At 36.0% G+C, this 257,472-nt stretch overlaps 4 protein-coding genes and 1 long non-coding RNA gene across 5 annotated transcripts in view; 2 read left to right on the forward strand and 3 right to left on the reverse strand.

Moving 5' to 3' along the window:
* The first annotated feature begins 6,190 nt into the window (after positions 1-6,190).
* On the forward strand, positions 6,191-17,647 carry LOC109085833 (calcium/calmodulin-dependent protein kinase type 1B-like). The gene is made up of 12 exons (XM_042729356.1): positions 6,191-6,653; positions 7,081-7,183; positions 7,432-7,563; positions 7,703-7,777; positions 9,755-9,893; positions 10,097-10,220; positions 10,350-10,425; positions 10,513-10,625; positions 11,629-11,707; positions 13,357-13,444; positions 14,067-14,157; positions 16,341-17,647. Exons 3-12 carry the CDS (start codon positions 7,532-7,534, stop codon positions 16,349-16,351), a joined length of 828 nt encoding a protein of 275 aa, XP_042585290.1. The 5' UTR covers positions 6,191-6,653; positions 7,081-7,183; positions 7,432-7,531; the 3' UTR covers positions 16,352-17,647.
* A 20,097-nt stretch (positions 17,648-37,744) lies between these two features.
* plxna3 (plexin A3) lies at positions 37,745-196,620 on the reverse strand. The gene is made up of 33 exons (XM_042729357.1): positions 196,411-196,620; positions 186,286-187,566; positions 181,155-181,337; positions 134,247-134,387; positions 126,862-126,962; positions 111,922-112,045; positions 110,603-110,759; positions 109,325-109,424; positions 101,440-101,554; positions 79,899-80,099; positions 70,310-70,314; positions 68,105-68,196; positions 66,109-66,299; positions 64,826-64,974; positions 64,603-64,723; positions 62,806-62,942; positions 60,852-61,019; positions 60,292-60,385; positions 59,949-60,188; positions 59,031-59,174; positions 56,815-57,049; positions 55,131-55,273; positions 54,361-54,617; positions 53,652-53,718; positions 50,774-50,920; positions 46,358-46,517; positions 45,781-45,884; positions 45,568-45,664; positions 44,915-45,105; positions 44,187-44,356; positions 43,736-43,948; positions 42,711-42,861; positions 37,745-41,466 (listed from the first exon to the last, which is right to left on the reverse strand). Exons 2-33 carry the CDS (start codon positions 187,465-187,467, stop codon positions 41,371-41,373), a joined length of 5,676 nt encoding a protein of 1,891 aa, XP_042585291.1. The 5' UTR covers positions 187,468-187,566; positions 196,411-196,620; the 3' UTR covers positions 37,745-41,370.
* Positions 196,621-200,781: 4,161 nt separating this feature from the next.
* LOC122138221 lies at positions 200,782-207,306 on the reverse strand. Its single transcript, XR_006155399.1, has 3 exons — positions 207,197-207,306; positions 205,386-205,527; positions 200,782-200,956 (listed from the first exon to the last, which is right to left on the reverse strand). It is a non-coding gene; the product is annotated as an uncharacterized LOC122138221 (long non-coding RNA).
* A 10,409-nt stretch (positions 207,307-217,715) lies between these two features.
* On the reverse strand, positions 217,716-253,267 carry LOC109081318 (tyrosine-protein phosphatase non-receptor type 18-like). Its single transcript, XM_042729358.1, has 17 exons — positions 252,884-253,267; positions 249,746-249,854; positions 247,296-247,372; positions 247,017-247,112; positions 246,866-246,904; positions 246,718-246,786; positions 246,438-246,500; positions 241,351-241,493; positions 240,894-240,960; positions 235,160-235,237; positions 234,864-234,941; positions 233,422-233,513; positions 222,362-222,678; positions 220,861-220,892; positions 220,373-220,406; positions 219,407-219,496; positions 217,716-218,248 (listed from the first exon to the last, which is right to left on the reverse strand). Exons 1-17 carry the CDS (start codon positions 252,980-252,982, stop codon positions 218,175-218,177), a joined length of 1,557 nt encoding a protein of 518 aa, XP_042585292.1. The 5' UTR covers positions 252,983-253,267; the 3' UTR covers positions 217,716-218,174.
* An 11-nt stretch (positions 253,268-253,278) lies between these two features.
* The window catches only part of LOC109091251 (vacuolar fusion protein MON1 homolog B-like), a 23,920-nt gene continuing 19,726 nt past the window's right edge, over positions 253,279-257,472 (forward strand). Inside the window, exons 1-4 of the mRNA XM_042730402.1 lie at positions 253,279-253,476; positions 254,485-254,964; positions 256,148-256,303; positions 256,635-257,076. Of these exons, the coding sequence (XP_042586336.1) occupies positions 254,649-254,964; positions 256,148-256,303; positions 256,635-257,076 (914 nt within the window). The 5' untranslated portion in view covers positions 253,279-253,476; positions 254,485-254,648. The remainder of the gene's footprint in view (positions 253,477-254,484; positions 254,965-256,147; positions 256,304-256,634; positions 257,077-257,472) is intronic.

Here is a 257,472-nt window from a genome sequence, read left to right on the forward strand (position 1 = left end):
ACAAAATAATAATAATAATAAGAGATAACAACTTGCTTTCAAAAAATTTACAAAAAGCAAATATACAATTAATTAATAAATGAAAACCTTTTTTAAAGGTATATTATTGGGTTTTTTGTGCCTTTTATTTTGAGAGTACAGTGGAGAGATGACAGGAAAGTATTTGGGGTAACGAGAGGGGAGCGGGATCAGCAAAGGACCTCGAGGCGGGATTTGAACTTGGGTCGCTGTATGCAAACCTTATTTAACATTACTTTTCTCAAACATGTTGATCCATAAACATTTAATATAATTTTATTAAAAAAGGAAATACTAATATAAATAATAATACAAATATAATTTTATTTTTAAGATAAAAATGTATATTTTTAAAATTGAATACAATTGTTCGATTGTCAATTATTTTGAAACTAGAAAAACGGTTACTAGCAGTAGAAGTGGGAGGGATGTACAGCACATGCGTGAACACTGTCAGTAGGTGTAGTATGGTATTTAGTAAACATACCCACAGGTTATGAAGTGCCGTGAGGACTATTAGTCATCAAGCATGTGCATCTCTTTTTTGAATTACAAAATACATAAACCTCCCTCTGGCCACAGGAGTGGCTGTTGTCCCGCTCTGGAAAATTACAAACATTCACGAGGCGCTGCTGAGGATTTTCCATTGATATGACACGCTCTCCCAAGTGGTGAACTAGAAATAAAAATAAACATTTATATACCAAATTAGAATTAAAGTTTATACACACAGACTCATAGACATCAATCAATCAGTTTAATTTCTTTTAGTTCACATAATTTAACAGTTACTAGTTATTGTTACAACTGGTAATTTGGTATTTGTAATTAGATTTTTAAAACACTGTCTGAATGAGATCCATATTATTTTATGATGGATTAACAGTAGCAACAATACCTGTAGTAAACTAGTATGTTGTTTTGGTAGAAAGGCTTATTCTATCAAAGTCAGCAGCAGGTAGAGTGCTGTGGTATTTTGTGTTGTTTGTCATGAGGCTGTAAAAGGTGGGAACAGTTTGTCCTTTCGGGATGACAAAATTATACAGAGGCCAGATTTGTCCGATAATAACCCTACATTTTTTACAAGCACTTTTTTGGACAGATTTCAAGATTCTTGAAACCCAAATTCTTAGAAAACCACACATGTATACATGAAAAGTACCCATAGATTCAGTGAGTCATACTATAAAAATCTCTGGATCATACTGACCCTAAAACTGTTGCAAATTACAGTGGGATGTTCTGCGAACTGTATGTGGCTGTTCGAGGAAACCCGCGATGATTCAAGGAAACCCCACATCTTATCTCAACGATGAGTGAATTGCGGTCATAGGGGACCACAATTCACTATCCTGTTTTTTTTTTCGTCTTAACTGAGCCAACATTTTCTAGGCTCCAGGGCATATACAGTAGGTGATAGAGAAACATGCAACTTTCTGTTCATGATGCAAAGCAAACATATGTTTCATGTTTATATTCCCTCTATGTCTTTATGTTACAGATTTAACCCTGCATGAAGCAACCTGTGACATGATGTTGAAATCTCAAAGCTATTTACTCAACGTAGTCTATTCCTTGAAATCACTATGCAACCCATAACATGTAGATTTGTTTTAGTGTCACACAATATATCAGCCTGGAGCAACATGTCAAAATGTAAAGCAAATAGAATGAAAGTTGCTTAACATTCCTTAAAAAGCTTCCACTTTAAGCGCTTTAATGTACAGTCTGTATATTTAATATGTCATCATCACAGTAAGCTAAAATGCTAACAGTATATTGTAACTTTAAGTCAGGGAATTCGAGAAATGGAGAAGTGAAATAAAGAAGCCCTGGTCATCAGAATAATTTACAGTTTTCATGTTGACTCATGGGTCAGGTGAAACACAAGCCCCATATACTGTTAGCAGGCACAAAAATGACTGTCAATCATAATACTCTACATATTCCTTACCACATTTTTATCTGCTTATTTAATATTTTGCTTAATTTGGTTACAATTTCAGCTACAAATAAGAGTAGTACTCTAAACACATTTTAATATGGTTAAATGTATTCCACAACAGAAGTATTCAGCCATGCAAAAGTATGGGGTCATAAAGATTTTACATTTTTAAGATTTTTAAGAAATCTCTTATGATCTTATATTCATTTTTCATTTTAATATACTTTAAAATATACTTTATGTGGTGGCAAAGCTGACATTTTCATCAGCCATTTCTGCAGTCTTCAGTGTCACAGAAATTCTAATACTGATAATAAATATAGCAACAAGTGTTATTACTATGTTGGAGACACACTAGCTTTCCCAAGGCAGATGAACTTAGAGTGCTTACAATCATCTGGGTTTAAATTGCACTCAAATTGATTTGATTTTGACGCAATATTTACACTGAAGCTCGCAGTAAACTATGGTAAGGAGCAGGACATTTCCCAACCAGGCCCTGAGTGCTGCCAATCACAGCACACACTGGCCCAGCTAACCAACCACAGCACATTTTGTATTTCAGAAGGCTGGCCTTCATTTAAAACAGGAACTATTCGAGCCGTTCATCATGCCAGACTGGGGAGAGAGCTGTTGTAATAATGTAAAATATGTGAGAAATAATGCGTTTTTCGAACAACCTAGTATGAGAGCCTGTTCTAGTACACCCCCTAAACAAAATCAAGACTTTGTAAAAGAGCATAATAGGACCCCTTTAACATGAAGTAGACTGACTTTTATTCATTAGATGAACTAAAGTTTTTAAGTTGTCGCTTGCTAGTTAACTTAATTTGACTGTGATAGGTTCTATTTTTTTTTACAGTGTTTAAAATGTCTGTGCTCGCTCATGCATTGCATTGAAAAAAAAATGGGTAGAAACCATTTTTACTAAGAAATTGCTAGTAAATTTCCCAATTACAAACTAACGACAATTAATACATTGAATTAAACATGAAAGTTTGAAGTATGAAAACTAAAATGGTATTTTCTTGTAAAACATATTCCATTAATCTTTGTCTTATTTGCAACTTCGAGAATAATATTTCACAGTGTAGATGCAAATTATGTCATTGATATTGGTTCACTTCCACAAGTTGCAAATAACTGCAAAATGATCTGCTCACCAGGCTGCCTTTTAAAGCAGATTCAACTTTTGATGCTGCAATATAGATGAATTGTGTAAGCTAACCTGATTTGGGGTCTTCAGGCACGGGTGAACACTACTACGATTGCACTTTCAGGTTTCTATCTATCTAAGTTTAGTTTAGAATAGACCCCGTGACTTCAAGAGCAGCTGCCTTGCAAAGGTTACGGCACTTTTTTATAGCACCTTAGAAATAGCAGCAGCGTGGAGTCATAACCCGAGCATAACTATCACCCTCACACCCTTCTACCAGCTCAGACTTTGACACACTTGCTGATTAAACAGTGTAGAGTATGATGATACTGCTGAAATAATGATCAAACAACTCAACTGTGACCAATGTTTTACCTTATACGTTACCAGTCAAAGGTTTGTGGTCAGTAAGGTTTCTTTTCCTGAAAGAAATTAATAATATTATTCAGCAAGGATGCATTAATAGTGACAGTGAAGACATTTACTGTATATTCTTACAAAAGATTTCTATTTTAAAAAATGTTTCTTAATTTTCTATTCATTTAAATCATGAAAATCAGAATGATTTCTGAAGGACCATGTGACACTGAAGACTGGAGTAATGGCTGCTGAAAATACAGCTTTGCATTTTAAAATATATTACAATAGAAAACAGTTTATTTAAACTGTAATAATAGTTCACAATATTACAGTTTTTAATAAAAAAAAAATGCAGCCTTGGCGAGCATAAGACTTTTCTTTCAGAAGCATTAAAATTACAGACCTCAAACTTTGAAATTGTAGTGTATATGGAATGATAACCATATTGGAGGACTTCTCTTTGTGACTAACTCTCAGGTCACATCTGGGAAAATCACGTCACATGCCAGACACACAAAAATAGTGCCAGTGCACAATTCACATATTCATATAGGCACTGAGACAATGTGGGTCAAAGTTAATAAGGTCATCAAAACAGACATCAGACATATTTACTCCTAGACAAGACTCATTTGCATAAAGGGGTCATAACATTTTGCAATTGCAGCTCAGGAAGCACTTTATTGGCTGCAGTTCACGGTGTTACTTTATAAAAGTAAACAGGTGGGGGTACAACTTGCTCCTATTTAGGTCACAAGTTTAGTATGCCACAGATAAGAACTGGCACAAAAATCAATACGACCATTCACAGCCGTACCGTCACACCCTGAACAGCACACAGAGGCTCATTTATCCTACAGCGTAAGATGTTGTTTACTAGCAGACTTTCACAGGAACAACTTTTCACTTCTCTTATAAGTTTCGATCTGACCTTTCCAGACATTTCTGCAATTACATTTCCTGTAAATGGCATCTCCTGCCTTGAACTGGACTCATAATATTAGTTTTACTTGTGGCACTAAGCGATTTCTGTATCAATGATCCAGCGATAAACAGCACGATATACTAACTGGATTCTCTTAAATGTAATCTGAAGTGCATTGATTTTCTGTCCAACTAAAAAAGCAAAAAATGTCAGGTTTCCCCCTGTCTTCCATTGGTCAGACAAACAGTCCCTAAAATATCTAAAACCAACTTCTGTCTAACATATCTGTTAATTTGCTGCATGGCAGCAGTATTAGAGCTCTGTTTTGTCATATAAGATTATTACAGGGTGATTGATAGGCTGCATACGTGCGTGTTTGCACATGATTTGAGGGTGACTGTGAAGACAGTTGGCTTGACCGAGGAGAGAAAACCACCAGCAGATGCAGAATTTGGAAACACGAGATCCTGTAACAGAGGAGTTATTCTTTATTGCCAATTCCATTACTTTGTCCAGTTTTAAGAGAGCAGAAGCGTTTGAAGTCCTATGAGAAATCATTTATTAGGCTAATATTATTAAAACTATTATTAAAACTGAAAAGAGGGACCAGAATAATAGAGACTTAAGGGTGAACTCTTTTACCCAGAACCAGAAGTTTCTTGAGCAGCAAATCAGCATATTAGAATGATTTCTGAAGGATCATGTGACACTGGAGACTGGAGTAATGATGCTGAAAATTCAGCTTTGCATCACAGGAATAACTTACATTTTAAAATATATTAAAACAGAAAACATTTTATTTTTATATTGAGACACTAAAAAACAATTAAAAATAAAAAAACTCACGAAAACTAAACTTTCGAAACACTTTACAAAAAAACAGATATATGCAAATGCAACATGTAATAAAAAATCTACAAAAAAATAAATAGTAAATAATAATAAATGAATATTAATTATAAATAAATATTTTATTAAAAACAATTATAATAATGTATAAAAAAATAAATATATAAGTATAAAATGAATATACGCATGAGAGAAATTAGAAATATATAAATGTATGTAAAATATATATGTATGTATGTGTATATATATATATATATATATATATATATATATATATATATATATATATATATATATATATATATAAGCTTACATAATATTATATTAGTATTTATTATAAAACACTACAGAGACACTACATTTTCTCAAATAGTTGTTGGGCTCTTTATTTTGGAATTTAAGTTAACCAAGGCTTCCCTCTAGTGCTCATTCTTTATTACAACATATTTGCTGGTGGAGTAAGAGAAATACTAATGACTTTGCTGCGATGGTAATCAACAAGAGCAGCATTTTACAATGGTTTGTAGTTTGTAATTATTCATCACATCAATTTCCAACAGATTTGATCAATATTGTCTAATAATGCTTAGAATACTGTGTTGGCACAGGATTTGTTGTTTTGTAAAGGCCTTATGTAATGTTTCAGTGTCATATGTATGACTAATGTCAAGTCACATTTCACCTATTTACCTCTTCATGTTTTCAGTTCAGATATAAAGGCCAAAACACACAGTAGGTGAGACGGTCAGTGTTGTGTAGGGTTTCTGTCTGTGTGTGTGTGTGTGTGTGTGTGTGTGTGTGTACACAGGGCAGATGGGTGGAATGCTAATACTTGAGCGGAAAACCCCTGTGCCCATACAAGGAGAGCTACCAGAGCTCAGGATCTGTGGGAGAGCTACCAAAAACAGCCTCAATAATGTAAACAGAGACAGAGGCTTCTGGCGATCTCAAGGCATCTGAAAACAAATGGTAACACTTTCAGTTCAGCAAACCCTGACTGTTATGATGAAGAATGCTTATTTAATGTGCAACGAGCAGATGGCATCAGATATGTCTTGGAGACAATGTTCATCTGTCCTTATCATGCATTCAAGCATTACATTTGAGAAAGTCTGAACCAGTCTTAAGAGACCTGTTGTTGTGTGGCCAACCCTCTTTTTCTCTCTCTCCATCACTCTATTTCTCTTTATCACTTTCTCTCTGCTTTCTGTGCCTGCTCTCCTGTTGTCCTTCATCTCTTTTAAAAGTCACTTTTCCTCTATAAAGCATGTGGGCGTTCAAGGTCATCAGTATAAAATGAATGTGATTTTCAATTAAAGAGAGAGCAGAGAGGCTGTTGGGAGTGTGGTGACAAGAACAGAAACGGTTGCCTTCCAGATTTTCACAGCAGCAATCAGCAGGTAATTGAGCTTTTGCTTAGATCTCTTTTCTAAAGGGTGTTTTGGGGAGAATATCACTGATTATTGATCTCATTTCAATGATGAATATTCCTTCATGTGTAGATATGTCAAGCACAACCGTGCTTGTATAATTGCACTAGTTATGTCAAAAGAGATGCAGTATTACACAGCGTTTGAAACTGTTTTCCCATCAGAGCTTGTGTGGTGGAAAAGAAAATCTGTCATAACTCATTGCTAGTCATTGAAATCTCCAAAAGGAATCAGAATTTGGTATTTGCATGTATTGAAAAGCATTTTCTTGAGTGCCTGTTGCTGTAGAGGGCTTCAGGCTTAAAATGTGTTGCTTCAGGCTTAAAATTAATGTGCTGATAATTTTTGGTACTTATTTGCATGATCATATTAGTGTTGTGTGTGTTTGTGTATGTAGTACGCAGATCACACTTACCCTGCGTTACGATGCCTCTATTGAGAGATCTTCGGAAGAAAGAAGACATCAATGCTGTTTATGAGCTGAAAGAAAAACTGGGAGAGTGAGTTTTCATATATTCAATATTTAAAAGTATTATATAAACACGTAATGACTTCAGAGTAGATTTTGACATTTTGGTTTACTAAACACATTTAAAGACTTGTTGACTAGAAGCAGAAAATATTAAGACGACTCTGGAGACTCTTATTCACAATGTGCCCATGGCACACAAACTTATAATTAGCCATTAATTTAGAACAAAACTCATTACAGCTAAATTATAAATAATATAAATGTATAATGTCTCAGGGGCTCGTTCTCTGAGGTTCGAGTGGCTCAGCACAGATGCACTTAGAAGCTTGTGGCTGTCAAGTGCATCCGAAAGAGAGCGCTAAAGGGAAAAGAATCCATGCTGGAGAATGAGATTGCTGTATTACGCAGGTCAGTGATTTAAAAACATGAATTGATTGATTCAACTGCATGACTTTTTGTTTACATTTTCTTGGTTATTTTAATAAGTAATACAGTGAAATTTGACAGAAATCTTTTGTTTTTGTTTGTTCCTGTGATTTCTTCACAGAATAAATCATGAAAATATTGTGTCTTTGGAGGAAACCTTTGAGACTCCTTCTAAACTGTATTTGGTAATGACACTGTGAGTGGACCTGAGTGTGAAAAATGAAAAAATTGTAGTAAAAAATTGTTTAGTTCCATAGGATTAGACAGAATTATAGAGCGATAGACAGAACAAATCATAGATAGAAAGAAAACTAGATAAATAGACAGACAGACAAATAGACAGACAGACAGACAGTTAGAACAATAGATAGACAGACAGACAGACAGACAGACAGACAGACATTTAGAATAATAGATAAAAGATAGACAGACAGACAGTTAGAACAACAGATAAAAGACAGACAGACAGACAGACAGACAGACAGACAGACAGTTAGAACAATAGATAAAAGACAGACAGATAGACAGACAGACAGACAGACAGACAGTTAGAACAATAGATAGACAGACAGACAGACAGACAGACAGACAGACAGACAGACAGACAGTTAGAATAATAGATAAAAGATAGACAGACAGACAGTTAGAACAATAGATAAAAGACAGACAGACAGACAGACAGTTAGAACAATAGATAGACAGACAGACAGACAGACAGACAGACAGACAGACAGACATTTAGAATAATAGATAAAAGATAGACAGACAGACAGTTAGACAGACAGACAGTTAGAACAATAGATAGACAGACAGACAGACAGACAGACAGACAGACAGACAGACAGTTAGAACAATAGATAGACAGACAGACAGACAGACAGACAGTTAGAACAATAGATAGACAGACAGACAGACAGACAGTTAGAATAATAGATAAAAGACAGACAGACAGATAGACAGACAGACAGTTAGAACAATAGATAGACAGACAGACAGACAGACAGACAGTTAGAATAATAGATAAAAGATAGACAGACAGACAGTTAGAACAATAGATAAAAGACAGACAGACAGACAGACAGACAGACAGACAGTTAGAACAATAGATAGACAGACAGACAGACAGACAGTTAGAACAATAGATAGACAGACAGACAGACAGACAGACAGTTAGAACAATAGATAGACAGACAGACAGACAGACAGTTAGAATAATAGATAAAAGACAGACAGACAGACAGACAGACAGACAGACACAGACAGACAGACAGTTAGAACAATAGACAGACAGACAGACAGACAGACAGTTAGAACAATAGACAGACAGACAGACAGACAGACAGATAGACAGACAGACAGTTAGAACAATAGATAAAAGACAGACAGACAGACAGACAGACAGACAAAGTTAGAACAATAGATAAAAGACAGACAGACAGACAGACAGACAGACAGACAGTTAGAACAATAGACAGACAGACAGACAGACAGACAGACAGACAGACAGTTAGAACAATAGACAGACAGACAGACAGACAGACAGACAGATAGATAGATAGATAGATAGATAGACAGACAGACAGACAGTTAGAACAATAGATAAAAGACAGACAGAGACAGACAGACAGACAGACAGACAGACAGACAGACAGTTAGAACAATAGACAGACAGACAGACAGACAGACAGACAGATAGATAGATAGATAGATAGACAGACAGACAGACAGTTAGAACAATAGATAAAAGACAGACAGACAGACAGAGTTAGAACAATAGATAAAAGACAGATAGACAGACAGACAGACAGACAGAGTTAGAACAATAGATAAAAGACAGACAGACAGACAGACAGACAGACAGACAGACAGACAGACAGACAGACAGAGTTAGAACAATAGATAAAAGAAAGACAGACAGACAGACAGATAGATAAATAAATAGACAGACAGACAGACAGACAGACAGACAGAGTTAGAACAACAGATAAAAGAAAGACAGACAGACAGACAGATAGATGATAGATAGATAGATAGATAGATAGATAGATAGATAGATAGATAGATAGATAGATAGATAGATAGATAGATAGATAGATAGATAGATAGATAGATAGATAGATAGATAGATAGATAGATAGATAGATAGATAGATGCTGATGACTGTGTTGTTCAGGCTGACAGGAGGGGAACTGCTGGACAGGATTCTGAAGAGAGGCAGTTACACAGAGAAAGATGCCAGTCGTGTGATATATCAGGTGCTGCAGGCGGTGAAGTATCTGCATCAGCTGGGTGTTGTGCATCGAGATCTAAAGGTACCTGAGAACAAAATCTAACACTTTAGTCTCTGTTTTAACATTTTCACTTTCAGAACACTCGTGCTGAGGGGCTTTCAGGTGATGCTTTGAGAGCACTTCAATACGTTTGATTAAAACGTTTTAATTCCAGCTTTTCACTGTGGGTGCTTTGCATGCAGCTAAGTGGATATTACAATCATAATAAGTTTTCTCTCTATTAGCCAGAGAACTTACTGTATGAGACTCCATTAGAAGACTCCAAAATTGTCATCAGTGACTTCGGTCTGTCTAAAATGGAAGAGCAGGGTGCTCTTACCACGGCCTGTGGGACACCTGCCTATGTCGGTAAGAGAGAGTTTATGATCATGATAATGACCTAATATCATATGCAGTAACATACAGATTCAAGCTCAGAAAATCATGGTTTTAAGAGTCTAGTCTTTGTGAGTACTTGTGTTCACTATGTGTTTGTAGCTCCTGAACTTCTACAGCAGAAAACATATGGTAAAGAGGTGGATCTCTGGGCCATTGGGGTTATTACATTTATTCTGTGAGTGCTGGATTAATATTATTCACCCTATATGAATAAAACTCCACAACGAAGAGTCTGTATCAGCAGTTTTTGATTTCCTGGCAGACTCTGTGGCTATCCTCCATTCTATGATGACAACGACACACAACTCTACAAGCTGATCATAAAGGCTGAATATGAATTTGATTCACCATACTGGGACGACATCTCTGACTCCGGTATGACCACAATAATATCTAATCCCTCTTCCTGCATTTTAAGAATGACCAAATAACATTCATATCATCCTCAATCCGAATGCCCATATAATGATGCTCCATGCCTCCTAGACCGGGTCAGAAGTACTGTATTTATTGTTTTTTAATAAGGCAAAATTACATATTTATATCTGAGATTTCTATTTCCATTTAGCATTATTTAATGCTACTGTTATGAAATGTGTAAAAATGCATATAGCATTTTTTTAAATAAAAAAGAGTGACATTTTGAATTGAGGAGGACGGTTTATGAATGTACATAACCCTTAAATGTCAGACACAAAATACTGTACAAAATCATAAGTCTAAATAATGTACATTTATTTTCAATTCTAAATTTAAATGTTATTTCTAAATACAATTCTTAAATGTATTTTAAATGTAAATTTTAGTTTTTAAATAGATTTAATTTTATACAGAACAAACTTTTTGTTGAATGCTTTGCTTGAAAAGCGTGCTTTTTTATTTTTACATAATGCATTATGTATATATTATGCAGTTACATAAAACTCGTAAAGGGACAGTCCACCCAAAAATACAAATTCTTTTATCATTTATTCACCCTCATGTTGTTTCAAAACTTTTTGACTTTGTTTTATTCAATGGAACAAAAGGAGATAGAAAAAAAGGGTTTTTAAACTATGCAATGAAAGTCCAATGAGGTCTAAACCAACACTGGACCCAACCGACTATACTTACTTTTTTATATATTTATATTGATGCACTGTGTGATCCATTTCAATTATAACCAATGTTTTTAATGCTTTCTGCAATAGCTTAGGAAATAATTGCATGAGATATAGAATCAAAGCATTTATGCTTTCAAGAGCAGTTTTAAAAACTTCTCTCTCATTATATTAATGCAGAATGTTTTGTGCAGCCCTAAACACACCAAAAGCTGGCTACATTAAGTGCTATTGATCTTCTTGTGTTCTCTGCCTCTTCCTGCCCACTAATGCTTCAGCAAAAGACTTCATAGTTCACTTACTGCAGAAGGATCCAGCGAAGAGGTTCAATTGCGACCAGGCCTTGCAGCATCCTTGGTGAGTCCATAAATAGCAGGAAAGAGGCGGACAGGGAGCTGAAGGGTTGATCAGCGGTAAAAAGAGAGGCTGACCTTGAAGAACAGATGAAGACTTGGGTCACATCTGTGCAGCGGTGTGGGAGGGCGTGCGCAGATAGGAAGAGGATTATGAAATATTGAATAAACAGATGTCTCTTCACCTGCAGCACTCTGAGATCTTTAAGAAGCACAAAACAATTATGATTTTCTTTGCAGAAATGAAATGAAGCAGAGTGCTCAAAGAAGCAATGCATTTAAAGAAATACAGATAATTGAGGCATAGGATTTTTTTTTTTTTTTTGGTAATTGAATAACATACATTATAGCTTCCCAGAAGAACGTTTTAATTGCTCAGATGTTGCTCAAAAGAGTCCTTTGAGTTTCCAATTATCCTTCATTCTCTGACCGTCATCTTTGTCTGAGATGTTTCTCTTAAAGTTCCTTAGGAGACAGAGAAATTGTTGCCGTACAGTAAGACTATAGAGCTATTAAACGAATGTGGCGATCAAATTGGTATGGAAGTTTTTTCCACTATGAAAAAAAAAAAACTTTACTCTCTCACAATTCAGACTTTATCTTTTTTTCCCCCTCAGAATATAAACAGAATTGTGAGATATAAATTCAGAATTGCAGAATGTAAACTTAGAATTTGGAGTTTATATCTCACGACTCTGACCTTTTTCCCCCTCATAATTCTGCATAAATCTTGCAGTACTGTTTTTTTTCTGCCACAGAATAAAAAAAGTGAATTTTTCCTTTGCCATTGCTAGTTTCTTTCCTCTGCCATTGTTAGTTTCTTTCCTCAAGATTCTGACTTTTTGTCTCAGAATTGTGAGTTGCAAATGGAGCAGAAGACTTAATAGTCTCCATTTGCTCTTCTGTTAATTCTGTAGTCAACTGAGATATAAAAGGAATGTAATTTCAGATTTCTACTTGGATCACTGTAAGATACTGTATGAGTTATAGATTACTGAATTTATGACTGGTGTCTTAGTGTGAGGATATACACTACCATTCAAAAGGCTGATTCAATTCAATTCAAGTTTATTTGTATAGCACTTTTAACGATACAAATCATTGCAAAGCAACTTTACAGAAAACTAAGTTTCTACAATATTTAGTAGTAGCTTATCAGTGATGACTGTCAGTTTATGTGCATACGGCAGAAAGGCTGATGTTTGTAAGATTTTTAAAATGTTTTTGAAACAGGTCTCTAATGCAGACTATTTAAACATTTAAAAAAATGTTATTAATATTTAAATATTTTTAAAAATGTAATTTATTCCTATGATGCAAAGCTTTTTTTTTAGCATCATTACTTCTCTACAGTCTTCAGTGTCACATGATCCTTCAGAAATCATTCTAATATGCAGATTTGCTGCTTAAGAAACATTTCTTATTATCATCAATGTTGAAAACAGTTGTGTTTTTCCAAGATTCTTTAAAGAAAAGAAAGTTCAAAAGAACAACTTTTATTTGAAATAGATATCTTTTTCTAACATTATAAATGTTTTACTGTCACTTTGGAGTGCTGAACAATAGTATTACTCTTACTGACCTCTGACATTTGAACAGTTTTTTACAGTACATGCTTAATTCTGAATGAATATTATTACTTCTTAACGGCAGGATATCAGGAGGTGCGGCTCTAGACAAGAACATCCACAGCTCAGTGTCAGCACAGATTCAGAAAAACTTTGCCAAGAGTCACTGGAAGGTAAGAATCAAACCTGAGACTACTTTAATCTGCCAACATCACACTCTCAGCCTCATACAACGGACCACCTGATGCAAACTGTACACAAAAAAGCTGAAATCATCAGTTGTGATCTGGTTTATTGACTGGGTTGAGTTCAAATCAGAGTCCTGAAATAAACCAGTTGAGAAGCACCACATTAGTTGCGTCTAAGGGGGCTGTTTTTGAGTAAGATCAAAAACTGCACAAGACTCCCATCCTCCATGTGTAATGTGTAAAATAGCTCTATATGACCCATGTCTGTGACCTCTGAGGCTGATACAGCACTTTGCATTTGTAAATGTATGGCTAGAGTTACTTTAGCGGCATATGGAGGCTTTGTTATTATTTGCCGCCAGTCGTTTGTTGCTCTACTCCTGATTGTCTGCCCTGCCATGCAATTATGGCTTGTACCTTTAAAAGAGCAAACGCTGTAATTGCTGTAACTATCAGGCTTTTAGTTCTAGTGCAATAAATGCCTCCAAACATTAAACTGACTCTTCTGCTCTTATATATGCAGCGTAGGTTCACTGTTTGCCATTTAAAGATATTTGCTGAAGTTCACTTGACTCTGCAGCATTATCTCTGGTGTCTTGTGTTCCAGAGAGCCTTTAATGCCACCAACATTGTGCATCATTTAACAAAGAAAACCCACTCCGGGGAAGACGATGAAGGGAATCACTCCACAAGTATAGGTGAGGAGACGTCACATGACGGTGATTACCTGTAGATGATATTAAGGACAGCAGCATTAAAAAAAGAAAATAATATGGAGTAATAATATGGAAAATAACATTACATTTTTTTTCTCCACAGTTTGGCCAACAAGAATCTGGAAAATAAGAAGGATCATACAAAATTGTTTATTTAGTACTGACCTGAATAAGATATTTCACATAAAAGACGTCTACATATAGTCCACAAGAGAAAATAATAGTTGAATTTATAAAAAATGACCCTGTTCAAAAGTTTACATCCCCTTGATTCTTAATACTGTGTTCTTATCTGAATGATCCACAGCTGTGTTTTATTTTTATTTATTTTTTTACTGATAGTTGTTCATGAGTCCTTTGTTTGTCCTGAACAGTTAAACTGTCTGCTTTTCTTCAGAAAAATCTTTCAGGTCCCGCAAAATCTTTGGTTTTCCATTATTTTTGTGCATTTGAACCCTTTTCAACAATGATTGTATGATTTTGAGATCCATGTTTTTACACTGAAGACAACTGAGGGAAGGGAGGGGGGGTTGAAAACTTTTTAATTTGAAGATCAGGGAAATTTTTACTTATTTTGTCTTCTGGGAAACATGTAACTATATTCTGTAGCCTATGAAGGGTACGTAGTACTAAGTGAAAAAAAAAAATGATATTTAGGCAAAATAAGAAAAATGTACACATCTCTATTCTGTTCAAAAGTTTTCACCCCGGCTCTTAATGCATGTTTTTTTTCTTCTGGAGCATCAGTGAGCATTCAAACCTTCTGTAATAGTTCCACTCCGCACTCACTGATTCCAGAAACACCGCTCCGCCTTCGCTCCGTGTCTGAAGTATTTCAGTATGTTTGAAATACCACAGTTCAACACGGAGAGTTGCAAAGTGGCTTATTGGAACACTAGTGTGCAAACTTTTTTCCTACATGACAAATAACAGCAATAAAAGGTATAATTGCTGCTTTTTGTGGTGCAAATTTCATATGTGATTAAACGTTTTCATCAGTTATTTTAGCCACACATCGATGCATTTCTTACAGATTTCTGCTCATTCAAAATCGGATACAGATGAAGTAGCACTGTAAGATTAAATTTTTTTGAATGCATTATTGAGAGAGCGATTGCATGTGAATAAGTGTTGTATTACTTGTTTTAATCATGCTTTCAGCTGAAAATATTCAGTATATTTATTATTGAGAGATTTCATTTGGATATGTGTTTATAATGTCCATATAGCCGTCATAGCCTTCACAGTCTTTCTGATTTGAGTGATCCTTATCTATGAAGCTAGCTAAATATGTTTAACATGTTATTTCTTGCAAAATATGCAGTTATATTACAGGCTGTTGGCATGAAATTTACTTGTGATGGAGTGGTGGTGGAGCGCTCTTGGAGAGAATGAAAACCATGACGCGCCGACTTGGAGTTTATATCTTACAAAAATCTGCATCTCGCTCCAGTCAAAATCACACCACTCCGCTCACATACTCTGCTCAGAAAAGATAGATCTCAAAATCATAGTCATTGTTGGAAAGGGTTCAAATACACAAAAATGCTGCAAAACCAAAGAATTTGCGGGATCTGGAAGATTTTTCTGAAGAACAGCAGGCTGTTTAACTGTTTAGGACAACAAGGGACTCATGAACAACTATCACTAAACAAAAAACAGAGCTGTGGATCATTCAGGTAAGAAGACAGTATTAAGAGTCATGCATATGTAAACTTTTGAATGGTGTAATTTTTATAAATTCAACTATTATTTTCTCTTGTGGACTATATGTAAACGTCTTTTATGTGAAATATCTTATTCGGGTCAGTACTAAATAAACAATAACATGCATTTTGTATGATCTTTCTTATTTTGGTAAAATAATTAACATTTAGCAGATTCTGAAAGGGGGATGTAAACTTTTGACCTCAAAGCTCTAACAACTTTTTCTCTTTAACATTTTAATAGCTTAAAATGGTTTGCATTCCATTTAGATGAATGAAACTGCTAAAATTTGGACAATGATGATATGAAATTACTTGATTGCACATGTTTAATCCATGTAGATTTCTCATAATTTCTTTTAAAATTAATTTGAATTTCATTCTAAAACAGACTTTGGTTTAATCTAGTGCTTTTTTTCTGACAGTCAATGAAAACAAATTATTTCACTTTTTCTGCAGGGACCATCTGACAATCTACTGGCAGTAACCCGAGGCTCTGTTAAAGAAATAGTTATATAATAGTTATAATAGTTCATAACAGGAAAACTGTGTCATTTACTCATGCTCATGTTGCTCCAAACCCTTATGACGTTCTTTCTTGACCCTCATTGTGTGAACAATGAAAGAAGCAGTGAACAAGTTCTGTGAAGATCCAAAAAGTTAACAAAAACATCATAAAACAATTCATCCAACTGCATTTGCATATTCAAATTTGACATATGTCAACTGGTTATGAGACATGTAAGAACCAGTAGCGTTCAGCATCACTAACAGTAAACTTGGCGAGATGCATCTTCATGCACATATTGAACTATATGCAAAAGAGAATTAATGTCTGAGAACAGCAGTGGAGTAAAAGTTGGCAAGAAATGGATATTAATCCACTTTCTAAATGCATCTTACAGAACATATGGTGAACGATTCATCCATGCATATGTTTTGTTTTTTACTTCTTTGACCTCTGATTTTTTAATCAAAATATCTCGATCTTCTGGTGAAAATACAACATTTTTTCCTAGTGACGTGCCGGACTTTTCAAATCATTTAATATGTTTAAACCAATTCTTTGCTACACTGTTTAAAGCCTTTTTTGGGAGATTGACAGCAGGGTTATTATTGTTAACTAAAAGGAAAAATTAAACCATAAGAAAACACTTTTCAAAATTACTAAATCTTTTGAAAATACACACACACAGTATATATAACAGTATATCAATGATGGTAAAATAACACTGATTGACAGTCTTTAAAATTGTATGCTTGAGAAAAGAGCCTTTCGCTAAACTTCTCTCAAACAGAAAAATCACATGTTGTTTGGAACAACATAAGCAAAACACAATTTTCATTTTGGGGACTGAGCGCAGTGGTCACTGTGTTGGGCAGATTGACAGACTCTGAAACACACCTGTGCTTTAAACGTGCCGCTGTCAGTGAGCCTTCTGCCAGAGCTACTGCTGCTACACTTCAGTGGGCTGCCACTGTAAAAATACCCTCAGTGGAGAGCAGCTCCTTCACAACTCATGTTTCTACTCCCCGTCTACTTGTATTTGACGCATAACAGCATGCTGCTATTTGACAGAACACAATATTTAGTCATGTAGTACTGTCTGTCAACTGTAAGTACTGTCACTTGAAGCATATCAGTGGCATTTGAAGAACAAATATGGCATAGAATAGGATATTACAATAGATAAATGAAGTAAATAGTAATTGTTGCCTTGTATCTGTGCTCTCATTACACTGTGGAATAAATAAACTGATCTGCATGTTGTGTTGTGAATCTGTCACAGGGATGATATACAAAGAAAAGGACAGAGCCAAAAGAAAAGATTTAGATTTTGAATGCTCGCCATCCATTGTCTTCCCCTTCATAAGCAATCTCACAAAAGCACACAGCCCATAAATTAAGAACAACAACAGAGATTCTCCAGCACTGACTGTAATGATAGGCTGATAAGACAGATACACTGCCCCCTTTAATTCATGGAAAGAGCTCTACATGCACAGACCAGCCGTCAGCTTAATGAAATCTGGCCTGAACTGATAATTCGATCAATTCTGTTTAAAAAAAAAGACATGAATGGGCAAGATACATGAGCTCATGATCTGAATATCAGTGAGGATGATTGTGGCTTTGGGTGAAAGAAGACAACTTGTAAGACTTGTAAAAAGGGGATATTTATAGAAAAAAAGCCTTCAGAACCAAGTCGCTTTGTTTCACATGATAGCCTTCCATGAGAAATGGATTGAAGTTTGGGTTATTCACGAATATCTTCATTAAATTCCTGTAGTTCAAACATTTTATCAACACCAAAGTCATGAGTTCCATTCCAAAAGAATGCAAAAAATAAATATATATATATATATATATATATATATATATATATATATATATATATATATATATATATATATATATATATATTTTAAAGTTGCTTTGGATAAATCTTCAGATCAGATATACAGAATATGTTTGATTGTACTGTAAATTATAAAATTAATCCATTTCAATTTTACACACACACGCCCATTAAATTATATTATTTAATGTAACTGTATATTTAAATGTTTTATAATTTTCATATATTTATGAAGCATATAAAAATCTATCTATCTATCTATCTATCTATCTATCTATCTATCTATCTATCTATCTATCTATCTATCTATCTATCTATCTATCTATCTATCTATCTATCTATCTATCTATCTATCTATCTATCACCTACTGTGACTGTTTTGTATTATATGATCAAGTAGTTATAATTGAATCCAGTAGGGGGCACTTTAGATCTCTTTATAGAAGTTATGCAAGACATATTTTTTAATGATCATAATTTATAGGAATTATTATTATTTGAATAAGTAACCCAATTCTACGAACTGGTTACTTGATTTCTTGATCAACCATTTTTTGCCAAATCTTTTTTTTTTAAGATAAACAGTCATGCCAGTCATAGCCATGGCCATTTCTTTTTCTATAAAAATAACTTAATGTGTGCAACATTTTATTAAAATCTAGATTCATTTCTACATCTTTAAGCACAAGAGATAAATGTACAGTAATCGCAGTCATGACATTATTGGCCGGTGTCTATATGATGATATTGCCATTTGGCAAAGAAGCTTAAGCCTGGCCTAATTATCAGATGAATGGAGAGTGATTAATGATTAATGTTTTATTGACATTAAATAAGATCATCCACTCAGCATGATTTACTACACGCTTCAAACAGACACTGAAACAACCAGATCACACAGTGAGATTATGAAACGATCAACCTCGGCACTCCAAAGCTGTGTAGGGGAGGAAACAGAAGGCCATTTGCGCTGAGAGTTATCCATCCTTATCCTAAACTAATGAGACAGATTCCTGAAAGCTTTTCACTGTACATAAAAACCAAGGAAAAAAATGTCCCAGTGACCCGGAGACTCTTAGCAGCTGTAGTCTGAGTCCGAGGGGAGTACAAAAATATGTTTGATCACACTTTTTTTTTTATGTAGAACAACAACTGCAACATTCTGCTCTTATCAAAAGATGGCAGCTTTAATAAAACAACTCTTGGTAGAACATTAAATATCCTGAAGTATTACGGTTCCGAAGGAACCATGAGGAAGCAATTTACAGCACCGCAGGCAATTACATATTAAACAATCTCAAAATGGTCTGCCAGTTAAGATGTGTTGTCAGGATGTTCCGAGGCAGAGAATGCGAGCGAGCTCTCTGATTGGACAGGAGAAATATTCAGCTGGCCAGTTAGAATGCAGCGCCCCCAGAAGCCTGATTTGAAAGTGCATGCATACCACCAGAACAGCCACAGCTAATGCAGTGAATAAATATCTAATGGAGAGGTTTTTAATCAGATATGGAACGGCACGCCTCAAGTAATGCACAGTGTGACCTGGATTACCACTAACAACTCCAGACACCTAAATGGTCTCGTCCACTTAACTGTGGTTGAAAGGTCAATGTCTGCTTTCCCAGCAAGCATGCATGTGGTTCATGCCTGTGAATCAGACATCTTGGGATGTTTTTCTGAAAGAACTCGAAAAATTAGTGACTAATTAAATTACAGTCTCCTTCTTGGGAAAGTCCTGTCTCTGAAAAAAACCAAAGCAGGCATTGTTAAACTCTGGACAAGGGGGTGAAAACTTGAATGTATTTATTTAATTTAGCTTTTATGAAGGTTGAAGGCCTATGTAGCTGCATGTTACATGCACTCTGTTTTATGTAGTGATGAGCCATATGGGAAGCCAAAGTTAAAAACATCACATGACCAGCTGAGTACTACTAGTTTGAATTAAGTAATCGTTTAGCTCACGGAATAAATTAATCATGTCTGACCACGATTCATGATTCTACAATGGCATTGGCAACTGATCATTTTTGCTTTTGCATGGTGCTACACTAATGCAATGTGGAAACGAATTAAATTTTTTTTTAAAATTCAAATAAATTAATACAAAAATACCACATGACAGAAAATATGATCTGCAGTGCAAATAATAATAATAATGATAATAAATTAATGTCTTCACCAGGGTCACAAATGACTCAGGAACTCTTTCTGTCTTGAATAAAAACAAAAGAAACTAATGACTAATTACTAAATAATTAATTATTAATTTAATAATTAGTTATGCTAATTATTAAATTGGAAATGCTAATTATTAAAAAAAAAAAATACAAATGACTAAAAATTACCTTTCAAGGACGCATGTATGGTATGAGTTTATTTAGCATTCAAGAGTTCGCTTGAAATGGAGGTTTACATGCACTCTGGTGCAGTTCGCAATCGTATGAACGCAATTCTGTCAAACTAGGAGAGAAACGAGACTACTACTGTTGGGGGATACCTTCAGTGCATTTGTCATGCTGCCTGTCATCACAGAAAATATATTGTATTAGTGACGTGTGGAGATCATCATATTATATATTATACATCCACTTTTTTAATACAAAGCTCATGTTGTCGAAAAATGCACCTAAAAGTCCCAACCACATGGTGCCAGACACTTAACCCGAAGCTGAGGTCTTAAAAAACGACCGTCACAACCTATTTCGAGTTGGAGCGTATGAGTGCATGTTAGTTGAAGAATATTCCGTCTTGTTAACAGAGCTGTGTTTACTGCCTACTTGGCTTATTTCCATACCACAATCTGCTACCCATCTGGCATAACTCATTTTAATTAAGATGGTGATTTTCCTAAAAAAAGAGCAAAAAGAAAAGGAAGGTTTGTATGGGGGGTTCTTAGTCACATGAATTTCCGGTTTCTGGTCGTGCGATGACAATGGAAACTGCAATTATGCTGAGGTGTGTTTGAGAACACCTGCCACTGTCCATCTCCATGACTGCTTCCAGCAGGCCACAGCGCGCTGCTAGTCGAGTCTGACAGCCTGCCGTAGCTACTATAATGCTTCACTGCCCAGCAATAGAGCCAGATGTTTCTAACATGACAGAGCCAATGGAAAAAAACATTAATGTTAGAAACAATAGCTTGGTCTGTCCTCCGCTGTCGCTGGAAATCGCAGATCAGAGGGTCTGCGAGATGGTGCTCAGGTAATCTTGCTGGAGTGGCCACTTTGGCTCACTTTTGTGGATAACAATTCTCAATCCACTTATTCTAGAGCAGGGGAAAGTGTGAAAACACACTTTGACTTGACCGAATGCACCTGCGTCTTGCTCAAACACAGACTCATCTGACGCAACGGCAAATTGCGAAGTCTTTTCCAAGATGTCCTTAATCACAGAAGAAAGCTGAATGTCTTCAAAGGGGTCACAAATGACTCAGGAAATCTTTCTGTCTTGAAGAAAACAAAAAACAGAAAATTACAAAATCTTTTCTTGGACACCGTGACGTGAGTTCACTGAACGTCAGAGCCTGTTTGAAACGATGGTTCATGCGGACTGTAGTGCAGTTTGCAATCGGTATGAATGTAATCCAGTCAAACTAGCAGAAATGAATGACTACTAATGACGAAAAACTTCAATGCATTTCTCATTGCTGCTTGTCAGCACAGAAATTGCCTTTAGCAAGCCGTTCATGTTCATTACATTTCCTACAATACATCCACTGGAAGACAGACACCAGCTGAATTTAGAATAGCATACTAGCATACTGTACTACTCTAACTATTTCTGCCATATATGTCAAAAAGACATCACTACACCTATTTCTGTGATAGGTAATATGAACATTTTATGCAGACTGCTAAATCAAAAAGAAATTGCTTTTAACAAAGAAATCTGCAGCTGAATTTGTAATAGCATACTAGCATGCTCTTACAATAAAAAAAACCTACAAAGATACAGCAAGTAACAAACTGAATTAAACATGAAATTTTGTAGTAGAAAGACTGAAATAATATTTTCTTCCAACACATTCTCCAATCTTTGTATTATTTACAACTTAGAATAAATGCATATATTTTAAGTGTAGTGTTATTAGGGTACAGCACATGTAAAATATATAAAATTTTTACCTGAAACAGACTGCCATTCAAATATTTGGGGTTTTCAAAAGAAGTATTTTCTGCTCACCAAGACTGTATTTACTTGTTAAAAAAATACTGAGCTGAAAACAGTAGTTCTGCTTATTGTTTTTGTGAAAACTGTGATGCATTTTCTTTCAGGATTCTTTCATCTTTAATGAATAGAACATTCAAAAGAAAAAAGCATTTATATTTTGTAACAATCTTTTAAAATCTTATCGATCACATAACTTTGAATGATGCACATGCATATCAGTGTTGTGATGTCTCTTTGATAACCCTATGCTCTGTAAACAGCTGAAAACTTTGAGGCCAATCTGAAAACCAGCCAATCAGAAATGCATTTTATAAAAATGGCATATGGTTGAAGTTATCAAAATGATTTACACTGCTTATAGCACCTCAGGGTTTGGGGTTTTAAACCGCAGAAACAAAAACATGAGTAAAACACTGAACCTGCATGGCAAATAACTGCATCGACCATATGAGTTCAAATATCTAAATACCGTATACTGATATTCAAGCAAATGTGGTACTGATGTCTCCCTTGGATAAACATACGCGTTTGGTTAAAAAAAGTACATTAATCCAATGTATTGTGAAAATAAATGTACATTTCAAAGTGTGAAGAAACCTGATAGGAAAGGGAACAAAAGTGGCCAAAACAAGCCAATGTGAGAACATTTTTTCACATAGAGAATAAGAAAAACCACATGAAGTTAAAGACTCAACAACTTTATCAAATTCAACGAACTGAAAACATTAGCAAAAAACAATGAGCTCAGTGTTAGTCTGATATTCTGACAGAGTACATTCTGCAGTGCTCAAGGCGAGCAGCATGTGTTCAGTGTTTAACGCTCGAGATCTAAAGATTTAACACTAAAAAGAGAAACTACACCGCCTGACTCATTCAGAACAACAGAGGAAACCGTAAAAAGCACATCTCGCCAGGATGACACAAAACAGCCTGTTTTGATTTTCGCTCGCACCTCGACACAAGCCGCACGATTTGAATTAATACAATGAAATAAAACCGTGCCGCCCTGTTCACAAAATAAATGCGGGAATGAATAATAAAATGAAGTCTTAGAAAAGAAAAACAGCCCTTCTTACAGGAGCTGTAATAATAAGTGGGCTAGCATGCAGAAGAGTTGAGTTTTCACCGCTTTCCAGCGTCACTGTCCTGCCAAAACCTCTTATCTGCCCAAAACAGCCCCTTCGCTCTGGCAAAGCTTTAGCAGTTCAAATCGGGGCTAATGTCTTCCTTTTTGTATGCGAGTCCGATCACATCGCACGGATGAAGTGATTATGGAAATGTCGGGGAGGTGCTGGAAACAGCTTTTGGGGGAGAAGTGAAGAGAGCTGACATTGAGTCGCCAGCGTGGAGAGAGGAGAGCAGGGCCATTGTGTCATCGAGTTAGGATGATAAAGGCTGTTTTGTGTGTGTGGACTGTTTTCATATAGAGGGAGACATACTACTGTGATTCCCCATTGTGAGGCGAGACAGGGAAAAGGAACTGGATCTTTCTCTACCCATTTATTGATCAGGTCCATTCAAAGCCCCGTGTCCATCAAACAGTGTGCCTGTATGTTTCCTTTTTGCAATGCACAGTCGATGCACTTATGTAGCCAAGCATGTGATTGACATTTGTAAATGGCAGTTTAGCAATATGAACAAATATACTGACTGCTTTAATCAACCAGCATGATCATCTAACAATTTAAAGGAACATACCCCAAAAAATGAATTCCCTCTTATCATTTACTCACCCTCATGCCATTTTAAACCTCTATGACGTCCTTCCTTCTGTGAAACACGAAACTAGATGAAAATATGAAAAAGCATTAACATTAAGCAGATATTTTAGCTTCAGACCTTTTAATCCATGCATCATTAATATAGTCTTATTCCAAGTCTTAATCAGTCAAATGACATTTTTTGAGGCCCCTATGGAAATGTAATACTGTATATGACATATATTGGCCTATATCAAGAGTGGCATTGCCATTTATACGTAACGTAACATACATACATTTATAATTTGTATATAATCCCCATGGTAAAGCCTGTATACGCATGAATGTTAATAATATCCATTTGATACTTTTTTAATTTGGTATTGGTTGCTACATTAATGTATTAACATACGCACAAACCTGTTTATATACATTTTTGTGTTTTTTTTTTTTTTAAATACATGTATATCTTTTATATTTACAGATATATCATCAACATGTACTGATGGGTTTTAGGATGGATAAACATGTAAATGACATATGTGTCCAAATATTTGTTTGGTTATACATTTGTTTGGGTTAGATATTTATATTAACAAATTAAAATGTTAAATTTCTGATAAGTTTCATATATTTTTTTACTTCTTATGACATATTTTGTATATGGCAATTTGATATATGTACATATACTTGCATATGGGGGAACACAATGAAATAACTTGTTCAGGCAATATTTGAATATATTCAAACTTTTTTTTTTTTTGCATATATTCAAAATCTGAGGGAAAGATTTTCAGTCTTTCAGTCATGAAATTTCCTCATACAAACCTATCATATGGCTTCAGAAGACTTGAAATATAGCACATATGGACTGCAAGAAGGTTCTGGATCATTTTCCATGAAATAAAAATGGAAAATAATGACAGAATTTTCATTTTGGGGTGAAATATGCCTTGAAATGAGTTTATGAACACAGCAAATGGATTTGTGAATAATTGAACATGATAGGACTTGCTAAAATCACATTTCTGTTTCTAACATATTTGACATGCTAAGACGATGGATTTCTGATTCTGACCATCAGGACCTACTGTACCTTCAGTGCAGATGTGATAGATAACACTGACGAAACACACAGAGATGCAGTTTGAAATGAGCTTTTCATGAATAATCAGCGTCATTATTTCACATTTCGCAGTAAGATATTCAAGCTGAAAATGATGATAAATTTGCCCGATGTTATCCTAATTGCTTGCGGTTTTGGGGGAATGACTTTCGAAATGAAGGATTAGGAAAATGCAATTTCAGAAAGCACGCCAGTGTGACACATGATGTAGGAGGGCTGCAGAGATAAATGAGTCACATGGGTGACATGGAACAACAGCACAAAGCCGCCGGTCTAGTTCTGAGTCTTGGTTTATTCACAGTATGACCCATATTTAATCCCAGTGCAAAAGGTCAGTGCTGAGCATATGTTGAAAATACAAACAGAGGGTACAATGGTTTGGGTCATACAGTAATAAACAATGAATATGTTGCTATTTTTTTTAAAAGTATATTACTCATTTGATTTGCTTATAGGTATTGTTAACCCAGAAATGAAGATTCTGTCATCATTTACTCACCCTCAATTTCTTTCAACTGTGGAAAAAAAAAAAAAAACTTTAAATTCATAGTTCATATGAATCGTGTGCTATATTTCAAGAAAGAGACTAAATTTAAGTAATTCACTAAAAATCTGACAGTAAAGAAATGTATAGCCTAATGTTTCAAAAGATTCTTATTTCCAAAATAAATAAATAAATAAATAAATAAATAAATAAATAAATGCTTTAGAATTTTCTATTTATCAAAGACCCTGAAAAAATGCATCATAGTTTTCACAAAAATATTAAGCGGCGCAACTGTTTAACAATGATAATTATAAAAATTACTTGAGCAGCAATTTAGCATATTAGAATTATTTCTGAAGGATCATTGGAAAACAAATGTATTAAATTGTAACAGCATTTCACAATATCACTGTTTTTACTGTATTTTTGATCAAATCATTTACCAAATCAGCCTCGGTGAGCATAAAACAATAAACTTCTTTTAAACATTAAAATCTTACTGACAACAAAGTTTTAATCGGTCATGTAAGAATAATCAAATGTTGATCTGTTCCATAACACAAAGCAGTTTTATTGTTCAAAAGATTTGTATAATAGTGCATTAGCCATATGGACAATTTTTATGTTATTTTAATGGTGCTTTCCCCTCCTTTTCTAGCTTGATAAATATATCCTCTTTTACTTTCATTGTATAGAAAAGAGCAGCATAAACATTTTCCTAAATATCTATTTTAAGTCATGCATTTTCATTTTCATTTTCAGAGTGAACCATGCCGCGCGTTAATGTTCACATCTGAAGAAACTATATCATTTTCCCTTTCCCTACAGAGGACTAATAGCGAAAACCCATCTCAACTAAAGATTCTTTGCATTAAAAATCTTCTGAAAAACCGGTTTGAAATTAATCCATGCCAAAGACTTTACAAATTGATGTGCTCTGGACACATGAGAATTGGAGTTATATAATGAAAAACTGACAATGATTGACGCATGTCGTCATAGCCCAGTATAAGCCAGCTGAGATCAAACAGGAGGACTGTGCCTGTCAAAGCACATTTCAGTCGTTAGGTTATTAATCATGCAAAATTTTCCAATCACAAAAGACGTTCAGTAGACAGTGCCGTCTTCCTCTCTCCCCGACAAATCCAGAGAGTATTAATGCTTTTAAAGGAACAAAAATGGATTGCGCTCTCAAATCAATGTTCAAGTGACAAATGAAACCCCAGAAAATATGAAAAGAGGAATGAGAAGGGAAAAAAGCAGAGAGGGGGAGCCAGTGAAAAACTGTAGCTTGAAAGAACTGTGAAACCGTGACCTATTCAAAGGGATAATTTGCAAAGATCTGTCATGTCTTGATGGAAAAGCTAAGCACATTAATTTAAGACGCCCCTATTTTTTCCCTTGCTGTGGTTTAAGGAGAGAAAGAGAGAGAGAGGGTGAGATGGAGAGCGAGACATAGAGTAGGGGATTTGCCATAGTCAGGGATTACGTGCACAAGCCTTTGATGGTTTCAATTATTACCCAGAGTTTGCACACTCAGAGGAGGGCGACATCAAAGGGTGTGGGCGATTAGCACCCTCTGAACTTCCAGGCAGATGGGTGCTAATCTTTAAGGTGACACCAAACATATTGTTGGCAGTCCGATCCAGATTCAGACGTGTCAGGACGCAGCTACTAGGTTAATTAGACCTGCGACCTTTGGCGACGACTGGCGTGCTGAAGTGGTCTCGGCAGACACACCCTGATCCAGTCTCTCACGCGGCTGAGACTCTATGTAAACACTGATGAGCTGCAGCTGCAAACGTAAGGGGATTTTGCTCACACAAAGTCAGGTCGGGCAAGAGGAGGTGCTGGCCAATAAAAAAAAACGGCGTAAAATGGATGAAACAGCAGTCTGGATTTTTCTGATTCATCACATACAATGATGCCGACTTTCCTGACGTCAACCGTAACATGACAATGGAGAATTTAAATCGCCATATTTGAATAGACTATTGAGTTACGACATCAATTTGTAGGCTATTTCTTCAAGGTTTCATTTACAAATTACAGTGTCAAATGTAAATTTAGAAACTATTTTGCCACATAATGGCTGTCTGATTCATTAAGCATATAAAATTCTAATCCTTGTGGTAATTGCAGTCCTTATTTAGAAACTTGTTAGCAACTGTTTCAAAGTCCATGTTTGAAGTGTGTAATTTATTTTAAAAAACCATTGAAAATTTCTGAAGGAAATCATAAACTTGAAAGAGCTAATTCTTTTCTGGATTGTAGTACTATGAGTCACAAAAATATTACACAGCATAGCATAGCATTTTTTTTTAAAAATCAAATGGAATAAATGCAATAAATAATGACAGTTTTGTCTTAATTACTCACCCTCATGAACTTCCAAACCAAAGAAATGTCTTTCTTCATGAAATGTGATTGCGCACAATGCAGTGGGCTTAACTTGACTTTTCATTTCCACCATAACGGATGTACTGAAATGATCAAATTGTGATTTTTTTTGTGTGATCTAATTGATTTGATTTTTGATAAGTATTTTACACAAACTATACTAAACTATAAAATAACCATTTTAATTTACTGAGGTGACAAGACAACAACATAGCATACTAATGTGGGAAATGGTTATCAAAATGCACACTTTTTAGGCTGTATTCAGTGTATACTGCACAGTAAGCAGTATGGAGTATTCCTTTCTGAACACAGCCATAATAATTAGCACTCATTAATCAGCCACTTTTAAATTTACAGTACATTTACTACAGGGACAACCCCCTTGGAGTAACCTGACGTTAAGTGCCTCGCACAACAGTTAAAGCTCATGAGTTTTGGATGGGTTTTAATAACTTCACCACACCAGCCCAAAAAGTCCCACTATCAAAGCTTCTGATATTGCAATAACACCAATTAAGCCATTTATAAAGTGGCTTAAAAATGATCAGCCAACCAAAAGCAGCCAGCAGGAAATATCACCACATCTCCTACTCCAAACACTAAGTACAACACAATTCATCAAACTGGAAGACATTTGGTGGATAGGCCAATTATACCCCTACCCTCTGATAAATGGTTTTATTTTCCTGCGTCATTTAAAGACTGCGTGTGCTAATGTTTTATACCATCCTACGGTTGTATTCTGCCCTTTTCCTTATTACGCTGAAGGCTGTGCGAGGGACTGGACACTTACTGGAAGGTACATTAACTAAGTGCGTAGAGATAATGATTTTTTCCTACTGCCCTACAAGAAGACATTAATTGATAAATGAGAGCTATCTCTTTAGCAATTTTATGCTTTCAGCGCTGAGCTTATTGGAGCACAAATATTCTCCATGATATTTATCATTTAGTATTAAAACGACAAAATAATTAATCACTGGACCTTATTACAGAAATGGGAAAAACATGAAACAGTAGGATGAAATCCTGATGACCACGTTTACCAGGGTCGAAAATGACAAAAATTACATTGTGCATACAGTGGACCTTAATTAAAAAATTTTTTTACCAAAGCATTCTTATGTAAATTGTCACATTAAACTCAATGTCATGATTTACATAGGAACGGACTTATAATGAAACTTCATAAAATCTGTAAAATCTTATACCAACATTTCCTGAATAACTTCCATTGCGACCCTGCAGTGAAGGAGATGCAAAGAAAAAAATATTTTCAGAGCCTCTGCACTTTTGCTAAGATTTTACATCGTAGTAGCCCTCACAGTTTACCCAGTAAAATAAGACATACTGTACACACATAGATTTACACCAGAGTAGATGCGATATTTCATTGAACAAGAACAAAGAGAAGGCTTCAGGTGGCAAAAGTTATGGGTTTAAATTGTCAGTCGATGACACGTTAAAAATACACAATAGAAAACCCAATCTTTCCCCTAATTTTCTAGTACTACAACTAGCGATACACTGAAAATTTTGCAAACCAAAAATATTCAGATGAACTGAATTTTTGGTTTTTCCGAAATTGTTTTGCAGGGGCCGAAACAGTGTCAGTGTCCATTTTGCGCATAAAATGTGGATAAGCTACAACTGTTAACCATGTTAGTAGTGTGGATGCACTTCACCAAGACCAAAAATTTAGCTGAAGTAGAAAATTACATTAATTGCATTGTAAAAAGCATACTTCCATTGCAACACTGCAGCAAAGGATATCCAAAGAAAAACCTAGTAGTAGCTCTCACAGTTTATCCAGTTAAATAAGACATTTAGATTTAGACTTTAGCCAGAGTAGATGCCATATTTCATTGAACAATAACAAAGTAAAGGCTTCAAGTGACAAAAGTTCATTCAATATGGGTTTCAGTTAGTCAGTCAATGATACACTAAACTCAGTCGAGCACATAATTTTAAATGCTGTTTTATAACAAAGTTCGGGAGGAACAGTCGCAGTTCATTAACCTGATTAACACAAGTGGAGACCAATCAGTAATCTACTCATGACAAGGTATAAATAACAGCAGAACCTACCCCTGTTCATTGACAGTTTTCAGCATCCCTCCTCCACCCCCATTTCTCCTCACTTATAGATCCATCTACTCTTACCACAACCGGGGGGAGTACTCTGGGTTCGGGCCACATCCCGAGCTCGGAGCCCTCCACCCGGACAGCACGCCAAATACGCATAAACTTACGGTATTAATATACGTAGATGTGAACTCGTGAACTAGTGATACACTGAAATTTTGCCAACCAAAAATATTCGGCTGAATTAAATTTTTGGGTTTAACAAATCATTTTGAAGGGCCGAAATCAGTTGCATCTGACACGTCTTGACTCTGTCAGCCTCTGTTATCCACACAAAATTTGGAAAAACTACAACAGGTAAATATGTCAGCAATGTGGACACATTTCACCAATGCCAACAATTCTGTTGGAGATGTAATATGTAAAATTTGTTTGGCTAAAATATTGACAGTGACTCTTTACTTTGCCAGAACTATTCACAGAAAAACTTTACTTTGACTAGTTAATCGTCTGTGAACATGACATCTGAACAGCATACTAAGTTAAATGGTCCAAATTTAATGATAATTTTTGGTCCATTTCATGTCAGCTTTGGTGTTTCAGTAAAAAATTAATTGCTGCAGTGTGCATCACTTACCAAACAACATATTCTTATGCTATGCTCTTACTCTACATACTCCACATGACACTATACAATAATCTTACCAGCCTGAGAAACTTCAGACTTCAGAAAAGTCTGCATGAATTATCTTTAAATTCAAGCCGGGCTAGCTGGATCGTAGAGGCATTCACACTGATTTCAAGGTGCAACCTTTATTTATTTTGTGGCTGTGGGCCAGTGGATCTGCGGGGACGGTCGGGGCCCTTCAACAGCACCTGTAGTTGCGTTGATACTTAGCTTAAGGAGCACGCGGGGGAGAGATTTGGCAATGGCTTCTTTCAGGCTACGGTTCATTGACTCCACCATAGCAGAACTTGGAGGGCGATAAGAGCGTCATAGTCCTGCAGGACCCCAGTGCTGCTCTCTCAACTGCATCCAGTGTTTAAGAAACCCTTGTGCTCGCTTACTAATGCCAGGATTTAGAGGTCAAGGCACCATCACTGTTGTTACTGTATTTAAAGCTAAGCTCTTGTTCTTAATATCTGAAAATAATATGCATGCAGGGTCCCTTAGAACAAACACCCAAGTGATAATGCATTTGCTTTCTAAAGACTAAACATTTGCTTGTCTGTGGCAATAATCATTTAGTCAGGGGTGTAGAATCTATTTTAAAAGTTTGAGGGACACATTAAGTACACTAACTATGGTTACTTGGGTAAAAGCAGTGTTTTGAAATCAACTTTTTCAGAACTGCACAAATAAAATTAATACCATACTTGCTTAATATTAATACTTAATAGGGCTAGTGTTCATATAGAACAACCCAACGTATGTATCTCCGTTACATGTATGTATTTTACTTAATTAAACAGGCTGGGGCACATATTTGACTACAAATGTTTAGTCAATTTGTAGGCTATTGAAATTGATTTATGTACAAATATACCAATACATACAAATTCAATGTTGATTGATACTGGATTTTCCTGACATGATAATAATGTGTTTGAAGAAAGGCAATAAATAAGTTAATTTAATTATCAGGACTTACAAGTGTGCTTTGTTTGAATGGGACGTAATGGACAACTGTAGTCGTGTATAACATTTTAAAATGCACTGCACACGCGCCTTTCATGTTTTCAATGTGTGGGTTTGGTGACGGGGATAAAAGCGTGTGTCATCTGGCAGTTTTAGATCCAACGGGGTAATTCATGTTAAGTTCTGTGACAATTTAAAGCTGCTGTCCATTCATTAAAATTTAACGGAAGAACCCGGGCCGGCATCATGGGCGTCGGCAAGGTGTCGCCATCTTACCTTTATGGTTACAGGTTATATCGCGCGACTATCGCGAGAATAGAATATCGATTGACATTGATTATTAGTTATTCCTCCATATCGTAGTTTATGTAGCCTTATCTTTTGAATGAGAAGTATTTTTAGAATTACACCTAATATTAGATTGTTATTTGAAACTTTTTTTAGCCTATATTTTTATAGCTCCTAAAAACTCTTGACCATTTTAAACATATACCGAGGTACTGAAGGTTGATATAGGCTACATCTTTACAATCTTCAACAAAGTTCACCAATTCCTAACGCCAGTTCACACCAAGAACCAAGATAACTAAAATGATAGACTATTAACATCCACATCAACCTTAGTCAAGGTAGAGGCATATTTAATGTTTGACAGGAACGAAAACAAGCTGTGAGGGGAAAAAATACAGTGTGTTCATTGGTTTGTACTGTAGCTTAAAAACATGCAGTTCTTTAACTCACAAAACATCTTTCCAAAAAGAAACTTTTAGTAGAAAAACTAGATGAAAGGTCAATAGTTAGTTTATAGCTAGCAACAGCAATAAGGTCACAGGTTACTAAATACAATTGTTGCACAATAAAATAGTCTAGCAGAGAGCATGCATGTAAAAACTACAACAGGTGAACAAACAGAACTACTGTTATACACAGTAAGTTAATGTCGAAGTCTACAGTACTTTTACGACTGCTACACCCCTGCCTTTGACACAGCATTTGTAGCCTATATTCAGTTAGCCTTGCATCTGAAAAAGGATGATTGACTGTAGAGCTTGTGTGAGCAGTGGAATGCTTCTCTGCATGACCTGAATGGAAATATTTCACAGAGACATTCATGGCACTCACACAAAATGTCACTCTTTCATTTCCCCTTTCTGCAATTTACAATAATTGTTTATGAAGCTCATTTTATGAATTAGGCAGGAATGCCTTTGATGCCGGGCAGAATGCGCTGCTCTTATTAAGATTGAGCAAGAATACCTGTGACAAGCGACTTTTTAAAATGCAATTACCTAATTGGATGCAACCGTCCTACTAATTGTAATATGAGTAGGCAAATCTGTCATCAGACATGATTCGCTGGCTGGACACCACTTTGGGGCATCTGTTCTCCTTTTGCTGTTCATAAACAATGTTATTTATAAAAATAAATAGGCATTCACATTGACAGAGATTTGCAATGACCTGATATTATGTATTTTCAACAAGAGTTTGCAGTGTCATGAGTGTCGCTGTTGATGCATCAAAGTTGAGAATTGGTTAACCTTATGCAAATGGTACCTGACTATATTCACAAATGCTTCTGAATTTGGAGGGAAAAGCACCTGTTAAGCAATTAGACCATGCATGAAACAAATAATTACAATTAAGTATTGCTGTGAAACTCGTTATCATATGACCTACAGTAACTGTTGATTTTCGAAGTATGGACTTGGAAGACTTCGGGCATGTAATGTCTTGCATTTTATGATGCTGATGTAAAAAGTATTGGAATATATTTTCTTTTTATATCCATATGGTATGTTTTACAGTAAATTTAAAACAAGTTTAATAAAAAAGTAATCTAAAAAGTAGTCAGAATACATTACATAAAGAGTACTAACTACAATTTTTTTATCATGTAATCTGTAATCAGTAACAGACCACAATTTGTAAGTAATCTACCCAGCACTAAATATACAGTATATATTCCCCACAAAAAAATAAAGTTTATGGTTGGCATAGCTTGCACACCTTAAATATACACCTATTTCTCCCAACAAGATGTCTTTAGTTGCATTTTGACCGTATAAAATTAAACCTTAAATCTACCCAGTTGAATATTATTTTGTAAATGTAACCATTTAATTGAAAATCTACTTTAAAACTTGTGTAACGTTACCCCCATTATAAGGGTGAACCATCATTAATCACAAAATCAATGGAGCAAGAATCAGGATGAGATGGGAGAGAGAGAGAGAGAGAGACATGGAGACAGGCAAGAGAGACTCGAGCTAAATCAATGAAATGCAAAATATTTGAAATGGCTGGGCAGCAAAAGGTTGGCCAAGAGATGTTACTGGAAGAGGGGCAGGCAGTTTTTAATTTTCCAAAGTGGTTCCAAAGCAGTGTCTGACGCCTCCGGATTGGGATTAAATTTGACGTCCGATGATGGAGTGCTATGGTGAAGAGTCCCTGACCCCTTCTATCCTGACAGGTCTGTACGGTTTGAAATCTCACTCTGAATAAATGGAGGGGACGCAAAGTGAAGAGGATCCATTTGAAATGTGGACCGTCCTGAACGCACAGCGTACGAAAGCGGACATTTTTATTGAGATGAACCTCTTGTGCTTTCAGGATTATAAATGGTGTCATGATTTCTCCTCTTGGTCACTTCGGCTGATTCAATAACATCGTTGGGAGTGTTTTTTGAATAATTAATCAACATTATATCTACTCCTGTGGGCTCTGATGATGTGCTCATGAAAATTTAGACACAGAAGGTACTGCAAAGAGGCCTGGGGTCCAGTTTTGTCAGAATATTCACCTGATTGAGAGCTAAATCGGATGTTTGATGAAAAATTCAGTTATACTATTCAAAAGTTAGGGTCGGTAAGATTTTTTTTAATAAAGAAATGAATAGTTTTATTCAGCAAGGTTGTAGTAAATTGATCAAAAGTGACAGTAAAGATACAAAATATTTATATTTCAAATAAAGAATCCTTAAAAAACAGCACAACTGTTTTTAACATGGATAAATAATGTTATTATTTTCAGTCATGTGACACTTAAGACTGGAGTAATACCTGCTGAAAATTCATCTTTGCTTCAAAGGGATAAAATAACTTTTCAAATATATTCAAATAGAAAACAGTTCTTTTAATTTGTAACAATATTTCACAACATTTGTGTTTTTAATCGAAAAAAAAAAATGCAGCAAGGGTGAGCATGGTGAACTAGAGAGACTTCAAAAACATAAAAAAACTAAAATAATAAATAAATAAATAATCTACTGACCCCAAACTTTTCAACTTCATTATTTTAGGAATCATGAAAAATCATAAGGTTTCTTTAATAATATCTCAATTAATAGCCATGTGTCTTCTGTATTATTCAGTTAAATTAAGGCACAGAAGTCATTTGAAATGTTTTGTGTTTGGTGTTCCTTATTTCTTTATAAAACCGAAAAATAATGAAATTACTCATGAAAATGAGGTTGATTGGTTATTTTACTTCTATTCTTAAGTTTGATACTTTAAGAGGTTTATTCAAACCCCTAACCTTAATTATGAGGTATAATATAATCATGCTTACCTTGGTAAACACTACTAACTACTGAAATGACTCCATAATGAAGAATGTCAGTGCTTTGGTGCCTTCACGTCTTCAAGACTGCCTGATTTGCATGCTGGAGGTGTGTTTATGAGACAAAGTGTGTCATGCTGCAGTTGTGTAGTCATGCAACGCAGGAACACATTTCATGTCCCCTCAGAATTGAGAGAGCTGGGTTAATGAGCCCCCCCATCAGTATGCATTATTTATTTAGACGCTCTGCACCCCAGAGGCGGCCTGCCTTTTGCCTGTGCGCTTTTTTCATCCTCTCTCTATTTCTGTAATCCTTCCTTTTTGTTCGTGGGAGCAGCTCTTCCGTTCATCTCGCTCTCTCTGTTTATCCCCTTCAGATGTTGCACCTTCTCGGCGGCATAAATATTCTACTATTGATGCTTTGTCTTTCAAAAATATCAGCCGGCTAAAAAAAAAAGGGGGAGATGCCACAGATTTGCAAACAAATCATGGAACATGTTCACAGCAGACTGAACAAACAGATTGACGTCTTTCACAAACAGGGGACGTCGCTGGTCATCGCATTGGTGGAATAATTGCATGTAATTCCTGCTTCCAAGAACGAACGACATGTTCCGGCTAATTCATCAAAGCTAGAGTTTTACTGAAATTACTCATGAAATAACTTTACCGAGAGCAGTCATTACGCCATAAGGACCGCCATTCAGAGGGCTATACAGTAATTTGACATTACTTTAAACAGCAGCAGCCTTGCGTTCTCTCTAAATGAGAGAGAGCAGTTGAGTTCAGCTCAGCGAGATCCATCATAGTCAACTGATAAAAGTCTGTGTTTTATCTCTCCAGGGTTGAAGACTGTAGATGTTAGCTTGACCCGACTCGCAAAAATCCATCCTTCCACCCAAAGTAAGAGCTGGCTAAGCTAAGAACATGTAAATTAGCGTATGAATATGTATAGAGTGTTACCTGTCATTTTGTAATTACCTCAAGACTGAAGTCTCTGTCTGATCTGCTTCAGATCCTGGCCTGTGGCTAAACGACTTTGATCTAATCAGTTCTAATTAATGGAGACGCAAACAAGACAACTTTAAGGCAGGTTCGTTAGCATGCATCGTTAAGGTTACACGGCTAGGACAAGCTAGCCGTGTAACCTTGTGGTGAAGGTTACAGTGATTTGCCATTACAAAGTGACCAGCAGTCTTTCATTTTCAGGAAGAGTTGGAGAGTTGAGTTTAACTTTGTGCAAATTATTGTTTTGTAGCGATTTCTGTCATGTTGTTCTGGGTAGTTGAAGTCCAAAATCCCATTTTACCTACCTGAAAATTAAACATATGGACAAAATGACATGAAATAATAATGAAAAGTTTATATGTCATAGTATTATTAATCATATAATCATATTAATTTATAGACTGCCTGGAATATAGCCTATTACCACACTGCAGTACCTTTTAAAATGAGCTATTGAAGGTGGTATAAAATTTACACTTTTGCTAATTTATATTATTTTTAACAAAAAAACTAACTTTTTCAAAATTTTAATTAAGATGATTTGACAAACACATCAAAACAGAATTATTGTGAAATATTAAAAATTTGAAGTAAGTTTTATATTTCAATGAATTTTAAAATATAATTTATTCCTGTGATGCAAAGCTGAATTTTCAGCAGCCATTTTCAGTGGCACAAAATCCTTCAGAAATCATTCTAATTTGATGATTTGTTACTCAACATTAATGTTGAAAAATCACAAATATTTCCAAAAATATTTTTTGTGAAAACCATGTAAAAAAAATAAAAATAAAAATGATTCTTTGATGAATATAAAGTTCAAAAGAACAGCATTTATTGTATAAAATACAATTCTTTTGTAACAATTGTTTTTACTCTCATTTTAGAACATTTTAATTTGTCCTTGCTCAATAAAAGTATTAAAAAAAATCCTACACAAACTTTTAAATGGTAGTGTATCATGGTTTTCACAAATATAAATACATATATATGTTCTGATTGGCTGTGATTTTGCTGCATCATGCAGCAATTTTGCTTTCATTGTGGACAGAATAATAGCTTGTCACTGGGAAAGTGTCATGCTGTGTCTGATTAGCACACATCCATTTTCCATCTATATTCCTCCGTTCGGATATACATGTCTGCAGGTGATGGCCAACTCAGCTGGGTGCAATCTAACATAACTGCCTTTCCAATTGCAAAATGGTTTGTAAGAAAATGAAACAATGCACAAAATAATTAGTCATATTTGTTTCTGTGTTCTTGCAGTGTACATATTCAAAAAGATCAAAGTATTGTTTATCCGAGTCCAGGAGTGCGTAGGTTTCACTGAGACACTTGTCTTTATTTGAATGAAAACATCAAGCTCTTGAGACAAAATAGTCCTTGCAGATGATTATATATATACAAAAAACAATTGAAGAAAAAAAAAAACATTCAAGAAATATACAGCATCATCCACATATCTTTTAATTAGCAAAAAAAAAAGAAAGAAAAAAAAAGAAAAGAAAAAACCCATGCTTGTCCTTTGAACATTAAGTTAGAATCCAATCTTTCAAAAACCTCGCACAGAGTAAAAAAAAAAGGTGCAAATATATACAAAACACTTCATTGCAGCCAGCGTTTTAGACTCATTCTCACGACTCCCTCAAACTACTTAATGCATTAAAATGGAATTAAAACAATAATTTAAACAAAATTAAAAAAACAAAACATTTCAGTCCAATAATTATACAAAATATATTTATATATTTATATAGAATTAAGGACTAGGCATAGCAGTTGCCCATTAACCAGTCATCCAATCAACCAGTCAGTCAGTCAGTCACAAAGCTCTCCAGACACGTTAATAAACTCCATATATTTCTGAAACTGTAAACAAGTCTGTTACAATAAAATTGATTAAAACATTTGGGATAAAGAGACAAACCGACAAATAAATTAGAATTAATTCATCTGAGACAAAATGTTTTTTTTTTTCTTCTTCTTCTTTTATAACTAGAACATTGACTGAAATGTAGTTATGGATCTAAAACAGACATTTTCTTCTACTGTATCTACTGAAAAAACACCACAGTTATTTTTCCACTCACTCCGCTCCTCACAAGTTACAGGTGCTTTTAAAAGTATGCCGTTTCACCACACGACGAAAACAAACCGCAAAGCGCCTCATTTGGCTCTGAGTTCTGCTGTACGAAACGAAACGGGCGATTTCTGATATATGGCTATTGGCCGAGGCATCGTTAGTGTTAGCTCTGTCTTCACCAGTCTACCTAAAAACACCCCGGTGGGCAGTTGCACTTAACGATAGTCAGTTATCTTACAGGCAGTATGTACGCGACCAAGCGAAGTCTACTTCCCCCACAGTACGTTTGGCTTTACTCACAGTATAGAAAAATCAGATGTAAACCTGACGCCATGGTTTCAACCAAGAGGTGGTAAATCAAAAAAATTCAACCACTGATGTTTAGTTTTCAGCTTTTTAAACGTAGATTTATGATTGCATTTAATTTCTCAAAGTGGTTTGTTCCAGACGTCGGATATTGGGTTCGCACTGCATTGCTGACGACGCAGCTTTGGCAAACAGGCAGTAATTCCTGATGTATCGTGTTGCAAGAGGTTGAAATGCCATAACGGAACCAGATTCATGAGCTGACCCCATTCCCCCAACAGAAAAACAAACCAATGTTCAAAAAGATTCTGCTTAATTATCAACCCTGCAACTTTTTCATATGTTAATGAGCCCCACATTTAGTTCAAAACATCCTGCCTTCACAATTCCAACAACAAAAATTTGTATTTTGATGATGAACGGGGAATCTTGTTATCCCATCCAAATCCAAAGGCAGGTTTAATTACATTCAATGAGAGTTTAAAATATCCAGATACATTTTGCTGTTGAAATGCACAAGTTTTCAAACCATGACCCTGCGGGATGAGGTCTAGAGCTACTAAACCAAAAGTTGTTCTTTTGTAGCCAAATAAACGCAATAACGATTAGTAGTCCAATACCACAGGGTAAGAAAGGGAAAAATCAATCAACGTAAGATGTATTCAAAGGTACGTGATCACTTTGATGGTCATTGAATATCTTTATTCAAACTCAACTAATAAGGCCCGGATGGATTTCCCTACTGTTTTAATGATCCCACATTACGATGGGTGTTTGTTTGCTCGAACTGACCTTGGTGAAGTAGGTTTTTTACATTTTAAAGATGATGTTGAAAACAAATAGTTCTCCCTGTAGTCCTGGCTGTGATCATCTGAAGGTATTTTGTGTTTAAAACTGGAACACGTATAATGAGGCAAAGATTTTTGCAAGATATGCTCAGTTATTCATGCTGTACATTCTCAGTGATTTTACGCAACACAAAAACACAATCGATACGCAACTAGACAGGGCAGAACTCAGAACCACATATAGCAAGAAATAGAAAACAGCTGAGAGTACTTTGAAATTCACGGACGCATCACAATTCGAGTACCTGGAATATAACGGTTTGCAATTCACCTCCGTGGCAGCAGAGGGCGACGCCACTGCCACCGTCACGGAGATGAGAAAAGTCCGATAAAGAGAAGAGGAAATGACTTAAGGCCTTGTTGTTTGTGTATACAGACAGAATCGACACAATCGTTATAATCGATCAAGCAGGAACCTTGATAAGGTTGTACGGGGGACGACTGAAGAACGGACGAATTTGTCTAGCTGCGGACTTGTGTCAAAAATTGCATTGGCCTGCTGAAACGGCGAGGAAACAATCAAAGTTGGAACAGTCGTCCCTTCGTTGTGCTTGGCATTGTGAACACGTTTTGGCTGCCGTTTGGACGGAACAACAACAGGGAAATGAAAAAGAGCGTGACTCGCCAACTGCTAACATTGAAAATTTAGAGTCAGGACGGTGAATCTGAACACACAGGGAACTTAAACTCATGGCTTGCAGGTAAATCTGAGAGTTATTGCTCTAGATGGATCTACTACATTAAAGATGCCTGTCATCAAGGGACAAAACACGGCCCTCGCCAACGCAGTCTTGGAGAAGAACCACAGAATCCGAGTAAACACTCCAAACCTCACAGTAACACAGCGGTGTACAAAAAAGCAAGGGGAGCAGAAATGCCCCCCCACCCCCCAAGGGACGAACGCCCATCCTGGGGTACATTTCAGCAAGGGTTCGGGGAGTATATCCGGACGCAACGAAAAGGCAAGCTTCAAAAGATGCTGATCCATACCTCTTGACAAGTAGAGGTCCATTTGGCCCCATAATCACAAAAAAAGAACGAAAACGAGAGAAAAGGCGCTTTTATATGTCTATGGCAATTTCGAGACGAGGAGGAGAAGGTTCCTCCCATTCTGCCCAGCCTCAACACTACCCATAATGCATTTGGTTTCCATTATTGATTCGTTCCGATATAAATATCTTCATTTCCGTTAATGGATCTCGTCGCACGATTGTGATTGTTTTTGAGGCGTCTCTCGGAGGTCGATATGAAGAACTGTTTTCAGATTACCCGCCGAATGCATTACTAAAACATGTTGCTGCTTTTCTCTCCCAGAAAGTCAGATATTTTCTTACATGGCACTATCTTGGCAATTTGGCTTCCAAGGCAAGAGCACGTGCACCTTTCCTCATTGGAATGTATCTGATCCACAGTAGTCCGTGTTGAATAGTTTGTTAGGCAGGCCGATATGAACGGCGTTCGGTCTGGGCATTTGGGAGTGCGGGCGTTTGGGCGTACAGGTTCTGGTCCAGAAAAACATTGGGCTTCGTATGCTGTGCTGTGGTTCCTTTAGAGTTGATTGTCCAGTGTTTTAGCCTCATCTTCTGCTAGCACAAGCCGTGGATGTTCTGACATGGGTTCGGTCCGCCGGACTCCATCAATTCAGTCCAAACCCTCCCCCCAAACCCCCTGAACGCTTCCCCTCCCGTCCCATCCAATCTGTCACTGCCCTCAGCTGCTGCCAGACATCAGGTTAATGGCTTGTTCCAGTTTGTGTCGTAGCTTGTGTTTGCGACAGTAACCGTCTCTGTCCAGCGCTGTCAAAATCTGAGAGGAGGAAGAGAGGGGAAGAGAGGAAGAGGCCATTGAGTGAAGGCCGAACCCATGTAATAATTCAATATTTGACATCGTTCTGAGCATGAGAGTTTGCGGACGCCCACTGGAGCTCATAATGACAATGATAAATGACCTCATCAGACACGGCACTGCACATTCGTCAAGATCAAACCGCTAATACTGAAACAACATTTGCATTTCAATTCAGATCTCATGTGCATCTTTAAACTACAGTTATGGCAATTTGCCAACCACTACCAGGGCTTATGTTTCTCATGATCTTACAAACTTTTTAATTTAAATGTTTCCCTGAATCCCCTGAAGTACTGTTTAAGTTGTGCCTACTGCATATACAGTATGAATATTTATTATTATTATAATTTTTTTTTTACAAAACAACTCAATTTCTACTTCATACACGTTATACACTTTATACACGCATTATATACATACAAAAAAGTCATATTTATATATCATGTTGTTTATTATGTTAATCAGACTACTTTTAGATTACTTTTGACATATCTCGTTTTTGCACATTGATTTAAATGGGATAATCTTGTACCATATTGATATAAAAATACAAAAAGTAAGAAAATATATTCCATATGTTGTTATTACCAATAGTGCATTAAACATTATATTACATTATAAAATGTAAATCTAATTACAAGTACTTATTATTAATGAATTATTATCCAGATTACATGTAATCAGTTACTACCCAGCTCTGTATATTGCATTCACATTTTTGCTGAAATGTAATAAATATATTATCACATTTTAATATTTATATTAAATATCAATATTTTCAATTTTGTATAAAATTATACATATGAAATATTTATACATATTTAATAAGTATACTTAATATATTAAATTGGGTGTTGTTGCTTTTATATCTGACTGAATACTTGTTTGGTGATGCTGTAACCACATTTGAATATTTATATTAAATATATAATTATTTGTATTATTGTATAATATTTATATATACATATTTGATAAGTATACTTATTATTTATAAAATATCTGAAATTTGGTGTTGTTGGTTTGATATCTGACTAATTACTAGTTTATTAGAGATGATGCTTATCTCACAAACTGAAAAACCAACCGCTTTATACTTTAAACCCCTCCAAACGCTTGACTCTTGGCATGCTAGTATGCTGGTAACAGTTTGCGTAAACATGTAACGTTTAGAACCGGATGTAAAATAGAGTCCCAGGTCTCACCTCTTCCTTGTACTTGTTGATGTAGAAGTACAGTTCACTGAGCGCACTCAGTGTGTTGAACTCGTTGCCATGGAGACGGGACTGCTCTACTAGATAGGCATCCATGTCCTGATCGCTGATACTTGGCAACTTGCTGATGTCTCGGTAATATCTTGAAAACACACACGCACACACACACACTCTGGTTAAAAAATGATCTACTTCATATTATAAATGAAGAGTTTGGAGTTAATCTACTGGAGAAAATGAAAACTAAATTGATGAATTTCAGTTTAAAAGACTGAAGTGCAAATTACTAATAACTGGCACCTACTAAAGCAAGTACATTATTATTGCTTACATGACATATTTTAGTATCACTGAGACACTTTTATAGTTTTCATTCATATTTTACATATTTTTCATATTTTTATTTTCTGTTTTTATTTTAGTTAAAATTTTAGTAATGTTGTGTATTTCTGTCATTTTCAAATTATTTTTAAATATGTCTTCATATTTTTTTTTTGAAATAATTTTTATTAAATGTTTAGTTATTTTATTCAATCTCAACTTAATGAAAATAAGAAATGTTGCCTCGGGATCTAGCTGAAATAAAAAAAGTTTTATGCATTTGAATTTTTTTTATATTTTATATCATTTTATTTCAATTCGTTTTAGTTTTAGTTAACTATAATAGCCCTGGTTAAAGGGATGGTTTACAAAACAGCTAATGGTAGCCATGGACCTCCATAGTATTTATTTCCATACTATGGAAGTCAATGGTTACCAGCAACTGTTTGTTTACCAATACTCTTCAAAATATATTTTTTTTGTGTGTGTGTGTGTGTTCAACAGAAGAAAGAAACTCACACAGGTTTGGAACAACTTGAAAGTGAGTAAATAATGACAGAATTGTCATTTTTGGGTGAACGAAAAATCAGTATCCTTGTAAGTTTTGAACCTAAAGTACAATCTTTCAAGCTGTTTAATTACTAGGCTACACCTATCAGATCAAATCCGTGGTATTTTAAGGCGTGTGTACATACCTCTCCACCCAGCTCTTGTAGTTCGGGATGTCTTTAGCATAGAGGAGCTTGTTTGATGGAGAGTCTTTGCCCAGGCGATGCTCAGACGTCGAGCAGGAGTCCATGAAGGTCTGAGCCACCACTGACAGACAGGCATCTGTAATGCTGTTCTTGTGGATGTCAAAGACAAACTGAGGGTTTTTGATCACGTTGACCCAAAACCGCAGAGGAAGGCTGGTTTAGAAAGAAAGAGAGACACAGTACAATAAAATCTGATTATGTCAAAAAAGCTTTTTAGTGATTGTGGTCTGTCTTGAATCACACTAAAGTACATTATTTTTCAATTGCTCTGAGAGCGTGCTGCGTTCCCGAAACAAATGGAACTGAACTGGCAACCCAACAGGGCTTCAAAACAATCCCAACAGATGCTGCAGAAAATGAGGTCAAAGACAGGAAGTGCTTGGTATCTCACCAGTTGCTCTTCCAGGTGTGCCGTACGTCCGGGTCGGTGATCTGTCTCTTGTCTGCTTGCTCATCCAGGAAATCAAACATGTATTTGATGGCCAGCGGGAGAGCGCTGCCACGATGGGCCGTGCTGAACACCGTCTCAAAAAGATCGTCCACAAACTTCTGCAGAGTGCCCTAAAAACATGACACATGAGAGTTTACAACATGCTTTGGAGTCACATCAGGTGTTTTGGGGCACTATTCACATTTTATTGAAAAAAAAATGCTAATTGTGAAGTTTTAAATCTTTAATGTTATGGATGTCAAATGTACATTTACATTTAATCATTTAGCAGATGCTTTTATCCAAAGCGACTTACAAATGAGAACAATAGAAGCAATCAGACCAACAAGAGAACTACAACAGCTTGACAAGTCTCAGTTTAGTCTAGTTAGTCTCAGTTTTTTTTTTTTTTAAGAATATGCTAGACAAGAAAAGAAAAAGAGAGCTGTAACAATGTAACAGTCTTTACGGTCACTTTTAATCAATTAAATGCATCCTTGCTGAATACAAATATTTAACATTATATAAAATTAAATATTTAAAATAACCTTACTGAGCTCACACTTTTGAACAGCTGATGTTAGGGTGAGTAAATTTTTAACCATGGTAAAACACTGTAGCATACAGCCTTGAGTGGTTTATTGCATTAAAAATACAGAAGTTTCCTGTGTAGAATGATGTTTATGTACCTTGGTAGCCAGTAAGCGTGTGAGGTAAATCTCAGACACCATCTTGCTCCCACGATCTCCCTCCCGCTGGTCTGCGTGCTCATGGTTCTTCACCAGGTGCCAGAGTTTGGTGCCCGTCTCTTGGTCAGGTGTGATCATGGGAGCCCTGGATCGAAGGCTGTCTGGACTACTAGACGTCCTCAGCAGGCTCTCTATGTACAGTACAATCCAAATTAGCATGTTCTTCAATCTGCTTCTTGACAGTGCAATGCAGTTTACATATCTTAGTCTGTACATCTAAACTGTTTCTGAATCATTATCTTACTAATAGCTGTGTCTCAAAGCCTAGTGAGCCGAATCAGCGTTTACTGTCTACAAGTATAGATGTCTAAATAAACATCATTATGACTGAAATGGATCCTCTTACAGTTAGTCAGACATCTTAAACATTGAGAGCATGTCTATGATATCCAAATGTGCTGTTTTGATTAGGTTTTGAAACACAGTCTACAGTGTGTGTTATTTCATGGCTGGTGAAAAGATCTTAGATCCCCATTTGAGCCAAACATGCTGCATGTGGCATAAAAGGCTGGAAGAATCAATGAAATATTAAACAAACATGGCTAAAGCTGAGGATTGTGTGGCGTAAAGTGATCCGAGAGACTGATGCTTACCGTATCGACTGAGAGAGCGAGTGAACGTGAAGGAGTTGGCGATGTTGTAAGCGGATACTTGCTTCTGAACCAAAGCCACCAAAGACCCATCTGTCACCTGAGATCGAAAATGAGAACTATAAAAAAAAGCATCTCCATTTTTGTACAGCACATGACAAGCGTTTGTAAATTTGCATAAAATAACGGAGCAGCTGCCAGGAAATGTTGTTTAACCTGGTAGTGCGCCAGCGTGTTCAATCTCTTCCAGTCGCTCTCGATCTTTGTGGTGACGTCTTCATCCTGGAGGATGATTCTGGTCAGTCGACCCTGCCGCCATTCTGGAGAAGAACAGTAAACACAAAAATCTTGGATGATGTTTCTGGAGTATCAAAGGTAAAATTTATGCAACGTTTTCTGCACTCTCTTTCTAATAGTCTACACAATGTCAAAATTGACCCTATTTACTGGTCCTTGCACTGTGCACAATTCCTTAAGTGAATGCTTTCCTTAAGAAAACTAAATCGTTTTCATAATGATTCTTCAAAATGTAATAACTGTCAAAAACTGACTTTTTAACAAAGGTCACTCAGGTGGCGTGGAATTATATTAACCAAATAGAAAAAGAAAGTTTGTCAAGCCTAGTGCATTGAATTGACAGACACAACAACATATAGATAAGGTAAGGTAAGGTAAGGTAGGGTAGGGTAGGGTAGGGTAAGGTAGGGTAGGGTAGGGTAGGGTAGGTTAGGTTAGGGTAGGGTAGGTAGGAAGGAAGGAAGGAAGGATCAGACACAGATGGTGAGTTCTTTACCCAGGTCCATGTTGTCGGCCTGTGGGCGCTGTGAATACGGAATGCCTTTGTAAACAGCATCTAGCAGCTTGTCCTTCACCTGAGTGATCGTGTCACAGTTTAGCACCTTAACAGGGATTTCTGTACCGGCCTCTCCCTCCGGAGGAATACACATGAGCGTCTGTGACAGAGCAACACAGAGACCCGGGATAACATTAGCAACAATAGAAAACATGACAATATTGATCAACAAGATGAACAGCAAAGACACAAAAACATGTCTCTATTAAAATCTAGTATGTAGACCACACACACTAACATACATATGGACTTACGAGGGTGTGGAAAGGTCAAGGCACATTTTCTTATACACTCTACAGCTCTATTTTGCCCGGCTCTGCCAGCATATCAAAGATTGATCGGGATCCTGTTTCATGCCTCGGCCTGATTTATCATAATAGCCATCTCAACTTTAACTGTTATGTCAATGGTGAAATATTTATCCGCCTGCAAAGCGGTATTCCGAATATGTGAAACACGCAGGTTTTGATAAAACGGTCACAGATCGATAAAAACAAACGGCAAGAGGTGATTGATCCGGCCACAAACTAGGATTCATATGACATGTCTGAAGGAAAAAGATACTTTACGCTTAAGTGTGTAATCTTTTTGATGTTAAAACACTCAGTTTAATATGCAGAGACAACCATAAGAAAGACATTTATAGGTTTGTTCCGTAGAATAGTGTAAACATCTTCTCTGTTGTGGTAACAAAATATTGATCCGTTTCTTTTTAGCAGCCTAAACAACACAGCAACGTTGAGTCAACCAGAGGTATGACTTTGGGGGCAGGACTATTTGTTTGACTGACCAATGACAGACAAAGAAGTGTTCATCAGAAATTTTAGGGAAAAAAGTAAATGAACGAACAAATAAGTTAAAATTTACAGATTTTGAAATGATTAACATTTTAAGTGCTAACAAAATGTTAGCACTTAACCAACCAGCAATGTTAGCACTCAACCAATGGCATGACTCTGGGGCGGATCTATTTGTTGACTGACCAATTAAAGACGAAGAAGTGTTCAGCAGGAATTTCATATAAAAAAAGTAAATGAACGAACAAATAAGTTAAAATTTACAGATTTTGAAATGATTAACATTTTAAGTGCTAACAAAATATTCATCTGTTTATTTATAGTATTACGACAAACACAGCAACACTGACTTAACCAATGGCATGACTTTGGGGGCGGTACTATTTGTTTGACTGACCAATGACAGACGAGGAACTGTTCAGCAGAAATTTCAGAGAAAAAAGTAAATAAATTAATGAACAAGTAAGTGTAAAGGCACAGAATTTGACATTATTACTGTTTCGACGCTGGTCAAAAATCAAGATTAATCATAAAACAGATTTGTTTTGTTTCTGAAAAACAAACCATGGTACCATGTCCATATAAAATGTAGTAACATTGTACATTTAATACTTCTGTCAGTTTATGAATGAATCTTTTACTGTATGAATGTACTGGACCTAATTTTTTTTTTGCCATAGTTACTATGGTAAAGCTCTCATAAAGCAATAAAACCGTCATGCAGCCATATAGCTTTGATAAAATAAACAAGACAAGCTGTAGAATGTGTGCATCAGCTTATTTATGCAGCCAGTAGCATAAGCGAAATCATAAAAAAACAGCCCTCAGCACTTACCGAGTGAGTAACACATACAAATAACAGCTTCATAAACAGGCAGGCCAGTTACATTAAAGAGCCGAGCGTTTATTATGAAGCCGATGCTTTGATATATCTCCATTCACACCGTGACAACAGTCCATATAAATTCATGAGAAGACCTTTTGTGTGCATGGGCTGCGTTAATCGTGTGATTAAAACAATGCAGCTGGCACTGGTGCGCGACTGTGCATCCGTAATCGCGGCTACTCGCTGATCATTAGCTCTTGGCAATTCCTCCCCTCCAGCCGCGGCTCACACGCGAGGAGTTTGTGATTAAAACCCAATTACACAGTAAATTACGGAATTCTCTCGGAGACGTAGCCTAGCTATATTTAGGACATCCGGCGTCGGTTTAGGAGCTGGATTGGGTTGAAACTCAGAGCTTGGAGGAAATTAGGGTTTTACGAAAGCTTAACACCATAAAGATCAGTTCTCGTCTCTGGCTGTGTGTGTGTGAGAGTGTGTGAAGATGAGACTGTGTAAAGGTGACTTTAGTGTGTCCTTTAGCATGTGTTCACACACCCACAGGCAGACTTCCTGGCACAACTGAGATGTTTCATGCTTAAAGGAAGAGTACATAGAGTACAAGAATAGTTTTGAAATATCTTATTGTATAAATCATCTTCATTTTATCAACTATCAACATTTAAATGAACATTAGGGATATAAAAATTGATTGACTGATGCCTCAATCTGAATTGATTACATTGTTACATGATTACTATTATTAACATATAATATAGAATTATATATAGTATAAATTAATAACATTTATATATGATAATAATAACATAACTACTATGGTGGCACCAATATTAAAAGTATGGCTAATACTTTAATAATTATTATATAATATATATTGATATATTATTATAATATATATTACATACCACATATATACAATGGTGGCAACAATTCTTTATTAGTATGTAAATACTAATACTACTACTACTAATAATAATTCTTATTATATAAATTAGAATAATTCTATGTATTAAGATATCATAATATATAATATATATTATAAAATATATAATTAAATATAATAATAGTTATTATCACTATTACTATTATTACAATTAAAAAAAAAAAATAGAATTTAAATGATTTTAACAAATAGTTTTAAATACTACACATGAATTTAGCCATTAAAACCATTAAAAAATTAGAGATGGCAAAGACAATCTAAATGTAATAATATGGCAGAACTTACCATGCACAATTTAATATCTAATATGCAAAGCTAAACTGACCAATCAGCATTCAGAACTGGAACAATCTCATTAATAATTCATGACGTGTCACATTTTTTAAACAGAGTCGAAACAAGGGCAAATATTTACACCCTTAATGAATACATTAACATACACGCTGTGTTACAGGTGAGCCTGACCTTTTCTGACGGCCCCTAGGGTCCTCTCTTTAGGGTTGACAGCTAAGACAGCTGAATAACTGTGCCACATATACTGATTCCCCTAAGCTGATCTATACTGAATACTGTGGAATTGATGAGCTGCCCTATAACTTTAACTACCACGGAGGAGCCATAGATTAAAGCTCATTCATTGGTCAGCTCGTATTGTTCCATTTAAAATCAATGTACAGAACTCTGTCTGCGCAGACAGTAAATATGCTCTTTAGTGTAGTCATGTTTGTGTATTTGAGAGAGACGGTGTAAATCAGCTGCTGTATTTCCTTGCTGTCTGCTGAGATAAATGAGGAACATCGGGGTTGTTTTATGAGTGCCATGATAAACTCTTAGATTTGTTTCAGTCATTACAGACTCTGATCAGGACCTTCTTTGTTTTTTCTCAATTTACTTCTGTCCCTTTTTTGCCACCTCTGACAAACCCTGCTCTGAAAGTCACGTTATAACTTACTCTGCTTGGCCTGATAGACATTTGAGCTCTCGAGTCAGTTTTAAGGCCGATGGGACACTAATGACCACTAGGATTCAGAAATAAGAACCGGATCTTAATCAGAACCAGAAAAAAAAAAAAAAGATATTGGATTGATATTACATATGCAGACAGAATACTGTCATAAAATATAAATATAAGCATGACAGCTATTGACATGATTGCAAAGCCTTTAAAAAAAAAAAAAACGAACTGAAAAACAGTAATATTGCAGTATGATATTTCATACAAATGGACTTGGACTTGGTGTGAAAAGCGTATTAGTCTGGGTTAAAACTAAAACCATTAAATTTGTTTTGTTAGTTGAATTAACATGAACTGAAATAATAAAAATATAAATAAACTTATATTATTTCAGCCAGTTGCCAAAGCAATATCTAATGTTAGTTTACTAAAATTACTAAAACTAAGACTAATGAATACAAACTAATTAAAAACTATACACACATATAAACAAAGATAATAAAAAAATGACAAAAACACAAAACATAAGTCCTAAAACTAACTAAAACTAAAGAGAAGAACACGCAAAAATTATATCAACTTCAAAATATGGACAAAATTAAAATAGTACCCTAAAACAAGACTGGTATTAGTATTAATAAATATAATTTCTAGCTGGAAGCATCTGAAATGTTAAACTTTTGTAGTGTTGATACTTTTCAAACGTATATTTGAGCTGAAGTCAAATGCTTGTGGTCTTTCATGAGGCAGGGAGTGCTGGGAGACAGGAAGAGGGATTATGGGATACGTGAGAGAGCGTCACCACGGGAACACTGACCAGCTGCTTGTAGTCGATTTGCTGTCGGATGAGCTTGTCTTCGCTCAGGGAGTATCTGGCCTCTCCTGTGATGGCGTCTATGGGACCTTTTTCCATCTGCTGTTTTATAGCACAGTAGAGCATAAAAAGAGGCTCACCAGCACACTCCTGCACAGAGAGAGAGAGAGAGAGAGAGAGAGAGAGAGAGAGAGAGAGAGAGAGAGGGAGGGAGCGAGAGAGGTCATGTTCTACACTTTTGAAGGGTTTTATTTTCTCCCTGAAGTCCACTTATAATGTTAGTCAAGGTTTCTTGCAACAAAGTTTCATATGTTCATTTCCCACCTTCTCACTGACCCACAGAATTTAACAGGCTGTTTTTTGCTACTGTACCTTTAAGACCTCTATATAAATAAAAATACCTGTTACGATTGGCTAAGCAATCCATTCTGGTTAATGCATACTCACACAACATCCATAAAAATACTGAGCTAATTAACTATTTCATTGAGTTTCATGAATCAGAAATAAAGTCAATATATATTACTGATCAAAAGTTTTAAAAAGGTTTTTTTTTTTTAAATGTTTACCTTTAATTGATAAAAAAGTGACAGTAAAGACTACACTGGTGCAATAAAATTTGCCTTTAAAATGTGTTTTTTTTATTGTTGATATTTATTCTATTCAAAGAATACTGAAACAATCTAATAATAAACATATGTATTATCAAATATTAAAATTTCAACATTGCTAATAATTAGATTTTTTTAAAATGATTTCTGAAAGATCATGTGACACTGAAGACTAGAGTGGTTCAGCTTTGCATCTCACCAACACCAAACTTTTGAACAGTAATGTACACATAAAAACTAGAGATCCCAAACCCATTAAAATCACTATATGAAAACACAGACATCCAATGTTAATAATTAAAATAAAAACATTGAAAAAACAAAAAACAAATCCTATTTAAAATAGAGTTTACAGAAGCTTTATAAACAGAAGCTTTGTGTTGTGAACATTTTAGTACGTCTATGTAGAACCTCAGTGCTTTTATTTCCAAAAGAGCAAGGAAATCATGTTTTCCATTACGTGTCTCCTTTAAAACCTTTTACCTTTAAAGAACACGCTGAAAAACTCCAGACGACTTCCTGAGCAAAATACCACAGAACATCAATTCAATAAAATCCCAACGAGCTGTAATTTTCACACAATTCGAAAACGCCTAATTGCACCTTTAAATACAGTACAGAGGAAGCAGCAATGAAAGGAGCAAGAAAAGACGTGTTCTGACCAAAAGGAAGTGAAAAAGAGAAACAAGGTGGCGAGCGTGCAGAGAAAGAAAGCGCGGCCTTGAGAACGAGAGACACGTCCGATCGCGGTTCTTTTCAGATGGCATTTGTGAAGTTTGGAGAAGTCTCCAATTACCCACTTAAAAGCGTTTGATGACTAAACAGCGATACGGAGGGGAGGCTATTATTTAGTTCTTAGGCAAGATCAGCTTGACATTATTAATTACAGCATGACATCCTGAATCACACTCTTCTAACTCAGGCGGAGAGGGTTACCCAGCATCCATTGCACGCCTAACTGCAAGTAATTTTAAACAACCAGCCTCCGAACTCTATATCAAATGCATTTAGTCTTAATATATACATCAAATCCTCATCTTTCTATTGCTTTTAGAGGCTGTCGGTGTTCTGGCTCCGTCTGCTATCCATAGTCTGCCCGTTAGACCCTGTTATGACACAACAGATGTGTGTCATGGGATCCATGCCAGGTTTCGCAGTGTAAATGCAGATGACATGAACTGACAGCACAAGAGGAAGCCTTAATATCTGTTACTCTTGTAGGATTAAGTCACCACAAAATGAAAATTCTATCATCATTTACACACCCTCATTTCGTTCTAAACCTGCATGAATTTCTTTCATAAAATCTAAACGTGAACTCAAAGAATGAAAGCATATAGTGAAAATGGACTGTTAAGCCCCAAAACAATAAAATAAAATAGCCATAATACTAGTCCAGAAGACTATACACAACTAAAATGTGTCACCCAACTCTGCTGGAAATATCATTTAAGCTGTAGTTTGCTGGTTGAAGGTGGTTACTGAACGTTACTGAAAGCTGCATAACTTTGAATGAAAATTCTATTAAGGTTACTGGGAGAACATTTGTTCAAAGCTTTGAGAGAACCTTGCCAGAAAGTTCTGAGAGTGTTCACTGAGTAAATGTTCTAATGTTAAATGCTTGTTAATAAGATGATGTACACAACATAAATGTACAACAGATATAAACATACTGAATGCTCTGGCTCATGATATATATGAAATTACAAGTACACACAGGCAGAGCAACAAAGTCGTACCGAGAACGCATTTCATGGTAATTACAACTAGAGGCCTGTATGGTGGCCAAAACACTTTTAACATCTGTACTGATGGGACGTAAAGACACTGGGCGGCCGGCCAGAGCTACATTCCGTAGGGCAACTGCAGCCTTGAATGCACAAAGGGCCTGATGTTCCCGCCCTAAGCGCTAATAGCCATCTCAATCTGCTTCAGCCTAATTCAGCGGTGTTTGGGTCGTCCTGGTGAACTCTGGAACACCTGACAGGATGTGGGATTGAGCGGGTGCCCTCCACGCGGCTGATTTCAGGGTTGGGCGGAAGCCGCGGCATTCCTGAGTCGCTATCTGGAGCATGGGCTTTAGCGAGATTTATTAGCAGGCTTTGCGGTGAGTCAGGCCGTCAGAAACGTCAGCGCGCATGATCTTCTCGCACACAAGATGCTAGTTAGCCAGAGAGCAGTATGAGATTGTCGCTCAAATTTGCGTAGGACTTTGCAAAGCACGTTATTAAAACTTACTGAATGTTTATGTTAGAAACCACATCACAAACCTTGAGGAAGCGGTGCAGGAGGAACGTGAACCAGTTAGTGAGCATCTTCTCAGCCACAGACTCAGTTCTGCAAAAACAAACGCAACTCATGAGTGATGATTATGTTGTGTGTTCTGAACAGTTGCTATGGTATTGCTAGGTGGTTATTTATGTGGTTTTTAGCACGTTGCTATGTGGTTGCTAAAGTGTTCTGGGTGATTGCTAGGGCATTGCTTTGCAGTTATTAATGTATTTTGGGGAGTTACAAAGGCATTCTGGGTAGTTGCTAGGGTGTTTAGGGTGCAGTGTTTAGTTTTTTTTTTCTCTGCATACTGCTATGTGGTAATGTAGTGTTGTAAGGTATTCTGAGTGGTTACCAGGGCATTGCTATGCAGTTGCTAAGGCATTGAGGGTGGTTGCTAGGGTGTTACTATGCAGCTGCTAAGGTGTTTAAGGGGGTTGTAAGACCTAACTGTGCAGTTGATAAGGTTGTCTGCATGTTTTTTTGCATGCTGCTATATGGGTGTGTAACATTGTAAGGTGTTCTAAGTGGATTCTAGGGTGCTGCTATGCCGCTGCTAAGGTGTTCTGGGGGTTGCTAGGGCATTGTTCTGCAGTAGCTTAGATGTTCTGGGGGTTGCTAGAACCTTGCTAATTTTTAACAAGTGTGGTGATTAATCATATAGTAACACTGGAGGAATTGTCATGCTCCACGATTACCATCTCTTACCGTCTAAGCAGTAGTTTGGGATGGTTGCGGTTCTCCAGGTTCTTTTCAATCAGGTCAGCAAGAAGCTGTTTGAGAACCACAGTGGCATACTCCATCCGTCCCTGCAGTGCCGCCATGAGGAGGGAGGCCACATTGCCGCGATCCCTCATAGAGAAGGACCTTTGAGCCTCCAGCGTGTGGATGAAGGTCAGCAAGAACATCTTGTTGTGCAGCAGTTGACTGAACAAGCGTAGGGCCTTCTCCACATTAGCCGGAGACTGAGAGGAGAGGGAACATTTGATTAAACGAAAGAAAAAGCATGAGAACAAAAACACGATTGGAAAAGCCAGACAGGAAGGAGATGAGAGAAACATGCGCAACAACATTGTTGCCTGAATGCATACTTGAAAAAAAGCTCTGCTGCGATGAGATTTAATTGTTCTTTGCTGACTATTTTCAAAACATTTTTTGGTAAGGCATGTCTCTAGACGGCTATTCCACCAGGGCCTTGCAGGGCTGCTGATTTCATTCTGCCTGAGGTTTTAATTAAAAAGCATGCTGAAAGAGGGCTGTTCTCTCTGAAGCTCACTACTGAGACAGCAGTACCGTAGCTTCAGAGCTTAGGGGATCTTTTTAAAGCACATCTAGGGTTTTTTCTACTTTCTTTTTTTGGCAGGAGGATTAAAAGAAAATGGTCTATGAGTTGTGGCAACCTACTTATTGGCACTTGCAAGTGACAGATGACACCTGGTGACAGAAATCGAACCAAGAGATTTTAAAAGTACCCTTACATCCAGCTCCTTTAGAACCGGGTGTTCTTCGATGCCAGGGAACATCACTCTCATGGTGTAGGTACGATACTCCAGGAAAGGGATCTTCACACCGTCCATGTCGTTTGTCAGCTCTTGGATGTCTGTCTGCAGCTCAGCGAATGCTGAGAGTAATAAAGAACAAAAGAGACCCGTATCCATCAGACTGAAGAACATCTCATATGCTGTGACAGACTAGGGGGATTTCTCACCATATTTTGAGATTACTGGCATTAGCTACAATATGGTAAGGAATGGTTATTTTGTGTCTTTTCCATTTCGCATCTTCAAGAAATTTAGGAACTTCATGAGACAGAAACTCAGAAATATGTTAGGGAAACTCTGAAATATGTTAGGGAAACTCTGAAATATGTTAGGGAGTTCTAATCAACTAAACCAGATTTGAATTTAATTGGTTTCCTTTGGAACTTTTTGGTGTAGCTGGTTGTTTTGTTGATGGTAATCAAACACCATTTTCTTGTCTAATAGGGGAGTTTTTACATCAATCACAGAATCAGTTTTGGGAGATTAAATGAAATTATCCATCACTGATTGAAAACATGAAAATTGAAACCATTTTTCTCTGTAATTGAGTTTTTTTGCACAATAATATTGACTGCTCTTGATTTTTATAAAAAGTGAGTTTAGTACTACAGTATGTAAAAGTGATTATATTTAGTATTTCTGCTTTCACTAAATTGCACTTAAAACATCATATGTTTCAAATATAATATATTTCAGAATTAAAAATAAACAATATTTACTATATACATAAATACACACATACATATATTATACTGAAATATATTTGAATATATTTTAAAATGTTATTTATTCCTGTAATAGCAAAACTGAATTTTCACTGGGAGAACCAGATCGGAGTTATTACTCCAGTCTTCAGTGTCATGTGATCACTTCAGAAATCATGCTAATATGCTGATTTCTTCTTATTATCAATATTGAAAACAGTTGTGCTGCATAATATTTTGTGGAAATAGTGATACTTTTTTCAGGATTCTTTGATTAACAGTTTAAAGTAAAAGTATTTATTTGAAATGTAAATCTTTTGTAACATTATAAACGTCTTTACTGACACTTTTGATCAAGTCAATGCATCTACAATGATCAAAATTATTTTCGCTCTCTCTCTCTCTCTACATATATATGACAGCACTTCTGGAATGAATGCAAACAGTTTCAGTCTCTGGGAAACTATGCCGACTGACAAAAGACAGAAATGAAAAAACTATAAAATCATTGCATTTGCATGCATTCATTCCAGTATCTCATGGCATTCTTTTAACAAATGCATAAATAACACAGCACCGTGTCTGCCTGAGCTACAGATCCTTTTAAAGCTGTGAATAAAACCGGTATCAAAGGATGAGGACATTATGACGTCATGACCCAGTTCAATCCCTCCACAAAGACTGCGTCAAACTCTGCAAGAATCCAGGCTACTGCAGTGTGAGAACGCATCCGACTCGCTCCCGTTCGGCGCCCACGGGACACCAAGCGCACAATAAAATAATACATCACAGCTCCGCTTGATTTATCCTGCGGGTTAAAACCATTAGTAGCTCATTAAAACACTCTCCACACCTGTCTGAAACAGCTTGGCACGGGCCATATGCACCACAGATGCTGAACTACCCCCAAATCTTACCTTCCTTGCACTCTAGTGCGACCCGGGACTCCAGATTGTCCATCTGCAACTGCAGGCGTTTGAGCGTGCGGTCGGCGTCCCGCGTCTTACGCTTGTAGGCGATGAGCACAGCGATGATGGCGATGAGGAGGACGCCGCCACCAGCTCCGATCCCAATGATGGCGGGCAGCGTGAGAGTGCTGTCGGAATAGATGTGAAGCATTCCAGGAGAATATTCCAGGCCACCCACGAGAATCTACACGCACAGACAAAAGAAACTATTAGAATGGGTTGAGCACCAGGCCCTTCACAATCTATCTTTAGTGGGTCATAATGAGGGCTTTTGATTTGCTGAGGGCACTCATACTGTTTCTTCTTGAATGAAATCAGCTCGCAATTAGAATTACCGCAGAATTATGCACTTGTTCGACACATTCATGTCGCGTTCCTCCACCTGCGATGAGAGAACAATCGCTCACGCCTCCATCAGACACCGTGACCACTAATCCACATCAAATTACTTCAAAAAGTCACTTTGGCACAGGTATGCATGCAATTAGGCAGAAATCAGCAGGTAACAGAGGTCTAGTCAGAGACTGGGGTCCGACTGGGGCATGGTACCGGGAGCTCTGCCTTGCGCTATTCACGGACCAATTAAGCGCGGCATCCAGCCGTCTGTCCTAACAAGTTTCACCTTTCTGTGGCTGCTCGGGCTCCGTGTGGCTGCATGAATTATTGAGACTCGGTGATAGAGGGGAACAAAGTGAATCCTGGAGCGCTGTCGATATGTGTCAGGTCATTAGCTGAGTGATCCCAGCACTCTGGATCCCACTATGTCTCTCTCTCTCTCTCTCTCGTTCTTTTTTCCCTTTTTTATGGGTGTTTCTCTACACTGTGGATTCACAAACTGGAACTCAACTGAATAATCTGTCCACAGACTTAGTGATAATCAATCAAATAGCAAGGTGTTGGATCGAATTAAGTGGCATAATGTGAATGTATACCTTACATGGAGAGGAATAGGTCCTGGATTTGATTAGAATTGACTTGTTGTGATGCTATTGGTCAGTTCTGAAAGTAATTACTGCAACAAGGTTTGTATTCAGGAAACAGTATTGGCAAAACATTCAGCGATTTAATAACCAAAACTAGGTTTTCTGAAGAAATTCATGTCATGATGCTAGAGTGTGCGCTGGGGCGTTGCTATGTAGATCAAACTGAGGAGTGAATCTTTATGTTGATAGCAAATCGATTCAATTCATGTTTCACTGATTTGATTTAGAAGCGATACTTGCACACATTCAGAACAATTCAGTTAAATTTTATATACAACTACCTTCTATCCATTCGTCCATCCATCTATAAATTATAAGTCTGAAAATATATACATATTCATGTACATTATATATTTCTAAACATACATTAACATACACATTACATTGTCAGGCTTATAACTTTATATTAAGCATTTGTAATTTGTTCCCATTTAATCCTTCATATATACATATTGATTCAGTCATATTTCAAATACTGAATTGGCGCGGCTACTCAAAAAGCCACATGATTTGAGGCATCATTCATGTCTGTAGCACAAACGGTGCAGGATCAAACGTGTTAAAGTTGAATACTTGGGGTCAAGAGTTTGTTCAAATGACTAACACAAAATTATAGTGAGGTTTTCCCGAGCAATGACCATTAACGCAAGCTGTTATTATCAATAAAGGGGGCTGAACATGTCTCAGATGCTCTTTCTAAGCATATGTCAGGGCTCAGGAAGGTTATGAAGGATTCCTGTCTGCTGTTTGTAATAATTGTTCGGGCTGCCGGGAGAGCAGATAGCTAGATTACGTGGGAAATTGCTTGTATCAGCGCTCCCTATAATCCTAATAAGTACTTAATGTACGGCGAGCCACTTCCAGTTGACCTTTATGTTTTCCGTTTTAGCATTAAGGTAAAAAATGGCCATGCGGCAGTGGCTTATTATGAGATTGATTAAATGAGAGGCACAATGCCCGAGTCCATGCAAACCAAACATTCAGCATTTCCGCCATCTTACAGCCGTCCATTCATTTTCTGCCACCTTTATTGGTTGATATACAATAAATAAGGAGCCGTAAATTCTCAGTCAGTGCAATGAGAGGTGAGCATGTTTTGCTCTTCAGCTGCACGAGAGGCTCCTTATAGATTAGATGTTTATAATGCATAATGGGGAAATGTCATAGCTGCATGATCCTCACCATCACTCGCTGCTCTCCGGTCAGATCTGGTGAATCACAGAGCAGCTGAGATTCAGAGACTGTTAACAGACAGGGCGTTTCTCCAATCATCACGCTGTAATTCAGCCGGGCGTTGCCAGGAGCAGAAGGGATGAGGTTCTTGCCCTGTTTACAGATGAAGGCACAGAAAAATGATCATACATAATTTGATGTCCAGAAATGAAATGTAAGATATATATATATAAATAATTATTTTATATTTTTTATGTTAAATATAAAAAAAGCATTAAAAAAGAATAACATTTTAAATTTAAAATGTTTAAGAACATTCTGATTTTTTGTATTATGACTTATTATATTTCAGAATTCTCCATCTGCCATCAGATGTGCAATCTGGGTTATATGAAGCGACAGGAACACTTTTTGTAAGCGAAGAAAACAAAAATAATGACTTTATTCAACAATTCCTTTGTCAACAGTCTCCTCTGTGTCTCTCCATATCACCGTATGCTCTTCTATATCATCCACGCCACAAGGATGTGCTGCTTCTACATGTATTTAGCTTTGATTTGAAAGAAAACAGCGCATCCTTGTGGTGTGGATGATACAGAAGAGCAAACGGTGATATGGAGAGACACAGAGGAGACTGTTGACAAAGGAATTGTTGAATAAAGTTGTTATTTTTGTTTTCGTCGCTTACAAAAAGTGTTCCCGTCGCTTCATATAACCTAGATTGCACGTCTGCATCCCTTTAATGTAAGCAAAAAAAAAAGCTAATTAAATAAAAAAAGTTCTTAGTGGTCTTTTTATTGCATAATAAATATGTATAATTCTGCATTTTGGGAACAAAATATTTTAGAGCGAAATATGACTTTTTTCGTCAAAATGCAAATTGAAAAATGTAAATACAGGATGACGAGATTATCACAAACGTCATGCCTTCAAGATGATGGGCGATCCTGGTTTGACCTCCAGAATCCCAGCATTCCCAAGGGGGTCGAAGGTCGGGTTCGGATAGTATGTGAAAGGAGTTCCATTGAGGATGAGGAGGGCGGACACATGGTCCAGGATGAAGCCGAACTCATCCGGATGAACTCCGAAATCTGGAACCTGCCGTTTGGTGTAGATGATGCCCGGAGCCAAGCATGTCAGGACAGAGTCATTTACCAACGTACAAACCTACAGAGGAACATCCAGACATGAGTTCTAATCACGTAAACAACAAGCTGTTCGTAATGATGGTGGGGGCAGAGAGGAGAAGGACAGCTGGTGGGGAACTCACGTTTGTGGTCTCCACTCCTCCATATTTGGCTCTGACTTTGGGTTCCTGAATGGTTAGCAGATTGGTTCCTGTGACCGTGAGGGTGGTGCTGCCACTATCAAAACAAACAAACAACACTCGTTTCATACCTCAAATCGAGTGACTATATGACTGTAGTCTATTGCTAGCAAGTCAGAATTTAGGTTCTAGTGAATAGTAAGCAGCAAAATTGTGAAATAAGCACTGCACCAATTCTATTTTTTTCAGATGGCGGGCTGGCTATATTTCTCGTTTCTATTTCATCATACTCAAACTATTTTAATTATCAGTACTTGAGCTTGCTATATATCTGTATCTTTGTGCTAATCAGACTACAGAGTCATTGACGTATGCTAACTCTCTATTGGAAACGGCTGAGTGAGTTTCTGCCCACGTGGAGCATTTCAATTCATTCATTTCTGAAATTCTATTAGGCTTTGGATGCTGGAGACATATTAGCCTGTGTAGACATCAGACAGTGTGGAATCTCTCTAGGGTTTGGAACGGAGTTATTAAGCGTGTGTGAGATTGTGTTAACGTACTTAATGATGCTCCAGTTGGGCTCCACGCTGGAAATGGTTGGATCTTCGGAGTAAATGTAATGCGTGGCGCTGGTGACTTCGGCCTTGTCAATTAACAGCTTGACGGATGAAGTACCAGAACCTGATGCTGAGGGTGGCGTCACACACACTATCTCACGCACCGTTCTCCTGTTGGAACAAAACATGAAGTTCTATTACACAAAAACAGAAATATTTGAAGCCATTTTCATATTTTTGTCCCTTTTGAAAAAGGAATCGAAACCTGACTACATAAACAGCCTAAACCCTCTCAGAACCATCAAAATAGACCAGCTTAACCATCTTGCCCAGGCTGGGAGACCAGCTAACCACCTTAGAGTGGTTTAACTCTTTTTTTAGATGGTTGAAAGGACCTCTAACGTGTTGTGGATGCAGGTTTCTCTACCAGCAAAATGTTTTGGGCAACTAGCATCACCAACTGATGTTGGTAATCAACATGACTAGACCAAAATGAACCAGTCTAAACTTGAATGGGAATACATGCTGGTCTTTTCAGCCATTAATTGCATAAATTGCTAGTAGACTGGCATTAAAGGCACCTTAATGTCAGATTTAATGATCTAGAACAAATGAGTGTTTAATAATTACAGAAACTGCATATTTCGGGATTTAATGATATGGGTGTTTAATAATTACAGAAACTGCATATTTCGGTGAAAAATTTAATCAGAAGTAGAAAAAAAAAACATTTATATGAATATTTTTTCCCTCTTTTAATTCTGTAGTCATTAATTGTTCAAATTTCCATAAAAAATTGTAAATTAAATAATGTACACCCATATTATTTGGATCAATTTAGTAATCATTGTAGCCACTGACTATTCATTAAAAATAAACACTTTTTAATATTTAATGGATATTTAATGACTACAGTACTAACTGATTGACTGAAATGGAAATAAAAGTTGAAATATATATACACATTTAATTTTTTATGGTTTTTCTACCAGCAAGGTTTCTTTGGCCAACCAGATTCACCAGGTGAGATTTGTAAGTGAAGACCATGGCTAGACCAGCATAAACCAGTCTAAACTTGAAGGGGAATACATGCTGGTCTTTTCAGCCAATAAACTGCTTTTAGAATGGTTTTAAAGGCACCATAATGTCAGATTTAATGATCTAGGAACAAATAAGTGTTTAATAATTGCATAATTACAGAAACTGCTTATTTCTAGCAAACATGGAATCATAAGTTGGATAAAATAAATAAATAAAGACAGTTTTAAAAGAATATTTTTTACCATCTTCTAACTCTGTAGTCATTAAATGTTTGAATATTCATTTACATTTCTAAATTAAATAAGTGTGTGTATATATATATATATATATATATATATATATATATATATATATATATATATACATATATAATATAAACATTATTTAATCAATAAATATTTTAATAATCACTGTAGTCATTGAATATTCATTAAAAATATTTATTTTAATATTTAATGAATATTTAATGACTACAGTGCTAATTGATTGTCTGAAAGGGAAATAGAAAAATATATTTATTTTTTATGCTTTTTGTACCAATAAGATATCTTTGGCCGACCAAATTCACCAGCTGAGATTTTGTGAACAACATGGCTAGACCAGCATAAACCAGTCTAGACCAGGTCTTTTTAGCCAGGAACTGACAACATTACACAATTTATATCTTCTAAGCAGATGTTACTCCATTTTAATCACCACACAGCTCGCTAACAATCACAACTAGCAATGCATCATGTTTCCTGGCACAGGAGCATGTGGACATATTTGAGGACGGCCACGCACGCTCATTCGATTTCATGTGGAAATGACACATCTCGCTTCCTCCGAAGCCCAACTGTATCCCACAGATGTCGAGGGACCCAGATGTGATCCGCGCCGGAAGATCCGGTTTAGAGCTGACAGAAACGCTGCTCACCTGACAAACAGACACTCTTCCTGGGCCAAAAACACGGTCACGGCGCTCCCGGCGTCCAGATGTCGGCCTGAGATAGTCAGCCTGGTCCCGCCGGACACGGGTCCTTTCTCCGGCCGCACCCGGTTAAAACTCGGAGTCTAGAGGGACGAGAAAAGCAGCGCTAACTTCCGAACAGATGGAGCTCACGAAGCACGATACGGATGCTCAAGCGTGCGCTTGTTTTCCTCACTCTGGTACTACATGAAGAGTTTAGGGCGATCGCTTGTTTTCCTCACTCTGGTACTACATGAAGAGTTTACACTCATCACTGTAATAGAAATGTCCTGTTTGCTCTTTGTTTGTGCGGGGGTCGTTTGTTTCGACGTAGTCTCGCAGTAATTAGTTGCATACCTGTGTAATTGGTCAGAGTGCGTGTTTTCATTTGCTTTACCCTTCTGCACGACTGAAGCTGCCTGGACGCTATCGATTAGATGTTGAGGGAATCCAGGCAGGGTCATCCATTTATATGTGTGTGTGTGTGTGTGTGTGTGTGCGTAAAGCTCCTGGGCTCGGGATAATGGGCTAATGCCCTATTCCTGCTGGGCACCACTTAAAACTCAGTGGGGAGGAAGGGGTAATTGTGTCATTCTTTACATCCCCCTTTCCTTCAACTACATTATCACATGGGCTCCACCAGCTGATTTGATTGGCTAACGGAATGGAGGAGTGGGAATCCTAACGATTCATCGGTTTCAAGTGCAAAATCAGATTGGCTGAGTCTCAAAGGATGGATTCGTATTGATTAGCTGTGCGTAAATCACCACAAACAAAATGTTAGCAGCAATAAGGGAATCAATATGAAGAGAACGATTAAAATATAACCGCTATGTGTAAAATTGAAGGCAGCTGCCTCGCTGGCCAGTCAGGTGCCGTTTTGTGGAAACTGCTTTAAAAAGCAACGTCATCACATTTAATATTCTATAAATTCATACAGTGTTTAATAATTACGATGCTTATTTCTATCAGAAATGGAATCATAAATTTAAATTAAAATTAAAACTGACAAAGTAAAAAATTAAGAAATCTATATTTTCTTTTCAATTAAAAATAAGCACTTTTGTCTTTAAATTTAAAGATAAATATATTTGTAGATAAAAACAGTAAGAAAAAAATTATTGTGATTCTAAATAATGGTAACAAAATATACAAATAATAAATAAAATTAAAATACAAATGAACTATGACTAAATTAATACTAAAATGGTAAATAAATAATATAAATGATAAAGATACATATTTAAAAGACATTTTTTGATTCTAAAATGGTTTTATTAATATATATAAATTATAAATGAAATAAAAAATAAAAATTAACTATGATTTAATACTAAAATGGTAAATAAATAATATAAATGATAAAAGATAAAGATGCATATTTAAAATACATTTTTTATTTTAAAATTATACATAACTTAATGAATAAATAAATCACTATAAATGATTGTTTAAATAAATAAAAATTAAATGAAAGAATAAAATACATATATTTCAACACCTATCTTTAATAAAATGAAATAAGCACTGTAATCATTAAATATTCTAAATAAAAATGGACTTTTTCCAACCACTAGGACATTTGTTCTGTCAACCAATCGCTGAACTGCACACACAGGATTATGGGATTGAATTAGGATTTGTTTTGATGCCGTCCTTCCATCATATTATTGCCTGATAAGGCAACATTCTTCAGCTAAGAGACAGCCAAGATGTCTTAAAATAATATTGTGCCTTTCCAAAACAAAGAAGTAGAGGACGTACCACAAAAGAGTACATCTGAGACGACTGGGTTCGATACTCAGCGCTGCAGTCACCGATACACAGCTCCACCGGACCACCAGGGGGACTCGACATCAGAGATTCCTCCATATCACACACGATCCTGCAGGCCAAGAACAAACACAGAAATCACTTCTGCTCTAAGCACTGCCCAGTTCAACTTAAAATCAGTTCAACTTAACTACCAACACAAAGCATAACGCACCTCTCAGCGCTGATGTATTCAGATGCAGCAGGGTTGCAGCGAACTCCGGCCACACGCACGTGAGTGATCTCTCGAACCTGCAGCCCCAGATTCTCTCCTTCGATGGTCACACGTGTGCCCCCCTCCTTCGGCCCCGTCAGTGGCCGGATCTATAAAGACAGAGATGACAGCTTCTCATTGGAGGATATAAAAGAAACTAATTCTAAGAGCTTTAAAGGTCACCATGTTGAAAGATGCAGTCTGGGATATTTGTCATGTAGGAGGACTGTCTATTTCATTTGTGCTTTTAACCATACTCTGAGGGACAATTTATGAAAAATGACATACAGAAGCTTCAAAAGTCAGACAAAACATCTTTTGAGAGCATCTTTAATGAAGAAAAAGGTATATAGAAAAATTTTAATAAATGAAAATAAATACATTTTGATTCTAAAAATAATAAATTAATAATAAATTGAACATTTTTACGTATGAAAATGGTAAAAAAACACTAAAAGATAGATAAAGATAGATTGATGAATAAATAAATCATACAGATAAATAATGATAAATACATATTTTTTAATTTAAAATGTTACAAAAGTAAAGATAAATAATAAAGATATAAATAAATATGTTCTACATTTTTAAAAATGGTAAACAAATGGATAAAAAGACAAATTCAAGAATAAATAAATAATACAGATAAATAAAGGTAATTAATTGTAAATCTAAAAATGTAAACAATTGAGGTAAATAATAAAGAAAAAAATAATTACTGTGATTCTAAAAATGATTAATCGTGATTAATCTCATCCAAAATAAAAGTTTTTGTTTAAATAATATATATGTGTGTATACGGTGTATATACATTATGTATATATATATATAAATACACACACATACATGTATATATTTAAGAAAAATATGTTATATTTATATATTAAATATATTTATATATAAACGAAATATAATAATATGAATATATAAATGTATAAACTTAAATAATTTCAAAATATATACTGTATGTGTGTGTATTTATATATACACATAATAAATATACACAAAACAAAAACTTATTTTGGATGCGATTAATCTTTTGACAACACTAAAATAAAACAATAAATAAATAAAGATCTAAATTATTTATAATAAAATCATAATATTATAAAATGACTTTCATTTTTGACAGAAATTATTTACCACCTACCCAGTGTCCCTAACATAATTCATGTGTTTCCTCACTGTTTACTTAGGGCTCATCTGAACACAAGCATGGCTTTCACATGACGTGTGTGTATTACCTTAGTGATTCTGGGATGGCTGCAGCGTACGTTGCGGCGTCCCTGATGCATCCAGTTGTGTTCGGGTGATGGACAGTGTTGCTTCAGGAGACACTTCTTATCGGCCAAACACCAGCCACACTCAAACATGCTGTCTGCCTTCAGACAGAGTCCACAGCTGTCCCTCTGAGCTTCACACTTATACAGGAGAGCTGCACACACACACACACAGAGTGAGAATATAGCCGTACTCTCAGCTGGGCAGTTAAATGCAGGCCATGTTTGGAGTGGTGCCAGCTGTGCAGTGCCAATCGATAATTGAACTGTAAGGGGAAGGTAGCCGAGGCGAAACCCACGCCTGCTTTCACTGTGCCGTGATTCATGTGCTGCCCACACACACTAATAACTCTGACCCGAGGCCTCGAGGAAGCAGAAAACCAAGGCGTTCTGCTGTAGTGGGTGTAGAGGTTCAATTCTATACACAGTGGCTCTATTCCAAACTCTAGTGAGCTCACTCGCTGGTTACCGTCTACATGTGAAATTGCATCCAAAATAAAAGTTTTTGTTTACATAATATATGTATGTGTGCTGTGTATATTTATTATGTATATATAAATACACACACATGCATGCATATATTTCAGAATTTTTTTTTTTTTTTTTATATATTAAATATATTTATCTATAATATTAATTATTAATTAAATATACACAGAACACAAACATATATTATGCAAACAAAATTTTTTATTTTGGATGCGATTAATCGCGATTAATCGTTTGACAGCACTAATAAAAGTATAATATTTATAAATACAGTATATTATATTATATTATATTATATTATATTATATTATATTATATTATATTATGGGGTTTAATATTTTATTATATTACACACATAGGCATTTAAAATATCAAAATATATCAATATCAAAATATAACATACTTAAATGTTTATTAATACTATAATACACTTATATTATATTATTAATAATATATTTATAAATATTAAATAAATATGAAATTTTATGTAATATTTATAAATATTTATTTATTTAATTTTATTTTAATAGAGTTTAGAATAAAATTAAATAAAACTATTACATACAATTTTATATTTTTTCATTTAATATTAATTTATACATGTTTTACGTGCACTTAAAATGTTAAAAACAATAATAATGATATGATATAACAAAATAACGTTAATATTTATAAATATTTGTACAATCTTTTACCTTACATACGGATATTTCCCTAAACTCTGTCTGCCATCTCGGACAGAAAGCTTCACATTCTGGGATTTTCTACTTGAAAAAGAATACAAGTCACGGTGGCTCGGATTTTGGCCAAAATGAGGTATCTTTGAAGGTAGCTGTGGGAAGGTGGATCTCGAGGCTAAATTGCCCATCTGAGCTCGGTATGACAGGCCACTGAAAACACGATCACAGCCTAATAAACACACAACACCAATCATTTACCACAGAGATTGTATATCTGCAGACACACAGTGAGCTGTGACTTTCTATTCCTCCCTCGCTGCTGAAAGCACAGAAACACTCTGTAATAGCACACCTGATGAAGTTCTCCTCAAGAGATATATATATCAACTCCAGGAGGTCTTTCCACTCTTACTTCTCAAAGTAAATGCAAACGGACAGCGGTGTGGACGGGTTAAGAGCTGACAGACGCGGACTCCATACCATCCTCTGCAGTAATGTGAGGTTTTATAAGGCTGAAGCAGGCAGGAGCCCTGTTATTAATAAAATATACCACGGCGACTGAGAGAACACCTGACAGACTAAGTGTGTTTGAACAGACTGTGAAATCCAGATAAAATAAAATAAAAGATGCATTAAGTTCTACTTTACACGAAGGTAACACCCTTCCAACATCAAGAGGACACAGGGAACGTCGATAAAATATGAATGTAGAGAGGATATCTCCAATATTTCTTCTCTTTAGCTTTAGAAATGTCACTAGGGGGCTGAAGGTGAAGTGTGAGATTTCTTACCTCGCATGGATGACGGCTTGTCGATGGGAAAGTCACCGTCCCATACGATGGAGAAATCCACAGGCAGGTCTCCCATCTCATTCCCTTCATTACTTGTATTGTGGTAATGTGCAACGGAAACAGAAATATATATAAGATCTATATAAGGGGTTTATGGTTTATAAAAACTTACCCCGATTACATCTTTCTTGCCATAATAAAAACAATCATTTGCAAACTCAATAGCACTCGTGGCAAAATATGCCCAGTCACCACTGACATCATGTGAACGTCTCAAGAGACGATTACAGATGAAGATGATGTTATCGTGTCGCTTTGTCCACCAGCCCTGCTCAGAATCAATCCTGATAACATCTTTCCTGACCCACTGGAAATGAACTGAAATCCAGATCTAGAATTTGCTGCACACTCCACAGCACTCCTGGGAAAAACACGGCCAATCACGAGTGACATCATCTGAACATCACACTGACAGAGATGATGACAACACAAGCGCTTCGCTCTCTCCACAAGCACTGATGAGGCCACACCAAGAAAAGGAAAGATAACAAGAGTTTCCACGACTTCTTATCCTCTTTTCTCATCAAACACTGACTTATTTTTTGTGACAGCCACAATATATATTTACATTTCAATTTTTTTCATTTTTTTTATCCAAAGCGACTTACAAATGAGGAAAATGGAAGCAATCAAAATCAACAAATCAGCAATAATATATAAAGAGAATATTTTAATGATGAAGAAATGTGATGTATATAATTTTTATTAACTGATATTAGAAATAAATGACACACATAGTTAGTTAGCTGCTATATATATATATATATATATATATATATCTATATATATATATATATATATATATATATATATATATATATATATCAGTTATCATCAACATCAAATTAAATTTACTGAAGTGATTTCACATACAAAGAAAGTATATTCAATGCATGTAAAGTGTCTACTTTAATGTTTCAATTACTTTTTGGGAAAATTATGTCAAAATGTGTTGAAATAATTTTCCAACATACTTATTCTGACCTGTACTTTTACAAATATATAAAAGATGTGACCATACCATTTTTTTGTATTTTAAATGATTAAAAACTTTGTGCTGACAAATGGGTAAAACCTAGTATTTTGAAGGATAGTGGCAAAGATTTGTAAATATTTAAAATGACAATTAATTAGCATTTTGGGGCTGCACCGTGATCCTTGAATAGTCTTGTAATGTCATCTTATTGACTCTGGTTGTAAATATGCCTAACAAAATTTTATTTTGTATATGAACTATGGCAGGGATCCTCAAATCTGGAACACGAGATCCACTTTCCTGCAGAGTTTAGCTCTAACCTTAATCAAACAAACCTGAGCAAGCTAATCAGTGTCTTCGGGATCATTAGAAAATCACAGGTAGGTGAGGTTGATCAGGGTTGGAGCTAAACACTGCAGTGCATTGGACCTCCAGGGTAAGATCTGAGGAACCCTGAACTATGTTATATATATACTATGGTATGGTATATGAACTGTTGTTATACTGAAAGACATTTTAGTGGGTGTCTTCTGTAAATCATGGTAAATTTGTATGATAGTCTATTTTTTTGTTCAGAAAAATAAAACAATTAAAGAGGACACATTCTAAAGTACAAGGGAAATTTTATTTATGCTGTATTAAATTTTGTACTTCAATGCTTGAAAACCCCATTAACATATTATATATATATATATATATATGGATATACTGTATGTATGTATATATATACATACACACACACACGTTTACTTAATGTCTAAATGGGGACATTCTATAGGCGTAATAGTTTTGATACTGTACAAACTGTATATTCACTTCAACTGGGAAGTCGTGGCCTAGTGGTTAGAGAGTTTGAGTCAGGGGCCAGCAATACCACGACTGAGGTGCCCTTGAGCAATGCACTGAACCAGCATAAATGGCTGCCCACTGCTCCGGGTGTGTGTTCACGGTGTGTGTGTGTGTGCACGTTGGATGGGTTAAATGCAGAGCATGAATTCTGAGTATGGGTCACCATACTTGGCTATATGTCACGTCACTTTCACTTTCAGTTTTCTATCACCCTACACCTTACAGGAAACTTTCTGCATTTTTACAATTTTAAAATAACTTTGTTTACTTTATTTTTATACCAGTTTCACAAATTCACACACAGTAACATATATAGCCACAAATACTGAAAACCTGCTCATTAAGTCTTGCTATGGCGTGTCTCCGGCATGCGGCTGCAGATTGTCAGGTGGAGCAGAAAGCAGGTGACGGCGGTTTTTACTGTCTGGGTTTTAATTAGCAACAACACTGAGAGCACTTAGCCAACGCAACCCTGAGAGAATATCACTGATCAGGCGCATCGATCGGCGGCTGCTTGCTTAAGAGACTTCAAGACAAGATGAGGAGTCCAAGAGAACTTGAGTAAACCTACCAGAGCAAAGAAGCTCCGACTTCAGCGTTTCGAACCACCGTCAGATTAGCACATGGTTTAATTCAGTGCAAAAATCAACCCAATTTTTGCACTGAATGCACACTGGTTTTATATATTTACGAATGGTTTATGCAGAAATTTGCTTCATTAATGCACCCAAATTTGTTCACTATTAAAGATGAATTCACCAAAAAAATAAAAAATAGCATGTGGTGTTTAAGTGCAAAACCTACAACTTATTTACTTGTGCTGCTAGAGCAGGAAAATGTTTTAATTATTGGACACCTTTACCTGATTAGCCTGATTATCAAGTGCTATTACTGATAAAAAAATAAAAAAAATTGGTGAAGAAACATTTTTTATTTAGAAATTGATAGCAAATGTTACAGTTGCAAAGAAATGGCAAGTAATACATTGCATTAAACATGAAAAACTGAAATATCACTTCTAAAATGTACTCCAGTAATTCTGTTTTATTTACAAATATGATTTTTTTTACAGTACAAAACAACACAGCCAACTTGCAAATAAACAGCGCTATTCATTCTTACTGCATTCTCCCTCAGCAGTGAAAACTGCACTGCTTTTATTTCCATTTATGGCCAAACCAAAACCTATTTTGGAAAAAAAGCAAAAGAACACCCTGTCTCGATGAAACCTCATGCCTCGGCCGGTCATTAGGGCCGATTGAAACGTCAGCTGCTACATCAGCGTTCATTCAGCCATACAGCCCAGATAAATCACAACAGAGAAAACAAGCGCTGCCACATTGCTCCTCAGCCGTCCGAGAGGCCCTGAAGAGTGGAAAAAGGCCCTCGGTGGTGTGTGCGGTAAAGCCCGAGTCTTTCTGCAGCTGTTCTGGGGGCGGGGGGATATCTGGGAGGAACTCAAGCGAGCTCTACAGTGGAAAAGGCGCTGAAAAGCTGAACTAAACCTCACTCAACCTGTTGACGCCAGGCACCCAGCAGTCATACATCTCTATGAGACACAGCTGTTGGGATCTTAATTGGGGTCAATTACAGGTGACCCCCATACTGGGACACAGGTCACAGAGGTCACGGCTTCAACATCATTAACTTATCTTGGAATTTGTTGGGCTGTTATGCACTCAAGCTAAAAGGCCTATGGACTAATGCATTTCATAAAATGTGCAAATGTGCAAAAATTACAGAAATTTCAAACAATGTCTTTACACAGAGCAGGTCCATAAATGTATGCATTCAACAAATCACCGTATTCTTTCTTGCTAGTTAATTTCATTTAAAAGGATAAAACGAGCATAACGGATGTGTGAACCTTTTGTAAAACAATTCTTATGTGAAATGTTGCACTGAATGGGATTATTGACATAATAATGGTGACATGAACAATGCATGAAGGAGACCTAAAGGCCCCGATATACTATCGAAGAACGAACTGATATGACGTCATTTTGAACAAAGTTTGAAACAGCTGACCAAAGCGAACTTTCTGGCAGAGTTCGTTTGGCTCCTAAACACCTTTGAGCTTCCATTGGTCCGTGGCGGTTACACAATCGTGTGTTCTGAAACTCCACCTTCTTTGACGTGCGATTTTTTTCCCCCCCGGTTCGTTTCTCATTCAACGGAGGTTAGCCAAGAGAGAACAATATCTCCGGCCTAGTCACTAGCAACATGAATACACTGGAGGGTCGAATAGCTGAGCTGGCACAGATATATCCCCTCGTGGAGAGACTTTAAAGATTCAGATAAAATTGAGTTTTCTGAAAATAAAAGCATCTATGAAAAAAAAAATATATATACAGCATATTTTGCATATAGCCTTTGCTTGTGCTTACGAAATCTATGAGACGACGGTTTCTATAATATTTATATAATATAAAAACAATAATATAATGTTTGCATCTGTATAAAAATGTAACGTAAACTAAAATAATAAAAATATTTAGATAACTAAATATAACTAAATAACTTTCCAGCCTTAGTTGAAAACTACATTGATAATATAATAAAAAATTATATATATATATATATATATATATATATATATATATATATATATATATATATATATATATATGAAATGTGTTTTCTTGTCTATTGCTTCTCCTGAGTTGAAAGGTTTGCTTTGAGGAGATTAGCCTGTGTGTGTAAATGGGTGGAAGCCTTTGTGTTTGCCCATACAATACCGCTTATCTCTGCCAGTAGTGAATTGATTTTCCTCCAGCTTGTCTTCTCACTGTATCACAGCGTGTTATGTATAGACAGCCTGGCCTGGTTCTGTCAGAGGCCTCACTGGAAATGACTGGCAAACGACAGCAAAGTAATCTTACCTCTAAAACCGTCCTCAATTTATCAGCAGCCCCGAATGTCGAAAACACAACCCAGGACGGGTGCTATCACAGGAATAAAGGCCATTTCCTCCATTTTGATTTAGCTTTGTACACATCCTTGGGGTACATTTCAATCCTGTTTACACATTTAATCAAAGGTTATAATATCTGCTAACGGCACATGGGTTTTTAAAGAGACCACTCTTAAAAATTGGTGTGCTCAATAATCCACTTATTGGAGCTAAGTTAATACGGTGCTACTGTTTATGGCAGCAGCTATGATGAATAACCAGAAATATTGACTCGGGGGGAAAATGCTGCTTCTCAAAAAGCAGACTTCTCTTGAAATTAAGTGATTGCAATTAATTCAAGTGGAACTTGGTGGAACTAAGTATTTAGTCTTTAAAAGGATTTTGTTTAAAAGATGTTTTCATAGACCTCATCTCTCCGGATACGCTCGGCTCCAGTTGACCTGTCAATGGCGTCTCCTCCGAGTGACAGAATGAAAATCAATATATCTTAATGATAGAGGACCTGTACATTTAATTAAGTTATAAATGGGACCAGACTCAGCACAAAAAAGACACAATGGCATCAATGGTATGAGCAGAATGAGCCTGCTGTGTGTGCAGCATTACTTTACGGTAACCTAATTATTGAATCATAGCTATCCCATTACTAACAACAGTCCAGTAATAACAGCATATAATTCACTTCATCGAATGTTGCATCATGGGCTAATTTCTAGGTTGGTAGAGGGGAATTCTGGGTTATGATAAAAGATACAGCTTCTGTCAGTCCAACTATGAAGTGATTTGGTTTGGTTGAGAGCCACTGGAAATAAATAATGGTATGAGCAGTTCTCCTAAAGCAAGGAGGATAAGGAAAGGCGGCCACATGGATGTGCAACACGTGTCACCATAAATGAGCTGAGCATGCTGACCTAAAGTATTTTTCTGGTGCATCACTCTTGGAGGGATTTCTTCATTTGGAGGTTCTAGAGCAGCTGAGCCTCTTAATACACAGAGAAACGGTCAGGGTGCAGTTAATGCGATACATTACGCCTGAGACATATACACTGGATTGATCACCGCATTAGTTGATCAATTTATTTTAATAAGGCCCACCTGCTTCTGCATGGCAACCTAATAGCGTTTAGAGTTTAAAGAAGCAAGCCTGTGACTGCACTGAAATGCCATGAACAAGTAACTGAAATTACCTGAGAAACTTTTTTGGCCGTAGTCAGGCTCAAACTGTTCAACCCATGCAACCCAGGTGATCGTTAAAACATGTTCCTCTCGGTAGTATGGTACAAAACGGCTAATACCTGATTGAGCACTTGATAAGAATAATAGAATAATGAGGGTGGTTCAAAATGCCTGACAAAAATAACATGTAAGTGTTTTTATTCAAAAAGCTTCCGCTACCCTGCATCGAGGATAATGGGGTTCTTTGTGAGGGCCCTCTCCATCAAGAGCCTAGTTCAGAACTTGGTATTGTGTAAAAAAGGCCTTTGGCGGTACGTTTCCCCGGTAACACGGCCAGTGCCTGTCGCTAAGGGGTCAGCGGCGCTTAGCAACACTTACGCTCATGGACTCATTTGGAGTATTTTGCACACCTCTCGCTTCTTGGAAAAAAGTGAATTTCTTTGGATTTCACTTCAGCCTAGCAAAAAGCACACCCATTACAGGCGTTTTTTCATGACTAGAATATAATTAAAAAGTACACACATAGAGCAGGTGGTTATTATGTTCTGGCAGGGACGAGAACATTTATCTTTTGTCTGTCAAGTGATGTACTATATGAGCAGATGATGCATCAAACCTATGTTCAAGCTAAAGCTGGTCATTAGTGATTCTCGAGTGCAACGCAACAGTAAAATAGGTCAGTCTGGAACAAAAGAAACAGTCAAATATGACTGACATGGTGTCATAGGGTTAAATAAACAACTGTGGTTTTACACAACTGAAAATTTGCCTTCAAAAGATTTAAGTACCTTATATTTTTTCCTGAGAGTAAATGTTGTTCCTTTCCTAACTGATAATGAAATCTTTGGAAATATTAATGGACCAATAACATCTCCCTGAGGCACACCTTATTGAAATACCATATTTACTTTTCTTTCACATGATTTTTTATCATCATCATCAAGACTAGTGATTACCAAGTAGTTGGTAAGCTTTGTCCAACTTTTAGTATGCTATTACTTAGCATTAAATGCTTGAACATGATCACAGTGTTCAACTAGCTTATGAATTGGACCTTTTGGTGACTAGCCCTGATCTTTTACCATTTTCCCCACAGACACCATGACTACATACTGATTGATTAATTTATTAGCTAGAACAATTAGCATGTTGCTATATTATTGCAACCATCAGTTTTCCCAGTAAAGTTCTTTGTAGAGTATATGTGATGTTAAAGCCACACAATAGCAGCATTGTAAAAAAAAACTGAAAAGGCAGCTGTCTGATTTCTAGGGTGAGGCAGGAACGGGAAACAGCCAAGAAATTAGGGAGAATGTAGGACCAGTTAACTTGATTTTTGTCAAAAATAATGACCCCTCAATTCCAGCGCAAGCGAGAGACGTGCCCTAAGGGAGACCACTTACATCAAGATAAGAACTGATTAACTAGCTGTAATACAACACCAGTAGCTTGTGTGCCTTTGTCTTCAACACTGTGAGGTCAATGAAAATCACTGTGATTCTCACAGATATGGAAGCTAATGTTAATAATTGCTAAAATTCCATGCTACAAAAAGGCTCATTCCATAAAAAAGTGATTTTTTTTTTTTTTAAAGTGAATGGAGTTGAAAATAAACAATAAAAAGTAAATAAACAAATCGAAACGTACATTATCCACTAAAATCTATATAAATATAATAATAAGAATAAATAAACTATTACAAACAAACAAATAAATAAATAAACAAAGTCCACTAAAATCCACAATAAATACATTTATTTATTTGACAGTCAGAAGTTAACTGATAATTCACTGGAATCAATTTACACCTATGATATTTGTAAATAAAAACAGAAAAGAAACAAAAGACTTGAAGTTCTATTGGGAAAAATGGCTGCAGCAAAAACATGATTGAGTACAAATCTGAGGTTGAACTGAAGTTAAGAGAGAGAACAATAACTACCAAAACCTCATCTTTTTTTCTATTTGCTTCACCTACCTGTAAACGAACAGAGCAATATGATTAACTTTCTTGAGTAGAGCACGAGAAAAAAATAGCTGACCATTTCATACACGTTCTCAGGTGACGTGTAAACAGAAGCTGAAACTGATTGATTCGTCGCCGCCCATCCAAAGGCACTCACAATTTCATTAGCATGGACCCCATGGCCTCAAAGTCACCTGCCGTCGGCTCCCAGAAGACTGTGCGGTGCCATTTGCCTTGACGGCCATATTGATTGATTCTTGCTGCCTCGCGTGAGAGCGTGTGAGAGAGAGGACACGTGCTGAGGAAGGGAGTGGTGGACAGACGATGACTCTCCTGGGAGTCAGTGTAATCTGTATCAGGGTCTATGCTCTTCAGGAAAGATGCATGTCATGAGAGAGATGATGTGCTTTTTCTTTACTGTGTCACTGCTAATCAGACTATCAATTAATCTGTGCATGTCCAGACCAACACAGATAGCACAATGAGGTGAGAGACAAAGAGATTGAAGATAAAGGGGGGGTGGGGGATGATGAGGAGAAACTGTGAGAACATGAGGATTTGGTTTCACATCACAGTGAGGTGGAAACAAAGAACTCATCTAGAAACACTGCAGTCCAACCTTTCTGAGCAGGTGTAAGTTGGTTAAACTGACAACATGAACTAGCCATCTACCTGAAAAACAACACATTAGGTTTCATAGTAGAATGGGAACATGCATAATTGACAAAAACTAGTGAAAATCTTTCTGTCGAGACTGTGACGCGAGCACCGCCCTAACTGCACAAAACTCCCACACCACGAGAGAAAGCTGCAGCTGCGCTCCACCCCGCACGAAGGCTTTTCACTTGACGGGACACGGCAGAACTGAGGCAGCGCCCGTGCCATGGTCCCAGGGTGGATGTTACTACAAATGCCCAAATAACGCCACATTTTGTACACTGAGGGGGGAACTGGATTCTTTCAGGGGGGAAACAATTCTTTCATCCTCCATTACTAGTAGCGAACTATATTAAGGCAAACATTAGTTGCATGCCTTTATGCTAGTACTTCCTGTCACTGTTTAAGTTGAGATGTTAAGACTGCTATCTAGCGGTCGGGATATAAACTCAAAACAAAACAACTTTCATTAATCTTGTATGATTTTTTATTTTAGATATCGGTATTCTGTTTTTGAGAATCGATACAGTATCGCCAAACAAAATATTGCGATACTCACATGTATCGATATTTTCTTACACCCCTATTATATATGCTATGCCATATAAAAGCTCTTACATAAAAAAACTTGGTCATTCATTTAGTAATCCATTTATGTCACGCTGTATAACAGCTCTGCAGTCAGTGTGGACAGATAAGTCGCATCACAGCTCCTTATGACACAGGATGTTAGGCGCTGTGAAATTGTTGGTTTCGCAAGATTTTACAAATAAAAGACCTGCACAGAAATCCCCATGTCAATATTCATCTGTGATAAGTAAATACAAAACCTGTTGCCCTCCATATAGTCAATATGCACTGGCATCATCACTGACAGGCGGCCACAAAACTCACTTTGCATCTAAATGCCTTCAGGACCGAGGCTGCATTTAGACTGCAAAAGTCGCTACGTTTCAATTTCAATTTAAATGCATAGCGCTGTTGGAGACGGCAGCGCAGGTCAGAGACAGGGAGACTGATGAACAGGAGGAGATGAGTCAAAACAGATGGAAGGACAACAGTTGCACTGGGGTCCTGCGAGGGGACCTTCGAACCGCGCGAGAACAGCAGCATGTGTCATTCCTGGAAAGGAAGACAATCAATCCAGCATGGGTGCGAGCGCTACAGACGTGATCCTCATTATTAAATTGCGACGGGACATCAATTGTCTTGTCGCAGGGTTTGGGCTAGTGGATTGACCTTTGACCCCGTCAGGGTACAGGGGTCAAAGGGCACACACTCCACCTAGAGCGTGGCAAATGGGGTTCACCGCATTCCTTTTCACCAGGTCACACTGTCGTGCCAATTTACGAGGCACGTCCAGCGCCTAGCTAATTATCTTACAAGATTCCCTGAGGTTACCGTGACAACCAGATGGGTCACAGACGGCAAGCGCCTGCATATGAAAGCAAATGGGAGGACGGGGAGAGAGAGAGATTCTCAATGTCAACATCTTGACATGCTCCATTTTTCACTGGGATTGAGAAAACAACACTTTCAGCGTTATAAATTAATGTCTTTGCCGATTTACCCAGATAAAGATTCCTATTTTTTATGATCAGTGATTCAGCGAGAAGTCACCTTGGCTTTCTCAGCACACTTCAGACAAATTCAACACCATCTCTTTGCCCTACAAGCGATGATTTGCAGCTCATGCTAATTTTTAAAAGGGAAAAGTAATGTCACAAAGCCAAATATAATGAGAGAAAACAATGCATTTGTTCATATGACAATTATTCAAATGCCATCTGGGGTGAGGCTACGCTTGGAAAAATACGCTGATTAATAAATGACATGCTTGCCGTTTAGGATATATTGAATGCAATAGTTCACTCAAAAATAACAGTTCCGTCATTATTTTCTCACCCTCGTGTCATTCCAAACCCATGTGCCGTCATTTTGTTCTTTTTACCGCTTACCACTGAAAGTAAATAATCTTATAAAAAAATCATTTCCATTCTAATTCAAAAAAAGACACAAAAAAACTATGAAACACCATAAATATGAGTTCTGCACTACAAGTTTGTGTGCCAAACAGACTGAAATTTAAGTCATTGTGTGTTTATAATCAAATACGGCACAGTTTGGGAGCAATTAGATATTTTTCCTATTCAAGCTGTGAATTTAATTTATGCAAGTAATTGGAATGTCACAAAAAATATTTCACACCATTTGCATCTCATGTTCAACAGAACAAAATAGTCAATTAAGGCATGCAAGATCCAAAGTGAATGTTTTAATGCACATTTTAGAAATTCCTATCCAGAATTCTTTTATGCAATATGTCAAAAATCAAAAAATAAGCCACCGTCCTAAAGTTTGGTTTGGAATGATTTTTAATGTTTTTAAAAGAAGTTTCTTATGCTCACTAAGGCTGAATTCATTTGATGAAAAATACAGTAAAATAAGCAATATTCTGAAATATTATTACAATGTAAAAGAACTGTTTTCTATTTGAATACATTTTTAAATGTAATTTATTCCTGTGATCAAAGCTGAATTTTCAGCATCATTCCTCCAGTCTTCAGTGTCACATGATCCTTAAGAAATCATTCTAATATGCTGATTTTCTGCTCAGAAACATTTCTTATTATTAATGCTGAAAGCTTTTGTGCTTCTGAATATTTTCGTGAATACCATGATTCATTTTTCAGGATTATTTGAAGCATAAAAAGATAAAAATCAGCATTCATTTGAAACAGATATGTTTTGCAGCAATGTAAATGTATTCACTGTGACTTTTGTTCAATGTAATGCATTCTATCTGCATGAAAGCATTAATTTCTTTCAAAAACAATAAAATTGTACTGACCCCAAACATTTGAACAGTAGTGTATATGAATGGAAACCAGGATATTAATAAATGCCACTGGCTCTTGAGTATCTAATAACCAAACATTATGACATCACATTGATATTTATGGTGCTTTATAGGGCTTGACATGAGGGTGAATAAATAATAACATCATTATTTTCATGTAAACTATTCGTTTAAGAAATTCTCCCGATGATAAAGGATGTCAACTTGAAGCCACTGCTATAAAGAAAATCCATTTTTCCTGCATTAATATCCACTATTCATCATGTGTTCCTAAACTGAAGGGCAGTTCGTATTTGAAAGAGTTGTTGTCTTAGAAATGAAGCAAAGTGCACTTACCGAAGTGTTCTGGCACTGGATGCAGGAGCTGTTAAAACGGACTGCGGGAATACGCTGGACTTTGCCCTGGATTTTAAATACGCACTCATAGTTCTTTTGTCCCGACTGAGGCTGGGGCAAGTTCCGAGCTCGCAGCGTGATTGGTCGAACGATCCCTGCCGGTACCAGGATGTCGCTGCTAGGCAGAATCTGCGGGCAACCCTGAAAATGACAAAAAGACAATACCTTATAATTCAGTCTCGGAGCAAAGCACAAACAATCCTGACTCATAAATATCATAACTGATTCCACTTTCATTCCAAAGATGACACTGATTCCAGTTTATTGAGCTCAAGGACAATAAATAACGTCTATCGGGCTGAAACTTTGCCAACAAACATGGTATTCGGTCTCACACAAATGCGCCAAGAAAGGAAATCGAGGCCATTAGGGTGGGAATAACTTAAAATCCAGCAATCTGAGGCTAAAAACCCTATTACACAGCACTTGCATCCATCTCCAGTTTTACGAAGCACGGGTTCTCTCGGCAGATCACACTGATGAAGCGGCAAATGAATATCTTCCTTAGTCCTGCGCTTCAAGTCACGCTAGAAGAGTCATTACGGTCTACTCTACCCGTAACCGATTGCAGCATTTATCAAAGACACTCATATTGACGTGACTTCTGATCACACCGATGGAAAACGAGTCTCATATCCTGAGACATATTAGCAGGTCAGAAACGACGACACAGAGAGAAACAAGGTTCCTGTTTAGACAAAGCGCATTAATTGATTGATGATTATCACTTATCGACGGATGCACAGAGTTGTTGGTTGCAAACCAGCTCTGCTCCTTCCAAGTTGTGCATCTGAGGATATTTCGGACGATCTGTAATCTATTTAACACTGAACAATAATCAGGGTGGCAGTAAAAGCAATTTGCAGGCAGAGGAGACATAAATCAGAGCGACTAGCTGCCCAGCTCACTGGCAGCCTGAGCCAAAAAAGCAGCACACTTAACAATGATGCAACTATTTAACCCGGACCTCCATCAATCTGCACAGGTTTGCATATCAGCGTGACAATAAATCTCATTTTCATATTGGGTGTTTGTAAGGAAGGATTTACTCCCCGTGGAGGCACGAGGGGCGCACAGGTGGTGACTGCAGCGAGAGGAAGGATAGCATGCCTTCATACTGCAAAATGAGCACGATGAATCACCTTTAGTTCTGCCGAAGATGACAACAGTGAACTAATGATAAATTACTCCAGACGACTGGCCCGTAAACAAATACACCGTCCACGGGCATCAGAAAGAGACTCTGATAAGGCGAAACTGGGGATGGGTGAATTTAATGAAAAAATAAAGCTCGGTTAACGAAAAGGGTTTCAGCTGTTGCGTTTCTCTGCTAAAATACTGAATACAAGGCTCAGAACCGCAAAATATACATACTCTCTCTGCTTCCCAGTGTGTCTACTTCTTTAGTGTATAGTATTTCAAAAGAAGCATGTCAAACACTTTTATGCAGTACTGCATGTCCGAATGAACAGTACACATGACTCAATACAGGAAAAATACCCAGGTTACATTCTACCAAGATTTAAAAGTATACACCAGATGTTTGCTTTCTGGACACTTGGCTGGACTGTATTCATTCCACACACTTGCATAATAATAGAACATACTTTGAGCAGCCAAAAAGTAAGTTCTTCATCAAATGTATGTAGTACGTTCTGTGACAATACACAAATTCAGATTCAGCTAAGGATGTGATGCTTCAAGCATCAAATAATACTTTGAACGCTCACTGAAAAAAAAAAGGTAAAAAAAAAAAGTAAATATATGAACACTCATATAGTTGAATGCTCACTGAAAGCCAAAAAAAGTAAATAAACATATTCCGATTATATTCAACACTGCATCAATGAATGTCATTTCTGCACTATTTAGAATTTAACAGACAATGACTTTTTAAATTATAACCCATTACTAAATTAAATGAATAATAGCCAGACAGAATGATGACTAAATAACATCGTAGACAGAACAATGTAACAACAGACAGACAAAAGACAGATAGATAGACAGACAGACAGACAGACAGACAGACAGACAGACAGACAGATAGACAGACAGACGATAGACAGACAGACGATAGACAGATAGACAGACAGACAGACAGACGATAGACAGAAAGACGATTGACAGACAGACGATAGACAGACAGATAGATAACAGAGATAAAAGATGGACAGATAGAAAAAAGATAGACAGAAAGAATGACAGAGAATGACAGACAGACAGACAGACAGATAACAGACAGAGGTAAAAGATGGACAGATAGATAGAACAAAAGAGACAGAGAGAATGACAGAATGACACAGACAGACAGACAGATACTGATAGATAGATGTGAGAAGGAGGGAAGGAAGTAGTTGATAGATGGTGGGCAGAGAGATGTGGATTTTGTGGGAGATTTTGAGAAAATTTGACAAAAACAGAGAGAACTGAATTACAGAATTTGCACCACTGCTCTGAGTTCCGTGACCCGCTGCTGCTGGAGTGGATTACACAACAGTTAAATCCCGTCTCTTTCAAAGTTTCAAAGTACCTCCACGAGAGGCTGATTCAAGGTGATGAAAACGAGGGGGACAAATTACAACCCATGGAGGAGCGCTTACAGACTGCTGTCAGAGATATTTAGCACAGGTGATTCTGCTAATGGACTATAATAGGCTTTTCATCAAGTTTTTGCCGTTTAGAATCGGGACGCAGCTGCTCCACTGTGTGCGTGCACTCCCAAGTTTTAGCACATGACATCATTAGTCCGATCTGAAACCACCATTTGCTAAATATTTTTTTAAAAGCTCTCCTGATAATTCCTCCAACCAGAACTAATAAACTCACGCTATCATCTGAAACCAAATCTATCTCCATCCATCATTAATATTACAATCAAAACTGTCCTTAAATATCATAATAGTTTGGCTGATTGTTGTCTGCTGTCAATTAGAAACCTCCACCATCTTTTCTCTTAACAAACCTGCTAACAACATCCATTGCTCTATATATTCTGCTCAAATTGAAGGCAACTGCCCCCGAAGACATTTCCTGCCCCGTCCCTCTTAATGTCAGTTTGCTTGTTCTCATTAACAAGCTCCAATCACTACTTAATTATGAATTAAACAAGCCAGAGTGTTTGCTGAACGTGGCTCAAAGGTTACAGATAAGCAGAAGAGCTTGTTAACTAAAGAGTGGTGAGGTAATATCAGCGTTTACCAGTACATAACTCATCACGCCGGGAGCACTGCATGTTCTTCTGATTGGACGAGCCTTGTTTGAAGCCACATCAATTGAATTCTATATTAGCGTGCCATGTTGCCATGGTGGCATCTGTAAACAGCCTACAGTTAGGCTAATGAACTATATTACGCTCAGAAGAATTGTTTATTGAGGTTATTATGATTAATATGCTTCATTACTTATGAAACAGCCGTGTCATGTTGTGGCTAAAACCCAATAGCTAGGCTGTAAGCATTATTTGCGTGACCTTAAACAGATATTAACAACAGGATATGATGTCACACCAGCTGTTTGAAAAATAAATGTAAATGGTATAATTAATAAATTTGTGATACAAATAATACATTTAAAATGTTAAAACATAATATCTACTTTTCCAAGACACTGCAAATAACAGAGCTTGAGGATTCTAGGTTTCAATGCAAAATTATAATAGAAAAAAAGAAATGAAATAAAATACCTTGGTCTTGTTTTTTTTTTTTTTTTTTTTTAGCAAAATTATATACAAACTCTTAATTTACTTAGGGGGAAAAAAAACTGCACACATTGTTTTCCAAATAATACATATTTAATAATTAAGAATTTATTTTTCTTAATGCACTGGCATACAGTCTTTTTCTTATTTTAGCATATATTTTTTCGAATTCTGTGAGGTTTTTGCTTAAAACAAGAAATGTACAATCTTACACAGTTTGTAGACATTACCTTACACATTATTTTATTATTTTTTCAACTTTCTCATTTTAATTCGGTTTAACTTAATGTACCAAAATAAAACTGACATAAAAATGAATAAAAAAACTACATAGACTTAAATGAAAACCCCCTGAAAACGACAAAAACAAACATAAATTTTACAATTAAAATGAATAAAAATACAAATTAAAGCTGATTTAAAATATTGTTAAAACCTATAATAGCATTTCAATGACACTAAAACAACACTGTTAAGTGCAACTTTAAACAGAGTAAACACTGTACCGCAAAGTCTCTCGTGGCTTACTTTACCAAACAGGAGGCCATATTCGTGCACTGCAAAAACGAAAAACAGTCCAATAAAAACACCCAGTGTTTGCATTAACAGCGGCTTAAACGATGAATTATCCCATTTGGCTTTCAAGTAAGGTTCGGTGTCTTCCTGTGTGACATCATAACGCCGCTGCCCGTGTTTTTATGTATCTACGCGGCGGCGGTAACTGTATCCAGCCACCCGAGCAGCTGCTTGTTTCCCCAGTAGGGCTTTTCCCTCGCACTGATTAGCACCCCATTAGGAGAGGCCTGGCAGCTTACTGCCTGTTGACAGTCTCTCCATTAACCTTATTGTGCATATCCCGCTTATCACACAGCTAAGCACTTTTCTCCGTTGAAACCTAAAAAGCCGACGCGGCCGAGGGAGAGAAATTCATGCCACACATTTAGAAAATGCACGTACACACACACAGACATACACAAACACACACACACAAAATGCACAAGAAATCACATTTTTCACTGCAGGTCGGCTAGAGGAAAAAACGAATTGTTGCTTACATATATAATTTCCTGAGCAGTCAGTTGCTCAGTCACTCACTCTGTTTTTCTCGTTTTTCCATTCCTTCTACCCTGTTAATCCCATTTTCAGTCTTCATAAGCCATAATCCATGAAATATGCTCCCTTCCCTCAGTGCAGAGAAAAATAAATTCAGTTTCCAGATCACTTGGGAGCTGTTCCAATTAAACGTTACATGATATTTTTGCTCTTATTCTTCAGCTAAAGCTGATTTTTTAAATGGCCTGTATAATCTGAGGCGCGGCACGTGTCGAAGTTTCTAAAGCTTTGATTGGTTGATTGGAGCTGGATAATATTCTGAAGGTGCTTTATGAAGCCTGACTTGAAAGTACATACAAATAGCTACAAATTATAGAAATGTCAGTTCACTGCAGAGGCTGAACTAATCATCAACCCGACAACACTGATGAAAGACACATTCAACAATGAGATTTGGAGCTGTGGTCTAGCGGGCTGTGGTATTCAAGCAGAGTAATCAAATAATACCATGGTACATAAATATGGTAATCAGAAAGTACCATAATATCCGAATATGGTACATCAATCATCAAGAATCAAACAATACAATAGTATTTTGGTCAAGCACAAATAAAGATGCTGAAAAGAAACAAATTTTAAAAGACAAGTTTAAATAGCTGTCCTAAGAAATATGTCCGTGGAAATGTACATGCATAATTTGGCAAAAAAAAAAAAAAAGATTTGACAGAAAAAAATTATTCAATTATAAATATATACTGCGTACAACAATAAAATCATATTATATATATATATATAATTTATTATGATGATGGTGATGATTTTATTGTTAAAATGAACATAAATTCACATATTGAATTGTTGTTTATTATAAAAGTTTATAATAATCAATTATAATTATTACAAATTATACAATTTTTAAGTTATTGACTATAAAAATAAAGAAAATCATGTATGTAAAAATAATATAAAAGAATTCATAATTTGTACATAAACAAGCATATATATACACACACTATATACAGTATAGACACGTCACTATTTCAACATTTTAATTTTAGGCATAAAATTAAATTGAAAATATATGTGATATAGTTACGTGATTTTTATGTGTGTGTGTGTGTGTGTGTATTTATATATATATATATATATATATATATATATATATATATATATATATATATATATATATATATATATATATATATATATATATATATATATATATATATATACACACACACACATACGGGGGATGGGGGCTTATGATTTTTTTTCCCCTCAGAAATTCTGTTGTGTATTTACATTTTTTAGGCATAAAACATTCATTTAACTTATTTAATTAATTATTTAAAAAAAATGAAACGTTGGATTTTTTTTGGAGGTAGGGAAATGGCGGTATCAAATTTTCATGTTTAGATTAATTGCTAATGGTTTTATCACAGTATACGGTATCATCACGGTGTTGAAATTTAGCAAATATTATAACAATATTGTGCATATTCATTATCGTGATATATCGCATTACCGAATACAAGCACATGTTCAATTCAATTCAAGTCAAATTTATTTGTATAGTGCTTTTTACGATACAAAACGTTGCAAAGCAACTTTACAGAAAATTATGTTTCTACAATATTTAGTAGTAGCTTATCAGTGGTGACTGTCAGTTTATGTACAAATGGCAGAAATTTACAGAAAATCAAGTGATTTTGAATTTTTTTGAAAATCAATCAACATGTCTAATAAAAGGGAATTAATATTACAATTAAAATATTGAAGAAATATTGTATGATTATTCCTTAAAAATAAGGTTTTAATAATTTTAGCAGCAGTAGTAGCCTTTCACATTCTACTAAACAATAGTTATGTATTTTGGCCACAAGGTCTTTGAGTTAAACCAAACTTTTATTTTGACAGGTTGCCGTGAATACCTCTACATTTCCGTGAGTATATCATATGAGGCTAGTTTTACTTAAATTAAATGGTCAAATGCTCATGAAGTGACTCTCAGAGCAGTTCTGGAGATGTTGTTCAGCCGCACCACAAGGATGCGCTGTTTTCTGTTTTCTTTCAAATCAAAGTGTTAATATACGTAGAAAATGTATCTTTGTGGCGCGGCTGACACAGTATAATGTCCAACGCCTGCATACTGCTCAGATTCTCCAAAATGGTGCTACAGTGATGTGGGGAGAGACAGAGGAGAGGAATTGTTGAATAAAGTCAATATTTTTGTTTTCTTCGTGTACAAAAAGTATTCTCGTTGCTTCATAACGTTACGGTTGAATCACTGATGGCAGATGGAGTATTCTGACGATGCTTTTCATACTTTCCTGGACCTTGACACTGTTATTTATTTGGCAGTCTATGGGACAGTCTCAAGTTTCCCGGTTTCATTCAAAATATCTTAAATTGTGTTCCGAAGATGAACTAAGCTTTTACGGGTTTGGAACGACATGGGGGTAAGTGATTAATGACAATTTTCATTTTGGGGTGGAGTATCCCTTTAATATCACCGCAAGTGTCACACGCTTCAGTATGAGTAGTAAACAAAAGCGCGCGTCTGCGCCATTCACACAGACACGCAGCATTCATATTTAAATAGCCTTTTTGTGGCTTAATATTTACAAATACTAGTGGGAGTGTGCTCGCTTGTGTGTGAATATAATGGCAGGGGGGACACTAGATATATATATAAAAAACACAAAAACATTACATTTGAGAATTCTTCAATCTTTTGACAGCTCTTGTTTTATTTGAACTGTCACCTGACGTTGTCTTCTTGCTGCATTGATATCAAGATCCCAAAGGCTGCTATGATACTCAAGCCAAACTATTAATATTGATCCAACACTAACCGTGTGAGACACAAAGAATAAACCTCAGCTTAATGTACAAATGGAGCACTTGTTATCGCAGCAGCTGAAAGACATTCGTTTGGCACAAACAGACAAAAACACAAAAGAAAGCACAAGATCAGCGGCCTCGCTTCAGCTCTAAAAGTCTCTTATCAGAAAATCTTCATGCAATCTCGATGTCAGCTTTGGCCATCTCTGCTTTAGCAGTAAAGTGTTTGCTAATGTAAAAACAAGATAGCTTATCACCAACGGCTGGCATGAGAAGCGAGGACGAGGGCACTGTTTGCTGTGCATGGAGACTGAAGAGATGAAGGGTGTGGCGTAATTGCTGGCAGCTGACAGGCGCCTACCGTGTCACTTCCTGTGTGGCTACAGCGTCCGGCTAGATGGACCACAGCAGCCAGAGCGCTTCCTGCTGAGCTAATGGCGTCTCTGTCACTCATCCCACAATTAATAACCTCTGCCCGCAGCTTGTTAATGAAAGAGTCGCCCCACCGAGACGAGACGAGACGAGGAGGAAGAAGAGAGCGAGTGTGAGAAAGTGAAAGAAAAATAAAGATTGGATTGTGGGAACAAGAAAACAGATTGAGAAGGGACAGAAGGAGAAGTTACACTTGGAGAACACAAACGGAGAGGCAGAGCATCAAAGTGAGGAGGAGGAAAAAACAAAAGGTTATGTGAGAGAAAATGAGGGGAGGGAGGCGCTGGGGTCCCAGTGGGAAAAAGGCCCATTTGAAAATGTGTGCGATCTCTCTGTGGTCATTAGTCTTGGTGAATCGTGTCCCTGCAGTGCTGCTCTTTAAAGTTAAATACATACATAAGCTAATTAAGCTTCCTGTAATGATAAATGTTACGGAGGGAGAGCGATATTATGGCTCACCAGCAGCGCCGTCAATCAATGTCACTCTCACATCATGACACAGCAAATGCAAAACACTCAACTTCTACAACTTTCTTTAATATACATAATACATAATACCATATCTCCATGAATAATCTGACAGGGTAAAATCATCAAGCCTCATAAATATTTTTTTTTAAATGTAACGTATTTCATATACATTTTTATAAAAAAATATGAATGATATTTACAATCATAACTATTTTATAAATTCATATTTAAAAATAAAAAAAACATTTAAATTTTAAAAAAAAAAAAAAAAAAAAAAAAAAAAAATAATATATATATATATATATATATATATATATATATATATATATATATATATAAACGTATATAAAACTTTTCATTTAAATTTACATATCAAATTCAATATACTATTATATATTTTATTATATATTTCATGTTTTTATTTTAGGCATAAAAATTTTATTATGATATAGATATGATTATTTCAAGTAACGTGTTTTTTTTTTAAATAGAAAATTAGAAATTCTATTTAATTAATAATGTAATGTACACACACACACACACACACACACACACACATATATATATAATTTTTAATTGCAAGAACTATATATATATATATATATATATATATATATAAATTTCTACAATAAAAAATTTAATTTTAAGAACCAATATATAAATATATATATAGAGAGAGAGAGAGATTCTTAAAATTAACATTTTTATTGTAGAAATAATATATAACAATTTTTATATTATGTAGTTTTTTCGCTTTTTTGATTTTAGCCATGAAACTGTGACACATAAGTGATCCATAAGAGTATACAATTTATTATATCATATTATCTCATTCATGTCATAGATCCTATATTGCATTACACACACGACATGTATACGTTTTTTTTTTTTTTTTGAAAAATGTAATTTAATAGCCTATTTATGACAAACAGAACTATAATAAAAGATTACTACAAATTAAGCAACAATTCAAAAATGCTGTGCTGCAAGCTATGGCGGCCAAACAGAAAGAGATTTAGAGTGTCTCGCACCGATAAATCCACACCCAAACAATCTCCTGCATCAGCTGTTTCAATGCTACACATCTATATATACTGCCAGAACTAAAACTAGTCATAAAGTTTTATACTCCAAAACTCGCATCCAGCATCCTCAGAGAAACATCATATTTACACAAACTCTTTCTCCCTTAAAAAAGACCGTTTTAGAGCTCTTGCTTGACCCCCAAAACTCAAAAACACTTCCATCTTACAGACCACACAATAAGAGGGAGAGTTGAAACTGCATTTCTCAGTGCGGGCCGTAATTAGGTGTCCGCGGATCACCCGTTCCCAGAGGTCACCTACCGTGAGCTTAACTAACACGCTGTAGCCTCATCAACACGGCAAAGCTGGCAAACAGACACGAGGCGTTGTGTAGGAGGACATCAGCGCGTGATGTACAGATATAATGAAACGCATTTTAATACAACAGATCAAGAGAATAAGACCCTTATTAGACTAGCAGCTGCATTCAGAACCGGTCCATTCCAGAAAGGACAAACTTACAGTCACTTTAATTGGCAATGTGAAGGTCAAACAATGTGTGGAAATGAAAAGACAATGAATTTAAACATGTCTGCAGTAAGAATGCCAGTCACTGACTGCAGGTGTAATTTTTTTTAGCTTGTAAATTCAGTTTTTATACTATTTTCAACTTGAAATTAATATTTGCTAGTTTGTTGATTTTTGTTACCATTTAGTAGTTTATTAAGCCATTTTGCTTTACAAAAATATTTTAAAATCAGTAATTTAAACCAATTATATTATCTAAAATAACTAAAATAAAATTCAACTTGTGAAACTGCAAAAACCAGAGCCACCAGACTCAGGAATAGTGTTTTTTTTGCCAGACTACTTTATTATTTTTCACTACAGCAAAACATCTGCATGAATGTTTATGCATCTGTGTTTATATTTGTGGCACTATAATCTCCGCACTGATTCAGTCTTTTGTTGTGCACTATGTAGTAATTATCTGTGCCCTGACCTGTTTCACAGTGCTACAACATTCAAAGCTGCTAAAATTTGCACTCTGCTATGGAAACTGTCATAATTCCTACCCACTTTTCCAATGTTTCATTAAATATTTTACTGTATTTACACATACACAACTCCTTTGTACATAGTGTGCAAATTATTCAATGACTTTCACAAGAATGTAGTTATCATCAGTAATGCCAGTCACTGACTGCAGTTATATTTCTGTGCTTTTAAATTTATTTTTTAACACCATTTTCCACTTTACTTGAAGTTAATATTAGTTAGTTTGTTGGTTTTGTTGCAGTTTAAAATTTTTAAAGGGCTGGTTCAGTGTTTTTTTTCTAGGCTTGATTGTGTTTATGGGGTGCAGTTAAAAAAAACACATTATTTTTCACATAATTTACCTTTATTCCACACTGCTCTGTCCGTTCTCTGAGAAACGGGCTGATCATCTTATTTTATGAAGCCCCTCCCTCAGAAATAGGCGATGGGCTCTAATTGGTTAGCTAGCCCAGGATGTTGTGATTGGCTAAACCGCCCCTAGTGCGCGTCTAAACGTCCCGCCCCTCACCTCAGTGACATGGCTCCAGTTGTACTGTAAACAACAGCGTTGTTAATATCGCTTATCAGTTTGAGCCCAACTGAGAAGCAGATGATTTTTTTGAAAAGGATTGTGCAGAACCTGTGCAAGCACGGCTTTTAATGTTTTTTGTTTGTTGTTGTCTCATACTTTTAGAAACGCTGCTATTTGTAAATGCTACTGCTTATGTTAACTTTTAATATACAGTTTTATCCTGATTAAAGCTTTAATACAGTACGGCAACTGCATGCGCATCCATGTTTAACGATTCTCGTAGCTATGTGAAAAAAAGTATATAATTGTAACAGTTCATTGCTGGAGCTGAGCTGAATGAGAGAGAGAGAGAGAGAGAGAGAGAGAGGGGGGGGGGGGGGGGAGAGAGAGAGAGGGGAGAGAGAGAGAGAAAAAGAGACAGGGGGACATGTGGAACAGTATTAAGAACCGCTGCTTTAGAACATTGATTTTGAAACTTGTGAATCCATTAGAATCATTAGAAAACAGAATCGTGATTCATATATATGAACAGATTTTTACTTGTACCTCTAGTTTTCTCTTCCTCTTCTCTAAAGCAGCACAGCAAGGCCTCGCCCCCTTTGCTGCCTTTTCCTGAGGGAAGGGTTTATCTGGGTTTGTGATGTCACAAACGCAGGAAGTAACTTGTTGTAGTCCCTACCAGCCGTTTTTGTAGGCATTAAACTGCAAGAATTTTGAAGGAGTTTTTGTAGGTTTTAATTTGAACTTTCAGCTTTGTAACTTTGCAGATATTGTTTATGCTTAAACAGCAACATAACTAACTAATGTTAAAAAAGTGAAATCGCAATGAACCAACCCTTTTAATAATTTGAAGTGAAACTAGTTGAGCTGTGTTTTTATGCAAAGAAAATGTTTTGCGGCACCTCTAGCACAGTTAACCCACAATTTCTTTTGTAAGCATTCGAGCAGTGTACTTTTGCTATAGTAACTTCAAGGCAACTTTAGTTTAACTTAAGATTTTTGGGGTCTGTTTAGTTACTGAAATGTTGGAAAAGAGGTATAAAAGAAAAGTAAAAGACATACAATAACGTTCAAAAATTTGGGGTTGGTAAAATTTTTAAATGTCTCTTTAAGAGTCTCTTATGCTCAATAAATCTGTATTTATTTGATGAAGCACAGTAAAAAAAAAAAAAAAAAAAAAAAAAAAAACTAATCTTGTGAAATATTACAATTTAAAATAACGGTTTTCTATTTGAATACATTTCATTATGAATTGAATGTGATGCAAAGCTGAATTTTCAGCATCATTACTCCAGTCTTCCGTGTCACATCATCCCTTAGAAATCATTCTAATATGCTGATTTGAGGCTCAAGAATTTTTTTTTTATTATTATTTTTATTAATTCACTGTTTAAACAGTTGAGCTGCTTAATATTTTTTGTGAAAACCACGATACTGTATTTTCTAAATGACTGCATTTTTTGATGAACAGAATGAATATTTTTAAGTATCTAAAGACCGTTTTGAATAATTTGAATGCATCCTTGCTGATTAAAAGCATTCATTTCTTTAAATAAAATAATAATAATTAAAAAAATACTTTCTTACCCTAGCCTTTTGAATATACAATTATTCTATTTTTAGTGCACCACAAAAATCCCATCACCATCAGAACAGAGTTTTTAATATAATTTGGGGTTGAGCTCATGGTGAAAGACTCCTAATCAATATGACTTTGGAGGACCCTTAAACAGATGTAGCAATACTCCTCTTGCAAAACACTGCGGTGGAGAGACACAGAGAGAAGCCGGCTGCTGTTCAGTGGATTAGGCCCAGGGCGCTGGAGTGCTGCTGGGAGCTGGAGAGACCCTGTCACACTCGCCCTGTTTACAGTGTGAAGAGTGTTTTTATGTCGGTGTTTTTGAAGCACCTCTCAAAGCCTGGGCCAAGGCACCGAGGCAGAGCTTACCCTGGGAGAAGATGCACTCCACTGAGCTGCTGTCTCTTACACACACACACATTCCCGTCGGCTTAAGGGCCTGGATCACTGACTCACACACACACACACTGATCAGAGCAAAAGAACGCCTGTGTATTGTGAATGTAAAAATAAGCCAGTGTGGTAATCATTGAAAGAGCCCACATATGCTCTCGGCCCACGCCAACATGGATTTCGGCCCCCCGGCTAACTCTTCATACGATAAATGACAGTGAGCTTGTTTCTCGGTTCATTGCGGCCTGAAAATCCTGAAATGACAATGGGAATTCAATGTGTGATTCAAAAGTTGCTCTGTTCCAAAACCTAGTGAGCTTCTTACTATAATTATGCTGCCTACTATTACACCTTCAAGCCAAAATCTAAGACTGCTTCACATACTGAACACACTAATCACAGTATTTATACTACAAACTGGCACAGAATAGAGCAAAAGTATGCAAACTGGGAAGTACAAGATATCAAGAAGTCAAGGTTTAGCTTAGTTGGCTGGCAAGGTCCAGTTAACCCATTTTTGGCAGATACTTTCAGAATGCAAAAAGTAAACATTTGATAAAAAAAGGGAAAAAAAGTAAATATTTGTGGAACGCTAAAAATAAATGGGATTAATATTTTGTATGGCCTTATATTTTATGCTATTTGTGTGGTGCACCAAAATAGCAAACAGATTAATAAAATGTAGATAAATGATGAACATATTTATATAACTAAATGATTGTATAACAAAGATGGACAGATAGACAGACTGACAGACAGAACAACAGAATGATGGATGGATGGATGATTGGATGGATAGGATAACAGATGATAGAACGGTGGATGGATGGATGAATAGAAGGATAGATCGATGATCAATGATAGAAGGATGGATGGTTGGATAGAATGACAGATGATAGAAGGATGGATGAATAGATGGATGGAATGATAGATGAAAGATTGATGGATTAAATTTTAGATGACAGAATGATGGATGGATGGATGGATGAATAGATGGATGGAATGATAGATGAAAGAATGATGGATGGATAGAATGATAGATGATAGAAGGATGGATGGATGAATGGATGGATGATAGAACGATGGATGGAAGGGTGGAATGATAGATGATGTAAGGATGAATGGATGATAGAAAGTTGGATGGATAGATAAATGGATGATAGAAAGTTGGATAGATAGAATGACAGATGATGGATGGATGAATGGATGGAATAATAGATAATAGAAGGATGGATGGATGAATAGATGGATGAATGATAGAAGGATGTATGTATGGATGGATAGATGGATAGAATGATAGATGATGGATGGAAGAATGGATGGAATAATAGATGATAGATACATGGATGGATAAAATGACATGTTAGAAGGATGGATGAATGATAGATAACAGAACAATGGATGGATGATAGAATGACAGAAGGATGGAGGGATGGATGCATAGAATGACAGATGTTAAGATGGATGATGGATGACAGAACAATGAATAGATGGATGGACAGAGTGACAGACAAACAGACAGAACGATAGAAAGAACAACAGAACAAAAGGAAGACAGACAGACAGACAGACAGACAAGTAGATAGATGACAGATAGAATATAAAACGTTCCTTTAAAAACATCTAATATGTATGTAAATTGATAAATAAATTCATACATCAACAGATAAAAGAAAACTATTATGAATACACATATCATAACTAGGTTTTTGTGTGTGTGTGTGTTTGTGATGAACATGCGAGTGACAAACGCTGGCATCTCTCTTCACGGACTCGCTCTCTGAACTGCTGTCACCGCTACACCAGCACTCTTTCCTCCAGTATCAACACCGGATGACTCACCACTTTTTGCTGACTAACTCTTTTCTTGAACGAGAGCAAGGGGGAGGAGTGATAAGAAGATTGTCAGGCCTGGTGCTGGAGGGGAAGACAGACAAACCGAGAGAGATGGGCATATCTCAGCGCTGCTGGCTGCCTCTGATAAGCACTGATAAGGCATCTCTTTGATGTTCAGTTAAGTGTAAAATTAAAATGCGCCAAAAGCCGAGGGGCACGCAGCACCCCCTTGTGCAACTGAAGACGGGAGGATTTTCCACTCTTCTCTTTGGCTCCTCCCACATGCACCTCTCTCTAAAATCAGGCAGGTGTTAATTGTATGGGTGTCTGTCCCGTCGTGCTTATATAACGTCCAAATCATATATCAAATCATTTTCAATCTTTCATCTGGCTATCATTAAGCCTCATTATCCACACGGCCTGATTACAGAGCCAATTAACCTTGTTTCTCTGAGCCGTGGCTCCGCTAGCATGCGTATAGTTAATAATTTCTCTAATTGAAAAACTGTAATGTCAGAATTATAGATATGAAAACACTTAGTTGCCTGGCAGCTGCAATGACGGCATAAAAAAGTGGCACTGGCCAAATGAAATATTAATACATCTGGAGACGCTTCTAGAAGGTTCTAACCTGATTCGTCACATCTGACCAAACAGATTAAGCGCTTTATTGTAGAGTCGTATTCTACACTTTCATAGCATCTTAGTTTATCTTACAGATGAGTCTGGGAAGCACCATATTTCAGGCAATAATACAGAAAAGCCAATAAATATTTTCATGTTATGGCCAATAAAAAAATAAATGGCTGATTTTAAAATCTAGGACTTTGACTAAAAATAGAAAAAACTTCTGCAACTATTACTACTGCAAATATAAATATAAACAAACAAACAAAAAAAAAACAATTAGAAAAAAAGTGTAAAACATTAAAAAAAAGAATATTTAGGCATTGTAGGATGCACAGTATGAAAACATATAAAAAAAATAGATGTGTCATTTGAAAAAAAAGAGAAAATTAAAGGAATAAATAATAATAATAATAAATTCTGGTTGAATATAAATAAATAAATAAATAAATAAATAAATAAATAAATAAATAAATAAATAAACAAAATTCAGACGTCAATAAGCAATATAGTGCCAATATTCCATTTATCCATTATAAATATTTATATTAAACATTACATTTTTCAAACATATAAAATGTGCAGCAAAAAAAAAAAAAAAAAAAAAAATTGCAGTGGAGTGGAACAATGTTGACGGCAAGTTATATCTAAATTACTATGGAAATATATGCAGTTCTGGTAGTTTTTTGTTGTTGTTTTTAGTCCAGGTATTATAGATGTGTTATACTGGTCATTTATCAGCTAGCCATAACATAGAAAGGCTTATTTCTTGTTGTTTCCAATACTCATTGGGCCCAAAAACTGGCCTGGATCATCCTTGATGTTGAGCCCTGTATGTTTAAAGGTGCCATAGAATGGATTGATACAATATTTTAAATTGTTCCGTGATATCTACATAGAAGGTATGTGGCTTAGGTAAGGGCAAAAATTCTACAGAAACGGTTTTACATGTCCATTTACAACCCTAGGTTTTGTCCCTAGAATGAAATGGTCTGTTATTACCTTATTTGGAAGGGTCATGAATAATAATGTTGAGCTCTGCTCTGATTGGCTGTTTTACAGCGCGGCTCATTTCAGTAGCTCACACAGCAAACAGATCTCTACTGTCAGGTGTGAACAATGGAGAGATTAGGTAACCAACCTTATACATTTGAGCCTGTATCAGACGAAGATACAGATTTTGAGAGATTTTGCAAGAATGTTTAGCATCAGTGGTATGAACATGATCGTTGCGAGACGCTGGTGGACTGAACGAGGCTTGAGAGAGAGTTATGAGTGAGGACGCGGACACAGCCTCTGTGTTGCCAGATCCAGCTGTTATAAGCGTTTCTGGACTTGTCGTTTAATTTTTTTTTTGACACTTTAGAAAGTTAACAAAGTAAGACGTTGCGGTTTATGGTCAGCGATATCTTTATCTCATCAATATCTGGCAACACTGCATCAGCTGTGCAGGTCCGGCTGGCCTAGAACATGGGCTGGTATAAGATATGCAAATATTGGGGGCATAAACATTAATGATTCCAACTGTAACGTCACAGTCAGTGTTATATTGGGATTCTCCTCTTTTTCAGTGGTCTTTTGGATGCACAAGATTTACATTAGAAGGAAACAATGGTGTTTGAGGCTCACAGTATGTAATTTCCATGTACAGAACTCTCATCATTCAACTATGCCAAGGTAAATACAGTTTTCGATTCTATGGCATCTTTAAAAGAAAATAAAATGCTAAGCAAGTGTAGAATATGACTCCTATAAATTGCTAAATAAACAGACCAATATATTAGCTATATAGAACAATGATGGCATCATCACACAGCATCATTTCCATAAACGTTCTGGGTCTACAGGGAACCATACTGTTACTGAAACCAGTCTAAACGCAGACTAGGCCTTCGATTCACACTTGAATTCAAATCTGCATCTCGGCTCATCTAAAGCTACAGTGTTAGTAAGCTGGGCCACTTTGTTCCTGTCGCTGTGGTTTTACTCTGTAATCATGATGCAAAGAAATGCAGGAGAGATATAATTAAAGCGACTGCGCTCAATGTCTGGTATCCAAGCAGATGGAGAGTCACGTATGCTGTTTTCCCTTCACTCCTCGGTTATCGGGTGCACTGAAACTCCGACAACACAAAGAGGCAGCCGTAACTTCTCAACCTGTGAAGGCAGCAGCCTACAGCTCAGTCAAGTGTGCAATAATGCACTCCGACGAGAAATGAAAAGCAAAGAAGAGAAAGAAATGGAGAAAAGGAGAGAAGAAAGAAGAGGAGGCGGGAATAGAAGATGTAAATCTATTCACAGATTGGGCCAAATCTGTGCTTAGACTATTATTTTCCCTCACCGCAACAGAATCTTGGCTGGAAACACGACACCAAACCAGACATTAAACACTTGGGCCTATTTCAAACATCAGTAACCACAAACAAAAGGCACCAACAAAAAAGTTGGCCAAGTTATTTGGCACGATACTCATTAGCACCTGAAATTCTGGAAGGAATTACACTGTAGACACCCTGAAAACACTCGTACATCCATCACAGCGCAGCAGCGCCAAACGGAGAATTACAAAATCAACAGGATGAAGCTGTGATTGACTCAAATCAGCTTTGCAGAATGGAAATAAAAATGACTGCACTAGATTCTAACAATTGTGCAGAAAATGAGCTTCGTTTTGCACAAGACACAGTTTGCTAAATGGTTACTAGAGTGATCTGTATGGCTGCTCATACGTTCAGGAGTAAAACCATGACGGTGGATATCGCGATAACCAAAGCTACTTTTTAGTGTCTTGAGACTTTGAAAAATAAAAAAAATAAAATAAAAATGGATGCCAACAGTTAGTACCAACAGCAAGATATCTTAAAGGGATATTCCATCCCAAAATGAAAATTTTGTCATTAATCACTTACCCTCATGTCGTTCCAAACCCGTAAAAGCTTTGTTCGTCTTCGGAACACAATTTAAGATATTTTGGATGAAAACAGGGAGGCTTGAGTCTGTCCCATAGACTGACAAATAAATAACAGTGTCAAGGTCCAGGAAAGTATGAAAAGCATCGTCAGAATACTCCATCTGCCATCAGTGATTCAACCGTAACGTTATGAAGCGACGGGAATACTTTTTGTACACGAAGAAAACAAAAATAACGACTTTATTCAACAATTTCTGCTGGCACAGAAGAGCATACGTCGCCTGCGTACTGCTCAGAATTGCCAAAATGGTGCTACGCTGATTTGGAGAGACACAGAGGAGAGGAATTGTTGAATAAAGTCATTATTTTTGTTTGGGGGGTAAGTGAATAATGACAAAATTTTCATTTTGGGATGGAGTAACCCCCTAATTTTTAGTGGTCACTAGCGATGGTTTCCATCCAAGTTAAGAATTTCATTTATACGGAAACAAAAACAATTTATTATTGAATGTGTCTCACCAATTAATTAATTGCGTTAAAATAAACACAACATTATAATAATATAATATATAAATATAATAATAAATCTAATTAAATTTGAAATTTAAAAAACAAAAAAGTGAATCCAAAAACATGTTTTCTTACAGAAATAAATATTGCAAAAAAATTGGTTTCACCAATATTTTTTTACTAAAATAATAAAAAAATTATTCAAATGAATAAAAAAACTAATAAAATTCCATTATAATTTATGCAAATGTTTTATTACCAAATACATTTTTTTTTGTTGTTGCAAAAACAGTTTATTGGTGAATATGTTCAACCAATAAATAAATCGATAAACTAAACACAAATAACCTAAAAATATGTTCAACCAATAAATAAATGCCCCTCAGGGGATGTGTTTCTCTCCCCACTGCTCGTCTTGCTGCTAACCAAAAAAAAAACAAGCTCAAAACAAATTATGCAAATATATTCTTACCAAATAAAAACACTCCAAAACCTATTCATTGGGAAATCTGGATCTCTAATAAATACATTTATCACAATAAACACAATATAAATAAATATAATTTACATAATAAAATCAACCTAAAAAATTCAATAACATTTCTATATATAAACAGAGAAAAATAGTTATTTGCATTTTAAAAAATTTATTCTCATACTGTGACACCTCCAAATATGCTAAATAAATATGTGGATGGAAAGCCAGTTAATGTGGTGTCACTGCATGAACAGGATTCAGAAGAGGAGTAAAAACTGTTCCAGCTGCTGTGTGTATGTGGCTTATAGTATTTTGGTCCTGCCTTCAATGTCCAATGTCCAGCAGATAATTTTTCCATTTTTATCATAAATAAATAAATAAATAAAATAAACGATTCCAAAGGCTTCAAAAACTAATAGCACAGCATTAATGAATGCTCTGAGAAATGTCCTCCCTTAATAACTGCTTGTAAAAAATTCTCTTTTCAGTAATATAATAGCATTGATTTATTGTATGATATGTGTAATGTCTTAATAACTGCTTGTAAAAATTTGGTCCGCCCTTCAATGTCAATTCAGCAGAATTTCTCTAAATAAAATACATAGTCAGAATGACATTTGCAACAATTCTTCCTCTTATCGTCCAGTGTAAACACACGTCTAGGGAAAATGCCTAGGCTCCAAATTTCCAGCAAGTGCCAAACGAGACGAACAATGAAGCGAGTGAGAAAGTTCCCAGTGTTTCACAGACTAGGAGTGAAAGAAGCAATTGTGTGATTGACACATACAGATGGACACTTGTGAGAGAAACACAGAGCAGGTCCAGAGGCCGCTGACCAGGTTGGGTCTGACACGGCCTGAGGGGCTTGCTGGATGTCAACGGAATAGCTAATCCAAAAAAGAAAATCTGTCATTATTTACACATCCTTATGTTGTTTCAAACCCGTATGTTTCTATTTATTCTTATGACACATACAAACTACCAGCATATGGGTTTGGAAAAACATCATGAGGGTGAGTAAAGAACACAATGTTCATTTTTGGAAGAACTATTGCTTTAAATTTGTATGCGAATTTGATGCGGACACATAAGTGGTTCACTCACTTCCTGTTCCTCCAGGGAGCAGGGCACAAAAGCTTGCATACTCTGTTTAAAAGAATGCCAACCCTCTAGGGCAAATCACAGCGCAGGAAACTGAGAACAGACGAGCTGTTCTGAACATCTGAATCTATCTTTCATTTGAGAAAGTGAAACAGTGAGTCATCTAAGCCACACTGAATCCCAAATGAACTCATAATACATCTGAATCTGATTATGCGGCGTGGCACCGCTGCAGATCAAACCCTCGAGACTGGAACGGTTTATACTGGGGACGGGTGGTCAAGCACTCGTTTAGCACCAACTAGTTGATTAGCAAAATACAATTCAGATTACTTACAAAATGATTTTCAAATGTATGATGGGAAGAGAATGTGAAGAGCTACGAGAAACAGAGGTTTAACAGTTTTGTTGTTATTTCTACATTGCATTTTTTAATTATTGTTTTTAATTTAATTATTAAAAATATGAAAAAGATTTTAAAACAACATTTTTCATGGAATGTTTCATTAAAACATCAAAAAAAAAAATTTTTTTTTTTACATTTAATTCTTCCCAATAGAAAAGCACAGGTTGTTATATTAACAGTATGAGTTAACTACACTGTTTTTCATCTAGGATATATATTATTAATATTTTAAAAAATGTTAATTCATTATTATAGTAAATATAAGCATCATCTATGGTATATATTTATTTGACATTTTTATATTTCTTATATAATAAATAAAAGCAATGTTTTTTTGTAAAACATAACTTTTCAGCTTGTCGTTTTCGGCACATTCTGACTGTTTTTGCAAAGACATTTCTAGCATTATCTTCATATTTGATTAAACAAATGACTTGATTTTTATTATGCGTTTGAAACTACAAAATAACTCAAAATGCCCATCAGTTGATGCGTGTCATTTACCAGAGGATTGTTTAGTTAGCTGGTCTGGTGTGGTTTCTTACCTCTGCGCTGCTCACTCGACCTTCCTGGAAAGAGCACTCAGCAACGTTATTAGTGCAGATGTGGCGATATTTACACCAGTTGCAGGGGAAAGGGCTGCTAACACAAGACGAACACCTGCAGAGGAGCAAAACAAAGAGTTACATGAGAGGTCTGTTCTGAGCACATAAAACAAGTCATCTGTGAACTCAGCCCAAGTTTTCACTGACTTTAGAGTTAAACCACAAAGTAACTGACTATTATACCACAAAATCCAACCCAAAACTGGTTTTGTTTAATAGACAGACAGACAGATAATCTATAATCAATGCATTTTGATGCTTTTTTCCCAGACAGTTTAATTGATTACAATAGAAATGATCTAGTTTTGTTTTGTGTCACTTTATCCAGATTGACTCTTCTGTGAGCATCTGAAAAAATAGCACTTTCTGGTTCAAAACCACCATCTTTCCAGTGCAGAACCGTATTTTCTTCATTGAAACGAACAAAACAGGGCCATATTTGGCATTTGCTGTCAATGGAAACAGGACACAAAAATGTAAAAAATCCAGCAACCAAACCAGATCTACAACCAGAAATACAAGAAATTGGAACTTCAACTTGTTTGGTATCTTCAGCAGCAACCTAAACTCTCAATCCTCAACTGAACCTCTGGCTCAAGTCATTAATTCCCTCAATTCTTCGAATACTTCACCTATAAATCACATCATTGTCCTTGGGAACATCTTGAATGAGCCCCGGGTCAGACTTTAACTCTCGTAGAGACTCTCGGCGTGAATGAAGACGCCGCTGTGGAAATCTGAGCAGTCAATATGTCACAAATCCGCTCTTTCACTTCAACACACACAATTAATCCTCGAGGGCCATTGAACACCCGACTCCTTCGCACCGCTTCTCAATTAGTCATTAACCCGACCCTGAAAAAGTCTTTTAGATGGCGGCCCTAATGACATTCCCAATTAAACAGTCACGTCCTGCAGAGAAACATAAGCAGGCGGCACCTGTGGACTCGAACGAGCGTACCCAACGAAAGGCCAGTCGCGCCACGAGAAATGAAGCGCATGCTGTGAGAAGGTTTGCGGACACTTCCGGACCAGCAGGGTGATTTTTTCCATCTCACGCTGTCTCTCATCTGCCACCGGTCCCGTACGGAAAGCCCACACAATACGCCATCCTAATCACGTCCTTCCCTCCGGAGGCACGGTTCAGATCGCCTTCAGAGAGCACTCGACAGTCCGAGCACACCACACCTGGAGCTGCATTGCTCAGTATAATCTCGTTTCGCTCTCAGGAGGAAAAAAAGATCCTCTGCTGCTCCCATTTGAAACATCCCAGACGTTGGCATTGGCAAAATTACACCGAATGCTTTCTTGCACAACCATCTCTGGTGGAACAATTGAAAGCGTACGGATTATCATGGGTCATTTAAAACAAGTTAATGCATTTTCTTTGCAGTATGGGTGCGTTTGAACTTGCTAAATCTAATATTACTGCCGACAGGGGTTCGGCGTGGGTGTGTTTTTTAGCTCGCTGGAAGGTAAAGATGCAAACTAGAGCTGATGGAGGAGGGCGCAGCGCTCCACTGCAGCTGAAATGCGTTGTAAATACTGCAAACCGATCTGCAAGTCGAGCCTGAAATATGCAATATGCTGTGTCAGGGGTTTAAGGCCCATCAATTCACTCAGCTTTAATTTGAGCGTGGGCTGAAAAACACAGCACGGCCAAATGGTGACACTCTGATGAAGTGAGTGTTTTACCATCACTGGGAGTCTGGGCTGGACTTTCAGCGCAGGCAGATCTGGAGTATGTGCACTACAGTCAAACTGAAATTAAAAATGTACCATATTTAAGTTCTTAATACAAGATTCTGGCCTCGATTCATCTGTGCATATCATTACAAGGGGTCACAACAATTTTTTTCTTTCTTTCTTTAAGCAAAGAGTAATACAATGGTCTCCCTCTAAAACGCTCTCTTTTCACAATGCAATCTACTCATAATGGATAAAATCAAGCCTTCACTTATGTAAATTATTTATATTCTCATACACAACACATTTATTTTCACACACACACACACATACACACACACACACACACATACATACATATACACACACACACACACACACACACATACACACACACACATATATACATATATATATATATATATATATACACATATACAAATATACATACATACATATATACATACATATATACAAATATATATATATATATATGTATTAGGGCTGGGCAATATATCGCATGTGAGTTGCGCATTTCGTCAGTAGAGCCGGTTCCCTGATTAGCGCTAAATCGCCATCACCTGCTTTCAAATGGAGCGGCATTTAATAGACAGAGCCGTAGATCACTGACAAGCTACGCAATATCGCGTTCATTATCGCAGATGCGCGTGACAATTGCATGCGATATATCACCCAGCCCTAATATGTATATATATTTGTAAGCAAAATGGTTATTACATACATTATCCTATTTTGTGCATAACTGCATATTACAATTATATATTTATTTTATAATGACAATTTTTTATTAAAAATATATACAGTTTATATATATATATAAAATATTGATTTATTTTATAATAACAATTTGTCCTGACTGATGCTTCTAACACTGTGTCTACACTGGACGCGACAAAGCATTGCCAGATAACATTATCAGCAGAAACCGCAATAACACGGCTGAATAGAAAACCAAATAGTACACAAAACACAACAGACAACCAAACTAAATGTGCAAGGCATTTAAAAAAAAAAAAAAATCAACAAATGTTCCTTATTGTTAAGCTCTGCAACTACTCCTTGAAAACCTACCCAACTATTCATAAAAACGCTGAAAGAGGACACAGTCGTCCTTTGATTAGTGCTTCCTGGTAACTTGAGGCCACGCATATCTAGGTTGAGCAATAAAACACAAAAGAGTTTCACATGTTTAATGAATGCCTACATTCACATCCAAAACTAACTAGCACCAGAAAGACACCCTCGCTAACAGCTGCATGGGAAGATGAAACAGAATAAAGAGCTTCGGCTTTATAGGAGCCATTTCATAAGTAAATATCCTGAAACGCACTCCGTCTTCCTCCCCTGCCCCCTCTCTCACATCACAGGAGTCGTTATCCCGCAGGGAAAGAGGAGGTTAAGAGGGGGCTGGGGAAGGACCTTTGGGTTTGGGCGGCCAAAGAATTGTGGGAAATAAAGATGGAGGCAGGAGGACGGAGACGAGTAGGTGCCATCCACCGGCGTCACCAGAGGGTGAAGACAATCGGCGGGCTAAACGTTCCCGCAGGGCTTTTGTGAAAACAGGAAATCTGGCACAGGCTATAGGCAGTGCTGGCAAGGTAGCGGGCCTCGCTCGGACGTGGGTTGCCATGGCAACTGCTGAGCCAGGCTCGATGGATCAGCACGGGCGCTTGTACTTGCACACACTCACACAGAGCGGATTGCCGAGTGTAGCTTTGCGCATCTAATTTTCTACCTGTATATGCAGCACCAAGATGCAAATTGTCATCGCCACATGGCGGCTCCCTACAGTTGACATATTTTACCCTCCTTTTGTTTCCCGCTTTCCTTCATTTGATAAAATAATTCGCATTTTGCTCCCGTTTCCATGCAAATCACAACTGGAACGGCCGAAATGGTTTTAGAAAAACAAAGGAGGTGCACAATGCGTGATTGTGCTGGCTGACTGGGTTAAGTGATGTAAAGCGTTCGAAAGAAAGGAGAAGCGGCGGAGGGAAATAAACGAGGGGGTTCCTGTCCTCCGAGATGCACTGACACGTCTCCACCCTCTGCATCGACTTCATGATGAATGAAGTGCAAATGAACATAAATATATTGAGTTTGGGCATGACTGCGAATTAACGCTGAACTGTCCTGAGCTTCTTAAGAGTTGAACTGAGTTCCATTCATGATATTGACTGAACTTAATTTAATCAACATTGACAATATTGTCTTTTTAGAGGTGAAGTTGTACTGCTTTCATATTTAAAAAAACCCAGCACTGTGATTTTCATTTTTATTACTGTGAAGCTGCTTTTCAACAATCTGTATTGTAAGAAGCACTATATAAATAACCTACCTTGAGGCGGAAGCAAAGGACCGTATGAACGGAGGGCAAAAATAACCCAAACCTCAAATGGAAATCATCCCAGCAGCCAACAGCTGGACCACACTGCAATTACAAACCAGCGCTAACACCTCTGGCGCAATTACCCTCATTTACTGACCACAGACAGAGCTGCAACTCGCTATTTTTTTTACTGCCAGTGGGAACTTATTGTGTGTTTCTAAGCTAAATTACGATTGCAGCAGAATGTTTGCTGGTTTCTGAGAAATTTACAGATGTTTTTGTTTTCAAATGAGGTTCTCAGAACAACTCAGACATCCAATTAAAAATAATTTTCCATAAGCAAAAAATCATAAATGTTGCAGAAGTTAAAATAAAAAACAAATACTGCATAATATTTGTACTAGACTGAAGAAGGAAGAAGGAAGAAGGAAGAAGAAGGAAGAAGGAAGAAGGAAGAAGGAAGAAGAAGGAAGAAGGAAGAAGAAGGAAGAAGGAAGAAGGAAGAAGGAAGAAGAACGAAGAACGAAGAAGGAAGAAGGAAGAAGAAGAAGAAGATTATTCAGTCCAAAAATAAAAAGTGACCCTCAGGTTGTTCTAAACCTGAACAAATTTCTTTCAGCAAAAGAACATATTTGGAAGAATGTTGATAACCAATTAGTTGACGGCAGCCATTGATTTCCATAGTATGAAAAACAAAACTACATAAGTTGGTGTCTACCATCAACTGTTTGCTTACCAGCTGTCTTCAAAATATCTTTTTTTTTTTGTATATTCAGCAGAAGATAGAAACCCTTACAGGTTTCTAACAAGTGGAGGGTGATTAAATCGTGAAAAAAATTTCATTTTTAGGTAAACTAGGTGTATCAATGATAGTGCTATCAAATGATTAATCGCGATTAATCGCATCCAAGTTAAAAGTTTTTGTTTATATAATATGTATGTGTACTATGTATATTTATTATGTATATATAAATACACACACATGCATGTATATATTTCAGAAAATTTTTATTTTTATATATAAAATATATTTATTTATAATATAAAGCATGTGAATATAAATATAGACATGTAAATATTTTCAAAACATATACTGTATGTGTGTGTGTTTATAAATACATAATAAATATACACAGAACACACACATATATTATGCAAACAAAAACTTTTATTTTGGATGTGATTAATCACGATTAATCGTCTGATAGCACTAATCAATGATGGAAAATTGAGTGTTTACTATCGTCCTCTTGCATTATTGACACACTATTTATCTGTTTAATACTGTAAAGCTGCTTTGACACAATCGGGCATCTTGGTAATGTCCCGAATTTTGACAAAGGCAATAATTGTGCAAGTACTCATGCTTTCTGAGTAGAGAAAAACATGTTTGTCAAGGCTACTCTTCAATAATACATCTCACATCAGCAAAAAAAACTACAAAGAAAAAAGGCCGGTCCACTGCACAATCTATAATAAGCAAACGGGTGATGTCTTAAAGCCAACTTTTTTCCTACATATGCTACGGGCAGAAGTCGTCATAGTTGGATAAACTTCTATAGTGGTGAACGGAAACTACAACAAAAGCAAATGAAAATATCCACAATAGCATTTCTATGACTTCTCAAAAGATGAAACAAATATCTGTTGTCTGTTTTTTCAACAAGCATCTCATCTCAGACTGTGCACATAAGAAATGTTTGTGTGTCCAGAAACAGCTGCTTTTAAAACAGTGTTTTTTTTTTGTTTTTTTTTGAATGAATGAATTTCTTTAACATGACAGCATCTTAAAAAATGGAGTGCTGAAAAATAGACACTGAAAGGGCAGCAAACAGATACAGTTGTTTACATACAAGAACAACTGCAGACAGAAACCTTATACACTAATATGATGAAACTCCTCTTGATATATAAAAAAGTAACATTCAGAAATATTAAGGAAGAATTATTAACAAATAGATACAGACATGAACAGACGAAGCTCTGATAAAGGGAGATTTTTTTTATCATTTTAATAAGCACTCTAGATTAAATTATGCATGTGGTTTTGATTAAGCAAGCCCATACACAAACACTTCTTTATCTACAAACATCTGTCTAATCCAGCTCCAGCTCTTCTGCTTTCAGTGAGTATCACGACACATCTGTGCTGTGTTTGTTTGCATCAGTAAACTGTGACTGAATTGAATTTCAACCACCATGATCTGACCACAAACTGACAGATTTTTTTTTTTTTAAATGTAGCATTTCACTACATAATGAACTTTAAGGACTAGATTTATTTAAGATTAATTGATGCATTTAGTATTATGATTTATGAACAATAATGTTTACAGCATTTATTAATTCTTTTCAAGGTTAATTTATATGTACTGTTTTATCATTTAAAATTTTATTACATGTAATATTTTAATATTTTATAATATTTTTAATTTTAGTTCAAAATGCATTCAAGTTAACATTTGATATTAAATATTACGTCTGTAGAAATAAACATGAACTAAGGCCCCGTTTACACTAATGCGTTTTCGTTTTAAAATGCACAACTTTTGCTAAGGTTACGCCTATCGTTTACACTACTCCGGCATTTTTGACCATTGAAAACGGAGACTTTTGAAAACGCTGCAGACCCCGTTTTAGTTTGAAAACTCCGGGGTTGCGTTTCAGTGTAAACGGACCAAAACGGAGACTTAAAACAATGGCTTGGCTGTTCACATTCACTCTGCGTATCCTTGACGACCGTGTAAACAATAACAGCACGCGCATTGTTGTACCCATAGATGTATAGGTAGATTCCCCATTTGATCGCTCAAAGCACGTAAACGTGTCCGTGATCTAAATAATAGGGAATCTACCTTTTCTTATCTACGGCTGTACCTGCTTGACTGGTCACGTGACATGCGTTTTAGGTTGTGTAGTGTAGACGAAGATTGTTTCTGAAACGCCATGGAAATTCCAGTGTAGACGAGGATCATTTTCATTCTAAAACGCTGTTTTAAAACGAAAATGCACTAGTGTAAACGGGGCCTAAGAACAATAATTATAAAACCGATAGTTCCGGTCCTCGATTCTGATTGGCTGAGCCACGTTCGAAGCTGTTGTAAATTTCTCTAGAAAAATACACCACAACTGATTCTGAGGAACTACATACATAAATGAGACACAGCGATTTGGTGGAAGAATACTGTTTTTAATAATATCATTACACTTTATTTTCTCTGTTTTATTTTGTGAAACCTTATATGGAATAACCGTTTTATAATACCAATAAGCCCCATGAAGCCGTGGTTTATAGTGAATTTATAACAGCTAAAGGGGTTTTAATTACTCCTCTTGGCGTCATGCCTAACAACGCCCCTTAGCTGTTATAAATTCACTGTAAACCACGTTTTTTTGGGGCTTATTGCTTTATTTTATTAATTTAAATGCTATTATTAATGTTAAAAATGCATTCCTGTTTGTCACTGAAGCTGCTTTGTATACAGTGCTATAGAAATTAAGGTGGACTTAACTCCTGGACTTCACTTTCCTCTTTCATTTTCTAGCATGTTTTTAAGAACTTTAATATAATTTCTTTAATGTGAAAAATTCCAGCATCTGCGCCAGCTGTTTTAGGAGAAAAGATGTGATGCTGGATGAAAAAAGGTGGAATCAATTGTGGGGGAAATGTTTTTTTTTTTTTAATTGCTGACAATGTGGATAACGGCGGCTGTGAAGGAAACTAGTTCGATGACTACGAATCCAATCAAACCCAGCTGGAAATGTCACATATCACACGATTGCACTTACGATTGCAAGACGCTGCAGTTGTAGAAGATGAAATCGGTGGTGATGAATTTGAGACCCGTCTCTTTGGACTTCAGAGAGAGCTTCACGACCCGTTTATCACCTGGAAAAGAACGTAAAGAGACAGTAATGAAGAGAAAGGCGAAGAAAATGCAGGAGAAATGAAGTTAACATGAGAAAGGCCATTTGAACTGGTGCTGATGGTCTAATGCAGAAAGCGCAGCATCTGTGCCCCACTCTGCACATATACTCACTAATGTTCATGTTTCTAATATATTTGGTTGCGAGACCATTTATCCACTTCTTCCATCTGTGAGCGAAATGCACTTATGTTTCAAACTCAGCAACCCTTTTGCGTTCCATAATGACTACATCTCTGCCCATCAAATGATACTTGTGGGCCACACTTCACTATAATTGACATAATATTTCCATTTGGACATGCAATAATTGTTATTAATGGGAATACCAGGCTTCCGGAGTCTAAAAGTTACCATCAGGAGATTTTGAATTCTTAGAGTACCTTAAAAACCAGAAAAAAAAAATGAAATCCAGGTCTCAAAGCTTCAGGAAGCTCAGAAGAGATTCATGTAATTATCAGTCATCACAAAAGGTAAAAAAGGACCGGCACAAAATGGGAAACACGGAAGGTAAAAATTAAATCAAATTAAATTTTATTTCTAAAGCGCAATTTGTTGGAAGCAGCTTTACAGAGCAGCTTAATAGACTTGGTCAGAGTAGATGCATTTCATTTGACGCAAATGAAAACGAGGTCGTGAGTGATGGATGTTCAGTCTGACTGTTGAAAGATTGAAAATATGTTTCCACAAACTTCAAATGGATAAACAACCCGGTAAAACACAGTTTGACCTTGAGACAGCATGAAATATTGAACTATTTGTTTTTGCTCAAAATTCGGAAAACATTGGTTGTGTAAATTAGACATGGCCAAGGACATGAAAACAACTACTACTGAATGAATTACACATCTATCCCTCAGCCTCATTTTCATTCAAGTCAAATTAAACATTGTGTTCACCCTTATTAAGAATCTTAGTATATAGACGATGGCTCAACCATAGAAAGATGGAAGGGTTTAATTTAGCTGAAATATATAACACAACATGGGCAGAAAATGTTTTATTAATTCATAATACTACCGCTTTTCAAGATCCAATCATATCCCAATACAAAAAAAAAAATCAAGTCTCCTCCTATATTATTTACACATCTCACTGGCTGATGTCAAAAGCATTTTAAATGGAATTTCATGTTTCTTACCGTATCCCTGGGTGACAGATGGGACGTCCCGCAGGGATGGGGACATGCAGAGGATTTGTCCTTTGGCTAGCACTTCTCCTGGACTCTCTGTTAGCTCCTCAAACACACACGTCACCCCAGCCGAGAGGTTCGGGACGTGAGCTACCTTCACACTCAGCTGGAGCACAAACACAAACACACACGTTCTCCAGTCAGACATACTAGATCATCACGTGAGCTGCGTGACTAAAATGTGTGAAAACAGCATTTTAGCTCGGTTCTGTAAGCATTAATGAAGAAAAAAAATCAACTAAAAATTAACATTCTGTCATCTTTCACCATCATTTTAAAGCTGTTTTTTTTTGTTTTGCAAGAAACACAAAAGATGAAGATTTAAGAATATCCTATAAATACATAATCTACAAATAATCTTTTTTTTAACTCAGGTGTTATATAATGAGAAACGTACTTTGTAATTTATCATTTGTTTTAAATAATCTGATTTAGTTTTCAAATAAAGATAAAATAATAAAAAATGATCCAAAATATTTTAGTAATTTTAATTTAATTCACCATAAAAATAACCATATATATAAATTTATATACTATAATATAAAATTATAGCAACACTAACATTACCATTAGTTAATGCATTAAATATTAATATAAACTAACAATAATCCCGTTTTATAGCATTTACTAATACAGGTTATTATTAAAATATATATTATTATTTCAAGAAACAGGAAAGATGAAGACATTCTATAAATACATGATCTATCTATAAATCTAAATCTAGAATTAATCATATACATGCATAATAAAAAACACTTATACTTTAGTTGCATAATAAATCTCACATTCTATATTATGAATACTGCTGGCTCATTGATTAATTGTTTTTATTAAATGCATACATTTCAATATAATCAATCCCTGAGCCTCTCTTTTCCATATAATTAAAATAAAAACTGGGTCTGTCAAGCTCAAAAATGACAAAAAAGCAACATAAATGCATAATAAAAGCCTTCTGATGACATATGTTAGATCTGTGTGACAGATAGATATATTTAAGGCATTCTTTACTGAAAATCATCCCCTTTGCTGAAGCTCTACAGGTTTAGAACGACATAAGTGTGAGTAAATGATGACAAAATTTTGATTTTTTAATCATTCCCACCTTGTGATATTCATTCTCATACAGTATGTTTTTATCAAAGTATTCATTATACTGTAACAGCAATACTAATAAAGGACACCATTGTGAGTGTCCATAATAAAAATGCATAATTATGAATATGGTTCTAGCTACTTCTGGAGTAGCATATAAACTCAGTCACCTGTGTGGAAGCGGAGGTCACGGACATGTTATCAGGAGTGACAGTGATGTCAACACACTGTTTCAGCTCCGTACTGAAGTGAAGCGGCTCGGTCCACTTCTCGCAAGCTTCCTTTCTGGAGCACCTGGAAACAAACAAACAAACAAACAAACGGATGAGTAAACAGAAACATCCCGGCCCACACAATAGCCTGCAGTTGGCGGTGCTGGCTCGATAAGGCGTTCGACGAGAGCAGCGGCCCGTCTCATTTAAGCTTCAGTGAGCATGATTTTCCTTTTCCCTGTCCACTCAGACCAATGCATGTCAAATATCCACCGATATCCACAGTTGCCACAAATGGATCAACAATACAAAACGCTTTTGATGTTGCCAATATGGAGCTACATGTTGGGCAGAATAGACTCATATACCATGCAATGGCAGAAATGTGTAGATTTATATCTGTGTGTGAGAGGTCAGGGCGCTCTTCATTATTTACACATGATAATGACAAAAACATGGAGTAATGAGACTTGTCCCAAATAATGGGGAAAAACTTTGCAGTTGCAACCTGAATACTGCTGCATTAATATCTAATTGAATTGTGTGTGTATATCACTTCAAATGTGGCTTATCCAGTCAAATTTTACAGTCAGAGCCATATTTTTATACTGTTTTGAGTGTATGACTTAGACTGTTATAATGTGAGGTTTGCCAATAATTTACAACTAATCTGATTTAGTTTCCAATTTAAAAAGGAGAAATGTATTACTAAAATAAATTTGAGAAAAAAAAAATGCAAATCGCGATTAATCACATTATTGTCTGATTAATCACAATTAATCGTATTGTTTTTGCCCAAACTAATAGTGCATTCAAAAGTAGTGTATTGTGCACTTTTTTTCATTTAAAAGTATTAAACTGATTAATATAAATTAATAATAGATATATAAATGTATAATGTAGAAATATGACACAAAAATAACAATAAATAAAACTAAAATTATATAAATATAAAACAATATAAATATATAATAATAAAAATATAACACGATATAAGTACTTAATCTAATCTTAAAATAACAATAAACAAATTAAATTATTTCATGATTAATTTTAAAATCTTACAATAATAATTAAAATTAAAATTACATAAATATAAAATATAAAAATCTAAATACACAAACATTATAAATATAATATAAGTATCAAATCTAATCTTAAAATAATAAACAAATATGAAATAATTTTTATAATGATTCATTTAAAAAACCCAAAATAACAAAAACTACAATTACATAAATACAAAACAATAAATAAATATAAATAATTGTTTGTTCATTAATTCATGTTTGTTCATAATACATTACCATTCTTGAAAATGTAATGTGAAAAAAGACAAACATTAAATTACACTAATAAATTCTGTAATAAATTGTTTTTAACTGATAGTTAGTGAAACCTAATGCATTTGATAATGTTAATGAATACAATATTAATGTAAAATGTTACAAAAACTACTCCTACAGTTATATAAGGTTATGGTCATACCACGGGCGTACAGTCATGAGGGAAAAACAGAATTTGAAAATTATAGAGGAACATTAATGGTATTGATTATCTCAAGCACAGAAATTTGTAAGCATTTCAGTAACAATGACTGCTGCGTCGACACTCTTCCTATGCGCTTTCATTTGTTTTTGCCGCCAAGCGTCCGTGGGAGTGAGCTGAGTACATCTGCAGGGAAGCTGCCAGATATTAAAGCATTCATAAACCTGGCATGTTCGTTAGACATGTTAAGTGGAGTTAAAAGTCGCCAGTGCTTGTGTTAGCCCGCGAACGAGGAAGGTTATGCTAATATACACAAAGCCTCATCATAACCCGACCCCGATCATCTATTAGAACAATGTTTGCGCCGCCATTCGTGACACGCCGCATTAAAATACACCAACCTTGCTCAAAATCAAGTCATATTTTAGCGACTTCAGCCCTAAACACGCCTATTGTTGATTACTGTTATATGTCAGCGGCGAGAAGTACAGTATAAGCTGATGATGCATAACGAGGCTCGCTAAATTAAATGTGCTTTAATTTTAAGGCCACTCCGGAGACTCTAATGAAAAACACACACGGAGGAGAGATAGAGAACAAGCCTGTAAAAGCGCAGCCACCCCAGATCGCATCAAACACCTCAAAACTAGACACGTAGAGGGGGGGAAGCTAAATATTTGCCAAAAGCCCAGGTATCTAATTCATCACGATGTCTAAGATGCCATTATTTTCCATCCGCAACAGCAAAACGCTGCATTTTTACCTCCAGCGCGCCTGTCTGTCTGGGAAATGAAGCAAGCGCAGTCGATACTGACAATGCCATTATTCACTAGCAATGCACACAGCAGTAATGATTTGTTTTCCCTTAATTATGCCCATATGTCTAAGGAAAGAAAAAAGAAACAGGAGCAGTCTTAATTAAAGAGATAGAAAAGGATATCTCTCGGTACATGCACCTTCAAGGCCTTCCTGCCCCTTTTCGCTTTCGTTTTTCTCTCTTTCCTGCGTTCGAGAAATGAGTTTTTGTCCAATTAAACTGCACTTGTCTTTCTGGTGAACTGGAACTAATGTGATTTATGAGACACCGCCACCTTTCTCAGGTAGGATGGTCCTGAGGTGGTTCCCGGGACAAAAATACCCAGGTGACAACAATACGACGACCCGCCGGAATGTTTCCTTGAGGACCGTATTGATCCCTCTTGAAGCACAGCATGTACGGCAAGCAAATCTGGGACAGGAACTCAACGAGGGCTGTAAATTGCCCATGACAGGAAGCGTACAGTGAAACAATGCACGTGTAAGCAAGCAGTTGTTTAGCGGACACTTCTGTTCAAAGTGACTTGTGGAACGGTGTACAGGGACAAATGCTCTGGAGCAGATTGTGATTAAGGGGATTGCTCTGGGATTGAACCAGCAACCTTCAGATTGTCATTCATGGACACAAAGAAGACTATGTTAAAATAATAGATCATTCAAAAATGATCATCATGTCACCCTTATGCTGTTTCAAACTTGTGTTTAATTAATTGCATTTAAATCTGTTTATTTAGCACTAAATAAATAAATAATATAAATCAAATGGATTAATTTAGTATAAAAATATAATATAACTATTTAAACTATTTATTCATATTTATTCCTTCTTTTGGAGGAACACCAAAATAAGTAAATAAATAAATACATTTAGTGTAATTTTTAATTATTTAAACTATTTATTTAAATGTTTTCCTTTTTTGGAGGAAGACTCAAAAATTTTACAATAAATCAATCAATCAATAAACAAACTACTTATTTACATTTATTACTTCTTTTGGAGGAACACAAAATAAATAAATATTTACACTATTTATTTACATTTATCTCTTATTTTGGCGGAACAACAAAAACATTACAAACGAACAATCAACCAATCAATCAATAAACTATTTATTTACATTTATTCCTTATTTTACAGGAACACAAATAATATTACAAAAAATATATACAGCACCAAAAAAAATATCACTATTGTCAAGCCTGGTTCAATGTATCTTGATGCACCAAGTTTGAATATGTGCATGCATGAATGACAATTCACATTTATTAATTTATCATAAATGTCTTGCATGAATGAATGAATGAATGAATTAAGCTTCAAATTTAAGTTGAATCATATTCTATAAACACTCTCTCTCTCTCTCTCTCTCTCTCTCACACACACACACACACACACACACACACATATATATATATACATTTATTTACTCTATTTATCTCTAAGGAACAAAAAAATATTACAAATAAAACAAATCTGAGCTGCTCTTTTTCATTTAATTGAAGCACTATAAAAGCACCAGAAAACAAAACAGCATTAAATTTGGTCCACATGACTTTTTGTTTTTTTTTTTCATTGAAAAATTAATTTGCACATCCACATATTTAAACTACAAGACTTATGATGTTTGATCACTATTGTCAAGACTGGCACAATGAGTCTTGTTTGCACCAAGTTTGAATATGTGCAAGCTAGGGGTTGAACAACTTCTGATTTTTTTAAAGTCAACTTTTACGTGATGCAAGTCGAGTTGAAGTCGTCTAGTCGATGATGACGTCATTAATGAACAAATAAGTCTGGAGCTGTAACAAACCCCTTGTGCACAGCTGTGGCATATGACACAGCACTGCCCACATGGCTATTGCTCCTATAACAGCTTATTTTTATCAGTTATTTTGCCTTTGGGTCGTTTTATTTCTCACAGATTTCTGCTCGTTCTAAATCAGATATAGATAAAGTAGCACAGTAAAGATTACATTTATATGAATGCATTAGTGAGAGCGATTGCGTGTCTGAATTAATTCTACATGGCAGCGTCTCTCTAGTAGTAGTGGCACTGTGGGATTTAGGTATTAAGAAATATATGCTTGAACTTTTCAGTTTCTAAGATATTTTATTGAGAAATCACAGAACAGTGTTGACTGTACATTTCCACGCTGAATGAATGATCTGCGTGTAATATACGAGGTACTGTCGGTAGCCTAAGTGTGTGTGTTACAGTGTAGCAGCGCATTAGATTAGAACAGCGATTAACTTACCTGTACAATAAACTGTTTATAATGTGCATTCTCCCGTTCAATTTTGAGCATCCAGTAATATAATCACACATGTCTTGTGGAGCTTTCGCAGTATACATTTATTTGTCACTTTAACTGTTTGGAAACAGAACGTAAATGTGGAAGTCCTTCAAAGATTTATTATCCTGTTGCGCCCTCTATAGGACCAGGGACTAGTCAACTTCAAGCTTAAAGGGTCATGGCAGAGCATTGAAGTCGACTAGTCGATTAGTCTGTGCAACCCCTAGTGCAAGCATGAATTACACATTTCACATTTATCATAAACGTCTTGCATAAATAAACAAAGATGCTACAGCATAAAATTACACTAATTTACAAATCTATTCATTTACATGTACTCTGAGGAGCACTAAATAAGATATTAGAAAGAAAATAAATCTCTGAGTTGCTCTTTTTCATATACTGTAACAGAAGCACAGAAAAGCACCATGAAATTGGTCCATTTGACTTGTTCACTGCTGTTTTTCACTGAAAATCTCATTTGCACATGCACATATTTAAACTAGAAAACCAGTGGCGTTAGCAGTCACTGACGTCAAACCTGGTGCAATGCCTTCTGACACAACCAAGTCTTAATATGTGCGTGCACAAATGACACAATTTCACATTTATTCATTTACCAAACACATGATTCACAGGAGTCATTCTGCAACAAGTGAATGAGATTTAAAAGCTATTGAGATCTGGTCTGTTTATCACACAAAGCTTTTGTCTGACTTCAGAAGACCTAGACTATATTGCGTGAGTCATGTGGGCTACTTTAATAGTGCTTTTTGTCGGAAAACAGCTGCTTGGATGCTCTTCAAAATACCTCCGGCTGGTCTTCCACAGATGAAAACCAGTCATACGGGTTTGTGGGTTTGCATTTTTGGTTAAACTAAGACTTTAACCTTTACCTAAAGTCCAAGTTCCATTAATTTTCCAGCCTTTTCTCATTGTCTCTCCATCTGAACTAGTTTGAGGAGCGGTTGTACTCTCATTGTCTCTTATTCCAATTTCTAAGAAATCTATTACGCTTCCATATTTGGTGTCCTTCTTATGAGGATAATTCCAGGATGGTTTCCACTGGTCTCCCCCCAATTCCAGTCCAAGTAATATTGCTTTATTACTTCTAAGGTCACATTGAACCCTGTGTAAATGAAGAACTAGGGCAGAAATGGGATGAAAACCTTGAAAACTCCAGCGGCCTTTCATGATGGAGAACTCCGATAGCGGCCGTCTGAGGTGAATGGGTGGACAGATTGTTAAGATGGAGTGAGGGGTGAAAGACGGGGCGAGAGAAATCGATGGCGTGCATTAATTGATATACGCAAAGGACTAAGTGCTCTGAGAGTCTCTGGGTCAATTGTGTCTTTGACTTTGATTAGTGAGAGGAACAATGGGAGAAGCGTCCATCTGTTTGACTGAGGGCTTATTGACAAGACAACAGTTTTTCTCGGTGCCTTTCAGGACGTCTGTCTGGTACACGACCTTTACTGTTTGCAGACATCAGTCATCAGAGATTTAAACGACGGTTTTCTTTCACTTGACTTTCCCACTTGGTTGCAATCTTTCAGAAACTAGATGTACTAGATTTGAAGCGCTGACGCTTTCCACAGTACATTCTGTTCTTAAAAAAGAACACATTTACATACTTTATAATCTTATGAAACGTTAACATTTTAACAATGCTTGCTGATGAAGAAATACTAAAAATGACATGTTCCAAATGAAAACATACATATTAGAAAAGCATTTTGAACATGTAATAAAAAGGACCTATAGAAACTTAATACAAAAAATATAGAATATGTATATATTACTTACACACACACACACACAATTTATTTCTATCCATCCATCCATCCATCCATCCTTCGTATATATATTGAAAATATTTACATGTATATATTTATATTCATATAATTTTTATTACATATAAATATATTTAATATATATATAAAAAAAATTCTTAATTATATACACACCTTCATAACACACACAAAATGTGTTTTCGAACAGCCAAAAAATAAATAAATAAATAAATACACCTACTATAAGATTGAGTGCTTTGTTTGTGTAGAAACATGAAAAACATCTTAAAACCCACAAACATTTGGAGTGTTGGATGTTGAACGGCATGGTATTTTTTGAGAGCAAAAGATACTCTAAAAGAGGCTTCAGATGAATGAACGTCTCAATGACGTGCGTGTACTATCAAGCCTAGAAGCATCCCGTCCTCCAGCACAATTAGCACAAGTCTCCAGTAGCGTGCTAGCTGTGAGTACACCAAGAGCCGTCGGTGAGGTCAACCAGTAAATGTGCAGTCATTGAAAGACCCAACCATGAATAGAACATTAATGAACACTGAGGGATACTCATGAGAGCCGCTAACAGCGTCTACAGAGACCTGCACGCTCTTAACAAACACAGCAACCCAACCGAACCTATGACAGATCCATCACAGCAGACGAGCGCACAATAATAGGCCTCCTAAAGCTTTTAACCACAGTCCTTTCTACCAGACACTGTACTGCTAATTTTCCCAAATCCACAAGAGCCCTTCGGTAGGAACAGTAATACAATACAAACTCCACCAAATGGGGCTGATTTGAATTACACTGCAAATCCATCTTCTAGCTTCCCCTCGTTTCCATGGACACTAACCATTTCCAGAGATACACTTTGGCGCTTTTTCCCCCCCTGCCCCCTTCTTCTACTCAGTCTCTCTCCCTTTGGCTTGGCCATGTCGGTGGCTAGAGGCTAAAGAGCTCTCGGGGAATTGAATACAAAGCCAAGACAACAAGGAGAAGAATAAGATGCAGGTCAGAGCCGCCCCTCGTCCCCTCCCGAGCCAAAAAACGAGTACACTTTTGGCAGCGGCTGACGGTGAAAAGCATCTCTCATGGCAATGGTGCACGGCGCGTTTCCCTGAGGAGAGCGAGTACTGGCAAACAAAACGAGCCGGATGCGATGAAAGGCCTCCAAAACATGGGGTTACATATGTGTGTTTAACAAAAGAGGGCCACACGCATTCAGAAGGAGTTTGAACTGTCGATGAACCCTGAAATATCAGATAAACAAACTCGAAAAATGACATTTCAGATGAAATTGCATATATTTCGTAGATGCGTCTTGAACATACCAAATCAATCATATTAGAATAAAATATAATCTAAAAATGTATTATAAATTACATTAGATTACAAAACACTAACACACACAAACATATATTGTGTAATATATAATAAAATATATAAAGAATATTAAATTGTTTATATTCTATAACTTATTTTCTTTTGAAAATAGAATATACTGTACATATATATAAACTATATACATATACATATATACAAAAAATATATTTTTATATTTTTCTAATTTTGAAAAAAAAAAATTTTGTCTATTTAAAAATGCTAATCTTTTTAGTTATTAAATATTGTATATAATTAAAATTTGTTATTATATTTATTTTTAAAAATTATTGTATATTATATAAAAATATAATTTTGTTATAAAAATCTATATAGAGAATGTGTACAAATACATACATTTATATACATTGTATTTATTTATATATCATTAGATATATATTTAAATTTATACAGACACAGACAGACAGATAGACAATTACTATTTTTAATTTTGCATAAATATATTTAATCTCTCTCTTTTGATGGGTAATATTAAATATTACATACAAACAAATAAACAATTATTTAGCTTAAAATTTACATGTATTAATTTAGCAAATAAATTAATATTTAGCACTTGTATAGCAATGTATATAAATAAAATCATCTCTCCTAAATAGTTATTGCATTTAATTATCCTGTTTCAAGAGTAACAATATTATATGATGAATATCATTCTAACATAAAACATTTTAGTATAACACCAATGCATATCAAGTAGATGTTTTGAAAATATCAGATCACTCCAGGAAAAAACCCCACCAAAGTGTTGAACACTACAATAATCATCACTCATAAGGAGGTTTGCTGCAAACAAGGTTTGTTTTTGTGATAAAAAGGTCAGAACCTGAACATCTGCTCGACCAGCTTTTATATCACAACGATAACACAAGGCTGAGAACGGCGTCATCGCAACGGGAGAAATTGAGATACGTGCACATGTCCAAATATTAATTATATAGAGAAGGGTACTGTCTTGTCAACAAAAGAACATAATAACCAGTGAACAAAACCGTGGGGTGTGCCAGTCATTATTCAGCATTATGTGTGCTGATAAAAGACGATAGATCCGCAGGACACCCACTACAAAGGCTATCTGGATTTGCGAAGCTGAAATAAACGAACACAGAAGGTTAAGAGCAACCGTTCCAGTAATTATAAAGCGTGTTATGGTGAGATGGGAGGAATGGGTGTAGTTTTTTTGAAGGCTCTTCTTGTTGGCTGTCATTGAGGCGAGAGAAAGACAATGAAACTGATGCGAATGAAAGATATAACGGGATAGAAAACACATGGTTTTCTACATCTCTAAAGCAACAAACAAGCCTCACGATTCGAGCTATTATTCATGTCCGTAACACTGAGTATGAGCTACAGTAACAGCGCTAGAACAAGAGCTTTAAAAATGAACTGTGACTCGTCACACTCGCTCAAATATCACCTCTCCGCTCTCCGTGCCGCTGGAGAGGAAGAATGCACATCAAAAGAAGAGAATAAAGAAAAACATGTATGACTGTAGGTCAAGCCACAGGCACACACATGTGCATGATGAGCAGTGCATTATGGGATTGTCTGTTCTTCTCACTCGTTTTACTTCGGCAATGTGAGACCATATGTCTGTCTAACCTCATCCATCTGTAAACTGACACCAGATCCAATTTAATTCTTCTCACCAGAGTTTCAACCTGATAAAACCACCTGTAATTGGAAATTACAAAGTGAGAAAAACGTCAGGCGAATATAAATGTATCTTTGTGCAATGGAAGCAATTTGAGAGAAAAGTTAAGAAATTGCATCATTTATTCAAAGACATTGCAGCATTGTTTCTGAAGCTTCAGGCACTGGTGGTGCTGATTCACTAAAAAGAATCATTCATTCAGATTCCTGAACAATTGACTCTAACGAGCCATTTTTAGTGAATCAAACACTTGCAGCTTACAACTACTGTTATATTGACTAATATTATCCAGCTTGCAGAAACTTACTGGCTGTACATACGACAATGTGTAAGTAAAAATACATTATCTATGTTTGGTAAAACATATTTAATCTTATATCAGATTTGCATCAAATTCACACAGATTCATTTACTTAGGAACCAAATCGCATTGGTTGTGCTTTACATGTTTGATTTGCTGAAAAGAAATCAAAATCTCAACAGATTCATTCATTTGGGAATCAGACTACACTGGTCACAGCAAGTTCTTTTTGTAGTGAATCAAATGCACACATCACAACCAGTGCAGACCAAATGATTCCTGAACAATTGTCTCTTATGAGCCAGTTCTTTTTAGTGAATTAAATACAGACAGCACAATCAGTATAGTCTGATTCTTGACGAAATGGCTCTTATAAACCATTTTATTCCAGTGAATTAGAAAATCCACTATACACTGTACAAATGATTATAGTAAAGTGTAAAGTGACTAAAGTGTTTCTACTTCAAAATTCCGCATTTTATTCAAAGCGTTACTTTCTGTATTTTTGCAGTTGTTTGTGAAATTTACCAGCAAATTTGTTTCAACACCATTTTTTTAGTGTACATTATGTTGTCAAAATGGGGTGTTTATTATTAATTGATACATTTATGTTTATATAAAATACAGACTTAAAATTGTTTAATTTAAAGATAAAACCATTTATTAGATTGTATTTATTTTCTAATACTACTTTAATACAACTCTCCTTCCTCTCAGTATCTCAGGATTGGATGGACCAAATATTTCCTTTCTTTTTCTCTTTTTAAGAAGCGAGGGGACACAATCATCCTCACTGCTTAAAGACTCCATTTAGTAGCATACTTTTTTGCTAATTTTTCCACAATGGATTAATTAATACGCATCAGACTCAGTGTGCAAGGTTTCTGTGCGTGATGAAATGATGGAGGACTTAGCTGAAAAGAATATTAGCAATACATAATCTGTAAAAAAAAACCCAGTAATTACCTCAGAAACCCTAAATTCAACAGCATAACAAAGCAATGGTCCTAAGAATCAACATCACTGTGATGTCTGAGATCTCAAAGATAGCTCAATTATTTTTGACAGAAACCTTGTTGTACCTGCCATCTCTGTACTGATAATTATCCCGCTAATGCGTTAGTGAAACAGGAACTCAAAAAAAGGTCACTTTTTGTATATTTAACCAGTGGGAGTTAAACAATCACCAAGTTAATATACTGAGATTCTCAGAGATTTACTTTAATAAAACAGACTCGACAGCCCTGAGTGCTTGAGACACTCGTGTACCTGGTGTGTCTCAAGGTTGCCTTTTTTTTTTCCTGTCAAAGCAAACAGTTTCCATCGACTCCACAAAATCGCACTAGTCTGAGTGGCACAAAGCCACACGGCAGACAGAGGAGTCACCGATGCATTGTCAAGACTCATACGCATCATATTTTTCACTCACACATCTGTCATCTGAGCATGAAGAAACCGTGGCCGGGCGGGTGACGAGCCGTTTGAGGTCAAAGGTCAGGCTCTTTGGAGTTTAGAAACGGTGTTTGTGCGCAATGAACACGTCGGCCATTAAATCCGTTGCTTTGCTTGATCTGCTGCTAATTGCGTTGCGCAGCGGCTGTCACAAGGTCATGTAAAGTCTGGGGATATGCTATTAATATGCAAACAAATGTCATTTTCCAACGGGTGCGTAAAGGCTTCGCTAATTATTCCATCAATCCCAGATTTACATCTTAATTAAAGATTTTTATCTCGTTGAAGGTATGGCGACGGTGGAAAGTCGATCGGAAGTGAGTTTTTTTTCTTTTCTCTCTGACGTGTAAAACTCCACAATGATCTTCAAGGCACTACAGGAAGGCAGAACAAAGCTGTTTTATCACCTCTGGATAACTTTATCTGTGTCTACACGCCGCTGTCAAAAGCTCTGAAACGTTTCGAATGCTGACTCTGGATCCAATTTGTGGAACTGAAGTCGTACGTTGTTGTCTTGCTGAAGAGATTTCAAGTAGAGAAGACAATGTTTTGTGTTTCTGTTTCGAATGGCAATCAGTGAAGTACAGACACATTTGTAATGAATGTAGAATGCCTGCCAAAGTCTTCTAATGGTGTAATTGTACTTAAAATATGCACACTCAGTTGTGACGCAAAATCTGATTGGATGAGCAATGTCTGAAGTATCAAAATGATTGAGGGTTCTAGTCTATTATTTTTGAGGCCGCAAAAAAACAAAGCCGTTTTATCACCTCTGGATGACTTGTTTTACATCTAAACGCTGTTGTCAAAAACTTGGAAACACTACAACTGCTGACTGTGGATCCAACTTAACCAAACCCACACAGTACCTCACACTGCACAGTTTTCGCAGATTTTTATGTTTTCCTTTTTGTTAAAGCTTCCAACGACAATCTGTGATGAAGTACAGACACATTTGTAATGCTTGTAGAATAAGTCTTTTAATGGTGTTATTGGTCTTCTTTCTGACTATTGGTCTGATTGTCAAATTATTGACAATATATCTGTTATTCCTTTTTCCATGATTGTTTGTTCTGATTATGTTATTTTGTTCATAGACAAACAGCTGATCTCAAAAACAAATTGTTCTGATCTGATTGGATGAGCAATGTCTGAAGCGGTTAAAATAACAACAATTACTGTAAGTTTTTCTATTAGTTTTGAGGTTACTTTTATGTTACCATATTTCTAAAATACCCCAAATTAAATTATATAAATTACCAATTAAAGTTCAGTAATGTTTTTTTGTTTTTGTCATTATTCAGCAAATATGCACTTAATTGTAGACATGAAAAATCAGCAACGGTCTTTGTGGAACTACAGGAAGACAAAACAAAGCTGAAATAGAAACATGTTTGTAATGAACGTAAAATGACTGTCAAAGACGCACAACTGTAAAATTAATAGTTGTGCCGCAAAATTGAATTTATAGCTGTGATGCAAAACTGATTGGATGAGCAATATTTGTACCCAGTAAGATTTTACAACAAAATATCATTTTTTAGTTTGTTTTTATGTTAGCATACTTCTAAAATAGTCAAAATTAACTTATATAAACGATCATGCAAAAGTTTAGATTCGGTAAGGTTTTTTTTTTTTTTTTTTCGTTTAATGCAATATGCATTAAACTGTAGACATAAAACTCGACAATGGTTTTTGTGGAGCTACAGGAAGGCAAAACTAAGCTGAAATACAGACACATTTGTAATGAAGATAAGAATGACTGTCAAAGTGTTTTACTAGTGTAATTATACTTTAAAATGCACTATTATAAAACTAATAGCTGTGACACAAAATCTGATTGGATAAGTAAGGTTTGCAGCTGTTAAGATAAAAAAAAAACAGAACAACTGAAGCTTTTAGTCTTAGTTTTTAAAATACTTAAAATTAACTTAAACTACCGTTCAAAAGTTTGGGGTCAGTAGTAATATATTATTGTTATTAAACAAAGATGGATCACATCGCAGACATGTAAAACTCGATAATGGTCTTCACAGTACTGCAGGAAGGCAGAACAAAGCCGTTTTATCACCTCTGGATAACTTTATCTGAGTCTATACGCCGCGTTCAAAAGCTCGGAAATGCTTCGAAAGCTGACTCTGGATCCAATTTGTGTTACCAAACCTGTACGATGCCTCTTACTACAGATGATAAGACAATGTTTTTCATTTCTGTAGAAACTTCCAGTGACAATCCGTACCCTGAGGCCTCACAGCCTCCATGGCGCGATCTCGACCGGTCCACGAACACACACTTCTGTCAAAACCTTTCCCATCTCTTTCCAGAAAACACTCCATAAATTAAAGAGCATGTTCAGCGATCACACATGCTCTTCCTCCCCCGGCTTTGACTGAACGCAGCCCACTCTCTGACAGGAGTTCATCCAGTACAGGAGGGGGCAGAAAGCCCTGATGACAGCAGATAGGCAGTGTGGGGTGGCGGTAAGCCAGCAATAGCCAGACACTTCCTGACGGCAGTAACCGGCCCCCATGACCAGCTGCTGCCTGGGGATCAACCGGAGGTAAGAGACAGAAATGACGGGAGTGGAAAAAAGGACTAGGGAACATGTGGGGAGGCCTGTCACTTGCCAAGTCCTGCATGAGGTAGTTGAAATGGCAGCCACCAGCGATGCAGCGCTCTGATTGGCTGGCTGGGCTCCAGAATTCCCTGAGGTGTCTTAAAGTGTTTATAAGTGAATCCCGAGTGGAAGGTGACGGAGTACAGACACGTTTGTTGTTATTCTTTTTTAATGTTGTATTGTTGTATGTTATTGGTTGTTTTTTGATGATGTATTACAACAACTGAAGCTTTTTTTTGAGGGCTTTTTATGTTAGGATATTATTATAATACTCAAGTAAGCTCACGTACACTACCTTTCAAAAGTCTAAAATAATTTTATTTTTTTATTTAGAAAGCATGCATTGAATTGTAAATATATTTAGAATGTTCCAAAACTTAAAATGTTTCTATTTGAATAAACTTTCTATTCAGAGAATTAGAAAAAAAAAATCACATTTTCCACAAACATTGATGATAATAATAAGAAATGATTCTTGAGCAGCAAATCAGCATATTAAAATGATTTCTGAAGGGTCATGTGACACTGAAGACTGTAGTAATGATGATGAAAATTATTTTCAATTATTTTCAATTGTAATGATATTTAAATATTATTGTTTGTACTGTATTTTTAATCAAATAACCTAAGCCTAGTGTTTGGATTTAAAATTTACAGTCTCTGTCTTCTGGCAAAATTTAACCAAAAATAATGATGACTCATCCTGCACTACATATTTTATTGCCCAATTAAATGTCCCTTTCCAGCAACCGATTAACCAATCAGCAGCTAATCACAGTTCATGGCAGTGACAAAACTAAAGCATACTGGCTAAAAATGAGGACACTCTTCAACATGACCCATCTAAACTTTCTTTAAACAGGAAGTACTTCAGCACAGAACTGAAACTGCATATTAAGCAATTTCATGAGGTCTGTAATTACATTCAGATAGACAGAAATGTCACAAAACCATTCAGATGTAGACAACCAACCGATCTCTTAAACACCATGTAATGCTTTATTTCCTGAGACATAGCAAGCATGTTTTAGTGTGCAGAATAACTGTTCTAGCCTGTGGATGAGGAATGACATTGACTTACATGTTATGCAGGACACACCAGCCGCAGTGAGGATCTCCTGAGCCCAGACACGTCTTACAGCTGCTGTACTGAGAACAGCTCTCCACAGACAGACGACTCACCTGAAACACATGACAAACATTACACTGACATCACCTTAACACATCGCCCCTGCTAGTCAAATCACTTCCATTTATTGACACGAATACTACTAAATCATGTATTTTTGGGAATAGAACAGATAAAATACTGGATACACAACAGATATGATTGAAATATGTTAAATTAGCAAGCAAAAATTAATGCTCTTTATTAATTTTTTTTTTGGGGGGGGAGGGGGATTTGTATATCAATATATACACAATAATAATCATAATGAATAATAATTAAAATACATTAAAATAATAAATGTAAACATTTTGATATCATTCAAACAGGTTTAGAGAGTCATGTGACTGATGCCCTGCAATTGGATTGTCTCTGGTAGAGAAATCAGTTCAGTTAGTGTGAATTAAAATGAATTTATTTTTGAGAACAGAATCCATAGTAACTAATGGTCTTTTTTTTAAGTTTATAAGATCTCAATTTAGCAAAAAAAAAAAAAAAAAAAAAAAATTAAATGAACCCAGAAAATAATAATGATAATAATACATTTAAATACATTAAAATATTTCTATTTATTTTAACATTTTATTATTTATAAAAATAGTTTATATTAAATAAGCATTTCTTTGAATGAATGAATGAATAAACGAATGATTTTTTTTTATTAATTTTTAGATTGTAGGGCTCTTGACTGATACCTTAAAGGGTTACTCCACCCCAAAATTAAAATTTTGTCACTAATCACTTACCCCGCTTTGTTCGTCTTCCGAACACAATTTAAGAGACAAATTGTTGAATAAAGTCATTATTTTTGTTTTCTCGTCGCGTCATAACGTTACGGTTGAATTACTGATGGCAGATGGAGTATTCTGACGAAGCTTTTCATACTTTTCTGGACCTTGACAGTGTATTTTACTTGCCAGTCTATGGGACAGTCACAAGCCTCCTGGTTTTCATCCAAAATATCTTAAATGAATTTGTGTTCTGAAGACGAACAAAGATTTTATGGGTTTGGAACGACATGGGGGTAAGTGATTAGTGACAAAATTTTCATTTTGGGGTGGAGTATCCATTTAAGCATAATTTTCCTGTGCTTAGTGCCCTAATGTTTCTATTTAACAGCCATCCAATCAGGTTTAGCGATTCGAGTCATGTGACCCATGCCCTGCCATTGACTGCCTGAGTAGAGCCTCTTTCAGCCCTGGAACACAGTAGTTACAGCAGTTCTCAACAGATGCCCTCAACTCAAACCTCTCGTCCTCCATCTGAACCACACAAACACGTTCAGCTGCTTGTAAACACGTTCAAACAGCCAGGCTTTTGCTTACAGAAGGGCACAGCGGAGACGGAGCAATGCAGCTGAACGGCAGAGCCTCAGCACCGTCAACTGACGCAGAGGAAGGAAAATATCATAAAACAGCGCAGGGAAACTCATAAAAGAACACGATGTCCAGGGGACAGTAATATAAGTGCTGCAGATGCGAAGATTCGCACGGGAGAAACCCTTGCCAAACAGGACAGGCGTATTAGAGAAATGAATCAGCTCCCAAAAACACCAGCTTATATAAAATGACGATGGGAGTTGGAGAGAGTGGGAGGTCTAGGACAGAAATAACATGAATATATTAAATCTCAAAGAGCGGTTTGTGGATCAAAGTTGGTGTGGGGTGTCACAGTCCCGATGATTGGCTTACTTAAGACGCAAACCCAAAAGCAGTTGTTTTTGAAAACCGCCTTTAGAAACTCTAAAAATGCTCATTCCATGGAGTTGTAATCGCCTTTGATCGCTGCCAAGATTAGAGTTTAGAGTGAGAAAAACAAGAGCCGCGGAAAAAACACACCCACCCAAAAGGGACACGGCTCGGCTTTCAAGTGCAGAGTAGCTGATGGCTCTCCGGCAGTGTGTGTGTGTGTGTGTTGTGTCAGTCAGGACGTATGGGTGAGGTGTAGTCTGTTGGCCCATGTTAGTTTATTCTGTCACATAGTTACGGTCTTATAATCCAGTCCAGACCCTTGACTGACAAAATGATGGATACTGACCTCAAATGTCCCTTGGCCTTACAGTGAAACAAATACTAAAGGTGCATCCCAAATCACGTACTTATGCACTATCCAATGACATTTTGTAACATAAATAGTGCGAGTAGTATGTTCACACTGAAACCACCCCCCCCAAAAAAGTGCACTTTAAATACCCGAATGATGCACTGAAATAACCGAAACAACGAAGTGTGGAATGCTGGACACTTCATGCAATCAGCTTTCACAGCTTTAATTACGTCGCGAAGAGGGAGAAGCTATCAGACTCTGAATATTAATGACAAAATAACCTCATAAAATTGATACACTACATGGTTGAGTACATAGTGCATAAGTTCATGCAGTGTATAGTTTAAGCAATTAGATTGCACAACCAAACCAAAATGAATAAATAAATAAAATGCTTTCAGATTATTTGGCCAGATTTATTTTACTGTGCTTGGCGCCTTAAAATTTTACAGCTATCCAATCAGGTCTAGCGATCCAAGTCATGTGACCCAATGCCCTCCTATTTTGGGATCTGAGTCAGGTGACCAATGCTCAAAACACTGGTTTGGATATTCAAATATCACAAAACATATTAAAAAAATTTAAATATGAATGAATTAATGCTTTTTGTTTTTGTTTTTAACATCATCAAATACAGCATATTTTCTGTTTATACACTTGTGGCCAAAAGTTTGGAATAATTAAATGTTTTATGTTTTCTTATGCTCACCAATGCCACATTTATTTGATCAAAATTACAATAAAAACAGTAATATTGTGAAATATTATTACCATCTAAAATATTAAAAAAAAAAATGTTATCTTTGCTTTTACAGGTTCCTCCAGAAATCACGATTTGCAGCTCAAGAAACATTTCTTCTTATTATTATCAGTGTTGAAAACAGTTTCTGCCTAATATTTTGTGCTACATTTTTCCAGGATTCTTTGATGAATAGAAAGTTGAAAAGCACATAGGAACAGAGGAAAGTGATTTTTGTGCATGCTCAGTATATTCTGTCAGGAATGCTGTCAGTGTTTGATGGATGAGTACAATGTTAGATAAATGAAAGGCTTCATATCTCTTTCTCTCCCTCTCTTTCTCTCCAATGAAATGGCTGCATTACTGGTGCAATTCGAAGAGCAGGATGGTAAATAATGATGCCGCTCTGAAAACTTGGCATTCACGGACCTTTTACAGACACACATCGGAGGGCTCCGAGTGGCAGCGGGCCATTTTGCGAGCAAATACGCTCTCTCACCTATCTGTGCACCTGCCGCAAATGAAATATTCAAATCCACAGACTCCAGCGGTCAGTGCAGGTTATGAATTATTGACTCTTGGCGATTCATTCACATTTCTTATTTCATGAAGTGCAGAGGGTACTGCGTGTCTACACACAGATTCTGATTGGTGGAGAAATGGTGAAGTAATCAGTGGTGACCCCTCAGTAAAAGATACACTGGTATAAATTAGGTCCAAACTACACAGAAATTTTAATAATTAGGTAGTCCTTCTTAATCAACATTAAAAAAAAAAAAAAAAAAAAAAAAAAAAAATTATATAATCAAACTGCACTAAAAAAAATCTAATAAAATACATAAAATGAAAAAATAAAATAAAAAATAAAATAAAAAGCATATAATAAAAGCAAAATAAAAAAAGTACATAATACATAAAAATGTAAATTGCATGTTGACCTTTGATGTGATTTTCAAAGGACAAATGAATAAATAAAAAGTAATAAAAAAAAAATTGAAAGTTGTAATTTGCTAAAAAATCCTACACAGTACAACAGCTTGCTGCAGTGAGGTACTAAAGCTGTTATTAGTGAATAAAAAAAAAAAAAAAAAAAAAAAACACCCCTTTTCAGCTGATATCTGCTTTTCCATCTCATAAAAAGTGACATCTGACACATCATGATGAGACGCAATAATTCAGAGTCATGGATGCTCAATCTCTTCAAGTAAAGCCCAGTTTAACCCCTTGACTGGTGTTTCAGATTAATACACTCAATCTATCCGTTCATGATCTCAGCATAGAGAAAAGCGTTTAATGAGCACGAGGCCTGATCAATCAGTCGAGGGCCATCTGAAGCTTTACCGTGAAGAACATCCCTTCAGTTCTTAACACAAATATCGATGTCTGGAGTTCAGCGGCGGAGCTTTAACACATGAGTGAGTCTTTTGTGGGAGTGTGACGGTGAAAGAGGGAGACGCTATTAATCTAGTCCCACACTTGTGTTTACAGTGCCTCCCTGAAACTCTGGGAACCGTCCAGAACCGAGCTGAACAGAGACAACACTCCAGATGATGCCTTGTGCTAATGCATATGGGTGTTTCTTCAACTTTAAGACTTACAAAGAAAATAAAACACTTTATTCACACTACTTTCATTTCTTTAGCAACAGCATCTAGTAGTAAACACATACGCATCAAAGAACCAAATCTGCCATTTTTTTCTGACCAAAAACAAGCCATTTCCAACACATCTCAAATCATGTATTTCGTTTGACGTGGAAATAATGAAAAACATTTAGATAAACTGCAGACTCATTTGCCTTACAAAGGCTAATTTCATTGCTAGTATTTTATATATCCTAAATGCAAAATATTAAATAACATTTACAACATTTTTGCATTACTTGACCAAAGTATAGCTTGGCTGCAAATATTCTGATTTCAAGTGATTTTATAATAAAAATAATAACAATAATAATATCTAATTAATGTAATAAAATAAATGTATAAATAACTTACCTTGTTTTTTATTTTATATCATTCTAAATGAATAATTCTATATGATTGTCCTATAGTAAACACTGCAATTGTTATTTCACACTTTGTTTAGCTCATAATAGCATTATTCATCAAAATAGCAAAATAATGATTAATATATACATACTTTATGCAATAAAAGTACATAATTTACCCTGTTTTATGTACTAGATAATTTAACATTCATATATTCATAAAATATATGACATACTATACGTGATGATAAAAATATTCATATTTTTAATACAAGTATGCATAATTTTCCACATTAAATACTGAAAAGGCTTATTTCACTCTTTGTTGAGTTCATGGCAGCTTAAAAAATATATTATTGATATTTTAATATAATAGCTAGTTTTAATTTGTATTGTTTATAATAGTTTAAGTTTGAAGTACGTGTCTGGAATAGTCATAAAACAATAAAAACTATACATATAAGCACTTTTTATTAGCACCTTTTATTATTAATCAATAATACCTTCAATTTGGCATTTTAATAAGGTAACAAATAAAATGTAAAAATAATAACAATAAACAGTTAAAATCTGTAAAGTTTGAATTTTAAAAAGAGGAGTAGTTGAAAGAAGTAGTTGAAGGAACATCCATATATCTATATTTATCCATCATATCATAAAGATGAGGTCATCGCACACATCATTAAACTGCTTTACCTTCAAGCGTAACGCTGGTGAAATTAATACCATTATCTGCATGGTTAATTCCTGCCTACGCCGCTCTACGACGCCTGGAGCACGAGAACATTTTATCGTGTTATTTTTCTGAATAGTACTGATAAGGATTTAAAAATATCCTTGTTCTGGGGACTGAAGCTTCGTTCAGCTCTCTCAAAGACAGTAATGTTTTCTGTGTGTCACTTGAACTCCATCTTTCTCAAGGAAACACATACAAAAAAATGGGGTCTTTCAAAAAATGCACAAAGACAACAAATTTCTTTCTCCGTGGGAAAGAAACAAGCATTGAAAAGAGGAGAAAGGGAAGAAAATGAAGAAAAAGCTACAGCTGTACTGTACAAGAGTGTCTCTCCGTCTGTTCAGCTGCTGAGGAACTTCCACGTATCCTTCCTCTCCTCCGGCTGTATAATGGAGCATTATGGGAAGGGCTGTTATTCCGCTCGGCTCTGGATGGAAATGCTTCCCCACCATTTCTTATTAGGGCCAAGCAGCTGGGGCCCCCATTCAGAGTCGTGAACCGGCGTTTCATATACTGTTTTCCTGTCTCGCAGATGTTAAAACAACATATCTGAGGTTCCGGTTCGGGTCTTAAGACAAAAGCATCGCGCGCCCACTCCCTCATAAATGTGCCTTTATTTTGTCCTCGCCGCAGGCCATAAATGTTTTTGCTGGCTTTATGACATAAATTAACAGCAAACGACAAGCGATAAAATCAAGAACAATAGTGATCTACAGAGGGCCGCAAACGTCCACATGGAAAATCTGGGATCCAAAATCTAATTTAAACCTGGAATGTTGTATTTGAGACATTATTACTTAAAAATACACACACACACACACATATGTGTGTGTGTGTGTGTGTGTGTGTGTGTGTGTGTGTGTGTGTGTGCATGCGTGCGTAGACAGACAGAAAGACAGACAGATAGATGATAAATTGGTCACTATTTGAAAGTAAGTGAAATTGTTATGCTGAAAATGTATCTTTTTTAATTTTTACTTTTTTTTTTTTTTTACATTTTAAAAACTTTTTCACTGGTGGTCTCAGATTTTTAAACACTCAAAGTTCTGGACTGAAAAACATGATTAAAAAATGATGCATAATATTTTGGTAAACATACCAGTATACAGTATTGTTAAAAGTTTGGGGTCTGTAAGATTTTATTCTTTTTTTAAAAAGATGCTCACCAAAGCCGTATATTTATTTTTGGTAAACATACCAGTATACAGTATTGTTACCCCCATTATTCTTTTTTTAAAAAGATGCTCACCAAAGCCGTATATTTATTAAGTAGTATTTAATTGTTTTTATTATCAGTTGCACTGGACAATATTTTTGTGGAACATTTGCGAGATTTGTTTGAGGATTTTTTTGATGTTAAAAAGAGTTCGAAAAAACTGCTTTTTATATATATATATATATATAAAAAGCTCACAGTGGATCTTTGCTGAGCAACAATATAAATTTCTTACCAAAACTTTTGAACGGTATTGTATATTTTTTTTTAAATAAAATGTTTTGGCATTTTTTGGATTTGTCCCTTATTTTTTTCTCAAAATAAATCAGTCTCAAAATAAATACTTTTTTTTTTTCTACTGTATATTCCGAAAAATCTTTATCAGCCAAATGAGATAAACACCGGCTATCAGTATCAGCCAAAATACCTATTTTGGATCATCCTTGATAAATGAAAACAAAAAAGAGCTGTCTAAAAGAGACAAAGTTTGTCCAGTAGACATGCATATAATTTTTCCTAGTATTAGTCACCTCATCTCATCAGAATTGTTCACTTTCAGAATAATTCTCACCTGTTTGTCGCTCAGGAGATAGATGTACTGATAATCAGGACTGAACACCATGTCACGGAGAATCGGGCTTCCCTCCACGACGGTGACCGTCTCATACAGCAGAGCGTTCTCTGAAGGCGGTGGTATACCATCCACTCGAATCTGAAAACAAAACAAAAGACTGAGTTCAATTCAACATGGAATCAAACGTTTCTTCGAAATCTGATTTTGAACGGTCCCTCAGTGTATAAAAAAAGTCTGTCTTTGTAATAGTTCATTAACACATATCGTTTCCATACCTCCTTTACTGTAAACAGTGTTCCTCTGAATCAGTGGTAGAGCATTGTGTTAGCAGCGCAAAAGGTTGTGGGTTCAATTCCCAGGGAACGCACATACTGGTAATACAAAAAAAAAAAAAAATGTATAGCCTGAATGTACTATAAGTCGCTTTGGAGAAAAGCATCTGCTAAATGCATAAAATGTAAAAATGTAAAACTATGATTTTTCAAAGTCATAAAACCAAGATGCTATTTTAGTTTTTCTACTTCAATATTTCATGTTTAATTCACTGTTACTTGCTGTTTCTTTGTAATTCGCAATTTATGACTAAAATTATTTCACCACCTTTTTTTTTTAGTGAGACTCTCCCCACCAATCACTTTACTGTATTTTGTTATGCACCCGCCCGCTTTTCAATCAAAACAAATAAAATCAATTCCCACCTTAAATTATTTCCTCACTAAACATACTAAGATCACAAAAAAAAGCATTTTCATAGTGTTTGTATTTTAAAGGGTTACTCCACCCCAAAATGAAAATTTGGTCATTAATCACTTATGTACCCCCATGTCGTTCCAAACCTGTAAAATCTTTGTTCATCTTCAGAACACAATTTAAGTTATTTTGGATGAAAACCGTGAGGCTTGTGACTGTCCCATAGACTGCCAAGTAAAATACACTGTCAAGGTACAGAAAAGTATGAAAGACATCGTCAGAATAGTCTGCGTACACTATTCTGTGTCAGCTGCAACACAAGGATACATTTTCTACATGTATTTACGCTTTGATCTGAACTAAAACAGCTGCTTGCGTTCAGCGGATGTTTTCCAAAATGGCACTATGGTGAAGTGGGGAGAGACAGAGGAGAAAATTTGTTGAAAAAAGTTATTTTTGTTTTCTTCGCGTACAAAAAATATTCTCGTTGCTTCATAAAATTCAGATTGAACCACAGATGGACTATTCTGATGTCTTTCATACTTTTCTGGTCCTTGACAGTACTTGGCAGTCAATGGGACAGTCACAAGCCTCCCGGTTTTCATCCAAAATATCTTAAATTGTGTTCCAAAGACGAACAAAGCTTTAATGGGTTTGGAACGACATGGGGGTAAGTGATTAGTGACAAAATTTTCATTCTGGGGCAGAGTATCCCTTTAAATTCCAGGTATTTTATTGTGACTTTACCGCTCACAGTGTTTCTGGTTGGCGGCATATCATCTCTTACACATCTGATTATCACTGACACACGCAGTATTATAATTTTTCTCATGGATGCAGAATTTTTTGGCTGACCTAGAAAATGAACCCAGAACTTTGAGCGAACGCGAGATTACAGCATCTGATCAGATGTGCGATAAAAATCAATTACATTTTAACAACGCACACACGCTCGAACCCCCGCTGCCTCATCATTAGCAACTCTCTGTTTCCTCACACTGATAATTAGTGTAGTTGAGCTTGCTGGGTAAAAAGCGAGCTCTAAATATGTCAAATTCAAAACATCTTTGAAGTGACGACTGAGGGAAAAAACACAGAGAGCGGCTGACAACCGCATTTACAGTCAGAGAGCTCACCTATTTCCCTACCCGCGGAACGTCAGCGCGCACCTCTGTCCTAATCAATTCTGACGGCAATGTGATAGGAGATTGAAACCAAGCTGTAAGCAAACTAAATTCCCAGTGAAAAGGTACGAAATGCCATTTGGGAAACAGCAGAGATATCAAAATGATGAGAAGAAGCAAAAGAAGGTGCGAGGTGGAAAAAAAACACCCGAAACAGATGCACTGGCAGCGGACTTGGGCCGTCTCCTAAATATATGTTTGGTTTGGTGTGAAGTGAATAGTTTGTCTGTTAATTAGCTGCCTCCTCATTGCAGCAGTTGCAGTAATTAGGGTTGACAAGGTGGCATCAATTAGTCGAAGGCTGCCATATTGGGTGTCACATATCGCCGGCCAAGTCAGAGCCCACGTCTCCCCAGGCAGCAGGACAGAAGGCCTAGAAACACGACGGACTCTGTCTGCGATTCGTCAATTCATGCGCCACCAGCTGTAGTGTCGTTTTTTGCAGCCTTTGGCTACAGAGTTCCCTTGTTTAAACACATAGGTTTAACACCAGCCGCCAGGTTTTGCCATACCCTCATGGAATCGGATCAATTTGTGAAAGCAGTTCAGTGGAGAAAGAGAGACAGTGTGTATTGTTCACAATTTATTTGATTCGAATAACTTTAACTAATCACCATGTCAACCTGTATGAGTTTTCCTTCAGTGTTAACAGAAAAGTAGACAGTAGGGGTTCATTAGGGCCCAAACATCAAAGTGTCATGACATACAGCCAAGTATGGGGACCCATACTCAGAATTCGTGCTCTGCATTTAACCCACCAAAGTGCACACACACAGCAGTGAACACACACACACACACACCATGGGGGGACACTTCATTTACAGCGATATCGTTGACTTGATTGCAAATGATTGCACAGATACTATTTAAACTGAACTGAGCTGCATGATGACATCACTGAATTCAATGATGAACTGCCTTTAATTGTCATTTTGCATTTTTGACACACTGTTTTCCTAGTTAATGTTGTTCAGTTGCTTTGACACAATCTGTTTTGTTTAAAGTGCTATATAAATAAAGGTGACCTGGCTTGACCGTGAACACACACCCGGAGCAGTGGGCAGCCATTTATGCTGCGGCGCCCGGGGAGCAGTTGGGGGTTCGGTGCCTTGCTCAAGGGCACCTCGGTTGTGGTATTGCCGGCCAGAGACTCGAACCCACAACTTTAGGGTTAGGAGTCAAACTCTCTAACCATTAGGCCACGACTTCCAGTGAACCATATTAAAGGTAAAAAAAAACCAAAAAAAAAAACCATAAAATCAAGAAATTCTTATTTATGGAGAACATCACAAAGAGAACCAAATTTAGGACTAGTTTAAACAACGGAGGCTGCTCAGTGTCTGATTCGGGCTGATGATCTGACAGAAAGCAAAAACGACAGTCACGTTGAGCTTCGTTTATAGAACATCTACGTTGGTCAAACTCTAAGGAAACCATTTGTGGGTACTAAATGTGGATCTCTCAAACAAATCCAGATGATGAGAAAATATTCTAGCAGAATCTGTGTCATAAACTGCATTTAATTTGTTTATTAGACAAAAATTAAAAATCTCATTTTCATATTATACACACACAATTTATTAAAAAATTCTTAAATATTTTTAGTGAATTTTTGCTTTTTTCTTACTTTCAATTTTTTTTTTCATATTTGTCTAATTCAATTAAAAGTCTTAAAAGTAATATTGCATTAATGATATACAGTATATAACTACAATTTATAAGATTTACTATCCTATATAAATACACATATATACTTATTATATGTACATATATGCAAATATAAATAGATTTATAAATATATAAAAACTATATATAATATTTTAATTATAATTTTCTTTTATTTATATACACACACAAATTAAATAAGAAATGATTAAAATAAATTATTTAAAGACCAATATTATTATATAAATGTTATTTCAATTTATAAAATGTATCATATATCCATAGATATTTATACACATACAATTTAACAATATTTACATTTTGAGATTTAATTTTACACCCATGCGTGTGTGTGTCTCTGTGTGTGCATAATTAGGTTAAAAAAAAATACGAAATAATTAAAAAAACATATCACAATATGCATTCAAAATTACCTAAAAGCATTTAAATAAAATGAAATTATGCACAATGATCACTGCAGTGTTGCTAATCAGACGGTCATCTGCTGCTAATGTCGATAATCTCAAAATAGCCAAACATTGACAGATTGGTGTATAACTAGATTAAATGTGCCAAAGTAATCTAAAAAAACTCTTATTTTAAACCTCAAGAGGAAAAATTATCTTCTGCCACAAACTAAACAAACTTTATGCCAAGCACCCAGCGCTCTTTCTGCCTAACTACAGCTTCCATCCATCAAGACTAATGCAGGGGTGGAAAATGGAAGAGTGGAGGAACTTTTACACTGGATTAGAGGAACGAACAGCCATAGCATTGATTGTTCTGGGGTCTTTTAGCCAAAATGACACTGAAATCCCACAGATATCTCTCGATAGTCGGTGAATGGGGACGATGGGCTACAAAAATACCAGCAGCATTCAGACCTGGTGAGCGCTGCCCTGCAATCAGGTGCACTTTTCTGCCTGTCTAGAAAAAAAAAATCTGTGGTGAACTTAAATGGCTTTCAGGAGGGCACGTTTTAAGATGTGTACTCTTCTCCCTAGGCGGGGACGTCCTCGCGGCGCACTTGAGTGTTTGAAATGCAGAGTGCTTGCTCAGCCTGCCGAGAGCTGACCCCGCGACAACATCAAAAGCCTCAGATGAGGGTAATTGGAATTTAGATAAATATTACCTTCCCCCCTCCATCTCTCCGTCAGTCAAATGATGCCGGGGTAACGGCGCCTGCCTATCCATCTATTAATTAACCTGCCGGAGTCGTAGCCCTGCGCTGCAGCGAGCGACCGGAAGACTGACGGGTTTGATCATAGCCCAATTTTTCCCTCATCGATCACAAAGGGGGCAAAGAGAATGAGGAAATTACTACAGCGGGAGAAAGTGGAAGAGGGGGTCATTTTTTTGTTCATTTGGGTGCTTGTTTTTTTATCGATCTGAAGTCCTTGTGAGGGCCCGCGCTTCAAGGACTGGGTGAATGAAGCTCTTAAGTGGAGCTGGATTCATTTCCCATCTCTCTCGCTCTCACTCTTCCAGAGTACTGTACAAAAAGATGTTCTTTTTTGTGTTCACTGGATTCATCTTCCAACAGCTAAATTATTTCTGCAAGGACACGAGATGACAAGAGCCTCTAATTCTGCATAATTCATTCAACAATAATGGTTGCATTTTGATAGACCACAAGAGATCTGGCTATTAGTATTAACAAAAACTTGGTAAAAATATATAAAATCTATTATAGAAACATATAAAAATAATAGTGGTCAATCGATTTAAAAAAAATACTAATTAATCACACATTTTTTTCTGAAATTAATCAATTAATCGGCAAGCGTTAATTAGGTTAAATATTTTTAACACGTTAAACTGAAAAAAATTAAATAAACTTTGTTTTGAAAAAAATACTGAAACACACACACACACACACGTTTACACATTTATATTCTATTACATTTTGAAAAATCAAAATATATCCGGCCAAGTAAATGTAACAAAGATGTGGAAAAACACAATCAAAACTTATTTATATAGATGTCACACTTTGATGTCACAAAGTATTTCGCAATAAAATACAAAACCACAAAAACAAAATGATAATAATCAAACCAAACAAAAGCAGGAGTAAACAGATGAGTCGTCCGCATGTTTTCAAAAATGTCCACAGATCTTAAGTCCATTGGAAGAGTGTTCCAAAGCTTAGGAGTACAGCCTCAAAAGCACCAAATAATATATAAAAAAGATCAAACTGAATTTTTGAGATGCTATAATCTTTATCATTCTGTCTGCAGTGCACAGCTTTCAGCCTCTGCAGAGTATTTGCTTTAAAACTGAAAACGCCATTGAACAGAGAGAGAAAACTAGCGTGTGTATGAATGAATGAGACACGGAGAGGGTGTGAGAGACTGCTGTTGACTAACACCACTGACATACAGGGAGGAGGGACGGCCCACCAGAGCTTCATTTATCACTCACATCAAAGAGTGAGAAGAGAGAAGAAACACAGTGTGAGAAAAGAGTGAAAGACACAGCGGAGTGATAGATCGCAGGATAAAACTGGACTTTGTAAAACAGAAGAGGACGGTCTTAAATCTCAGTCACATTGCAATGACAACATGCAACGATGTGACAATCCCAAATACAGACTGATCCCCGTTAAAAACACAGTATTTCAGCGTAGATCCTGAAAGACAGCCACACAGAAATGATACGACACAGACAAGCTCTACAATCAACAAAAATAACTAACTCGCACGCTGCAAACCTCCCATATACAGCATATAAACATCAGCTTGTTGATAGTGGCACATTAACGTTATAGCTGTTAACATGTGGTCTTATTTAAAAAGGGTTTTAATTTAATCCACAGCAAGGTTTATGTTTTCATTGGCTTGGATCAATGATTCATATCAGAAAGTTATGTTATTCTACTGAGCGAAAGTACCAGACATCCTAGTTTAATGTTACTTTGTTTTCTTTTGAACATGGAATATTATAATAGTAACACTGCAAGAATCCAAAGACACGACAGCAGTAGATAAACTCCTGATCTGTGCAAATACTGCACCTCTGAGACACATTTAAAAGAAGTTTCCACCAGAATTTACATTACAGTTAATAGAAAACATCAACTTACAGACGATAAAACCATGATGGTAAACAAAAGCAGAAAACACCTCTACTGTACTGATTTTCAAATCTAATGCACGTTACTACTGTATATTCTACACCTATTGTCTGAATTGTAATTGTTTTTCATGTTGTTTTTTTTTTGCTTTATATACAATAAAAACATCACATTAATAATAATAGTAATAATAATAATAATAATAATGTTTGTTAAAATAATCACTATAAAACAAAACCAATAAATAATATTGTAAATCAATAAAATACATTTATAAAACAATAAAAAGCAACTCCACTCTCTTGAAATCACTTTACAACAATAATAATAATAGCTATTGTTTTCATCATAAATTACCATAATATATAGTTGAAAAACATTTAAAGAATTTGATTATAAAACAACAATAAAAAATACATTTCTATACTTATTTGTAATAATATATAATAATACATCAATAAAATGCATTTATAAAACAATAAAAAAGCAACTATAATAAATAATAATAATAGCTATTGTTTTCATCCTAAATCATCATCATTCATAATATATAGTTAAAAAAATCTAAGCAATTTGATTATAAAACCACGATAAAAAACATTTCTATACTTATTTCTAATAAATAATATATAATACATAAATAAACTGCAATAAAGCAATAAAAAGCAACACCACTTTCTTAAAATCAAATGTATTTTACTATAATAATAAATTGCAATTGTTTTCATAATGAATAAATATATAATCAATAAAAGTTAATTATAAAACAATAAAAATAATATTTCTTCTATTACTACTTTATTTAAAAAATACTATCAAATGCATTTGAAAATAATAACAATTGTAAATGCATTTGAAATGTAATATTGTCTTTATAAAAATAATATTATAATATAATATATAATACTAATACTAATATAATACTAATTTGTCAAAACAACAACAACTATTATTCAAAACATAAAATAATGTTTTTAACATCACGTAAACAAACAAATATAATAACTAAATTCCTAGTGTCAGCAAATGGAATTGCAACAATAATGACTCACATACACAGAATCTGAAACTTTTAAGTTTCATTTACAGTATAAGGCAAAAGATCCAAACCACTCGTGCACTACAACAAGAGCGAGGAACAGACCAACATTTTTGTAGATTTTGCTTATAATCATGTGGACAACTAGATCATTAAGTCACTGAGTTAACCTAAAAAACCCCGGATCTGTCCGCTGCATGAATAAATCACTGATTCACTGATGATTCAATAATGAATCAAGCATAGCTAGGTTACTTTTATCCTGCTTTTGTATCCTTGAGGCATTCAAAACGCCTCCTCTTGTGTTTAAAGAAGAAAGTCTCTATACATTTTTAGGTGCGCTATTCCTTTAAATAAACACCACATATCACCTTTAAGCTCCCACACCTTCAACTAAACGTCATTTCCACTGGATACTGCTGTCGCGGCTCTCCACACACTGCAGTTAAAGGGGATTATGGAGGTAAATGAGATATATTTTGCCCTCCTGTGTCAAGAGAGGAATGATGGGATATTACACTGTTGCTTTTACATTACATCTGCCCCATCTTCAACCTCTTCGGGTTCACTCTAGCCTTTAAAAAAGGGTTTCCGATTCTGCGTCGAGCCAGATCTATTTTACATGAGCACCCCAGTAATGAAAAAAGCCCTCCACTGTCTCAGAAAATGAGGTCAAAATCCTCAAGCTGCAAATTCATCCTCTTAGGAGAGCAAAGGAGACAAAAGCGTTGCACCCCAGGAACAGAACAAAGGGTCTGTAATTCAGTTAGAGTCCTTATCCCGTTTCCTCCGATCTGGCCGTTTGCGGAGACCAGTCTCACGGAGGTTTACGCCGTCAACACCTGCTTTGTCTCACTCTATCCTAACAAATCCGAGCAACTAAACCATCAACACCCTCTTCCTCTGCAGCTGCGGGCACTTTCTACCGCATTCCGTGACCTTTGACCTGTCCTGACCTCTGAACTCCAGTGTCTGTGCATGGTTTGGATTTAAAGGTCACATGATCCACAGCACTTAATGCTTTCAGAAATGCACACAGAAAGGCATTCTGGGTAAGGAATGCTGTGGTGTCTTGTGCGGAGCGACTACACGTCCTCTGACGCCCTTCACCCTCCACCAGCGCCTAGTTTCACTCAAACAGCAATTACTCAGATTCAGTCATGTATACCAGCCGCTGTATAATGCCCAAATTACAAGCTCACCATCGCTGGAATGTTTTTATCAGGAACAACCTTTCAATTACCATTTAGTGTTGGTTTCGGATATCCGTACGGAGTAAATTACAGCCCACTCACACAAAATGACTTCCCCCACATTTTTGGGGAAAATGCAATAAGATCCACGCAGCATTAGGTGTTTTATTCATTTGAAACCTTTATTAAATGTTAAATCTTAATTTAAGAACAAAATTGAGAACAGCAATTAAGTAAAAGCGCACTTAATTTGAAAGCCTCCAGAGCAAAACGTGAGTAAACTTTTGATGATTGCATTAAAACAACAACAACAACAACAATAATAATGAATATTATTTGTAATTACTTATTTTATAAAGCGTTCATATAATCTATAAAAGATATAATATCATTAAAAACAACATTTTATTATTATTATTGTTATTATTAACAACAACTCTTTATATTTTTATTTTTACTCAAAACATTTGTATTTTTGTTCAGTGTACTCTACTTACTAATTACTAGTTACTAATTACATCTTCAACAGTGTCATTAGATTACTGTACAAATTACTCTCTTCAAAAACTATTTAATTACTTATTACTAATTACTTTCTAAATCCTATATCAACCTCAACAAGTTAATGAAACAAGGATAGACATGAAATAGTTTATTATTATTATTATTGTTTCAAATAAATAAAAGATAACTACATAAATTGTTCTGGTCAATCATATTAGAGTATGAGTCTTACTGACGTTTGCTTCAATATTCTTCTAATTACTGCTTATGAATACTTAGTAAAGTAGTTGTTAAGTTTAAGAATTGGGTAGGATTAAGGACTTAGAATAAGGTCTTGTAGAATAAGACATTAATATGTGTTTTTAAGTAATAATAAAGATCCTATATCCCAGTTATATTCATGCTAATAACCAACTAGTTAATAGTGAGAATTGGACACTAAAAGTGTTTCCAATATTCTTATTAACCAAAGTATTTAAAGTGTGTAGGGTACATAAAAAAGCATGCATTTTAAAGTTTAAATGTTGAAGTTAAATCCACTATTGTGTTGTATATAAATGCTTTACAGTCTATACACATTATTAAGTTCAATTACATAAGTAACTGTAATTAAATTACAGAAAAAATAAGAGTAATCCCTTACTTTACTTTTTCAAGGGGAAAATTAATTATATTACACTAACTAATTACTTAGTAACTAATTACACCCAACACTGCTCTTGTTTACCACTTAATGTTCATTATTATTATTATTATTATTAATCCCTAATAATAACATTATTATTATTATTACTATTTATTGTTATGTATTTCCTTATTTTTATTTATTTGAAGCAATTATTTAGTCTTGTTTACTTCTGTTTAACGTATTATTATTATTATTATTAATAATAATAATAATAATAGCAAAGAATATTTTGTGTTTACTTTATTTACTCATAACATTTTTACTAATTTGCCACTTGGTGTTGTTTTTGTTCTTATTATTATTTGTATTATTTTCATTACCATGCTAATAATATTAATAATATTTTTAGTAGTGACTTTTATTATTATGCATTTATATTTTTTATTTAATCAAAGCAAATGTTTACTCTAGTTTACTCCTGACTCAGGTGTTCATAAAAATGGTCCATAATAATAATGATGATGAGTATGATGATAAAAATTATTCTTGTTATTATTATTATTATTATTATTATGTGGAATAAGCATTACATAGTCACTAAATATTCATCTCTAAATCTTATTTGAATATGCTTCATGAAAAAATTGCTCAATTCCATTAATAAGCTTTTTTTTTTATATATATATATATATATATATAAATAATGCTAAATGTTGTTTCATAACCTGTAAGAAATACTTAATGTTTATAAATCTCACAAATTCTCTCAATGGCATGGCAGAAAGCTCATTTTGGACCCGGCATTCTTCTCGTTCTTATCCAATTATTCTCTCTATCTCTCCAAAAAACAGCCACCAAAACAAATGGCTGAATTAAAAACAAAAGGCAAAGGCAGCATCTGAAACGCAGTGATTTTGTAAATCCCTGCAGGTGCACAGGTGGGACGTGCTGGCAGCAGAAGCAGGGATTTGGGATTTGGGTTCAGGCATCTCATGGGCTGTCACACTGAGCAGAACGAGTGTAGACAGGAATGTTACTTCTCTCACACGCTTGTCTCAGGCCAGAGACCAGTCAGGCTTCTCTGATCACTGCGGACCTGCTGCTCAGGTGCTGGATCCCAGCCAAGGGAGCGTCAGCAAACTCACCTCTCATCCTACAGAAGAGAGAGAGACTCTAGGACTTGCTGTAAGGAGAGAGAGCTGAGATGCGTCACCACATTAACCTAGAAATGATCTGTAGGTCATTTTGGTCACATGACCATATATTTCCAAAGATCTACCTGTGATTAAGATGCAAATAACAGTTAGTATTTTTAATGCTTAACCCTTTATTTTTATGTCAACAGGAACTTTTTACATGATCACTGACATGCAAAAAGGTTTGACATCAAACGAAAATGCCGAACAAAAAGTCCTGAATTAAATAATTATACATGATGACATGCATAAAATCCATCTAAATCTTTTGGCTAAATATCATTAAACTAAATTAATAATTTTTTTTCCAAAATAATAACAATGGCGTAAGATTACCCTGACTAGTGACATAGAAAAATGTTTTGTTTTTTTACTCAAAACAAATGTTTACTCTTATCTTCTCCCACATAGTAGTAGTAGTAGTAATAATAATAATAATAATAATAACTTTTAATTATCTATCTTTCCATTTATTTGTTTATTTTATTATATTTTATTTATATTTTAATAAATGTTTTACCTAAATATCAATGGATTAAAGCATGCCACACATCACCTTGACTTGAGACAGAAAAATAAAAAAAAATTCAAATTAATACTATAAATATACATGTGGAAAATACACTAAAATGATGATGATAATAATAATAATAATAATAATAATAATAATAATAATAATAATAATAATAATAATATTACAAATACTATTACTATTACAATTGTTAAAAATATAGCTTATATTTTTTATATTGAAAACTACTTAATTACATTTAATTACAATTAAAAAATATTCTGGACATTAAATTTTTTTTTGGCTAGTTTAGGAACATGTAAATAATATACAGCAAAAGTATATTCAGCAAAAGTATATACTCATTTATATTCTTTTTTTTTTATTTAATATAAATAGTTCATTTTTGGTTGTTCTGAAATATAATTAGGGATATTAATTTCACCCTGGTTTCATTTCTCCTCTCCTAGAGGACAACTTGCCAAAAAGTGGCACAGCTTACCCCACTCCCCCCGACTTGAGCTCTACTGTTGGCATTCCAAGAAGAAAAAAGATGGAAAGGAAAACACAGGCAAACTTTGCCATTGACCCCTTGAAGACTCGAATTCCAGCGTAAGCTTATTAACCTCTCCTGCCCAAATCCAGACAGAGGCAAAGCCAACATGAAACCGCACTTAATCCAACAATTAATCACTCAGGAAATTGCGTGTTGCTTTTGCACATCCATGCGGTAACGCACAACACACACACATACAAGAGTGTGCGTGCTTTGTATGCATCGGCACGTCGACGGAGATGTGTTTGGAGTTGAGGGTCTATGTTTGTGTTAACATAAAAAATAGTTCAGCGCAATTCAAGTTTCCATGGCGTTAACCCCGTTTGACTTGCTGTTCTACTTTGAAGTATAAAAGGCAATGTCTATTCAGGCCCGAGACTCATCCAAGAGCTACTTCATTCACAAAGGCAAGTCAATTACAGCTTTGCTTTGTCAGGGGAAAAAACAAACAAAAAAAAAACAACAAGCACCAGGGCAAGAAGAAATGTATGAATTTTTAAAACCAAACGCTGATGGATGACGATGCAAATCTACACTGAAGCCTGAAACACAGGAAATTTAAAAAGGAAATTGACATTAATGCAATAGTGATGTAGTGCAGCAGAGGTATTGCCAGTCTAGCCGTTCATGTTCAGTGGCGAGTGTCGGTGTGACTGAACTATTTTCGTCAGGTTATGAAGAAGTAATTGTTGTCCAAAACAATTATTACAAAAGCGGGTTTCACATACAAACCTTTCTCATTTCATTTCAATGTTAAAACGAACTCGGAGTCACAATATGGTCAACTTTAGTATTGTTTAATAAGTCTACTGGCTATTACTCATATTGCTTATGCAAATCATGCAGATTGTTTCAGAAAGGTGTATGATTTTTAGCGAATAGTTCAATACATGATGCCGATATTACAAGAAGATCACATCCTAATTGATCAAAACCAGCACACGTTTTCAAGATTTGGGTTCGTGTTTCTGTTGACCATGTTCATCCGAGGGATGAGATGCCGTCTTGCACACATCATTAAGTCAACAGCGAGTCCCACTCATTACGTGTTGAAACAGTGTTTGGAACCAGGAAGGACAAACAATAATCATGTCGCCATGTTTGAGAGCAAACACAATTAATGGCTCTCTCGCCATGCTGAAGTGCCCTTCGGGTTAACAAGACGCAGACGAGTACCGTAGCGCGTTGGCTAGCTGCTTCTTACGCTCGGACAGATTTGAATAATGATGCTACAATTAATTTCAGCTGCATTAGCTTATCTATTCTAAATTTTTCATTGCTCTTCCTTATGCTTTGGCGAAAAAGCCCTTTAGCGTGAGTCATAAACAGCAGATCGATCAACGTAATGAGAGATTCCTAGCTTGATTTATCACTGGGCACGATAAGCTAATCAAAAGACATGTAAATCGGCGTTTAGGCCTCGCACCTCAAAACAAAAAACAATTATGCATTGACTAAAATACAGATTTGTTTCTGTTTATTGTGCTTAGCCTGGCCTTGAAACCCAAAACTCTGACAAAAACATTAGTGTGAGACTGAAGCTGTCCAGGTGGCTGTCTTCCTCTCTCTGTAGGCTCAAGACAGACATATAAAATTACTTGACGGGCATTCCACGCACTTTAAAGCCAGACAGAAAACCAGTCGCTGTGGTTTCCCCTCTTAACTGAGCAGAAAGAGCATCATGTGCATCTTAAAAGGAATCTTAAAGTGGTAAAGTTGCTGCTTTATGAAACTACATGGTACTTAAAGGGACCTAAAGTGAAAATTCTGACAGCATTTACTCACCTTCAAGTTGTTCCAAATCTCTGAGTTTATTTCTTTTGTTGAATATAAAAAGCATTCTGAAGAATATGGATAACTGAACAGTTGCTGGCCCCTATGGAAGTTTGTTTCCACCACTTAAAAAAAATACAAAGATAATTTTATCTGAAATTTTTTTTCCATAGAATTACACGTTTACAACTCACAACAGCAAGTTATAAAGGTTTGCAACTGCGATAAATAAAGTCAGAATTGCAAATTAAAAAAATTTGCAAATCATACTTTTCTCACAATTGCGAGTTTTTATCTCGCAATTAAATTTTTCTCACAATTGCAAATTTATATCTTGCAATTCTGACTATTTTTAGCACAATAGTGAGTTTCTCGCAATTCTGACTATTTCTCACATGCAACTGCAAATTTACATCACGTAATTCTGACAAATCTCAGAATTGTGAGATAAAAATTGCTATCGCGAGTTATAAAGTCAGCTCACAATTCTGACTGAATTTCTTAAATTGTGAGTTTATCTCTCACAATTCTAACTTTATAACTCAAAATTGCATGTTTATATCTCACAGTATTGACTTTATAACATGCAACTGCAAATTCATATGCAATTCTTAAAAAAAAAAAACAGGGAAAAAAGTCAGCACTGTGAGACGAAAGTCACAATTCCTTTTTAAATTTATATTCAGTGGCGCAAACAAGCTTTCATAGGTCTCCATTGACTTCCATAGTATGGGAAAAAAATTACTATGTAAGTGAGGGTCGGGCGATGTCTACAAAATTGGCATCAGGCGATGACTACAGTGAAACATCGCGATGGACAATGACATCGGGGGGGGGGGGGTCACAATGCTAATTCTATCAGCTATTTTGGGTTCAGCAGAATAAATAAATACACGTTTGGAAGAACTTAGTGAGAAAATGGCAGAATTTTCATTTTTGGGTGGACTGTCCCTTTAAGCAGCACCTCCTTATCAGAAACATCCAGATTTTCAACACCTAATGGAGCTACAGAATCCCAGACTTCCTGAAACCCCCAAAACAATCTGTGAATAACTCATTGCGATGGCAACAAAGCACTTAGCGGGTCAGTAATAATTTCTCCATCAATTAAACTCAGTCTTTCTTTGTTTCCATTGCTTTTCTTGGGTTTTAAGACACACTATGCCTTTAAATAGAAAAAAAGGCAAAACACAACAGCCGTTTTTCATTTCTGCCACAATGATATTGGCACCTAAGTGTTGTTGGCTTTTGTTTATGTTGCTTTGCCGAGCAGACATGGAAGCGGGTGGAGAAAATGATTGGCCCCATTGTAAAGGGTCTCCATCTCTGAAACCCTGTGAGAAAAAAACAACAACAAAAAAACAGTAACCCCTCAGAGCGAGTGTTTACAATACGGCCCGCTTACACTTTTTACTACCTCCCGGCCCTAATAAAAGAACACACCGATATAGAAGCCATTTCAAGGCATCCTATATATTTGTGGCTGACCCGAATTGGTTTTTCTCTGTGCTAAATAATTAAATTTGAGCCATCTGGAAGCTTTGTGATCTAATTCAGACCTTTCTCTGCAGGGCAGGCTGCTGTGCCCGGGATCTCGCAAACATCTTTGAAGGACTGACAGATATGGAAAGAAAGGATTAAGAAACGTCATGCCGGAGAGTAAACGGCAAGTTATATGGTTTAAAAAGTCCAAAGTATGGTGGAGCTGTCGACTGAGGTGTTAAGACTCTGAGTAATGCGCGAGACGGCCACTCGTTTGCGGATGACTCACTTGTTTGAAAAAAAAGCAAGCTGGCTTGTCTGTGTGAGTTCACTTGCTCTCGGTCAATCTGGGAGCTAGTCAAAGCTTAATATTGACACAGACTTTTTATCACTACACAGTTCAGACACCATACGGCCCTCTTGACTGACATCCGGCTGAAAGAGTTCCACACTGCGGCCCGCTTCGACCACAAACACGTTTACCCAACAAACTTTAAGGCTCAAGTCCATTAAAGTCCACATGTGGCTGAAAAGGATAAGAAAAGAGACACTGAGAACTAGCTAGAACTAGAATATTTGCTGTCAGTTTTTGGTAGAAACAATGCAGATCTGTATGCATCAGGCCTATGTTATGTTAGTTATCAATGTTATTATCATGTTAGTTAAACTTATGTTAATTATCAATATTATTAGCAAATTTTGTCTTATTTTTCATCTTACGTCATCATTTTTGTTACTTCCATATTGTAGCATTTAAAAATTGTTTATTGGTTAATATTTCGTTTACACAATTGGCATCATTACTATTTAACTTCATACCATTGTTATAGTTATTGTTTACTCAAAATATTACTATCAAAAAAGATTGTTCTTAACTGAAATAAAGCTGAAATCAAATAAAATAGGAACCAAAATCTCCCTAAAATACTAAAACTGAAATAAAGCTAAATTACAAAAGAGAAATAAAACAAAAATGACAAAAGCACATAACAGTACAGTATACAAATAATACTGAAAATGAAAAAAAAATGGAGAAATAAAAATAAAATTATATGAAGAGCATCGAGCAGCAAGTATTTCACCAACATCACATCACAAAAATTATAAAATTAGCATTTAAGTAAGGATGCTGGAAACAGGATATGGCTAGTTAGGAAATGCAGTAATATTCAGTAAAATTTCTTATTGTATCTAGCAGCATTCGAGAAATTTGTGAAAATGTCATGCAAATAGAAGGCGTACTTGTGTGAAAGTGAGCAAGAGTGTGTGTCGCGTGCGATGATTGTTTTTGTTTTAAAAGGTCAATGTGTTTAGCTTTTCTGCAAGTCTTTGACTTCAACATTATACTGACACAAAAGCCTGACTGACCGCCAGAAAGGTTTTACATGAAAGAGAGAATGACGAGCCTCGTTTTCAAAGAAACACACACACAACACCAGATCTCTGAGAGAGAGTCCTTTCACTGTTAAAGCAAATGCTAGTCAGACACGACTGTGTGGAAATCGCTTAACATTCATTTATACAACAAAAATCTCATCAACTCTCTTAGGTCCAAGGGCAAACCTTTACATGAAACTCTCACTTACTCGTATCCAAACATTAAAGGCCGTTGGCCTCGTTAATAACTGTTATTATAGCGACGGAAGTGTGATTGTTGATTATTAGCACTTGAGTCTCTCTGAGTAGCAATCTCACTGTGCTCATATTTCCACAGAACAGGTGCTCCCTCGACATGAGGCCTATTTTTGGGGCCTGACCAGTGGCACTTCACTTCACTTACACACAACTCATTCAGCACTTCCCAAACGCATGCTCCCTAAATCCCTGAATGTCTGCACCAATTATAAAAAGAGATACCTCAGATTGTTCTTTCATGACGGATTGAGATGTGTTCAAACCTGTTTTTCCACAGAGTTTAAAGCTCTGTGTTTCCACACTGTGAGATTCATTCACCAAATAATTACAGCACAGTATTAACAATAATCATATTTGACAAATATACAACATTACACAAAGAACCACATAAACATAAATGTGTAACATATAATTTCACTAACTGTGGGCAAAAGTGAACAGTGTAATTTGGGTAGTCCAATTCACCAATGAAGGTATCTTAAGAGCGATTCTTTGAATGAATCATTCAAAAAGACTCACATGCTTACAAGCTATTGATCTGAATCAATCTAACAAATCACTTGAATCCACCTTAGTATTTCCTGATATATAATTCATAACACGTATTGAAGTGCAAATTATCAGCCAATCCATAAATACTTTATCATTATACTATGATACAATTGGTAAGAGCTAGTGGTTTTACCGAATCTCAAAAAGACTTAAACTTAAATGCTTGTGGTTTGAATCAGGCAACCATTGAACACATAGAATCAAACATAGTGGTTGCTGAATTAAAATCTGTTGCATTTATTGAATCATGAATTATTATAACTTGCCAATAAATAAATAAATAAATAAATAAATAAATAAATAAATAAATAAATAATGATTACATTACAGCAAAAAAATAAAAAATAAATAAAAAATATAAGGTCATATCCTATTTTCAGCATCCTAACTTAACTGCTAATTAGATTTTTTTTTAAATGTTTTAATTTTTGAAAAATATTTTATCATTAATTTTATAACTAATTTGTATTTTATTTTATTTGTTTAATACTATAAATTTATTATTATTATTATTATTATTATTATTATTATTATTATAAAAAACTACTACCACTATATTAATGTTGAAAATGCTAATTATTATTACATAATAATAATAATAATAATAATAATAATAACTATTATTATCATTATTATCATTATCATCGTTATTGTTATCATTTATAGTTTCTTTTTTTTTATTTGCTGTAGTAGAATGAATGAATGAATGAATGAATGAATGAATCCTTTATATTTCAGCAAAAGTTGCTTTGCAATATTTCTTAAAGGATTTAGAATCGCCCTTTAATTGAAGAATCAATTTCTGGTTTACAAGATATATATCACATGAAAAAAAAAAAAAAAAAAAATCACATTTCATTTTGGATATTAATCATGGATTTTTACCTTGGCACACATGTAAACACTGTAATGTATGAATATTACCATTGTTCAAATCCAAGAAACGTGTTATTCTAATCTGATTTCTGTACTCTGGCACCACCACTGTTCTTTTCACGAAAGCCTTTGTGTTTATCTATCAAAGCCCCGAGCTAAACGTGGGATAAACCCCATTTTTTAGGATGAAATGACCTGCTGGAGGGAAAAAGGAATGGAAACACGAACCAACCGCGGAGGATTTCACCTCCTCTCATCTGACCCACTTCTTTCAGAGTGTCATTCGAGAATGTTCTGGTAGATATGTAGCTGCTCGGTTGGTACACGCATGCTCGTCTGTATCACATATTAGCCCACAACACCACAGAACAGCCGGCAGTAATGAAGCCATTGTCCTGAGGTCCGCTACAATAGATGAACAAACCGGAGAGACACAACAGGACTCTAGTGTCTGCGGCCAGCCATCCTGTCTGCTCGTCTCAGATCACCGTGTGCGTACCATGGCACGACCTGAGGGAAGTGCTCACTGGAGCATTAACCCTTCAGGACAGACACTGACGGGCCGGGGAGGTTTTAAGCTCATTAATTGCATCCGACCCCCTCCTTGCCACACACAGACGCAAGATGCACATGGACAAACACACACACACACACACACACACACACATGCAGCACACCACAAAAACAAAAGTACAATAAGAAAAGGGACCACCACGGGTTGCCTCAAAGGCATGCAGGCCTGCAGCCGCCCTGCCCAGACATCCATCTTTCTTCACCTCCCCACCCATGGAGAGATGATCTCGTCTGGGCGGCCCGTCCTCAGCTAGGAATTGGGACAAATTGATAGCGACAGAGGTAAGGAAGAAATGGGAGCCACAGGGGGGCTTGTGAATTTCCTTGAAATCAACCCATGTACCCCGACGCACCCAGCCCCCCACACGCTCTCGGTGTCTTATCTATCATTCAGCGCGGGGCTATCAATGTGTTAAACACATGCAGTGACCTGACTGCAAATGCTCTGATCCTATCAGTCATGTGACCAGTATGAGACAACGGCTGCATGAAGAACAGGTTTGATGGGAAGATATTTATTCTCGCCGTCAATATGCTGCATGATGAATATTTCACACTATTATTGCGTTCGATGTTTCATTTGTGGTGCTTTGTGAACTGTCATGGCAATAAATGAATGTGATGTGATAAGGAGGCTAGTTATCATCACATTTAAAGACAGTAATTGGACAAAATGCTTACTAGAATGTAGTTTGATTCACAAATGAACAAATCTTAAGAGACGATTCTTTTAATGAGACATTCAGGCAGACTCAGAAATAAGCAAACTGTATGAGGTGATTCGTTGAATGAATCACTCAATAAGATTCACAAATCGAATAAGATTATTCTGAAGACATGAAGACATTCAAGGAAAAAAGCTGATAAACAAGAACATTAAATAAGCTGATTTGTTAAATGGATCACTCAGAAAGATTCACAGATCTACTAAGATGATTCTTCGAATGATGCATTCAAAAATACTCCGAAACAAGAAAACCGCATATGCGGATTCTTTAAATGAATCACACACACACACAAAAAAAAAGTATAAAAAAATCATCTAAGACGAATCTTAAAATGAGATGATTCTAAATGGGACATTAAAATGTTTATAAATGGGACATTAAAAAACTCAAAAACTTACAAACAAGCAAATTTCATAAGTCAATTCTTAAACTGACTCAAAAAACTTCTGACAAATCATTTAAAAACAAAAATAGCTATCGATTTCAATCAGAATAACAAATCATATCTTTACTACTGTAGCTTTTATCTAACCAGCCAATTCTTTAAATATTTCAAAGTCTCACATAGAATTAGCCGAATTTTCTAAAGGAATCATTCACTAAAACTATTCTTTTAATGAATCAAATAAACAATTGAGAAAATTATTTTAACAAACCACTCATAAAACAAAGAGCTATTGATTTGAATCAGTTTAATGAATCATATCATTACTAGTGTAGTTTGAGTCACAAACAAACAAGTGTTACGAGTCATTTCATTAAATGGATTTCTCAACAACTCACAAATTAACAAATCTAAGTCAATTCTCATAATGATTCATTCAAAAATTATTTAAATCAATCATTTAAAAACTAACAGTTGACGAACTATAATCTCTTTAAGAGAATCACAAATTATTAATACTTCACCTGAAATGAACCAAGACATACGTAATGAAATATACAAATTAAAAATATATATTCATCTTGTTTTAGATCAAAACAATTCTGCACCAAATACTGGTACAGACTAGCAATTCTTGGGGTTTTATGAACGGAGTTAGCTTTGCAACCTTCATTTTTCCTTAATTTCTCAGACGTGACAGGGAGCGACACATTTGTGTGAATTCATAGAGTGTTGAAAATGCATTTTCTCCTCACGGGGGCTTTAAATAATTTAATGAGGAGCTTTCCGCTCTCTGTGCTTCCCTTCCCGGTTTTATTCCGGGACCCAGGAGATGCCACGCAAGGTCAAGCCTAAACGGGCACACACCAACCATGCAACAAAGCCCAGGACACTCCCAGGCTTTACGGCCTAATCCTGCTCTAGATGCCTCAGAGCATTCTGGGAGAACTCTAAGGACGTTCCTCACGACAATACGGCAAATGTTCCAATCTAATCTCAAAGCGGGAGAGAAAGAGAGACAGAGAGACAGAGGGAAAGACAGCGACAGGAGCGAGATGAATGAAAACAAGTCTCTCTCTTGGGAGAGTGACAGTTTTTGCGTTTTCCGTCTCCTTGGTAACAGAATAATAATTGATTTACCGCCCAAGAACCAGCCTCCCATATCAGATTTCCTGCCCTTGAGAACGATTGTGTCATATTTTAAATAACAGCCTGTGATTTCAGAAACCTGAAAACGATTTACTAGCGCTGCAATGTTTACTATATAACTCGCCACAAATAAACACGCATGTGGCTTTCGCCAGACTGGACAAACTATCATATTAGGACCTTCAGGCTAAGACTTCTGCCGTGAAGCCGGGACATGCATTTCAGAGCTGTAAGGGAAGCTTAAATCTGCCGATCTATATGATTGATAAAGATATTTTCCAATCTGTCTTTTATAATTGGGAGAGGATATACTGCCCGTCGGAAACAGATTAATAAAAGAAAGACTTATGAGACGAGTGAGGTGAGAACAGACTCAAACAGTATTACGCCGCAGCCCGTTTCGAATGTGCTGACCAAACAGGACATACGCATTTTAATAATCCGTCAGAAAGAGAAAAATACATTATCAATTCAAATGTGCTCAAATGCCCATTCAGTCGGTTAGCATGCACTACATTTAATTCCACTCGTTTTAACAATAGGCTGAATGGATTCTGCATGCTGGCACCTATCTAGAGCCCGTTTCACCGGCTGACGCTAAGACGCTAATTGAGAACACAGCTCCTTTCTGTATCGGAGTGACACTGCTGATTCAACTATTTACCAAATGAGATGGTAGAAACGCACGCTGTGTAGCTGAGAGCTTAGAGGACTTCATTTTTCCACACTGGCACCAGGTTTGGCTGAGTGCCGAAAGGCAGAACGACAGTACAATTCAACGAAGACCTACACAGGTGTCCAAGTTCTCCTGGGACCTGATCTAGTAGGTGAACTCTTTCAAGGACATGTCTACGCCCTATTTCTCCCCTAAAATCAAAGGGAACACAAGAGTTATTAGCCTATTTTAAAAGACTATTAAGATTTCGTATTCCAACATTAATGACAATTAATCACATTTCCTTCAAAATTCTCATTGTTATAGACCCCCCCAAAATATTTATAATGAAATAAGAAAATTATTAATGCAATGTAAAAAAAGATGTATTATTTAAATAGAACAGCATTTATCATGGTGGTATTTGTAATATTTAATTCTTGTATTATTTCAAAGAAAAAATTATTAATAAAACTGACTGTATTTCTATTTCGGTATTCAAGAATTTTATTATTAATGTTTCATTTTATATATACATATGTATATATAGGCTATATATATATTTTTTATATTTAACACACACGTATATATATAAATATATATATATATATATTTATATATATATATATACACACACACACACAAACACACACACACACACACACACACACATACATACACATATATAATTAATTCTTTATTTAAATTATCAATAATGTTGGAATGGTGTCTAGTGCGGACAAAAAAGTTCAAAATAATAAAAAAAATAAAAATAAAAAAATAATAACCTGTAAAATGTTTACACATTTAAAAAAAAAATTGTTTCAAATTTGGAGTCGGATGTGATCTGGACATGTTTTTGTGAGATTCACCCCATTCATAAACCAGGCTCACCTGAGCTCATACAACTTGGACACTGTTCTTCTCTTTCGCATCCACCTTTTCACTCCATTTGGAGGCCCACATTTAATACTCCTTTGATATTTCGGTCTGATTTTTATTACTTTCCTTCATCCTTATACTGTCGACCTGGCCTTTTGTGAGGGTCAATGTGGATTCCAGACTCTCCGTCACTCCATCAAGATGGAGAGGAGAGAAGGTGCACGGGGCAGTGGGGCTCAAGGGAACTGTAAATGTCTGCAGCGTGAAGCAGCACTCCTGGGGTAAGTCAATCCTGAGGGCGGCTGGTGGTGGATCGGGATGGGACTGGGGGAGGAGGGGCGGTAACTGGATTTAGTGAAGCATGCAGAATTCACACTAGTCTGTAATCAGAAACACAACGTGATGGAAGGAAGGTGTCTCAAATGTCAAAAAATAGAAACAGAAAGTCATTTAATTCTTTTGTTGAATTCTGAACTGGATATATGGCCAACCAAAGCCTGAGAAAATGTGCACTTGAAAGAAAAGCATGTTCTGAAGAACAGCTCTTTGGATAAACAAGATCAGATCCTGCCAATTTGGAGATTAAACAATTAACATTTAAATGGATAAACATTTAACTTGAATTAGGGAGCAGAATATCATAGAAACTACTGAATTTGATCAGTAAGTAAACACCTAGCAACCACATAGCAACATGTTAAAACACTCATAACACCTTAGCAACCCACATAGCTATGGGCTTAAAGCCACTAAAAACATCTTAGCAACAACATAGCAACATTATAAAAAGGCACTCGGAACCCCTAAGCAACCATATATTAACGTTCTAAAAAATATTCACTTTAGCAAACACAAAGCAACATTCTAACAAACACTAAGAACCTCTTAGCAACCACATATCGACATTCTAAAAAAAGAAAGAAAAAAATTCAGAAAACCTTAGTAACAACAAAGCAATGGGATAAAAGTTACTCAGAACACCTTAGCAACCACATAGCAACATTCTAAAAAAAAAAAAAAAAAAAAAAAAAAAAAAAATAAAAAACCCTTATTAGAAACCATATAGTACCAGATCAAGAATTCGCATTGATTAGTTTTGCCGATTAATCAGCACAATAGTCGATTAAACTAGAGGTCAAGAATTTTATTGATTAGTTTCGCCAAATAATCGGCACTCGTAGTCAATTAAACTAGAGGTCAAGAATTGTAATGGTTCGTTTTGCTGATTAATCGGCACTCAAAGTCGATTAAACTAGAGGTTGAGAATTGCATTGATTAGGTTTTGGGATTAATCAACACAATAGTCGATTAAACTAGAGGTCCAGAATTGTATTGACTATTTTTGCCGATTAATCGGCACTGATAGTCGATTAAACTAGAGGTTGAGAATACAGATCGAATAGTGTTGCCGATAAATCGGCACCAACAGTCAATTCAGCTAGAGGTTGAGAATTCAGATTGATTAGTTTTGCCCATTATTTGGTACCGATAGTCGATTGCTGGAACAATCGGTTATCAGCAGATGTCCATACCCATAGTTTTTCTTTGCTGCGTCAGTTTCCACTCACAGTTTTTCATTAAATTACATAGAGAGCTACAATATAACATGCTTTCTCTCTTCGTTTTGCTCTGTTTTTCCAAACACTGAACTTTAAACTCACTGATGCCAGTTTGTTCATTCCTGAAGTGAACTTTTGCCTGTTTCCTGAATAAATAAATTGTTCTAGACCTGTTAGTTGTCCAAGATGCCATGCGGCATTGCACTTTTTGTCCCATGTGTGAATGCTGTATTTTGTTATTTTGATTAGACAGTCATCAAGAGTTCTAAAATAGAAGCAACTAAATTGTGACAGTGTTAAAAAGCAAATAAAGTGTGTAAATATAATGTTATGACATCACAATGGCATCACTTGCAAGCTACATGCTATTGCGGCTATAATGTTTTTATAGGTCCTTCAGTTCATCGTTCACAAATTCCTCTTTACAGCTTGAACATTCCACTGATAAGGCTGTTTAGGTTAGCAGGACGTTTAATTTAAGAACTGTCTGGGACGGCTGTGAAACATTTCCACAGTGAAGAGTAGCAGACTCTGATCCACTGACATACTGACATGTGTTCGTTGATGCATCTGTTCCCCAGCTCCAGAACACAAACCCTGTGGCTGTAAAAGATCACACTAGCACACTCAAGGCCGCTTAAAACAACCTTCTGGAAGCAACACAAACACTTCAGGAAGGACTATGTCGGAGTGCCTCCACAACACGCCGGTGATGGAAAACAAACATGCCATCATGTTAACAGCTTTACAAGTCACACGGCGGTCCTGTCTGCAGTCTCTCACCTCAAATGAGACGCTCTCAGACAGACTTCTACAACCTCATGTTGTGAGACGTCTGTTTGAACATCCTGATTGTTTTGCTGAGGACAGAACAGATTTAAAGATATACGTATTCGAAGTTGTACAATTGACTTGATTAAAATGACAAATAAAATGTAGATGTGTGTAAAATGTGTATTTTTATTTATTTTTTATTTCAGTAAATAAATACTCATTTATGAATTCAATAAATAATTCAGTTATCACTGAATAAATATTTTATTTAAATAATTAAATATTTCTTAAAATTCTGAACTCTTTTGTCTAAAAAATGCTTACCTGAGTGCTGCATTATTTTACTCAATTTATACTCAATACTCATTATTTAACCAAAATAAATTAATAAAAATGTTTAATACTAAATTGATGTGGGGGGGGGGTGTTTATTTTACTTGAATAAATATTGACTAATAATCTAATATAACATATAATACTTCAAATTATTTATTATTTTTATTATTTAAAAATTATTTATAAATTCAATAAATCATGTTTGAATTACTTAATTATTCACTAAAATATTTAATTATTTATTAAAATTCTGTACTATTTTGTCTGAATTAAGTAAAACATTAAACATTAAAAATACATTGTTTAGATGCTGTAAAAATGAATAGGCATCACAACAATACAATGTACAGCATGAAAATAGTTTATGTTACATTATATAACAAGATTACATTTTTCTTTTCCACGGTACAATTTTACACAAGTGTTTCTAAAGATTAACTTTTAGTAGGTGATATATTTTTGCCCCTAAAAGCAACAATAGTGGCATTGAGCATTCACTATAAAATACCTAATATCATCCGATTCTAATTAATAAAAATAATCTCTAATATCACCCAATATATTTTGTATTCTTACTCAAAACTCTTATGCAAATGTATTTATCATGCCCTATATTCATCTGATAGCTCCATTATTTTAAATGGGTCATATGATGCGATTTCTTGCTGCCTTTTCTTTAATGTGTTATGTAGCTGTTTGTGCATGTATACGATCTGCAGAGTTAGAAAAGCTCAAAGTCTCCCACAAAAAGATTTATTCTATCTAAAAGAGAAGGCTGATCTAGACCGGGCTAAAATGCCTTGTTCAAACATGCCCCCACATCTCTACGTCACGATGTGGAAATATTTGCGTAATGCCGCCCAAATGATCATGCAAAGAAAGAAGGCGTGGTTTCAGGAACTGCAGTAGTGTTGAAGCAGCCATGTCAGGGAGACGCTGTGTGTTTCCGTGCAAAAGCAAAAGCACTTTGGCCTTCCAAAAGTAGATGCAATTAGGAATCATTGGTTAAGATTTATTTACAACAGAACAGCACAACCCAGATATTCGAATTTGTGCAAAGCATTTTATGGACGACAGTTTTGTGAACCAAGGCTGGCTTTTCACAAAGGCTATTTCCAAAAAAATGGGTCAATTCTGACTTTGCTATGACAATCTGGCGCTTCTGAATCAGCGAATGTAAGTATGTTTTGTTATTAGTTTAAGTATTTGCTATTGTTTGTTCAAATGTGGAGTTTTGCGCAGCGTAGAGTAACGCGTTGAGTGTGTGCATGTGTGAGGGAAACAGGGTCACATCACAGCAGTGAACAGCCTATCAGAAATCATAGCACCTCAGCTGTCTTAACCACGGCTTGTGTACTGCATCACTGTGTCTGTCACACGACTCTGTTGCCCTTTCAGGCTTGAACTGATGGTAAAACTAACAATATTATTGACTGCCTTGATATTTACTTTGAAAGCTAAAGCTCATGATTATGGTAAGGGGTGTTACATTTCCGACACGTGCTTAGGGTGTTCAGACAATCACAATGCACTGGTTCAGCTGGCCAATCAGAGTAGACTGTGCTTGTCGGTAGGAGGGGTTTTGTTGAAAATGAGGCATTTGAGAGAGGCGGGGCATAGAGGAACTACAATAATGTACAGTATTTGAAAAATAATGTGTTTTTTGAACATTAAAGCATGTCAACATATTCTGTTACACCAAATAGGCTACAAAAAATAATGATCTTTAAAATAGCATCATATGACCCCTTTAAAACAGACACTGTTTCGCTGCATGACTATTTTTAACTTGCATAAGGTGTCTTAAAATATTATGCTCTTGATGTGAAGTGCTGAAAATATATCAAGACGTGTGGGAACGGCTAAAGACATTTGTCTAGGAAATGTTTATATAGACCAAACGAACAAAAAAATGGTCAAACAGAAAGCAAGAACATGTCGTGTGTGAAAGCACCCTGAGCAGTGAGATCATACACTATATTTTGAATATGATGAACAGCACAGGCACACCATCATCATCATAAACGACAGATGAACTTATGAATACCTAACATCTATAGGTGCGGTGGCGGGTGCCCGTTTGTGCGAGACGGAGATGAGAAAGAGGGGGTTGGGTGGACTGATGGCTTCCTCCTTAGGGAAGTGGTGCCTGAGAATGCACTCTCAGAGAGAGTGCCAGTCAGTCAAGCCTGATTAAACTCTGGGATGATGGGGGGGAAAACCAGAAGAGAGAGAGACATAAACTATATGTTGCTGTTTATAGCTGATCTGAGAGTGAGAGGGGAACATCACCCCCTGCATAACTCACAGTAGCATCTGCCACATCGCCTCAAAACAAACCATAACTAACAATCAGTAATTACTGTGCGAAGAAACGCCAAACAATCGGCCAACCGTAGCGAGAACTGCATCGCTTTTATCCGTGACATCTGCATATCAGAACACGTCACAACAATGAACTCTTCTATGGTTCGATTGAAACTTTCACATGAAATCGTGCAATTAAAAGGCCCAAGGTCATACTTCACTCTTTCCCCACCTTTGACAAGTTAAGTGATCTGCATTTTCACTACTATACGGTACTACAGTGAAATAGTACAGTATAATATGGTAGGGGGCGCTGTTACAGATAGTATAAATAGTACAGCGCTTCAAGATCCAAAAATAAGTGGAGTAGAAGATTTTGAGTAGACAGATGTTGTTTACACATCAACGTTAACATGATCACCAAACATTCAGCAAAACAAAACATTGTTAACGTTACCGAGAAAAATGTTCGTGGCCACAAAGAGGTATATGACTGAGCAAGCTTTGGAAGTGTTGATTGGCTTTGACTCCAGTAACTCGTTTTGATGATTTTTCGGATGCTGTTACAAATAGTATCAATAGTACAGCACTTCAGGATCCAAAATAAGTGAAGTAGAAGAATGAGTAGATAGATGTTGTTTACACTCAACAAAGTTAACATGATCACTAGAGCTGAAACAACTAATCGATTTAATCGATTAAAATCGATTATTAAAATAGTTGTCAACTAATTTAGTAATCGATTCGTTGCTAAATAATTTTTATTTGCCGTAAGCGGCTCATTTCGTGCATATTTTGAATCTGCGGTGACCAAAGTGTGGCAGTAATGAGCCACCGGAGGGTTTTACTCAGACAGTACAGCAGGAGAAGCAGCGAATAGCCAATAGCTGGCCTCGTTTTATGTCACGTGCTTCCCGCACAGCGTCTCTGCAGCATTCAGCGTGATGGGTGAGGCAGGCGGCAGTGGAGTAAGCTCGAGAAAGAAAAAGAAAAAAGCGGAAGATAAAACTAATCGAACGAAGTCATCCAAAGTGTTGGGAGCAATTTACTTTGAGCCTTCAAAAAAGAAGAGTAACCTGTAAACTGCGGCAGGAAACATATCCTCTAAAAAGAGAGCAAGCCTAAGCCCTGAACATTTGGACATGTTTGACCTTTTTGCACTGCAATGCAAAGTTTTTTTCTCAAATAATGAGTGAATAGTGTTCTGCCTCATTTCCCACAGGTAGTCGAATTCCTGTCAATTCAGGCATAAGCTGTTTGTTTAACATTTTATCGCTTTATTACATTTTTGAATTTTGCACTGTTAAAAGGACCACTACATATTTAAATCCGATGAAAATCACAGTGTGCAAAGACTTTTATTTGTGCAGATTCTGCAGTACAATGTTGTTTGCAAATGTTTAGTCGTAAAAGCTGATAACATTGCTTTTTAACAATTAACATTTAAAGCTTTGTCGTTTACCAGTTCATAATTCAGTCTTGCAAACTAATTATGACTGACTGAGAGAGGTTAATGTTTAAATGTATTTGAAATGCACTTTATTCTAAGTATTCACTGCTCTTTTCCACACAGCAGGTTTTTTGTGTGTGTCCAATTTTTTTTCTGGACAACCTTCTGATGGATTTTACTTTACATTTTACTTTAAAATGTGAGTTCCATTCAGGTTTCATGCCATTGGCACTTTATTCGAAGGATTGTTTACAATTTCACAGCATAAGCTATAAAGCTGTTTCCCAGGTATAAGCTGTGTGTTTACAGGAAAAAATAATAATAAAATGCAATTTACTGCAATTTTATTCTGTTTTATTCTTATTCTTCGTGAAAATATGTTCTGAAATATTCCTTAATAAGTTTTGTTCGGGATGTTAAACTAGTTTAGGAGCCCTAAGGACTGCCATGGTGAAAACATTATTTGAAACCTCCTTGTGAAATTTGCTAGAGTATGTATGGGTCAGTGTTTTGATTGCAGAAGAGTTTGACAAAGGATAACCAACACATAATAAAACACAACTCCAGGTATGTTTTTTGATGAGGATATGACAATGCAAAATGGTTAAAATCTCTAAAAAGTCTATGTTGAATGATAAAGACCCTTTGTTAATAATTTACTTGGGGAAAAAATGGGCAAAACTAAAATATAAGTACATAAACCGATTCATCGATTAATCGTAAAAATAATCGACTGATTAATCGATTAGCAAAATAATCGTTAGTTGCAGCCCTAATGATCACCAAACATTCAGCAAAACAAAACATTGTTAACATTACCGAGAAAAATGTTGGTGGCCACAAAGAGGTATATGACTGAGCAAGCATTGGTGCTGACTGGCTTGGACTCCAATAATTCATGTTTTGATGATTTTTCTGTATCTGATCATGCTGAACTTTTTTTTTCACCAAAATTTTAATGTTGATTAAAAAATTACAAAACATTGTTTTGCAATTAGCACAACATGGTCACGATTTACTAAAACGGGAATGAATTAGTAAGTGTTCACAATTTACTGAAACAAGGCAACGAATTAGCACAACATGGCCACTATTTACTAAAACTAGGGAGCGAATTCGCACAATGTGGCCACTATTTACTAAAACGAGGGAGCGAATTAGCACAACATGGCCACTTTCTTAAAACAGGGGAATTAATTAGTAAGTGTCCACAATTTACTGAAACAAGGCAACAAATTAGCACAACGAGGCCACTATTTACTAAAACAAGGGAGCGAATTGGCACAACCTGGCCACTATTTACTAAAACGAGGGAGCGAATTAGCACAACGTGGCCACTTTTTACTAAAATTAGGGAACGATTTAGCACAAAATGGGCACAATTTACTGAAATGTGCAAAATTTTCTAAACTGAGGGAACAAATTAGCACAATGTGGCCACCATTTACTAAAACAAGGGAACAATTTGACTGGCAAATTGAAAATAACACTCTGTTAAGAAAAGAGAGAGGCAAAGTTGAACAAGACACCATGTACACCAAATACACAATTAAGGCACTGGCAAACACAAGAGGCAATGTGACTGGGTGCTGTCAAGGCCGTTAAGCCATGCAAAAGACAACGACGATTTCCCCATGCGATTGCGCACACAAAATCTGGCCAGCTCAGATAAAAGCCCACAAGAAGTTGGTACAGGGGCCAATGCCAGCTAAAGCTAGTCAGTAAACAATAGGTCAGAATCTCAGTGCAACAGAACACGAATAACAACTCTGTTTGATTAAGTATGACTTTATTTGTCTGTCTGCAAAAGTCATTAAGAGTCTGAATGGGCGCCAAAGGAGAAGCGAAGATGCTCAAAATTTGCTTATGGCGCATGCACCGATTTCCGTTCTGCCCATGTTCTGAAATATTTCTGCTCAAGTTAAACGTACACTTTGTGTTTAGCTGGTGGGGGATACAAAACATCTATTATTACGACCTGACTCGAGGGACGCTCAGATATACGGTACACACTGCCATTCATAGGCATGCTATTGAAAACAGGCACAATTCATTTACAAATCCATCTAGGGAGACAATCGCGACGGCATCCGTCACTTCCTGGCACCGCCGATGCTAAACACCTCGGAAAGCGTGAGAGCACAGTTAGAGAGTAATTAATTATCTTACGGGGGAAGGAAGTCATTGTCACTCAACACGGATTTCAATATAGCCACAAACGAGGCACAGCCACCAAATACAGCTGGCAAGATGAGCACGGTCGCATCTGGAGAAAATGAGCTTGCATGACTGACTGATTCTGTTTATTCATTTCTTTCCAATTTTGGATGGATGAAATCTTGCTCACACAAAGTCCTTGAGAATGCTTTGGAAGTATATCAAAATCCGACAGCCTCACAATTGACTTTTGATAATGGGTTGTACTTAAAACTTATCAGAGTAAACAACAGTATTTCAAAATCACATTAAAATAGGCCTACACGATTTTAAATGAAATTATTTTCAATTAAAAACTAAAAAGGTTTACTTACAATTTGAGACAGCATCTTCTTCAGATATTTTAAAATGACAATTTAAAAAAAAAGCTGTATAATTATCTTTGATAATTAGGTATTAGAATGAAGATTGTAGATTCAATTTAAAAAGCGCTTGATTAAAATGCTATGGCAAAAATAATCTACAACCCAATTAATAACATTTTTTTCATAAACTGAAAATCTTATCTACCTCATGTTATACGACATTTGAAGGTCAATGTTTAAAACCAAAAATAAAAATAAACACGTATACACTTCTATAAAATCGTATATAAAATCTTTGCTAAGGGTTCATACCAGTTCATAAACAGGGCAAACGAGAACAAGGTCATTAAGCAGGTTTTATGCGACCGCTATTAACGAAGGCAAAGGAAAAGCCTCAGCCTTTGTGTGCCCTGTCACTCTCCAGTATTATGCTCTATTGAGAAGCTTTTCCTGCCTTCCACTTCCTGCGAGACAATACAGTGAACAATGTCCCATAATCATATAATTAGAGTGCAATACAAGACATAATGCCTCAAAGTGTTAACAAGTCTGCATCGTTTGACAGAGAGTAATTTTCCAGTTCTAACTCTCATAAGATTATCAAAAGCAATCAATTTCCATAAAGGTTTTCTATATGCAAGGATGTATTCCTTGCCCGTTTTCTCTTAATTTCTTTCTCAATCTGTAATTCTCTCTGATGGCTAAATGTGGTGAAAGAGGGTGGTGCTGGGACATAAATTATTTGCTTGTGGTTTTGACAGAGAGACTTTAAATAGATACTAACAGATGAGCTGCTGAGATTCTAAGGCTACTCTCCAAAACAAAAATAAAAGCTGTATAACAATATATGTTATAAATATATACACTTATAAAAATGACTATAACAGGATCATACAGTATAAGCTTTTGTTCCAATTCAATAAGCGCACACGTCTTCTACGCAAAGATATATATAAAATAATGATTCATCTTGCATTATAGTGCCCAAATTCACATTTGAATTTGAAAACAATTAAAATCTGAAGTAATGTAAATATATATTAAAAGCAAATATAAATAAATGAAAACTGTTTAGCAAATATCCTTTAATTATTAAATTATTTTTTTAATTATAATAACGTGTTTTAATACTAAATGCTCAATTATCTTGAAATACATGCAGCATGAGTAGTTTTTAATCTAAATTAGAGTGTATAATTTCAAAATTTGAAGCAAAAACAGAACAGTCTTTAGTTTTGTGAAACTATACTACATGAAACATATCTGAACGAAACAGCAGATGAGCTGAATGAGACGCAGATCCACTCTCTGCCAGCAGGTGGCGCTTATGAACAGCAATGATACAGTGATTCCTGGGTTACCGCTGTAAACAAAGCAACTTTTCTAAAGATAGTCAGTTGCCTTCAGAGATACATTTCTATAAACTCATACTCTAACTGTATCGCGATTTGTTTGGCATCTCAACCGATCTGAATCGTGACATATTTGAATCAATATTTGAATCAACCGGCTCGCGGTTAATTGTTACATCCCTAATGAAAACTGGTCCTTAAAATAAAGCGTTACCAAACTGTTACATAAAATAACTTTCACTGTTGTGCACAATAACATTTTAGTATTAGGTGACGTTATGTCAACTTGTGTGCACGGCCAGCATCCATCATATAGTTAAGTGAATGACACAGAACACATAAATATTTATATCGCTCCTGTCTGCACATCATATGTTGTGAAAGATCAACTAAAGGTGTCAGCTGCAGTGATCCAGAGTAACTTTAGCAGGCGCTACAGAGTTTCCACTGCCTCCCTCCATCTCTCACTCTCTCTCTCTCCTCTCACTCCTGCCTCTTCCTGGAGAAATGACCTAGTTCCAGGTGCCTGGCTCTGACACGCAGTGCGAAAAAATCCACTTTCACTCGCTCCCTCCCGCCGCTGCGCTCCTCAGATACGAGTCCCACAGTTCTTCAGCCCTGACATCAAACATCAGGCTGGAGCGCTTCTCTCCATCCCAACAAAATGGAGGAGAAGCGCTTTCCCCCGAGAGCAAACACATCCCGGCCAAACGTTCAGCTTAGTTCACGTCGCAGATTCTTTCTCTCACCTTTTTTTGAAACCCATCTCGCGCTCTCGGGTAAAAGTCAGGGTTATATTTAGCACTGGAAATTCAGGATCTGGAATCTGGAGCGCTTTTTAGCACCGAAAAGCTGCCGAGTCTGGCTGCCGCTGTGACCAATGCATTTGGAAGCTGAAAATTTGATACAAAGAATACAGAATTAAATATTTCCAGCAAACCCATTTACGATATACATATCTGCACCTCTGAAAGGGAGAGGGCCTCTGTCGGAATCGACGTGAAATGCGACACGGCGACTTGCTTTGTTTTCGTCGGCGGGTTATTTAGTGAATTGTTTTCGCTGGGCTCGCTAAAGCATATTTACATCGAAGCATTTTCCTGTTTGCTGTTCAAATAAAGGTTCTGCCGTGGTCATCCAAGACGGAATTGGATGAGGCTGCTGTCGAATGGGGGCAGAGCGGAGTGCCGCGTCTTTCCGCCATCTGTCTCTTCCAGTTATTTTATGGCCTCAGATTTGATCCCCTGAGTTGGCCAAAGCTAATTACATTGGACAAACCATATCCATATCTAAATACTCACAGCGGATTGCTTCCCATTATTGGCATGCCAGACAGGCAGAAAAGCTTCTATCAACACAGAGGGAAAGGGAAAAGCGTAAACAACCCGGATTTCGAACCTGCACATGCGGATGCTGGAAAGGCCAAACTGCTGTCGTCCTGACATGAGACACACGGAGAACTGCTAAATGTAAAACGGCTGACCGTATGTAAACAGCTCCTAAACCTTTTGACCAAGGATTTTCCATAACTTTGAATTACTGGATAAATATTTTTAAGAATGGTTTTATACAGGGCACAAAAAACTATTTCACAGAGAACTGTGTGAAACAAAAATAGAAGTTTCTAAAACTAATTTAGAAACAAAGTACCTTTTTAATGTAAAATTTATTTTGTATTAAATAATTAAATAATTGTAATAAATATAAAATATAATAAAATAAATATAAAATAATTGCAGCCATTAAAACAAATATTTGTTAAAACAAAATATAAATTAATAAAAAAAATAAAATTTAAAAATAATATAATATAATATAATAAGGTTATACAAACAAAAATATATTAAATAATGTAACAATAAATAATGTGGAAATATTACTCAAATTAAACACATAAATTAAAATATAATAATAATATATTATTATATATTACTACTATTATTATATTATATAATATAAAATTTCTGATAATACATTATATATATATATATATATATATATATATATATATAGATATATATATATATATATATATATATATATATATATATATATATATATATACACACACACATTTATATACTATATATATATATATATATATAAACACTATATATATATATATATATATATATATATATATATATATATATATATATATTAGTGTATATGTAATGTACATCAATGGAAATATAAATATATATCCATTGATGTATTGTTTGGATAGGACAATATTTGGTCGAGATACAGCTATTTGAAAATCTGGAATCTAAGGGTGCAAAAAAAACTAATTATTAAGAAAATCGCCTTTAAAGTTGTCCAAATGAAGTTTTTTAGCAATGCATATTACTAATCAAAAAATTTAGTTTTGATATATTTACAATAGGAAATTTTCAAATATATATTCATGGAATGTGATCTTTACTTAATATCCTAATGATTTTTGGCATAAAGAAAAATCAATAATTTTGACCCATACAATGTATTGTTGGCTATTGCAGTTTTGTGATCCAGGGTCATACGTCATATATATATATATTAATTGATCAAAAAATATGAAAATTTTTATGACTTAATATGGTAAATAATTATTTGCTAAATCAAAACAATTTCAGCATAACGTACTTCAATCCCCTTAATATTGTTATCAGAAATAATTAATTGGTAACCCTAAAAATTACTAATGTTTAAAACAAAAACCCCTTATATTTCCAGGTCTTACATGACCCCTTCTAAAGAGAAACTAGATTTTATCTGTAAAAAATCCTGCGCAACAACAACAGGACAACAAAGAACATCTGTGAAGCCAAAAACCACAAAGCAGCAGATGGACGCGCAACCTGTGTAAACAAAAACACAACAACCTACAACTTCTGTTCATTTAAGATCACATATCGTAACACGTCGTTCAGAAACAAAAGCAGCAACTGTTTTTAAAGCGTTCATTATCCAGCACTGAACATTTGCTCTAGTATTTCAGCAGGTATCAGCGTTTTGTGGCCGTTTCCTCCACAGAAACAGATGGGAAGTGAATGGAGCTAGTGACTGAGAGAATAAGAGCAGTATGTGTGTGATCGTACCACGCAGGTCATCCACAGAGCTCTCCTTTGTGAAATCCTTTATTTAATAACTCATCTCTAATCATGTGACAAGACGACTATTTGTACGGGGAGTTTTCGGAGACCCCTTGCCACTTATCTCTATAGCAGGACAGACAGAGCATTCAGCCATCTGCAAACTAGCGCTATCTTAAATCAGACGGCTTGTTTGTTAGAGACATTTGCTCTCAGTCTGGCCAAAACCACAACAGCCACTCTCGGTGTAACCCTATAGCGTGAAGTCTACCGTGAATTCATAAGCAAAAGGAGTATATCCGATCTGCACTTAACAAAATAACATTAGCATCCGATATCAGAGTACTTTCGCCAGCAAATATGGATTTAAATCTATACGGCGACACTACGGGGTTTATTAGTCGGTTTAATGCATCTGTACTCAGATGGAAGGGTCGTTTCCTCCTGGGCAGTGGCTGTGCAATAAATAGCACTGAGGTTGCGTGTAGCTCGAGGAGGAGAAACAAATGGCAAATCTTATGGCTCATTTTAAGCACGCAGCTCCAAGGTTAGAGGTGAGGCCGGGCGGAAATTGAGAGATGACGGAATGGGAACTGAATGATAAAAAGTGTCGAGCTGCTAGCAGGCAGACTGAAACACGACGCTTTATTTCGTGTCAAAGTTTAGAATCCCAATGGGAGCTTTCTCTATGGTAGTGAACGAAAAGTGAGGCACGTCTACACTAGGGTTGGGGGCGAATGATGGCTGTCTGAGTAATTGGTGTCCTAAATAGGAAGTCTTAAATAATTAGGCAGGTTTTGGGTTCATCTGGACACCAAAAGGACCTCTTTCCTAAAGGACACTTATATAACACATACAGAACTGAAGGATATTTATATATTTGACGCTGCATCTCAGAAGGATGCAACACAAGCACTAAAGACATGACTTCTGAAGTAGCAGTGCTTCAAAGGGGATGAGTTTAGAGACACGGTTTTACCTAATTTTACCATTGCAAATGGTCTAAAAGCTAAAGCACAATATCTTATTATTTTATACTATATTACATAATATGTTTATATAATTGTTACACTGTATAATAATATTTATTCAATGCTGCTCAAAGGTTTTTTAAAAAAAGTAAATGTAAAAAAATCAATGCATAATTTAAAAAAATCAAGAAAGATTCATTAAAAAGACCTTAAACTTCCACAAAAAAAAAAATCAAATCTGAGAAAAATGCATCATGGTTGTATCCACAGAAAAATTAAGCTGCATAATTGTTCGACATTAATGTTTCTTGAGCACCAAATCAGCATATTAGAATGATTTCTGAATGATCATGTGACACTGAAGACACTGGAGGAATGATGCTGAAAATTCAGCTTTGATCACAGAAATAAATTACATTGTAAAGTTTATTAAAATAAAAACACCTTATTATAATTGTACTAATATTTCACAATTTTTACAAATAAATGTATAAGAGACTTTTCAAAAAAAAAAAAAAAAATACATGTACAGACCCCAAACTTGAACAGGCCTATATTTTAGCTATTTTGTAAATAATGTTTATATCTAATATTATTTGTATTGTATCTTGTTTTTAACTGAAGTGGTTTCCTGTTTCCAAATTTAATCACACAACTGATTAACAGCCCTTTGGTTTGTGTGTATCTAATACCAAAAAAAAATTCAAATGCCTTTGTAAAGTATTTACTGGTTTACCCATAACAGGCATTGCCACAGGGTTATTTAATATCTAAACCAATTTTGTGTTGAATTTCCAGCATAGTGACACACACTGTTAGCGTGATACAAAATGACTCACAGCGTGAAATAAGATTTTGTTCATCCCGCCCATTTCTAGTCGACACAGTTCCTGAATCACAGATAGTCGGGCACTTGCCCAGGGCCCCAGACAGGTGCTTAAGAGCTGCCCTCTTAAACACCCCGCTTCCATTTATGAGATGCGTCTGTCTTGACCTTTAATGAAATTATCAAGCCTCCCATTAAATTATGACACGAGGCGCGAGATAAGAGCCGTGTCCGCGCGGCAGGTGGCCCCAGCCGGCCTAATCCTACAATACTACACGTATAAGCACTGCTGTTCATTAGCTTGTACCTGCGACAGCCGGGCGCTGAGGTAAAGTGATTACTGCCAATGTGTGCACATACACCGGGCCAAATGATGCTGAACGCAGTGCCACTGGGTCATTCCTGCTCTAAAGCACCTGAGGTTGTCATCTTCAGGGCGATGATGTCAGTAAAGAATAGAGAATTTAGGGTTTTCCCTAAATACTAACAGGGAGGAAAGTGACATTGAGGACCCAGAACACAAACTATTTTTATTTCCATCTTCAAAAAACGGCTTTTATTTTAAAATGTATGGAATTATTAAAACAAAACAGTGTAATTTTAGTACTATTTATCTACTACTTTATAGTATTTTTTAATATTCATCATTTTAAAATTATTGTATTATTATTATACTTAATATTATAATCAATAACTAATAGTTTAATATCCTATCCAATATATATACATAAATGATGGGAATATGAAAATGTATTCTACAACAACAACAACCCAGGAAGTTGTATAGTATGGTATAGTAGTGCCACTGTAAAATCACTGTAGTCAGAAACGCATAAATCCAAATGTCTTCACTGACAGCTCACAAGAGGAGTTTCATGTGCATATAGCAGGAAAATTTACCCGTTAGCTGCTTTATGAAAGTCTAAATTTGTATTTATAGTCTGAGGCACTTGACCCACATTTATTGACTTAAGTTTCCATTACATACACCGAACCAGAATCCCGTCCTAAATCACACGGAGATCAAAAGCAGCCAATGTTAGTAAGTCTAAAAGTGAAGGTTTACCTCATGCTTGGATGTGATGCAGTACAGTATGATAATGCCAGACACAATTACAGTGCAACACTGACTCAGATAAAGCACAATCCACACAGCTGAACCGGGTCCAACAGAGCCTGACGTTTATGGGACTTTAGGGCTGAATCAGACAAAATGTCAAAATTAAACAGTGGTTTCTAATAAATCCAGTGACATTTCAATGACATTTTTAGCCAGGTAAAAGACTTGAAATCAATAGACACCATCTAAACATATTTTAAAGCTTAAAACGATCATTAATTAGAAGAAATCTGCACCACAAAGTAAAAAAAAAACACAACAGAAAAAAAAATTGTTGAAAAAGCACCATCTCCACATGCAAAACAGCTTTGTACAGTAAAATCAATGGCAAACATTTACAGTTTTAGATATTAAAAGAAATAAGCAATGAGATGCTATATTACAATGGCATAATATTGACAAATGTACAGTTAAAATCGCTTAAACGTAGTTAAATAAAATCACTGTAAAACATGGCCCCAAGTGACTTATTTTTCTAATATTTTATATAAAACCATTTATATTTCCAAATTTCATATTCAGTGTTGTCATTGTTACAGCAATTTTATATAATTTTAGTTGCGTGAAATAAAGTAGAAATAAAATGAAAAATAAATATTTTTAATGTTTTAATGTAAAAAAACATTAATTATTTATTATTAATTAATTATATTATTATTACTAAAGTTACTAAAACATAGGCCTACTAAATTACTTAAAAACTAAACTGAAATAAAAATAAGTCAAATCCAAATAGAAATGACAAAAACACATAAATTACTAAAAACTAACTTAAATTTCCCAATGGAAATTTTAAATATAAAAATAAAGAGAATTTTTATTAATAAATACTATACTAGTAGGCTATATAAATAATAGCTACTAAAATAAAACTGTATTCAATAAATAAATTACATTTATTATTAATAATAAATCCCATTAAACCATTCTTCTACTAAACAGGCCTTTTACAGTTACCAAGCAATGGTAAGTGTGCATAAATCTAGCATTTTTGCAACAAGACAAACCATCCATCTTATAGTAGGCCTTCAGAAATGACAGCGTCCTACATCAGATCTAAAAGAAGGTTTTTAGTAATTGATGATCTACTAAATGCAAGTGAACATACTTAAGATGGCCTAAAAAGCTGCATCAAAAATTGAATAGCAGTAAATTTAGCAAGTGCTCAGATGGTCCAAACACGTCAACATGAGTGCTCAGCGGCGTCGAGAAATCATCTAGTGGCTTCTGTCTGTCGCCGCTCCACAGAGGAGAGCAACACATCTGTTACCCAGGTAGAACACAGTCATCTAATTAAAGGAGTTGAGCAAGCCTCCAACTCCAACACTCTCCCGACTTCATTCTTCATGACACGGGGCTTTGTTATCAAACGCTTGTAATGTGTTGCAGGTCAACGCTCCAGCCGTGATACGATGCATCCCTCCCCGCCTCGTTCCGAGACAGCGGATTTACGGCAAACAGATTTAGCCATGATCAAACGTGGCTGAGGGCCGAGCCGCTCGTAAATCAGCCTCCCGGCCATTTCCACGCCCGCACCGTGCTCTTCTGCTGATTTACGCTGCTAAATTAGCTCCAATTTCCAGCCCAATCACACTTGGATTTGAATAGAGCCAAAATGAGCCACAAAATGGCCGATGGAGTGGTCAGTTTTGACCTTTCGACGCGTTCCATTCGAGCTGCTTTCTGAAGCATCCATCCACTCTAGACAAAGATGCTAACATGGCGAAATATAAAAGCTGAGGAAAAAAAAAAAACGCATGTGATGAAGAAGAAATTAAAATACTTGCAGCTCATGCATGATTATGAGGATTAGAGCGACTCAGTTGATGGTGCTCATAAGAAAAGCGGCGTTATTGTGTGAGCCGCGGCACACGGTTGCGGTGAAGCACGGGGATTTGACGCTTTTTAAAAGGCATTAATCAATTTGAACACTGCGACAGGGACACTAATCTGCCGGATTCAATCATGTATCATATGTCTAAGACTGGGTGCAGAATGAGAATCTTCACCCTGGCATATTTATCTTTATAAAACATAAACCTGATAACACCGAATCACAGGCGGCATGTGTAATAGGATCCGTTTCTTCATTTCAAAATTCCAGAATTGCATTTGTAATAGTATACTAGCATACTACTATAGACATGCATATGGGATGTTTCTGTGCGCATGGCAAACCAGAATGACCTGATATACATTTGCAAAAATGTGCACTGCAGAAAATACTGTATCCCACAATGCAATGATGAACAACCCTTGTGTCATGCAAGATCCTAACCAAGCAGAATCCCATCGCTTTCTTGACAAATCAATCAGTGCCTGATTGGAAATCATAGAAAATTTCCTCAAAGTAATGTCTTTAAAATTACATATCACTTTATAGTAGTGATGCAAAAATTGGTGCAACTCATCATGTTGCGTTGCACTTTTATTTAACAAGTTAACAGTGCAAAATAGTGCAAACTGGTTGGGAAATGCTCTTTTGATTAGCAGGGATCACTGTGGAGGAACAGGATGTTGCACGACGCCAGAAGTAATAACAGTTGCAAACTTCTTCTTGATTTAGACTGCCAATACACATTTGTACACAACATAAAAAAAGCAAAATAAATATTTCTATTTCCATGGTGATAACTTAACTCACTGAACTACATTAGACAACATTAGATGTTCCAATTCATTTTTCAAATGTAATTTATACAAGAAATCCACAATAATTCAATTATGAATAAAGAACATTTAAATTCTGTTTCCATTTCACGTGTTCAAAATTTTTTAAAATGAATAATCTAATTTAAATCAAATAAATACATGCGGCTTAGAGACAAAATGCTTTAAAAACTTAATAGTAAATAGCAGCCAATGATTTGCATGTGTGAAAAATTCCTAAAATAAATTGCTAGAAAAACACATGGATGGATACTCATGCACCATACAAGAGTTTGAAATGTTTACAGTAGAATAATGCCTTCTGTTTTCACTTACTATTTTTAATAAACAGGAGGCAGTATTGAGTATATAGAAAGTTAGTATTGCATTCCAAACACTTCCAGTGACTTCCTCTTTTTGTGAATACAGGAAACACAAGGTTGGGAGGATGAGAGGTCAGCACAGGATGGGCCATTTTGGTGATATACTACATCTACCTTGAGATCCTTTTAGCCGCTAAATAGACCATACAATAAACCAACATAAAAGAACCCGATTAAGGATTCAATGGCAGACACGTACATCCATTTGTGCACGTAACACAATGATATACATACACACATTCACCCACACTGCCGACTCGGTAAAGGTGTTCCATAAAAAAAAAATTCCCTGACAAACTTGGGTTTATTTCCCAGCGGTCAGATTATCTCCTGGCCGTTTTTGCTAAGGTTGAGACTGCAGAATCCTCCGGCAGCCCTGCGGCTCTGTGACCAGCATGTGAACAGCACAGGTGCAGGGGAAAATATCTGGCTGTATTTATTTTCATTTGCCTTTGCACTTGCTGCTAAATATCTCAGCCGGCTGGAAACAGTGCCAGGCTACCGGTTTAAACGCTCTCTTGTAAAAGTACAACAGGAGGGAGAGAATTCCTGATAGACCAGACATGGATTACTGCAGTCGAAGCCACAGGCAAAATGCTGTGCAGTGTTTTGCACAAATGGGATGTAAAACTAGATCTTTACAATATAAGGAGAAAACATGATTGTTTGTGTGGAACACTAGGGTTAAAAATTAAAGGGGAGGCAGAGGCAAAAATACCACAGAAAATCATCATTAAAGTTAAAAAACTGCCTATGGAATTATACATGTTGTGGCAAAATAAGGCTTTGCATGAATTCCTGTTTTTTAATTATTCAATATCACTGGTAATAGCAACAATGTGAGAATTTGTGTTAATAAAGTGATTACATTTAAATATTCTACATAAAATGCATGCAATACTAGATAGTTTATGGTTAAATAAATAAATACATATACACATAACTCTTAAATTAAAATGTTGGGGGGAAAACACAAAATCAAAAAATTACCCTGCAGATATATAAGGGATGTTGTTACAGTATATATTTTATATGGTTAGAATGAATGAATGAATGATGTATGCCCCTTAATGATTAAATATTACTGATGATAGATAGATAGATAGATAGATAGATAGATAGATAGATAGATAGATAGATAGATAGATAGATAGATAGATAGATCTGAGGTATCTGACATTAAAATAAAGGATTTTTTTTTTAATTCTTAAATATTACTGGTAAATCATACAATATTTCTTTTTTATGGAAATAAATAAATAATCATTCTCTAAAGGCAAATATTGCACCTTTTTGGAAGTGTTAATTTAACAATACTGGCCAATGAGTCAAAAGACAACAGTATCACAAGTCTCTATGATAGTACTTTTCCTTGATTTCCTCAGTTCCGTTCATTGCCCATCAGTTGAAAACCATAGGTTTGAATGCTTAGAATACATAAATGAATAGCACACACAATTTGAGGTATCATTCATGTCTGTAGCACAAACAGCGTGGAGCTCCTTAAGAGACAAAGTTTAGCATTACTAAGCATTAGCAAATGTAACAACCGATTAAAGCTATGCTAAAAAAGTCTGTACTTATATAGGCAGGATGATTCAGAGAAACTAGACTGTAATAAAACTCTCCAGTATTTTGACTCCAGGAGTCAAAACGACTGACTCGACTTGCAGCCAGCTAGGGACAGGAAGCACTAAAGACTCATGGGTGATTTCCGTACAGCTTGAGAAAAGCGGCTTGCTGTCTCTTTTCTCCTGCCAAAACAAACAAGCCATTGCGAGGAGAGATATGGAGCAATTACCCAGCCTTCTCCTGTATTCTCTACACCACATTACAGCAGGTAGACCAACACTCTCAAAACCACTGTACACAAAAACCACAACAGGCCTTTCACAAACCGTTTACAGAGAGATAAATGATGCTTTCTGTGGCTAAATGAGTTATATGTAATCATCTATTCATATGCCAATGAAAGACTAAAAACGTCAGGAAAAAAAAACACTTCTTTTTTGTGCCAAGCTAGCATGTTCAAACGCAAAGCTTTTTTAGTAACTAGCATGTTTACTAAAAGTGAAAAAGCAAAAATTCATTGAAATACAAGAAATATTTGTATGTAATTTAGCTCATACACAAAAAAATATTGCAATACTTTTTCAGTGATTGATGTCAATGTTAAACATTTAACTGATAAACTGATACATTTAGTTCCTTATGATTCATTGTTTGATTAAAAGCGCAAACAGTAATCCAATCTAATTCTAGTCTGGAAAATTCCGTTTTCCTTGGAATATGAGCTAAAGTCATCCACACTTTCTCCACATCTCCTGTTTATGCAGGAACAAACAGTACATATATGAAATCATAACTACCAGCCTCTAAGCGAGTCTCTGCCTAACACTGACCAGATTCATATACAAACCATTTACCACTTCATCCTGACAGAATGTTTGCAAGAAGATACAAACATTACGATTTCTCCATATCCCTAGTTTATTGTGATCTGCGGTCAATATGAAGGCCATATGGATGAGGGAGTGTTTCTGTAACATCATATAATCTCCATCAACAAACAGAGCTGCTTATTATCAGCACGACCACAAGCGGCGTATTCTGTTTATTAACCACGGACCATCACACAACTATCAGCCAAGAACTCAAATTCAATCTCCGGATGCATCCCTGTTTCCAAACAGTCTGATCTGCAGCGATCCAGAGGTACATCAGGACATGTTTAGACACGAATAATCCCAAACAGGACGGCTCCCACAGGACTGACCCCTGCTCCCTCATTCCGATAGGAGAATGGATGCGTTCACATTTATATTCTCCAGCTGGGTGCTGGAACGGCGAATGCACACAAAACCTTAGCATATTTTCCTCCCCATCTACCTCATTTTAATTATGATGTCTGCTGAGAAAGAGCCAAGTCAGCTTCTCAGAGCAATTCCATCGGCCTCACATCTAATCTAATTCCGTTAATTCTCTCAATGAACTGTAACTTAAAGCCGTCGTGGATAAAAGTTCCTCGCGATGACCTAATATAGGGCACGCATCAGGCCGGGTGGCTGCTGAGTAATGTTAAACTTTAATGCCGACTGGGTTTCGCTCTCTCTCTCTTTTCATACACAGCTTGAACTATTTACGACCGGCCGAAAAAACGACTCCACCCTCTCACTTTGGCTCCCTCGAGATTCAGTGTGCATATATGGGCCGAAATGCTAGCTATGAACGAGTCAAGCTGTTGTTTGAGGGGGAAAAACGTAGTAACTTTTGTGGAGAACCATCATAAACTCATCACCAGTGGGCATATTATTCTTTAAACATCCCCAGCTGTCGCCTGCTCCGGTCTGGATGACTGAGTCACAAGGTGGTGCTTTTATTATGGCTTTGTTGGTGGTTTGTTTTGTGTATGTGTTGGAATGAGGGGAAAGGTGGTTTTTTAAAGTTGCAGTCTATGTGCAAAACGCCATTCTTTTGAGACCCAGATAAACAGCTAATTCAAGATAAATCTATTTGGGCTCACTTCAGGTTCATCTGACCCCCATCAGAAACACTGGGTTCAAAAACAGCCCTGAGGAGTGCAACAGACTGTAACAGAACGCAGGGGTCTAGAGATGAGTGTTAAAAATGTATTTTTAACTTAACACGCTGACTAAAAAAACATAACGCGCATGGCGGGACGCTAAAAAAATCTGTGAGAGACGACACGGGAGTCAAAGACAGCAGTCTGAATGCGTAGGGCTGTGCAAACAAACTCACTCTCAGCATAATAATTAGATCAAAACTATAAACCAAAATACCAAATCTATTTATTAAACCCATTTCATGTATTTTTGTGTGTGTGCTAGTGTGTTAAATGTTTCTTGAGTAGCAAATCAGCATATTAAAACGATTTTTGAAGGAGTAATGATGCTGAAAATTCAGCATTGCATCACAGGAATAAATTACATTACATAAAATAGATTCAAATAGAAAATTGTTCTTTTAAATTGTAATAATATTTCACAAGATTACTGCTTTTACTGTAGTTCTGATCAAACAATGCAGCCTTGGAGAGCATTAAAAACAAATAAATGTACCAATCACAATCTTTTGAACAGTAATGTACACATAAAACAGACATAAAATAAATGTATTCCACCTTTCTCTAAATCAAGTTAAGAACTGTGAAAACGCTATAGTCAAATGCCTAGCTTTTACATCAACATGAAATCAAAATTAATGCATTTTCTTGTTCTTGTACATTATTTTTTAACTACAACAACAAAAGTTTGGCTTTGTAATCATTAAAAAATAAAAAATTGTTCAAGTCCAACCATCTATCATAGAAATCACAAATCAATCAATTCTCTATGGATGAAGCAAGTCTCAAGCTCTCACTGAATATCCTTTTTCACTTTGAAATACGTCACACTACAGAAGTAACACTGTAGCATACACTGTTGACTTTGACGAAGTACAAAATCAAAGATGGATTGAAAAAAAAAAAGAAAAACAGATTAGTCCATCAACACACTTTAACTATTACCAAACTCACTTATCCACATCTTCTACATATCACTTCCCAATCAAGCAATGTCAAGAAGAAACCAAAAACCCAATGTCTCTGTAACAGTCAGCAGTGGAAGACACAGAAGGGTTAGTTCTTACCTTCTTGAGGTGGCCACTGCGAGTCCCCACGAACACCACCGAATGACCTCCGTAAGTGTACGCGGCCACGGACGCCATACCGTCAGTGCGGTCGTCAAACAGAGGAGTGCCCTCAATGACCCTCAGTCCTCCGAGAGGCTGGTTCAGAACCAGGCCACAGAAATCATCGCCAATCTGCTTGGGCTACAGGATGAAATGAGAAACAATGAAGCGTAATTAGTTCATATTCATAAGACTGTTTCCGTTTATGTTTTAGGCCTCACATTAGTCATGTGTAAAAACAGATCCAAAAGGCTACATTGAAAATGGGATTAAAATAAAATAAAAATAAATAAATAAAACAATAAGTAGTTCAACTAAATAATTTTTTTTAATTGAATGATACACTGAAATGAATACATAATATTTCAGATTCATTAAAAAAAATTATATATATATATATATATATATATATATATATATATATATATATATATATATATATATTTATTATGATAGTGTTAGTGATTCTGCACTGATTTAAAACAACAAAAAAACCTAGCAAAACGAAACAAATAATTAAGTAAAATTAATACAAAATACATACAAGATATTAAAAATTCAGTTAAAACAACTAGCATTTTGTTAGAATAATTTTTAAATAAAATTAAATAAAAAGTCCATGTGTCTTTGAATTATTTAATTTAATTGCAAAAAAAATTATACAAAATATTTAAAATTCAGTAAAAATGACAAGATGATGGGGTAAGCAAGTTAGAAATTAGTGAATAAAATTAAATGAAATAAAATAAGAAGTCTGCATGTCTCATTAATATAAAATAATTACTTATTGGTGGTTTAAGGACCCTTAACAACAAATGCTGAGTAGTCCGTGTTATGCCATTGTTTATTCACCTTTGGTAGATCTTTGGGACATTAAATCAGAATGCAGAAAGTAAAAATTAATTTGTGGGCCAGATTTCAGGTTAAACTCTTAAATGCATTTGCCTGAAGCCTGAAGATCCAACAACAGCTTTCTCCAGCTGTCGTCAAATCACAGCATCTCAGACAGGAAGTTCCAGCTAATAGATCAGACAGAGAAGAGCCACCCAAACAGAGACTGCGAAAGTGAGCCCATGGGGATCAGACCGGGGGGCCGGCACGCACCGACCGGTGAGACATGACATCATCCTGCAATCTACCTCACTGTCAGTGCTTTATCACTTCAGACCGAAAGAGGCACCATTTACCCTCTGAGCGTCTCTGAAAAGCATTATTTCAGCCAGTTTTAATGGCTGTCCACTGACACAAAGGAGGAAAAACTACAAGAAAATGGCTGTATGGCATTTCTCTTCAAGGAAATGTCATAAGAGTTATTCAAAAATCAATTGTGTTAACCAACATCTGCAACACATCAATCGGCTGAGTGATGATGTCATCGAGCACCAAACCTAGTCCCCCGGTTCATCCCGGTGGTGAACTATTGACTCATTACCAGGTTCTTGGAGCTCAATGGAAAACACTCTGGATCTCGGCATCCAACGCCACATAAAAAACCTCAGTAAAGTGCAACAAGAGGTCAGCTTAGCCCGCGGATGAATGACATCAGCTCCAACAGCAAGACTTTTCACGACGTTAGTGACGAACATGAAGGTGCAACAGCAACAGCTGAATTTTTGGGCACTTTCTGCCCAAATTCTTCGAGGCGATGGACGTCTTGAGAGCGTGCCGTTGAATGATGATTGAGAGGGTAATGTTGGCCGGTGGAACGGCTTGTTTTTGTGCATGTATATGAAGGGTAAATGTATTAAACGAAGCATGAGCTCGCGGCAGACACGCACGCTCTCATTAGAAGGCGGAGGGCCGTTGCCGTGCATGAGAAAGAGCTAATAATAATACCCCGGCAGCCGCGGCGCTGGAATCAGGAGCAGATTTGCATCAGTCATGGGGAACCCTGTTGTTGCTCATAAAAACAACCACAGCCACTTCCCCCCCAAAGGAACGAGGTCATCGGCACTCGCCATCTTCGCCCCATCTGCTCTAGCTGGGCTGCGAGGTGTTGTGCTATTGTTCCCAGTGCAATTACAGCCGCAGACGCAAATTGTCCTCTCATCTGGTTGTCCTCCAGGCAAGTAAGAAGGAAAAATAAACTCAACCAGTTTGTGAATGCTTTCTGTTATTTTTTCGAGGGGGAAAACATTGCTACTGTAGCGCGAGGAGAGTTTAAGTTTACAAGCACAGTCACTAAATAACTACCAGACAACTAACATATCAAACAACATGCAGCAAAATGATTCAATATGCACACTAGAGTTGGTTCAAAACCAAACTTTTGGCTTCAGTACCTAGAAATAGAAACGGCTGAATATGCATGATACAAATGCATACTATAAACAATTACTAAACTAATACACATTAAATCTGTCATGTTTAAGCAGAAAACAAATGTCTTAACAACTACTTATAAATGGCTTTTGAATTAAGTGCAAGTCTTTTCCAGGTGATTTAAAGGAACACTATTAATAATCAAGTAATAATCAAGGAACTTTGCCGCCGTACATGGCTACAGATATTACACAGTGCATGAAATTTGCCGGCTGCAACTCTGCAACTACACAAACTAGCGGAGTACTATTTTCAGGTGTTGTGTAATTTTATTGCGCCTGCTGTACCCATGGTACGGCAGCAAAGTTCCTTGATTATTACGTCGGAATGAGAGTATAGTACCTAACCATATCGGCCTAGAAAATCACAACTTTTCATTTTCCGTCGGTCTTAGTACACGATGTAACTACAGAAGAGTCAAGTTTTAAATAGGAAAAATATCGAAACTCTTTGTTCATTTTTGAGCGAGATGTTAACAGTCTAATCAGATTCAATGATCTATGCTAAGCTAAGCTAAAAGTGCTACCTCCAGACCTGGAGATCGGCTGAATGGATTGGAAAACGGTAAATCTCAACTGTTCAACTCTAGGGGAGTTGGAAAATGAGCCTATTTTCAAAAATAGTGGAGTGTTCCTTTAAAATAATTTCTTTGAATATTCCAGTGTATAAGCATTACATATCATAATTTAGCAAGAAAATATCAACCATTAACTTGCTTTGCTCAAATAAGCACACATGAACATGAATAATGGCACAAAACCCCAAATTTGACGGTATAAACTTTCTTAAATGCCATTTTTTTCCTTGGTCATGCATGCTCAGCATTTCTTGTAAGAAAGTGCATTGAATCTGCATTGACCTTTGTAATAAACTGAATATTAATAGAAATAATAATAATCTATAAATTCCACAATCAATCAAAATTGCATGTCTTGATGCATCCCCAACTGGCAATTTTGCTTCCATGTAAGAATACTGCTTCCATGTATGAATTCTTTTTGGCGCCATCTCTACGGTTTGCCAATTAGCTTCAAAATTACAGGATGTTTAACCCCAAAGAAATTAATAATACCTAACATTTGGACAGAGTTGATGTAAACACACAATTTAAAGGATTTGCGAATTGCAGAACAAGCCTACGGCTAGCTTCGAGGCAGATGAATAACATCAAATCATAAGTGTGATTTGTCACTGAATTACAGGAGACAAATATTAAAGATTCATAAATAAAGCATCAAGGGCTTCCAGAGGCAGACCATGCGTGGTACACTTGACTGGTTTAAAATGTCAGAGGCGTATTGATTTTGATGTCTAGCCATCACCTTCTTCATCTCTCACATAATAAGCTATTGCTTCCCACCCTGTCTGGTTTGAATAGATTTTTCATCAAAGATACATTACATCAGATTAAGATGTGTAATCATGTTAGACAGTTTCCCCTACACAGGCATTCCTGAGAAGTCTGCAACATGTCACAATTAGGTCAATGGGACTCATGTATAGCATCCACAAATTAGTTTTTCAGGTGCAACAATGGAAGAAAAAAAACAGACAACAGACCAAAGGTCTATTATTATGTGAGCACAGAAACCCTCAGGTACCTACTGTGACATGAATACATTCTTTAACAACATGATTTAAAAAAGGAGGACATGTTCTTGGATCAACATTGGAATGACATTGCAATCAGTCAATAAGATAAGGTTAGGACTTACGGTCACACTTTATTTTAAGGTCAGGTTCTCACTATTAACTACAAATTTTGCCTCAAATTTCTATAATTTCTATCAATAGTTAATAAGGTAGTTAAGTTTTAGTTTAGGTATTGAGGTGTAGAATTAGGGGTTTAGAATATGGTCATGCAGAATATGTGCTTTATATAAGTACTAATAAACAGCCAATATGAGGACTTATTTTAGGGATATATTTTAGGGATATATTTAAGCTCATAGTTAGGGTGTAGAGATGCACAAATGTTACAATTCTGGCAATATCAATAAGCCAAACATCATTTTAACATGGGTGATATATGGCCACTACAGTGATTCTATACTATGTGGGGGACTATAAAAAAAGCATGCAGTTTAAATTAGACACTGAGATGCATTCTTAAAAGGAAAGTGCATGTCAAGAAATGGTGCACTCAAATGGTTAAATATTTGTCATAATCTATTGCTATTTTAAGGGTTGCCCATACTGGGTCCTGGAGGGCTATTGAGTTTAGCTCCAACCCCAATTAAACACACCTGAAGCAGCTAATCAAGATCTTACTAGGCATACTAGAATCTACCAGGCAGGTGTGTTGATTCAAGCTGGAGCAGTAAAAATTAATTAAAGCCAGTTTGGACACCCCTGATATAAGGGGAAAAAAAGGGCTGAAACCAATTAATATCCAACATAAGTGGACACAAATAAATTAATTAAAAACATACATATTTTGAGCATTGGTGGCGCTGATGAATTGTTCATTGGGTCTTGCCCAATGACTGAAAAGAGTGTGAGTGTTCCATAAGAAGGTTGATAAAACAATGTTGATCCAAGAACCTGGAATCCAGGACTTTCTTGATGCTTGAAACAACATTCCTGTCAAGTCCTACACACCCAATTCCCAAAAACCAAAAGGTAATTATAAGTTGGTAATAATAAAAATGTTGCTGTAACCCTGAACCTACCCCTAAAATGTGATTGGTAGATTACTTGGTAAAACTATGATCACAAATACTTGAAATAAAACAGATATAGAGCGAAAATTAATTCAAAGACCCACCGTATTAATACAAGGTAGTTCCTTGTTGAGCAACCAGGGCAGAGACAGCTTTCCTTCCCCGCGGTAACACGACTTGATTCTCTCTCTCATGGCCAGGTTGATCTGGTGCAGCGTGAAGAGGCACAGCACTGTTTCTCTCGGTGGGTTAGCCCTGTTCTTCTGACCCTGCGAGAAGATTACAAACAGGACATCCTCGTCCTCAGAAAGGCCGAGAGCCTGGGCCAGAATCTTCCCAGGACGGTGCTTGTAGGCGGCTTGAACAAGTCGGTATTCCACGCCATCCTTGGTGCACCCAAGTGGGAACTCGACGTAGGAGTAGAACTCTGTGTCATTGGAGCACATCCGGACGATTTTTGAGGTAAAGAACTTCTCGCCGGTCGCATCCACCTGGGTGAGCTGGGTATCCAGTTGCAAAGTGAGGAAAAAGATGTAAGTGCGGCTGGCGAACCCGTAAACATAGTATATGTCGAATGCGGGATATTGAGACAGGGTGTCTGAAGGTATCTTGATTTGAGAGGACACAAACTCATCTTGGTAAACCAAGCTGAACATTTCCATTTTCTCCTCATCTGCCACCAGTTTACGGCTGGATAGGGTTGGGAAATACTCAGATTTGCCATCGATGGCAGCGCCGATGAAGAGGCGGCTGTCACCTTTCTTTTTCTTCAAGTCTTCATCGTCATCGCCCACCACAACTCCAGCCATCCCATTTGACTCATTGGCTCCCGAGAGGTAGTGTTCTTTACGGTGATGTGGTTCACCAAGCTTGAAGAGATCTTCCAGCCGCAGAAACTGGCACACGCCCTGCCAGATGCTTCCACAAGCCACCAGACGGTTACCAGCATAATCAACAAGCAGCAATTTGTTGACGTTGTCAGTGGATTCCAGTTTCTGTGAGCATGGTCGTACATTGGGGGGTGGGTAGCACATGGCGTTGTCCTCCACGGGACCCGTCTGATGCGAGCGCATTTCAGTCAGATTGGCGGAGAGCTTGTAGACTCGGTTTATCGCGCCGATGAACACCTCGCCAGTTTTCCGGTGCATGGTGAGGTGCGTGAGGCTTGTGTCTTTAACCCTGAAGCTCCCGGAGACTTCAGGGGGTTCAGTAGGAGTCACGGAAAACGCCATGTTGGTCCCAGTCAAAACAGAGACGGAAAATACCAGCAGCCACAAGGACCTCATGATTCCAAACCTTCTAATGTGGAGGGGGGAATGAGACAAAGCTCTTCCCTCAAGCGTATTCCAGGCTTTTTCTTCTTTTGCTGTCTCAGTGGTTCATGTCTACAGTGAAAGAGAGAGAAACAAGAAAAAAAAAATTAGTTCGTTTGAAAATGGATTATGCAGGCAAAGCAATGTCTTATCTTTAAAAGTTTAATTGCATTAAAGGGGTCATCATACTTTACAATTTCATTTCCCCCCCCCAAGGCAATACATTTTGCACAGAAAAAGAGTCACAATTTAGTTTTTTGACCCACAATCTGACCCTTATAATCAAGCAGCCCATTTCTTTCCAGTTTGTAATATAGTACAATATAGTTTGCACTACTCTTCATCCTTCAATTACAACCTCTTTCTAAAGCTGCAATACCAATACCTATAAGCATCACAAATTTTGATCATGCAATGATGATAATGCATTTAGTAGCAAAACTAAGTGTTTGTATCATTGAGATTCTTTGGAAGTATAGACAACATGGCTAGAGCCAAATAAAGCCATGCACACATCATGCACAGATTTTCCCACATTTTACTGAGAATCCCTGAAGCTCAAACAACTGGCGTCATTAGCGCCAAGATCTTGTATTCGATTCCCTGGGAATGCATCAACTTGATAAACTTGATAAAATGTATACCTTGTGTAAAACGCATCCAACTTCCTTTGTACTACCTTAACGTGATTAGTGAGGCCAAATTTCTGAACATCAAATCAATAGCTAAGTGTTGCACGTATTTATCTGTCTTGTACACATGCACAAGAGGCGCTCTTGCAGACTCTTACTGGAAATGAAGCTTTGAGTTCTAGTAGAATAAACTTTGACAATAACCGATTTTAAAACCCAACAATCAGAATATCAGCACTTCTGTTTGAGACTCAATCCATCCCTGCCTGCTCTCCATTTGGAGGCATTAGTGACTCAGAGTGGACTGTGAGCCAGTGCGTGACAGCTGGGTGAGGGGATTTTGGGGGTATGTATTGATCGAGTGGCTTTTGTTGGTGCCAAACCATGTCACTCCCACTCCTTTCACTCAATGGATTGCTAATAAACCTTTATGGTCATTGCAAGCACTAATCCCAAGCACATTTGTTAATTAGGAAGCAGCCCTTAACCAGATAGCAAGAACAGGGATGAAAATCATAAGGAATTAAACGATTCCGATTCAAGTGATTCTGTATTTTTAACAATTCTTTGTGATTTGGCAAAGAAAAGGAGTGGTCAATAGAGACAAATGTTGCCAAATGACGAATATTTTACATTTCAAAACAACAATGCAGGGTTCCCACACTCATGACCTTTCCAAATAATTATAAGAATAAGAATATATAAAATTGATTCAAAGTGAGATCAATTCAGTCACTGAAGTATCATTCTGGGAACATGTTTAACCACTGAATTGAACAAACTGAGTTTGTGGTTACAATCAGACTGGCTTAGAAGTCAATTTTCTGCAAAATAACATAACTACATACAACTTATATTCATTTTAGAAACTCTATGGCTTTTCTCGGCCTGGAAAATGCAATTTTACTGAATAACCTGAATAATGGAAAAGAAGAATAAAATTGTATACAATTACTTAATAAATGCATTAAATTAAATGTTTAATATTTAAAAAAAAAAACATCTAAATATATAAATACACAACATGAAAAGGTGCACTTTTGCAGACTACAAGAAATTCTGAATCTCACACACACCGTCCAGAGCTGTTATCCGAATGCCATGAAAATAATTTGCTTTTATTTAAAATAAAAAAGGAACAAGTATTGAATAAGAGCCTTTTTCAACTTTTAAACCTGAGCAAGACGCAAGATCACAGAGGGAAGACAGAAAGAACCCAAAAAACGCAGCGAGAGGTTATAGCACCATTTTATTCGCTCTTGGAAAATTTAACACAAGCGGTTTGCAGATCAAACACATCGGTCGTTTGTTCAATCGCTGCTTCCCCCCACTGGGCAGAACAGCAGGAATGAAAGAGGTCTGCATGGCTCCTGTTGTCTGTCTCCCTTTCTTTCTGTCTTTCTCCCTTTCCGAAGGGAAGGGTCGGGAAGGGCCACATTAAGCACACACAGGCGGAATGAGGCTTCACTTCAACCACAACCTAAGCACTACAGTTTTTCTGCATATGGTAGGACTATAAAAGTCTTGCTTCAATTTGTCTCTGGAAAACATGTGCTCAAGCTACTGCCACAACATTTTTATTCAATAATAGATCACAATATTCAATTCTCACTATACTGTAAAGCTACTTTAGATATTTGTATCAATACTTTGACATGTTCAGTCGACATGAAAAAGCAGATATTAAATCACATCCACCACAAATTTAAATCGCAAATTGCAAATGTAAACAATATATCAGCAGACTTCAAACCTAAAAAATGTAAAAAGTGCATACAAATCACATTTTCAAAAACACCCCTCTGACAGATCCCTGTAATTTAACGTTGCGAACAATGCTGGAAAAATCACTGCAGACTTCAGGTTCCTAAAATCCGAAATCCTTGCTCATTGTATTATAATGACGTATTGTAATACATTCCCTGATTTGCAGGAGAAGCTATTGAACAGCAATCACAGTAATTTCATTAGCACAGTAGAAGCCGGCTGGTCCCAGTGAAAAAGCTGAATGCCTAAGCAGAACGTTTTAACCCAGGAAAGACAGACAGAGAGAGATAGTCACATAAGCCTCAGGGGGTATCTGCTCAGATCTAAGCATTACTGTACTTGTTAATAGCAAATTAGGCTGATTTGACAGTCTTTACAGTGTCTCTGGCTGTTTTCATAATGGTAAACACACGACGGGTGGCCATGGAGCTCTGCAAACGCTAAATAATATCGAAATTAAATCATTCGCACTAAATTTCCCATCAAAACAGAGCAGAAATAAAGCAAACACATGAAAGTTGAGGAAAGCATTAGCGTCCATCACCACTCTAAAGTGTCTAAGCGCTGGCGGAGTTGGCAAATCTGCACCAACCCAAAACAAATATTTATTCGAGAACGTGACAGACGGTTTGGGTGTTCTGCAATTTTTCAAGCACGTCAATATTTCTGACAAACGCCCCCCTGTGACCTTTCTGCCCGTCCTCAACTGTAAACATGAAGCCGGGTGGAATCCTGATGAGACGAGCAGCGCTGAGCCCATAAAACCACCAGCTTCACATGCCAGCGCATGTTTGTGCGGGGTTTTTTTAAAGCACCCAGGTGAAATGGACTCATCTATTAGCCTTGTTTTCAACACTAATTTTAGCTCACTGCTGCCCCTCTTCATCACTGGTGATTTAACACATCAATCAGTTTGGTCACTTGCTGGAAAAATAATGGACGGTTTCAGATTGAGCCCTCGAGTCCAACGGCATGGTTAAAACTCGGTCAGAGAGGAACACAATATGATACGATATGAGGTTAGTGGTTCAGAGAATCACACGATCACCAGACATGCTACAGTCGGGGTGAAGCAAGTGCCATGAAATATCAATAACACAGAAAAGATTCATTATTTTCCTTCACAGGAAAAAAAAAGCAAAACAAAACAAGTTCTGAAGCCTGTCTGCTGCGCATCCACTAAATGATTTTAAATGACACAGGCAGGTAATAACCCATACAAATATTTACCATGGAAATCACAGTCTCTGTCAAAACAACTTAAAATATGACCAATGGATAGAAAATACAGCCATACAAGGATCTAAAGCCTTTTTTAAAACACAAATAAAAATAAAAAATTGGTAAAAATGTTACGTTACATGTTTACGAAAGCTTTTTATTTCAGATAAATGCTGGACTTTGGATCTTTCTATTCATCAAAGAATCCTGAAAAATGAACAGGAATAAACTACATGTTAGAATATATTCGAAAAGAAAGCAGTTATTTTAAATAGTAAAAATACTTCACAATATTACTGCTTTTGCAGTATTTTTGGATCAAATAAATGCAGGCTTGGTGTGCAGAAAATACTTTATTTAAAAAAAATAAAAAATCTTACTGTTCAAAAACTATGCTTTTACAATAGCAACAATTAACCATGATACTATAGTGGAAAACATGTTCACATGTTAAAAAAATGGTAAATTTACCAAAAATATATTACAAAGATAGAGAGAAATAGATCTTTCTTCTTTCTTTTCTTTTAAACGCCATACCAGCTTCTAAGGCTATATTCATGGCGAGAATAAAGTGCAATCAATCAAAGGAAGACTAGAAAAGATGTTTAAAATTTATTTCCTCTAGAAATCTTAGGACCATGTTCGGATTCACTTGATTAAAATTTTTTGAGAGAAATAGATCATTAGTCCATCTAATCAAGGACACACAACAGCATCCTCTTCTCCTCACTCCTGTAATGAGGGTCAACAGCTCTCGATTAGAACGAAGACGATGGAAAGAAAAAAAATCTAAATTGTTCTTTTCACAGGATTGGACATGATATCACACATGGATGAATCCACACTGAGACCCATCAGGCCAACACCTCAAATAAACTTCATTATGCTGCTGCCTCATCCGTGGTAATCAGGGGTGTTTGCTGAATCATAAATGCATAAACATAAATCTGTTATTCTTCCGTCTCCATTTTCCATGTAAAATAATACCCCAAACACAACCCAGTTACATAAACATAGGATGTGCATGGGAAAATGCAAATGTATACAAGTGTTTGATCTCTAAAGCTGTATATTAAACAATAAGTAATTTAAGTTTAATAAAAATAATTATTATTCTTATATAAACTGTTATTATTAAATACCATTTATATAAAAGAAATATTAGATTTAAGAGTTTTATGTAATATAGCAACATATTTATAATAAAATATATAATCGAATAAGAAATTATTAGATATTTAAATAACGCTAAAATATTAACAACAACTACGGCAAACAGCACTCATGATGCATGACACAAGCAGACCAATTAAAAACGGCATAGAAGTGACTACATCTACTAAATCCAACTCAGACTAAATTACAAACTGTGGACTCGGATAGATTTATGTGCAATGCTATAGAAATAATCAATATATTGATTTCTAAATCCACTTTTGCCTTGTCTGTTCAATGCTTTCATCTGCCAAAGTAGCAATGTCTTTGCATGATCTTCATTTAGAGCGCTTTTCTCAGCAAATATTGATATATGTGATTAATTGTGATTTCATTTGACAAATGAACTGGCTTATCGTGTAATTAGCTCAATTAGGGTTTTTAATTGATTGACAACCCAAATATAAAACAAAACCATTGTCGGAAACGGCTTCATACTAATGTGAACTGTTCAAACATTCTTCCCAAGCCTCTTCTTCTCTACAAAAATATTGGTTCAAATGAAAAAAGAAGAGGAGAGTAGTATAATAAAACAAGTGTTTTTTGATATAACTGACAGAGCTCGAGGCAAATATCATCGGCTGTATCTGTTGGCAGGACGCTGCCGTGGCCATAAGCGGCTCTGTCCTCGAGAGACCACAATATTGAGTCAACAAAGGGCCAAAACCTCCATACATTCAATCCCCAAAATAATTCAGCTTCACATATATAGTGCACTTCTCTTCCGAGGGTCACAACCCTGAGCATTATGAGCTCTCAGGGTCACAGAAGGCGGCTGAGGAACCTCCACGTGTCCTCCAATTATTTCCTCTTTTTGTTGTTTTTTTTTTGTGTTTTATTTTGTTGTATGGTCGTGTTGGAGGATTGTGTTTAAGTTTTTTTTTTCGTTCTTTATTTGATTGTTTATGTGATTGTATATGTGAGCAAACACACACTGAAATAAATGTGGTAGTATTATCACACAGAAACTATTCCAATAATCTGTGCAACAATCTCGAAAACATTTTACAGAAGCATTAATGGTATGACAAAAGCACAAAAGTAACTAAAAATAGATTTACGGACTTACTAACCAAAGTCAAAACAGCCCAACTTCAAATTTCTATGATATTATGGTCCCTAAATATTACTTGTGTGTCACTCATTTGACTTTTTAATAGTCTGCCAAGCGCAAATCATAAATATAAAAAGTTACGCACATTACTAAGGGAAGGAAATATTACATTTTGAATGAAAAAAAAGAGGTTAAAAGTGCAATCTGTTTAATTGGCCTAGTCTTTGACAAATCTAAAAATTAAACACATTTTAAAGAGGTTCTTTAGTATTTGTCAGCTGAAGTGTCAAAATTCAAGTACACAACAATAAAACCTATTTAAACGATAAGTGTAAGCCTAGTTTGCATTCACAAAATATTAAATATGACATCTAGCCTGACTAGGCACTTTCTATCCAACTGAACTTAAAAACTTAACTTCAGTTTCTGGCTTAGATTTGTAAGTATAATCAAATTGGCTGGACAACTGCTGAATCTCACATAACTTAAAAATGGAGTTGAAATTGCTTCAACTTGATGAGTTAAAGTAAAAGGAAAACTTGTTTCCATGACTTCTGACTAGATCATTTTTACAAGAGCAACTCGAGACTAGTCACCCAACACACACACACAAAAAAAAAGAATATAATTTGAATCAGAGATAACTTATTCATATTTAGAAGTACTGTGGTCACCACAAGCTAATAAGAACTCCACACCCTTCTAAACAAACAACGTTTGACGTTTACGCCATCCTTAGTATTTCAAACTAAACGTTCAGTTTTAATCCAATATAACAAGACAAATCCACCAGCCTAAACCATTGGGAAGGCAGCAGGCAGAGAGAGAGAGAGCGAGAGAGTTTGAGAACAGACAGTAGCTATTGTTCAGTGATTAGCACCAGCCGTGACTCCACATGGCAGTTGTACTCATGGCTTACTCACAGGACGAGAGCACAACGCTGCCGTTTTATTCCACACTCAAAGATATACGGAGCCTCTCGTTGACATCACAAGGCCGGAGTATGCAGGACAGTAACCTTGCTCTGAAGCGAGCGAATCACAGCACAAATTTACAGTTGAGATTTATCCTCAGGTGCTCGGCCGGCGGTAATCAAACAGACAACTAAATATCATGTGCCCTGATGAAAGGGTTCAGGGGGCGACAGTCGCTGTGTTGATATAAAGATGATTACAGCCGGGACAAGGTCAGCAGAACTGTGCTTCAATTGACGAGGACGGGTTATTCATAAACCAGCACTGATCTCATCAACGCAACATCATCTAATAATGCAGCAAGAAAAAAACACTAGTACTTACGGCTGAAACACATTGAGCAGTCTTGCTTTGAATTCAGTGGGCTTTCGTTTCAGTCCTGGGGGTGAAACATGTGGCCTATAATTCATCTACACATGTACATGACCAGAAATGCCAGGTAACTTGTGATGCTTATCTGTTCTATGTACTGTAGTAGAGCCATAACAGCAGACAGTTGTCTCCCCGCTTCCAAACAACTTTCTATTTTTACATCAGTGGCCAATTTGTCGGTTAATGCACTGATTGAATTTATTCATGGAGGTATTTCCAGCCCAAATCAATCCATTTAGGTTCGCTACGCTGCAGTTTCATCTATCCTAAAGAAAATTTAATTTCACATAGGAGCCAATCGAGCAAAACACATCGAATCTATATGGAATCTCTATTATTGTTCAGTCTCCAAATAAATCAGATTACAACAGAAAATGCAAAACTACTGGAAATACATAAACACTGATTGATTATACATATATCCATCTATAAAAAATATTGTGTATATATAGAGGGAGAGAGAGAGAGAGAGAGATGAACAGATAGACGGATAGTTAGCCAGACAGTATGTTTACATATGCATATGTGTGTATATATACATGTATGTACATATATACATATATATACATATATATAAAAAATATACATTTATAAAATTTTATAATAATTTTTAATAACATAATAATAGTAATTTATTATTATAATTTGTGTTACAACTTAAATTCCATACAAACCATATGTATTATTTAATATTAGTTCACGCAAGCTCTTATATTATTTTCATTTCCCCAAAGCATATATTCCGATACAGAGATCGGAGATTTGTTATGTGTAAAACGCGTTTTGCTCGGTTCCCTCCTCCACAGCACCGAACATCCTCCAGCGGAGCTCGTACTAATCTCAGCCCGGGTTAGAGCATCCCTGATCCGGCTACTGCAGGCAGCCACAGCCCCTCTCCTCTCCACCCAGACATGGATCAAACTGGCACCCAAGGATTTGAATGATCAGTTCTCGTACAAACCCCTCAATTGCATCTTATCGCGGGAATTACCCATGCAAGGAAATAAACGAAATCAATGTGCAAATTAAGCAATACGTTTGATTTTAGTTTAGGCTTTAATGGGAGGAACACCATTTGGGTCATTTGCCTAGAGGAAAACAATATTTTAGTCATGTGACTGTTACAGATGTAACAGGCAAACAGATTGAGTGCATCATATCACCTTTTTCCCCCTAGTATCTATTTAATCTGCCTGTGTTAATTAACTAAAACACTGCTTTTTCTTCTTCTTTAATTACGACCCCCTGATTGTGGTCTGTACTGTTTATTCAAAGCAACTTTCCATCTGAAATGTCAATATGCATGTGCTAGATCCATGCACAACCACCAACAGACCAGACTGCAATAATTATCCATTGTGTATTGGTTACTAAAAAGCAGTCAAGTCATTTCAATGCATTTCTTAATGCACAACACAAATGCACGGATTTTTTACCTCCTTTTAGCTAAACACTGCTTTTAATGCCCCCTTTGTTCTTGCTGGCTTTATTGACCACATCCATCTGGATCAGTTTAACCATCTATCCTCTCATCTAAGAGATCGCGTTGTTATTTTGTTTTTTTTTAATGTGGTAAAAGAAGCACGCGTTACATCTCCGAATCATGCGTTAACGATTTCGCTACAATAAAGCCATGCATCAGAATGAATCGTTCGCGCGAATGTTTGTGTATCACTCGTACCTGTGTTCAAAGTGCAACAGTTACATCCACAGTTGGGTTTTGTAGAGCCTCTCTGTGCGTATCGCAGGCGGATTCGGAGATATAGCTTTATTTTCCAGTGCAAAACGCCCGTATGAAGCCGTAAATGCGCTCAACGCGTCGATAGCATGGTATTCTCCAGTCCGTACCTCAAGAAAGCGTCGCGCTTTACTTCAGAAGCGTGGAGTCGCAGCTATCGCTTTAAAATGGAGCGTACCATTCGGACGGTAGGGGAGCGGCGAAACTCGTATGTAAATCGTATATGTTTTGAAGGGACTTCGAATAACTCAGTCACTCAATGATTGAGTTTTACTTAAATTTATGGTTAAGAAAGAGCGGAATGTCTTATCATAATTTAAGAACCGCGTAAATGTTTTACAATGTTGTTGTCAGATATCCCTGTAATAATGAATGGCATCATCCCGCCCTTCATTTAGGATTCTCTAGCAACCCAGATGTTGAGTAGACTGTAAAAACAGACGGATATGTCTGGATTACAACAATTAAGGTCATGATGCTGGGAGATGAGAAATTGGTTGCATCTTTGGCTAATAAATACAGACTAATCATTTAATCTTCCAGTCAACAAGCATTAATATATCACCCAAAAAGGAAGATACCACCCTGAAAAGATTAATTTCAATCCCCAATTCTGTTGTTATTAAATCAAATTTGGACTTTTGTGGTTTTGAGTCAATGTTTATTAGTTTTAAAGTCATCTATATGCTATAGCGTTCTCCCAAAAGTTGACCAAATATTTTTATGCATTTATGCACATTCATTCTCTTATGGGAAAACGAATGAAAACTATTGATTAATGTCACACTTACTAGCGTATAAAAAATTGTAACTAATCAAATGCAATCTAGAATTAAAAGCTCCCTCTTTTTAATTTCATATAGCAATATCATGTTATTTGTGTGTGTGCCCATATGGCATTTTTTTCTTGCCAAAATATATTTTAAATATATATTGGCATAAATATATTTATGTAAATATATTTTAGCTACCTTTTGTATATTTTAAAATGTATTTATTATATAGGAATTTTCCTGAAGGAGAATCAAAATAACAGCAGCAAGATTAAATAGAGAGCAAATTGATACTTTAGATGTTTCTACTGCGAAAAAGACCTCTGTAATCTAACAAGTTTTCTCTAGAGTTTCAAAACAGTTTAAGAATGTCTCAAACTGTACTCGGATTTGCCAGTCTGTGATCAAAAGTTTAACAATGAACGATATGATCCTGAAGCCAAATGATCTGAGCTGTGCGATAATGTGTCTTTTTTAAGAGCTTCTGAGACAAAAGGTGATACCTCAATGAAGCGTAACGGAGATCTCCAACAAGCCTCCTGTGCTATAAAAAAGCATCGTCTGAGTTTTAAAACATTCTTCTGGGAGCTCCTAAGCAGGTCAAAGGTGTTCAAGCATCTGATTTGCTCTTTGATCTTCTACAACTCTTTGATTCTGCAAGTAAAATATTTCACAGAGGTCACGTGGCAGAGGTCGGATTAGATTCACGCTAAAGCAAATGCATTCTGGGTGTCTTATGATGTGGTTCAGAGTGTTATTTTCTGACTTGCGCAGGCAGCAGATCTGTCCTTTGCTGTTTGCTTTTAATGAAGTTTGATGTAATCTGTTAGCAAATAGCCACGCAGTCCAGTTATTCAAGTCATGTGGCCCAGTAAATGGCTGTTTAGGGAAAATGACACTCCATGGTAAACAAACACCAAAATCGCCTCATGTAAACACAGCAAATCTACAAATCCATGCCTATGGCATTTCAATCATAAGAGCTAATAGTCTTCAGAATGACTTCACTAATATGCGTTTTACAACCCCTGACTCCAGAGGGCAAATTTCAACTAGTTCCCAGAAAAAGAAGTCTCAAATCTCAGATGCGAAGACAAAGTTTAAAATCTAATCCTAACCAATAAGTGACTAAAATCCAGTTAGTATCTAAATGCCGAAACTACCGAGATCTCAAAATAACCCGACGGCGGTTGGGTGGGATGGTAACGTTTGACTTCCCTGCTCTCCCCCTCCTTCTCCCCCTGTGATCCCGGCAGTGTTTGTGCTTGGCACGTTCTGCCCAACCCTGTTCTTTTCCTCTGTAATTGTGAGCATCTGTAATTGAAGCCAGCAGCCGTAGTCGTTGGTTCCTCAACCACATTGGGGTTTTGGAGGATGGTGCTGCTCGGTGCCGCTGTGCACATGCAGCAAGCCCGACAAGACAGGTTGGAAAATTCAGGAAAATGGAGGAGTATGTGGGAGGAAACTTCCAGGGCTGATGAAAGAGTGTGGTTTGTCCTTGCAAACATAAACCTCATCAGAGCAAAACACTGTCACATCCCAAAAACTGGAAATTTGATTCCTAAAGGACAACATTGCATGGGTGCATTTGACCCCTGGAGGACCATTGGTTTCACTGTGAAATCAGTTCAATCATGTTGAGTTGTCACTGGTTTTCCTTTAAAACAAGAAGCGTAAATGTAAAAGTACATAAGATGTGTTTAAAATCAAACTCTGAAATGTATTAATCATGTGATTCAAGTTCCCAAGTTCAATCATGTTGAGTTGTGACTAGTTTTGCTTCCAAAAAAGAAGTGTCAAAATCTGCTTAAAATCAAACTCTGAAATGTATTATTTATGATATTCAGGTTCCCATGTTCAGTCATCTTCAGTTGTGAATAGTTTTGCTTTCAAAAAAGAAGTCTGTCATACAAAAGTACCCAGTGAAATCAAACTCTGAAGTGTATTAAGTTTTCAAGTTTGAGAACGTCATGCAATCTGTTTATGTTGGCATTAGCTTAATTTGGCTTGCAACTAACAAATGACAAACAAAATACAGCAAAGTTTGGTTTGAGGGGACACACAGCCTGAGATACTACAACAAAAAGCATATTATTCCTCCCTTTTAAAGGTTAAAGGAATAGATCAACCAAAAAAAAGGAATTTTGCTGAAAAATGACTCACTCTCTAGCCATTCAAGATGTCGATTAGTTTGTTTCTTCATCAGAACAGATTTGGCGAAATGTAGCATTACATCACTTGCTCACCAGTGGATCCTCTGTAGTGAATGGGTGTCGTCAGAATGAGAGTCCAAACAGCTGATAAAAACATCACAATATTCCACAAGTAATCCACACTACTCCAATCCATCAATTAACATCTTGTGAAGTGAAAAGCTGCTTGTTTTTCAAGCCATTGCTTCAAGGTTATTACTTTCTCCAGTGAAAAAAATAATTTAATTGGAATCTGGTGAGAAATATGCACAGATAAAACACTGTTTACAAGAAAAAGTCCAATATCATTCTAATACATCAATACAAGAGACTTTTTTGCTGGAGAAAGTGTTGTAATGGATTATGGAGTAATGTAGATCACTTGTGGATTATTGTGATGTTTTTATCAGCTGTTTGGACTCTCGATCTGACGGCACCCATTCACTGCAGAGGATCCACTAGTGTGTGAAGTAATGCTACATTTCTCCTAATCTGTTTCCATGAAGAAACAAACTCATCTACATCTTGGATAGCTTGAGGGTGAGTAGATTTATTTTTAGGTGGACCATTCCTTTAAATAACCCTGTTTGTTCTGCCATCAGGACTACATATGATTATACAGATATATTTTATTATTTGCATTTAACATTGATTTAGCACCTAGTGTTCTGAACTATACTGAACATCATTTATGCACTTAGCAGACACTTTTATTCAAAGTGACCACATTGAACGAATGCATTTATAACACCTTCTAATGACGCTCTCTTTAGTTAATGCAACTAGTTAGTAATCTTAAAGAGGACTGCTTTGCTCAGCTGAAAAATATCATTTAAGCAATAACCTCTCATTTCATGCTACACCATGTGCTATCAGGGGGAATAAAACAACCTTTTCATCAAATGCGATATCTGCTCCTTTTTATCATGTCATGCAGCCCCAGTGAATCATGATTTATTACGACTCTCCAGTTATTTGATTTTGCCAGTAAAATGTTTTGCAGAGGTCATGTGGCGTCTCATCTGAAGGTCGTAGTGGGAGACTAGTAAAGCATATTCACGAGATGATGCCACATGTACAGTATAGTCTGTTTATGGGCCTGACTGAAACTTTATTAACCTTGAGAAGGATTCCTAATGTTTACTGCCAATTACTGTTGTGTTTTAGGTTCTCGTTTTGAAATTTTAATTAATGTGAACTATTTTTAGTGCTGAAAACATGTTCTTCATTTCATTAACATTACAGTTAAGTTCACAAGTTCTTAAGAAGATCTTAATACTTTTTGACAGAACAACATTTGTGATGGTGAATATAAATGAAAAATAACTGAGAACTGTAATTATCATGGTACATGCCTGGCGGCCTGTTTATTTGTTTAGACAACTTAAGATTCAAAAATCAGCAAAATTGCATAATTTATATGTATAAATGCAAAGAATATCTTTGCATTTGTGCAGCAACAGCCCTGCCACATGATCTTTAACCTTGTGTTCCCCTCGCTGCCCCCTGGTGGTTGGAGGAGCTCTGTCAACAGAAAACCTGCAGGTTATTTTGCAATCTGTCTGGTGGAAACATGAAAACCATATAGCTGAAACACAGACAGGTTCTTGTGATTGCCATGGTAACATAAATTTAGACCAAATCACAAATAAAGTTGAATCAGTGATGTGTGAGAGAGAGTCTCAATCTCATAATAATGTTGCAGGTTCAGTTCCATAAGGCATAATGTCAATTACTATAGTCTCGACGTTTTCTTCCAAGCAATCAAGCATTTAAAAACACAAATCTGAAGCTCATATTTTGATCAAAGCAATTCTATTATTTCTTACAAGACTACATGCATTTAAAAATAGCATGAAACCTAACAAACAAGGTTTGTTACTTGCTCTTGCTCTTGCTCTGAAATGACTTTTATTTCAGCTGACATTGCTTGGATAATGCTAACTATTAACCATCTAGCTAGTTAGGCTTTGTTTTAGGCTGCATTCTGGTAACGCCCACTTTTTAATGATTCACTTAACTAAAATCAAGTCTTGTACATCATTTTGTCTGAATTTTGAATACAGGGTTATTACATATTATAGTTAAATAAAACCACAACTGTTTCTGAGGAACTACATTATTTGGTGGAAGAATACTGTTTTTATTAATATCATTACACTTTATTTGCTCTGTTTTATTCTGTGAAACCTCACTACGTATATGGAATAACCGTTTTATAAAAGCAATAAGCCCCATGAAGCTGTGGTTTATAGTGAATTTATAACAGCTAAGGGGCGTTGTTAGGCATGACGCGAAGCGAAGAAACCACGGGTTCTTGGGACTTTAATATATTAATATTAAATATTACATTTATTTTAAAATTAAACATTAAATATAAAAAATAAACCTATTTTAGTTGCCAAAGCAATGTTCTCATTTAGCTTGATGTAAAACTAAAACTTGAATAAAAATGCACAAAAAAAGAAATAAAAATGTAAAATATATAAACATAAAAATAGCTAATAAAAGTAGAAGAAAACACAATATGAAATGACAAAATTAACTAAAATTAATTTGAAAATGGAAAAAAAAATTACTTTTTGGTATTAAATATTTTTTAAAAACCTATATAAAATAACATCTCAATGATACTACAGAACATTTTAAAAATCTCTCTCTCTCTCTGTCTCTCTAGAAAATACATAAAATACCTGATTAGAATGGATTGCAAATGCCAGTTCGGTTGACTTTAAGATAACAGTTCTTCTACTCTGTATATATAGTCTAACTGCTATATGATAATACACATTTAGTCCATTTTTAGCTGGTTTATTTTTGGTTCAAATACAGATTTCATGTTTAAACACCATCATCTTCTACTTTTATTATACTGTCTCTCTTTAAAAGATACTCTTGTTTAAGTGCTTTCCACATTTACCACTTAAGCAGACTCATAGCAGAAAGTTTTGCTGGAGCTCAGCTCATAAAGCAAGTGTAAATGGCATGAAGTTTTTGGAACACACACTCGTCCGCGGCGAAGCCCCATGTGAAAATTGATGCCTACATCCTTGTAATTTGCAGAAGTCACCATAAAAAGCGAGCAGCATGCATGACAATAGCTCTCTCTCATTTAACTGCTAGGCACTCGGGCCCCTGACAGGGCCTGCTTTTCACCCCGAACCCCTTCGTTCGGCTTTTCTCTCCTCTCTTACACTGCACATCTGGCCTCTATAAGCCACTGCAGCTGTTAGTCAAATTACGTGTGCACTTTGGAGGGTCCGAACCACAGAAGGCCCCCCTCCCCGAGAGGCCGTGAAGGAACTGGCTGGATTCTGATGAGGGATCTTATTAAAGCGCCAGCAGTAGTCCTTCATTTGCCCCTGTCGCCGTAAAGCAGTTTATTTCACCCTTTTCATCTAGCGCTGCGAGCTCACTTCAAAGTTATTTCCTTGTGCCATATGTGTAAACAGAAGACAACCTGCCACAGATAATTAAAGACAGACTTTTACAGTGGAAATAAGAATTTTACATTGACTCAAAGAAAATAGAACAGTGTCTGTCTGTACAAAATGCTTGGGTGTTGTTGTTAGAATGTCGCTAATGTGTTCTAAATGGTTGCGAACTGGTCAAAAAAAGTCAACTTCCGTGTAATTGTTCATAATTTGACATCCACCACTTGAAAATCATCAGTCTGATCACTTATAAAACTAACAACACACTTCTCCTTAAAAAGACACATGATTTTTAGTACATGCAGTATACATATTTTTAGTACATGTAGTTATGCATTTAAATAGAATATTTAAGAAGAATCTGTGGTTTGTTAGCTTGTGATAATAAAGTGTAAGATATGCAGCAGATATTTTAATATCATTAACATACTATTACATTTTTGTAAATATTTTGAATTAGATTTTATTTTTATATTTCCTGTTTTTAACTTAAATTTACCCCCCACCCCGTTTTTACTTATTTTATTTTTTTAGTAATTTTTGTTAGCTTTAGTTTTTTTTAAATGTGGTTTTCATTAATTTTTATTTATTACTTTTATTTTGTAGTTTTAGTTATTTAAGTACTTCACGTGAAAATAAAACATAACATAAATAAAAATAAATGTTGCCTTTGGAACTAGCTAAAAAAACACCCAAATATTTAAAGTTTTTGTAATTTTGCTGTGCGCTTTTGTTGTTTATTAGCATTATTTTTTAGTGTCTATATATTTTTTATTTTGATAGATGAAAATAATTTTTAAAAGTGAAAAAATTTAATTTTGTAATTTTGAAGTGTTTGTTATTTTACTTTTTAATTTTTAATGTCTATATGTGTATATAGTATAACAGAAACATATAACAATAAATAAAATGAATAATAAAAAAAAACTATACATACTTGCACACACACACAAACTACATATGCCTGTATATGTTTGTGTGTGTGTATAGTTTTTTATTCCCTTTTATTTATTGGTTTTAGGGATTTTAGTAGTACTTCAAGTAAAAGTAAACAAAAATGAGAAATGTTGCCTTTGCAAATGAAATAAAATAAATACTTTTTTTTTATTTATTTTATTTCAAGTAAACAGTAAATGTTTTTTTATGGTTTTGGTTTAGTTAAGATAAAAACCCTGACGCAGTCAGACATTTTGTTGGATGGCGTGTTTTTGCTGTTTTATTATGCTGTAGTTTTCATGTGGCATTTCATTGCTTTTTGCCATCCTGCGGAAAACATTTGTAAAACTTCAAAGTGGAGCTCAAACTGTTGCCAAGCAACAATTCTTTTATACAGTACCCCAAGAGCAGGTTGCACAGCATTGTTGTCAGTGGGGTAGTCCTGTGGGAATTAGTGGAGCTCAGTATTCAACAGAATATTGGGAAGAGAAAATCTCAAATCCATGTTTCAATGGTGATCATGATCATTGGGCTCCACACTGAAGTATTTAACACATTACACATTCACCACACATTACCGTGGATTTGGTACAAAGTACTACACACTGTTTTTCCAACACTACTATGATGTCAGTACTCTTTAAAGCCCATTTGAGTGTTATTTAAATAACACAGGTTTAATTTTATATTTTAATTTTTATATTAAAACCTATATAAATAAATATTGGAGCACATTTTACAAGAGAATACAATTTCTCACTAAACATTTTATGTTTAATTCAATGTGTCACTTGTCATTTCTTAGTAACTACAAGCAATTTCTGTGTGAAAAATGTTTTAAAACAAATCATACACCATTTTTTTTCAGTGGACACAAGAAACTATTTTGATTTAGAAATTACTAGTAAATTTCACAAACAATTGCAAAGAAACAACAAGTCACACATTGAATTAAACATGGAATTTAAAATGGAAGGTAAAATTTATTAAACATTTGCTTGCAAAATGTATTCCAACAGTATTGGAAGCTTAACTAAAAAAAAAAAAAAAAAATGTGTCAAACAAAAGAAATTAAAAATAATTACATTTTTTTTTTATGTTTAATTCAATGTTTCTTTGTAATAAATTTTGAAATTTGCTATCAATTTCTGAGGGAATTACCACAAAAAAAACAAAAAAAAAAACAAGTTTTTCCATAATCAATTATTATTAATTCATTGAAATAAACTGATTAAATTAATTCCTTATTTTTTTCCATTATCAAAGATTAAAACTCATACAAAAAGTGTGTATTTTGGTGCTTTTTTCACCATTATGAGCATTTATTTTATTTTTTATTTTTTTGTGGTTCACTCAAATAGCCTGCAGTGTGACAAATTAATTTTTTAAAAGAACAATTATTCAATTAATTAACATGAGCTCATAAAACCTGCGGGCATAATAATAATTGTAGACAAATTAGAAAAATGTTTTAGATTGAGTTTGAGATGTCATGTCAAACACTCATTTATAAAAGCATCATAACATTACATTCTACACAATCACAGTACTTTTTCGAAAGAGAAAAGAATCTGGACACTCACCTGGAACAGAACTGCTTACATATTTGCTGCTGGGGCAATTTTGACACCCAAAAGTGCATTTGTGAGTGATTGCACCTGTAAACCAGAACGCCTTGAATTCAGCTTGCGTCACACGTCTGCTTTTCTGTAACTTGCCCACCTGCTATGAGACAGATATTAGCTGAAAGCAGAGACATAATATCCTTCTTGTCACAGAATTGGAACAACTGTTTTATGTGGGTTTTCCTGTGCCCTTGTTAATTAAAACACATGCTGAAAATTACCTGTCACCTAGCAACGACATGGAAGTCTATATTCAACAGAGTGAAAATGAATAATCACACAGTTAAGAGGCCCGTCGTGGGGGAGTATGGGAAATCAGCCCATGTGACACGGAGAGAAATGATACGTCAGCCACCATCACTAAATCTAACAATGTCACTCACAGGTGGTGTGTGTGCAACAGAGAGAGTGCCAAAATAAATACTAGGAAGTGCAGCACAGCGAAAACCAGTGGAACGCACTACACAGTGTACACTGTGTCAGCAGAACACACTCCAGCTATCGATTCCAACACTTACAGCCAAAGAGGACCCGACACATACAAGAGCTGATCACAACTTACAGTCTCATAAATAAAGCTTTTTCAATTATCTTAGGCTCAAAAAAATAAAATAAAATAAAAATAAAAATTCTAATCAACATCAAGTTTTGACTATAGGAGATTTAATTTTTTTCTATGTCTATCAAACATTATATAAACACATTAGCTATCTATCTCTCTATCTATCAAATGACACACACACATTTTAGAGAGTGTGTGTGTTTGTGTGCGTATAGCAACAAAATGCACTGCACAACAGTTTTGCTTACACACACACACACACACACACACACACACACACACACACACACACACACACACACACACACACACACACACACGTTATAGTGTATATAGCAGTATATACAGTATATACTGTAGCAACAAAATGCACTTCACAATTATATTATATCAACAGTTTTGCTTACACACACACACAAATTTATAGAAAATGTGTATTTGCTTTCATGTAAAATCATTTTCAGAGAATGTCATGGCTCTAAGAAGCTGCATTTGTTCTTGTTGTTTTAAACATAACTTTTCTTTCCTCCAGATCAGCCTGTTCCAGTCACACGTTGTCACATAACCAGGAGACTGTGCGAGTGTGAACATGGAATACGCAAATGATTTGCACGTTTATCGGTGTGGATGAGTACAGATGCCTGTCCCTGGAGACGTGGACATCTGTGCCAGAGAGAGTGAGAGCTGGCAGTGCCAGGGCCTGGGCCTGGCATCCCTTCCCTCCAGCCTGGATTCAAACAAGCTGCTGCTGGAGCTGACTGAAGGATTGCTTAAAGGCCTAAGACAACTGAAAGCTTTTTATTCGCTAAAGCCAGCATTACTATTACCGTCGCTCATAATTAGTGATATAAACAAATCTTGAACTTGAATTGTTAAACATCAGCGTGTAACTCATCCCGCATTGTTTGTGCTACAGACATGAATGAAACCTCAAATCATGCTGCTTATTGAGAAGAGATGTGCTATTAATTTTCTAAACGATCATATTCACAATTTATGCTTGGAGGAGGAAAATCAGGAGAAAATTCACATTGAAGGAGAAAGCTGAGCTGTGTCTAGAGACCAGACTGAAGACAAACTTTATCACTTCACACAGTTTTGCTTCTCAGGTCAATTTACACTGCTTGAAAAGATGATTAGATATTTCACCTAGAAAACAAGACACATTCCACACTTTGGATCTCTACTAAATACCTGTTGCGCTTACATTCTGTTCCAAACTTAAAGATGAAGTCATTTCTGCAGCTTTAGCGAATTCAAAACCAATTCTTCCATACTTATTGATTACACCAGATAGCAGATATTTAGCCCCGCCCCAAACTCGATTCAGTGCTGCTGTGTCAGGCCAGCAAATGTTTTACATACTGTTCTCTCTGCATATCCTGAATAAGTATGATTAGGGATGCACCATACTCAGCTGATACTAATAACCGGTTATTCATAATGACTTATATGCAAACAGCTTGGGTTTCTTAAAGGTGCAGTATGCAGCATTGACAGGTAGCGGTTGAAATGGGTTCTGAAGTCCAAATTCTAAATACTGGAGAGAGCTGTTTCTCCTGCTCACTCCTCAGTCACATGGGTTGCCAGGTCGAGGATAAGCAACAGGACCAAACACAACTAACATTTGAAAGCTTCCATGTCTGCAGTATGCTGAGCTTTCCATCAACTGGCACCCCAGAGTGTCGAAATACTATTGGGTAAACTGGAAGTGGCCGGAATCACACAAACTAAAACAAAAACAGACATTCCGACATGGAACGCACATTTCAAAATAGAAAACTAACTGTAGCATTGTTTTTAAGAGAAACAAGTATGTGAACTTTGAGTATGTGAACGTTTTCTAAATATCTGCAAACATATTATGGTATTTTTATGCTTTAAGCCAAAACTATACTTATTTTTTTGTACGCTAGAGTATGCGCAGCCTTTTAAAGTATACTTCATTTGATAGCATGTGCGAACGCAGGCAACTGACATATGCGCTCAAAAGTTTCATGTTTATCCAGTGTCTGCGCTATCTTTCCCCAGAAGTTATGGCCGATAAAAAAATCATTGTATACTTTTTTAAACTAAAGTTGCGGCTATCTCATAACCCCGTTTTCCCAAAGTATGCTTCATTTTTGTATGCTTACACTAGCATATGCATACAAAGTATACTCCATTTGATAGCATGTTACAAAAATCGGACACAGTTACAAAAATATCGGTGGTGTGCTTACAGTATGCCCATACTATTCTGGTGACAACATGCACAGGGTGCAGTCCCTTGTGTATGCATAAAAAACAAAGTATACTTTGGGCTTTAATACAATCAAAAAAATAACATACAGCAGCTTTAAACAATCGATTGCAGATAGTGCAGATAATTTCTCTCATCAGACAATGCGGTTTATCAGCTGACACGTCAGTGCATCCCTAATTGGGATTGGAGAAAGCATTTTAACATGACATCACATTTCAGCTCAATTCATGCTCGAACACAGGGGTAACGATATTGAAGGTGTGTGATTTTGTCGAGTGTGTTGCCAGTATACATCACACCACTTTCCCCCAGGCCCCGAACAGTGAGACAAGAAGCGAATGAGTTTAGAGATCTCTGCATCAACACCAGCTGCTGTTCCCAGAAACACACACACACACACACACACACACACACACTCTCTCTCATGCCTGTGGTCTCTCTTCCACCCATTCAGCCAACACCCAGAGCTCAGCCCACGCCACGCTGCGCTCACGCTCACCACCGGCCGCCCTCCCTCTGTGAGAGAGAGACAGACGGGTAGGTTGGCTGCACAGTATGCAGCTCACGGTCCCTGGGGGAGTATAATCTGTAGTTAACCACAGGTCTGAATACTCTCCCTACAGCCCCACATAGAAGCGTAACTCTCGCTCTGAGCAGACACACACTTCAGCCCTGCACGAGGAAACAGCATGAGAGATGCATTTCATTTTAAACATGTTGAAAATATGACACTTTAATAAACTATTCCAAGCACAGATTTCCATTAACATGCATTAGAAAAACAAACTGAACATGCAGAATGCTTCCCAGAGGAAAAGGCTATTACTCAGAGGTTGGGCCTTCTTACCTAAGGACACTTAAGGGAGTTCTCAATTATGTCTCTTTTGTCTCACTTGGTTCTCCTCAAATTCCTTGAAAGAAATAAATATAGACATGATTAAGACAATTAATATTAATATTTAATATTGTCATGTGTAATATTTGAGCAATATCACATGGACAGGAAATTACAAAACTGTTCATTTTGCATGTATAACATTTTTTTTAAGGTTTCAATGTGTGAAGAGCTGTGTAGATTACTTTAAATTGTAAATTGTTTCAATTTTACTTTCAATTTGTAGTCTGTTACTGATTCCATGACAAAAATTGTAGTTAGTAATGTAATCCATTACATTGCACATTCCATAACATTAAAATCTATAATATAATCACACTACTTTTTAGATTACTTTTGACCTCGTTTATTACATTGATTTAAATAAGATCATCTTGTGCCATATATAAAAATACAAAGAGTAACTAATAAAGTAAAATTTGTTTATATAATAAAAATATTATATATTGTCATAAAATGACACATAATACATGTAATTGTATGTAGTTTTTTCTTTTTTTTAAATTTCAAATTATTTGTTTTGTATATGTAAAATCTATGTAAAAGACAATATCACATGGACAGGAAATTTAATTTTATAATAAATACAATAAATAACTTATAATTAATCAAAATTATTTTATTACCTTGAATTAATTATACATTTATATATTGCATTTATTATAATGATTAAGACAGATACTGAAGATACAAATATTTAAATACAGATAGGGCTGGGCGATATATCTAACGATATAATCATGCGCATCTAGTCAGTAAATCTGGTTCCTTGATTAGCACTAAATCTCCATCACCTGCTTTCAAATGGACCGCATTTAATAGACAGAGCCGTAGATCACTGACAAGCTACGCAATATCGCGTTCATTATCTAAGGCGATACATCTGCGATAATGAACGCAATATTGCGTAGCTTGTCAGTGATCTACGGCTCTGTCTAAATGCCGCTCCATTTGAAAGCAGGTGATGGCGATTTAGCGCTAATCAGGGAGTTCATTATCCTGGATGGATGGGCTTGGTTATTTAGTTAGATATTTCGTAGATTGTTACGTTCATTATATATTTAAGCAAATATATAAAAGAGCATGTTTATGTTTTGATCTCTAAGGGAGACACATGGAGATACTGGTATCTACTGCAGGCAGAAGAAAAATCCTGACACAGAAAGTGTGTCAGTTTCCTCAGTTTATCTCATTGCCAACTAGGAGAAACAATGGAGATATTACAGAAGTGTGTTCAGCCAACTGGTCCGCCCTAATGAAGGGAAATGTAAACAGACAGAAGTTACAGAAGCTACTGTTTCTAGTGAGAAGATATGTTCCTAGTATTTTTATGCACTATAAGCATTCATGAATGATATGAGCGAGTGTTATGCAGTCTGTTTGCAGCATCAAATTAGATGGCTGATTCATTCTAGAGCAGTTTCGTGCACCGAACACTGCAAAAGGATATGAACACTAATGAATATGTAGACAGTAAAACACATCCCGACCTGTGGTAAATGAAGCATTATTCTGACCCGAGCCAGCGGAAATTTGAGTGAGTCAGACACAAAAGCAAATGATGTCAGAGAAATCCGACAAGGCAATTAAGACAAAGGCAGCCATAATTAAACAGGAAGTGCCTGCACGGGATTCTCCTGCGCTGTGGTAAAGCCTTATTTTTAGTCCTGGAATACATTAGGAATCTTAAAACGCCAGCTGGTGCATGTATGCTGAGCGATGAGATTGTCATGTGTAGCTTTGCAGCGCTGGAGCTTTATGACAGATGCCTGTGAGTCCATTCATTATCTGGGTTTCATTACAGTTATTGAACTTTCGCTTCCATGCGTCAGAGCCAAACTACTGGGCCTTAAATCCTGCGAGGTTCTTAATCAAAAACAGCCCAAAACCTCCTCTCTGCCAGTCTTACAGCAAAAATGTCTTCTCCTCTCCAAACTTGCACCCTTCATCTCCGTCTCCCTCTCTTCGGTTCTACTCCTCTCTCTCTCTTTCAGTCTTGGCCTTCTAACTTCTGGAAAAATGCACCCCCCTGAAGCAGCGCTCTCTAATCTGAGTCCAAAAGAAGTCATCAAAACGCCCGCGGTTGACCCGTTTCCCTCCCTCTCTCTCCAAACCCTCCAGTACCACGGCGAGCACATGCAGTCACCAGGAATGCAGTGAATGGACACAGTATTTGCACAGTATAAAGTAGAATTATGCTTATTTAGCGTTACGGAGAGGTTCAACGAGACTTGCTCAACTCCGTTTATCAATATTTCTTGAAGGGGGCATATAATAGGAAACACGATTCTCAATGATGTGGTGAAGTAAAAGCAGTTACATACAGTATATGGAAGCTGTGCTATGCAAGTGCAGCGGCGCCTGCTACTGCTTCAGTCTAGCCCATTAATGCAAATGTTGTAATGCATGTAATTTTCATTTCATACTGTAGCTAATGAAATGAACAAAATAAAATGCTATTTATTTTGCCATACATGCATGGGTTTTCATAAACACGCACACAAAGTAAAATCTATTTAATATTATAAAAATTACACAACATTAGACTTGTAATTTTCAAATATGATTTTAAAATTACTTTTTAAAATATATTATTTTATATATGTACAGGATATTGTTATCCAGCAATGTCACAAGGACAGAACATTTTATTTAATAATGAATATAATATTTTATAATAAATTTAATAATAATTACAATAAGTAAAGCAGAATTCATTTTAATGAATTTTAGCTTTATTGTATTTATTACTGTATTTACTATATATATATATATATATATATATATATATATATATATTAGATATATATATATATATATATATATATATATAGTTAATACAATTTCTGTATTTTTTAAATCAAAAACACAGTAAAACAGTAATATTGTGAAATATTATTATTTTTATTTTTACTGTATGTATATATTTTAAAGAGTAATTTCATTTCCTGTGATGGCAAAGATGAATTACCCTAGTCTTCAGTGTCTGGAAATGGAAAAGAAAAAGGAAAAGGGAATTTTAAAAAAAATAAATAAATAAAAATAAAATAAAATATATATATTTTTATTTGTTGTTGATTTATTTTACCTGCATATCGTAAATATTTTTTTATTTTATTATTTACATTCAAAAATCCATGTACATAGTTAATATCATTTTTTTATTATTTTATTAGCTAGAATAATAAATAATGATTTTCCTCCCCTGTGAACGATATTTTAAGAAAGAGAGAGAGAGTACAATTTGAAAATCTCACATTTTTTCTTGCACGTTTCTTGAGCTGATTTTTGATCACTTGTATGCTTAAGGTTAACACACGTACATTCTTGTACTGCTCCTCTCTTGAAGTCACTTTTGATAAAAGCATTTCTAAATGTATGTGACCATGGACTAATCAATAAAAATCAAAGTTAAAATCCAGATTGACAATCATAAAGTGGCCACCAAGCAGAAAAAAGTTGTCCGCTACTGTAATTCAGTGGGATAAATGGATTAGTCTCCATGGAGACGGCAGGCGGGAGTTGTAGTATGGAGGTATCGCAGTCTTCACCCAAACAGATGGGCGGTGAGACGGCAGGGAGCAGATCAATATCCATGTGCTCTACTGAACACAGGCCTCCCTTGTCTGCTGACCGTTTTCTCACTGCGGACACTCGCTGAAAGAGATGCTTATGATCCCGAGGTCATCAAGAGACTGGAGGACACTAACCGCTTTCTACAGTCGCACTCTGATTAATAATCCAACAGATGATAGTGAAGCCATCTTGAAACAACAATGAAAGAGCCTCACAGAGTGTTAACTGACTGGCCTTCATGGGAGCTGGTAAATGCACCAACTGTTCTGATGTGCTAAGCTTTGATATGGACTGTGACAGTAGGGTAAAATTACAATTATAAACAGTTAAAGGAATATTCGGGGGTTTAAGTACATTTAAATGTGCAGTGCAACAAACAAAAAACTGTCAAAAATGTAAACGGATATACAAGATATTGATTAAACTGCCAGAATGTCAGTAAAGGTGTTTACATCCAGAGTAAAAAGAGCTTAAAGGACAAAAACTAAATATTTATGACCTTTACCAGATAAAACAACAAAGTATTGCACTGTAATAAACATTAAAACACACATTGTTGCCTACCACACACACACACACACACACACACACACACACACACACACACACACACACACACACACACACACACACACACACACACATATATATTCATTTATTTATTTTTGGACAATACTAAGTAACTGTATAAAAGTAACTTCTAAATAAATAATTGTAGGCTATATAATAAATGTATTCAAATAATTGCATATATAATCAAATAACATTGTTTTTAATAAATGCATATAAAATATTTTATTTAATTTGTTTTCAATATAATAATAACATATAAATTAGGTTCTTTAGAACTATTTGTGTTATATACATATATATACACACACACACATCACAGAAATAAATTATATTTTAAAATATATTTAAATAGAAAATTGTATTTGCTATTTTAAATTGTAATAATATTTCACAATATTTTTCTTTTTTTTTACTATATTTTTGATCAAATAAACTCCTATTAAAAAATTATAATAATCTTGCAGACCCCAAACTTTTGAACATTAATCTATATACAGCATTATTAGACAAAAAGCTATCTTAAAAAAATTGAAACTACAAGTATGCACTACTCCTAGTCTTTAACACTAGATTCTGACTGTTGACTGTTGACTAGACAGCATGACTGTTGTACACTTTATAGAACTGATACTATGCAAATTGGGATGCTGCCAGAAACTGTGATTGCACTGTAAAATTACAATAATAATTCACTCGAACCATAACGTCTGAGCCACTCTGCAGCGATGGTGTGGATAAGAGAGATTTTACGTTAAGATGGTTTGTTCACTGGGATGCTTGTGTGCTACTGTGGGGGCGTTCTTGGAGAGAGCATCTATGAGATGTTGCTGTGAGATTGCTCCAGGCCTGGGTTGAAAAGCCATGGCAGAAGGTCATTAGAATCTGGTTTCACATTAGCATGTGCTGAATGGGATTACCCAGCCAGAGGAGCTCAGAGGAGACCAACGCACACACACACACACACACACACACACACACACACACACACACACACACACACACACACACACACACACACACACACACACACACACACGCACGCATACTTACCCTACAGGCTTTAATGCTAGCAGAGCAGCCATTAGCAGAACACTAGCAAACAGTCTCTCCTCTCTGTCTGTCTGTTGCTGTTTCATTGTTATTTTTTTTTCCTACGAGTTTCTGTTCGTCTGTGTGTCCTCAGACTCCTCTATCGGGCTCTTTCTCAAACATCACATCACAAACTCATAAACACACACACACACACACACACACACACACACACACACACACACACACACACACACACACACACACACACACACACACACACACACACACACACACACACACACACACAGAGAGTTGGAGCAAGGCTGGAGTCAAAATATTCACTGCATGACTAAAAATGGAGTCTCTGTTGACGGCAACACCTTCAGAGAAAAACTCCCTCAGGCTAAAAACACATCTACAGGGATTTTTGATATAATAATCATGTTGTTTTTGTTTTGGACAGCTCTTTTACAATCACAGCAATGATCAAAGGCCTATTAAGTAGTTCACAATAATTTAATAGCTAAAAAAGAAACTGATTTCCCCATTTTATATTTTGCACACAGTATTATTATTTTTTGATTATATATATTCACACCTGTGTGAAAAAAATATGTACATAAACATGGCCTGGGGCCTTATATATATATATATATATATATATGGTTATTATAAATTGTAAAAATATTTACAAATTTTACGGTTTTGCTGCACTTTGGATCAAATAAATGCAGGCTTGGTGAGCAGAAGAGACTTTTTTAAAGGAGACATATTATGCCCCTTTTTACAATATGTAATATAAGTCTCAAGTGTCCCCGGAATGTGTCTGTGAAGTTTCAGCTCAAAATACCCCACAGATTATTTATTATATCATTTTGAAAAAGCCCATTTTGAGTGGAAGCAGAAACACGCTGTTTTTTTGTGCATGTCTCTTTAAATGCAAATAAGCTGCTGCTCCCCGCCCCCTTTTACAGAATAGAGCTGCATAGTGTTGTCAAAAGACCCAGAACTCCGGTGCCAAGTCGGTACTAAAAAAAAATGAAAATTTTACGGTACCAGGTTTTTTTAAGTACCGTTGGTACCGAGTCCCTGGTCAACCCGGTTCTTGATGCGCTATCCGAAAGGTGCGCAGATGCGCTCTCTTCATAAAAGCATGCACTGAGACATGTAGCGACATCAAAAGGAGGAAACACACCAAAATAACAAAACACTTTAAAGACAGACACCCAGATCAAATGAAAGAGTTCAAGCAGGTAAGTTTTAATGTGTTTTGACTTCGTTGAATAAACATGAGCACTGCACGTGTCAAAGTCGAAACCCGGTGCGGGTGTTTTTATATCACTGTATTTCTAAAGGAAACCGACTGTCTTCAGAAAATTATGTGTGTCATTTTCAATCTTGCCTGTAATGCCTGAGCAGCGTTTGTGAGCGCAGGCTCAGCGCTTATTTGATTACATCCGTTACCAGAGAAACCTCTATCTCTCCCACTCTACTAGCGCCTCCTGCTGGCAGAGAATGAATTTGCATTTATATTCCGCCACAAACAGAGTGCAAGGCTGTGGGAAACACCACGTTCTGTTATGAACATATTATAAAATATTTTAATGTGAATGTCAGATTGAAATTAACCCCGTTATAAGATTAGTTAATCGTTAGCATAACCGCGGCTAATGCTAATATAACAAGCATTAGAATGAAGTTTCTTTATTAACCATTTAATGCTCCTATAACTTTTATTAAGGTAAAAAAAACAGGAGGACATGATGATATTTACTATTTTTACACACCAGAAGCTTTTAAACGAATTGTGAATCTAAAATATCCGTGTTAGAGAATGTACAAATGGTTAACATTGTTTGTGTCATATCAGTCAAAAAAGCAGTTCTGGGCATTTTTTTATTTTTTTTAGCTAACTTAATTGTTATTCTTGGCTTTAAAATTCAAAAGCCCTTTAAAATTAAATATGTGCACAGTTTGGATTAAATGGAAGTATACTCAAATTTAAACTTCTGATATAGGGTTTTCTGAGTGCACACGGACAGAAAGCGGCTGTTACAGCATGTGAGTACTAAACTAAGTTCTCATTCACACACAGGTTTAGGTTAAAAACACACATGAGTTACAAAAACAGTCGGTTATGTCTGTGAAAGTATAGAGCTGGGAAAGAAATTACATGTTTATATTAGACCTGTGTGGCAGCGGTGTAATATACAGTAAATAAATCAATAAATCCACTGCTCTCTCGTCTCCTCTGAGGTTGGGACTCTAAACATTCTGGGATGTTAGTCTGTTTTGTTTTAGATATGTGTGTTAGTATGTTTTGATAAATATTTAGAGTTAGTAATTGAACTCATACACAGTTGTCACTTGTGAACTTCGAAATCAAAATGATGGCACCATGGGTGGAAACTTACAGATTAAGGGGCGGTAATATTATAATGAGATCCCTTTGCAACGTCACACAGGGAGCGAAATCGGAAGCGCTCGTTTTTTCCAGATGTTTGCAGAACCAAAACAAAGTTACCAGGTCAATCTTTTTCAAAGTTACCAGGTCAACCCAGTTATAGCACTTAAAACCTGAAAAAAGTCAGATAAAATCTTTAAAAAAATATCTTACTGTTCAAAACCTTTTGACTGGTAGTATATATATATATATATATATATATATATATATATATATATATATATATATATATATATATATATATATATATATATATATATATAAACAAAAAAAAGAAACATTATTACTATTATATTTATATGTGATTACTATTGAAAATATTATGATATTAAACTAAGTTCATTTATTTTACTGTTGTGAAAAAAATGTAACAAAAAAAAAAAAATTATGCATGTTTAATATGGTGTAAAGACCAGCAGAGAGCATCTCACAGCATTTCTGCATGATATTGCTGTAATACCATCCTGCAAGAATGATTCCTCATCAAAAACACGCATCCTGGAATGCTGCTAACAGGCCGAGCATCTGGGAAAACATGCACAGCTTAAGATTCCATTGATTTTCATGAGGGAAATAAAGTCGCACTGGAGTTTAGAGGGCAGGTTTTATGGTTTTATCACCGGAATGAGCGCTAAGATTGAACAGATAGTCCACACTGGATTTAGAACTGAAGGCTTAAACAGCACACAAAGTCATGTAATAAGATGTTCTTATGGCTAAATATCAAAAAGCCAAATTTATAGATGAGATGCGGCATTAATAATTATGCACATGTTATGTTGTCTGTAAATGTCTTTGTTTTTATAACCTGAGTGATCTGTTCTTTCTGAAGAGCAACAAGAAGAGAAACCACACCTCAACACTGCCCCCTATTGACAAACACATCATATCAACCACACTCCAGATTTTGAGTTAAAGCAAGGGCTCCTTATCATGAGAAATCATATTTTTCCTGATGGTTTAATGTAGTATGAAAACATTGAAAAGTCCAAAATAAACATGTACTGAAACTAAACAGCAATTTACTGGTGTCAGATGAATATATTAGGACAGATCACAACTCACATTTACATTGTAAACAACATCTATTAGGTGAAATTGGCGTAATTCCAAAAACATTAAATGACCCCTTTAAATCACATGCATTCTTGCATAAGCGTGCACTAAAAATTTTCAATATTACTTGTAATTTCTATTTTGCCACACAAATATACCAATAAACTACACTACTATACATTATCATAAATTTCTACAGTATTTTAAACAGTAGTACAAACAAAACTACCAGTAAAGGAAATAAATAATGCTTATTACCCAGTGTAAAAATAGCTGTGCATCTACTGAAACAGGCTACACTAGGTTAAGTTAATTTTTTACAAAACCTAAAACCTGCTGTAGTTTCATCTTTCTGGACGACTCCATTCGACCGGTGGATCTCGAGGGCCTTTGGGTTTCTTTATGCGACAGTTGAAACCTGAAGACAAACACAGGCTGTTTAAAATCACCAGGTGCATTGAGAAACACAAGATAACAGAGCACAGGTCAAAATGAATTAATATGGATCAAGATTGCATACACTGCCGTTCAAAAGTTTGGGATCACGGATCAGTACGATTTTTACTGTTTTTAAGTGAGTCTCTTGTGCTCATCAAGGCTGTATTTATTTGATCAAAAATACAGAAAAAACTGTAATATCGTGAGATATTATTTAAATTTCTAATATTGGTTTTCTGTTTTGATATACTTTAAAATATAATTTATTGTTGTGATCACAGTTGAATTTTCAGCATCATTACTCCAGTCTTCAGGGTCACATGATCCTTCAGAAATCATTCTAATATGCTGATTTATTATCAATGTTGGAAACAGTTGTGCGGTTTAAGGTTATTTTTTTTTCACAAAAAAAAAAAAAAAAAACGGGTTTTTTTCTGTATTTTTGATGAAATAAATACAGCCTTGATGAGCACAAGATACTTCAGTAAACAAATATGTAAAATCTTACTGATCCCAAACTTTTGAACGGTAGTGTAGATGTGTTTTTTGAGTGTTGCCAGGTGTTACTTTATTCAAAAATACACATTCTGTAATTATTAACATATCCTCACATGATTCAAAACCTGTAAGACTTTCTTTATTCTATGGAACAAAGATTTAGATATTTGGAAAAAAAAAAAAAAATATGACGTTTCAAAGTGGCATAATTTTTGTTCCACAGAACAAGACAAACTTTGAAATATGTGTGGCAGGTTTGAAAAGACATAAACAAATGCTTGAATACTGAAGATTAGACGTCTGTTTAAACCTCTAACCCTAAATATGAGCAATAGTATTACAGGCCTAGAAAAACACTGCTGCTACGTCTTTGTGGTTGTAAGTGTGTGGGTGTGGTCTAAAAAGTTTCTCTCTTGTGAGGCAGCAGTTTATTTATTTTTATTTACTAAATGACAAGTTAGCAATTCACATGTACACCGTACGATTTAGGCAGCCGTTCAACTTTTAGACAAACTAGAAAGTGTGATAGCATGGAGTTTTGTCCAAATTCTCGTCAAAAACCTATCCAAACATAAATGTTTATCTGCTCAGTACACTTGTGTACAGAATTAAGATTTAGTGTGCATATGGCGTTACTCACCCAGGACGCCTGGGGCAAATGGGCTGCTGGCGTCCTTGACAATGCTAGACACATATTCATAATCATCATCTGTAGAAGATTGGCTCTCAGCTGCAGAAACATGTTTAACAGCATTTAACAACTTAAAAACCAAACTCAGAGTATAAGAGTGAAACCAGCACTGATCTAACACTTCTTGTTTACTGCTGCTAGATAGTGTTGGTTGATAAGGAGCCTCCGGGGAACTGAAGCGACTCATACATCACCAACAACAGACACTTTTCTTTATGGACTGTATTTGAGTCATTTATTATCAGCACTAGGGGTTAACATTTACATTATCCTATAAGGCAGATGCTTTCAACCTTAGGAGTTGAGGTTAGATTTCTGTTAACTGTTTTGTATATCACTTTTTTTTTTTTTTTTTAAGTTTCGGAGCACAGTTATGTAACTGTAGATTAAGACTTTCATATTTATGGAGCTTGTCTTGCATTAAAAATTTTGAAAATACATTAAAAAGAATGCATTTTAGGCAAGAAACTGCAGAAAAACAAATATAATAATAAATAGCTTATAATAACAAAATATAATAAATAAAAATATAATTTGTTAATAAATGAAATCAGCTTTGAAATTATTTTCTTTTACAATTTTTTTTATATTCTTTTGTCTTCACTAGAACATTTTAAAATGCCTGTGGTGTGACCAATACATTTTTAAAAGTACAAATAATCCATGTAACTCTCAGTTAATAGTTCATAAATCATGTGTCATAATTATAGAAAAAGAAGGATTTTTTTTTTAATGTTAACCCCCCTCCCCCATTTAGCACAAGCATTTAATAATTGATCTTTCGTGGAATGAATCATTGAAACACGTTCTTTTTATTTGATTAAAAATAAATAATATTGATAAATAATGTGTAAATTCACACAGAAAAATCTTTTTCCAGATCATAGTAAATAAAACACATAACGGCGCACTTACTTGCACTTGGGGATCGTGAAAGAGAGCTGTGTGGCTGAGGAAAACACATTTCATTTAATTCATTTTAATGATATTCTTTGCAGATCTTAATCTGTCATTATCAGGGTTAAAAAGACCGTGATCATCAGTCAAATACACATTAGCATCATATTCACAGGAAATATTGAATCTGTCAGGTTATTTTTACTAAATGTACTGCCTGTAAGTGTGCGCTAAAGCTTGTTAACTTGTGAGTGTGATCTCAGCTAGAAGCCTCATATCACAGGATGAGGATGAATGTGATGTGAAACACAAACAAGAAAGTAATATGGCACATCTTCAAGTGAGCAGACATGAATTACAGGCCAATAACTGCATATAAGTGCATCATATATAAGATTAATATGTACTTAGCACTTTCATTTAACAACTAATATGCTAACATGAAAATGAACCCATCTGCCAAGCAAAAATGCCTGCAAACATCTTATAACCGAGAGAACATTTACCTGTGAATCTCTATTCATGGACCTCAACTCCCCTGTGAAAAAAGAAAATGAATGAAAATGATTAAAATTATTACAATTAAAAATTATTAATCATTAAAAATGTGTAATTTTTGTTTTTATATTTTGTAATGTATGTATAGTATTGTTCCAGTTACATCTAAATATGGAAAATGTATTAAAAAATATTATTTTTTATGATTTTGTTAATTTTTTGCATTTCTTATTTCCTATTTAAATATTAAAATGCATACATTAAGCCTCTTAGCCTGGTATGTAACGGATGTGTACACATTGTGGCGCCGTATAAAACATCTAACATTTTAGCTCAGTAAATGGCATGAATTTGGAGGCGGGACTATCTGTTGGTTGACCAATAGCAGATGGAGAAGAGTTTATGATTCCAGCTTGAAAACACTGGCATGGTTCAAAAAGGAAATCTAGCTTACTATTCAGTATGCACTGTATGCTACTGACTATTTCTATTTAGTGGCACCCCAGTGGCATTAGAAAAATGACACACTTCACCTGTTAGGAATCTGTCAACACTTTAAAAGTTCAAAAGAGGATAAAACAAAAAGAGAATTTTAATTCCCTCAGAGATATGGAAATACAAGCTTCAAATAACTGACTTTTCACAGATAAACACCAAACGAGAGGGCTCTGAATACCCTGCTGATCACATGAAAGAGAAGAACGTGAACAGAACAGAGTCATGAGAGGACAGTGAAGGCAGCAAGCAGAAGTTTCCAGAACTTAACTCTCATAAAACAATCAAGTTCCCCCTGACTAAAACGATCTTCCTTTTAGTGCACAGTTTGCATTTTTTGTCTGCTTTTATTTTCAGTTCAGCAGATTTTAGTCTAGCAGGCTTCCGTTAGCCAAGAGGTATTCAGACTTATTTACAGTATGGGTTCAAATTAGACCAATCTATGTTTTTATGTAACTGACTTAAAAATATATATAAAAAGAAAAAAAGAGACGACTAACTTGTAAGACTAGTGTAAGCATTTTATGCAACCGACCACAGGACAGTGTTGTTGTTAATGTTAACTAAAGCTAAAAGTATTTAAAAAAATCTGCTAATTTAAATAACACAAATTAAATATATAAGAAATAGATTTTAAAAAATTGGAAAATTAGAAATGTTGCCTTGGCGCCTAGCTGAAATCAGATAAGTTCCAAAAGTACTAAAAATGATTTGAAAATGTTGAAAATTAAAAAATAAATGAAAGCTACACACTTTTTTACATTTACAAAAAAATTATTAAAACAAACTAAAATTAAAATAAAAACAGAAAATATAAAATGCAAGCTAATTCAAAATATTAATAAATACTACAATAGTAAATAAATAATACTACACCAACACTGGATCAGGGTGGTTGCTAAGTGGTTATTCCCTGGCTACTTAATTTTTAACTCGTTGTATCATCCCCCATTTAAAAACAAAGAATAAAAAAAAAAAAAAAAAAAAAAAAGAAGCCAATCAAAAGTCCCCTACCTGGCAATAGCTCATAACCCTCATGATCTGTCTTTTTGGGTGCCAGTCCTCCTCTCTGAATGGCTGTCAATGATCTGTCGTAACCCGGTGAGGTGGGAGAGGGCAGGACTGACATGGGCCTGCTTTTTGGTTTGACTGTACTATAGACAGCATTGTTCTTGCTTTTCTCTAAATCAGCATTGTCATAATGATGGACAGTGTTGGTATGAGAGGCAGAACCAGGAGGCTGTAATTTGGACTTGTTGACGACCGCGTAAGTGTCATTCATCCTGATCTGAGGAAGAGGATGAGAAAGCCTGGACTTGAGAGGCGAATTTCTGAAACCAAAAACAGACAAATACATATGTAAGTCAGGAATAAAATTATTTTTATTTTATGTAATATTTTAGAAAATAAATTTTAAATAAAATATATTTTTAAAAATTTCAAATCAATACATATTATTCATTAATTATATTAAGGGCAGCATAAAGTACACTTAAATAAAGTACAATAAAATGGAAATGGAAATGAAAAATAAATATACTAAAATGTATTTGAAATACATTTATTTCATGTTAAATATTTATTTATGTATAAATATTTATTTCTTTGTATACTTGAAAAACATTTACATCCTTATGTACTTAATAAAAAAACCCTGCAATTGTACTTTTAGTACTGTATACTAATCTGGCATACTTAAAATCTGCTAAATTGGAACAACTCATTTTGTACTTATTGCACTTTAATTATGTGGAAGTAGTGCTTAAGTCCAACTAAAGATATACTTGAATGTGCTAAAGTGGAACTATTTCAAGTATATGTAACAACTGTTTGCACCAATAAGAATTTTTAATTATTATTTGTGTTGTTGATTTTCTTAATTTTTTGTATGTGCAACTATGGATGTTATTTGGACCAGTTAGGTTTGACTATGGAGCCTGTAAATAACGTAAATAAAGGCTTGAGCCAATAGTATTCAGTGTTTTCTTTTATATACAGTATATATATATATATATATATATATATATATATATATATATATATATATATATATATATATATATATATACACACACACACACACACACACACACACACACACACACACACACACACACACACACACACAAGCTGGTTATTTACTATAAGAAACGGCCAATGTTAAAGAAGAGGAAAATAACAGTAAAGAAAACAGTATACCGCTATCACAGTGTACAAATGTCAGATTATACAACAAATACAAAACCCTACAGGTGCACCTTGTAAACACTAAATATATCTATAAGTATGTAAGATCAGTTTGGTAATTCTTACATCACAATGTAAATCAATTAAGTTTCACAGAGTCAACCAAGACCCAATCCAATGAAATCTTAGTTTCTTCCACAGTCAAATTGTGTCAAATCAAATAGTTCCTTTCTTTAGACTCTTTAACTTCAAAATTCAGTTAGTTTTGTTTTCCATCAGTCAGTGGAAAAAAAAAAAAAAACAGTTCAAAGATAAATCCGTGCCACATAACTGGGCATTAAAAAAAAAAAAAAAAAAAAAAAACAGAAGTAGAGAATTTCCCCGTACTTTCAACTGTGAAGATGAAAAGAAACAAAAATAACAATAACAAGTAAGCTGAGATTCCACCTCGTATGGCAGAAAACCATAGATTCACGATGAGAAGCTTATTCAGTCAATTGAGTGACCAGATCCGTGGGGGCTCGCCATCAACTGATTTCTAGAACTTTCAGTACCACCGCAACAAAAACCTGACCAAATCCATGTCAATAAATGATTTTATGAATATTTTATGACAAATGGTGATCTGCAGTCACACCAATCTGCGTCAGCTCTACTCTGCCACCCTTTTACAAAATGGAGGATTCAACTCTCCCTCTGCAGGGGAGCACATTATCGGTAGAGCAGACTTAAAGGGCCAGAACCACTTTTTTTCACATACATAATGCAATTGAATACAAAGACATTTTTTTTTCACCCAAAAGAAAACACTTCTCTTTCTTTTGTGAATTTAAAGAAATTAAAAATAAATAAAATGAAATAAATCACTGTTATGTATTGTGTGTGTTTTATCTTTTTAATTAATTTTCAACTCTTTCTGTGTGACTTAATCACCTGTGTTAAACCCTCCCCACCAGAATCTATGCAGGTCCCATTGCATTAGCTCTTACTGGCTGGCATGTGACTGGTACATCAAAGGTTTAGGGTAAGGATGTTGTAAGCCAACTACATTTAGAGAGTTAGTGAAAGTGGTGGTAAGGCCATAAAAAGTGCTTGGGCAACCAAAACTAACGGATTGCCCAATTCTCTATACTGCAATCTCTCTGGTTTTTCCTTTTTCCTTTGAGAGCGTCTCATTGAACATTCTGTCTCTTGAGAAGATTCACGCTTCTCAGCATCAGACGAACTATCACCAGGAACATTTGAAAGTGGTGCCCTAGTTTCCTCTTCGGGGTCATCCTTGACACTCCTTTGCTTTTCCTCAGCTGAACATTTAGGCAACGCTTCACTCAATTCACCTTCCAACATTTCACCACTCTCTGACATTTCATCCGATTCATTCTGCAAAGTGATGACTTCTCCAGTCAATTTTTCCTTGTGTGCATTGTCCAAGCATGCCTCTTGTCCTGCAGGATCCATCACGGTAGGTAACTTCTCATCACCTGGAGCTGCAGAAGGCAATTGAGGATCACATTACACAGGAGGACCCAAGGCAGGTGTTAAGATACCCAATGCCTCTTCATGAAATTCTTCATTAGTAGGAATTCTTATCCAGTATTCTGGAACCTCATTCTCCATTGACTTTGCAATATCGTCTGCACCATCCCCGTCGGGATCTCCACCACTAACCTGTTGACGGGTTGTAGGCCTTGAGGAAGGATTTGGTGGATTGGACGCCTTCTCGTTTGCTACAGCGAGAAATCCACATGGGAGCAGAAGGTCCAGATGCAAGGTACGTAATGGTCCTTTCTCCTTCAGATCTTACTGTATGTACTGGAAGCTCACCAACCCGATGTACCACAATGTAAGCAAATGGCTCCCATTTATCAGCGCACTAATGTTTTCCCCGCAAGCGAATCTGCCTCACTAAAACTCGATCACCAACTTCCAAAGTAGAATCAACAACATGTCTGTCAAACCTTATCTTGTTTCTTTCAGCATTCGTGAGTGCGTTGCTGGTGGCAATTTGATAGCTCTCCTCAAGTTTCTTTTTCAGTTTTAACACATGTTGGGAGTGTGACAGTCGCTTGCTGGTGGTAGGGAGACCAAAAGCTAGGTCGATGGGAAGGCGGGCTGCCTTCTTAACATTCATTTGTAAGGGGTGAACCCTGTTACTTCATTTTTCATACAATTGTATGAATGAGCGAGAGGTTTAACGAAGTCACACCAGTGAACTTTTTGTTCATCATTCATGCTACCTAACACGTTCAAAAGTGTCCTGTTAAATCTTTCCGCAGGATTACCAGGTGGATGATAGGGCGTGGTTCTTCCCTTTTTGATTCCAGAGATGGCACACAGTTCTTTTATAGTATGTGACTCAAAATCACGACCTTGGTCACTGTGTAATCTTTCTGGGAATCCGTAATGGATGATGAAATTGTCCCATAGAGCCTGGGCAATGGTTCGAGCCTTCTGATTGGCAGTTGGTATTGCCACTGCATACTTGGTAAAGTGATCTGTTATCACAAGTATGTCTTTGAAATTGCTTCGATCCAGCTCCAAAGAAAGAAAATCCATACACAACAACTCTAAAGGTCGAGTTGTCCGTATGTTAGTAAGTGGAGCTGCTTTCTATGGAGGAGCTCTATGGACCACACAACGAGGACAAGTCTTAATCTTTTGCTCCACGTCCCGTGTCATTTTTGGCCAGTAAAATCTGGACCTTGCCAAGTCAAGGGTATGATCTATCCCCATGTGGTCCATCTCGTCTTGAAGACTTCTCAGAACAGCTGCTCTGAACTCTTTAGGTAACACTAACTGGTAAGTTAGAACCTCTCCATCCTGTCTCTTTCGATACAGTATCCCATCTAGAAGCACAAAACCAATCCACACTCTCATCATGAGAGAAAGCTCAGGAAGTTCACCTCCCACGGTGGGAGAAGGTTTCTCTCCAGAGTTCAAGTGAGAAATCATTTGAGAGACAGTTGAGTCAGCACTCTGCTTTTCAATTAGATCCTGAACTGACAGGTGAGGTATGAGTGAAATTCCAAGTTTTTCTTCCTCATAGCTGCTTGGCACGGCACATGAACTCATAGCAAGAGACTGGACTAACACTGCTTGATTATTTGCACCTTCCTCAACCTCTTCAGCCATTGAACAAATCATATGCTTATCACAGATGGCTTCAACCTCATCCTGTGAAAGACTTGTTGTTCCTGGATTTTCTTGATGTAAGGTCAAGAATTTATCAATCCTCTCTTGTTCCTTTCTTGAGACAACATCTGTGGTCACTTCATGAGGACACCTAGATAAGCTATGAGCATCAAGATTAAAGATCAAGATCGTGCAACTTTTCAGTTACAGCCCACTTTAAAGCAAGAAATTTGAGTTTGTGTGCTGGCTAGTGACTCTCACTGAATGACAAACCCCTATCTTTAGGGTGAATGGGTCTGGCTTTGTGTTTTATGTTTCATTGTGTAATCGGATATGGTGTTTGGTCTTGGTGGTGTGACCAAAGATCAAGATCATGGCATGCAAAGACTTTATGCATTGAATTAAGCTTCCTTGTCACTATTTCCTTCCATTCAGGAATCAGCGGTGAGTTATTAAAATTGAAATCAATTTTGGAGTCTTCTGGAGACTTTGTCTGGTTAACAGAAGATGATGTCAACACAGCATTCTGATCTTTGGGCATGACACTCTGAATAGAATTTACTTCAGCCAGCCAAATTCTTGGTGGAAGGTCCACATTGTGCTCTATCTCATTCTTCAGCCCAGTGGGTAAGCAATTACCTTTGGCAGGAAGAGAAATCAAACAACTTGACACCAATATCCCGCCAGGCAAGGATAATGCATGTGGGGCTTCCACAATAACTCATCTGTCATTCACTGGGCTGGACATTCAGATTGACTCTTCAAGAACTACTGTCTTTTCAGCAGGAATAGTTTGAGGGACTCGACAGTTCAAGCTCACCCATGCCAGATTAACTTCCACATCCTGCCTGTGCACGAATTCGAGAACCTGCATAACTGCTTGGTAACCCTGGAGAATAGGCTGGTGATTCAGAGGCTTGGAAGATGTATATTCAGAATACAGGGAGTTCACGGTGTTAGTGCCTATGAGCACTTGAGCATTAGGTCTGCTATCTGGGATGATTAATGCGAGGGTCTGCACATCTATATCTGATCCCACAAACTCCTTTGGGAAGGTTATTGATGTTTCAGTATAACCCAAGTAAGGAACTTGACAGCCATTTGCACCTTCAATCTCAAGCAAGTGGTGCAAGGGTTGTATGGCTTGATTTGTAAAAACATCCTGATAAAATGATAAAGCAAAGGTGGTCACCTGTTACACAGTGTCAAGCAGACAATTAATCTCTTTATTAGCAATCACCGCTCTTGCAGTGCATTTAGTTCCTACAAGACCAGATGGGAGTCTTAAACAACATTTGTGTTCAGGAGTGGCATCCTCATCAGCAGGAGTAGATATCACAAAGTTGTCTGTGGGACTGATTTCTCCAGTTCCTCTTTGTCCCACAAAAGGAACTGAAGTTATTTTAAATCTTTGGAATCTGGAGCTTTGTTACATCTCTCCCACTGTAACTGCTTTTCTTTTAGCTGGCCCCAAGGAAGGATTTGGACTACCCTCACAGTGAGAGGCTATATGGCCATCCTCCCCACAATTAAAACAATACCAGGGTCGTGGCTTAGCTGGCTTGTTGGGTTGGGGATTGGTACCTTTGTTTATTTTGGGAGAGAATGTCTTGGCTGACCTTGATGGTGCGCTGGGCTCCTTAGACTCTTCACATTTTTTAGATTGTTTCATTGAGGCAATTTGATTTTGTAGCTCAACTACCTGTCGCTTTAATTCCTCCACTTTATCACACTTCTCAGCAGATAACGCAGCACTAATAGAGTGGAGGTTTGAAACCACACGCCTTGGGGGTCCGGAAGAGTGCTTGGCAGTGCCCAAGTGTTCATTTGCACTGCTTTTATAGCTTGCTTATCTTCTTCTGTTCGCAACAGCAGTAGCAAATCTGAGAATGCAGGTGGATTTTTCCTTTTCTGCTCTAGCTGAAGCTCAGTTATTATAGCATTGTTCCAGCACCCCCTGCAAAATTGTTTTAGCAAGTACCAATGGCGTTCCGTTACAGAAACACTGCCTCTCTTAATGGCTGTGCCCAGGACCTTTTGCAATCTGTGCAAGAACTGTGATGGTTTCTCACCAGCATTTTGAAATGTGCTCATAAACTTTGCAAAGAGCTTATCTCCATCCTCCACCATACCAAATGCTGAGTCTAGAAGCTCAAGATAATTACAAGGAGGGGATTATGGACTTTCACAATATAAGATGCAGGTGGGAGAAGACTGTAACTCATTAGCTGAGTATGAGGGCTTTCCTGAGAAAGGTCTCAAGAGCATTGAAGCAAGGGAATGTTGAAGGAGTATCTTCACTTCTCACAATATGCTCAACAACTAATCGCTGCACTTCAGCTGGAGTCACATCACTCACTGTTACTCTCAGTGGTGTGCTCACATCAGCATTGGACCTTGAAGATGATGTACTAAACTGTGGCAAAGTATTTTTAGTTTTTGGCTGAAAGATGATTGACTCATTGGAGGGTGTTTATTTGTTTATTTGTTTGTTTATCTGTATCTCTCCCAGTCTGTGGGAGAGATACAGCAGAGGCTGTAAGTTTAGATTCAAGATTCAAGATTTTTATTTGTCACATACACAATTATATAGAGAATATATAACCAGCAATGAAATGTGAGTCAGGTCCACTCAATGGACAGTGCAATTATTAAAGAATAAAACACAGAGGAAAATATACATAAATATAGGTATGAAAAAAATTAAATAAAAGTAAACAATAAAAATAAAAGAATAAAAGATAATAAAAAAGTATACTGTAGAATTAAACATAGAATAGAAAATAAAATCTGCATGAAAGTATACTGTATTCTTAAATATTAACATACACAGGAATGTACAAGAGGTGAGTGTGCATATGTGCATTATACTGTAGTCTTAAATATTAAGATACACAGGAATGTACAAGGGGCGAATGTGCAAACAGGTTGTGACACCGTCAATATGTCAGTATGAGGTAGAGAATGATGAATATCTTACTGATTAAGTGATTATTAAGTGAAATCATTTTGATGGTTTTGAGTTTAGGAGCCTGATGGCCTGGGGGAAGAAACTCCTCCTAAGTCTCAGTTTTTGCCATCAGGCTACGGAAGCGCTTACCAGATGGCAGCAAAGTGAAAAGACCGTTGGTAGGGTGGTTTGAGTCCTTGATGATTTTAACAGCTCTGCTTTTGCAGCGTTTAAGGTAGATGTCCTGCAGTGAGGGGAGAGGAGACCCTGAGATGCGCTCAGCTAAGCGCACAACTCTCTGCAGGGCTTTGCAGTCTTGACTGGAGCTGTTCCCATACCACACTGATATACACTGAGTCAATACACTTTCCATGGCCCCTGAATAGAAAGTTTTCAGGATTGTAGGCGAAACCCTGAATTTTCTCAGCTGTCGCAGATGGTACAGTCTTTGCCTGTCTTTATTAACCTGTGTTTGAATGTGGGTAGTCCAAGTCAGGTCCTCGGAGATGTTTACACCTAGGTACTTGAAGCTGCTCACCCTCTCCACAGGGGTCCCGCTGATCATAAGAGGGGTATAGGGCTGCTGCTGTCTCTTTCTGAAGTCCATAATCAGCTCTTTAGTTTTACTCACATTCATAGAGAGACAATTGTCCTGGCACCATAATGTGAGTTTTTTCTACCCCATCCAAGTATGCGGCTTCATTATTGTTGGAAATGAGTCCCAGAACCACAGTATCATCAGCAAATTTGATTTTAAAATTTGAGAATAGATGTGGAGCTGTGGGAAGACACGCAGTCATGTGTGTAGAGAGAGTAGAGCAGGGGACTCAGGACACAGCCCTGTTTAGCCAACTTGTGCTGCAAAAGCTCTTCCATCGGCTTGCCTGTTACTTTTGAAATTGCTCGTAGCCCTTCTGTGAAAGTGTGGGTTGCACTGCTGCTTGCTGCCGGTGTATAAGGGACTTAATACTGTAAGTAACATCAGATGAGGTAGGGCTCTAAAAGGTACTGGGAAGAGCAGGCTGTAATGATTGCGTCGCTGAGTTGTGCCTGAATTCAACGATAAGTTGTCTTTGAAACTCTGTCTTAGGATCATCAATACAGATGTATCGTTCAATTGAGCCATAATCTGCCAGGTGTTTTTTTGATTATGGTTGATGAAAGTGATAATAAAAAATTATCATTAGATTTATTCTTAGATTTATTATGTGATTTAAATATTTTAATATTTATTTTTATATTTATTGATCTAAAACAGAAAAAGTTTACTCTGATTTAATGTATGACAGTAAAGAAATAAAAGTTTTTGTGTTTTTTTTTCTGAAGTGTATGTAAATATCTGGTTTCAGCTGTATATGTATGTATATAAACACCAGCTGGTTATTTACTAGAAGAAATGGCCAATGTTAAAGAAGAGAAAAAAATAATATACAGTTGTATAACAGGGGTAAAAAAACAGTATACCGGTATCACAGTGTACAAATGTCAGATTGTTCAACAAATACAAAACCCTACAGGTGCACCTTGTAAACACTAAATATATCTATAATTATGTAAGATCAGTTTGGTAATTCTTACCCATCTATGAAATTTGTAACTCACAAAAATCACAATGTAAATCAATTAAGTTTCACAAAGTCAACCAAGACCCAATCCAATGAAATCTTAGTTTCTTCCACAGTCAAATTGTGTCAAATCAAATAGTTCCTTTCTTTAGTCTCTTTAACTTCAAAAATCAGTTTGTTTTGTTTTCCATCAGTCAGTGGGAAAAAAAGTTCAACAATAAATCCGTGCCACGTAGTTGGGCATTAAAAAAAAAAAAAAAAAAAGAAGTAGGTCCCTTATACCAGTGGTTCTCAACCACATTCCTGGAGGACCCCCATCACTGCACATTTTGCATGTCTCCTTAATCAAACACACCTGATTTAGGTCACCTGCTCATTAGTAGAGATTCACAGACTTGAAATGGGTGTGTCAGACAAAAGAGACATGCAAAATGTGCAGTGATGGGGGTCCTCCAGGAATGTGGTTGAGAACCACTGCCTTAGACAGTCCAGAAAGAGAATTTCCCCGTATTTTCAACCATGAAGATGAAAAGAAACAGAGTTAACAATAACAAGTAAGCTGAGATCCCACCTCATATGGCAGAAAAATGGTAGTTTTACAATGAGAAGCTTATTCTGTCAATTGAGTGTTCAGATCCGTGGGGGCTCGCCATCAACTGATTTCTAGAACTTTCAGTTCCACCGCAACAAAAACCTGACCAAATCCATGTCAATCAATGATTTTATGAATATTTTGTGACAAATGGTGATCTTCAGTCACACTAATCTGCATCAGCTCTACTCTCCCACCCTTTTACAAAATGGAGGATTCAACTCTCCCTCTGCAGGGGAGCACATTATCGGGAGAGCAGACTTAAAGGGCCAGAACCACTTTTTTTCCACATACATAATGCAATTGAATACAAAGACTCAAATAAATGAAAATCAAATGAAAACTTTTTTTTTTCTCCCAAAAGAAAACACTTCTCTTTCTTTTATGAATTTAAAGAAAAAAATTATAATAAAATGAAATAAATCACTGTTATGTATTGTGTGTTTTATCTTTTTAATTAATTTTCAACTCTTTCTGTGTGACTTAATCACCTGTGCTACATATACTTCAGGTACACTTTGAATATCTTGCATTTAAAGACTAATATTATTCATAAATCATACAATCCTCATCAACAGTGACATTAAAATGCATTTTAGGCTTAATGTTAAGTAGTAGTCTATATAAAGTTTAATTATAATTTTTATATCAGTACTGTAAGTCTCAAGCAATAGGTCAGTAAATATGTTAATAGACTTGAACAATAGTTTGAAATTGTATTTTAAATATATTACCTTTTTTACTAGGGCATGCGCCTAAGACATTTTTTTTTTACTTGGACCAGTAAGAAAGCATCCAAGCAACACAGCAGAGAGTTGTGCGCAAACAAGCATCCACAGAAAACACAAAATAATTCATATTATTACCTGCATTGGTGCATAGTACAAAAATTAGTATCTCAGAAACATATGATCAAGAGAAGAGATCACTAGCATGACAATTACATTGCTAGTTTATAAACCAAAGTGGTTTGTATAAGATTATACTGTGACGTAAGACTACACAGTAGCTCATTCACAGAAAATAGAAAGTTTATCTTCCACATTTTGCTGTGGGCGGCTTGACTACTTTGGTGCATTGTGGGACCACATCTACAGCAACGTCTAATGACTGTCTGTCACATTTGCATTCAATGTTTCTTATGAAAAATGCTACTGACCCAAGGGAACTGCAACGGCAGAACACAGTGACTTACAAATGATTAAATTGCTTGTTTGCTCGGTATAATCTGAGCATTAGCGGAAACAGCGTCCGTGTAAAATATTCACATCTTTAGATCAATCATTATTACAAAAGTCATAGTCATCTGTATGCAAAGCAGAAATGTCACCATGAACAAGTGCCTGTGCAGAGAAATACATATCCAGCTATACGTCGATGACTTATGAGATCAACTCACATTAACTCCAGTTACATGTTAGATGAGAAAAGTTCAAATCGCTCCCTGTGGGGTGCGAGACAGAACCGACAATAACAGCTTGTGAGCATCTTGGGTGAATCCAACTGTGTGACGCACAGAAGTGTAGTTAGCAGATTTGCACAGTTGTCAATTTAAAACTGGCCTCCGGCTGCCACCACTGCTGGTTTTAATCACAGACATCCGCAAACGGGGTTAGAAATGTGGAAATTAGGGTCTGTGTGGTCTTACCGTGTTTCAGGGGGTAGACTGATGCTGCCTAATGATCCTGATTTCAGTGAAGTCTTCGCTGGAACCGCATTGATGTACAGAGAGGCTGAAGTTGAGTTTCCAATATAAAAAACAGAAAAAAACCACAAACAAACTGTGAAATAAGTACACAGTGTGGTAACGCGGCTACACAGAGCGTGTCAACTGTTGAAGGATGCCTATACATTTGCATAGAGGAAGCACACAGCGAGTGTGCTTCCTGCTAAACTGCTTTTTTGAAGCTCACGGCTCCAAGTCTTGAGGAAGTAAAACATGATGTGATGTAAAAAACAGATGTAGTGGTAAAGTGAGTATATTTAAAAAAAAAACACTTGTAGAGGAAAATATAGATACTGTTTCTACCCAAGATGTCAACAAACGGAAATTGTTCTTTTGTCACAGAGAAAACCATTCAACGTACCAACAAGCACAGGGACATTAGTACAGCACGTCATCTAGCACAAGAACATTAGGTAACAACTGATAAACCCACAAATTTCATAATTCTGTTATTACATATTTTGCAAACTATCCTAGTGACTATTGCGTACAATAAAAGTCAGAGAAGCAAAAGCTGTCAAGGCCCTTCAAGGGCAAAAAACACCATCTTGGTCCCATAAGAAAGTAGTTCAATGAGTCATGGCCTACATTTAAAGTCTATGATAGCTCATTATGAGGGGATTCACATCACTCAAGCGCTGAATGTCACTGAATGTATTTTAATGCAAATTTCAGCATTATGACAAAGAGGAAGGTTATCAGTGAATAGCAACTTAAATTTCAGTGTGTTCCTCATTAAAATCTGATGGCCTCATTTTTGACAGCATCACTTTTGTATGGAAAGCAAACAAATATCTCTTTTCTTGTGTTTAGAAAATGATACAGGTTTGGACTGACATGAGAGTAAGAAAATGATGACAAAATTGTAATTTTGGGGAGGTGAAATTACCCTTTAAATTCAATATAATTACACCATTATTCAAAAGTGTGGGGTATGTAAGATTTTTTAAATTCTCTTATGCTCACCATAGTTGCATTTATATAATCAAACATACAGTAAAAACTATAATATTGTGAAATTTTATTATCATTTAAAATATGAATTGTCTATTTGAACATATTTTAAAATTCAATTTATTCCTGTGATCAAAGCTGAATTTTCAGCATCATTACTCCAGTCTTCAGTGTCACATGATCCTTCAGAAATCATTCTAATATGCTGATTTACTGATATACAAGATTCAATGTGAAACCATGGTAATTTTTTTTTTTCATGATTTTTTTTATGAAAACCATGGTACATTTTTTTTCAGGATTATTTTTTGATCAATTTAATAATGCATCCTTGCTGAATAATTTTTTTTTCATATAAAAAAAAAAAATCTTACTGACCTCAAACTTTTGAACAGTTGTTTATGTCTTACCTCTGTATTCTTGTTTTTCATCTCCAAGACCTTCTGAAACATCTGAGCAACCGTATGAAAGACAAATGCATACTGTTCCTGAAGAGATTCACACAAACAAAGCACTTGACATCAGGAATTCACATGCTGTTGTGAAATATGACAGACAAGGCTAAATGGGCCTATACCCATGTGATAAAAACATACACGCTTTGATTATTACTTTAAAGAGAAGAAGCTCGATAACTGTTCAAGAATCCATTCTGTAGATAATTTCCATTGTATGTGCCATGCAAAAAATCACATTCTTATGTTACCTTGGTCTGCACAGCCGAAGGTCTCTGTCTTCTGAGCTCTAACACCAGATCAAATATATTAAAATCCTCCTGTATTTGCTGAGAATAAAAGAAAACATGTTTCATGTGATCACTGTGTATGTGCTAAATAAGTGTGTGTTTGTGTATATATATATATATATGACACCTTTTGCTGCCTTTTTTAACTTTAACTTTTTTTTCTAAATTTAACTTTAAAAATGACATGCTTGGGCTTCCAGTTATGGCCGCCTGAGAGTTTGATGCGGAAATCCTCCTGTATTTGCTGAGAATAAAAGAAAACATGTTTCATGTGATCACTGTGTATGTGCTAAATTAGTGTGTGTTTGTGTATATATATATATATATATGACACCTTTTGCTGCCTTTTTTAGCTTTAACTTTTTTTTCTAAATTTAACTTTAAAAATGACATGCTTGGGCTTCCCGTTATGGCCGCCTGAGAGTTTGACGCAGAAAGTATTGCTCCCACAGAAAATCCTATTTTTATTGGACTAATCTAAGTAAAGCACGATTATGCGCCTATTTTTCTTCTCTCTAAACTGGATAGACATCGTTGAGTGGCTTTTGAAGATGTCTCCTAAGAAACCTGCCGATAACAAGAAAGAAATGACTAACGTTACTGAAGATAGCTCTACGCTAGTGTCAGCTAGTCTGACATCACCTCCAGCGTGGTTTCAAACAGAGCTGGAGAGGGTTTTTTTTGTGAAGATTCAAATCATGATAGACGGGTGTTTGTACGAAATAAGGGACTCAGTAGACAAAGTACATAGTGACCTTCAGGAAACGAGACAAAAACTAAGCGAACTTGAATCACGTCAGGATGGAGCTGAAGGGGCTATTGTGAATATGCACGAAGACTTTACGGAGGTTAAGAAGTACATGGAATGTGAAATGCTTACCCTGAAAGATAAGGTCGATGATCTTGAAAATCGCTCTAGATGGAATAATCTACGTCTCGTGGGTTTCCCTGAAGGGGTTGAAGGGAGAGATGCAGTGTCGTTTACGGAGGAATGGCTCCCTAAAATCATCGGTGTTGATCAGGAGGGCCCATTTGAAATTGAGCAGGCCCACCGTACACTTCAGCATCGGCCAGCAGAGCACGAAAGACCGAGAGCCATCGTGATTAAACTACTTCGCTCCAAAGATACAGTCTCAATAATGAATGCAGCGCTGGAGAAAAAGGATCTCCTATACGGCAATTCTAAAATTATTTCAACAACCTTCTATATAAGAAGAAACAGTCGTTTACTTCTCTTAGAAGACAGCTCCGGGACCACAATATCTTCTACAGCAGGGGTCAGCAACCTTTTCAGCATGACGTGCCATTTTTAATTTTTCTGATTAATAACCACTGTGCCAACACCCCCCCCCACCCAATGCATTCTGTATTATACAGAAAGCATTAATGCTTTGTACAGTACATACACATTTTTAAATGATATGATTAAAAAAACAATAGGCCTATTTGATTTTCATGCAAATACTTTCTTAAGATTTTTTTTTAAGTTTTCAAAAGTTTCTTGAATAACAGATATACAGTGTGACCGCATTGAACATCACTATGTGTGTGTGTGTGTGTGTGTGAGACGATGCCAATGCATTAAAACCGTTAAGTTTAATATTAATTCGCTGCTTTAATTGATGCGCGCGCACACACACCACTGGCACACAGATCTGAGATCGCGCACAGATCTGAGATCTGGCTACTTTGCTACGCTATTTCCTTAGCGTTCTTTCTATTATAGGCTACTGTTCGAGATTGTTTTGATGAGTCATTGTTGCGGTATGTGTTAGGCTATGTTTGCCACTGTTTATTTTTTCTTTTTCTTTAAATGATACCTGATAGAGATAAATATAAATATCTGTCCTGAAATATTAATGGTATTAATAACAACCTAAAGAGAAAGAAAGTATAATTGTTTTTAAAGAAAAACAAGACAGACATTGCTCTCTTACAAGAGACCCATATGACTGAGGTTGACCATTGTAAGTTGTCATGGCAGTGGCCAGGACAAGTGTTTTTTGCCTCATATAGCTCACACAAGAGGGGTTGCTATTTTAATAAATCATGTACATGGTTAAAGACAGCTATGGAAGATATATCATTTTAAAAGGACATATTGCTTCTGAGATGGTCACAATGGTAAATGTTTAAGGCCCCAATCAAGATGACCCTGAATTTTTTCATAACTTACACTTTAAACTTCCCCTACCCTGTACAATCGTTGGGGGTGACTTTAACTTAGTCCTAGATCCAGCAGATAGATCACCCTTTAAATGTTCCCCCTTAACCCCATCAGCAAGGGCTGTGAAGCACATAATGGCTAAATTGGAACTGATTGATATCTGGAGGGCTTTGCATAAGACCCAACACAACTTTTCAATTTTTTCTCGACCCCATAAAAGTTTCTCAAGAATAGACTTTTTTCTTCTACATAAAAGACAGGAGCACTTTGTGGACTCGTGTGAATACCTTCCACAAACTTTATCTGCTCACTCACCATTAGTTCTTACAGTTAATGCCCCTACCATTAGAGCACACCCTAAAAGATGGCGATTTAGCAATTATCTTCTTAACAACTCTGGTTTTATAATATCCCTAAATGATAATATAGAACATTTCCTGCTCCTTAATAAGGGCACTGCTTCTTCCGGGGTTGTTTGGGAGTCACTCAAGGCTTACCTAAGGGGAATAATTATAGCATACTCATCTGGCAAAAAGAAAAAATATCAAAATCAACTGAACTTACTTTCAAAAGACATTAAGAAATTGAAACTGGACTGTTCTGCATGTGGAGATGAAAATATGTATATGAGACTAAGATCATTGCAGCTAGAGTATGAAATGTGGTCAACCAAGGAAGCAGAATGTGCCTTTCTTAGATCGGAACAATGTTATTATGAGCAGGGGGACAAAATCGGTAAGTTGCTGGCCTGGCAAATACGAAAAGAAGACTCAGTAAGGTCTACAAATGCAATTTGTCAAACTGATAACTCTATCATTAGAGACCCTAATCTGATCACACAGGAATTTATGCAGTTCTATAAGTTGTTATATGCTTCCCAGGGTACCAATTTGGTGGAAACAAACAGTTTTCTGGATAGATTGGACATATCTTCACTTAGAGAGGGACATTTCCGAGGTCGAAATACAAGAGGCCATGTCATCTTTAGCAGTTGGCAAGTCGCCTGGTATAGATGGCTTTTCCATAGATTTCTTTAAAGCTTTTTTGCCTAAATTAATTGACCCACTGAAGGATATGTATGCTCATTATACAGAGACTCAATGTATACCAGAAACACTAGAGCAAGCTATGATAACCCTTTTACTTAAGCCTGGTAAGGACACCTGTTTATGCGGCTCCTATAGACCGATCTCATTGCTCAATTCAGATATTCGCGAAAATTCTTGCATTAAAGTTGAAAAAAGTAATTTTACAATTGGTACACATCAGACAGGACTTAATCAGAATAGATCTCTAGTTGATAATGTTTGGAGACTTCTAAATGTAATTTTTCTGCCTCTCAGGTGGACATCCCTGTTATTGCTGTTTCTTTAGACGCCGAAAAGGCCTTTGAGCGAGTTGAATGGCCATATCTGCTCTCAGACCTTCAAAAGATGAATTTTGGTCCTAAATTTCTCAGTGTGGTAAAAATGCTCTATAACCACCCAACAGCAGTCATTCAGACCCACACTGAGATCTCCGCTCAGTTTTCCTTGGAGCGAGGCACAAGGCAGGGTTGCCCATTGTCACCTCTTTTATTTGCTCTAGCAATAGAGCCTTTAGCTATTGCAATTCATTCACATGATGCTATTTACGGCTTCACAGTCCTTCAATCTCAGCATTTAATTTCATTGTATGCAGATGATATCGTGCTGTATTTGACAAATATAGATTCTTCTGTACCAGCCTTAGCAACTTTATTACAGGAATGATATCCGGCTATAAAATTAATATGAATAAGAGTATTTCTATGCCTCTCAATATGAGTGCTACTCAACTAGCCCTTGAGAACTTTCCCTTTTCTTGGAGTACAGATAAATTCACATATTTGGGATTACAAATACCCAGGGATCTTTCTTGACTTCATCACTTAAACTATGCCCCCTTACTTTAAAGAGTAGAAGGGGATCTAGATAGGTGGAAATCCCTCCCTATCTCTCTTATTGGCAGAGTAAACTCTATTAAAATGACTGTTCTGCCAAAATTTTTATATCTGTTTCAGACACTCCCTCCTGTGTTGCCAAAGTCTTTCTTTAAGGATCTTCATGGAATTATTTCTAGATTCTTATGGAAAGGTAAAGTGCCATGAGTCAAGTTAAGTGCGCTATTTATGCCATTCCAAAATGGTGGACTTAAGCTACCCAATTTTTGGAGGCACAAATACAGGGTATAGCTCTCTCTGCAACACCTTTTGTCCCTATAAACTGTTTGAAGAAACTGACTTCTAACCCTTTGATTGCTGGTACTTGTAAAATTTGTGAAGATTTGTGCAAAAAGTTGAATTGCAGGCAGACTAATTGTTTAGATCCACTGCATTCTATTATAATTTCTGTCTACCTCCTGTTTTTAAAGATGGTTTTTCTAAACAGTGGTATGATCCAGGCATTCAAACTTTTGACAAGCTTTATGAGGGTGATACACTTATGTCTTTCGAACAACTACAACACAAATACTTTCTCCCTTCTAAATTTTTCTTTAAGTACCTACAGGTTAGACATTATATTCAGACTCAGCAAGGTGGTCGTTTATCGAACCTCTCTCTTTCCCCTCTCAAGGCCATCCTGTTTGACAAAAGAGATCCTAAGGGTTTTATCTCAGTTATCTATGGCAAGTTGCTCCAGGCGATGACTGGGGCTGTTTGCAATGCTAAATCTAAATGGGAAAAAGACCTGGAGTATTTATTTACTGATGATTAGTGGGAAACGATATGCGAGAAAGCTCAGACTGACTTTTAATTAATTCAATTTAATGTAAGACATAGAGTTTATTACATCCCAGCCAGACTAAATACCTTTAAAAGAACTTACTCAGAGCTTTGTCCTAGATGTAAAGTGGACAGAGGGACTCTGGTCCATATGCTGTGGCCTTGCCCTGATCTAGAGGACTACTGGAAAGGGATCTTGGAGATCATCGCTATAGTTGTTGGTAATAATGTACCCAGGGAGCCCAGACTTATCTTCCTGGGGGACACTTCACTACTTAAAGAACAAAAGGGGATTAATCTGAGGTTTGTAAGAATAGCTCTTCTAGCAGCCATCAAATGTATAATGTTAAAATGGAAGGTTTCGGGAACCTCATTCGACTTCTATGTGGACTAAGGAAGTATCATCTTATGTGCCTCTTGAAAAAATAACATTTCCCCTGAAGAAGCGTCAAGATCTGTTTGTAAAACACTGGGGTAGCTTCCTCTCTTATTTGGGTATATCAACAGGACAGAATATATAGACCTCGTCAAACTATCTATCTTTTACTTTTTTAAATCAATATTTGTTTCATTTGTTTACTTGTGGCACTATGGGATGGAGATTTAGGGTTGTAGGGTTATGTTGTAGGGTTATATGGGGAAGACCTGTTCAGGCTAATTTGTATTTTGTACTATATATTTTATTGTAAAAACTTAATAAACAGAGTGTTCAAAAAAAAAAAAAAAGACATGCTTCACTCTCAAGTGCTGTGCATATAATTTTGTGTTGCTTATGGTGTTCATACCTCCATCAGCAGTAGATCATTGACATAGTCAACAGCACAGATGACCCCCGTTCTACCGCAGCCGGCACTGTAAAGAGAGAGAAGCCATCACATTTCCATATCATGATATGATCTGTTCCCTCCTGAGTCTCAGTTCAGAGGGTCACAGGGGGAATTATGGGCCATATTGTCGGACTGAGCCTCTCTCATGTATATAAAGAGAGGGTAATGAGTGAATCTGTGCTGAAGTCTGGAAGTTAACTGGCTTTTCCAGCGCCACATCAGGTGCTGAATATTTAACATGTCTCGCTTCATTTAAATGGTGCCATTAAAATGCATGGAACCAGAGGAACACAGGCCGGCCCCTGCTGCACCCTAACAACACGGACTGACTCGACCTGATGAATTTTCATGGGCAGATGGGTCATTTGTCAGAGGCACAGAAAAACACAGAGACGGCTGTGCGTGTGATACAGACCTGCAGTGGATCACTACAGGGTCCGTCTGGTTGCCCTGTTTTTGACGAGCCAACTCCATCATACCCAGAATGCCATCCGGCATGTCTGGAATTCCATGGTCCGGCCAGGCAGTATACTGGAAATGAGACACTTTGCGAGTTTCCTGTGTGGAAAGATGGCGAGTGTTGACCTCTCAATGGATTACGGTTTCTTCACCAAATTACAATGCTTGAAACGAGCTAAAATGGGAAACATCACACACTGAGATAGTAATGGCGGTTCCTTGTTTGGAACCATGTCAGAGTAAACAGTGTTTTAAAAGACACTCAAAATGAAGTACACTGCAATTTTGTGGTTTGACAAATTTTCCTTAAAAACACAAATAGAAACACTCTTGAAGGAATGGTTCACCCAAAATATATATAACGGTATTTATATGGGTGTGTTTGTGTGTGTTTATATATATATATATATATATATATATATATATTATATTTATATATATATATATATATATATATATATATATATATATATTATATATATATATATATATATATATATATATATATATATTATATATATATATATATATATATATTATTCTTTTGTTATCTGTGTTTTTGTTCTGTTGCTGTCATTCTGTTGCACTATGGAGCTTCTGTCACAAAAGCAAAATTCATCATATGTGTGAACATACCTAGCAATTAAGCTCATTCTGATTCTGATTATTTTTTGTTTTGCAGAGATTAATACTTTTCTTCTTAAAGGATAGTTGGTTACAAAAAAATTCAAATAAAAGAAGTTCTTTTTAACTATATTCAACATTTAATCCAATCCTGTTTAAATGTGTCTGCTGTTTACACAATATTAAGCGTCAAAACTATTTCCAAATCAGCATATTAGAATGATTTCTGAAGGATGATGTGACACTGACAACTGGAGTAATGATGCAAAAAATTCAGCTTTACCATTAATGAGTTCACAATATTACTGCATTTTAATCCAATAAATCCACCCTTGGTGAGCATAAGAAATCAATATTTGTTATATTTTTGCATGTGTTTATAGTATATATATACACACACATACAGTGCTGTGAAAATTTTTGCCCATTCTTGTTTTTAAAATGTTTGCATGTCCCACTTGAATGATTCAGATCATCAAGCAAATTTTAATATTACACAAAGATAACCCAAGTAACTACAAAATGGAGTTTTGAAATAATTATTTCATTTATTAAGGGAACAAAGCTGTCCAAACCTGCCTGGCCCTACATGAAAAAGTAATTGCCCCCTAAATCCAATAACTGGTTGTGCCACCCTTTGCAGCAACAACTGCAATCAAGCGTTTGCGGTAACTGGCAATGAGTCTTTCACATTGCTGTGGAGGAATTTTGGCCCACTCTTCTTTACAGAATTGTTTTAATTCAGCCACATTGGAGGGTTTTTGAGCATGAATGGACTGTTTAAGGTCATGCCACATCATCTCAATCGGATTTAAGTCTGGACTTTGATTTGGGCACTCCAAAACCTTCATTTAGTTTTTCTTGCTGGTGTATTTGGGATCACTGTCCTGCTGCATAACCCAAGTTGCAAAGTTGAAGTTGAAGCTGCAAAGCAGCCCCAGACCATCACACTACCACCACGATGTTTGACTGTCTCTTTCTTATTGTTGAATCATGAACACTGACCTCAACTGAGGCATGCTGTTCTAGGTTCTTTTATGACCTCAGATGAGTCGTCGTTGCACTCTTGGGAGTAATTTTGGGTGGTCGGCCACTCCAGGGAAGGTTCACCACTGTTCCAAGTTTGATCCATTTGTGGATAATGGCTCTGACCATGGTTCGCTGGAGCCCCAAAGCCTTAGAAATGGCTTTAAAACCCTTTCCAGATTAATACATGTCAACTATTTTGCTTCTCATCTGTTCTTGAATATTTTTAGATCGTGGCATGATGTGTTGCTCTTTATAGGGATACTCCACCCCAAAATTTAAATTTTTTCATCTTCGGAACACAATTTAAGATATTTTGTATGAAAACCGGGAGGCTTGTGACTGTCCCATAGACTGCCAAGTAAATAACAGTGTCAAGGTCCATAAAAGTAAAAGTCATCGTCAGAATACTCCATCTGCCATCAGACGTGCAATCTGGGTTATATGAAGCGACAGGAACACTTTTTGTAAGCGAAGAAATCAAAAATAACAACTTTATTCAACAGTTCCTTTGTCAACAGTCTCCTCTGTGTCTCTCTACATCACCGTATGCTGCGTATGCTCCTCTGTATCATCCGCTCCACAAGGATGCGCTGTTTTCTTTCAAATCAAAGCTAAATACATGTTGAAAAAGCACATCCATGTGGCGTGGATGATACAGAAGAGCATACGCAGCATACGGTGATATGGAGTGACACAGAGGAGACTGTTGACAAATGAATTGTTGAATAAAGTCGTTATTTTTGTTTTCTTTGCTTACAAAAAGTATTCTCATCACTTCATAACGTTACGGTTGAACCACTGATGGCAGATGGAGTATTCTGACGATGCTTTTCATATTTTTTCTGGACCTTGACACTGTTATTTACTTGTCAGTCTATGGGACAGTCACAGGCCTCCCAGTTTTCATCCAAAATATCTTAAATCAAACGAAGATTTTACAGGTTTGGAACGACATGGTGGAAAGTGATTAATGACAAAATTTTCATTTTGAAGTGGAGTATCCCTTTAAGCATACTTCACTTTGTCAGACAGGTGCTGCATCTCAATGTGCCTACTTATACTACGCCCTTAAAGTATGTACTCTTTTGGTGAAGAAAAAGTACACACTTTTGAGTGTGTAGTAGAAGAGTACATGCACCCTGTCACTGTAAACTGGCCTGTCAATCATCTTGTCACAGTTAACCTCCACATTTGATTTAATTTAACTTCCTACCGTACTGGAGAGAAAATAAGTAGCTCGTTGATCTGTCAGTCGTGGGTCTCCTATGCAAGAACTCTGCTCATATTTTATGCATAATGATGCATTTAAAAGTTAACGGCCAAATGGATGTTTAGAAAGTTCACATTGCTGTTGCAGATGAAATATAACACGGATAACAATATATATATATATATATATATATATATATATATATATATATATATATATATATATATATATATATTTTACCAGGTAACATTTTGATTATTAGTAACTCAAACCCCCTTTTGTAAACCTCTCTACTAGGGCTGTTACGATATTAGATTCTTCATATCACGGTTATTGGGGCCATAAGAATTCACGATATCGATATATCGTGATATCTATAGAAACCTTGGGGGGAAAAAAGATATCAGTCAAATTATTTTTTACTTTGTTTATTGAGCTTTTCTTTTTCACCCAATGAACATCAGGATACTGATAAATGCAGGGCACAAGACTCTGGCTTTCTCCATCTTCTTTGAAGCTCCTATGAAATAAAAAGAGAGAAAATACTGTCAAAAGATGTCATTTGTTAACATTAATGTATTAACTAACATGAATGAACAATGAACAATACATTTATTACACAATTTATTAATCTTTGTTAATGTTAATAAAAACAGATTTATTCATTGTTCATGTTAGTTCACAGTGCATTGTTTACAAACACAACTTGTGATTTTAATAATGCATAAGTATTTGCTGAAATTAACATGAACTAAGCTTAATAAATGCTGTGGAAATATTGTTCATTATTATTTATGTTATTTATATATGTTAACTAATGTAATTAACTAATGTTAACTAATGAACCTTACTGAAGAATGACCACAGATGAGGCATTAAGTGCATGGCAGTGCGACCAACTTAACATTTTACAGTTTAATGTAGCAATATGGTCGCTCGGTTTTTCAAGATCAGTTTTAATAGTGTAACTGTTAATAGATTTGATTTGAACAAAGAAATAAAGTGTTGCTACACACAGGCGTATTGATTGCAAATACAAAAATAAGATGAGTGTAGAGAATGCGGTACTTATTAAAACAATCACCCTTTACTTAAATATATGAACACAGAAAACCACTGTTAACAGATTAATATAATGTTTCCCATTCTATGATTAGTAAAATAATGGCAACTTACTCTGATGAACATGGCTCTCCTCGGAGTAGCTGCTAGCGCTGCATCTTCTTCTTGTATGACAGGTATCAGCGTTAAGGCACAGAACTGCCACCTGGGAGCTCAACCAGGTACTGGCGCTGGAGTTATTTACATGTGGTGTTCTCATAACTGTTCATTTTAAATATTGCGGTTATCGCTAATACCGGTATATCATCATACACTAAATTAACACGATATTGATAATTGTTGCTTTGAATATCACGGTTATCATCAATACCGGTAAATCGCGACACCCCTACTCTCTACCTAACCATCGATCGCACGTGTCCGCCACATTTGTAGTTTTTCTAATGCATTTTATTTGTGTTTGTAGTTCTGGACCGAATCCTTCGCCAAAACGCAATGGATTGTGCCCATTAGAGTGTGCATGGATCCACACTTCCAAAAATCGACCTGAAATAGTAGACCATCCGGGGACTTTTGGCATACTCTTTTCAACATACTATGCTTTGGGACACACTTATTCTAATCTCACATACTATTTAGGATGGATAGTATGAACATTGAGACGCAGAGAGGTTCTACAGGTCTGGCAGTAATCAGGCCTGGGTGTGGCTAGTGAAATTGAACTCAGCTTTCTAAAATAATGTGGTAAATCACAGTTCTTTCATGATTGAACAAGAAGGTGCAATACATTTTTCATGTAGGGCCAGGCAGGTTTGGACAGTTTTTTCCCTTAATAAATAAAATCATCATTTGAAAACAGCTTTTTGTATTTATTTGCATTATCTTTGTGTAATATTAAAATTAGTTTGATGATCTGAATCTTTTAAAGTGTGACAAATATGCAAAAATTGTAAAAAAAAAAAAGAATAAAAAAAATAAACAGTAAGGGGGCAAAAACCTTTTCATGGCGCTGTATGTGTGCGTGTGTGTGTGTATTTATTTATTTTTTGCCAGAACAAACATCATTATGTTAGGTCTATATCATATTCTACTGATGACACATTAGAGACACCACTTACATCACAATATGTCACCGCCAACGTCCGAACAATGACTTCCTCATTTGGTCGTGACTGCTCCAACTAAAAAAAAAAATGACAGTAATAAGGAGAACTTCCCCTTGTGGGGCCTTGCAACTGCACAAACTACACTTTGCATTAAACCGCTGAAAAAACTGAAAACGAGGCGTGAAGATAACATCAAAAGGAACTGTTGTGTAAGATTAATATTCTTTATCTTACACCTGAACTGCTGAATTACGAACAATGTTCATTGTTGAGGAGCACAGAAAACACTTACAGTTGAGACAGCAAAGGGACCAAAAATAGATGCGTCTGTGGTCAATTCCCAGTAGACTTCACATTTTTTCTAAAGAACAGACAAACAGTAAATCCCAAGAAAATGACAGGCATATGACAAAGAACAATAAATGAAATATAAAGATTACCTTTCCCATCTCAAACTCTCTACAAGCCATGATTATGACCTATCAAAAAAGAACAGACAAAAACTAAATCGATTTTATCACTAAAGTGAAAATAGAAGAGATAATGCATAATTATAGAAGCAGTGTATAATTAAGAGTCTAAGCAGCTCACCTTAACATTGTGTTGCCAAATCATACGCCAGAAATCAACCACAGTACTGCTCAAAGGGCCCTGGGTGGCAATATACATCCTGTTCTTAGCAGCTCCCTAGTGAGAAAAAATAGATTCAATCTACTATACTTTTAAAAATATCTGGAAAAAAACTGCACCACTACACCTACACAAGTTTTTTTTTTGGTCACATACTATCTTGCCCGTCACAAAAAAAGTGCATAATGCCCTTGATAAGAAGTTAAAAGTGAAAAAAAGTGAAGTGAAACGCCGCAGTACCTTGATGAAGCTGGCATTAATATAATCAGACTCATATTCAGATGGGGTTGGAGCTAGGCAGACTCTGGTCTGATCATCTGGAATACATAAATGATTTGGAATAGTTGAATTGATGAAAATTACCGTAACTCATTTATCAGGCAACACATTGCGGAGGCTCAATTATGAAATATAATGACATGCTATTGGCATTGCAGTACTAAAAAAACAGTACTGTAACTACAGGAAGCATGTTTTGACAGATGTGACAGTAAAACTGAAAACGATGTGACAGAGAATCATGCAAAATAACTTCAGAGCACTATTCTGTGTCATACTGAGAGAAACTGTGAGTCACAAATATTTCAAAGCTGATGAGATCTGAGCTAACTGTCAAATTTGAAAATCCTGATATCAAAGCAAATAATACATGAAGCGCCATATGCCGTTTTTTTTTCCCCACAAAAGATATGAATTTATATCTGTCATGGAGCTGTACAATTTCTAGTTATTATTTCCTTAAACATAATACAACTTTGCAATTTGTTAAAAAAGTTATGTTTGTATAGATTTCTTTTTGACACAAAATAAATGCTAGTGAAAATAAAATGTTATTTTGTTTGTGGAGGGACCAGTGAAAATACAGGCCTTATTTATAAATATTTCTTATTAGTATATTTCCTTTGCATAGGTCATTTTGTCATGGTGTCATATTACAGGTTTTATACAGTAAGTAAATAAATAAACAAACTGGGTCAGCAAAAAAACAAATATTATTGTTAGGCTCTGACAACATTTACAGGGCTCAACATTAACGCTTGTCCGGGACAAGGGGATTTTGTGAAGGGGCAAGTGAAAGAGAATTTTACTTGACAAGTAACCTGATTAAAATTTTATTTACAAACAATAACTAGGGCAGCACTGAAACTTTGCCAAGAATGATTCTGATTCTGTTACCTTCAGTGTAAACGGTGACTAATAACAGATAATGTATTGACAGTATCGAGGTTGCGTCAGTTGAGGCTTGTGCAGCCTGTCTGACTCGCAGAGAAATCAAAACTATAAGCTCAACAGCACACACAAAGAAACAAACGTGAACAAACATACTGTGGTAGAAAAAAAAGATAAATATTCTATATAAAATATTTAACATCACACTACCAAGAGTCAAGTTTTCCCGACTTTCAGAACGATTGCAAATGTGATAATAATTTTATACAACCGTAGTTCAGTAAACAAAGAATATTAACTGACTTACATTTTAAACACATTATTGGTCGTTTTTGCTCCATTTCGCTAATGAAGATAGTTCTAAGCAAAGTTTGCGCATCTCCGAACAACACACAACAGTCTTTTGTTACTAAATGATTAAGCATTTTTGAATGAGTCAATAATACAGTGAGCCATTCATAAAGACAGTCACTTGCTTCATTTATTGAATGAATCAGCCGTTTGAACGAATCGGTAGAATCAATGATTCACTCATCAAGACAGTGACTTGCCACCACCTACTGGTGCTTTAATTTCATATTTAAAAGTATCATTGGATTTTTCCAACATTTCATATTTGTATGTCAAAAAAAGTAAAATATTAATCTAACAACATTATTTATGCATTTGCAATTTTGCTTATGATAATGAGCATAATGAGAAGATAATGCTTATCTTCATTAAACAGTCTAACAGTAAATACAGAGTAAATACGTCTAAATGGCACTTTCGATGCAGCTTCTGAATTTCCTCTGCAGTGAAATGATGGAGTTTGTTGATACTGATTTCACTTGAATAGTAACAACCATATACTGTCTTATTATTCTAACTTAATGTATTGATCAAATTTAAGAATTTGATGTAAATAGTGACATGTACATTTAATCAGGTTAAGGAAAATATTGTCCTTCATAAAGTTAAAAAGTGTAACAGCTATCAATTTAAGGCAAATATCACAAATATGCTGATTAAAGTAATACCTGATAGAGCACTGATGAGACTATTGCTTCAGAATAAATTACATTTGCGGCAAAAAAAAAAACAAACAAACAAAAAAATAAAAAATAAAAAAAGACAAGTAACTTTTTTACTCGGACAAGTGAATGACTGATTTAGCACATGTCCAAAGCTTAATGTCGAGCCCTGATTTATTTATTTATGTATTCATTGTAAAATTATACTTGCTGCTTTTTTGACTATATATTAATATCAACCTATTAACTATAATAAATACATTTATTTTTCATATAAAATATGTGTCTCACTGCAGGACTGTCTGAAGTACACTGAATTGTACATATTACCTAAAATGTTGGCAGAACAATAAAGGTCATTGTCATGTTATTGGTTAGCACATATCTCTTAAAACGTGTAAAAAATTGTGTAGAGTGAATTGCATTGAATTCAATTCGAGAAACTGCTTCACCTAGAAACAGCCTTAATAACAGAACAAAGAAAGCTTTACTGATAAGTCTACGTACAGGGCAGAATATCCCTATAGCGGTTTTTCTTCGCATTTTCTTTGATTTCTCCTACCGCAGTGGTCAGGCCATAATCCTCTTTCAGTGATGCACTTTTCTGTCGTATCAACTGAAAAAGGAAAGAAAAAACAGATCAAAAACAACGTTTTTTTAAACAAGCATCCCTCTCATTTTAGTAGCATGTAGGTAAACTGCAGTATCTGACCACAAGGTGGTGTCCTAATGCTTGTTTGCATTGCCATACAATATTGGATTCCTTTAAATAGCTCATAAAAGCAAAGAAAAGGGTATATGTGATTTAAGGGAAGATATGGTTTACGAAACATTCAATATCAATCCTCAATAAACACTGAAACATCCAGTATAACATTTTTACTACATTTACAATTACGTATTTAGTAGATGCTTTTTTTTATGCAAAGCGATAAGGTATAGCCTACTTTTGACTCATTAATGGGAATCAAACCTATGACTGTTGTTTGTGTGTGTAACAGGAAAACCTTCAAGCAGGTTATAAATATCTGTAAACGGAGACAGCTACATTTCCATGACTAAAACTGCTCTCTGTTTTACTTACATTCTCTAAAAGCAGAAGAGATCAGAACACATGGGCTATTTTGAACATGATGCTCTCAGTTAGGTCTTCGCCAATAAAGCCACAGAGCATCACAACCCACTATCTGCCCATTTCACCACAAGCATGACAGTCTCGAGTGTTTTCTCTACAGGGGCTTCAACTTCTGTCTGTGAATGCTGCCTGTATTAAATAACTGAGAAACTAAATGAGGAACGGTAGATTGTGCTGGTTACAAATGCCCTCTTACTTTAACTAATGTAGCCAAATGAGTCAAATGCAACAAATACTTCTGAAAAAATTAGGTCTGACTGAATATATGATGCTCTGGCTCTCGCTTCCCCAAAGTTGTTTCAAAAATGTGTTCTTACAAAAAAAGTTTTACTAATGTATCCATTAAGTTATTTCTGATCATTGTTGGATGTATTATTAAGTAATTAGTTACTGTAATTTAATTACTTTCCCCTTGAAAAATTAATGGAATACTACTTTTTTTGTTATTTATTTACAGTTACTTCTGACGTAATTGCATTAAATATTGTATATAGATGATAGAGGATTTAACATCAAATTCAACACCTCGTGTTAAAATATGTTTTTAATGCAACCTTTAAATACTTTGGTCAGTTCAATAATAATTTACGCAATTTCATATTATTTATTTAAAAGAATTAAAAGAGCAGTTTTCAACTAGTCAAGGTTGATATGAGAATTAGAAAGTAATTAATAAGTAATGCAATACTTTTTAGAGAGTGTAATTATACAGTAATCTAATTACAATGTTGACTATGTAATTAGTAGCTGGTAATAAATGACTTTTCTAGAGTAACTTACCCAAAACTGTTTCAGATGTTCTCTGAAAGTTGAAAACAACCCATTTTTTAATGTTTTAAAAACATTTTATTTCTTTTCTATGCAAACATTAATGAAAACGTTACTTTGAAGGATCTCTGAACGTTGTGAAACACGTAGAAGAACATCTTACTAAAGACATTCCATCAACTTTATGTGCTGTTGTTTTGAGAACATTATTAAAGACCACATAACTTGTGCAGAAGAACACTTGTTCAAAATTTTGAGAGAAATTCCGGACATTCTCAGAATGTTCGAAGAATGGAATCAGCAGTGAGATCTTTCACCTCTGTCTATTGCAGCTTACGCAAATGTCGAGTGACGTGGTGCAATTTAGCCTGCAGTAATCAACTCATTTGCAAACACACATGCAAATTAGCAGTTTGCTAAAAGTTATTAACACTATGGTAAAACTGATCTCACTCATAAAAGTAGTGACAAAAAGATAAAGATATGCATATTCATACAGTAGGAAATGTCCTTTAATATATTGACCATATATTTTCATATACACAAAAACGTACTGTCATTGTATCATCATGGTACACTGATGATACAGTATATGAGGGTAACTCATGGAATTTTTATTACCATAATCATATACCATGGTAGGCTATTTACATGATAGTCCAATGTACTTCAAAGAACACTATAATCATGAAAACACGTGGCATTACCATACCATGTCTAAAACTATTGTAATGCCATGGCATGGTGGTGGTGGAACTGAATGACAAAACCAAGTAGCAAGGGTATAATATACCCTTAAATAAAATTATTTGTAGCTATAGCCAACAGTACACTATATGGGTCAAAATGATAGATTTTTCTTTTATGCCAAAACTCATTAGGATAGTATTAAGTAAAGATTATGTTCCATTTTATTTCCTAGTGTAAATATATCAAAAACATATTTTTTTATTAATAATATGCATTGCTAAGGACTTCATCTGATCAACTTTAAAAGTGTTTTTTTTTTTTTGTATTTTAATTTGTTTGCACGCTAACATTCAAAATTTGACACTTATGAGTGGTTTTGTGGTCCAGGGTCACATATCTGGTATTTACATAGGTTACTACTCCAAGGAACTTCACTTACAAAGCCGTACCCAAAATTACCAAGGTAATACTATGTTTTTGACATGTACCATGTAAAACCATGGCATTTTTAGAAGTAGGCTACCTGAGAGTACCATGTAGGCTACGTATATAGCCTACTAAATGTACACTGTATCAGCACATTATTTTCTATAATAGATCAAATAACATCAAAGTAGAGTCCAAAAATATGGGATTACCATAGTACCAAGAAAGATAGCACAAATCACTTTACAAGTAAAACGTTTCACAAAGAGAAGGATGTGTCATTTTGACAAGTGTGGTTTGACAAATGTGGAACTTTGAGAAATATGACAGTGTATCCAAAAACATGTTAATAGTAGCCTATGGTATTGTGTGTCATCTTATTTGAACTGATAGCCTATATAATTACCTGTTAAATTATATATATATCAGAATCTTGCGCATACAAAGAATTTGTTTTAGTGACATAAGCTTCTAGTACACAGAGACAACAACACAGTCAAAAAAAAAAAAAAAAAAACCTTTGCAAGTAAACAAGTGTATAAACAATTGTGGTATAAATGATAATAGAATAGGATTGAGTAAGATGCAGGGATGTAATATAATTAAAAAGCTCGTGTAGGACTTACGTTGAACTCTGTGGAGATGAGCTGATCGCCACTGCTGTCATTGTCGGACAGACAGCGGACCCGCTCCACGAACCTCAACAGGTGCGCTTCCATCACCATATAATCACTCTCTCCAGCATCTTACTCCGTCATTTTTTTGATACTCGACTCCTTGTACAATTTTAACTAGTAATGTACGATCGTTCAACAGCAGAACTGCTCCGTTTCCGTCTTAGTAAAGTTATCCAGGCAGCAAAACGGACACAGGGAGTTTCTCTCGCCGATGTTTTCGTTGGTCACCTTCATATACGGCGGCGTGTCAGTCACCAGCTGTCGCCACGCCCGCTTTATCCTTCCAGACAGTCCGCTGTCAGAACCTCACCTGTAGGGTTAGGGAGACACTACTACGCTCTCGTTTAGCTCAGCTGATTTGTGCGGCTAGTCTTGCGAACATAAACTACAATTCCCATCAGCCTTTGTGGCGACACAATGCACATCATTTGCGCTTCATTATGTTGCATCCTGAATCCTGACTTTTTCGGAAAGTGAAAGAAATATCCAGCGACCAAAACCACGTAAACGCACAGAATGTCACAATAACAGTTTCCAAACTTGTAAGTAGGCTACCAAGCAGGAACTTTCCACATGGTGTAAACGTTGCACTTAACTGTGATCCGCTTTCTGTCTTTATAAATGTACTGATCCGCTTTCTGTCTTTATGTTGTAGAACACATACAAGCCCAAAACAGCTTGCCATGCAGTAATTCAACCACAGTTTCTGCAAAAAATAAAAGCGCTTTTTAATTTATTATTAAATTAAATATAACCACTATTGTCAGTCAGTCAAATGATGAAATGGATTACAATATCTTTAACAGTTTGAATGTATTACACTTATGCAAAAGAACCAGTCACAGCAGCAGGTATTTCGAAAAAAAAAAAAAAAAAAAAAGTTTACTATGGAAATATGCATGTTTATGGGAGTTTATTTATCAATTGGCATGGTAAGAAGCTATGTGCTGTGCTACACGAGGGGACTAAATGTTCCCTCAATGATAGTAATATCAGTAAATTTTGAGCTGGTGTAAATTCTTTGGTCCCTATGAGGAAACAAGCTTATAAATCATATAGAATTATGTTTTTTAAAAAACTAAAAGTACAGAAAGTTCTGTGTCAGGGGTAGATTTAAGGTAAGGGGATAGAAAATACAGTATGTGTGTGTGTGGATATTGTACAGCTATAATAAAACTCTGTCACTGATTGCACAATGCAAATCATTGTGTTCATAAATCATTCTTGCAGTAATGACATTTTTTAAATGCGGGCAATTTGCAGCTAATACATATATAGTATGATCAACAAATGTTGGCAGGTGTGATGGTTAAATCAACTGATCTGTGACTCTCTCCAAATACTCCTGATGGTAAACCTGGATGGTATCTTTTTATTTTTAGCCTGCTTCCTCATTTTAACAGGGCTTTAGCATTTAATCAGTTTCATGTCCCACTTTAACCTCCTTTAAGTCAGCACTGCCACAGATCAGTTAGAAATAATTCTTTCAGCGAGAAATGAAGCATCATGTTCATCCTATTACACAGTTTTCACCGCTCTCTGATCCCCAGGCATCATGTGATACCTCTGGGATTTCAGACTGAGTAATGGAGAGCCACAGAGATCCACTCTGTGACATCAATAGAACAAGTGTTTGCACCCTTAAAACTAAAAAAAAAAAAACCCCACCAAGTCCAGAAGATTCTCACTTTGAGGGAAATGAGAAACAGACAACATGCACAGGAGCGACAATAGAGGAAGTTGGGAGTTTCAACCTGAGGACACCTTAACAGAGGAGACTGGTAATTTTCCATCTACTTTGGCCCAGGCGAACTTCAGTGATGCCCTAGGTCTGGCTTATATGAATGAAGAGATAATGTCAGAGAGTTGGAGGCAACACAGGAAGCATGTGTTTGTGCTGAGCGAGGCAGGGAAGCCCATCTACTCACGCTATGGCAATGAGGAGGCCCTCTCCTCCACCATGGGTGTCATGATGGCGCTGGTCTCCTTCGTCCAGGCTGGAGGCAACATGATTCAGTCTATTTTTTCAGGTGAGATGCACCATCTTCATTTAGGTTTTTTAAACTGTCTAATAAATAAAGGTTCTTTGCAGCACCTATAGTTTAACAACAACTAAAATAACATTTCTGAAGAACAAAAGACCTTAAAAAAGGTTCAGGTTGTACTTTTTTTTTTTGAAACCATGCAGCTTCTTTGAATATATGGTTAATGTTGAAGTTTACATATTTACATGTAAATTTACTGTGTAAATAAGTTGACTTTGAAATGTACATTATTCTTCTTTCTTGGACAACATAAAATATTTAATTTAATCTTATATAAATTATATAAAATATTTAAGGGCTTAAGACATTTAATCTCTTAAATATACTATTCAATGCATTAAATGGATAAAAAATGACAGCAAAGACTTTTACAAAATATTTATTTTACAAATCAATGCTGTTTTTTAACTTTCTTTTCATCAAATAATCCTGAAAAAAATGCATCACAAAAATATAAAGCAACTGTTTTCAACTTAGCATACAATTATTATTAATTAATTACTTAATAATTAATTAATAATTAATAATAAATTTAGTTTCTTGAGCACCAAATCAGCATATTGAAATTAATTAATATTTCTAATGAATATCGTGATGCAGTAAAATAATGGTTATTGAAAAGTCAGCTTTGCATCACAGAAATCAATTACTATAAATGGTTAGATTATATAAATTATTATAAAATGGAAAACAGTTATTTTAAATTGAAATAATTTCATATCATAATATTACTGTATTTACTGCAGCCTTGGTGAGCCTAAAAGACACACACAAACACACACACACACACACACACACACACACACACACACACACACACACACATATATTTATATATATATACATATACATATAACAATTTTAAATTGAAATAATATTTCATATTATAATATTACTGTATTTACTGCAGCCTTGGTGAGCCTAACAGACACACACACACACACACACACACACACACACATATATATATATATATATATATGTATATATATATATATATAATATATATATATTATATATATATATATATATATATATATATATATATATATATATATATATATGCAATACATATACATATAAAATTTTAAATTGAAATAAATATTTCATATTATAATATTACTGATGGACCAGATCCGGTGTGATACCAAGGGCGTCTCTGGAAGAGGAGGGCAAAGGCAGGCATTGGACGGCCGACAGCATGAAGCTGGGATCAGAATCCATGACATCGAGAAGGCCGTCCAGAACCTTCTCCGAACCAAACAGCAGACGCCGCAGGTCAAAGTTCTTGCGGCGCTCAAAGATGCGGTTTATGCTGGCCTGCGTGAGCATGCTGACTATCTGATGATAAACATGGAGTAGCTCCCTGCGCAGCTGCTGTTCAGACTGGCGAGTGGCAGAAACGGATACAAACACCAGCGGACCCTTCTGCAAAAAGACCACCGTGTGCTCATCTGAGGGAAACAGGGGGAAAGAACAGAATAATATTAGCTGTTGTCTGTCATTAAATATGTAAAAATGCTTCTTATAAAATTTTTCAGAATTGAAAACTGGTCAAAAATCATTTGCATGTGTACCCCTAAATACATGCAGAATGTAAAGATCCTATGTAAACGTATGCAGAATGTAAAGATCCTATCATCCACATCCTACAGAAAGCCATCACACCGATAACCGACTTGTCTCCGTCGTTCAGGAGAAGACGGTTCTGGAGGACGCTAGACTAAAACCTAGTGACCTTCATCTCCTCTTCAACCTGATCAGGGCCTCTGCTTTTCAGGCTGGAGAGATATGGATGCCCATCTGCCTGCCTCTGTTCAATCACGACTGCTACTTTTATGCTTATGTGGCATATCTAGACCCTCCAGAATGTACTGTATGCCTTGTTCTTCTGTCTACAGATAAAGAAGCATTTTATGCCGTAGCAGAGTGCAAAAGGAAAATTGAGGAAGCTTTTGCATCCCAGAATGCCTTGCAGTGGGTGGCAAACACTCAGTTATATTATGTTGATGATATCAGTGTAGCTAATCTTAGGCACTTCCTTTACAAGCCCTCAAAAGTGCTAGACCACCATCGCCAGCTGCCACAGTTCACATGGTGAGTAGCTTATGAAGAGTCATTAAATGACTATATGAAATTAAAATAGACCCTTTTACTTTCTTATTACATGTTCATGGTCTTATTGGGCACAATTCATCATGCAAACTCGAAAAATGTTCACCTTCATTGACTTTCCTCTCCAGCTGATGTCACCTAGGCCTAATGTTAAATATAGCAAAGTTAATTTCATTAGAATTCATTCTAAACTTATTTGGATGCCAGTTAGCATTAATTATTTAAAGGCTATGGCAATAATAACAAATAAGAATAGATTCCTGGTCAAAAAGTCCTTTCAAAAACTGGAAGTATTCAGATCTTGTATGTAAAACACCTACTTTTCATCATCCAGTAAAGTCCTGTCCTACATTTTTTCCTCATTAAATATTCTGTTTT

The sequence above is a fragment of the Cyprinus carpio genome, chromosome B8, assembly GCF_018340385.1.
Source record: "Cyprinus carpio isolate SPL01 chromosome B8, ASM1834038v1, whole genome shotgun sequence".
In the NCBI taxonomy this organism is placed as follows: Eukaryota; Metazoa; Chordata; class Actinopteri; order Cypriniformes; family Cyprinidae; genus Cyprinus; species Cyprinus carpio.

Excerpts from the sequence above, each read along its gene's own strand:
- LOC109085833 (XM_042729356.1), top strand. The coding sequence starts at position 7,532 with ATGCTGGAGAATGAGATTGCTGTATTACGCAG. Across the intron at positions 7,778-9,754 it reads CTGTATTTGGTAATGACACT|GCTGACAGGAGGGGAACTGC; the intron begins GTGAGTGGACCT and ends TGTGTTGTTCAG. Across the intron at positions 10,426-10,512 it reads GGGGTTATTACATTTATTCT|ACTCTGTGGCTATCCTCCAT; the intron begins GTGAGTGCTGGA and ends ATTTCCTGGCAG.
- plxna3 (XM_042729357.1), bottom strand. The coding sequence starts at position 187,467 with ATGAGGTCCTTGTGGCTGCTGGTATTTTCCGTCTCTGTTTTGACTGGG. Across the intron at positions 112,046-126,861 it reads TGGTGTGTCCTGCATAACAT|GTGCTCCAGAAAGGAAGCTT; the intron begins GTAAGTCAATGT and ends GTTTGTTTCCAG. Across the intron at positions 60,386-60,851 it reads CCCAACTGGAGCATCATTAA|TGGCAGCACCACCCTCACGG; the intron begins GTACGTTAACAC and ends TTGTTTTGATAG.
- LOC109081318 (XM_042729358.1), bottom strand. The coding sequence starts at position 252,982 with ATGGTGATGGAAGCGCACCTGTTGAGGTTCGTGGAGCGGGTCCGCTGT. Across the intron at positions 233,514-234,863 it reads TGAAAAACAAGAATACAGAG|ACTTCAGCCTCTCTGTACAT; the intron begins GTAAGACATAAA and ends ATTGGAAACTCA. Across the intron at positions 218,249-219,406 it reads ATTTGCCCCAGGCGTCCTGG|GTTTCAACTGTCGCATAAAG; the intron begins GTGAGTAACGCC and ends GTTTGTCTTCAG.